General features: G+C 44.1%; 5 protein-coding genes, 1 long non-coding RNA gene and 1 other non-coding gene across 20 annotated transcripts; 2 read left to right on the forward strand and 5 right to left on the reverse strand.

Annotated features, from left to right (window-relative positions):
* Nucleotides 1-14,526: 14,526 nt before the first annotated feature.
* On the forward strand, nucleotides 14,527-125,845 carry LYN (LYN proto-oncogene, Src family tyrosine kinase). 9 transcript variants are annotated; one of them, XM_033437626.2, is made up of 13 exons: nucleotides 14,527-14,627; nucleotides 69,732-69,868; nucleotides 73,093-73,138; nucleotides 73,972-74,077; nucleotides 75,862-75,960; nucleotides 76,081-76,184; nucleotides 77,498-77,647; nucleotides 78,927-79,079; nucleotides 90,974-91,156; nucleotides 93,201-93,277; nucleotides 114,193-114,346; nucleotides 116,996-117,127; nucleotides 124,537-125,845. In XM_033437626.2, the coding sequence occupies exons 2-13, from the start codon at nucleotides 69,737-69,739 to the stop codon at nucleotides 124,737-124,739; spliced, it is 1,539 nt and encodes a 512-aa protein (XP_033293517.1). In that variant the 5' UTR covers nucleotides 14,527-14,627; nucleotides 69,732-69,736; the 3' UTR covers nucleotides 124,740-125,845. The 9 variants fall into 9 exon arrangements, with proteins under 9 accessions (XP_033293517.1, XP_033293521.1, XP_033293518.1 ...); XM_033437630.2 differs by having other exon boundaries at nucleotides 69,732-69,805; XM_033437627.2 differs by lacking the exon at nucleotides 14,527-14,627 and adding an exon at nucleotides 14,899-14,916.
* LOC117203323 (uncharacterized) lies at nucleotides 120,069-156,542 on the reverse strand. The gene is made up of 7 exons (XR_007472734.1): nucleotides 149,988-156,542; nucleotides 138,356-139,606; nucleotides 137,640-137,776; nucleotides 135,334-137,012; nucleotides 132,804-132,878; nucleotides 121,287-131,377; nucleotides 120,069-121,008 (listed from the first exon to the last, which is right to left on the reverse strand). It is a non-coding gene; the product is annotated as an uncharacterized LOC117203323 (long non-coding RNA).
* A 1,989-nt stretch (nucleotides 156,543-158,531) lies between these two features.
* RPS20 (ribosomal protein S20) lies at nucleotides 158,532-159,660 on the reverse strand. Its single transcript, XM_004275004.4, has 4 exons — nucleotides 159,503-159,660; nucleotides 159,241-159,340; nucleotides 158,902-158,975; nucleotides 158,532-158,750 (listed from the first exon to the last, which is right to left on the reverse strand). Exons 1-4 carry the CDS (start codon nucleotides 159,503-159,505, stop codon nucleotides 158,568-158,570), a joined length of 360 nt encoding a protein of 119 aa, XP_004275052.1. The 5' UTR covers nucleotides 159,506-159,660; the 3' UTR covers nucleotides 158,532-158,567.
* On the reverse strand, nucleotides 159,042-159,108 carry LOC117203356 (small nucleolar RNA U54). Its single transcript, XR_004486087.1, has one exon. It is a non-coding gene; the product is annotated as a small nucleolar RNA U54 (small nucleolar RNA).
* Nucleotides 159,661-176,984: 17,324 nt separating the features above from the next.
* Nucleotides 176,985-178,025, reverse strand: MOS (MOS proto-oncogene, serine/threonine kinase). The gene has a single exon (XM_004275003.1). The coding sequence runs from the start codon at nucleotides 178,023-178,025 to the stop codon at nucleotides 176,985-176,987; it is 1,041 nt and encodes a 346-aa protein (XP_004275051.1).
* A 34,292-nt stretch (nucleotides 178,026-212,317) lies between these two features.
* PLAG1 (PLAG1 zinc finger) lies at nucleotides 212,318-263,700 on the reverse strand. 4 transcript variants are annotated; one of them, XM_033437622.2, is made up of 5 exons: nucleotides 263,472-263,700; nucleotides 231,097-231,201; nucleotides 222,616-222,714; nucleotides 219,722-220,080; nucleotides 212,318-219,193 (listed from the first exon to the last, which is right to left on the reverse strand). In XM_033437622.2, the coding sequence occupies exons 4-5, from the start codon at nucleotides 219,961-219,963 to the stop codon at nucleotides 217,936-217,938; spliced, it is 1,500 nt and encodes a 499-aa protein (XP_033293513.1). In that variant the 5' UTR covers nucleotides 219,964-220,080; nucleotides 222,616-222,714; nucleotides 231,097-231,201; nucleotides 263,472-263,700; the 3' UTR covers nucleotides 212,318-217,935. The 4 variants fall into 4 exon arrangements, with proteins under 4 accessions (XP_033293513.1, XP_004275048.1, XP_049556569.1 ...); XM_004275000.3 differs by lacking the exon at nucleotides 231,097-231,201; XM_049700612.1 differs by lacking the exon at nucleotides 219,722-220,080.
* A 341-nt stretch (nucleotides 263,701-264,041) lies between these two features.
* Nucleotides 264,042-269,682, forward strand: CHCHD7 (coiled-coil-helix-coiled-coil-helix domain containing 7). Of its 3 annotated transcripts, none has more exons than XM_012534893.3 (4): nucleotides 264,042-264,175; nucleotides 267,044-267,113; nucleotides 268,700-268,798; nucleotides 269,544-269,682. In XM_012534893.3, exons 2-4 carry the CDS (start codon nucleotides 267,060-267,062, stop codon nucleotides 269,646-269,648), a joined length of 258 nt encoding a protein of 85 aa, XP_012390347.1. In that variant the 5' UTR covers nucleotides 264,042-264,175; nucleotides 267,044-267,059; the 3' UTR covers nucleotides 269,649-269,682. The 3 variants fall into 3 exon arrangements, with proteins under 3 accessions (XP_012390347.1, XP_033293515.1, XP_033293516.1); XM_033437624.2 differs by lacking the exon at nucleotides 264,042-264,175 and adding an exon at nucleotides 264,203-264,526; XM_033437625.2 differs by lacking the exon at nucleotides 264,042-264,175 and adding an exon at nucleotides 264,549-265,250.
* The last annotated feature ends 18,676 nt before the right edge of the window (nucleotides 269,683-288,358 follow it).

The raw sequence follows: 288,358 nt of genomic DNA on the forward strand, positions 1-288,358 counted from the left end.
ATACTGAGGAGAAAGGTCCGTTGAGGTAACATAATCAAGAAGTCTTTGGGAGATGCTGCTTTGGGAAAGATCCTTACTCGCTGAAGGTAATAATAATCCTTCCTCCTCCTGACCTTTGGCTTGGTTGTGTCTTTTGGCTCGACACCCACCAAGAGGCGAGCGCAGTTTATCGGCTAACACTTTTCATAGTATTTCTCCTTCTAACATTCTCTATAATTGATTTAGTTTTTTTACTGCTCATCTCTCCCCCGCTCCATGGCAATACCAGTCCCAGAATGCAAAGCTTTTTATTGATCTCGTTCACCACTGTATTCCCAGTGCCTAATACAATGTCTAGCCCATAGCTGCCACTTGATAAATATTGGTTGAATACATGAATAAAAGCTTTTCTTCCTGGAAAGAAAGAATTCTAAAACATTTCTTACGAAGAAGTTTTTGTGCAGGGGAGGCATTTTAGGTAACTTACATAAGACGGTGTAAATAACTGCAAATAAAAAAGAGGAAGAAAAAGACACCTATATGTGTCTTCATTTTGTTTTTCTTTTTAAAGGATTATGGAATTAAAAGCATGTCATTTGTTTTGCTTCATCACAATGAGCGTTGCTGTCCCTTTTTATGTGAAGCTGTTATTATTACTATTAGATTACTGGTGAGTTTTTGCAAGACATCACTTTTTGTTGTTGTTAATTTTTTTTTCATTTTTCTTTTTGCAATACATCGCTTTTGTATGGTTCAAGGGCTAACGAAGATTTTTTCAGTTGAGGAAGTGCTATCCTAGCTTTGCAGAACGGTGGTAAGACATAGAGATTCAATCAAGAGATATCTTCCTCATGGCATTTATTATCAAGAACTTGAGAAGAGGGAAGTACCAAAGCTTTCAAGAATTCAGAGAGAAGAGGCCAGACTTGATGCTGCCTGTCCGTTCTGGGTTATCATCATCTCTGTGTCTAAAGTTCTTTCAATTCAAAAAGAATTATAGCAGATACCTTTACATGAGGACACACATTGCTTGTTATCCTTGAATCTATGTGTTTCACTTTTATGAGGAATAAAGTACCACACACAATAAAAGCATTTCCGATGTGTCAAGTTTTATAGTGACTCATGCGTCTGTCTCACCAGATAAATGTAACAGGACATCCTGTAGTCGCTGTGCAGTTTTTCCAATGCTTCTAATTTTTTCTTCTCTCCCTCTCTCTCCCTCTCTCTCCCCGCTCTGCATGACATGTAAAAGCAACCATATATATATATATTAAACATCTTTATTGGAGTATAACTGCTTTACAATGGTGTGTTAGTTTCTGCGGTATCACAAAGTGAATCAGCTATACGTATACGTATATCCCCATATCCCCTCCCTCTTGCATCTCCCTCCCACCTTCCCTATCCTACCCCACTAGGTGGTCACAAAGCACCGAGCTGATCTCCCTGTGCGATGCGGCTGCTTCCCACTAGCTATCTATTTGATATTTGGTAGTGTATATATGTCAAAGCAACCACATTTTAATCCAATACCCAAACATCTTATAATTGTAGTTGCAATTGCATGCAAAAAGACAGAAAATGTTAAAGATACTATTGGATGAGTACTGTACCTGATAGCATCCCTGCAACATGCATGTTCATTTGAAAGCACGAATCTCCTTTCTATTGCTTTTTATTCCATCATGCTTTCCTCTCCCTCACTCCCACTCTTCTCATGTGCTTGGTTTGGGCTGTTATTTTTTGCTTTTACTGGGAACTAAGGAATGTCTCTGAAAGACCACAGGATGTATAATTTTGTTTCGGTGACGTGCTACTTCATACAGAGTTCCCATACCTACTTTGAAATGATTTTGTATTTCTTCCAGTGGAATGGAGAGACAATCACCACATCAAGTAGACAGCAGCAGAGCAGGCCACCAGTTAAAATGGTTGGGGATTCGTAAGAATAGAACAAAAGTCAGCTCATATGTATAAAAAGGTTGAACATTTAAGAAATTAGTCAATTATTATTTAGGTTTTACTTAAAGAATAAAATTTTTTCTTTCTTCAGCTAATGATGATAACAATGACCCTTAGTAAACATTAACAAATTAAGTTGTGTTTGGTTTTCACAAATGTCCTTAAATTTCTTAAGCATTGTGTTTCACCAAGAAATTTAGTCCAACTCAAGTTATAACAGAACACAAGTTACAATCCAAAGGGTAAACATGTAATAAGTTGAACTTGATCAAATGTTTAATTCTAGGTATTAACATATTTACACAAAGGTAATGTATGGCTTTGATAATTATTCTTTCCTGCCATTTACTGGCTGTGTGATATTGGGCAAGTTACTTAGCCTCTCTGAGCCTTGCTTTCCTCATCTGCAACCTAGGGATTAACAATACCAACAACAACTCACTGTTGTGAGAAGTAAATAGAACAACTTAATGGCACTTGTTCTGCTTAGCACGGAAGGAAAATTAAGCAAATGTGAGATGGTAGAAGGACCACAAGCGCAGAACTTGAAAAGCCTGGGTTCCATCCTGGAGACGTCAATTTACTAGTCTAGTATCACACAAGGATTTTCTCTTTTCTTCCCCTCCATATCCTTGCAGTGAAATGAAACAAAAACCAGCCTGTGAAGCCCCTTGGACCCTCCGGGTCAAGGCTAGCAGCTACTAGCTTCCCTTTCCTGATCTTTCCTGGCTCTCTGATCCTGCACTATGACATTGAAGTGAAAAAATAGCAGCAAAATGACTGATTTTTATTGGGAAGAGAAAATAAGTAGAGATATTACCATATAATACATCAGTGGTCTCCAACCTTTTTGGCACCAGGGACCGGTTTCATGGAAGACGATTTTTCCACGGATCGGGGTGGGGGTGGGGATGATGCAGGCAGTGATACAAGTGATGGGGGCGGCAGATGCAGCTTCACTCTCTTGCCTGCCGCTCACCTCCTGCTGTGCGGCCCAGCTCCTAACAGGCCATGGAAGGGTACTGGTCTGCAGCCCAGGGGTTGGGGACCCCTGTAATAGGTGATTTCAACCTATAAGAATGGCAGTGTTTCACAGGCTAGACCATAGTTTTATACATATGAAGCATATATTAAAAATAGGTGACATCTAAGAGGTTTTGTGAGGACCGTCACATATAGAAAGGGGTTGACAGCACTATAGCTGTCATTTCCATTTTATCATTAATCATACAGACAGTTTATTAACCAACTCAACATCATGTATGTTGGCTGGGCCACTGTTTCTTTTCTTTTTTTTTTTTTGATTTGAAATTTATTATATTTAAAAAATTTTTTTTATACAGTAGGTTCTTATTAGTTATCTACTTTATACATATTAGTGTATATATGTCAATCCCAATCGCCCAATTCATCCCACCATCACCACCCACATCACTTTCACCCCCGCTTTCCCCCCTTGGTGTCCGTACGTTTGTCCTCAACATCTATGTCGCTATTTCTGTCTTTGGGCCACTGTTTCTTGATCAGAGCAATGCAAGGTTTGCAAGATGGATAAAATTGATGGAAAAGCTGGAAACAATCCAGTTTCAGAAAGTTCATCACATCTTTGAATTCCCCTACTTCTTGACAGAGGGGCTCTGTCACGACCATCTTGGACTTAAAAACCTGCTGTTTGTCAAATCCAGCTGAATCCTCCAGTTGCTCCCCACAGAGCCTTCTGGGGGCGGGGGTGGCATTTCTTATTCCTGTTTCCAGGCTTATGTCACATGTATGTCATAATACGGCCGTACATACACTTGTACATATATATGTACAATTATGGCCTCTTTAACTTCACTTCATGATCTGTCCTAAAATTGGAATTTTTTCTCAATCTGTCTGTAGCCTAATGTGTTTGATTAATATAGCTTAATTAGTTCTCAATCATTTCCTGAGCTTTTTTTTTTTTTTTTTTTGAGCGCTTTTCTCTTAGGGTTGAAACCCAGATGCTGCCAAATAAGTAAAAATGGACGATGACCTCTCGCGACCATTGTCACTCTTCCAGAATTTGCCTTATCCAGCCGTGTACATCAGCTGTGTACATCAGCTATAGTCTAAACCTTCAGGTTCAGATCACAGAAGGTCCGTAGTAAAGGGACTTCAGAAGATTTAGTGTTGGTTTTCTAGTCATTGTAAAGCTTTCTTTCTTCCTGTTTAACAGGAGCATCTAGTTGGACGGGTTTATAAACGTTCATGATACTTGGTGAGGTTTAAGTTGCTTAATACTAACGATCTTCTTACCATTTCTTTTGTATATACACGCCCCTCAAATGATCTTCCTTATTGAAACAAAAAGATGCTTCCGATTGGCCTAAACGAAAAATACTGCTTTATACTATTCAATTAATTGCTCCAGGTCACAATGAATTCTTTTCTTGGGTAAAGTGCGCTGAACTGGCAATGAAAGTCCTCACAGGAAGTCACTGTCAGAAGCATAGACTCTGAAACCTGGAAGTTACTATAGATGCCATGCAGACCAACACCTAAGTTTAAAAATGAGGAAACCCAGGTTTCATAGCTCATAAATGGTGGAGCTGGGGCCAAAACTGAGATCTTATCATTTCGAGATAACATTCTTTCTATCAAAGAAAGGTTACTTTTTACTGCCAGCTGACAACGTAGGCTTTTTTGATGCATAAAAGCATAACATTTTTTTGTCTATAAAATTGATTTTTTAAAATTGATACAGCCACTATGGAGAACAGTATGGAGGGTCCTTAAAAAACTAAAAATAGAACTACCATATGACCCAGCAATCTCACTACTGGGCATATACCCTGAGGAAACCATAATTCAAAAAGGCACATGCACCCCAATGTTCATTGCAGCACTATTTACAATAACCAGGTCATGGAAGCAGCCTAAATGCCCATCGACAGACGAATGGATAAAGAAGATGTGGCTCATATATACAATGGAATATCACTCAGCCATAGAAAGGAACGAAATTGGTTCATGTGTAGCAACGTGGATGGATCTAGAGAGTGTCATACAGAGTGAAGTAAGTCAGAAAGAGAAAAACAAATATCGTATATTAATGCATATATGTGGAACCTAGAAAAATGGTACAGATGAACCAGTTTGCAGGGCAGAAATTGAGACACAGATGTAGAGAACAAATGTAAGGACACCAAGGGGGGAAAGCGGTGGGGGTGGTGGTGGGATGAATTGGGAGATTGGGATTGACATGTATACACTGATGTGTATGAAATGGCTAAATAATAAGAACCTGCTGTATAAAAAAATAAATAAAACAAAATACAAAAAAATGTAATCAGGTTGGAAAATTTTTTTAAAAAATTTATTGAAGTATAGTTGATTTAGAATGTTGTGTGAATTTCTGCTGTACAGCAAAGTGGTTCATACACACACACACACACATATATATATATTTCTTTTTCACAGTCTTTTCCATTATGGTTTATCACGGGATATAGAATATAGTTCCCTGTGATATAAAATTAATTTTAATCCACCGAGAAATCCATTCATCTAACAAACATTCACTGAGTATCTTCACATCCCTGATGCTGTGCTAGTAAAGGTGAGTAGGACACCATCGTCAACTTAAAGCAGCTCAGGACCCTCCTGGCCCTGCCTGGGGATGTGGCCACACGTCATCTGCATTGGAGGATGAGGTGGGTCTTCATTGAAGGATGGCAGGAGACCGGTAGGATGCAGCCTAGTTCTGGTTCAGAAGCCCTGAGTGGACCCCAGCTCTCCTCTCACCACTCACGTGACCATGAACAAGCCTCTTCATTTCTCTCAGTCACACTTTCCTCATTTGTAGAGTGAGGGTCTCGTCGACTGTAGGACACAGCAAGCAGCACATGTGGCAAACATAACTGTGAGAATTACAGACATCGTGTATATAAGCGAGCGCCCAGCTCCCGAAACAGACTGCGGACTCAAGAACTAACTATGTTAGTTTACTAGGGCTGCAGTAACAGAGAACCACAAACTAGTGGCTTAAACAACAGAACTTTATTGTATCGTAGTTGTGGAGGCCAGACGTCCAAGATCAGGGTCTGGTTGACAGGACTGGTTCCTTCCAAGGCCATGAGGAAGAACCTGCCTCTCTCCTAGCTTCTGGGGGTTTCCTAGCAACACGGGGTGCTCCTTGCTGGTAGCTGCATCACTCCAGCCTCTACCTTCATCTTTACATGTCTTCTCCCTGAGTGTAGGCATGTCTACCCGTGTCCAGATTTTCCTCTTTTATAGACAGTCATATGCATTTGGGGTCCACCCTAATGCCCTCTCTTGACTTGATAACCTGCAAAGACCCTGTTTCCATATAGGTCGCATTCACAGCCCTGGAGATCAGGATTTCAGCATCTTTGGGTGGAGAGAATCCAACCCATAATGACTGATGCCAGGTCTTCCCCACAAACCAAGGCTGGACATCGCCTCCCTGGGCTCCCACATTGTGGCGGCAGCCTCGCACTTTATTTGGCAAACTCACTGCAGCTCCTGTGCACTGTGCTGGGAGCTTAGAGTAACAACAACCAACAAACACAGAGCAAGAGACATAGCCTGGATCCTCCTTCATTCCACCGTCTGGTGCAGGAGCGTCTGGTGCAGGAGCGCCATGTATCAATAGATAAATAACAGCATTAGAAAGGGTGGAAAGTGACAAGTGTCAACAAGAGGTAGGAGTCACTTTCTTTAGGATTTCAAGGGAGGAAGAGAAGCGATGAATCTAATGAAGGCTTCCTGGAGGAGGTGGCACTTGAACTGGTCCTTGAAGGATGGGTAAGAGTTTACCATGGGAAGGTGGAGCGAAAGGGGATGTGTGAACACAAAAGACATAAAGGTACCTGTCGGTGCGGCCTAAGCCACATAGAAATACCTCCATCCCACGTCCTCAAAGCATTCGTTGGGTTTCTATTCCTCCTTCCACCTCTTCCCCTCCCCCACCCCCAGTGCCCCAGGCCATCACTACTTTATGCAGAGATTAGGAAAACTGGTCACTTCTCTGCCTTCACAGTACTGGCGTGAGGCACATGCGACTTGCTTTATAGACAAGCAAAGAGTCAAATTAAGTACAGTTTACCCAGTAATCACAGAAGAACCTCTTCAGACCCTGGGGTCAGGTAAATGAGCAATTCAGGTTCCAAATCATACTCATTCTGTCAAAGCTCTCCCACTGGGTGGTGAGGTAAATATCATTTTAAATTCTAACTTTCCTAATGCGACATTTTTCCTTTTGTAACTGTGAAACCTACCGACAATGAGATCTGAATAATCCCTGAGTAAGAACCAGATAGCTCACGGGACAGTTGTATATTTAGGATAGCAGTGTTCTCGGAGCTTAACAATAACTAATCAATGTAAACAGGACTTCCAAGGAACAGACACACATAAACTATTTAGATCCGACAAAAAGACACACCCGTAAACCCACCCTGGAATGACCCACCCTTCAGAGGGTGGTTGAGATTTTACTGCGCGACCTGGAGGACTACTCTGCATTTCCTGGACTCTTCTGGAAGGGGGGTTAAGGAAAGGAAGATGATTTCCATGGAGCCGCAGAGCTCTCCCCTAACATCTGAGCTGAGTACAAGAGGCCCCTGGCTCGTCGGTCTGACATGCTCCGTGGAGACAGGCCAGTGGGGCTCATATTAACACACACCAACCTCTCTTCACACAGAGTTAGAATCCAGAAAGTCCGATGGTGGCCAAAGGTGTACAGCCAAAGGTGGCCATGTGTGTACAAGAAGTGGTAATAAACAAACCGTGTTATCAGGCTGACTCTGCAGAGACCAGGGGGGGATTCAGTTGATGCCTCCTACCAGGGCAAACAACAGAAGCCGAATTCATTTGAGGCTGAGATCCTTCAAAGGCAGCGCAGACAGAAACAACATCCAAGACTGTCGTCAAACTGAATATACACCTCTGTGCACAAAAATGATACAACACTAAGAACCTACTGTATAGCACAGGGAACTCTGCTCGATACTCTGTGATACCTGTATGGGAAAAGAATCTAAAACGAGTGGATGTATGTATCGGTATAACTGATTCACTTTGCTGTACAGCAGAAACTAACACAACATTGTAGAATCAACTATATTCCAATAAAAATTCATTAAAAAAAAGAAAAAAAATGATACAACACTGGCCAATGCAGATAAAAAATATCAGAATACAGAAGTCATTAACTTTCCACAAACATCCTCATCTGGCGTGTCTTCACCAGATACTGTGTTTCTGGAATCGAGTTCAGAGCGCCACGTTGCTTCTGGTCCCCAGGAGGATGTGCAGGCTGACTGAAGGGGTCGGTGGGTGAATGAGGGGTGATGGCCTGAGTCAGACCCTGAAGGGCCCCTGACAGTTCACCATGAAAGGTCACGTGGACAATTCTGTTAGCACAGAGTGACGTAAAGCTCTGGGGAGGAGACCGGGTTTGTTTCATGCCGGGAAAGCAGTGCAGACACCCATGGGCAGCCCTTCCACGCTCACAATTTTAACTACTTTGTGGTCACACCTATGAGAGAGGCCAGGGCAGCAGCCCCATCTCAAGGCCTCAGACGTGACCCCTGCCAGCTCTGAGCAGCGGGGAGGGTCTCCACCGACAGGAGCATATCTCCACGCACTTATCACCTGGGTCCACAAGGTGGGACACACACCGGAGCCCCTGCCTGGAGCTCCCACGTGGAGCCTCTGAGACTGGGTACAACTCAAGGTCCCCAAATCAACGTAACCAGGAATACTTCCCCATGGAATAGCTACTTATAGGAGAGCTTAAAAGAAGGTGGAGGGGCTTCCCTGGTGGCGCAGTGGTTGAGAGTCCGCCTGCCGATGCAGGGGACACGGGTTCATGCCCCGGTCCGGGAAGATCCCACATGCCGTGGAGCGGCTGGGCCCGTGAGCCATGGCCGTTGAGCCTGCGTGTCCGGAGCCTGTGCTCCGCAACGGGAGAGGCCACAGCAGTGAGAGGCCCGCGTACCGCAAAAAAAAAAAAAGAAAAAAAAAAGAAAGGTCTCTGATTAGACTACATCCTGAAGCCGCTCTGAGAATCAAGTGGTTTATGCATTCTGTTTGATCCTTGCCACCTGTTTTTCCAAATTCTTCCTACCTCCTTTGACTGACATCCAGTTCCAGAAAGTTCATTTTGTTCAAAAGTCATAGGATACAGCATTTGGCAACCATTACAGTGACCATCGACTCAGGCAAGAATTGTCAGTGGACGCTTAATGGGGAAAAGTCTGCTGAAGACTAGAAACCTTACAGTAGACACAGAGCACAGATATGGTTCAACATGGACAGTCAGAGAATCTGGCTGAAGGCTATCTGGTGATGCTTTGTGTTATGTTTGGAATTTTGCTCTAAGTCTGAAATTATGAAAAGCTAAATGCATGAGTTCCTAGAAACCAGAGGGGCACCCAGAAAACGGGTTTGGCACCTCTAGACATGAGACCAGGGGACAGGGCAGATCCTCCGGTCCTGCGACCAGCTCGATTGGAGGGGCTGGGCATTCTCCCTGAGGGTCAGAGGAAGGAAGCAGGGGGAGGTGGCCCTGGGGACCCCTCCTCAGAGAGAAAACAAGTGAAGCAATTCTTCCTCTTACCTTCTGGGCGTTCCCTGCTAGACCCTAGGAACCCCCAATCTGACTATAGGAGACAATTTCTTTTTTAAAAAAATTTTATTTTATTGAAGCATGGTTGATTTACAGTGTTGTGTTAGTTTCTGGTGTACAGCAAAGGGATGCAGTTGTACATACGTATACTAGTTTGCATCTGTTAACCCCAATCTCCCAATCCATCCCTCCCCCTCCCCTTGGCAACCACAAGTCTGTTCTCTGTGTCTGTGAGGCTGTTTCTGTTTTGTAGATAAGTTCATTTGTGTCATAGTTTAGATTCCACATATAAGTGATATCATATGATATTTGTCTTTCTCTGTCTGGCTTACTTCACTTAGTATGATACTCTCTAGGTCCATCCATGTTGTATTTCATTCTTTCTTATGGCCGAGTAGTATTCCAAGGAGAGAATTTCTTATGCATAGCTGACTATCTTGGTCTCATTACCATGGAGAACAATCTTGCGTATCACTGAGGAACAAATTAACTTTGTTGTGAAGTTCATAAGCTTCCGATCCCAGTTAAGTTATTGGTGATACTGCTTCTACTGTTTGTCTCAGTTTTAACGATTTCTTGTTCAGGTAGCTTGGGTCTTCCTTTATAAATGTAAAGGAAGGGAGAAGACTCGGCCTCAATTTCTCCGTTTGCTTCTGGGCGCGCTGTGCTGTGTCTCGGGTGTTTCAGCCCGACAAGCCTGAACTTCGTAGGAAGCCTTGGCATCTAAGGGTCCGAGCTGGGCTTTGATGTCAGTCAGACAGAATGGGGTTCAATTCCAGCTCCCGCCACCTCAGCAAGGTGAATTTGGAAATGCCCTGCTGTGAGATGAGAAATTGGGGGTGAATGATGTATGTTATTTATTTTATTTAATTTATTTTTTGACCGCATGGCTTGCAGGATCTTATTTCCCCGACCAGGGATCGAACCCACGCCCCCTGAAGTGGAAGCGCGGAGTCCTAACCACTGGACCGCAAGGGAATTCCCTGAATGATGTACTTTAGGTTGAGGTTCTAGTAAAATGTTTAAGGGACATTTACATCATTTTTATGATGTCCCCACTTCAAACAACTGTTCGATTCATCAGTGCCAAATGCGTCAGATGAAAGGCTCTCCAGCGTGTTTTACTAGGAACACTGGTGGGAAGCAGAAATCCATCTGTCTGGCAGATTTGTCCCATATTCTCCCAGGATGTCCGGCTGGGGGTCCTTCCCAGTGGCTCCCCATCTTGGCTGCTCCCTGGTACAATCTGGGGAGATTTGAAGTCTCTGAAAGTCTCTGATGATTGGGACCCCGAATCCCACCCCCAAGACTTTAGTTTAAAGACCTGGGAAGGAAATTCCCTGGCGGTCCAGTGGTTAGGGCTCCGAGCTTCCGCTGCAGGGGGCACAGGTTCGATCCCTGGTTGGGGAACTAAGATCCCACATGCCGGGCATGGCAGCCAAAAGTAAATAAATAAATTGTTTAAAATAAATAAAAACCTGGGAAGGGCCTGGGCTGGTGATTCTCAGGTGCCGCCAGCTTGAGCACCACTGTTCTGCATCATACGCTCAGGTCTGTGGCTGCGTTTTCAAGGGTCAGATGGAGAGTCTTAGCCTCCGCTCTGCCCCTCTCCTCAAAACCAACCTGGGGGCTTCCGCAGACGAGCCGTAAGAGTCCCTGAGTTGCACTGAGGAGCCTGAACCCCTGGAGGGAAGCTCCAGAGGGGCACTGGGGACAGTCCACAATGTGGCAGCGGGTGGGCTGCAGGTCAGATGGCGAGGTAGGTGGGCTGACATAAAAGTGTGTGCAGAGATGACCAGTCTCGGCTGTAAGTGCCGTGACCGTGAGCGGGAAGTTGAAGGTCGTGATGCAGGAGAATCTCTGTGAGGTCAGGCCTTTCTTTTTCCTCCCACTGAACAATGGGCTGTTCCTACACACGGTAAGTTCTCATTATTCACGGGGGTCTTGGTCTCGACAGTCGCCACAAATAATGAGTTAGCGAATACTGAGCCATTGTTCCTAGGAGGAATACAGGTTTAGGTGGCTGGGAGCCTCTGGCTGCCACATTTTCATCAGTTGATTGATAGATAACCTTGGTTATGTGTCTCTGTTTAAAGACACCTTATGTAACATATATGTCGACTCAGTGACACTGAACTCACAGCCAACAGCACAGGTCACGTCCAAAGGCAGCTCATCTGCTACCTTGTTTCCTCCATGAAAGCACATTACAGCCTTCTTGCGCTCTGGGCACCAGACAGCACTTTAGCACTATGCTCGGGGCTATTTTAAATAGTGAACTCACCAACAAAAGGCACAAAAATGCAAAGAAGTTGCACTAAGCAGATCACATAAGAACTCATGCTTGTATAACAGAGCTAAAAGGAGAGGGCAGAGAAACACCTTGCTGACCTCAGCTGGGAACAGGTGAGTCAGGCGACTCAAAACGCTCACCGCTGTGCTCATGTCCACCAACGACTCTAAAAGCGCTGCCTGTATACTGACTTTGGGGTTACAAGTGAATGTTGATGAGTAGGTGAGTTTGCAAACATGGGATCTGAAAAAAATGAGGATCGACTATACCTAGCTGACGCCATTTCCACTACTTCTCCTGTGTCTCCCCGCCACCGCCCAGCCACAGCCCTCATCTCCTTCAGAAGCCCACTTGCCCGTTAAGGGGTTTTTGCTGATTTGTAGCTGCCTCTGATCATTCCATTCTGTGATCAGTTCTCAACAGAGAATCTGTAGAGACAACTCTTCCCATCAAGCAATGAACGGATCAGTAGTACTAATGATGTATTTCAAAGCACCTAACCGAACTTTTGAGAGTGACAGGAGGAGAGAGAGAAATACAAAAAGCAATGCTGGGACTTCCCTGGTGGTCCAGTGGTTAAGACTCCATGCTCCCAATGCAGGGGGCCTGGGTTGAATTCCTGGTCAGGGAACTAGATCCCGAGTGCCTCAACTAAGATCCTGCATGCTGCAATTAAAGGATCCCGCGTGCCCCAACTAAGACCTGGTGCAGCCAAATAACGAATGAATGAACGAATGAATGGATGGATAAATAAATAGAAGGGGTGGAGCTTGGGGAGGGGTATTTTAGGGGTAGGGAATTTAAAAAGCAAAAGGGATCATTAAGGGATTAGAAAAAATCATGTGTGTGAAACTTTTGAAAATTGTGAAGCACTGCAGAATTTAAAGGAAATTTCATTCAATAGAAAATAAAATTAAAAATACATAAATAAATACTTCTGGGGATCTCTTTTGGAGATCCTTACTTTTATTACACAAGGAAAGCAGTGGTGGAGCCTGCCGCAAGCCCAGCTCTGCCTGCTGTTCTGTCTATCGCTCCAAGAGCCCTTTCACCATAAACACTGGCAGGACCTTCCAGATGGGTTAGCCTACCCCAAACATTCTGTGTCCCATTCTTACTTGCCAGATGCCTTTAGCCAGGACCTCAAGGACTCATTGGTAATCGTAGATATTTTCCATTAAGGCCAAGATATTTAAGAGGTCATTCTGAAGAAAAGTCCAGGAAACGGGCCCCTCAGGTACTGAATTATTCCATAGGATCCATGACATGATCAACACTTTCCAACAGGCAACGCAATCCCTTCTCTTCAACAGGAAACTAACCAACCACATACCAGGGATCATCACAGGTAGAAACCATCCTACTGTGTTGTTGCTGGTTAAGGCAGTAGTCTGCAGACGGTTTCCTCTGTTACCAACTACACACCAGTGATCATCACAGGTAGAAACCATCCTACTTTGTTGCTGTTGGTTAAGGCAGCAGTCCGCAGACCGTTTCCTCTGTTACCAGTAATACATGACTGCTCCCTGGGTCATGTTATCAGACGGCAGACTGGACCGCTGGACTATGGCTGTAGCCTCAGGTGGGCCGGCCTCTCGAGAACATTGTTAATAAAAGGTCATCGGTCTCACGAGCTCGGGGCCGTGTCTGGCACCAGATAGGCCCTATGTAGGTGTCTCCTATTATTAACACAAAGTCCAAATCTCCTACAGGGAGCTGTTTATTTCCTCGTAAATGCTACACTGCAGTGCAATGCTGAGATCCCAGCGAGTGGAATCTTGCTTAGAACAAGACGGATCATCTACCTTAGGTCCGTACGTGGCATTTACTGAGTTGGACCGTGAGCTTGAAGATGCAGTCATTCTTTCAACAAACAACGGTCAGGCACCTGCTGTGCGCCAAGCACCGTGCTACACGCGGGGATGAAGGTGTGCCAGGCACAGGGCGAGCCCTTTCCATGCTCCCAGTACCCTGTCTCCATTTTTCCGGGAGGAGATTGAAGTTTTGAGGAACTGAGGAACCGCCAGGCCATTTAAGTCCACGACCACCCCCCACCCCTATCAACGCCCTGAACACCCCCGTGTATACCCTCAAGGAGCGACTCTACTGGTTAAGAACTCAAGGAGACCCTGTGCATCCTCTCTCTAGAGAACTCCAAATGTTGGGGGAGCAGAGCGCGCCCCTCTGCTGCCAGGGGCACCCCGCTTCCTAACACTCTAGGGAGTAGGTTGGAAGGGAAGGACAGGAGACGCGAGGGGTTCCGTCGCTGTGCCAGGACGCCAGGCGCCAGAGGGTCTCCTGAAAGATCCTTCTGTCCGCCTCCGCCGGAGGAGGTCGGGCCCGGGGCGGCTCCACGCTCCGGAGCTGCGGGCTGGGACGCAGGTTTCTTTGCCTTCAAAGCTCGGCGCGACGGCCACGCCAAAGCCCCAAACCTTGGGCAGGGGCCAAACGGTCACTTCCCCGCCCTCCAGGCGCGGTATGCAAATCCGAGCACCAGGAAGTAGCTGGGACCTCCCGGCCGAGCTCGGCGACGGCCAGTTCCTTCGCCGCCGCTCAGGGCCGCCGCCGCTCGCTCCCGGCCGTGGCGCCTCGGGGCCGGACGCGCCGCAGCCTCCAGCCCGCGGCAGGCGGGGCGGCCGCGCCACCCCGGGCCCGAGCCCGCACCCCGAGCCGCGCGCCCCCGCCCCGCCCCGTCGCGGCCCCCGCTCGGACCCCCGGCCACCGTGGAGTGCCGCCGCCGCCGCCGCCGCGCGCGACTCGCACCCGGAGCTGGTGAGCCGCGGGCGGGAGCCGGGAGGCGGGGGGCCGGGGCGGGCGGCTCCGCAGGTGTCTCTCGGCCCGGGACGCAGGGGCGGGGCGCGGGCTGCGGGCGGGGGCGGGCGCACCGCGGGTCCCTCCGGCGCCGCCCCGAGGGCCGGATGCTGTCCCCGCGCGGGCCGCTCCCTGCGTGGCGGGGAAGCCCCTGTCCACGCGACACGCGCGCGCGCGCGCGCGGCGGAGGTCCCGCGGAGACTCCTTGTTGGCACGGTCCGGCGTCTCCTCCGGGCCTCGGGTCCCCGAGGTGAGCGATGCGGCCCAGCCCGGGCGCCCTACGAGGCCGGCGGGCGGCCGCCCTCCCCGGTGGCCCGGCGGGAGCGTGACGTCCGGGCGCGGCGGCGGCGGCGGGGGCGGTGCGCACCCTCCCGCGGAGCCCGGCGCCTCCCGGCCTGCGGGGCGGCGGTCCCGAGCCCCCGGCGGCCGAGAGGAAGCGAGAGTTATTTTAAGAATTCAGGGGTTGCCTTTCCTTCGCCTGGGGGGAAGGGTGTGAACGTCATTTCTCACTTTCCTGCGTTATCTCCGGCGTGTGTGTGTGCGTGTGTGTGTGTGTGTGTGTGTGTGAGTGTCTGAATTACCCCAACTTCTTTGCCATCTCAGTAACTTGAGTTCAACCCGGGTTTCACAGTTTCCTAGCTGAGTGTGAACTTGGGCCTGTTATTTGAAATTCTCGGTTTGGGTTTCCTCATCTTTAGAACATACCTACCTTCTGAACTGTTTATTGCACGTAAAGCCCCAAGCACATACTAGGCATTCCATAAACGGTGCTGTTATTATTGCGAATAATTTTGTCCATAACAACGAGGCTCCCTGGTTCTTTGCAATTTGATGGTTTTTACACCCAAACCTGCTTGTCAGATTTAGCCACCTGACCTTACTAATAAATCTGCAGAATAAATACACCGGAGACGTGCTGTCCCAAAGCAGCGCCCCGGAGTCTGACTCACCCTAAGAACTAGCCAATGAGGAGATTTGACTTGCTTTTGATTTCTTGGCTACCCCGCAGGCGGCCGTAGGGTTCAGGAGGGCAGGTGCGTTCTCTTTGGCCAGCACCATCTAAAGTTGTGGGAAGGGGAATATGCGCTGAGAGAATACGGGAGCTTACTGAGTACTCCTAAGTACGTCCTGATAAGGTAAGCTCTGCTGGAAAAGGGTAGGATTCAGGTAGCTCTTGGTTCTCATTTGGAAGTAAGGAAGTCAAGCCGTTTTGAGGCTTGAAGAAATTGAATTTGATCACAAGGGGCTTTTGGTGACTGGGCCTCTTTGTGTTGTTTTTTTACATCTTTATTGGAGTATCATCGCTTTACAGTGGTGTGTTAGTTTCTGCTGTACAGCAAAGTGAATCAGCTATATGTATACATATATCTGCTGGGCCTCTTTGGATGCAGAATGGGAGAACCCTCTTCCTGGGTGAAGGACAGAGGGCAGCTGACGTAAAGAAGCCAGGAAACCCGAGTTTGGGTCTCTTCCACCATTTATCACAGCTGTGATTTGGGATCAATTACTTGGGCCATTTATTCCGCCAGTATTTCCTTCACAGCAGTAACTAGAGTTATATTATGATTTGCCCATATGTGTATAGTCTGCTTTCACCACTACAGTGAAATCTCTGTGAAAACAGCTTTGCCAGTCTTGTCCAAAATGCTAGCCCTGGTGCCTGTCACGTGGTCGAGATTGCTTGGAAGAAGGAAGGAAAGTCTGCTCTGAGCCTGGCCCTGTGCAAGGCCAAAGAACAGGCTGGCCCCTAAGGCATCTGTAGCTCACTGGTCCTCTCTGGCCTGGATTCTAAAATGGGGATTTGAGGAACTTTTTTGACTTGTCAAGTTATCCCAGCGCTAGTGTTGTAAGTGGGCATTTCCACTCAGGACTGGTTTCTGTGGTGTATCACTGGGAGAGAAGTCTTGATTTGGAGTGGTAAGAGGTAGCCTGCAAAGACCACATCTGGGTAAGATGTTGCCCAAAAAGATGCACTTTATCTTACAATCATCGGTATTGGACACTTCTGTAGAGAACTTGTGGTATCTGTGTCCCATCCCCACCCATGGCATTCTCTTAGCAGAAAAGTGATCCAGTGGGGTTGTGATTCAATGACTTCCAAAGCCTTTTAGTTCCATTATATTTGTATTCAAAAATAAACCACTGAAACATTTGAGATGCCAGCTGGTTCAAATGAATATATGGACTTGTAACTTACAACATTAAACCATGTTATCGGGCTTCCCTGGTGGTGCAGTGGTTAAGAATCCGCCTGCCAATGCAAGGGACACGGGTTCGAGCCCTGGCCCGGGAAGATCCCACATGCCGCGGAGCAACTAAGCCCGTGCGCCACAACTACTGAGCCTGCGCTCTAGACCCCGCGAGCCACAACTACTGAAGCCCACGTGCCTAGAGCCCGTGCTCCACAACAAGAGAAGCCACCGCAATGAGAAGCCCGCGTAATGCAACAAAGAGTAGCCCCCGCTCACAGCAACCAGAGAAAGCCCGCGCACACACAGCAACGAAGACCCAACACAGCCAAAAATAAAAATCAATAAATAAATTTAAAAATACACAAAAATGTGGGACCATATTATCCATAAACAAGCCCATATTAATTTAAAATCTGTATAAATAGGAATATATGTCCCCATCATGAAACACTGTTACAGCCCACTCACACTGCTGATCTCAGCGACCTCTGTGTCCTCAGGCATGGACAGTGCTGACATGGAAAGGTCATCACAGTCATTAGTTGGGGCATTGATCAATGACACATTGATGGCAGAGACAGCCTTGGACCTTTCCTGGGCTCTTTCTGGCAATGATGGTGCTGATACCTTTTGCTTATCCAGGGCTCTGAAGCCTTCTGAACTGTGATTTCATTTGAACCTCTCATGACCCCCCAGGGTAGGCAGGGACAGATACCAAAAAAAAAAAAAAAAAAGAGTTTAGGCATATCCAAGGTCACAAGCCTGGTTAAGTGGCATCGCTGGGCATAGTAGTTATGTTTTCTGGCTCCAACTCTAGAGTTTTCCCCCTTTTCTGCCTTTGGACCTGTAGCAGGTACTCAGAAGTAATTAACCTATCATCTAATAAACATGTTTAAGACAGAATCACGAGGTAAATTTCTTTATCACTCGGAAATTGTCTGAGCTAAGGGGCTGTCAGAGCAGATGAGCAGGTGTACTGGCACGCAGGGTACTTAGGCTCTACTGGGGAGCTAAGTTTCTGTGCCTTTCAGCTCGGCTTCCTGCTTGGGGCTGGGGGAGCTCTGATAGCTGCCTAGGTGACACCTATCCTGGCTGCTGTCACAGCAGCTCTAGTGACTGCCTTGGGGGCTCTCCAGTGCTTACTGGTCACTATAGAAGTACCCAAGTAATACTTTGTAAAGGAATTCCCTTCAGCCTCGTTATAAACCCTACGAGCCTCCTTGTGTGGTTGTTATAATAGGGAGAGTCGTCACTCGAGGGCAAAATATAAAGTAAGGAGAGAGGGGCCGCGGGATGCACATGGAGACACGCTGCCCGTTTCCGGGGTACCTGCTATAAACAAGGCTCGTCCTACGCCCACACTGCTACACTAGATAGACATCCCCTTCCGTCTTTTAAGATTGATTAAGAGCCGGACAGGGAAGAGGAAGTTGGTCAGAAGTACTGAAAGGTTTCTTACAGCTGTCTGCTTTCCTGATACTTAAGTTGTGAAACTTTGAGCTCACTCTCTCATCATTTCTGACATTTATTTTGAGTAAGTTCCCATTTGGGGGAGAAGCCCAAGTGTAGAAAATAGTAGGGAAATCTGCCCATTGAGGGATTCGAATTTTTGGAACAGGCCAGTTTACAGACTTGAACCTTATTTTAGATACCCTTGGCTTCCGTTAGCTGGAAGGGCTCCCTTGTAATTTAGAACAGCAAGTTTCAGGAATTACTGGGGACGATGTGTTTAAAAGGCTTGTCCATGCTAACAGGTTGCAGGGTCCTGTTAACAGCCTCGGTTCTTAATTCTTGGGCTGCTTCTTCAATCTTGTCCTGAACTTTACTTTCCCTTAGTACTGACTGAGCATCAGCATTTCTTATTTGCTGCCAAGCTATTTCGTGAAAGTTGTATTTATAATCAAGAGACAGTTTCCATTTGTAAAGAACTCCTCCAAAGTGTTGGTTATCTCACTGTGCTTTATTTGCATTTTATTAACCTCAGTGTATTTCCAGTCTCTCTTCTCTAACTCCTCTCTTCAACTCTTTCCCCACTATTGTACAGAGCCTTCAAGTCACGAGTTGATAGGAGTTGACCGTTATTGGTTGATCTCGGTGTAACTGTGTTCATTCTTCATCACGCTAAGATGTATAAGTGATGTTCCACAGAACGGGGATACATTAATAGAGTCCATCGGGGTGGGCGTTTCTCAAGGCTGGGAGCTCTGTCTCCTCCTGGTGAGCTTTAGGACACAGGGAAGAAGTCTTCATCATGAGGCCCAGGGGGTCTTTAAGTGTGTCTCATTTCCGTTTCACACTTCACACTCGAGACAAAGTCAGGTCCTGCTGGGCCTGGCCCCCGTTTCTGTGAGCACCTAAGGGCACGCTCTTTACTGACCCCGAGTCATGCTGGTTGGAAGCCCTTCGCCCCCTCTCCCCGGTTCTCCGCCGTCGCTCTGTGGGCCCAGCGTGGCTCCGCCGTGTCGTGCTCGGGCGGGGAGCCGTCGTGACTCTTCGGCGCTGGTGAGAGTCCACGGTGAGGCGGGCGAGATGGGTGTGGACACGATCCGCCTCCAGCTGGGTCAGGGGCGCCCCCCACCCCTTCGGGCCTTCGGGGTGGCTCCGGTCGCCTGGTGAATGTTAACCCCCGGGGGCGGGGAGGCGCGGGGTGTGGGGGGAAGCTGGTCCAGAGAGGCCGTCTGGAGAGGGAGGTCCACTTCTGCTTTCCACGGGGAAGCTGCGGCACGGAGAGCAGAAGTGCGGCGGGAGGCCCGCGGGAGGAGGAGGCCGCCGGAAGCGATGCCCTGGCCTTCGGCACCACCCCGCGCTGCTTTTGCTTGCGGGTTCGGGCTCTTTCTACCACCTTCTGCTCTGTTCCTTTTCAGTTTGTCCTTGGGGGGTGGGGGGTGGGGTGGGGAGGGGAGAGGAGGGGAAAAAAGAATGAGCCTAGCCCTCAGGGTGGAGCCTCTTCGGGCAGAACCGCGTGGCGGCCATGCTGGAGTTGTCAGCCACAGAAAGATGGACGTTTTGAAATTCTGCACCATGGAAACTGTTACAAAACTCTGAGTGGACGTTTTGAAATCTTTTAATGTTCAGGCATTGTAATAATTTCTTAATCCTAACTACAGTGTTCGGTGCTATTTTTAAAATTCCTCAAGCTATAGCCTCTTGTTAAACATTTGGGATAGATCAGTGACTTTCACACTTCTTCACCTTGATCCGTAGCAAGAAACATCATACTTTATCTTGGATCCAAATGCGCACCCATCTGTATGCCAAAAAAAAAAAAAGAAAAAGAAAAGAAAGAAAGAACATTTGGTGAAAAGCCCCTCCTCCCAGCTTGTTGGGGGAGTCTGACCCCAGGCAGTCCTCTGAGGCCAGCTTGGTGAGATGGGGCAGAGTTTAAAATGTACAGAGGTGGGACTTCCCTGGCGGTCCAGTGGTTAGGGCTCGGCTTTCACTGCTGTGGCCCGGGTTCGATCCCTGGTTGGGGAACTAGGACCCCACAAGTGGAGTGGCCAAAAGTAAATAAACAAGTGAAATAAAACGCTCAGAGGTGGTCCCAGCAGTTCCACAAGCTCCAGTCCGGTGACGGGGTTTATTACGCAAACATAAATTAAGATACATCCATACAATGAATGGTATACCTTATAAATGTCTTTAAAAATAGAATTAAATTGTACTTATCGATATGAAAGATGCTTTTAAAAAGCTGAACACAAGCTGAGACGTAATATATGTGACCATTTCTGAACTAAAATATTTCTGTGTGATGCATAATTATAAGCTATGCACGTGAGTAATTATTTTATACTAAAGTTTTCAGTACTGATCATTTCTGGGTGATGGGCGAACGCTGATTTTTCTTTTTGTAGATCTCTATTTCGTTACAAAGAGCATGACATACGATTTTAGGACAGCGGTGTAATGGGCGATGACGTGTAATAAGCCAGGGTGGCGGCAGAGGGGAATTGGAGCGATCAGGAAACTTTGGGGCAAAAGTAGCCCTTACGATGACTGTGTGGATATCATTTCAGGCAGACCCGACTCTGGAGGAGCTCATGCGTTGCAAACGTTGTAAGCAGCCAGGATATTTTCCTAAAGAAGCGTCCACTTATATTTACTTATATTTAGGGCTGAGTTTCTTGAGAACCTACCATGAGTCAGGCCCAGCATCGGGAGGAAACCCCGCAGGGGAGAAGGAGCCGCGGGGGGCCGGGGGAGGAGACTGGTTCCTGCAGCATCACTGGGCGGCCAGGCAGGGGTGGGGCTGTTCGCGCAGGCGCCGAGGACCCTTGTCCCCAGGACTCAGTGTTGGATTGCACTGTGTAGACGGAGGTGAATGGTGGAGCCTTTTGGGGGGCAGCCATTTTTTTCCCATCACAATCAACTTCTTGCCTAGACTCTTCCGTAGTAAAGTATTGGTGATGTCGCCCAAAAATGAAGAGACACTGAGACACTCATTGTGTGCTCTGAAGAGGAGGATGATTAACTCGGGGGAGGAACGGGGACTTCCACAGAGGTTAATCCGGGGCCAGAAAGTAACATTTATTGCTACGTTACATGACATCAGACTACATCATTTATAGTCAGTAGCGAGGAGGAACCTGATGACTGTCCCGGATGGTGATGAGCTTGTCCAGACATTTATCTGAATCTTCTTGATGAGGCAACACTGCTGAAGAAATCAGTTCGGAGTTGAGGTCTAAGTTTCTGTGGGGTTATCGGTATTTTCCGTCTGATTTAAATGGAGACTATTTATTGTACGGCGGCAGCTCGGTTGTGGCATTGTTCTTACCACGTACAAATTAGTGTATTAAAAGCATCGCCGTAGTTAGGAATGGCGACGGCTGGACAAAATGGCATAATTTGGCAATTATGCGAGGAACGCCCTCACATAATCAGACACGGCATGTTGAATAGCTGATGTATTCAGTGCCCACGAGGGATTATTCATTTTAACCTTGAGAAGAGATGGTATATCATATGGTGGAAAGAAGACGGACTTCCAAGTTAGACAAACCTGCGCCCAGTCTGCGCTCCAACACTTGTGACTTATTCTCACCATTTCTTCATTTATAAAATGATGATAACAGCACCACACCCGCTTCTCAGGTGTGTGGTGGGGATTAGCAGAGTGAATCCGTCATCTCTGACACAGTTTCTGGTACACAGCCGGCACATAATAGTACAAGGCTTAGACGCTGTCTCAGCGTCCGTAAAGTTCAGAGTCTAGCGGGGGAGTCTGTCATAGGCCATCCTTCCCAGCACGGTGTTTGCCCTGGGCTGGAGCCTCCGCTGTCATGGGTCAGCTGAATTTCTGATCTGCCTGAGGTACCAGGAATTGCCGGAGGCTACAGGGGTGAGCTGGATGGCCTCTGCATTCAAAGATGCCCTCAGGAGTGGGACACGGGGGCATAAATGTGGTTTTCAGAGTCTGCTCAGCGCTGCCCTAGACGTGTATGTACAGAGTGCTCTGCAAACAGAAGCACAGGGCTCTTGGTGACAGTGAGGGGACGATGCCTGAGCCGTGTAGGATAGGGGGAGAAGGAATTCACCAGTCGGAGGCGTTAAAGGGAGGCATCCTTAAAGAACAAGAGACTTCATAATCTGAGGAGCGACATGGGCGTAGTGGATGCGGTCCCTGCTTCAAAGAAAGTTCTAATATACAGTTCATGGTCATCAGGATAATCAAACAAGCACCGAGTTAGTTTTTGTCTCTCTGGACCACATCGACTTTTCCAGTTGTTTCAAATTTAACGATGCCAAATCTATTTAAAAAAGAAATTCAGGGCTTCCCTGGTGGCGCAGTGGTTGAGAGTCCGCCTGCCGATGCAGGGGACGCGGGTTCGTGCCCCGGTCCAGGAAGATCCCACATGCCGCGGAGCAGCTAGGCCCGTGAGCCATGGCCGCTGAGCCTGCGCGTCCGGAGCCTGTGCTCCGCAACGGGAGAGGCCACAACAGTGAGAGGCCCACGTACCGCAAAAAAAAAAAAAAAAAAAAAGAAATTCAACAAGTTGAATTTCATAACTGCCTGCGTATATATTTCACTTTATGGTTTTCAGTTATTTTAAAAGCTTTAAATAAATGAAAATAACCACTAAATGAGGATTTAATTGTCATTTGCCATAAATTCCTTTACCAGTGGATAACCTTTCAAGAGTCTAGGAGAAAAAAAATTTCTGGACGTTTTGGTAAATGACTCAAATGTTACCTTATTGCTGTAGTTAATGTCTTCAACTAAGGCGGCCTAGTACAGCCCAATTTAACAAATGACGTGTTCTGCCTGGCGTCAAGTGTCAACCACGGGGCTCTTGACATCACCCATCTACCTTAGTATCAAGCATGAGAAGCACAGACTCTGAGAGAAGGAAGAGATTTTTGTCAGTGTGTCTCACACATAGTCACTTTCCCTTGAACACTGGGTCTCAAAAGTTAGGGTCTGTCCCAGGTGATTCCGACGCAGGTAAGGAGGTCATATTGTGAAAAGCACCGTGACAGGGATATTCCTGTTGCCCAAAGCAGCCCGTTTCATTTTTGTCCAGCTGTGGATATTAGAAACCTTTTCTCTCATGCTACAATGTTTTATTTCCATAGTTTCTGCTTGTCAGTTCTAGTTCTGCACTGTTTTTGCACAGTTGAAGCCAGCCGCTGTCAGATTGACTGAATATCTGTCCACTGTAAGTACAGGATGTGTAGGGACATGACTGTTGGCCTGTCTACCCAGCACTATTACTCTGCCTGTCTTCCCAACAGAACCCAGATCACATCAGGATCCATCTTCTCCACTGAAGTTTCTGCAGACATTTTCTGCGTCCCCATCTACAGGGTGGCCCTGATTGGTCAAAACCTCTTATTCTTGCAAGTGATTGGTTCATGAATGGTGTACTTTGGGTTGGACGGTAATCAGTAAAAAAAATAATGCTCCATAGATGGTCCTAAGATACAAACAGAAAAGGAGTGGGGGAGGGAGGACAGAAGGGAAGTGAGACATGGATAAAGGATAAAGAAAGAAAAAGCCTTATGTGAAAGTCAGGAAATTGGAAGGAAGATAGTATAGGTTATCCTGATTACTAATTTGTGACGTACACAGTAGGTGGTTGTCTGCTCTTTGTTTCTCCTAGTCACACAGACCGGTGTGGCATTAATGCTGATAACTGGGCTTCTGTAATCACGATGGATTTTTGAAATGTATATTTATTGAGTACTGTGTGTTAGTCATTGTGGTGGGTGTAAACCTTAATAAGTGTGAACTTCCTGTCCTAAAGAGTTGATCGTGCTCTATTCTCTCTGGGCTGTTCACACACCAGAGGCTGACAAGCTAACTTGCTGTGGTCCTGGGTGTAACCATCACCTTGCTCGGGAAATCCCTGGGCATCTGAATCAGTGCACAGAAACAAGTAGTTCTGGTAAGAAGGAAGGCAGTGTGTAAGTGGTTACAGCACAGGATAGGGAGAATATGGAATTAACCAGAAAACCAAACACAGAAACAAAACCCAGAAAATAACAAATGTTGGTGAAGCTGCGGAGAAATTGGAGCCCTTGTGCACTGCTGGTGGGATTGATAAAATGGTGCAGATGCTGTGGAAAACAGTCTGGCAGTTCCTCCCAAAATTAAACACAGAATTTCCTTTTGATTCAGCAATTCCACTTCTGCGTATAGACCTCCCGAAATTGAAAGTGGGGTCCTGAAGAGATATTTGTACACCCATGTTCATAGCAGCATTATTCACAATAGCTAACTCAAGTATCCATCAACAGATGAACGGATAAACAAAATGTGGTCTATACATGCAAGAGAATATCATTCAGCCTTGAAAAGGAAGGAGATGCTGACACAAGCTACAGTACGGATGAACCTTGAGAACAGTATGTTAAGAGAAATAAAAGGACGAATATTGTATGATTCCATCCACATGAGGTACTTAGAGAAATCAAATTCATAGAGACAGGAAGTAGAATGGTGGTTGCCAGGGGCTGGGGGAAGGGGAATGGTAGTTGTTCGTTAGATCTGGAATTTCGGTGCTGCAAGATGAGAGCTCTGGAGATGGATGGTGATGGTTGCATGAGGTTATGAATATACTTAATTGTACACTTAAATATGGTTAAGATATAAATTTCATTATGTGTATTTTATTACAATTTTAAAAATGAGTTTTAAGAAGTTTGCTCGATAAGCAGAAATGTGTACAAATAGATGAGGGTGGTCTGGAGGACATTTCATTGGGTTTGCTGAGTTGCCCTTATTCTGACTGGGGCACCTAGCTAGCTGACTGGTGCTCAGTGGTTCGCAGGGACGGGGACAGGGTCTCTAACTCTGTGTTAATCCAGGGCCAAGTGGATTGATGGCTGACAAGATTCTGTAATGGCTGTGGCGTGAGTTTATAATGGAGAATTTTACCAAGGCAGGGCTTGGGATTGGAGAGTAAGGAGGAACTTTCTAACAATCAGAGCTGCCTGCAGGGGACCCAGCTGGGGTGTGAAGTGGTCCTTCTCCATTACAAGTCAGAAGTTTGTAGGCGCAGGCTAAGTGACTCTCTTGCAGGACCTTTCAGAAAAGGTGAACTAGATGGCTCTGAAAGGTGCTTTCTGATTGGCTAATTCTGTTATTTCTAGCCACGGACCCCCAGTTCCAAATCACATAATAGGAAAGGATATTTCTAGTGGAGTTCTTCTTCATAGGTGTGAAGAGGAGGATAGTTTTTATGCTTTCCCAGTGTCGAGGTGGTTTTTTTCTTCTAATTTAAGTGTAACGTACATGTAGCAAAATACAAACACAGAGGTAAGCCTAGCTCCAAGCAGACCCTCATGTAACGCCCCCCCCAGACGGAGAAGCGGAGCGATGCTCACACGCAGCGTCTCCGGTTGCACCGCCCCTCACTCTCTCTCCTCAAAGCATCTACATTCCTGTGTCAAGTTTTAGTTGAGTTTCCCGTGTTGGCTTTTTCACAATAAAGTGTTAGAAATTGAAAAGCAGTACAAAGCCATTTGGTTTGGCAGATGAACAGCTTTTCAAGCTGTGGGTTTGGCTGGCATCGGCATCTCTGTGTTGAATGACTGCAGTTCAGTGGGAGGAGGACAAGTCCTGGTCTGGTTTTATACCCTGGCTATTCAGTTGCTAAAATTCTCACACTGGGTTTGATCAGAGCCTTATTTACATACCTGTTTATTCAACCATTAGTTAGTAAAATTAGATGGCGCTCGCCATACATAGCTTGTTTTTCTACCCATCTCTGCATAGCTCAGTAAATGTATAAATGCAAATTTAGAAACCTGGGTGTGATAAGGGTGGTTTCCAGTGACCCACAAGTAATCAAACATCCTGCTGTGTGACACAGAGCCAGTGCGCACAGACATTTAAAAGCACCAACTGGCTTTGTGAATTCAGTTATAATGGTCTTCATAAAATGGGACTCTCTTTTTTGATGTGAAGAAACACAGTACCCTTATGACTGACTGTTTGTTCTGCTTCTCGTAGTTTTGACATTTATTTTTGTTGGGGGTGAGAGAGCGCTGTCGTTTGACCTGCGGAATGCATTAGCCCATGAAGTAATGCTTCATCTATTCATGATTCAGAAAACGTTTCTTGGACACTTGCCGGTCATGAATATGCATGCATTTGACTTGCCCTCCCATCCATTATTCTGAATGGTCGAATTGTTCCAATATGCTCAGGAAGTTAAAATATTTTTTAAAGTAGGACGAGGAGTATAACTTTCTATTTCATGTGAAATACGAAGAACGCACACAGGCAGCAGAGTACGGAGGTGCCCATCTTCCTGCAAAGGAGTCACAGTTGTGGTCCAGAGGCCAAGGCTGGGAATGACCCCATCCCGGGGGGGGGCGGCGGTCACTGAGCCCATGGTTTGACTGCCTGCAGCTCCGGCCCCAGGTTCATCTTCCTCTGGCCACAGGTGCTGATGCTTGCTGTCTGCGTTTTCACCGTTGGATGACCCGGAAGATTGGAACCGGGGCGGGGGGGGTGGGAAGCTGGGGATGGAGGTGGGGGGCGGATTAGCAAGGAGACTGGCCAGAGCAGGGCAGGTTTCCAGTGAAGAAGTGTGTTCCTCAGCTGAGAATAGAAAAAGAAAAGATGGGGAAACAATTTAGCCGGCTTCCTTACCCATCTGCTGGAGATGGTGAGGTGTGTGTTGGTAACAGTCTAGCAGCTTGTGTAACTGTTGCTCCACGGTTACCTTGAGATGCCTGAGGAACAGGATTACTCGTACTAGTTATTCTCTTTTAGCTCTTCTACTTAAAAAAATAAATAAAGGTTCTCTCCAGCAGCATCTTCCAAGATGGTAGGAAAGGGCGGTGTTATTAAGCCTGGATGGAAGTTACTAGGGAGGGAATACTGGGAAGCAGAGTTTTAAATTCTGAGGGTGAACTGTGGGCATTTGCCCTGCTGCATTCTGCTGCCTCCCAGCCTGCCCCCCCCCCCGCCCCTGCTGCCCCGGGGTGATGGCATTGCTCTTAACCCCCAGGTTTACCTTGCGGGAGCCGTGTCTGTGAGCCCCAGCTCCCCACCTGGAGAACAGTCATGACCATAGCCTCTTGTGGGCTCTCACAGGGCTCAAGTGAAATGGGATCATTTGACAGACAGCGGACCTGGTCACATGACCTGGCTCCACCTTCGCAGGTATGAATTCTCACAGTTATAATCTTGGGCAAGTCACTTGACCTCTCGACATCTCCCTGTGGCCACGTGTCGTGTGAAGATTCGTAACAGGAGGTCTTTTGAAGTTCATCTGTGATTATTTATGTGGATGTACTTGAAACATAATAGAGGCCTAACAAACATTTCCTATTTGCTTTTCTTTTTGCCCAAGTAATCAGTTTTTGGCCGTCATCGTCTTTAGGGAGCTTATTCTGTGCAACGATATGGAAATGACTGAAAAGATTTTGCAAAGGCTGTGGTCGTCTGAACCTAGATGCGCACTTGGACTTGAGCCCTAAGTGCATTTTGAAATGTTTGTCCAAGCTCAGAAGCACCGTTTGTTGCTAAGGGAAAGAATGTTTGGATGAACGATGGACGAAGGAGGGACCACACCAGGATGACTTAACTTTTCCATGCTGCCTGGGCTCTGCAGGGAGCTAAAGGACCTTTCTGGCTCATAGGCCCCCAAATCTAGACTGTCTTACTTACTGAAGACTGGATAATGATGAGCCTCACGATTCAGACCGAACTCACTTTCTTCAGACCAGAGACTGATGTCTGAGGCTCAAGGAGAAAAGGAGCTAGGAGTGGTTAGTTTGTCACAGAAGGGAAAGCCAATGTCTTTCTTTTCTTTTTTTTTTTTAAATTTTATTTATTTATTTGTTTGTCTATTCATTTATGGCTGCGTTGGGTCTTCGTTGCTGCACGCAGGCTTTCTCTAGTTGCGGCGAGCGGGGGCTACTCTTTGTTGCGGTGCGCGGGCTTCTCATTGCGGTGGCTTCTCTTGTTGCGGAGCACAGGCTGTAGGCGAGCAGGCTTCAGTAGTTGTGGTACGTGGGCTCAGTAGTTTTAGCTCGCGCGAGCTCTAGAGTGCAGGGTCAGTAGTTGTGGCACACGGGCTTAGTTGCTCCGCGGCATGTGGGATCTTCCTGGACCAGGGCTCGAAACTGTGTTCCCTGTATCCCGGCAGACCGATTCTTAACCACTGCGCCACCAGGGAAGTCCCCAATTTCTTTCATAATTGGAAGAATCGTATTGGGTTGGCGAAAAAGTTCATTTGGGTTTTTCCATAACGTCTTCCTTCCTCCCTTCCTCCCTTCCTTCCTTTCTTTCCTATTTTTTTTTTTTTTTTTGGCTGCGTGGCTTGTAGGATCTTAGTTCCCCAACCAGGGATTGAACCTGGGCCATGGCAGTGAAAACTCCGAGTCCTAACCACTGGACCACCAGGGAATTCCCGGAAGGATCTTATAATGACGCCTGCACAGTTATTACTTGCTTGACCTTCGTACCAGGCAATAATTACCTTTTACAGAAAACATAATAAAAATAGCATTCATTTATTGAGTGTGTGTCCTCTGTTAGGTGACCAATTCCTTACAAGGTGTGTTATTGATATTCTTGGTATTGATAAGGAAACCAAGGCTTAGAGATAATACTTTGCTCTTTTAGCTATTAAGTAAATGCGATGCAAGCCAGCTTGACTCCCGGGTTGATGTGTTTTATTTAACCTTGAAAGGTTATTTTTTAAAAAATAATGATTATAGCATGTGGAAGGTAATTTCCATTTTATTTTGAATTTTATTTTATTTATTTTTTTATACAGCAGGTTCTTATTAGTCATCTACTTTATACACATCAGTGTATACACGTCAATCCCAATCTCCCAATTCCTCACACCACCACCCCCAGCCGCTTTCCCCCCTTGGCGTCCATATGTTTGTTCTCTACATCTGTGTCTCTATTTCTGCCCTGCAAGCCAGTTCATCTGTACCATTTTTCTAGGTTCCACATATTTGCGTTAATATACGATGTTTGTTTTTCTCTTTCTGACTTACTTCACTCTGTGTGACAGTCCATCCACGTCTCTACAAATGAACCAATTTCTTTCCTTTTTATGGCTGAGTAATATTCCATTGTATATATGTACCACATCTCCTTTATCCATTCGTCTGTCAATGGGCATTTAGGTTGCTTCCATGACCTGGCTATTGTAAATAATGCTGCAGTGAACATTGGGGTGCATGTGTCTTTGTGAATTATGGTTTTCTCAGGGTATATGCCCAGTAGTGGCATTGCTGGGTTGTATGGTAGTTCTATTTGTAGTTTTTTAAGGAACTTCCATGCTGTTCTCCATAGTGTCTATATCAATTTCCATTCCCACCAACAGTGCAAGAGGGTTCCCTTTTCTCCACAGCCTCTCCAGCATTTGTTGTTTGTAGATTTTCTGATGGTGTGAAGTGATACCTCATTGTAGTTTTGATTTGCAATTCTCTAATAATTAGTGATGTTGAGCAGCTTCTCATGTGCTTCTTGGCCATCTGTATGTCTTCTTTGGAGAAATGTCTATTTAGGTCTTCTCCCCATTTTTTGATGGGGTTGTTTGTTTTTTTAATATTGAGCTGCATGAGCTGTTTATATATTTTGGAGATTAATCCTTTGTCCGTTGATTCATCTGCAAATATTTTCTCCCACTCTGAGGGTTGTCTTTTCGTCCTGTTTGTAGTTTCCTTTGCTTTGCAAAAGCTTTTAAGTTTCATTAGGTCCTATTTGTTTATTTTTGTTTTTATTTCCATTACTCCAGGAGGTGGATCAAAAAAGATCTTGCTGTGATTTATATCAAAGAGTGTTCTTCCTATGTTTTCCTCTGAGAGTTTTATAGTGTCCCATCTTACATTTAGGTCTCAAATCCATTTGAGTTTATTTTTGTGTATGGTGTTAGGGAATGTTCTAATTTCATTCTTTTACATGTAGCTGTCCAGTTTTCCCAGCACCACTTATTGAAGAGGCTATCTTTTCTCCATTGTATATCCTTGCCTCCTTTGTCATAGATTAGTTGACCATAGGTGTGTGGGTTTACCTCTGGGCTTTCTATCCTGTTCCATTGATCTATGTTTCTGTTTTTGTGCCAGTACCGTATTGTCTTGATTACTGTAGCTTTGTAGTATAGTCTGAAGTCAGGGAGTCTGATTCCTCCAGCTCCGTTTTTTTTCCCTCAAGACTGCTTTGGCTTTTTGGGGTCTTTTGTGTCTCCATACAAATTTTAAGATTTTTTTGTTGTAGTTCTGTAAAATATGCCAGTGGTAGTTTGATAGGGATTGCATTGAATCTGTAGATTGCTTTGGGTAGTATAATCATTTTCACAATATTGATTATTCCAATCCAAGAACATGGTATATCTCTCCATCTGTTTATATCATCTTTAATTTCTTTCTTCAGTGTCTTGCAGTTTTCTGCATACAGGTCTTTTGTCTCCCTAGGTAGGTTTATTCCTAGGTATTTTATTCTTTTTGTTGCAGTGGTAAATGGGAGTGTTTCCTTAATTTCTCTTTCAGATTTTTCATCAGAATGCAAGAGATTTCTGAGCATTAATTTTGTATCCTGCAACTTTACCAAATTCATTGATTAGCTCTAGTAATTTTCTGGTGGCATCTTTAGGATTCTTCACGTATAGGATCATGTCATCTGCAAACAGTGACAGTTTTACTTCTTCTTTTCCAGTTTGTATTCCTTTTATTTCTTTTTCTTCTCTGGTTGCCATGGCTAGGACTTCCAAAACTATGTTGAATAATAGTGGCGAGAGTGGACATCCTTGTCTTTTTCCTGATGTTAGAGGAAATGCTTTCAGTTTTTCACTTTTGAGAATGATGTTTGCTGTGGGTTTGTTGTATACAACCTTTATTATGGTGAGGTAGGTTCCCTCTATGCCCACTTTCTGGAGAGTTTTTATCATAAATGGGTGTAGAATTTTGTCAAAAGCCTTTTCTGCATCTATTGAGATGATCATTTGGTTTTTATTTTTCAAGTTGTTAATATGGTTTATCACATTGATTGATTTGCATATATTGAAGAATCCTTGCATCCCTGGGATAAATCCCAATTGATCATGGTATATGATCCTTTTAATGTGTTGTTGGATTCTGTTTGCTAGTATTTTGTGGAGGATTTTTGCATCTATATTCATCAGTGATATTGGTCTGTAATTTTCTTTTCTTGTAGTATCTTTTTCTGGTTTTGGCATCAGGGTGATGGTGGCCTCATAGAATGAGTTTGGGAGTGTTCCTTCCTCTGCAATTTTTTGGAAGAGTTTGAGAAGGATGGGTGTTAGCTCTTTTCTAAATGTTTAATAGAATTCACCTGTGAAGCCATCTGGTCCTGGACTTTTGTTTGTTGGAAGATTTTTAATCACAGTTTCAATTTCATTACTTGTGACTCGTCTGTTCATATTTTCTGTTTCTTCCTGGTTCAGTCTTGGAAGGTTATACCTTTCTAAGAATTTGGCCATTTCTTCCAGGTTGTCCATTTTATTGGCATAGAGCTGCTTGTAGTAGTCTCTTAGGATGCTTTGTATTTCTGTGGTGTCTGTTGTAACTTCTCCTTTTTCATTTCTAATTTTATTGATTTGAGTCCTCTCCTTCTTTTTCTTGATGAGTCTGGCTAATGGTTTATCAACTTTGTTTATCTTCTCAAAGTACCAGCTTTTAGTTTTATTGATCTTTGCTATTGTTTTCTTTGTTTCTATTTCATATATTTCTGCTCTGATCTTTATGATTTCTTTCCTTCTACTACCTTTGGGTTTTGTTTCTTCTTCTTTCTCTAGTTCCTTTAGGTGTAAGGTTAGATTGTTTATTTGGGATTTTTCTTGTTTCTTGAGGTAGGCTTGTATTGCTGTAAACTTCCCTCTTAGAACTGCTTTTGCTTCATCCCATATGTTTTCGATCACCGTGTTTTCGTTGTCATTTGTCTCTAGGTATTTCTTGATTTCCTCTTTGATCTCTTGGTTATTTAGTAATGTATTGTTTAGCCTCCATGTGTTTGTGTTTTTTACGTTTTTGTCCCTGTAATTGATTTCTAATCTCACAGCATTGTGGTCAGAAAAGATGCTTGATATGATTTCAATTTTCTTAAGTTTACTGAGCCTTGATTTGTGACCCAAGATGTGATCTATCCTGGAGAATGTTCCATGTGCACTTGAGAAGGAAGTGTAATCTGCTGTTTTTGGATGGCATGTCCTATAAATATCAATTAAATCTATCTGGTCTGTAGTATCATTTAAAGCTTGTGTTTCCTTATTAATTTTTTGTTTGGATGATCTGCCCATTGGTGTAAGTGAGGTGTTCAAATCCCCCACTATTATTGTGTTAGTGTCGATTTCCTCTTTTATAGCTGTTAGCAGTTGTTTTATGTATTGAGGTGCTCCTATGTTGGGTGCATATATATTTATAATTGTTATATCTTCTTCTTGGATTGATCCCTTGATCATTATGTAGTGTCCTTCCTTGTCTCTTGTAACATTCTTTATTTTAAAGTCTATTTTATCTGATATGAGTATTGCTACTCCAGCTTTCTTTTGATTTCCGTTTGCATGGAATATCTTTTTCCATCCCTTCACTTTCAGTCTGTATGTGTCCCTAGGTCTGAAGTGGGCCTCTGTAGACAGCATATATATGGGTCTTGTTTTTGTATCCATTCAGCGAGCCTGTGTCTTTTGGTTGGAGCATTTAATCCATTCATGTTTAAGGTAATTATCAATATGTATGTTCCTATTGCCATTTTCTTAATTGTTAATGGGTTTGTTTTTGTATGTCCTTTTCTTCTCTTGTGTTTCCCACTTAGAGAAGTTCCTTTAGCATTTGTTGTAGAGCTGGTTTTGTCGTGCTGAATTCTCTGAGCTTTTGCTTGTCTGTAAAGCTTTTGATTTCTCCATCGAATCTGAATGAGATCCTTGCCGGGTAGAGTAATCTTGGTTATAGGTTATTCCCTTTCATCACTTTGAATATATCATGCCACTCCCTTCTGGCTTGTGGAGTTTCTGCTGAGAAATCAGCTGTTAACCTTATGGGAGTTCCCTTGTATATTATTTGTTATTTTTTCCTTGTTGCTTTCAATAATTTTTCTTTGTCTTTAATTTTTGTCAATTTGATTACTATGTGTCTCGGCACTTTTGTCCTTGGGTTTATCCTGATTGGGACTCTCTGTGCTTCCTGGACTTGGGTGGCTATTTCCTTTCCCATGTTAGGGAAGTTTTCAACTATATTCTCTTTAAATATTTTCTCTGGTCCTTTCTCTCTCTCTTCTCCTTCTGGGACCCCTATAAGCAAATGTTGTTGTGTTTAATGTTGTGCCAGAGGTCTCTTCGGCTGTCTTCATTTCTTTCCACTCTTTCTTATTTATTCTGTTCCACAGCAGTGAATTCCACCATTCTGTCTTCCAGATCACTTATCCATTCTTCTGCCTCAGTTATTCTGCTATTGATTCCTTCCAGTGTATTTTTCATTTCAGTTACTGTGTTGTTCATCTCTGTTTGTTTGTTCTTTAATTCTTCTAGGTGTTTGTTCTTTAATTCTTCTAGGTCTTCGTTAAACATTTCTTGCACCTTCTCGATCTTTGCCTCCATTCTTTTTCCGAGGTCCTGGATCATCTTCACTATCATTATTCTGAATTCTTTTTCCAGAAAGTTGCCTGTCTCCACTTCATTTGGTTGTTTTTCTGGGGTTTTATCTTGTTCCTTCATCTGGTACATAGCCCTCTGCCTTTTCATCTTGTCTGTCTTTCTGTGATTGTGGTTTTTGTTCCACAGGCTGCAGGATTGTAGTTCTTTTTGCTTCTGCTCTCTTCCCTCTGGTGGATGAGGCTATCTAAGAGCGGTAATATCCTTGATAGTTTATCACGTTGACTTTATACATGAACTTAAATGTAAACACAGGAATGTGATTCCTCCTGGGAGACTAATAATAACTATGGGGCAGAGACGTTTACTGGGCACAGGCTGTGCGTCACTCATTATTATAAACACTTGCTAAGTTTTTATTCGCTTAATCCTCACAACAACCTTATGAAATCGATACAGTTACTATCCCCTTTTTTTCAGGTAAATAAAGGTTAATGAACTTGCCCAATATCATGTCTCTGGGGGGTGGAGCTCAAACTTGAACTCAGGAAGTCTGGCTTTCAAGCCCAACTCTACTACTACATGAATCCAAGGTGCAACCTCTCTGACTTGCGGGAGAAAAAAGGCCTGACACTCAAAACCAGTAGCAGAGCCAAAGCTAGAAAGACTCCACCCCAGTTCTGACAACTTGGTGTCATTCTTACTATCATCACCGCTTGCAAAGACAAAAGAAAAAAATTCTTTGAAATCGCACTGAAAATCTAAACATTAAGAGTTTAAAGCATGATCAGGATGAAGCCAGTTGGAATTATGTGCATTAGCTTCAGCCGGCGACTCAATTTCTCCCTATTATCCTGGTCGCCATTTGTTGGGAAAGAATGATTTTCCTCTGCTGTCAAAGCAAAGCAAATCATTTGTTTTATAGCTAAGTTTGAATCATGATTGGATTAGCCTTTTCTCCAGAAGTTACCCCACATTTTTCTTTTGCTCAATACTTAGCCAGCTTGTGTTTTTCTTCCTATTAAGCATTCTCTTACATTCTCATAACTCTCTAAAAAACAGCTTCAAAGCTGTATTTGAAAGGTTATTAAGATTGTACTTAATAGATCGCTAATGGCAAAGGGTCGGATAATAGGCAAAGGATGTACGGATCAGGTGAGTCATACAGCTGTCCTCGGCCCACTCCCTTCCTCTGTTCTTTGTGGCATTTGCAGCAATGAGTTTAAGATCATCGATGGTTAAGCCGGGGCTAAACCGGTTTATCCCCTGGGAAGCACGTCAACTCTCCAGCCAGTGTTTTCACTCGGCACTTCGGTACCCCTTGCCCGATGTCTCCTGCCTGGCTCCTGAATGACTATTTCCATTTCTATTCAGAAATGGAAATAGCTCTCCGAAAAGAAGTGAAAAGTGGATAAGACTTTAATTTTTTCTTTAGAAGGGAAAATGTATTAGGATCCCTCTATTTCCTTTCATGCCTGGGGTGTCAGGTGACTCTCTAAGTAAAACCCCAGTTTTCTCTGGTCTTGATGAAGTTGGTATAAGCAGAAGTGTTTTGACGTTGACTTTAGCATAAACGTTGCTGTTTACTCTCTCCGTCAGTCCTGTGCTCATTCTTGGGCCTCCACAGGATCCTCTTTTGGTCCATCTTGTGGCCTGGTTGGAGACACTTCTGGGGATTTCCCAGAAGTCCCCAAATATGGTACCTGAAGGCTGGGCGTTGGCAGACGTGGTGTATCATTGTTGCTTTCTGTGGGGATGAGGGTGGAGCCGGCAGAGTCTTGTATCCATATTTTCCATGCCGATCCAGAAGGAACATGGGTCATACACTGAAATAAACTCCGTTGCTTGACAGTTTGGACCCGTTGCTAGTCTTGTAAGAACCTTCAGGCCGTAGAACCACTGCTCCATCCAGGACCAGCCACGAACTTGAGATCTTTCAGAGGCTGGGCTGGATGCATCAGGAGAGAACCCCTAGCTGAGTAGCTCGTGCCAAGTCTTTGTCTAATTGCACTTCCTGGCTCAACCAAAGATAAACAGATGAGAAGAACCTAAGCCAAAAAGGGCATTAGGACCATGATTGAGGTAATAAACTACCCCAGGCTCGTAATGGACTCATTCCTAGACAGACACAGGAATGAATCTGGGGTGAGAAAAGCCAAATGAGTGAGTGATGGTGTGTCATCATTTTAAAACATGTCTCATCACGTTTGTACGAGCAGAAGAGCAGATGTTAGATGGAGCCCCTCTGTGACTGTTTCTTTAATATCTTCAAGAGAACAACGTGAGCTCGTGGGGAAAAGGGAAAATTACTAAGGCTCCTGTGTGCCAGACTTGTGGGGTGAAGTTGAACAAGACGTACTAAACCTCAACAAGAGAAGAATAATGAATTGAATTACAGTTGAGCCTCGAACAACATGGGTTTGAACTGCATGGCTCCACTTATACCTGGACTGCCTTCAGCAGTAGCTACTGCAGTACCGTGCCATCCGCCTTGCTTGAATCCGAGGACGCAGAAACACGGACATGGGGTCTGACTGTAAAGTTACCGTGGATTTTCCACTGTGAGTGAGTCAACAGCCTTAACTCCACATTGTGCAAGGGTCAACTGTACATATGTTTTTGATCGTCGGTGTTTCATGAAATAAACTGGTTAAAAGTTTTCTGCTGTTCTAAGTTTTATCTTTAAGATCAGGGGATAAATTATTTCCTAGGAAGCTGTTCTTTACTCTCTGTTCTTTCTATTTCTGTGTTGATAGTCTCATCTGAATTCATTGGGTTTATTGAGACTTTCACACTTGTAAGTGATGATTAGCCTGACTATTGTTTGTTTATGTAGAATTTATAGTGTCTTATCCTTTCTGTAGATCTTGGGGTTGGAAACTTGAAGTCGTATGGCTTTATCGATCATAAACATTTGTTCTCTGAGTGCTGATTATAAACAATAAGGTAGAATGACTCTCGAAATAAAGGAATAAATAGTGATGGTTTTGTAATAGATAAACCTGAGATAAGTATAAGTGAATTACATTTTTCATAAAATGTACCCCAAAGCTAATACTTTGTAAATACTACCATTTTCTTTATGGCTAGAGTGTAACCAAATCCAGGACTAAATAACTTTCCATTTGGGCCCATCAGGTTTATAGAACAAAAATAATGTTCACAGAAGCCTAGTTATGATAGGAAGGTCAACTTTACTGCACTAGCAAATTTTCAGTAGTGGGTTCCATTCGTCAGTCAGAGCCTTTTCTTCCCCCTCCAGAGCATTTTTTTCTGGTTTGAGTTGGGTATGGGGTTAGGTTGGCAGTGGATAAATTCCAACGCCACTGTGGCATAAGGGCATGGAATTGTAATTACATACGGGATAGCTTGTGTCACACTAGCCAACAGGGCATCTGAAGTTAAACCGTCTATGACACGTCCATTGCTATGATTCCAGTTCTGGCGAGGAGTTCAGTATTTGATAAAAGGATCCCAACACTATTGGACTGTGAATTCTTTTTCAGAGCAGGGCTTTTCTAGTGGTCCTCAGCCCTGGCTGCTCACTAGAGTCAATGGGGGAGCATTGAATCCTCCCCAGGCCCAAGCTGCACCCCAACCAATGAAATGGGGACGGTGGGGGACCCAGGCATCACTGCTTTCTAGAGCTCTCCTGACACCCCGCTTGTGTACCAAGGTTGAACCGTTTGACCAGATCCAGCCGTTGTGGAATTTGTGGGCTGTTGGGGATAATGTTCAGATCAGTGAATTTGGATGGTCATCTCAGAAAGTCAGATGTCCCAAGAGCCGATATGTGCCCAGAATAGCTCCCCGTCCCTTGAGGAGAGGCGACCACACTGGGTACCAGTTAGGAGGGTGGCGAATCTCCTGGGGTTAGAGGGCCTGCTAACCCCAATCTCCGCCCACACTTGAGAAGCATCTGGGCGGGACGCCCTACCTGTTGGGAGAGCCTCACCCTCCAAAACAGCATGTCTTGGCTGTGTTGTGAGCTGTGTCGGTACACAGAGCCCCTCCTGCTCCGGTGGGGGACCTCATACTCAGGCCCGGAGCATCTCCCTTGTGCTGGGGGACCACTTACCTCTCCCCGGGACACAGAGGAGGTTTCAAGGGTCGATCGTGACCTCTGCAGAGCTGAGGGTCCATCAAAGCCACCCACGAGTGAGAAGGTAGTACGTGGTAGGAACCGGGAAGTAGCATAGTGCCGTCATAACTCGTTCAGTTGTTGTTGTTCTTTTTCTTTTTACCTCCAGATCGACCAAAGTCTCAGAGATGGGGCACCTGTTCAGGCAGAGGGCTGGGATGGCGAGGTCTTCCCTGTGAACCCCGGGTCAATTATCCCATCTTCGAGCTGCTCTTTCGCCATCTGTTAGAATTCTTATCAGGATTGGTTGTGAAAGAGTATGCGAAAGTGGTTTGTTAAAAAAAGAAAAGGAAAGAAAATAAATGAACCCCATTAAAACTCCAGCTGAGCCGGGGGTGGTAGCCCTCTGGCCTGGATGGAAGGAGCAGCCCTCCGGGAAACCAGTAGCCCTGTCCGAGGGCCGTTACCCTTCTCTTGGCATCATCCATTGCTGGTTCTGTGAGCCATCACGGTGCGTTAAAAAAAAAATGCTGACGATCCCAGCGTGCTGGCGAGATTGTGGGGAGACTGCAGTGGAAATGGTCCAGCCACTGCAAGAAGCCCCTCGGCGATTTCTTATAAAATTCAACATACAGATGCCTCACAGCCAGGCCTTTCCACTTCTAGGTATTTATGCAAGAGAAATGAAAGCAGATGTCCACAAAAAGATGTGTACAGTGATGTATACAGCAGCTCTTTTCATAATATATGTATAAAAACAAAACCCTAGAAATTCTCAAATATTCATTATCAGAAGAGTGGTTCAATAAATCTGGATGATATATTCATAAAATGGGACTACTTGAACCAGAAGAAGATATTTCTCCACACAGCAACTGGTTGAATCTCCAAAACACTATATTAAGAGAAATAAGTCAGACAGAAAGAAATATGTACTGTCTGACTTCCTTTCTGTGAGGGTCAAAAACAGCGATCATGGGGAATGCGTGACTTGGAAAGGGACACAAGGGGACTGAGGTGATAGGGCTGTTTTGTGTCTTGTCTTGGAAGGTGGGAATGTGGGTGGAGACATCTACCAAAACCCATCTCGTACAGTACTTAAGATCTGTGCATTTCACTGTGTACACATTTTGGAGGGGGTAATAATTAAATTTTATTTTTCTTGTTTGTTTTTATTGTGGTGAAATAGACCTAACACAACATTTACCATCTTAACCATATTTATCTTTTTAATTTTTAAAAATGTTTTAATTTTTATTTTTTTGGCCGCTCCGTGTGGCGTGTTAAGATCTCAGTTCCCTGACCAGGGATCGAACCCGAGCCCTCGGCAGTGAAAGCGCAGAGTCCTGACCACTGGACCACCAGGGAGTTCCCTCTTAGCCATTGTTAAGTGTTCTGTGGCATTAAGAACATTCACACTGTTCTGCAACCGTCATCACCATTCATCTCCAGAACACTCTGTATGCATTTTGCCTCAGAAAGAAAAGCAAACTAAAAACACTGTCATATGGTGAGGTCAGTTCAGCTGGAACTGAGGCGTTGGCCTCATGCATACGGGAAGCCAGTCTGGACACGCAGGACCGTCTGCTTCCCTCTGCGGCCCCGAGGCGCACGGCACACACCTCGGCTGGGCACCTGCCCCATCAGAGTCAGTGTCGATTTGCCTGCTTCTCCCACTGGCCCCGAGCTCCCGAGGATGGAGACGGTCTTACTCATTGCCCTCCCCCAGCCTCCATGGGAGGAAGGCTTTTGTGCACGTGTGCTGAACGCCAAGTGGTCCCCATGTGAGGACTCGGCCTGGTCCATTTCCAAGCTTTTCTCAAAGAAAATAGGTGCCTGTATCTTTCACAACTCTGTTAGATGGTTAAAGAAACCCTGTGAGCATTTAGAATCTTGAAGTGGGGAGCATTTTGCACGATTTCCTGGAACGATTGCTTCTAGTTAGCGTGTGTGTTTGCGTGTCTTCTTTCTTCTTGCTGGAGTCAGCTCACGGGTTCTCCCACCCAACACGGGGCCTTAGGCACTTCCCTGCCTCCTGCGTCCTGTGGTTTCCTGGCCCGCCTTCAAATTGCCGATCTAAACAAGCCAGAGGGCCTGGATGACCACTGCCAACATTCTGCTCCTCTAGCAGCCCGGAAGAGTCCAAACGAAAACTTCAGGTTTTTCTTCTTCAGAGACTCCAGCAATTGCCAGGAATCAAGAGGATTACAAAGTAACAGGAGGGGTCGTCGTACGCCGCAGCGTGAGGACCCGCTGCTGCCTTGCTTTTCAGCGGTGCCGCAGACGGTCCGCAGCAGCTCCTTCGCCTTCTCCTAAGCCCGAAAGCCAGAAATAGAGTCGTATGTGATAAGGGCTTCCATTCTCAGGCAGCTGAACAATTTGTACCATTTCGAAATTACATATTGCTGTTTAGACTCAGTTATCAATATACGTTCAGCATTTCACCCATGGTCTCAAGGTGTGTGCATGTTCTTCACAATAAGGCGACGAGCTTGCACCAAAAAGAGGGTTTTGCTTAAGGCTGAAGAGTCCTTGCCTTCAACCTACCTCGTAATTTTCATCTTGTTGCTTTTTATAGCATTCATATCAACACCTTGGTCTTTTGGCTTTCCGCTAAATTTTTTTTTAATTACCAGTTTAAAATACAATGAAACACTCAAGTAATGCACTGCACCGGGTACTGACTGAGACAGGGCTTCTGGTGACTGAACTTGGAGGGGCAAAGCAGCAACACCATGCAACTGTGCATTTGCTTTTTGATGGAGAAAAGTCTGAGTCTGGGGCAGGAAAGGTTGTTTAGGGATGTCAGCATATTATTATGAAAGTTGAACATGCCAAAGTGAAGACTGCTTAGAATGTAAGGAAATCTCATTTCACAGGCGGGAAACTCATTCATTCATTCATCAGCAATAGGTCTTAGAGGGACGATTCAATGCCAGGTTCCGGTCAGGTGCTCTGGAGACAGGGAACAAGAGACAGGCTCTGCTCTTGAGGTGCAGGCATTGCCAGTCAGGACAAAGAGACCAGACACCAGTAACTGCTTCCAGGTTGGAGGAAGGGCTTTGCAGAAAGTTTAAGTACTGCGATGGAGGGCGCATGGGGGTCGGGGGTGCTGCTTTGGCTAGGTTGCCAGGGGAGCGTGGGGTTTCTGGGCTGTGATGAAGAGAGTGGGAGACACCCAGCGGGGGAGGGCTCTAGGCTGAGGAGACAGCAAGTGCAAAGGACCTGAGGTGGGGATGAGCTTGGGTGTCTGCAGAGAAGAACGAGGTTTCTGATGACCAAAGCATAAGGGTGAGAGAGGGTAAACAGGCAGACAGAGGGCGTCTCCAACCTCTCCTGCCTTCTCCAGCCAAAGGCCCTGAAGCCCTCGATAAAGAATGTAAATCTTATTTCTGAACAAAACTGTGGAAGGACTTTAATCAACAGATAAAGATCTGGCCCTGTAGGGAATGCGGGGGCAGACAGGGTCACCAGATTTAGCAAATAAAAATACAGAGTGCCAGATTAAACTTAAATTTCAGGTATGCAATGAATGACGTTTTAGTATATCTCATGCAATATTGGGGACATACTTATATTAAAAAATGATTAGCCATTTCCGTGAAATGCCAGTGTAACTGGATGTCCTGCATTTCCTCTGGCAGTGAGAGGCCATGGTGGCAGAGCAGAAGGTGGGGAGACTGGGGACGGGTGGTGAGTGTCCATGGGGAGACTTCGCTGATGAGCTGGATCTGGGGAGTGAGACAAAGAGGAACCTCGGGTGACTTCTGGGTTTCCAACCTCAGCACCTGGGGGGCCCTTCACTGGGCTGGAGAAGATGAGGGAGGGAAGCATGTGCGTTGTGAGGCCAACAAGCCTTATTTAAGGGCGTGTAAACAGGAAGACGTGGACGTTTCTTGGTGCCCCGTCCAGGCCCACCCCTCCGGCCGTCTCCCCTCCCCCTCCCCTGTTCTCTGCTCCAATGGAAGAGAGATATAGGCAATTCAGGACACAGTGTGACTGGGACAAGCTATTTTCTAGATGAATATTTAGACCCCAGCTAAGCTGCTGCTAAGAGAAACAGTGGAAGAAAGAAATGTACTTCCTAGGAATTGGACTAAAGAATATTTCTATTTCATTATGTAACAGATTTCTGTGTGCCTCTTTTGCAATGTGTCTTTAAGGATCCGTCAATAGGCATAATGAAACAAGACAGGTATTGCAATGAAGTGGTTATGTGGGCGACCAAGGACAGCCGAGGTAAACCGGACACAAAAGTGTCTTAGTCGCCACTTTTATAAAACCCAACATTACAATGAGACCCAACATGACAATGATAAGATCCAACATTACAATTAAGTGCATGGCTGCACTTAAGTATTTTCTGAAATTTTAGCCTAAATATGAAATTCTATCATTATGAGGGGAAAACAAGAGCACACGAGCTGTGATATTACATTTCCTGATTACAAAAGATACATCTTTAAAAAAACGGGCTACAAGTATTCTAATTTCTTTTAAAGCAGCCCCTGTAAAAAGTTCATTCACCTTGACTTTATTCTTATATAGGAAGAAGCCGCTTGACTAGATAAATATTTTGATTACAGAGGGTTTGGCTGTAAAGTGGCCTCATATCCAGAGAATGTTTTGCAAAAATCAAAACCGGGCCTGTCCCATGACTTTTTATTTTTCTCCATCCCTTCTATTTAAATCTTTTAATAAAGCATTTTACCAGAAACTCACATTAAGGTATGAATAGTCAATAGAGTTTACTATGTTCCTCTCTTTCCAAAGCGGCTCACATTTTAGTGGGGGGCAAAATGTGCCCTTAGTCAAAATCAGTATAAGAATTACCTGTACTGTTTGCTACAAATGCCCACACTGTCCATGTGGATTCGGATTCAGGGGTCTGCCTAGAGCAGGGCCCAAGAATCTGTATTTTTAACAATAATCTCAGTCATTCTTGTGAACTAGCAAATCTGGAAAACACTGGCTTTAGTGAAAGAATTAAAACATAATCGTTGGGACTTCCCTGTTGGTGCAGTGGTTAAGAATCCTCCTGCCAGTGCAGGGGACACGGGTTCAAGCCCTGGTCTGGGAAGATCCCACATGCTGCAGAGCAACTAAGCCCGTGTGCCACAACTACTGAGCCTGTGCTCTAGAGCCCGCGAGCCACAACTACTGAGCCCGCATGCCTAGAGCCGGTGCTCTGCAACGAAGAGTAGCCCCCACTCGCTGCAACTGGAGAAAGCCTGCGTGCAGCAACGAAGACCCAACACAGCCAAAAATAAATTAATTAATTATAAAAAAATAATAATTGTTGAATTGCAACTATCTTGAAGGTGTGAGTGAAAGAGCCTTTTGAGAGGCTGAAGGGGAAATAATTGGACATAAATGATTGTATTAGTTAAATAGTTCATCAAAGTTTGTTGAGTGTTTGCTGATGGGCTTGGCAGCGTCCTGGGCACTGAGGGTGCTACTTGGATAAGAGATGAGGCTGGAGGGATGGGCAGTTCTGCCTGGCAGCTCAGGACAGCTTTACACACAGGACGTGGGATTTGAAATGCTTCATGTGAAACAAGAAGAAGGAGGCTGCTTATGGGGCGGGCGGAGCGGGGGAGGGTGGGTGTTACTCCAGGAAGAAGCAGGTGCGATGGTTCAGAGGAGGATGGAGGCCTCAGGGTTGGGCTTCCATGGGGCTGGTCCACAGCGTGTGTCGGGGTGATGCAAGCGGCTTATGAAGCCCAGGATGTAGGTTATCGTGAAGGGCGATTCTTGCCAAGCTCTGTCCTGTGAGGAATGAGGAAACGGGGGAGAGAGCTGTCGTTGTTTTTGGAAAGGTAACTGGAAATAGCAGCGTGCAGCATGGCGGATGGTGTGTGTGTGAGTGCGAGTGTGTGTGTACTTGAGTGTGAGTCTGTGTGAGTGTGTGTGTGTGTGTGTGTGTGTGTGTGTCAGGGGGTGGCGGGAGAGTGGTAAAGGGAAAGCAAGAGGAAGGAAAGCCAGGTTGGAGAGGTTTTTTATTTTAATTTTTTTCTTTATTTTCGGCCGTACCGCACAGCATGCGGGAGCTTAGTTCCCCGACCAGGGATCGAACCCGTGTCCCCTGCAGTGGAAGCGTGGAGTCCTAACCACTGGACCGCCAGGGAAGCCCCTGGAGATTTTTCAATTCAGCTCTGTTGGTAGTGTAGGGTTCTGAGGTAAGTCGGGGGGTCCAGGCCCTAATTCTCAGGGGCTCGGGGAACACTGAGTGTGTCCTCAGGAGGCCAGCCCTCTGCTCCCTGTAAGTGTTTTATGTATTAACATGAAACCTGCTGGGATAGCCCATACCTTAGGGAGCTGATGTTCCCTTCAAGTGACAGTGGAGAAGAAAAAGCGCGAGTGCCCCTGTTTCCACGTGTGAGAGTGTCAGGCCCCTCTGGGGCTCAGAGAGGGAGGGACCACGTGCACGGGTCAGGCCGACCAGCAGCCTTGACTGGGCCCTGCCGGGACCATCTGCAGGCGTCCAGCCACCGGCCCAAGCCCTGGGGCCCTGGGGCCTCCGTTCCAGAATTTTACCAGGAATCCAGACAACAGCCTCCGTGGTGGTTGTGCTGTTTGTACCTCTTTCCCGCCAGCCTCCCTCTCGCCTCCCAGACAGGAGAAAACACCATCTCAGGACAAACTCCAGACGATGCGCCTACTTGGCGAAGGAGGAAAGGTCAAGGCGGTTGCTGTTTCGTTTGTTTCACCCCTTGACCTTGTTCGTTTTGTTTGTAACAGAGGAGCTGTTTCAAACAGATGCAGAGAAGGTGAACAATGGCAGTGGATTCAGGGCCACTGGACTTGGAGGGGCTCTCAGCCCTCTGTGTGCCTGAGGTTTCTCCTGCTTTGAATTGCGATAATTGAATGACGTCCAAATAGACAGGGAGTAGAGATGGGTTTGTTAGTTAGATGAGAAGACCCATTTTATAATTCGTATATTAAACATGGGTTGACTGAGGCTGTACCTTGACTTAAAGCCTAGTCTGTTATCTGTTCTTCCTTGTGGAAATGTGTTTCCATCACAGTGCATTGCGGCTGTCCGAGCTCTCTGAATTCTAGAACTGGACGCTGCCTGCTTTCCACTGCAACTCTTACCGTTCTTTGCCTGATCTTTTACGATTTCGTTCTGCCGTTCCAGACATCCTCAAGCCTCTGGTTAGAAATGCCAATTCCCCCTCCCCACCCCAGATCTGCATAATCAGACCCTCTGTGGGTGGAACCAGCAACCTGAGGTCGAGAAAACCCTCCAGCAATTCTTACACCTGTTGAAGTTCCAGAACCACGGATTCACTAGTCCAGCCTCCTTGTTTTATAGACGAGACAGTGATGCCCGAGGTCCAGCTGGGAGTTGGCTATTCTAAGCCGTTGCCAGGAGATGCTGAGGCTGCTGGCCTAGATGACTCCTTCAGTCCTCTCCAGCTCAGAAATGTTGACTCTGTCTCCTTCTGTAAAGCATCAGGAGGGGACTTGTAACATTTCTTGAGTAGATGTTTCTATCCGCCCATTTCTGCCCTGAACAGGTGTATTCTGTAATCGCTCTTTCCTGCTCCTGTCCTCTGCCAGCCTCACCCCACCCACTAAGGATCCCTCTACCTGCCAGTATCTGACAGCCGGTCTCACGCACTCCCGGAGGGCAGCCATTCTGGGTAGGCAGTGGGGCACGGTGGTCCCTGCTTTCACCGCGTGTGCTCAAGTGTGGACTCTCGGGATTTCTTGGGCAAATGGTGCTTACCCGAAAGCGAGCAGGTCAACTCTGGCTCCATTGTTTACTGCCTCTGTCACCTTGGAAAAGTTACTTTACCTGCCTAAGCCTCAACTTTCTCATCTGTTAAATGGAGATGATAGTAGTATATGAAGGATTGTCCTAAGTACTGAATGAAACAGTCCACGTAAGGTGCTTGACACAGTACCAGGTACACAGTAAAAGTTAAATAGACGTTAGCTATTTAAAACCAGTAAATTAGAACTGATGAGGTTGTGTTTCCCATCGTATGCTCTTTTCTCATTTAAAAATCGTGCTTCTCAGGAGAAACTTTCTGCTTCTTCTGGACATTATCAGATTACTTTGGGTGATTTTGAAAGATTTATGCCTGATTTCCAAACATGACACCACTCAGGAAGGTGTGGGCAGAGTGCAGATCATAGAGCAATGGAGCCGTGCGTTTACATCAGAGGGCGGCGGTGTAGACACTTACACTGGAACAATGGTTCCAAATGGGTGTCCTGCCTTTGATGGGATTCCTGAGCACCAGATGTGAAGGAAGACGTAAATCCCTCATCGTGTGCTGAGTGTCACGATGCCCCACCCCTGAGAAACGAGCACACACTGACCTCTGTCTGGCTCTAAACTAGAGATGTGGGGATGGTAACACTGTGTGTGTGTGTGTGTGTGTGTGTGTGTGTACAGACAGAAAAATAAAAGACCAGGTTTTGGTAATTTGGGGTGATGACTGAGGTCAGGGAGAGTCATGCTTTGAAACTGCTCTTTAAATGTTTCTACACAGTGCATACACTAATATTTTTTTTTTTTAAAGAAGATGATGGGGGTAGGAGTTTATTTATTTATTTTTGCTGTGCTGGGTCTTCCTTTCTGTGCGAGGGCTTTCTCTAGTTGTGGCAAGCAGGGGCCACTCTTCATCGCGGTGCGCGGGCCTCTCACTGTTGTGGCCTCTCCCGTTGCGGAGCACAGGCTCCGGACGCGCAGGTTCAGCGGCCATCGCTCACGGGCCCAGCCGCTCTGCGGCATGTGGGATCTTCCCGGACCGGGGCACGAACCCGTGTCCCCTGCATCAGCAGGCGGACTCTCAACCACTGCGCCACCAGGGAAGCCCCACACTAATAATATTTTATCAGACTTGTGAAGTTGAGGGAGTGTGGGAGGGGGAGATGGTGCGAATGAGCTGGTGACATGAACTGAAGAAAGAAGGGAAGAAAAGAGTTCCCCGAGTATGTGCACCCTGGGAAATTAGCCTCCACGTACCCCAGGACTAATCCCCTCGGCTCCTTGGGGAGAGGCCCGTGTCTTGCAGGTATTTGTGCCTCCTATGTCTCTCCTACATTAGATTCAACAAGTGACAATGACCCCAGATGCACAGAATTTGAGCTGGAAGAGATGGGTGTTTAGTTTGACCCACGTGATATACAAGGGAGGAGAAGACGGAGGTCCAGACAAGGTAGAGGAATACATTTGGGATACTCGGTGGTCTAGGCTGTAACACATTCCCCCAGATTTCCTGATGTGAAGTTCCACGTTTGTCAACTATGACTCCATACGTAAGATGAATTTAAACTAAATAACCTGTGGCATTAGTAGAAATTCTTTGGGTTTCCATGGAAACCTCCTCTGGCTATAGTAAGCAGAAAGGGGGAAATACTGGAATGAAGCTGAGGGATTGCACAAAAGTTGCCCCAAGTTGAAGGAAGGGCTGAGTAAGCAAGTCTGCAGTGGGAAGCAGCCAGGGTGCTCGGGGGACACGGTGCCTCACCGACTTCCCGCCTCTGATGCTGGGTCAGCCCAGCCCACCGCCCATTCCATCTCTGATCCGCGTGCGGGACTCCGCGGGGCCGTTTCCTTCCACGGGGTCCTCAGCTTAAGCATGTTCTCACACAGACCTGCTCACCCACCATCCGTCCCTCCCTCTTCTGCTACCCTGCTTTTTCTGCATCGCGCTCACCACTACCTTAAAGTCTTAGAGTTACTTGTTCACCTGTGGAGACTTTAAAATGCTGCCTCCCAGGCCTGACCCCCAGAGATCCCGGTTTAAATGGTCTGGGGTAGAGCCGGGGCCTTTCCCCTAAAAGCCCCCATGGTGTTCTAATGCTTAGCTCACGTTAGGAACCGTGGCCTAATAAATACATTGAGGACCAAATACAGGACATACTGCTCTCGCCAGCGCAACTGAAAATATGTTTAAAAGAATTAAGAGTGACAAATGCAGAAAGGATTCTTTGGGAAGAATCAGGCAGTTGTGGGTAACCGCACATAAGTGAAGCTGACAAGAGCCCTCCCAGAGTGGGTGCCCTGGGGACCAGCTCAGCTCACCCTACGGTGGCCCTGGGGGTAGGGGGCAGTGGCCTCAGTTTCCAAGTGAGTGCTCTGAGAGGCAGAGGGAAAAGAAAGTGTGATTTTTGTCTCTTTAGGGAATTGAGATATAATTTAGTGTTTGCACTTTTAGTGTTTTGGTGAGAGGGGGCAAACAGAAACATGAGTGATCTGTTAATATGGTATTTTTCATCAAGATAATGGCATAGAACAGGCTTCACTGGGGAGAACAGAAAGCCCCCCCTGTGTCGGGGTAGTTTGGAAACAGACTGCTTTTAACAGCGGGGGATGGACCACGGGACTGTGGGTTCTTGCAGAAAGAATCTGTAATCGTTTTGGGTTTGACCATTAGGCAAATCAAGCTTCCTGGTTTCAGAAAGAGAAAACACACCCAAAAGAGAAAAACCCAGGCCCGTGGGAACAAGAAACTTCCTCCTCCTGGGGCTGCTTGAAAGGCCGAATGTGCCCGTCCTGACTCTCCTGCTCAGCGTGAGACTGGCTGGAGGGCATCCCGGAGGCGGAGGGGTGATGGGCGGAGAACGGCCACTTTGCTGGAGGAACTCGGGACACGGAGGCTGCGCTGACAGGCTTGGGCCTCGGCTCTGAGGGCACCGAAGCTGGGTAGAGGTGGCTTTATCCTTTGGTGTAACCCTGGGGAGTGGAGGACCCAGGACTGAGTTGCGTTCCCGCTCTTTGCTCCTTTGTTCCCCTTGGTCCTTCAGCCTAACCGCCTTGAAGCCCAAAATAGAATCCTTCAGGTTTTTACTCTGTCGGTGACAAAATCCGAGAAAAGACTCAAAGCCAACTGAAAAGGAAAGATCTGCAGATACGGAACTCGTTTGCCTGCCAAGTAGGTGAGTGAGGCTGTAAAGACAGTCAAAGAACTGAGCGGACTCATTGAGGGGAGCCCAGTGTGAGACGGGGAGAGGTCTGAAATCTGGACCACTTCCATTTCAGTAACGGGAACAGAGGGCTGGGACGGAGTTGGAGGTGGGGTTCCTTCGAGGTCGGCTGCAGTGCTGTGGAAGCTGCAGTGCTTTGGTTGTCGGTGGAATCCACACTCCTCAGCCACATGTATAGAGCTAAAGCCTCCTTAGCAATTTTTATTTAGCAATTTTTTGTGTGCCAAAGGTCACATGAGCCTCTCTTCACTTACATGCGATAGTGTCACTATAATCTGGCCCTCGCTGTTTTGGGGGACAGGGAGGGAAAACGGGAAGTCACCGATTGTTCCCTTTTTTGAGGCGGGGCATTTAACTTAGGCTCCTGCGTTTAATCCCCACAATAACCCTTGAAAGAGGAGTGTTATCTACATTGTACAGATGAGTACAAGAAGGAAGGCTTTTTTTTAAAACAGATTGTCCCATTGGTGCTAGATTTCGTGTTTTTTTTTTTTAAATTTATTTTTGGCTGCATTGGGTCTTCGTTGCGGTGCGCGGGCTTCTCATTGCGGTGGCTTCTCTTGTTCCGGAGCACGGGTTCTAGGCACGTGGGCTTCAGTAGTTGTGGCCCACGGACTTAGTTGCTCTGTGGCATGTGGGATCTTCCCAGACCAGGGCTCGAACCCGTGACCATGCGTTGGCAGGTGGATTCGTAACCACTGCACCACCAGGGAAGTCCCAAGTAGAATGAAGTTTAATTAAGTAACTTGCTGATGTTTATATAGCTCTTAATAAATGCAGGAACCAGATTGGACCCAAATTTCCTCATCCTAAAGCCCTGGGCTCCTTCATTTTGGGCAAAATTATTAAGTAGAGATTTCAGCCCAAATTCTTTAAATGGTCGCAGACTCTCAGTGAATGGGGGCATCTTGGTGGCTGTCATGGTCTAGATATGTCTGAAACTAAAACAGTTTGGGGCACTAACATTTTTTGATCATCTGTTATAAACCAGAGAGGTTGTGGCTAATAAAAAGAATGGGATCTGTGCACAGAACTGCTTCTGACCGCAAACTGTAGTCCATGGGGTTTCCAAGTTCAACTTTAATTCAACGAAGGTGCGTTGCTGCATCATGGTGACCAGGTAGGGGGACTGCGTGTGTCTCGGCGGTGGAAGCAGGGTGAGAGGCAGAGCAGATATAGTATCTCACGGAGTTTACAGTCTCCGTGGAGGAGAGAGCCACCTACACATTAACAGGAGCCAATGCAAGCGTTGCAGAACCACATGAAACAGGACCGTCAGAGGCATCCCGGGGCTTGCGGCTACGTCCCGAATCGATTATGGAGAGAAGTAGTCTGGGAGAGAAGGATGTAGACAAGACCTGGTGTGAATGCGGCTTTGGAGGGTCAGTTGGATTTGCCTATACGGGGAAGGCAGTGTGGTGCCGCCATGTCAATAAATACAAGTTTCTGTCCTGGACACAGTCGGTGTCGAGGTGGAGTGGAGCTGGGCTGTGAGGGGCAAGTTGAATATTTGAGATTTTATCCTGTTGGCAATAGGAGAGGTGTTGGTAGCAGAATTCGAGGTCGTGGTATAGTGGTGATAATAATGCCTAACACTTCTTGAGCATTTATTCTACGGGGCGTTCCATGTGATGATGAACACGTCTAGTGCATTTCCAAGTGCCAAGCCCTGTTCTCTGGGCTGGCAATACAACAGGGTACAGACCTGTCAAAAATCTCTACTTTCATGCGGCTTGCAGTCCCACAAGGAGAGACAGACAGATGATAAAATAGATCTTGTAATCTATATTATATCATAAAGTAGAGAAAGAAGACTAATGTAGGGGAAAACTGTCAGAATGACACTGTTTTTCTGGTCCATGCCTTTCCCTAAGTCTAGAAACCCAGCATGGTTACATTGTGAAGATGACAGGGCTTCATGGAGACCTGACTCCAGAGGATAAGATGGGACCTGGATGTCACAGAGATGACAGAGCTTTTGAGCCTGGGTGATGAGGGTGGTGAGAAAAATATGAAATTTGCACTAAGAATAATGGAAATTCAACAGAAGAGCCATCATGCTGTCCAAGAGGTGTAAAATTTTCCGAAAGTGACCAGGGGCATCCTCCCCAGTGTCAGCACTTCCTGGGAATCAGTGGTTTCTCCTCAGAGCAGGGTAGGCAACGTGAAAGGCAGACCGTCACGCCCCCCTTCCCCCCAAGCGCACCTGCAGGGGCCGCACCCTCTGCTCTTTCAGCCTGGCAGCTGCAGCTGACAGCACCCACCTGCTCTGTGCTCTCCTGGTGCTAGACCCTTTTTAAAGGTGCAGGCTCATAGGTTCCCAAAGCCCCTTGGTTCACAGCCAATGACAATTACATTCGCAGTAACTTTCTCACAGCAATCCTAGAGCAGAAGAGGCACCAAAGAGTTCCAGTGACTAGGGAGGTGGATCCAAACCACTTCACCTGCATTTGTTGTGACAGCGTAGCACCATTTGCAAAAATGATACACACCCACCGAAAGCAAAGACAGAACAGTTGTCTGTTCTCCCACATGGACATGAGTGACGGGGTGTGTGTACCTGTGCCACACGCCCTCTCAACTCTTGACATCTTAGTTGGATCCCACCATCCTCACTTTCTGACCCAGGTTTATCTTCATGGGATAGCTGCTTTTTTTTTTTTTTAACAGCTTTATTGGGGTATAATTGCTTTACAATGGTGTGTTAGTTTCTGCTTTATAACAAAGTGAATCAGTTATACATATACATATGTTCCCATAGCTCTTCCCTCTTGCGTCTCCCTCCCTCCCACCCTCCCTATCCCACCCCTCCAGGCGGTCACAAAGCACCGAGCTGATCTCCCTGTGCTATGCAGCTACTTCCCACTAGCTGGGATAGCTGCTTTTTATCACAGCAACCACAGAGAATCTGCTTTCAGGCAGATGTGAGGGGGTGCAGCACAATCTAAGGTAGAGCTAGTAGTTCTCACAGTGTCCAGCAGAGGTCCTTGTGATTCCCTTGAAAATGTGAACTATCCCCCAGGAACGCGGGGGGGGGGGGGGGGTTCGCCGTGGCGCCCTGGGGTGCCTCGGCACACCGTTTGGGAACCACGGTGTAGGCCTGTTCTCCGCCTTCTCTTTCTTCTCCAGCTTATGATACTTCTGGGCCACACCTATTTTAAGAAAGTAACTGTGGACCCAGCCCTGGCCTCAGTTTCCTCTTTTGCACTTTTAAACTGCTGGAGCGAGCGTGCAGTGATCCTCTCTGCCGGCATCTGGGATCTTACACTATTCTGGGTAAGTCAGGGCTTTGTCCTCAAGCTTATTAAATAAGTCCAGGGAATGGTTTCCAGTCCTCTCTCTTCCTTACTTCTTCTGTTTAAAGAAGTCTTGGCCCCCGTGACCTCTGGTCTCCCAGGTTAGAGTCGTGGCCGGGCTTTTAGCCATCACACTTTACCACAAGCTCAGGGCGTGAGAGTGGGAGCCAGGCCACGGGAAGGAAGGGCCTTCTGTGCCTTTGTCTCCCTGGACGCCCCTGAACTCCAGCCCAGCCCCGTGGGGATGATGCGATGCCTCCCCCACTGCATCGGAGGAAAGTGAGGCGGCCCTGCCATCCGGGCAGCAGGACAGAAACTGCACCTTTGGGGCCGCTGGCCTCCCAGTTCATGCAGAGTCTACGAGGCCCCACTGCATGGAGATGGCTGGCGTAAGTAAGTGGCTCTCTGTGTTTCATGTTGAATTCAACCACTGTATTTTTAATTAATTAATTCGTTAATTAATGTATGGCCACACCATGCGGCATGTGGGATCTTAGTTCCCTCACCAGGGACTGCACGCTTGCCCCCTGCAGTGGAAGCACAGAGTCCTAACCACTGGACCCCCAGAGAAGTCCCTTTTTTTCTTTTCAACCACTATATTTTTATGAAAGTAAAACAGCGTAGCTTGTCATAGCTACACTGTTGGCAATGGAGAGGGAGAAAAATAAAAACTGACCATAGAAGTGTGAAAGTGTCTTTATTTTACCTTTGATTTATTTTTTTTAATTTCTAGAAATTAGTTTCTTTTATTGTAATAAGCAAGTGTTTTTAATTTGTAATTTAAAAACCCATCACCTATCATAACACTGTACTGATTCTCCCCCCATTTTGATTTAATTTGATTTCCATATTCCTTTCTAAACTCTTTTCTACTTATGTGATCACAATGTAGGTTAAATTTTAACCTCGCTTTGTTAAAAAATTACATTATAAACATTTTTTAAAAACTTAGTCACAGAATTCTTTTAGCCATCCTTAAAAATGAGTGCATAGGGAGGGTGGGAGGGAGGGAGACGCAAGAGGGAAGACATATGGGAACATATGTTTATGTATGACTGATTCACTTTGTTATAAAGCAGAAACTAACACACCATTGTAAAGCAATTATACCCCAATAAAGATGTTAAAAAAAAATGAGTGCATATCACTTTCCAGGTGATACTTGCACATAATTTAAAAAGCAAAACAACTAAAAAGCTCTAACATGAAACATCAGACACCTACCCCTCCTTCCTAGCATCCCTGATCCAGTTTTACTCACCAGATCCAACCACTTTCTTATCCTCAATTTCAGTGGCCCTACAATAGTCCCTTGAATGGTACCATGTAGTTTACGCATCTGCCACCCATCCTACTTTTACTTAATCGACTTACTGAACTACTGGTTGACAGAGGTGCTTCTGCAGGATTACTAATTTCTGATAAAATCCTGTTCACTATGCAAATATGTGTGTGTACTCAGGGCTACATTATCAGATGGTCTCTGCCTGCCGTTTTTTATGTCTAAATCAGTCGTATCTTGCATTTATCGTAAATGGCTACAGGCATATTGTTAGGAATACCACTTTATTATTAAACATTAATAGAACTTCTACCTCTTGCCAGTTATTTTTCCAAGCTAACATTGTAGAAGTTTGGGAATTCAGTCAAGAAGATGGAATGAAATTCGATTGTGTTTTACATCACAATGATCAAGGCAGAGCAGGTAACAGCCTGCCCTTGATCATTGTAGAGAATATTGGGTGCCTGGAAGGGGCACGTTAGAAGCTGTGTACAACTTTTCTCAGCAGAAATATTTTAAGGCAATAGTCTTTTCAAAATTGAGGACACGTTTTTCTGAAATACTTACTCAAAAGTGTGTGGCTTGACGCTTATTCTATCACAATATACTTCTTAAAAATTAATAGACTTTATTTTTTAGGGCAGCTTTAGGTTTCCAGAAACACTGAGTGGAAAGTACAGAGGGTTTTCCATGTAGTACTCACCACCCCCTTGGTTTCCCTTAATTATTAACATCTTGCATAGTGTGATACATTTGTTACAATTGATGAGCCAGTATTAATACATTATGCTGAACAAAAGTCCACTGTTTTCATTGGGTTCACTCTTGGGGCTGTACATTCTGTGGGTTTTGGCAACTGTATGATGACATGTGTCCACTATTACGGTGTCATATAGAATAGTTCAATACCCCCAAAATCCCCTGTGCTCCACCCATTCAGCTCTCCCTCTCCCTCAACTGCTGGAAACCACTGAACTTTTAACTGTTTCCATAGTTTTGCCTTTTCCAGAATGTCATAGAGTTGGAATCATGCAGCATGTAGCCTTTTCACATTGGCTTCTTTCATTTAGCAATACGCATTTAAGTTTTCTCCATGTCTTTTTATGGCTCGATAGCTCACTCCTTTTTCTTGATAAATGCTATTCTGTTGTCTGGATGGACCACAGTTTGTTTCTCCAGTCACACCAAAGCATGTTTTGGTAGCTTCCAAGTTTTGGCAATTGTGAATAAAGCTGCTATAAGCACCTGTGGGCAGGTTTTGGTGAGAACCGAAGTTTTCAGTTCATTTGGGTAAATACCAAGTAGTAGAATTACTGAGTCATATGTTAAGAGTATATTTAGTTTTGTAAGAAACTACCAAGCTGTTTTCTGAAGTGGCTGCACCATTTTTTGTTCCTTTCGTTCTGCCTCTTCCCCAGCCTTGGGTGGTGTCAGTGTTTTGGATTTTTGTCACTCTCATAGGTGTGTGGTGGTATCTCATTGTTTTAACCTGCATCCCCCTCGTGACATATGATGTGGAGCATCTTTCATAGGCTTATTTGCCATTTCTCTGTCTTTGGCGCGGTGTCTTTTCAGATCTCATGCTCATTTTTTGATTGGGTGGTTTGTTTTTGTATTTTTGAGTTTTAAGAATTCTTTGTGTATTTTTGGACACTAGTCCTTTGTGTTTTGAAAAGATCTTCTCCCAGTCTGTGGCTTGTCTTTTAATTTTCTTAACAGTGTCTTTTGCAGAGCAGAAGTTTTTAATTTTAATGAAGTCCAATTTATCAATTTTTTTCTTCTATGGCTCATGTGTTTGGTTTTGTATCTAAAAAGTCATCGCCAAGCCCAAGGTCATCTAGATTTTCTCCTATGTTATCTTCTAGGAGTTTTATAGTTCTGCATTTGTACATTTAGTTCTGTTATGCATTTTGAGTTAACTTTCGTAAAAGATGTAAGATCTGGGTCTAGATTAGTTTTTCTTTTTGCATGTGGATGTCCAGTTTTTCCAGCCAGTACTTGTTGAAAAGGCTGTCATTTCTCCGTTGAATTGCCTTTCTGCTTTGTGAAAGATCAATTGACTATATTTCTGGACTCTTTATTCTGTTTACTATCCTTTTAAATGAGGGTTTATTTTTGTTCCCTTCAGTGAAAATAAAATCTATTAGTAACTAATCTTGGTTTGACTTCCTTGAGTCTTAGTTTCTTCATAAGAGGGGGTGGGTAGAATAGATCATTCTTACTGTTTCTTCTAGCTTTATCTCATGAGACTAGTTTGTCTGTATTTAAGTATAGCGTCAGGGTGATGATTTTCTCATAGGAAGTTTCTGGGTCTAGTCCAACAAACACCAGGTCTGTGTGCGTGTGTCTTTGTGAGTCTGTATCTTTCTGTGTGTGTAAGCAGAGTGGCAGACATCTATTGAACAAGATTTCTGGCTATGCCCTTGACATTTTATAACGGAATAGTAAACCTACCTTTCACTGATGACAAAGCATATTGTTCTGCCCCACTCTGTAACAGAAAATATCTATACTTAGGATCATTACCAGTAATTGAAACATCAGGTTTCCTGCCACGCAGCTTTCATTGGGGACACTTGGCAATGTCTGGAGACATTTCTATTGTCATACCTGGTATCTTGTGGGTAGAAGCCAAGGATACCGCTAACTACCCCACAGTGCACTGGACAAACCTCACAACAAATAATTTTTTGGCTCAAAATGTCAATAGTACTGAGGCTGAGAAAGCCTGTTGCAGGGAAGCAGATGTATCCACGGCATGTCTTCATCTTCGGTTTAGCCTCTAGAAAACCTAAACTTCTGGAGACTTGTGGTCTGTATCTAACAATTGTGCAGAAACTTATGGTAAGATATAACCTTCAGCTTCTTTTCGCTGTCTTGGGCTTAGTTTCACTTTTTCTCAATTTCGTAATCATTTCTATTTTTTGTTAAATCTATTTATGTAAACCTGACTGACCTCTTAAAGTAAAATCTAAATATATCATTTTATATCCTTTTAAAGATAGGTGGCTGGATCATTATAAAAATCTGAGGCTGGAAACAGGGTTGATGTTTCTTCCACTTCTTGGGTTGTAGTACATAATTCAGACTCTGCTTTGAATTTCCTCTTCTGGTCCTTTGAATGATACCTTTCCCTGTGATACCTAAGTTTCCATGAGCTCATCTTGTTTTCATAGTGTTCCCTTTTATTTTTAAGAGAAACAAAACCAAAAATCCCCTGCTTGTTTCATCAGTCCCCCGTGTCTTCCTCTGTGTGAAGTTGCTCAACTAAGAGTTATGCAAATGGGGATCGGCTTTGTGCACATCGATTCCGGGGGCGTCACTGCATCTTTGGTGTATTTGTTGTCATGAGAGCGTCAGGACCCTGGCCTCGTCTCTTACAGTTCAGGCCCTCGCCTTCCCCCAGCCTCACCAGCTCCTTCCCTGCCCCTCACCTCATTCCCATCATGGATCTGGGCACGACCTTCCAACTTTCTTGGAGTCAAAGAGAAGGGGGCTTGTAGGTATCAACTGAACCTGCCTCTTGTGTACACCTGAGTGCTTGTTATCTCCTGAGCCAGCCAGCAGGCCCTTGCTTCCATCCGGAGCGCACTTGGCTGCATCTCCTGGACACTGAGCCGTTCGCCTGAGGTCTGTAACCGTCTTCATGATTGACATTTCTTTTCCTAGCAATCTTAGCAAAGGTGACGGCTCCAGCTACATCCTCCCCAGATTCTTTACTCTCACAGATTAACAGGGCTTGAAGGACCTTAGGCCATGGGTTCAGATCCTCCTGTCTTAAAATTTTTATCCATTTTTGTACAAGTTTATGTATGTGTGTGTGTATTACATGTTTTATATATATACATATATATATAATAAAGACACGTATATATGTGTTATATATACATATATATAATTTACACAAAATGAAAAACATCTTTTAAAATTTTAGAATAAGGGTAATTAATTACCCTTATATAATAATGTGACCTAAGGTCCTTCAGACTCTGATATGTGTGTGTATACATATATATATCCGTGAATAAGAAATTATATATATATGTATATAAAATGTGTATATATATATATAATTGTATATATCCAAATATATATAATGTATATATATAATTTCCTATCCACAGATATATATATGATAGGAAGATGAAAAGGGCAAACCCCAAAATACCTGTAGCCCCATCACCTGTAGATGAACATTGTGATATTTTAGGATTTTTCTTCCTAGACTCTTTTCCTGCCTATTTATATCTTTTCCCCTCACAAAAATGGTATTATGCTATATGTATTGTTTTTTAGCTTAAATATATTGTGACTATCTTTTTATGTCAACAAATATAATGTACAGTATTTTAGTGACCACCAGTACTCTTTCGTGTTGAGGTATCATCTTCTAGATCAATTTTACAAAGGCCAATTGCCTCAAGGCCAATTTGATGAATTTATCAAATGTTTCAATTTACCAGAAGATGTGTTTCTTTTAACTACTTGAATATTATTTCTATTTTTTAAGGAAACTTTATGCATTTTTAATGTTCTCCTGCTAGTTCTTCAAATGGCGTATCAAGTATGAGGGTTTTGCAATTAAAAAACTAAAATTTTAATTTAAGTTTAGATTTAAATTTAGAAGCATCAGAAAGAAATTGGAAGTGATCAAACATTCCCAACACATATAGCTGCTAAACCTCTGGATCCTACGGAGAAATGAAGCTGTGATGATCTGTCCGCTGTTTGTAAAATCATTTGATATGAAAGGACGGGACAGCTTTGAGATGCGGAAAGGAAGTGAAGGTGTGTAGAGGAATTTCTAGAAAGAAGCAGAAGACCTGAGCCTCAAACATAACCAAAAACATGTTACTAGGGTCAAAGAATTTTTGGAAATTAGCTTAAAATCCTAAAAACGTAAAGATAAAGTTAAGAAATGAACTAGGAAACTACAGAAACAAACATATCTCGTATTACATTTAAGCTACTAGTTACTATTTCTAAAATTACATCCATAAACATTTTAATTTCATTTCTAAAAGATAGAGAATCATTTTTCAACATAAATTTGATACCATTATTAAATGTAACAATAATTCCTACTGTTATCAAATATTCAGTAAATGATCAAATTTCTCCGGTTATCTCATAATTATTCTTAATAATTAGGCTACTAATTACTAATAACTAAGGCTAATATAGTTCTAAGAAGACTCAACTATCCTTAGTTTCTAAAAATAGAGCATTCCTTAAAAAAGCATCATAGATGGACCTAGAGTCTGTCATACAGAGTAAAGTAAGTCAGAAAGAGACAAACCAATACCGTACGCCAACACATATATATGGAATCTAAAAAAAAAAAAAAAAAGGTTCTGTTGAACCTAGGGGCAGGACAGTAATAAAGACGCAGACAAAGAGAATAGACTTGAGGACACGGGGAGGGGGAAAGGTAAGCTGGGACGAAGTGAGAGAGTAGCATTGACATATACACACTACCAAATGTAAAATAGATAGCTAGTGGGAAGCAGCCGCATAGCACAGGGAGATCAGCTTGGTGCTTTGTGACCACCTAGAGGGGTGGGATAGGGAGGGTGGGAGGGAGACGCAAGAGGGAGGGGATATGGGGATGTATGTATATGTATAGCTGATTCACTTTGTTGTACAGCAGAAACTAACATACCCTTGTAAAGCAATTATACTCCAATAAAGATGTTAAAAAAAAAGCATCATAGAAATCTTCAAAAGCTTTTAAAACAATTACATTTGATAAGAATTGTTATACCCTTAAGCTGATGAAAACTAACACAAACCGTCAGTAAACTAAGCTGTTAAAACATCCCATCAAATATGAAATTATATACACCTCACAAAGAGTTAAAAGATACAAATTTTGATAAACTGATAATCTTGTAAAATGAAAATCCTCAGAAAACTGGCTTTGGGTGAAATGAATTTCGAGAACTGTTCTACATTTATTTAACCAATGACCTATTATTTGGCAAACAAGTCTATTTTTTCTTTTTTTAATTTCTTTCTTTTAATTGAAGTACAGTTGGTTTACAATGTTGTGTTAGTTTCAGGTGTATATATATACATATATATATATATGTATATATATATACATATATTCTTTTTTTTTACATTCTCTTCCATTATAGCTTATTAAAAAATACTGAGTATAGTTCCCTGTGCTATACAGTAGGTCCTTGTTGGTTATCTGTTTTATAAATAGTAGTGTGTATATGTTACTTCCAAACTCCTAATTTATCTTCCCCCAACCTTTCCCCTTTGGTGACCATAAGTTTGTATTCTAAGTCTGTGAGTCTGTTTCTGTTTTGTAAATAAGTTCATTTGTATCATTTTTTAAGATTCCACATATAAGCGATATCATATGCTATTTGTCTTTCTCTGTCTGACTTACTCCACTTAGTATGCTCATCTCTCCATACTGCAAGTGACATTATTTCCTTCTTTTTTAAGGCTGAGTAGTATCCCATTGTTTACACGTACCACATCTTCTTTATCCATTTGTCTGTCGATGGACATTTAGGTCGCTTCCATGTCAAGCAAGTCTATTTCTAATTGGATGGTATTACAAACAGTCTCACAATAAAAATCCTTTTCTACAGAGCTTTGTGTAACTGCCCAGTTATTTTCTTAGAAATCACTTATTTATGGAGGTGAGGATTTGTTGGGAAGTGGATACATTTTAAAGACCTTGATCAGTGTTGTCAAGGTGAAGACTGTCACTTACTCTCTCCCGCCAAGCCCAGCAATTTCATTTCATGGTGAGGAGATTAGAGGCCAGAGATGGGAGTGGTTTTGTCAATCATTATAGGACAGTCCAGGCTGGACCCAGCAGTCAGGTGTCCCAACTCCTAACTTCCCTGCACTTCTCGTGACCTCTCCACTCTCTCTTCCAGGCAAGAGCTGAGTTACTCTTCCACTTTCTCTGTCCTGGACGCCAAACCTCCAGGTGTTTGAACCTCATCTATCTCTGGAGTTGTCTTGCACTTCTTTTCTGGACTTATACTAATACATGTAGTGATTAAAACTGTACTGGTTTATTAAAGTTCTAATAAACGCAATCAAGTTGCTGTATTTATGCATCATTATTTCAAAATATCTTCATGTCAGGTTAGCTTTACATTTTTATGCTACACATTCATGTTATAGTTCATTCCTAACCCCTGGGTCTTCCTGCAGCCGTGCCTGTGTCTTAAAGCACATAATAAAGAAATGGTTTCAAACCAGATAAAGACATCAGCAAACACAAGATAAATTAAAATGTATCAGATTTTGATCACAAAGGCATAAAGAAAAGTTAATGAAGAAGAAATCAGCCATACTGCAGTGGATCTCTCATTTCCGGTTGGGGGGGAACTTTTTAAAATTAATTTTTTATTGATACACTTCAGATACCGTCAATTTACCCTTTTAAGGTGTGCAATTGAGTGGTCTTCAGTGTATCCATGAGTTGTACAACCGTCACCACTATCTAATTCCAGAACCTACTGCATCTTGTGTGTAGCAGGCATGCAGACTTTACAAGTACAATTCAGCTGTGCAAAGAAAGCAAGAAAGCAAGCTTCACATTGTCTGACTCTTCTCTCTCCAGTGCTCTGAGTAGCAGCAGGTGGAACAATGGCCTTCAGTTTGCCAAGTGGGTTCAGATCTTTTCCATTTTAAATAGTCTCTTTTCCATCACGACTCTATTCCTTTAAGAGAAGAGCTTGGTCCTTCACATTTCTTCTGCTCCTTTCCAAGATGTAGGTAGATGCAGGTTTCTCTTGTGTTACTTGGGGAGAGAGAAGCCATAGATTCTTTCCATGTTCTTGGTGTGCCTGCTAATAGGACCGGCACTGCTGACTGGGGGGAATGTTACACTGACACCCGCCCCCCAAGCAAATGGATCACATTAGGACAGTCGGAAACACCTGGATCTCCTTCAAACCTTCAGCGGGCTGAGTGAGGGGAGGCTTGTCTTGACACCTCCTTTCCTTCATGCTCCACCGTGTGGGAGACCCAAAGCAGGGAGGGGACCTGGAACCATCTAGATAGTCTTAAAGCCACTTCCCACCCCAACCCCTTACCCAGCTGGTTCTTAATAGGAAAAGTGGATGTTTCCTACATAGAAAACAAACTTACAGTTACCAGGGAGTAAGGGGGGAGGGATAAACTGGGAGATTGGGATTGACGTATACACACTACTATGTATAAAACAGACAGCTAATAAGGACCTACTGTAGAGCACAGGGAACTCTACTCAATACTCTGTGACGACCCATATGGGAAAAGAATTTTAAAAAGAGTGGATATATGTATATGAATAACTGATTCACTTTGCTGTACCCCTGAAACTAACACAACATTGTAAACCAGCTATACTCCAATAAAAATTAATTAAATAATAATAGTAATAAAGAGGGCTTTCCTGGTGGCGCAGTGGTTGAGAGTCCGCCTGCCGATGCAGGGGACGCGGGTTCGTGCCCTGGTCCGGGAAGATCCCACATGCTGCGGAGCGGCTGGGCCCGTGAGCCATGGCCGCTGAGCCTGCGCGTCCGGGGCCTGTGCTCCGCAACGGGAGAGGCCACAACAGTGAGAGGCCCGCGTACCGCAAAAAAAAAAAAAAAAAAAATAGTAATAAAGAAATGACATAGAACCAAGAAAGCCAGAGATGCTCAGTTAAAAAAAAAACGTGGATGGGGGATGGCTGCCCCCTTGGACACTGATTCAATACCAGTCCTAGTCTTTCCAGTGCTCTCCTCTTCAGACTCCTGTTTCTCATTCTTGTAAATCAAGAGTACTTCTTTTAAATCACATCGCCCTTCCTTCAAGGGGGAGCCCGATGGCTCAAACTTAGTCACAGACTGGAGGTGAAATTCACGCCACCGGGGCAGCTCTGTGGGCCAAGTGGTCAAAGCCTTGCTCTTGGTATGGAACCTCAAGGAGAACTGGGAGCTGGGGATTGCCAAGTACCGAAATGACATTGACTTAGTTGCCCCAAGACAGTGTTCTTGTTTCATAAGGTATTTAGACCTTAGGGAGGGCTTTATAGTAGAGGCTGGTCAAGTAAGAAAGCCAGGCTCTGTGCCTCTGGAGCCCGTGCTCCGCAACAAGAGAGGGCGCGATAGTGAGAGGCCCGCGCACCGTGATGAAGAGTGGCCCCTGCTCGCCGCAACTGGAGAAAGCCCTCGCACAGAAACGAAGACCCAACACAGCCAAAAATAAATAAATAGAATTAAAAAAAAAAAGGCAAAATTCCTTTAAAAAAAGAAAGCCAGGCTCTGGAGCCAGGTGGACCTGGGTTACCAGCTTTCCAACTGTGTTGACAATGGCTTTCTGGGTGATTTTATTGAGGAAAAATATCAAGAATGTATGAAAATGATTACCATGGTGTATAAGAAACAAAAACCTTAGTTGCCTAAGTAAAGAGAGTCTGGCTATACCCTTTTCAATTCTATCTCTTGCAAAAGGAATTTAGGAAAATTGACAAAAAAAAAAAAAGACAACTACTTAGGTTGGAGTTGATGGCATTGGTCGTGGAGTTAATTCTGGCACTCTCTCCTCTTCTGCCCTCCCACGGACACCTGTGAGTCTTTTCTGATCCCTTTTCTTTCTGATAAGTAGTTTGGAGAAAACATCGCAACTCCTCCGTGGACTTTGCTTCTCTAAAAAAGCCTCCAAAGTCTCATCCTTGAAAGTAAAGTAAGAAGGAAAACATCAAAGGGTGTCTAAAGGGTTTCTTTTTGGGCGGGCGAAGTACATCTCTTGAGTCATGCAACTGGTTGCAGACTGCATGGATGAGAATTGTTTTAGGACGAGTCCCTGTGAACGACCCTTGAACCAACTCAACCTACTTTGGAAGCTCAAGGCCACTTTTGTCTGGGGGATCGTTACCACCCATCTCCACGGCCTTGGGGCTTCCTGTCTCTTTCTAGGCCCCCTAACTCAGAAAACTCCTTTGGAGATGAGCTCCCTCCACAGTCATGCAGGAGGCTTGGGTGGATAGAAGTGCAGCTTCAAGGCCGATGGGCCAAGGTCCACTTTAACGGGGACCTTTGATCACCGGGCACAGGTCCATCTGTCGGAGTAGCATCCTGGTATGCGCTGTGCCAGGCTCAGAGCAAGCAATTCCACCTCCTTCTCTTTTTTTCCCACGCGCCGCCTGTCTCCTACCCTAGAGATGTTTCTCGTTACTCCAGAACACGACCGCTTGATGTTGCAAGGTCAGGCAAGAGAAGGGCGGTGACAGGATTGATACTTCAGAGCCTGTGGATACTGGGAAAACGCAATGCAAATTTACGAACTCAGCTTGGGAAGTTGCAGTGAAGTGGAAAAAAAATGTTTTAAATTTCTTTTTGGCTGCTAGGATAAAGGCAGAAAATGCATCAGTCGTCAAACAAAATGCGTGAGTCGTAATAAAAATAAAAACAAAAACACTTTCTTTTGTAGCACTTTGTAAAGGCAAGAAATTTAGGTTCTCGGGGGTTATAGTCTAGTACCTTTGTTTTTAAATTTTAAGGTCTAGGATTGTGTGAAATAGCTGTTAAAACATGGATTCAGATTTTATAGGGGAAGTGGCGTCCAATTTCCTGTTTTTGATTTCTTTAAGCTCTCAGAATATGAGAAATCGGTGATTTAAAAATCTTTGTATAGCCGAGAGGGAGGTGAATTTGTATGGACTTCAGGTTGAAATAGACATGATGGAATATCTTTTAAACTTGTGAAACTTACGATGAATAACAAAATATTACCCAAAATGTATATTATACAAATCCAAACTCAGGAACCACTTTCACTACACAATTCCTTCGCTTCTTCCTTAATGACAGAGTAATACACACATTTACATTCAGGTCATCATGTTATAAAAGTGGACAGCAGAGTAACATGGCATATAGGGTGCCTTGCCCCAAAGAGGGGAGGGGCCAGAGAGGGAGAAAATGCAAATGGCCCATGTGTCAGCCTGAGGCTGAGATGGGAGATGTGCTTCTGCCGTTCCCTGTTTGGGGTGAGGTGGGGCTTCCTTGTGCTTCTCATCATGGGATTGTTTCTCTTCCAATGTTGGAGGGAAGACTGGCATTTGGACCACATTTATTTATGTAGTTAACAAAGATCTATCTAGCTCTTACTGTGTGCTGCTTTAAGTATACTTCTAAGCACTTTACAAATATTAACTGATTTAACTCATCTAATCCTCATAACAACCTAATGAGCTCGATGAAGTTATCTCCATTTTTTCAGAAGGAAACTGAAGCATAGAGGTTAGGCCACTTGCCCAGGTTCACACAGTTAATAATTGAGGGACCCAGGATCTGAGTTTAGCAATCCAACTTCACAGTCCTTTACTCCAAAATATTTTGCAAATTGTGGTGTCTTCCTTAGGAATTTTTAAGAGAAAATTTCTGTATACGATTGTGCACCTTACCAGTGGACTTCAGAACCCAACCAACACAGTAGTGGGTATCCTTTCAGGCTTTTTTCTGTGGACATTCAATATATATGGGTATGTGTGTGTGCGTATATATGTGTATATACTGATTGGTTATATAAATTGATATATATGATTTTTTTTCAGTCAATAATGATTGGTGGTCAAGAACATCCAAATTATACAAATCTGTCTTTTTACCCCACTTCAGTCTCATAATATGTCAGTTTGGTCTCATTTAATGGACTCTCCCCTATTGATGGACACCTCGTCTCTGTAGTATAAATAAGACTGATATGAACATTCGTTCATATTCCCTTTGTGACAGAGGGTTGCCCACTGTCTCTGTCTCACCAGATCACCTACTCGGGCTTATGTGTGAACATCCCAGGGTTGTATTTGCATGTCAGACACTCAGGTGTTATTATGAGTAACTCAAAGTCTCCACATGTAAAATGTGCCTTCATTTACTGTTAAACAAACAAACAAAAAAATTGAAGACGTTGTCATCTACACCGTCCACAGCACTTTATGTAAAGCCCCTCATACACGACTTTAGAATTCTCATGCCGGGGCCGCCCCGTCTGGTGAGGCAGGTCAGCTTCCCCTTTCCCTGGTGTAAGCACGATGATGCGGGCTTTCCTCTGGTTCCTCCTGCCAGGAAGCCTGCTACCCCGCAAACCTGGTGCCCACCTGCTTCCGCATTTGCATCCTCCTCTGCTCCTTGCCTCGAGTTTTCTGTTTCCAGTTTATTAAACTCACTTTTTGTAAAAGCATTTCAGATCCTTTTGAGAAAGAAAAGGCTATAACAACAATCTCTTTAGTATTATTAATACGGAGATAAAATGCATGTTTCAAAATAGCCATTGTTTGGCAACATGGTAATTAAAAAAAAAAGAAAAAGCACAGACTTTAGGCTAAAACTATGTGAGTCCACCATTCACTTGTGCAATGACTTCAGGCCAGCCATTTAATCTCTGCAAGGCTCAGTTTACTCCTCTGTAAAGTGGGGTTAATAATACCTGGGTCATGGGGTTTCTTCGAGGATTAAATGAGATGCTCAGAAAATTACAAATGTTTAATTGAAAAATACTAAGGTGTGAATCATTGTAAAGCGTAGCTCCTGTCACTTGCAAACACATAACTGTGCTCTCAGTTTTTGTTGGGGGTGCATGTGTTTTGTGCTTTTCTGGTACCTTTGTACAGTGAAAAGAATTGAGGACCTGGTGTGAGCTGGTGGTGTTTATCCCCTGACGCAGCAAGATGCTCTCTGAGCTTTTTTGCTGGAGTGTTTGAATTGCAGGGACCCAAACTCAAAGCTCAGTGCTAGTGGGTTAGGGTCTTCCTCTACAGTACGTACTTTTGGTTCTCAATTATCCATGTGATGGGGGAGGGGAAATCATGACATAAGCGTAAATAAACGATAATCTGCAGATTATATCACCTCCTCACACATCCACCTGCTTTTTATCTTCATTCTCCGTCTTTCTTCCCACGGAGGGGGCCCTCGGACAATCGCCATCACCCCTTCAGAGGTCTGGGTCACCGATTCCTCGCTCTGCGCGCTGTAACGAAGACCCACAAAGCGCTTTTCTAATCTCATCTCCTGCCTTCACACGCAGACGCGTGTGCGCACACATACACACTACAGGGGTTCCTAATATTTTGGAAAAAAATTTTTTTCATAAAGTTGTTCGTACCATCCTCCTATTTTCTCCCTTATCCGACTTTTTAGTTTGAAAATTTCGAATCTACAGAAAAGAAAGAATACCCTCACCTAGATTCACTAATTTTTTTTTTTACTGTTTTGCCACATCTGTCCCCTCTTCTTGTTCCCCTGGCCCCCTTTCTCTTTTTCATTTTGGCGGAAGTGTTGAAAGTTGCAGATACCCTGAGCTTGCATCCCTACCCGCCTTGCGCGCATCTCCTCTGATGTGGACCTTCTCCTGCGTGACCGCAGTACCGTCATCATGCCTTTAAAGCGCGCATTTGCCCATGATCACGTTCACACGTATTCAGGTTTCCCCAAGGATCCAGCCACGTGTCCTCCCCCCTCCCCCCATTCATTCAAAGCTCATTCAAGATAGAGCTCCGCCCCTTCTCCTCCCTTGTCCTTTTTTTTTTTTTTTTGCGGTACGCGGGCCTCTCACTGTTGTGGCCTCTCCTGTTGCGGAGCACAGGCTCCGCGGCCATGGCTCACGGGCCCAGCCGCTCCGCGGCGTGTGGGATCTTCCCGGACCGGGGCACGAACCCGTGTCCCCTGCATCAGTAGGCGGACTCTAAACCACTGCGCCACCAGGGAAGCCCTCCCCTGTCCTTTTTGAGGCGCCCAGCTTCTGGCACATCGTGGATTTGTCTGATCGTTTTGTTCCTCTAACCTCTGTGTTCCCTATAAACTAGAAGTTAGTGCTAGAGGTCTCTGTCCCTCTGTCTCTAATAAAAACACAACGGCCAGGGCGGGGGCGTCTCCTTTCCTTTTCCTCGCCCACCTTGAGCAGGAGTGGTTGGGATGAGCATGCTGGAAGCCCCGAGTGCTTGTTGGTCCCTCCATTCCTTCCGTGAACCCTCGGAGCACCTGCTCTGAGCAGGCACATGGCAGTAAAGCGTGAGGAGTGGGCAGAGGGGTGACCTTTTCAGTAGGGTGGCTGGGAAGCCCTGTTGGGGAGGTAACATTTGGGTCCAGATCTGGAAAAAAGAGAGTGGAAAAGCGGGCGCGGGGAAAGCCGGGCTGCCCGGGCCGGGCGCGCGTGCGTCCCGGGGATCCGCCGGACTCTTCCTCTCGCAGCTCGGGGCGCAATCGGGGGTCCGCGCGGGGTGGCCTTTTCCGCTACCGAGTTCCCTCTTTCAGGCATCACCGTTTTAATGCGGATGATTTAAACACAGCTTCTTTGGAGGATGAGGGTGGGACTGGTCCGAAAAGAACTCCCCTGTTTATTTACAGATCCACTAGAAAACCCATCTCCATTTCAGAAGCTTTAGCAAATGAAAAACAAAAAACTGTCCTATTTTGAGTCAGAGGAGTACTTGCTTCCCCTTTATTTTGGGAACTACAGCTCGCTAGTTTCAGAAAGGGGTGTGACTGTCCTTAGAGGCTTCCTACGTCAACCAATGAAATGATAAACAAGGTGAAGGTCGCAGACCTCCTGGAAGCCTGCAGGACCAAATGCAGGATGAGCTAGGGCGACAGTGCAGAGAGGATGACAGTTCAGAGAAGAGCCCCTGAGGTTTCTCTGTACAACAGGAGGTGTTCCGAATTCCCACCGCCCGCCTTCCCCACGCGGAACCATCCGTCTATCGTCCTCTAAAGTTCTAGGCAGGGGTCCGCCTTGGTAGTGTTTCAGAATGGCACAGATCACTGGGGAGCACCCGCCCCTCGCCCCCCTCCCCGGGCCCAGGAGAACTTCCTGGACTGTGTCCAGGGAATCTGTTCTGGGAGCCTCGACGATTCTGGTGTGCCTTCATGTTTGGGAACGCTGCCCTCTAAGACCTTCTAATGGAGCTCGTAACAGATTTTGTTTTGTTTTCAATGTATAAATTTGACCATGAGGCTGTACTGTACGGCAATATTCATATCCGATTTCAGTTTTAAAATCATCTTTGGAGTCCCCAGAGTGCTTTGGGTGGCGCTCTACACATCCTAGTGTTAACTGAATAGACGAATAAGAGTGTAGCATTTAGAGGGGTGGCTCCGCCTGTCTGGTTGCCCGCACAAGCCCCCCCGCCCTGCCCCGTCGGGATTCTTCCCTGAAGCCTTAGGCTTGCTGATGGTACCCTTTTGTGCCTCTGGCTCGGACATCTCTCCTGGTTTCCAGGCTCACTAGTCTCACCGAGAGGCGTACAGGATGTGATGGTTTGGGTGTTCCTGCAAGCATCTTTTCTCCGTACCTGTGCCTCCTCTATTATTTCCAGTCTCAGTGAAGGCCACCTCCATTGCCCCAGGCCCCAAGCCGCTTTTGGTTAGAGCCAGATTCTATGCCCTCTGCCTCTTACGCTTGCCTCTGAAGCCCCAGGTCCCCTCACTTCACCTTGCACGCGACATTTGTCTTCAGCTTTGCCTCCCTCTCCAGCCCAACTCCCGGACTTCCCTCCTTGTTCCCTGAAGGGGTCAGCTTGAACTAGTTCCCTGAAGGGCTCAACCTGAACTAGTTCCCTTAAGGGGTCAGCTTGAACTAGTTCCCTGAAGGGGTCAGCTTGAACTAGCTCCCTGAAGGGCTCAACTTGAACTAGTTCCCTTAAGGGGTCAGCTTGAACTAGTTCCCTGAAGGGCGCAACTTCAACTAGTTCCCTTAAGGGGTCAGCTTGAACTAGTTCCCTGAAGGGACCTTGTTATCTCAGGGCCAATACTTTGCATGTGAAGTTCCTTTTTCCTGGAATCCCTTTACTGACTTTGCCACCTGGCTGACATCACTCCCATTTTGACTCACAGAGCATTTCCTTCATGACACTTCCCTGCCCACATCCTTTTCCTCTTGCCTGAGCGCAATGTCTTTTCCTATGTCCTGTGCAGCCTCTGTCATTGACTTGCCACATTGTATTGTAATTTTAATTCACCTATCTTTGCCGCAAGAATATGAGTGTCTTTAGGGCAGGAATTATATCTTGCTGACATAAAACTGATGCTCAATAAATAGTTTTTGAATGAATGAATGAACAAATGTATGAACAAGCAGCCAGTTTGTGAACAGTATCCACCTTTGAGTTTGTTAAACCATCCGCAATGAAGAATAAAAGCGTATTTTTTTAACTCTTCGTTAATGGAGAGATTTTGGTGTCTTGAAGCCAGTTCTGGAATGGTAAAACAATGCCATGGCTTTTGTATTCCAACAGGAACTATGGGATGTATAAAATCAAAAAGGAAAGACAATCTGAAAGACGATGGAATAGATTTGAAGACTCAACCAGTACGTAATACTGACCGAACTATTTATGTGAGAGATCCAACGTCCAATAAACAGCAAAGGCCAGTAAGTAGATAGTCTCAGGGGAGCATTCCCACAGCAGGATCAAAGCATGGCTGCGTAACTTAAACACCAAATCTGTACCATGTGCATGCAAAAAAAAAAAAAAAAAAGAAATCATGTCAATTACTTGGGCCTCCAGTAATTTTTGATATGCTTTGTAACTTAATCCTTTAAAGAGCTTATAAATATTTTCAGGATAACCGGGCCACTTAATGTACAATAAAGGGGGCTTTGGCCACCTTCTTATGTGTGGAGAGAATCACCTTTCCTATCCCTGGTGTGAAGACCCACTCCTTATATATAAAGATATGTATCTGAGCTGGTGTGACTTAGGATAGGTAGTGAGACTAGAAGGAAATGCTGGATTCAAGTCAGAAGCCAAAACAGGCCCTTTGGTGTATCATACTTTATCCCATCTCGTTGTTCTTTAATTAATTCAAAATAGTACAAACACTGAAGTTGTCATGACTTATTACAAAGGATTAAAAGACTGTTTTTTTAAAAAACGCACAACTAATTCTGCCTTCTAACCTCACACAGATGTCTGTACCGACATTTTTATATGAATGATGTGCTGTTGGATGCATCTGAGAAATGCTTGGCAAATGAAGGACGAATGCCGCATTTCAGGGAGAGAGGAACAGAGTTTTGGATAATTACAACCTTAAATGCACTTTATTTCAGATTTTATATCCTCTCCATCTATTCACTCACTATATGTATGTATGTATATCTCCCATTGCCTGGATTTTATGGAATTCCTCAGCATTTAAGCTGGAGGTAGCTTATTCCATGTTAGCCCAAATGCCTTCATTAAGAGTTTTCATAGTTTCTCTAATCTGACATGTTTCTGAATGCCTTGGCATTCCAGAAGTATGTTATTGTTGTCACGCCCTCTCTCCCCCTCATTCCCCATTATACTGCGGGTTGACGTGTGCCAAAGTCACACGTCACCATTGAAATTGATCAGTCACTGTTGGCCTTCTTAAAAAGAAGTGGAGGGCTTCCCTGGTGGCGCAGTGGTTGAGAGTCCGCCTGCCGATGCAGGGGACACGGGTTCGTGCCCCGGTCCGGGAAGATCCCACATGCCGCGGAGTGGCTGGGCCCGTGAGCTGTGGCCGCTGAGCCTGCGCGTCCGGAGCCTGTGCTCCGCAACGGAGAGGCCGCGATAGTGAGAGGCCCGCGTACCGCAAAAAAAAAAAAAAAAAGAAGTGGAGATGAAGAGTGAATACATTATGCTATTAATTACCATACTTGATATTTCTAGACAGATACATTAACATTGTAATTTTATATATAGAAACTCAAAAGGTATAAGATTATTGATAACTTTAATAATTTAGTGATCATAAATATATAAATGTAATATTTAAAAACATCGCATAAATAGGTATAGATGTGGAACTATTCTATGGAAATATGACTAATAGAAAGTGAAATGATACAGGAATTGGACTCACAAATAGTTTTCTTATTATAGACTTCAAAGTTCTCATAAAAAGGATCTGGCTTTTTCTGGTATCATGTGCTATAGATTTTACATGCTTTAAAACCCCCATTTTTCTTACGTGATGAGAGAAGATGTCCTGTATTCAGAAAAGCAAAGGAAAAACAGTACAAACTTATGCACCGTTTTCCCTCTTCTTAGGAGTAAAGGAGGTTAAAAGTTAAGTTAGAAAGCAGAAGTAGTAAACATGTTTGAAGCCTCTCGGTTCCGTCCCACACACCGGGAGCGCTTCCTTGTGCCTTCTGTGGTTACAGATGCCCTTGTTTATGAACCAGACAGTTGGCCTTATTCCATAGATAACACTCAGCTCCGGCCAGACGTGCCCAAAATCCACCCCTGGACTGATTGCAGGCGGTGTGGTGTGACATCAAGGTTGAACTGATGCAACTTCAACAACACTCTAAGGAAAAGACATTTTAAAGAAAAAGAGTGATGATAGATGAGCTCCATACACGCGTTTTTGTCTTATAAAAAGTGTGTTAAAACATTTGTCAATTAAGGACTCTTTGATATTTGAAAATCACTTGCTACTTTCAAAATGATTTAATCCGTTTCTCATCTTGTTTCCTCTAATAACTCATTGAAAGTTGATCGTGCATCCTAATTTTGCACATCTAAATGAGTTTAAAAATCAGTGTAAAGCTTCTTGAAATCAACATTGAAGGATAATATGGACCCAAGATTTTCTAATACCAGAAGAACGTAATGCCCCCCACTCCCGGAGATATTATGGGCTGACTTTCATCAGAAATTTAAGTTTCAGTACAAACTGTTTTGGTCCGCATTCCACCAGATCACTTTAATCAAGGAGGAACATGATTTGTGGGTGTAAGCCTCTGACGGTACCTTCTCTAAAAGAGGCTCAAGAGATCTTTACAAATCCTCCCCACGGTCACTGAGGGAAAAAGGGATTTGATTTAAAAGGTGACTGAGGTGGGCTTTGTGCCACCAGACCCTTCCTGATAATTCATCTCTCAACTAAAATAACAGGGATGCCATCTGTCCCCATAACAGAATCAGGGTCGGCCACAGGAAGCCTGGATCTGTTAGCACTTGTTCTCAGCTGCTAGAGACCGAGCCCTGACTGCAGTTTTTAAGACAAGTCTGGGAGTTGTGAAGATCTGCAGTCCTGGGCCGGTGGCCGTTCCACAAGGTCACCAGGGCCCCAGGTGACCCCCAGGGCCCCTCTCTATCTTTTTCTCTGCTGTCTCTGGTGACTGGTTTCCATATTGCTGAGACCCCCGTTCGTCACCTTCTTCTAGGCAGAAAGAAGAGGGCCAGGGGATACGAGAGTCAGGCCCAAAGCCCCACACGACCTGCTTGCAGATAAACTCCTTCCGCATCTGCATAGAATGCTAGAGAATCAGAAAGCATCACCATTTAGCTGGGCACGTTGCCTCCCCCAATAATATTAGGGGTCTGGTACCAAATCAGAGGGAGGGTGCTGATTGGGTCAGCAGCTCGCAGCCACTGGCCAGAGCTCTGGTCATTTCCTGCCGCCAGGCCCGTGGCCGCTGGAGAAGGAAAAGCCGTTCCCTGGACTGCGGAGGTCAGGACGCAGCTCCACAGCACTGCTCGTCGATGCTCCTTTCTGGCTTAATGAATTAACAAATCTAAACCCCATTCGCTTCTGTTAGAAAATGATGCAACATTCAACACGAATGTAAGTGTCAAAAGCTAAACATAAAAATGTATTTTTCTAACAAATATTCTCTCGTAGGTTGCAGACTCTCAGCTTTTACCAGGACAGAGGTTTCAAAATAAAGGTATGTTTTCACGGCATCTTGGACGTTTCTTTACTGTTACAGCCTCTGCAAAGTAGTTGTCCTGGGTGTTTCTGTTGATTTTTTTTTTATTGTGAAAAAATATACATAGCCTAGAATTTATCATCTTAACCATCAAAGTGTTCAGTTCAGTAGCACCAAGTACCTTCACACTGTTGTGCAACCATCACCTCCATCCATTTCCAGAACTTTCCTTCATCCCAAACTGAAACTCTGTGCCCATCAAACATGGAACTCCCATCGCTCCTCCTCCCAGCTTCTGGTAGTCACTATTCTGCATTCTGTCTCTATGAGTTTGACGACTCCAGGAATCTCGCCTAAGTGGAATCAAGCAGTATTTGTCCTTTAGTGGCTGGCTTTTGTCACTTAGCATAATGTCTTCAAGGTTCATCCATGTTGTGGCATCCGTCAGAATTTTCCTCCTTTTTAAGGCTGAATAATATTCTGTTGTATGTATAGACCACATTTTGTTTATCCATTCATCACAGTGTGTTTGGATTGTTTCCTCCTTTTAGCTTTTGTAAATAACTCTGCTATGAGCATGGGTGTATCATTTCGTAAACCTAGAGTTGGAAGTTATTGTGGTCGTAGGTCTATGTGATTTGAGATAACAAACACTGTACCAGTGTGCGCAGTATATGACCGACCATGGACCGCGTGGGCCCCGAGCCCCACTAGGAAGGAAGCAGGTCTTTATTCCAGCTGCCCGTCTCTCAGTGCCTCACTGCATCCTTTGTGCCCCACGACACGTGAATTTGTTACAACATTTCTGCTGTGGATTCTCAAAGGTCTTCGCCTGCATTCTTCATTTTCAGATCCAGAGGAGCAAGGAGACATCGTGGTCGCATTGTACCCCTATGACGGCATCCACCCAGACGACTTGTCCTTCAAGAAAGGAGAGAAGATGAAAGTCCTGGAGGAGTAAGTGCGCCCAGGCATCCCCCACCCCCGCCTGCTGCCCTGGCTTGGCCGCCAGCAGCACAATGCAGCAGACACCCCTCTGGGGTGGACATGGGGCCCCCAGCCTCCTTGCTGCCCGAAGGAGCAGGGGTAGAGAGATTTTCCTCTTAGGCTTTGCTGTGAGCACTTCCCAAGGGTTTTCCCTTTCTTTCCTTATCCATCAGTGCTGTCTTTAGAGGTTTGGGTCTATGTGGAGTTTGCATGTTATTTTAATTCCATTTCTAAAAAATTTTTACTTATTTATTTACTTATTTGGCTGTGTTGGGTCTTCGTTGCTGCGTGCAGGCTTTCTCTAGTTGTGGTGAGCGGGGGCTACTCTTCGTTGCGGTGCGCGGGCTACTCATTGCGGTGGCTTCTCTTGTTGCGGAGCACGGGCTCTAGGCGCGTGGGCTCAGTAGTTGTGGCTCACGGGCTCTAGAGTGTGGGCTCAGTACTTGTGGCGCACGGGCTTAGTTGTTCCACGGCATGTGGGATCTTCCCGGAACAGGGCTCGAACCCGTGTCCCCTGCATTGGCAGGCGGATTCTCAACCACTGCACCAACAGGGAAGCCCCTTACCATTGTTATTTCGTTATTTTACTCACATTAAGACTGGGTGTATGGGTCCAACTGGGTGTGACTCTTCAGGGCGTGGTGCTGAAGCAGTGGTCGTCCCGGGAGAGTCCCCACTCAGCATTTAGCGTTTCTGTGAAGATGCTTGGACATCATTTCCTTGACCCCTCCAGGCTGACTCACACACCTGTGGCCCTGCTCAGACCGCAGGGCTCAGCACTGTGCTGGGAATAATGAGCTCCAAGAATCCTAGTAATCTTTCCTATGGTGTCACCTTGGCCTGCCAGCTGGGACACCCTTGGCTGGTTGCAGGAGGAGGAGGAGGGAGACCCTGATTAAGTTTATGGTGTTGAGTGGCTGAGAGCAGTTGTCAGTTCCTGGCTGAGTGTGAACTTGAGCCAGATCCTGGCCCTGCCACCTGATAGCTGTGTGACCTTGACGAGTCACTTCAGCTCTACACCTTAGTGTCTTCACTTATGAACCGGGAACAGCGATACCTCTGCCATGGGGTTGATGTGAAGGTTATGTGTGTACATATATATAAACACGGCACAGGCATGTAGTGGACCGCAGCCTAGTGGCAGCTGTAATTGTCCTTCACGTCTTGCAGACGAGGGTCCCGTCTGGGTGTGGGAATCTGATGGGGAACATAGTTGAGGCTCTCACAGGGACCCGTCCATTCCTCCCTCCCCAGCCCCTTCCCCAGCTCCACGCCTCTCACAGAAGATGAGAGTGTGGTGACGAGGCCTATAGCTGCTTGGGATTATTCTATGGTTTTCTATTTCTTTTTCCCATGGCTTGTGTCTATGGAAATGAGATGTTTTAACAAAGGAGTTTATGGCATAGGAACTATGGCCCTTTATTCCCTTGACTTCCATTTCTGTAAGGACCCTAAAGCGTTTCTTAGATGTGAACTTTTTGTTTCTGCAAGATGGGAACCATTTTCACCAACCCCCGTTTGGCAGCTCTGAGCACAGCAACCCACACTTCAGTCGTGAGACTGTTTTCTTTTGCTTCCATCAGTAAACGTATTTATGTTTTAGCAAGAAGTATGAACTTTCTCCCTGGATTCTGGGTTTCCAGGGGTCTTCCCCACCCTCCCTCACCCTGCAAGACAGACACATTAAGACAATTGCTCTTGTAGTTCCTGAGTCATTGAAAACAAACCCTTTTGGATGTGTGTTTCTATTCCAGGCATGGAGAATGGTGGAAAGCTAAATCCCTTTCGACAAAGAGAGAAGGCTTCATCCCCAGCAACTATGTAGCCAAAGTCAACACCTTGGAAACGGAAGAGTGAGTCCTTTCCCATGTCGTCTGGGACAGTTCTGTTTGTGGCTCTGGGTTTCTTGTTTATTTTCGTCTTTTTCCTTCCCGGGATTAAAACGCCCATGAAATGTTAATATGTCTTTTCAGGTGGTTTTTCAAGGATATAACGAGGAAAGATGCAGAAAGGCAGCTTCTGGCACCAGGGAACAGCGCTGGAGCTTTTCTTATCAGAGAAAGTGAAACATTAAAAGGTAGGAAGTGACATAAGGCCTCTTATAAAACACTGTTTAGGAAATCATTCTTAGAAACGATTCTAGAATCCTGAAAAAAAACAAAGAATTTTTTTGGAAAAAAAGTCAGTTACTGGCAGACCTCGTTTTATTGGCTTCCCTGTATTGCGCTTTGCAAATACTGCAGTTTTTTACAAACTGAAGGTTTGTGGTAACCCTGCATCGAGCAAGGCTATTGGTGTCATTTTTCCAAGAGAATTCGCTCACTTCATGAGCAAATGTGTCTCTAGGTCACATTTGGTAATTCTTGCAGTATTTCACACTTTTTCTTTATTATTATATTTGTTATGAGTGATCTGTGATCAGTGATCTTTGATGTTACTGTTATGACTCACTGAAGGATCAGATGATGGTTAGCAATTTTTAGCAATAAAGTGTTTTTTTAATTAAAGTATATATGTTGTTTTTTTAAACTTACGCTATTGAACACTTAATAGACTACAGTACAGTGTAAACATAACGTCTTTAATGCACTGGGAAACCAAAACGTTTGTGTGATTTACTTTATTGGGGTATTTGCTTTCTTGAGGTGGTTTGGAACTGAGCCCACAATATCTCTGAGATATGCCTGTACTATGTTCTGGTAGTGAAAGTTTTATAGTCTGATAACAAATAACAAGCTCAAATTATTAGTTTTGCTACTAAAAGTAACATAAAAGCAGACATAATTATGGTTATTTTTTTTACCATGCTTTATGTTTACTGAGCCTCTTAAATTATTATTTAGTGTAAAACTTGAAATTTTAAGAGAAAGAAAATCAAAATAACTTTTCAATTCAGCAAAATAATTTTTAAAAAAACCCATCACAAAGAAGAAAAAGTGTGTTGGTAAGCTTCACAGCAAACAGAACACTAGCTTTGTTTGTCAAGTAGACTTTTTATAAGACTTTAAAATTATGCACTATATACATGCGCAATTTATATTTTGCATATTTTTATGGCAAAATGTGTCCACGGTGTGTATAATACCAACCTTTTAAAAATATTTTATTGAAGTATAGTTGATTTACAATGTTATGTTAATTTCTGCTATACAGCAAAGTGATTCCATTATACATATATATATTCTTTCTCATATTCTTTTCCATTATGGTTTATCACAGGATATGGAATATAGTTCCCTGTGCTCTACAGTAGGACCTTGTTGTTTATCCATCCTATATATACTAGTTTGCATCTGCTAATCCCAAACTCCCAATCCTCCCCTCCCCCATAATGCCAATCTTACTTACAAAATGTAAGTGTAACCTTTGCTTGTACTTCTTCCCCCACAGGAAGTTACTCTCTGTCTGTCAGAGATTATGACCCCGTGCATGGTGACGTTATTAAGCACTACAAAATCAGAAGCCTGGACAATGGGGGTTATTACATCTCCCCACGAATTACTTTTCCTTGCATCAGTGACATGATTAAGCATTACCAAAGTAAGTGAAAATGCAAGGTCAGACAAGAAAAGATACATCTATTATGATAAATATATGGTGTCAAACATTTATATTAAATTTTTTTGTATCCTGAAACTTCATTGAGTTCATTGATGAACTCCAGTAGTTTTCTAGCCGCATCTTTAGGATTTTCTATGTATACTATCATGTCATCTGCAAACAGTGACAGTTTTACTTCCTTTTCAATTTGGAGTCATTTTATTTCTTTTTCTTGTCTGATTGCTGTGGCTAGGACTTCCAATACTATGTTGAATAAAATGTTTTATGTATCATATTTCTTTTGGGTAAAGTTGGAGGATGATATTCTATAATTGGTTCTAAATTAATCTATAAGTATACATTCAAAGTCAGATTTGATCTTTGTGAATAATTATCCTAGTCCTTCCCACCTAGTTTGTGCTGTTTAACAGTTAACAGTCCAGAATTGCAAAGAGAAAAATGGATATTATTTTCACATAGCACATATTTTTACAACGCATCTTTAAATATCTGGAACAGGAATGCAAATTTGTAGAACTGTGTCCTAGTGTATACATGTCTATGTGTGTGTAAAGTACATACCACGAGTATGTATTACTCTTGGTAAAAGAAAACAGAAATAACAATAACACCAAAATATTTAGAAGTGGCCTGTCAGTGGTCCTCTGTCGCCAATCTGCTCTACAGCCTGGCTAAGCTGAACCCATGACTGTGTGTTTGAGGCCAGTTGTAGTGGGCAACTCTTGTTACTGCTTATTTCTTCAACCTGCTCCAAGGGATTACACATAAAATTTGCTTAGGTCCCAAAATATGGAGAGAGCAAGTACCCCAGATTTTGTGGAGTCCCCCTTCCCTCTCTGTTACCCCCATCCATTTATCCATCTGGCACATGTGTTGAGGGCTTGTTCTGGCACTGGGCCCCCATGGTGACGTGACCAAGTTCCCGCCATTGTGCCCTGGAGAGCTTACACGGCCTCTGTAATTAAAATTATATTCTATTAAGTGTGACAACATGTCAGCCTTTGTTTATCTGTTCATTTTGTTGTTTTTATTTTTATAGGTTAGCATTACTAATGAATAAAATCAAGTCTGTCTTAAATTGTCTTTCATTTAAGAATTTCAAAAGTCATGATTACGCAGAAGATAACCCTATAAGCATTTTAGGTTCGTAGACCTTGGCAAGTTGAAAATGATAAGACTCATAGTCCAAATGCCCCTATAGATACTGGTAAAATACAAGGGATGACTTTTTCCACGTTTATTTTCTCTTTCAAATTAGAGCAGTCAGATGGCTTGTGCAGAAGATTGGAGAAGGCATGCATTAGTCCCAAACCACAGAAGCCATGGGACAAAGATGCCTGGGAGATCCCCCGGGAATCCATTAAGCTGGTGAAGAAGCTCGGCGCCGGGCAGTTCGGGGAAGTCTGGATGGGTGAGTGTGCGGCTCTGGAGCCAGAGTCCCTCCTGGGGGCGACAGCAGGAGAAATAAGGGCTCTGGCCGATTTCTATCAGTTTTCTCAGAAGCATCACTGCTTTTGTTTTCCTCTGTCCACCTGTGCCAAGAACTAGCCTACACAACCTACGTGATTAGACTCTTCCTCTTCCTCGTGACTTAGTAGTTCTCTTTCAGGATGAATTTTTTTTTCATAAATTTATTTATTTATCTATTTTTGGCTGCGTTGGGTCTTCGTTGCTGTGCGCGGGCTTTCTCTAGTTACGGCAAGCAGGGGCTCCTCTTCGTTGTGGTGCGTGGGCTTCTCATTGTGATGGCTTCTCTTGTTGTGGAACACGGGCTCTAGGCATGCAGGCTTCAGTAGTTGTGGTGCACAGACTCAGTAGTTGTGGCGCACGGGCTTAGTTGCTCCACGGCATGTGGGATCTTCCCGGACCAGGGCTCGAACCCGTGTCCCCTGCATTGGCAGGTGGACCTTTAACCACTGCGCCACCAGGGAAGTCCCAAGGCTGAATGTTTATAAGGAAGGGGGCAGTGGGCATTTATCCTGGTGGTTCTGTCTACTCTTCCGTGATTCTCTCATCACCAGATTCTCTGGACACAGTTAAGTACAGGAATGTGCTTGCATCTCAGGAAAGGGTACACTTGGGTTAGGACCATCCTTACTAGTGGGCCTAATAGGAAGCCTCACAGGTATTGCTGTTTCTCACCAAGAAACTTCGTAAAGATACTCAAAATTCCACCGTTAGAGAATCGTTCCTTACTGTTAAGGAACAGTAAGGCTGGCAAGAAAAGCACCAAAATGATAACAGTGGCTTTCTCCAGCAGATACTTTTTGCCCACCTGTCTTTTCTAAAGCTTTTATAATGACTGTGAATTCCTTTTCCTTTTGTAAAAAGAATTTTTTTAAACGATTTTTTACTGCATCATGACTTCCACGCCAGCTTTGTGTGAGTGAGAGCAAACATGATTTCTAAAGAGAAGGGGCAGACAGCTTTTAAAACCCATCCAGCCCCAGCCCAGCCGGTCTGCGAGGGAGAGGTTTCCCTCCAAAATCTCAGCCCCTGGGATCACAGCTTCGCCCATTTTCTCCTGTTGTCACCGCTTTAGCCAAAGTATCGTTTAAATATGCCTCTGCATTCTTCCTGCGCTGTAAGTCTTTGGGAACATGATAATGGCATTCAGGTAGATTATGAGTACACAACCTCACCTTGCTCACTGGGGTCTGCGTGTGTACCTGGCACTCTGTTTCCGGTCGGGCCCGCAGGTCTGGGGCCGTGATCTTGCTCTAGGTGTGTCTTTGCCCACCCTCTGCGGCCCAGATCGTCACCTCCTGCCCCTCCTTGCTCTGTCCACCTTTTTTTTTTAATTGAAGTAAAATTCATGTAACATAAGATCAATCATTTTAAAGTGGACAACTCAGTGACATTTACTACCTTCACATGGTTGTGCAGCCACCGCCTCTATCTAGTACCAAAATACTTCCATGACTCCAGAAGGAAACACTAGACACTCCCCTTCCCCCCCGACCCCGGCCCCTGGACACCCACCCTTCTGCTTCCTTTCTCTATGGCTGTGATACCCTAGGGACCTCATGTAAGTGGAATCATACAGATGTTTGTCTTTTTGTGTCTGGCGTATCTCACTCAGCATGGTGTCCCCAAGGTTCACTCACGTTGTAGCCTGTGTCAGAATTTCTTTCGTCTTTTATGGTTGAACAATATTCCATTGTATGGATATACCACAGCTTATCTGTTTATCCGTTGATGAACATTTGGGTTGTTTCCACCTTTGGGCTATTATGCATAATGCTTCTTTGAACATTCGTGTGCAAATTACTGTGTGGACAAATGTTTTCATTTCTCTTGGTTATATACATCCTCCTAGGAGTGGAATTGCTGGGTCACATGGTAATTCTATGTTTAACTTTTGAAGGAACTGTCAAATTGGTATCTGCTCTTTTTTTTTTTTTTTTAAATTGCAACTTTTCCCCTGAGGTATTTGCAGTTACTTCTTAATATATTTTTTCCAAATCCACAGAATAGGGGCAGGTATAATAAACACCGTATATTCTTCACCTAGATTCACCACTTAATATTTTGCTGTATTCTCTACACACACACACACACACACACACACACACACACACACACACACACACGTACGTATCTTATTGTTATTGTGGAGCCACATGAGGGTAAGTTGCAGAGGTGATGACTTTCACCCCTAAGTACTTACACAGGTGTCTCCTAAGAAGGCCATCAACTCCCACTGCACAGTGGTCACGTTTGGGAAGCTCCACGTTGGTCCACACTGTCTCGTGTAGCGTCTACATCCGACTTCCCCCCATTGTCCCAGGGGTGTCCTCATGGCTGTCGGGATCGTGTGTCTGCATTTAGTTGACCTGTCTGGAGTCTCCTTGAATCTGGAATGGTCCCCCAGCCCACCTCCATCGTTCACGACAGGTCAGTCACTTTGAAGACCTGCCCCTCGTTTGGATTTTCTGATTTTTCCTGTGATTTGGTCCAGGTTACGCCCTTGGGCACGAATAGCATCTAAGTGTTAAGCGATGCCGTGTCTTCCTGCGTCCATTGCGGCGCAGAATGAGGGTTGGTCCCATCATTGCCAATGTTCTGTTTCACTTTAAGGAGGACCACCAGATTTCTCCATTATGACTGTGACGTTTTAATTCCCTGTTGTAACTAATGAATCATCTGTAGGGAGAGTCCTTCAAATTGTGTAAATATCCAAAAGCGCTTTCCCCAGATGCTTTCAGCATTACTCGCTCATTTGGATTCTCATCCCTCTTAGAGGCCGTAACTTCTCTGAAAGCTGCAGGCGTCTGTCCTCTGACCACCTCCCCTAAACACGGCGACTCCAACCTCCGGCTCAGGCCAGGAACCAGGGACTCTGCCTTCCGTCCCTCGCCTCCCCTTTCCAGACTTGTGTCTTTAGTGAGCTTATTGGCAGGAAAATACACATTCATTATTACATTTCACTGCCCTCTAGGTCTCCAAGTCCATCCTTCCTCTCTGCACGTGACTGGGGAGGAGATGAGTGTCCAGGGGGAGTGGGGGAGAAAAGAATGTCCCAGCTACACATTCCAAGTGCATTTTCATCCACTGTCTCACATACTCGCAGCAGTAGGGCTGGAAGGGAGGAGTCACCGTCACCATCGATGAATGAGGGCCCTGAGAAGCAGGGAAGCAGCTCACCCAGAGTCACTCAAGGCGAGGAAGAAGCCAACTGCTGCGGCCTCCCAGAGCCCTGGACTCGCTCGCTTGCTAAGCTACCTACAAGTTAGTTGGACCTCCCTGGCCTCAGTTTCCTCATCAGGAAAATGAGCAAACAACTATCTCATCAGTTGCTGCAAGGAAGAAGGAGATTATGTACCTGAAGTGTTTCCTGTAGAGTCTGGCTCTATGTGTGCTCTATTTTTATTATATTTTCATCTTACCATGTTTGACTATAGTCACTAGAGGCTATGTGTCAGTGGATTTTCCCCCAGTTTTAATTATGAGTTCAAACTATAAACAATCCAGTTAGACCTTCCTATGGAGATTTGGTGATGAAGAATCTGTCTTGAGGATAAAGTAGAGGGAGCTTGCTGGGGTGTCCTCGTCTGCTCTGAAACAGTAGCCCTGCGTACGGAGTGGTCATGTGGAGGTCTGTTCCACCCTCCCTGCGTTCAGCTGTGAAGTGGTATAAAGGCTTTGAACTGCATGCTGTGTTCACCCGAGAGATCAGATCGGCTGGTCTGAGAAGTTACCAGTTTCAGGGGGAAGAGATTGCGATAGCCTTCTTGTGTTTTCTTAAAATTTTCCCAAGGGCTACTAGCAAGTGGAATGGTAAGCTCTTTACCAGCTCCACCATGGGGGTGCCCACCGGTGCCATGTGCCAGCCCAGCTCGTACAGTCCAAAGACGCTGAGGGTGTGAGCTCACAGGCCCTCACAGCAAGGCAGCAGGGAGGGCCCACGCCTGAGAAGACCTGCTCTCAGCCCGGTTCTGTTCAGCGGCTCGAGGCTGTGCTGAAACTGTCACCTGGAGCTCAAGCCACTGGTGCTTTCTGGGATGGAGAAAACCTCTTCGCTTCCAATTCCAGATGAGCTAAATCCCCCTGCCCACCCACCCTCTCCCATTCATGGGCTTCCACGTGCTCAATGTCGACGCTGATTTTAGAGGAGTTTTATTTAACGTGGACCCAGGTGGTTGCCTGGGAGAAACTGAGGTTTAGAGGAGAGGAGAATGGGACCATGGAAAAGATATAATTGGTCTCTCCAGAGTGCTACTTTTTATTTAGACTGTTTGAAAGAGGCTAAAAATCTTGGGAAAATTCAGCATTTGGATAGGTTTGTTGATCATGTGTGTGTGTGTGTGTGTTAAAATTTACCACCGTAGCCATTTTTAAGTGTATAGCTCAGGACTGGTATGGACATTCACACTGTAAAACCAATCTTCAGAACTTTCATCTTGCAGAACTGGGGCTCTAACATCGTTAAACACAACTCTCCTTGCCGCCTCCTCCCAGCCCCAGGTAACCCCACCACTCTACTTTCTAGCAGCGTGACTACTCTAGGGACCCCGAATAAGTGAAATCATACAGTTATTTGTCTGTGTGTGTGTGTGTGTGTGTGCGTGTGTGTGTGTGTGAGACCAGCTTATTTCATTCAGCATAACGTCCTCCGGTTCATCCATGCTGTAGGTGTATGTAAGAATTTCCTTCCATTTTTAAGGCCGAACAATATTCCATTGAGTATTAATTATACAGTAATACAGATGACTATATAGTAATCCATAAACAATGGATTTCGGTTGCCCGTTCCTCCACTGATGGACACTGTGAATAATGCCGCCGTGAACATGGTGCAAAAATCTCTCTCTGAGACCGTGCTGCCACTTTTGGCGGGGTACACGCCCAGGAGTGGAATTGCCGCATAATACGGTAGTTCTATGTTTATTTTTTGAGGAACCTCCATACTGTTTTCCTTGGTGACTGCATCAGTTTACACTCCCACCAACATCTCCACATCTTCCCCAGCACTGCTCATTTTCTGGTGGATTTTTTGTTTGTTTGTTCGTTTGTTAGTAGCCAGCCTAGTGGATGTGAGGTGGTGTCTCATTGTGGTTTTGATTTGCATTTCCCTAATGATTGGTAATGTTGAATATCTCTTCATGTGTTTATTGGTGATGTGTATATATATCTTCTTTGGAAAAATGTCTGTTCAGGTTCTTTGCCCATTTTTAAAATTAGGTTGTTTGTTTGATTTGCTAATAATGTTTGAAAAGGGAGAGATAGCAGAGGCTCACTTGAAATGGGGGTTATAATAGAACCTAGCCTGTAGGGATGGTGTAAAAATTGAATGAGATGATGCAGGTAAGCATTTAATACAGTTGACAGCATTTAAGAACTGTTGTAATTATTAAATACTTAATTTTATTATGAAGATAGTATGATAAATTAGAGCAAAGGCTATGAAATAGAGAGAAATTACCCAGGATTCCCCCCTCAACACAAGCTGTTTCTTGCTATTTTTTTCTTTTTTTTTTTTTTTGCGGTACGCGGGCCTCTCACTGTTGTGGCCTCTGGGCCTCTCATTGTTGTGGCCTCTCCCGTTGCGGAGCACAGGCTCCGGACGCGCAGGCTCAGCGGCCATGGCCCACGGGCCCAGCCGCTCCGCGGCATGTGGGATCTTCCCAGACCGGGGCACGAACCCGTGTCCCCTGCATCGGCAGGCGGACTCTCAACCACTGCACCACCAGGGAAGCCCTGTTTGTTTTTTTTTAAATTAAACTTTTTGAGATAACTGTAGAGTCACATGCAGTTGTCAGAAATAATACAGAAATGAAAACATCTGTTCACACACTTTTACACAAATGTTCATAAATAAGAGCATTATTCATAATAGCCAAAGAGTGTAAACACCCCAAATGTCCATCAGCTGATGAATGGATAAACAAAATGTGGTGTATCCATGCAATGGAATATTATTTGGCAATAAAAAGAAATAAAGTCCTGATACATGTTACAACATGGACGACCCTTGAAAACATGATGATAAAGGAAAGAAACCAGATACAAAGGACCATGTATCATGTGATTCTATTTATGTGACATGTCTGGAATAGGCAGATCTGTAGAGACAAAGTAGATGAGTGGTTGCCTCAGGTGGGGGGATGGGAGGACGGAGACGTGATTGTTAATGGGTACAGGGTTTCTTTTGGGGCCAGAAAAATGTCCTAATAATTGATTGTGGTGATGGTACCACAAATCTGAATATACAAAAGCCAGTGAGTTGTATATTTTATTTTTAAGTCGTTATTTAAATTTATTTAAATTTTATTTATTTAAAATAAATTATTTAAATTTATTTTATTATATTAATATTTTTGGCCATGCCATGCGGTATGTGGGATTCTAGTTCCGCAACCAGAGATTGAACCCGTGCCCCCTGCAGTGGCAGTGCAGAGTCTTAACCACTGGGCCACCAGGGAAGTCCTGAATTGTATATTTTAAATTTATTTATTTATTTATTTTTGGCTGTGTTGGGTCTTCATTGCTGCATGAGGGCTTTCTCTAGTTGCGGCCAGCGGGGGCTACTCTTTGTTGCAGTGCACGGGCTTCGCATTGCAGTGGCTTCTCTTGTTGCGGAGCATGGGCTCTAGGCACGCGGGCTTCAGTAGTTGTGGCATGGGGGCTCAGTAGTTGTGGCTCGCGGGCTCTAGAGCACAGGCTCAGCAGTTGTGGTGCACGGGCTTAGTTGCTCCATGGCATGCGGGATCTTCCCGGACCAGGGCTCGAACCCGTGTCCCCTGCATTGGCAGGCAGATTCTCAACCACTGCGCCACCAGGGAAGCCCCGAATTGTATATTTTAAATGGGAAAATGATATGGTATATGAATTATATTTCAATAAAGCTCTCGTATATATAAAAGAAATAATACAGAGAGGTCCCATGTAGCCTTTACTCCGTTTCCACCAATAGTAACATCTTGCACAACTATGGCATAATATCACTGCCAGGATATTGCAATAGAAAGTTGTTTGTTTTTTAATTGTGCCTTTCTCCGTCTAGTTTTGTATTAAAGAAAGAAAAGAAGAAAGGGAGGGAAGGAAGGATAAGAAAGAAGAGAAAAGGAAAACAATAGAAAATTTTGATCCGGGATCTCGTGCAAGCATGGGTCTGTGATTCTGGCTACCAGCCAGGGAGCTCTTCCTTAGCCACTGAAATTACGTCAATTTGTTGAATGCATTTAGCAGAGGAATGCTGGGGAATAAAACCAGAAGAATATTGGTGGGTGCTGTGCTGCGAAGCAGGTCACAGGATGCCCCTCTCCCGTGTGTGTCCGCACGTCTCATTCTGACCGAGGGACCCATGAAGAGCAATGTCTGTGCAATTTAGAGCTGCAGAATTTAGTTTTTACTTCTCAAGGAATAAGCTGGCTAGCTTTGCTCATTGATATAAAAAGGACAACAAATTAAACATTGTAACCCTGCTAACTAAGTAAGTGAATATTTTCGTCAAGCGTGAGAAGTGGCTCATAGACTCCCAGGCACACTTCATTGTGTGGGTTTTTTGGTCCGAAGCACCGTAGACAAATACAAGGAAGTGGTCTGTTGCAGGGGCGGGGGGGGGGAAGCGGGGTGGGGGCAATAAAAGAAAGGAGTTTCTCCCTCAAGCTGTTTCCTCTTGTCCCGGTGATCCTCTGATATCTAGCTCGGAGACACGTTTTCCTCAGTGGGCTGTTGGATTCCCAGGGAACTGACCCATCTGTGACACGAAGGGTGATGTTTCCTGTTGCCACTTGGTCTTTGAAGAGACTTTGGGAAAGAAAGGAAGCTGATTTTGCGTTGAATTTTGCTCGATCGATTTTCACAGGAGCCAGCTGCATTGAAATGACTCACCAGCCACCTTCTAAAATCAACTCCACGCATCTTGTGTAAAACCACCCTCCGTTGTGTGGTGGTTCGGCTCTTTTCTGCAAGTTAGTCACACCTGGAGTTGGAGCTTTCTCGGCTTTCCTTACCTGTGGCAGAGAGCAGTACCCACACGAAATTATTTACTACCTTCAACAGATTTTTTACAATCGCTTTGCAACTTCCTTTTTATTTATTTGCTTATTTAAAAAAGTATTTATTTTTTATTGAAGTATAGTTGATCTGCAATGTTGTGTTAGTTTCAGGTATACAGCAAAGCGATTCAGTTACATATAAGAATCTTTTTCAGATTCTTTTCTCTTCTAGGTTATTACAAACCATTGAGCAGAGTTCCGTGTGCTATACAGTAGGTCCCTGTTGTCTATTTTATACATAGTGATGGGTATGTTTCCATCTGTAATGACAATCCAAATCTCTGTGACTGGTGTGAACCTGCCACTACCAGGGAATATCTCGGTAAAGTACAATTTGATCCTTAGCGCTGAATAAAAATCATGCCTTTAGTGCAGGTGGAAACCTGCCGTATCGTGCAAATGTCACAGCCCTCAGAGGCCGCAGGGCGGAAGCTGTTGCCATCCTGGAGCTGTGTTTGACACAGCTGTTTTATTCACTGTTCATCTCAAACTCTTTATCAGCATTTTTAATATCTTTAGCAGCTGCAGTATTTCCTGCTAACTTTTCCCCCTACGCTTGGAAAGCATTTTTCTCTTCATCCTTTACCCATCATTTTATTTTATGTGAAAGTCTGAATGAGTCCCATGGCTTTTATGACAATGAAGGGAGAGCAGTTCTGTTCCTTTCTCTTTGGTTGCCATGTAATGTAACAAGCAGACAGAAAGGTGCAGAGCACACAAATGTTGGATTTCGTAGCTAATGGCAACATGAAAACCTGTGTGGTGACCACTGAGGTCGCAGCCCGAAGCGCCCACTCACCCGCTGCCACTCACAACCCCGCCTGTCCCCCAAAGGCAGCTGCTCTTCTGACTTTGCGATAATTTCCTGACTTTTCTTTGTAGTTCTGCTATTTTTGAATATCGGGGTGTGTGTCCACAGTATAGTTTAGTTTTGCCAGGTTTTGCACTCTATGTAAAAGAATCCTACCTATTTCTCACTATTTATCGATGGCATTGGAGCCGCTCCCACATTTTGGCTACTATGAACAAGGCTACCGGGAACGTTTTTGTGCTGATTGGTGCGAGGGAACATGAGTTTCTCTGGGTGACCAGGAGTGGCTTTGCTGGATCACAGGTGTATGAATCTTCAACTCCACGAAATGCTGCCGACTTAATTTCCAAAGCTCTCGTCCGGGTTAGACTCTCACCAGCAACGTACAAGGGTCGGCAGTGTTCCATTTCCTGACAGCACAGTGGTACTGGGTAGATGTGGGCCCCGGGTCGGCACAGCCCGGGTGGGTGGTCACTCAACACAACTGCACTAGAAAGGAGTCTGCTCTGTCTACATCCTCCGAGGGACCTTGAGGGTATTGTTGGAGACAGGAGCTTTACAACTGAATTTCACTGATGCTCAGAAAAGAGCCCAGGAAAGGAGCTGCAGGAACTGCCCCAGCTCCCCTGCCAAGGGACCGGCACTTACCAGCACTCAAGATTGTCAGACTTGGTCATTTTTGTCTTGCCGGGTGGTGGTTTCTCCCTGTGGCTTTATTTGCATTTCGCTGATTACTGATTAGGTTGAGTTTCTTTCACAAGTTTGTTAGTCATTAGAATTTCTTCTTTTTAAAATGCCCATCCAAGCTTTTGCCTATTTTTCTTATTGGTTTATAGGAATTCTTTATATATTCTGGACACTAGTCCTTTGTCAGTTTTATATGTCAAAGAGGGTATATTTTCTTGTTACGCCTTGCTGTACTTTACCATGGATATATCGATGTAAATGAAGACCTATTTATGAACTCTTAAATTATAATGGAACCTTTTTGATTCAAATGTAATGTTAAAAGGACTTTTTGGGTTTTTTTGTGGTACGCGGGCCTCTCACTGCTGTGGCCTCTCCCATTGCGGAGCACAGTCTCTGGAAGCACAGGCTCAGCGGCCATGGCTCACGGGCCTAGCCGCTCTGCGGCATGTGGGATCCTCCCGGACCGGGGCACGAACCCGTGTCCCCTGCATCGGCAGGCGGACTCCCAACCACTGCGCCACCAGGGAAGCCCCTAAAAGGACTTTTGTTGGTGGGATTTACTTTAAATTTACTCTTTACAGCCATGAAAGGTCGTACTGTTTGTAATTATGCATTGAGATGGAAATCAGTTTAATATATTCATAATTCCATTATTTTGTGTAGGTTGTGGCTTGTGATAATGAACTAGAACAACATTTTGTCAGCTTTATATTACTGTCTTCTCCATATGTTCCCACGCTTACTTTATTTTATATACTGCATTCTTCATTTTCCTGTAAGGCATGGAAAGCTACTACTAAGGACAAAGCAAAGGAGAATATAAAAGGAAAAGTTTTAGCAGAAAAAGCTGTATTAACGATAAGGAGAAAAGTCACTAACTAGAGTTGACTGTTAGCTGTAAACTAATACTTTTTTTTACCCATTGGAAGGTGTGGAAATAGAAACATACTTCCTTTTCTTTTTAAAAATAATTCCTTTTGTTAAAAAAAAAAAGGAAGATATATACTCATTCACAAATTTAATCAAAATAAAAGAGAACAAAAGAAAGTCAAAGCCGCCCCAAATTCTGCCACCCAAAGACCAACCACCATTGTTGATTTTCACTGAGCGTAAGCTGTGTATTTGCTAATAATCGTGTGACCTGAAAAGGGACTGGACATTTTCACATCACCGTTCCTTAGACTTGTGTCTTTCTTGGGGCAGGCGCTATCAGGCTGAAAGCCACCAAGTAGAGGTGAACTGCAGGATGACTCGTGGTGGTGACCAGCCGCCACTTCCTCCTTCCTCACCCTTTTCTGTACTTCTAAGAGAACTATGGAAACAGAAAGGAAAGGAAAGGGGCATGTGATTATCTCTACTTCTGCTTTCCAAACTGAGAAAAAGCTTTCCCAACCACTGAGAAAAAGCTTTCCCAGGAGAAAATCAAGCTTGAACGTAAGCACATCATTGAGGCAGGTCCCAGAAAAGTGGTACCTTGGGGGCACCAGGTTAAGTAGAGGCAGTATTTCCCGAAGTACGTTCTGTGGGGTGTGAAAAGGTACACGAAGAAGTGTTCCGGGGTCAGAAGTGTGGGGAATGCTGCAGTTAATCGACTCAGACAGGCATCTTCCCTGATGGACTGTCACACTCGCGCTGCATCTCCTGGCACAGCGGGTGGGGCGGGCCGTGGTCCCCACACAGTTCAGCCCAGAGCCCTTCGTTCACGCAGAATCCAGTTCTCTTTGAAAACTTTGGGAAATGTTTATTTGACTCTAGTGTATTGTTTGTACTTTAAAGTTAGTACATTTTTTTCAAGTGCAAAGCCTTTTCTTTTCTGATTATAAAAATAATACATATTCATTGCAGTAAATTTGGTAAAGAGTTAAAGGTATGGTGAACAAAATTTAAATCACCCATAATTAAGCCAGTCCTCGGTGTATTTTGGTGTATTTTCTTCCAGACCACTGTCAGGGTTTGTGTGTATGTAGGAGTATATAGAGCTTTGGTGTGTGTGGTTTTTTGGATAAAGAACATTTTATTAATTAGAGAAAATGGTGCAGTGCATATATGGAGTTTTATTTTACCATTGTTTTATAAAAAACCTTTTGATTTCAGAATCATCCTAGGGATTTTTTGGTAAAGATAGTACAGAGAATTCCCATCTACCCTTTACTCAGCTGCCCCTAATGTTACATATACAGGTTTTAGATAATGTTAACACTGTAGGGTTCATAGAAGTTTCTTCCGTCTATAACTAAATATCCTTCTAAGTCTGCATGAAGTTTTTGATAAACCACGGCCTCCCTTCTCTTCTCTCCCTAGGTTACTATAACAACAGTACCAAAGTGGCTGTAAAAACCCTGAAGCCAGGCACAATGTCTGTGCAAGCATTCCTGGAAGAGGCCAACCTCATGAAGACCCTGCAGCATGACAAGCTGGTGCGGCTGTACGCCGTGGTCACCAAGGAGGAGCCCATCTACATCATCACCGAGTACATGGCCAAGGGTGAGCGCCACCCACCGGCACCCCTGCTTGTGAAGGCCAGACCCTCAAAAAGGAAAACACCTAAACGATCCGAGAAGACGCAGATACTTCCAATTGTAACACGGCAGGCTCACTCCCAAAGCATCAGCACGTGTAGGAAAATGAAGCCTTTTCCTAAACCACCGCACTGGAAGTCACCTGTTACAAAGTGGATCTGTCGTCTTCCTAGTTTCTCTGCACTTGTCTCCACATACGTATTAGCTCCAAGAGTCGTACCCAATGCCTAGTCAGCCCCCAGGATAAGTAAATATGGGTATCAAGTAAGAGTATTATTGTTATAGGTTCAAAACGTGAGTTCTCAAAATTTCAAAACCAGTTCCATTTCCTCTTTAGCGTCATCTAAATGTTCAGGATGTCACTTCAAAATGTGAATATTTTTAAAGCTTGTCAAGGTCAAATTCCTGTGTCATCACAGAATCCCTGAGGAAGAGGTTTCAAGCTACCATCTTTTCTCCCATTGTTGTCACCTTCAGATGAGGGTGACACCATCCTTCTTCCTCCAGTCCAGTAGAAATACTAATAAACTGCTAAGTGATTTCTAAAGAATCTTCAGAAGGAATGAAGGAAGAAGAGACACATGGGCCATAATCCAGAATTAGCAATGTTCTCCTGCAGGATGGAGATTACAGCGTATGTCATAGCTGAATAGGTTAGATAGATGATTATTACATTTTCTTATTTAATATATGTTAATATTTCAGTATATTAGTCCCTCAGAGTCCTTCCAATAAAGAACGTTGTTTTTAAAAAAGCCCAATTGCCTGTGGCTTAGGTTGCAACAACCCAGAAGCCAGGCTCAGGATCAGATATTTAAGCAGGAGTTCAGTAGATACTTGTTGGATTAATTAATTAATAATATTTCTTAATCATAAATGTAAACATGAGTTTCTCTGGCTAACAGTGCCTACCTTGTATTGAGCAATTACTATATGTCAGACTGCTCTCGGTGTCTTCCCTGGGGGATCTCACTCAATCTTCCCAGCAGTCTGAGGGCTAAGTACCACTGTTCTGAGTTGTGGATTTTTTTTTTTTTAACTTTTAATTTTATATTGGAGGATAGTTGATTAACAGTGTTGTGTTAGCTTCAGGTGTACAGCAAAGTGATTCAGCTATATCGTACATATACACGTATCTATTCTTTTTCAAATTCTTTTCCCATTTAGGTAGTTACATAATATGGAGCAAAGTTCCCTGGGCTATACAGTAGGTCCTTGTATCCATTGTAACCTTGGACAGTAGGTTATCCATTTTAAATAGAGCAGTGTTCGTTGTGGATTAATTGAGCGCTTGCTACCTGCCAGCTCCCTGGCACGTGCTTTAAACCTGTCCTCCCGCGGACTCTGATGGAGCTCCTGGGACCTACCCTCTTGACAGGGACTCAGATGAGGTACAGAACTTGCCCAAGCCTACGCTCAGGTTGGCACTATAAGTTCCAGAAGAAGAAGGAGGTCGTGTTTTAGAGATAAAGCCCCAGGAAGCAGGAGACTCTGCCTGTGGGCACACGCCCCTTTAAGTAAGGTCTCACTTTCCTCCAAAGCGCAGTTGGTTCATCAAATACTCATTGGGCACCTGGGGCATGGCTGAGATCCGTGCTGGACACGGAGGGCAGTAGCCCAGCTGAGTGGCTGCTGTGGGCACAGGCAGGCCGCCTGGGAGGACTGGCTGGTTTCTGTCCCAGAGAAGCTCTGGGGATCAGGTGCTGCAGGATGTGTAGCGTGGTGGCAGGTATGAAGTGCTCAGTAGCAAGAAAGCAGCGTCCACCGTCACCTTTTCTTACCTGGAGCTCAGGTACATTTCACATCAGGTCAAAGGAGACAGGTTAAAGGGGACTGGGTTTGACCCACGTCAGGAAAAGGCGCCTGTGACCACACGGATTTACAAAGCAGTCGTTTTGCGTGGTCCCCTCGCCCCACCCTGCCCTGCCAGTAGGAATGATCCTTTGAATTTTGTCTGGATTTTTTTCTTGTGTGTTTGAACTACACTAATGACCTTCCTCTATCAACAGGCAGTTTGCTGGATTTCCTGAAGAGCGACGAAGGGGGCAAAGTACTGCTTCCAAAGCTGATCGACTTCTCTGCTCAGGTGAAGTATGAAAAAACCGGCATGCTGTAAGTTTGCAAAACCTCCCTATTTCAGACTCGGGATGGAATTGGACTTCCAGGGAGAAGGCCTTTGCGTCGTGTTTCCCGGTAGCGGTGATAACAAAAAGATCTCCCAAAGGATGTGTCTTTGGAGACGGTGATGGGTGTTTCCCTTGGGATGTGTGTGCGCACGTGTCGAGTGTTGACTTGGATGCCCTTGTCTCCGACCCCGGTCCACCTCTTTATACTTGTATTCATTTCTGCACGAGAGATAGGAACAGCACGACTGAGCTGATCACTTTGCGGGCATTTTGGAGAAGAACTCCACAGGGTGGAAGCACAGCACCTTCCAAGTGCTGCATCTGTGGTGTTTAAGTTACTGATCTAAAGTACTGACGCTTTTAAGTCCTCAGTGTTGCCGACAACAGAGGAACTGTCTTCCTTCCCTCTCTACCCCCTTTCACTCCTTCTTGTTGGGTGTGTCTTTAGGATTCTGAGAAATACTCATTTATAGCATTTCTAGTACTAGCCTAAAAGTTGCAGATTTGTTTAGTTTAGAATCACATGATGTTTTCTGAAGTGTATTTAAGAGGAGAGGGAAGTTACCCAGAAACCCAGCCCTGTGCCTGGCGTCACAAGGAAATGCACATTTGCATGTTGCCAGCTACTGACTTTGCAGGGTTTCGTTGTGTCCGTCAGTCATGTTCAGCGATTTGCTTGTCTCTTGATATTGGTCATGGGTGGTTCATGCTGGGAAGACCACGTACCATAAAGCCCAAAGGAGCATGAGAAGTTTCTAGAAGTTCTGGGAAAGGGGGGTCATTATGGTCTACATTTCTTGTGCCCATTTCTTCCCCAGACCCTCTTTTAAAACTTGGGAAATTGACAAGGCCTTCTTGGGGAGATGAGGCTGAAGGGATGAGTTAGTCCACGGGTAAAGCACTTTGAGGAAGACCCAGAACACATACTGTGCAGCAGAGGGTCCGGGGCAGAGCCGGAGCCCAGCGTCCTGGACTGGAGCTGGTGCCGAGGCTCGGCCACTTGGTAGCTACTGTCAGGAAGGCCTTTGCCTCCTTGTGTCAGTGTATTCGCTTGTCCGAGGGGCACGGTCATTGCTGCTTCAAGGGGATGTGCTGAGGGTTAAAGTCAAAGCTTGGGTCACTCTTGGCACCGATGAACGAGGCCCTCCGCTTGCCCTGTTGGATGCGGGCGTTGAGAGGGTGTGGTAAAGGCTCCCCAGAAAGGGAAAGGGGCTGACAGGGGTGTGCAGGAGTGGGGCCTGTGGCCTGGAGGCCTGAGTGGTCATCCCCGCCCCAGTCCTAAGGGTCCGATCTGTGCCTACCATTCTGTAGGGTGGAAATTAGCATGTTGGGGCATGTGCTACACCTGAGTAGGACTTCATCTTGTCATGTGGGCATTTTGTATTTGATTTTGTATAGCTTATCTCATAAAACCTTGACATCTTTGGAGGTTTTAGGTTCAAGTAAGGCCTCCGTCTCTAGTCTTTAACTTTTAAATTACTTCTATTACTACAAAGGTTAACTTTTTCTAACAGAAACGAGGTGGGGGAGGGGAAGTTGCTTTTTAAACCTTTGTAACTCGCAAAGTCAGTTATCACAGAGCCTGGCACTGAGCGTGACTTTCAGGTTGTAGGTTCCAGGAAGGGCCGGGTGACTGCCGGGTACAACATCTAGTTTTAAGTGCAGGAGTGTTGAGTGTCCGTGGAGAGGCAGCTGCACTCAGAAAGGCCCTGGCAGGTGGGGTCGGCACGAAACTCATGGTCTTTACAACAGAATCCGTGTCCTTTCGAGTCTGTCTTTGTTCACGGTGCAAACCTTGCCCAGACTCTTCCCCAGCCCTTCCCTCAAGGGGGAGCGCGTGAGACCTGCTGCCCCTTAATTATCATCTGTTTCATCTGCTTGTGGCTTTTCTTATTATAATACTGGATGGGCCTTGCACCTTGGCAACGAGGGCGGGACCTGTGCGCCCAGTCTCAGTGCGAGATCATATACCACACACATCTGCTCCCCTGTTCACCATGCCCGCTGCCCCATCCCACTGGGATACCGCCTGTTCCCTTTATGACTGGCAGTAACCAACACTCCTCCGTCTTCATGTGCCTTTCTGAAATGATCTCTATACAAAGAAAGTCATCTCTGAATTTTTTCTCCTTTTCCTCTCCATCCTGTGCCGGTAATTAACATTGTAGCTTTCCCATAGTGAATAACTCAACAATAGTAAATATGAATAAAGCTGGCCCAAGGTGATACAGGACAGGGACTTCCCTGGCGGTCCAGTGGTTCAGTCTCCGTGCTTCCAATGCAGGGAGCGTGGGTTTGATCCCTGGTGGGGGAACTAAGATTCCACGTGTGTGGTGTGGCAAGAAATAAATAAATAAGAAGGTGACACAGGACACCCAGATACCTAATAATCCAGCCTTTCCTACCCCTTTTCTCCACTTGACTATTTAGAGTGGAAGTAGGGTAAAGCAGAAGAATTGGTGAGTCCACGTGGTGTTTGAACTCTAACAATTAGCAGCCTGTAAAATACGTTTACACTTTCCTTTTTCCATTTGCATTACCAGTAGCATCAGAGATTTGGGAAACTGAGTGTTCACAAGAAACTGTAGTTCAATGCAGCAGGTTTTCGCAATGGGAGACTGAGAGTAGAAATAAACCAGTCGACTGACTCCCAGCTCCAGAAGAATAAGGAAATGGGGGAGATGGGAGCGGGGAGGGGTATGGGAGGGGCAGCGCTGGGACTTTTCCCGGACTCTCCTCCGGCCTCTTCTTCCCTCTGGCCACCACCTACTTCCCCATGCTCCTTTCCGCTCCCTGTTCTCCCTGAGGGCCCATCGAGACAGGAAGGAGGTGAGGGCACGTGATCGTTCACGTGAGAGCTGATTTCATCACTTCCTGTCTCAGGATGAGTTCTGAAAGGCTCTTCGGAGCCCCAGTATAATCCGCACCCCCCAAGCCATGTCTCAGGCCACACCCGCCTTCCTCTCCACTTAATGGAGATTAAGAAATCCCAACTAAAGCAGCCCTATCCAGCGCCTTCCTTCCTGTATTAAATGAAGCCATCTTGGCCTTTTTGCACTCAAGTAGGAAAATGACCCCTTTGCAAAGAAAGTTTGATAACTTAAGAGCAGAGAGACTTTGCCTAATTCCCTTCCAGCCCTTGCCTCATGTGAGAGAAGAAAAATGAACCTGGAAAGAGGAGGGGGTGAAATCTGTGGGAATTCCCTTCAGCAGAGGCAGAAATGGAATCGTAGACTTGTCAAACAGAGAGGAAGAAAAGTGGGAAATTCACAGTTGCAATATGGAAGTCAGATAAATCATGTTGTGATTCAGGCCAGGGAATCAAAGCATTTCTTGGCCTCTGGAGGCAATATCCCTGACGTATCAAAAGTACCAAAAACGAAATGGACAATTAGGTGTGAGTAAAACCGTAATAAAAACGGGAGAATCAAAGTTGTTATAATCATGGCAGCAAGTAACATTTCTTGAACTCTTTCTAGATAATAAAACACTTCTGCTTCCATCATTAAATTGGAGCCCAGCAACCTTGAAAGCATTTATGTTGTTATTTAATACATTTTACAGATGAGGATACATTTTAATACATTTCACCTTGGACTTGCCCAAGGTTACAGAAAAGTGGGTAGAATTGCTGGGCTCCATCATGGTTCCTCTGACTGTAGATAACTGCTGCTCTCCTCTGCACCCCGCTGTCATTCTGTGAGCAGAGTTGCCCCATGATGATTTTGCACCTGACGCTATGCTGATACGCATTTTCCCCTTTTACGGATTTTGATTATCAGAATTAATAATGTCTTTAGCATTTTTTTTCCCCAAAAAATCTCTATTACCAAGATGTAGATTTTTCTATCACAAAGTGGTCACGCTCAAGATACAGTTTGCCCCTTAGTGTTAAAGTTTAAGCCACATTTAAGTTGGAAATTAGGAAAGCAAGGCAGGTAGGATACCTCAGTCTACCATCATGTGATTCTCGGCCAGTTTAGTACAAAGGCCTTTGACATCAGAGTTTCTGGGTCCGCCCTCATTACGGTATCTACTGACCAAGAAAACAGCATATAGCCTGGGGATCCCTTGTAATAACTCTAAGTTGGAACCCACCAGTCTGTTGGTGGTAAATGGGGTCTGAAGTGTCTGGAGGGGGCTGTCCTGGGGAAGTTTCTGGAGTACTTGCCAATGAGTGGGTCTCCTCATTCTGTCTGTCTGTAAAGAATCTAAAAGATAAGTTAGGATCTCATTGGCCAGCTCAAGGCTCCCCTCCATACCTCCCCCCACCCACAAATAATGTCATAATGAAGCAACTACGTTATTTTCAAAACCTTTACTGGTATTAACCCCTGATTAATAGTGTCATCACATTTAATCCAGCTATGCTGGAGGAAGGATCACATCAAAGTGCTGGGTCAGGTTCAGTGGCCTGTGGAAACTCAAGTGACAGACTTGGTTTGCGTCTCATCCGGGAGGCTGGGTCCCCTCTCCACCTCTTATTTGATCTCCCCTCCTTACACGGGAATTCTCATACGTGACTCTAGGGAGACCACGTTCTCAGCTCTTCTTTCAACCACAAGACCCTCTTCCAGGGGAAGCGGCCAGCACTGCAGAGACGGTTAATTCCACAAAATCGCCTGAGCCGGGTCCGCCCCGCTGAGGGGTCACACGGCCATCAGGACACGGTGGTCCCTCACTGCATATCATTGAGCAACCACTGCTTGGAAGCCATTCCCAATGTAAACTGTCTCATAGACATGGTGGTTCTCTCTTTCTACACAATATGAGAAGTATCAGTGTCATTTTGTGAATGGAGCTATTAATGATGTTAATGGTGGAGAAAGCATTGAGCTGAGAGTTGGAAAACCTGCTCCAGCCTGGGGAGCATCATCCCTTTGGCCCTGGGGTCCTCCTCTGTGATAGGGGGTCCCCAGTCAGCTCTCCTGTTGCCTCGGCTCTGATGTTCTACGACTAAGAAAATCTCCTCCTACTTAGAATATCTGTGTCAATTATCCCCTAAAAGTTAAAATGAATGCTTCTGAGTATGTTCAGAGGATGCTGATATAAGATTTTGACATTGCTCTAAATAAAGGAATATGAATGCATCCTACGAATGTAGTACCCGGGCGACAGGCATGTAAATCCTCTGTTATCTTTTCTGAATAATGAATTTTATGTCTAGGACTTAAACTTCAGCCATGAAAACTTACAAGATGGACACATGAAAGTAGAGTTACTGTCAGCATTGCAAAACTGATCGTACGCAGCTTCCTTCTGAAAAAGTTGGAAGAATAGGAAGCTGTCATTTTAAAATAGCGTAAAGGGCTTCCCTGGGGGCGCAGTGGTTAAGAATCCGCTTGCCAATGCAGGAGACAGGGGTTCAAGCCCTGGTCCAGGAAGATCCTACATGCCGTGGAGCAACTAAGCCCGTGCGCCACAACTACTGAACCTGTGCTCTAGAGCCCACGAGCCACAACTACTGAGGCTGTGCGCCACAACTACTGAGCCTGTGCTCTAGAGCCCTTGAGCTACGACTACTGAAGCCCGCAAGCCTAGAGCCCGTGCTCCACAACAAGAGAAGCCACCACGATGAGAAGCCTGGGCATTGCAAGGAAGATTAGCCCCCGCTCGCCACAACTAGAGAAAGCCCGCGCGCAGCAATGAAGACACAACGCAACCAAAAATTAATTAATTAATTTTAAAATAAAATAAAATAGCGTAAAACAGGAACAGTTTTTTTTTCTGTTAGGCAGTTGGGGTGTCTGGCATATTTAAACAGAGGAACCACGACTGGTTGTATAACATAGCAGAAAAGGCAGAAGAAGTTATTCTTGCTTTAATTTTGACTGGAAACCTTTCTAGCACCAATAGGAAGCTTTCAGCTCATGTCCAGGGGGAGGTGGTGGGACTTCTGGTCTATGTGCCAGCCCTGCCTCTTATCTGGGAATGATTTTATCCAGGCGCGGCGATTTCTGGTCAGCATGACTATAAGTCACAAAATAATTTCCTCTTCAAATACTCATCTTGGAAGCCTGCAAGGCTAGAACCAAAGTAGTTTAGGAGCAGGCAGGGCTCATTACCAGATGCTCTTTTTTTTTTTTTTTTCTGGTTCGCAGGCCTCTCACTGTTGTGGCCTCTCCCATTGTGGAGCACAGGCTCTGGACGTGCAGGTTCAGCGGCCATGGCTCACGGGCCCAGCCGCTCCGCGGCATGTGGGATCCTCCCGGAACGGGGCACGAACCCACGTCCCCTGCATCGGCCGGCGGACTCTCAACCACTGCGCCACCAGGGAAGCCCCACCAGCTGCTCGTTTTTAAACGTGGACGTGAACGCACCGGGGTGGGGGCTGCAGAGTCAATTCAGTTGCTCTTTGTCTTCAGCGCCTGGCTCGCACTCTCCGTGCTCCCCTCACCCTCTCGGTACCCCCCCCCCCCTTTTCACCACAACGCGTGCTGCGCACAGCCAGGCGTGTGCCAGGGACGGGATGAGCAAGGCGCATGCCTGCCTCAGGGAGCTTCTGGCTTGGTGCAGGAGGACAAGTAGCGGGGAGGCAGCGGGCAGCGCGCTGCGGACATGGCCGTGGCGGAGCGGGCCGCGCTGCCGGCTGCCTTCGGAGCCCGAGGCGCAGGGTGGAAGCCAAGCGTGGCAGGGGCGGCAGGAGGGCAGGCCTCCTGGGCGGTGAGCCTCGGAGACAGGGCCAGCCCTGCCAGGCCGGGCAGGGGCGGATGTGGGGAGGCGCCTGTGGCTGAGGGATCTTGGCGCTAAGGGCGCAGGAGACGGGTGACGGGGAGTGGGGCCCTGAGAGCTAGACGCGGACGTTAAGGAAAAGCGGAAGCACTGGCAAGCCCTGGGTTCCGTGGGAGGGGCAGCGAAGTGCTTGGTAGGTGACCGAAGAGATGTATGTATTGGAGAAAAGCGAAAACTGATGATACTCAGCAGACGGCCTCTCGGGAGTTATTCTTTACCTTTGAGGAGTCCGAGGGTGCTGTTTGCATCTACCGTAACGTGCACTTGGGCCTCCCCGCTGGCCTCTGACCGACCCCCCGACCGAAGTGTCCGCTGTGTTTCGTAAACCTGAGACCGGGAAAGGTGGAAGGAGGGGGTGGGGGCGTGTCTGTGCTCCAACCAAGCTCATCTTTAAAGGCAACACCGTGTCGTGGGCAGGAACCATCCTGAAGCTTTTCCAGCAGAGCTAGATTTCTCAGCACCCCGGCCTCCTCCCCACCCCCGTGTCCCCAAACCAAAGAGCACTTTGGCCTGGGAGCCTGAGACCTGAAGAGGCTGAGTCCGGAGAGAACTGAGCCCCCCACCCGGAGGCTGCCCCGCGTTGCCCAGGAGGCGGCTGTGGGAGCCGAGCCGCGAAGGCGGGCAGCTCGCTTCTCATCCTGGGAGCGATGGGGCCCGTGAACGTCTAAGCAGGAAGGCGATGCGCTGAAATCCGCACGCCCTGCGTTGCCCCGGGCACAGCAGTTTAGAGGAGGGACCGCGGCTGGAGCCCGGGGTCCCGGGAGGGGGGTGGGCCGAACGGAGCCCCGCCCATCTCAGGTGTGCGGGAGCGGAAAGCGAAGGCGACGCCCGGCGTCTGGATGGGCAGCCGAGCGCCTGGCCCCGTGGACGCCGGGATTGGGGGCCGCTGGGGTCGGTTTTGCTCTGGGGATTGAAGTGTGGGACACCCAGCTGGACATGTCCCAGTGGGCCAGGGACTTCACTGCGGTGCCTGGGCTTGGAAGCGCGGCGCGAGCTGAGAGGCCCCAACTCCTTCCCCGCTGTCACTCTGACCCAGGTCGAACACTGTCTCAGGACGAATGACCTTGTAGCTGCCGAACTAGCCTTGGGCTTCAGCTCTACTTCTTCCAGAGCCCGTCTGTCACACAGCAGCCAGAGAGCTGCTCTAAGACCTCTTTTTTTTTTAAAATTTTATTTATTTAGTTTTGGCTGTGTTGGGTCTTCGTTGCTGCGCACGGGCTTTCTCTAGTTGCGGTGAGCGGGGCTACTCTTCGTTGCGGTGCGCGGGCTTCTTACTGCGGTGGCTTCTCTTGCTGCGGAGCACGGGCTCTAGGCGCGCGGCTTCAGTAGTTGTGGCTCGTGGGCTCTAAAGCACAGGCTCAGTAGTTGTGGCATATGGGCTTCAATAGTTGTGGCTCGCAGGCTTCAGTACTTGTGGCTCGTGGGCTCTAGAGCACAGGCTCAGTAGTTGTGGCATGCAGGCTTCAGTAGTTGTGGCTCGCAGGCTTCAGTACTTGTGGCTCGTGGGCTCTAGAGCGCAGGCTCAGTAGTTGTGGCTCGTGGGCTTCAGTGGTTGTGGCTCACGGGCTTCAGTGGTTGTGGCTCACAGGCTTCAGTAGTTGTGGCTCACGGGCTTCAGTAGTTGTGGCTCACGGACTCTAGAGCGCAGACTCAGTAGTTGTGGCTCGTGGGCTTCGGTAGTTGTGGCTCGCGGGCTCAGTAGTTGTAGCTCGCGGACTCTAGAGAGCAGACTCAGTAGTTGTGGCGCACGGGCTTAGTTGCTCCACGGCATGTGGCATCTTCCCGGTCCAGGGCTCGAACCCGTGTCCCCTGCATTGGCCTGCGGATTCTTAACCACTGCGCCACCAGGGAAACCCCTAAGACATAAGTCTTAACTCTCTAATACAGTCTGATAGGTCAAACTTCATATTTCCTTGTTGTAATTTGTGTTTATTTAATATAGATGAGGTCATGCATCTTTTCCTATATTCCTTCTTTGTTTGCAGTTTATTTTTCTGGGAACTGTTTCTTTAAGCTTTTTACCCATTTTTTGTTATTGGTTCATCATTATCCATCCCTTCTAATTATCCTTTTCATTACACATTAGGTTTGTACCGTATGTGCTGTTTTGTACGTATTGAACTGAATGTTACAGCTTTTCATTTTATCGAAAACCCTCCATAAACATGTATGTACCTATTACAGTATAATATTCTATTCCTGTGACTGTATCGTGATTTCCTTACCATTCCCTGGTAGATGAACATTTGGAGAATCTCTACTTTTTCACTAATGTAAGTAACAATACAAAACATTTCTGTGGAGAAAACTTTACTTTCTGCATGTATGTCCTTAGGCCCCAGTAGCCAGATAAGAGGTTAGAGTAGGAATGTTTCTGAGTCACTTGACAGTCACAGCTTGTTTTCACCGAGCAGAATTGCACGTTTGTGCCCAGTGACTTGTTCCTCAGCTGGAGGTGTGTGGGGCGTACCCAGTCAGGCCACATTCCTCCTCAGAGGCAGCACTGATCCAGCCATCACACATCCTCTGTCCTGCAAAAGACTGGACAGAAGTGCCAATGGCTTTCCTCTTGTTTCTCCATCCTCGGCATAAGCTGAGAACATTCTGCTTCCTTCTTCTCCTTCCAGGGTGATAAGCATGGTTCGTTAGCTGCACATCAGGGGTAGGTCATCTAAATATTTATTTATTGGGCTGCACTGGGGTCTTTGTTGCGGCACACAGATCTTTAGTTGCAGCATACGAACTCTTAGTTGCAGCATGCATGCGGGGTCTAGTTCCCTGACCAGGGATCATACCCGGGACCCCTTCATCAGGAGCACTTAGTCTTAGCCACTGGACCACCAGGGATATCCAGGGGTAGGTCATCTAGATGACAGTAGTAGCAGTGAAATTGATGCAGAAGAGGGGAGAATAAGCAAAGGAGATTTATAATCTTAGTGTAGGTTCTTGACTGCCCTGTCCTGGGGGTACAGAGTGGGGAGTCCTCTCCCTGACTGGCAGGGGGCATCCCTTTAACAGCCTCAGGCAGCCGGTATCAGGGAGCCCCGTCAGCGGATGCAGAGTCCGGATCCAGCTTCTCCTAAGGGTGGCGGCAGCCACTCAGCAGAGGGGAAGCAGTGTGCCTGAGGCTGCATTCGGACACCTGTGGGCAGCCTCCCACCTACAGCTCCTCAGCTCTGAGAGAGCAGCCCTTCTGTCAGCTCACCGTGATGAACCAGGTCTGGATGTGGGTCTTCTTGTTATGAATAGTAGTGGTATTAATATTAGTCATAGTGATCGTTCATCTCCATCATGCACTGAGCAGCCTTGCATTCTCCTTTTCAGTCTCATCTGGACTCTACCAGGTTGATGCTATTCTTATCGCCACTTTGCAGAGTGGAAAACTTGAGATTTTGAGAAGAAACTTGCCCCCGTTTTGTATAAAATCCAAGATGACTCATTGTAAGTTGCTGATCCACAGTCACAAGTGTCCAACTGTCTTCTGAGGCATCACTGGTCTACTTCCTTCTAATCCCTACTTGTGTGTTCACGTCAAGGCTGGGTTTATTTGAGGGTGGACTGAGGAGTGGCCCGGGGTGGAAGTGATGCGGGAGGAGGCCTTGACCACTGCCTAGTGTGGTTTGGTCCCCCAGGTGTGCATGGGCGTCCCCACGCAGGGTGCCCGAAGCGTTTCCTTGGTCGTCAGCACACTGCGCAGGGGCGGGTGATAGGCGTCGCCCGCTCTCCCTGTGGCTGGCAGCCTTTACCACCTCTGCTCCTGCTATCCTACAACTGGAAGCGCCCAGTTTTATTTTTCAATTGTGATAAAATACACATAACATACGTTTCATCCATTTTTTAGTGCACGGTTCAGTGGCATGAAGGACATTCATGTTGTTGTGCGGTCATCACCACCAGCATCTCCAGAACCCTTCTCATCTTGCAGAACTGACACTGTGTACCCGTTAGGTCCCCATCCTCCCTCCCACCAGCCCTTGGCAACCACTATTCTACTGTCTGTCTCTGTGAATCTGATACTCCAAGTACCTCGTATAAGTGCAATCATACAGTATTTGCCCTTTTGCGACTGGTTTATTTCTCTTAGCATATTGTCCTTAAAGTCCATCGATGTTGTAGCCTGTGTTAGAATTCCATTCCTTTTTATGGGTGAATAATATGCCATTGCTTGCAGAGACCACATTTTGGTTTTTTTGTTCGTCCATTGATGGACACTTGAGCTGTTTCCACTTTCTGCTTTTGTGAATAATGCTCTTATGAACAGGGGTGTGCAAATATCTGTTAGATAGTGTACAAGTGTGTACTTTCGGTTGTTTGGGGTATGCACCCAGTGGTGGAATTGATGGGTCACATGGTAATCCGATGTTGAATTTTTTGAAAATCACTCATTCTGGTCTCCACAGTGGCTGCACCAGTTTACATTCCCACCAGCAGTGCACGAGGGTGCTAATTTCTAAACTTCCTCAACAACACTGTTTATTTTCTGGTTTTTTGCTTTGTTTGTTTGTTTGTTTCTATAACAGCCATCCTAATGGATGTGAGCTGGTCCAATAAGTTTTTGCAAGAGAAAGTCTATGAGAATTAGTTGACAAATGGTTCTTCCTTTGCCGCTAATGAAGGTCAACCTCTTTCATGGAAACTTACTGGTTTAAATATGATTATTCAGTGCAGTTTTCTATGTGGAAATCGTGTCTCCCCGAGACTCTGTGGGTCCTTGCATGCTTTTGGATTGATTGAATTTTGATCCGTCACGAAAACCTCACCAGCCCTAAGTTTGTACGTGTCCAGCTCTGCCCTCATCTTTCAGCTATGAAGGTATTACAGATTGTAGACTTTAACATGGCCACTTTTTAAATGATCTAGTTATTATTTCTCCTTTCTCTCCTTTTTCCTGATGTCAGCTTGCAAACATTTTACTGTTTGTAGCTCTTTTTAGTTATTTATTTATTTTGCGGTACACGGGCTTCTCACTGCTGTGGCCTCTCCCGTTGTGGAGCACAGGTTCCGGATGCGCAGGCCCAGCGGCCATGGCTCACGGGCCCAGCCGCTCCGCGGCATGTGGGATCTTCCCGGACCGGGGCACGAACCCGCGTCCCCCGCATCGGCAGGCGGACTCTCAACCACTGCGCCACCAGGGAAGCCCATGTTTGTAGCTCTTTTTAAAGGAAGAAGCTAGTATAGATAAATAGTTAAGAGCACAAGGAGGTGGGACCAGCCAGATTTGGATTCAAATCCAAGTCTATCTAGGAAAAATGTTTACTTCTCCAAGACTCAGCTTTCTCATCTTTACTGTGAATATTGGCTACTTTCATAGGCTTGTTTTAGGGCTTATAAATGCCTGGCAAGATGCCTGGGCAGGGTAACAGCCAATACATGGTAACTGTCATCATCATTGTCATCGTCACTGTCATCACCACCATCGTCATCAAAGCAATAAGCTCCATTATTTCTTAGAAGTTTTGCTTTGAAAAGAGGAATAAAGAAGAATATTTAAATAACCCAACAAAGCTAAAACATACTAGGAAATTTGACCTCCAAACATAGCAAGGAATGAACTCTATGCCACCCCTTACTCTATCCAAATTATGGATTAAAGAGTGCAGGGATCCAGCATGGAGGAGCAATGAATATTAATAGATAGAAAAGTACGTCTATAGAAACTACCAAGTACTGCAAAACAAAGGCTATCATATTTGGAGTACCGAGGAGGTGTGTTCTTACTTTAAACTCCCTGTTTTTTTTTTACATTTTATTTTTGTGTTGTAATTAAATGGTCTTTTTAGGTCCGTTTGGGATTGACCCCAGGGGTGATAGAGAGGACCTTTCAGAGAGGCTTGAGACCCCATCAGAGACACTGTAGGTTTAACCCATTTGTTTGCTTCCAACTTATTACTCTTAGCATTGTTATTATTTTGTAAGCTTCCTAAGGCTTTTGAAAGTAATTGATTATTTGAACTCTACTTTCCCCAAGTGTAGGAAGGAAATACGTAGCTAGAGAGTGAGGCAAACAGTGCCTCATGGAACACGTAGAACCACAAGAAAAACAAAGTTCAGTCTTTCCTGCTTTCTGGCAGGTTTCTCGTTCAGTCTCTCTCACTGCTTGTCTAAGTGACGAATGTTTTCCAAGTGGCCAATTCTAAGGCAGATTGGGTTTTCGGTTCCAGTTTCTCATTGAGGCTGGAATTTCCTGGGGCAGATTTTAGCTTTGCTTTTGAGAGATCACATCGAGTCCCTCAATTAGGTTCCTTTATGCCTTTATTCCCTCCGTCGTCTGACTCACATGTGGGTTCTTCTCATTAAAATTTTAAAAATCACTCACTAAGCAAGATAGCCTGTCACTTGCCCGTTTCTCAGAACAGCGGTAGGATTTCGGGTGAACACAGAACGCTAAAGCAAGACTCACACGGCAAGGTCATCCGTGCAAACACTCCGTGGTGTGTCCAGAGCATCCTTCGTGGTCCTTGGTGACACCTGCGGGGTCCGTGCACTGAGCGCATGCGTGGGAACAGGCTTGTTGCTCAGAGCCTCAGCCCCGGATGGAGGGAGCCTGCTGGAGGCTGAGGCAGGCTGGGTGGAATGCCGGGCTCACAGCTTTAATTGAGCTTCTGGGAAAAACAGAAAAATATGCGTGACCTCTGTGGCCATTGCTAGCAGGGAAAGTCGCTTGCAAGGAGGATTATTTGAGTCTCCTTGGTCTGTAAAACTTGACTGAGATTTCTTCTCCAGCATTGTATTCCACATAAAAGAAGTCTGTCTTGTATATACCCAACGGGCGTTGGTGTTAGGTATTTCCTGCCCCAAGCATCGCCATCCTGCAAGCCCCAGATGGTCCCTGGCAACTCCCTTCTCAGTAAATACATTTGATGACCAGAGAGGAGGGTCCTGGGTTGCCTTCCTCAGGGCAGTGCGGCAGGGGTGCGTGTAGATGTCTGCGGAGGCCGCTCCCAGGGTCTCATCTGGGGAACGGGAACGCAGACTTTCTACTTCAACGTGGATATTGGAGAGGGAATTTAAAGGAGTATGCTCACCTCAGATGCTTCTGGAAACTTTGTTCTGCTTAACGTTTCTGACCTCATACCCCAGGAAATACCCATCTGCAAAGCATTCTGCGTTCTGTCGCCACCCTGCCCATCACAGGTGTGTGCGTATGTAAGTGTGCGTGTTGGGGGGTTGGGTAGAAAACGATAGGCAGAGGAAGCAGAAGGATAATGCTTTATGGAGTGCTGGGCTCTGAAAACTTCCCAGAAGTTTGTATGTATCTGCGTGGTGTGTATGCATGTGGGTGGGTGTAAGATCACGTGTGTGGATACTGACGTACTGAACAATAGACACACGCTGGCAACACTGCCATAGAGAGGGAGTGTCCGTGGTGATCCTCCGAGGTGCCCCACCAGCTGGGGATCTCAGATGCCGGGGATCTCAGATGCCAGGGACGGATGCCGTGCACCCACCAACCGGTGAGGCTGGGTCTCTTCCCCTTGGAGGAGGCAGTGCCTGTGGGCCCCTGAGGGTGCGTCTGTGGGAAGGTTGGCGCGTCGCCTTCACACCAGCAGTGGGAGAGGCAGAATCCCCAGTATTTGGGGTCAGAGTGTCCTCTGTGGTCACACGTGTGTTTCCAGCCCTTCAGGTCCCCGGCTGGGAAGCTGATTGGTGGGCGCCCGATGGTCATGCCTTTCCTTCTCACAGCACATTTGAAAGACCTCCCTGGAGGATGGCCATGAGGCTGGGGGGTGGCTTATTTCACACCTGACAAGATGAGGTTGGCCTCTAACTCAGAAAGCATCATTTTTTTAAAAAAAAAAAATTTATTTATTTTTGGCTGTGTTGGGTCTCCGTTGCTGTGCGCAGGCTTTCTCTAGTTGGGGCGAGCGGGGGCTACTCTTTGTTGCGGTACGCGGGCTTCTCATTGCAGTGGCTTCTCTTGTTGCGGAGCACGGGCTCTAGGCACGCGGGCTTCAGTAGTTGTGGCACATGGGCTCAGCAGTTGTGGCTCGCGGGCTCTAGAGCGCAGGCTCAGTAGTTGCGGTGCACAGGCTTAGTTGCTCCGCGGCATGTGGGATCTTCCCGGACCAGGGCTCGAACCCGTGTCCCCTGCCTTGGCAGGAGGATTCTCAACCACTGCTCCACCGGGGAAGCCCAGGAAGCATCATTTTTAATATCTCCTCTGTGCCTAGAACTTTCACTGGGTACTAGATGCCTGGGATTTCACCAGAAGCCGCTGTGTTACTGGCTCAGGTTGGGATCCCAGTGGGTCACTCACTTACCTAGTAGTTCCTGTCTGTCCTCCCAGGACAGCAGTGCATGCATGTACACGCACACATGCACACACACACACGCACGTAGAAACATCAAACAGAGAACATGTCACCATATGTTTCCACTGAAGGTACAAAAAGAGGAACTAGGAAATGTACGCCCGCCATGCTATTTGGGCTGAAGAGCTCAAGAAACGACAAGCACATGTAACCCTAAATCAGGTAGCTTTAAACCAGGAGTACAGACCCTTCACTAAAGTTATCTCCTTGTATGATTATTCTCATTTTAGGTAATAGGGCTGCTTTTCTACTTCAAATGCCCAGTAGCTTCCCACACAGACCCTCTAATACAGAGTTGGAAATTAGCACATGGAGACGAGACGTTTTTAGTTCTTCTTTAGTGCTGGCAGGTGGTTTAGAAAGTCAAGGTTTTCTCGTGTTTGTGCATCACTGAGCCTGATGCTGGCATGATGCTGGTGTGGCCCAAGAGGTAGAGAATCCCCTCAGATGATTTAAAGCTGAAAGATTCAATGCAGTTTCCTAAGCCCCCTAAGTAGCGGCCCGGCCCCAGAACCATGATGTGGAGAAAGCGCTTCCGGATTCCCTGCCTCTGAGCTGCAAGGCTGGAGTCCTTCTCCCTTAGTTACAAGAAAAACAAAAGCTCAGGACACACGTTCTGAGCTGCTGATGTGCGAGGACTAGCCCGCATCCCCGTTCTCTGGCCCGTCGCCCCCCCCAGCTTCAGCATGGCACCCGCCTCTCCCCACCTGGGCTTTTTCCTGCTGGCTCTGCCCATCTTTGCTCCTTCTTTTTCTTCAGCTGAGTTGTTGGGGAATTCCTTTCCCCAGCGTTAGGAGGACCACAGTCCATCTGCTCGTGGTGTTGAGACCGAGATTTCATTCCAATCTGTCTAGAACTTTAAATCCTAAAATAGCTGAAGTTGAAAAGCATTAGATCTATCACAGCTCTTCTCCAAGTTCGTGTGCGTACAGATCTCCCAGAGAGCTTGTTAAAATCCGGGTTCTGATCGAGTAAATCAGGGTCAGAATCAAGCTCCCAGAAGGTGATAAGGGACAAGGGCCATTCTCCACCCAGACTGCAGGTCACAACCACCTAGGGAGGCCTCGCTCCTAGAGATGCATGTTTAGGTGATTTAGGATGAGACCCGGGTTAAGATAAGATGCCCGGTACACAGCCAGAGTTAAGAAATACTGGTGTAAGGGTTTAAACTTCATTTAACGGCTACATGCACAGAAGGGAAATTGAAGTCACTTCCAAACCATTGCCCTAACCTGTGGTGTGACCCTAGGAAAGTAATTTCCTTTTAGCCCCATCAGATTTCCAAAGGGAAAGACATTTATTGCTTTTTCTTGCAATATATATATAGGGCTATTTGAATGAAAGAATGTTGTCCTGCTTAATTTTAGCCTGGTTATTTTCATTCTGACAGAGCCTTAACCTCATTCAAGCCCAGAATAGATCATCATCCCATCTTATTTCTCTCTTTTGAGTCATAGGGCAAAGTGGGCTTTACACCTTCTTTGCTCAGTTTAGCTTCTTCTAGACCAAGAAATCAAAATGGGGCAAGTTGCCCCCAAGGGAGCGAAAATTGGTTCTTGGCACATGGGAAAATCTTAGATATTATGATAGTTTGTGGCCCTCCAGAGCTCAGGCCTACCTGACAAAATCCTATTTCTTTGTATTTAATTTTTAATTTTTAATTTAATTAAAACTTTCTCCTTAAGAGATGATAATGGAAAAAGGTTGAGAAACTGTGTTCTAGACAAAGACAACCGAAACCAAGCTTGTATGTCCTTCCTGAGATGGGTATCCTGAGCTCTGCCTGGGGAAGTTTTGTGGTAGCTTTTCTGAGAGGTGAAATTTGGGCTTAACAACAATGAATTCCAGGAGGAAACTTCAAAAGCATTTTTCTCTCTTCTCAGTAAAATAATATTCTCTCGATGAAAAATTTGAGTTCCAGAAGCATCTAGTTATGAGCGCTCTTGCTGATGGAACATTCTGGAATGTGATCTGGCGGTCAGACACTCCTGGGTGTCAATCCTGGCTCTCTCCTTCCCTCCTGGCTCTCATCAGGTTCTTGTACCTCTTTAAGCTTCATTTGCATGTGTACAATGGAAATAAAACTTACCAGATAGAGTTGTTGTTCAGATGAAACGTGAATTGGGTGTAATGAATGTAAAACAGTATCTGGTACATAAAAAGTGCTTCAATAGTGGTGGGAGAAGTAGTGGTTATTAATGTCTAACTATCCATCTATATATCTACCTACCTACCTATCAATCAGCCACCTACCTGTTACCATCATCATCTAAGTGAAATATCTGTGGGCACAAAGCAATCTCCTGAATCAGACTGTGTCCTCACCAAACCGGAGCGACTCCACATAACTCCTTCACAGATCAGCCTTTCTTTTTTTATTTTTTTAATTTTTATTTTGCTGTGTTGGGTCTTCGTTTCTGTGCGAGGGCTTTCTCTAGTTGCGGCAAGCGGGGGCCACTCTTCATCGCGGTACGCGGGTCTCTCACTGTCGCGGCCTCTCTTGTTGCGGAGCACAGGCTCCAGACGCGCAGGCTCAGTAGTTGTGGCTCACGGGTCCAGTTGCTCCGCGGCACGTGGGATCCTCCCAGACCAGGGCTCGAACCCGTGTCCCCTGCATCGCCAGGCGGATTCTCAACCACTGCGCCACCAGGGAAACCCTCAGATCAGCCTTTCTGAGCTAATGGGATTAACGGATACACACTACAATATATAAAGTAGACAAAGAACAAGGACCGACTGTAGAGCACAAGGAGCTATACTCAGTATCTTGTAATAACCTGTGATGGAAAAGAACCTGAAAAAGAATACATATATACCTATGTATAACTGAAGCACTTTGCTCTACACCTGAAACATTGTAAGTCAACCATAATTTAGTTAAAAAGAAAGTAGGTGGCGAGCGCTCCCCTCTCCCCGGGTCCCTGAGGATGGCTGAGCCTGGGGGGATGCATTTATGCAACAGCTCTTTCTGCAGTGCTGACAGCGGTTAGACTAAGTGGCCTGGAGAAGCAAGAACGTATTCGTGCAAGCAAAGTTGATCCTAGATCCCATTAGCCAAAGTGGCCTATGATTTCTTCCTGCTGTTGCAAAATAGAGAAATAGAGTTGGATTTACTTTAGCCAAAGTAAATACAACAACCAAAAAAAAAAAAAAAAGATTAAGGTTTTAAAAAGAAAGAAAGAAACCAAGAAAGAAAAATGCATATAGACCAGGGAAATTAATACTTTTTATATAAGAAAAGAATTGTAGTCTTTTGTGACCTCAAAACCAGCCCTCTCCGAAAGCTTTTATTTTGCTCTCATATCTATTGTTTATTCCACTTGGCAAGCACTGTTGTTTAGAAACTTGGTCTTGGTGAACGCTATTATTATTGTTTGGAATACGAGCCCCTCAAAGCACTGTGACGTGGAAAAGAAAGCCAAGCTAAGCTGGGCTTGCCGCAAGTCTGTTATTATCTCAGAGAATCATGTTCAAAAATGCATTCGGGTTTGTGTAAATGCAGAACTCGGGTGAGTGTGATAAAAGCCTTACCCACAAGTTCCCAGGACACTTTTATTTATTTATTTATAATTTATTTATTTATTTATTTGTGGCTGCACTGGGTCTTCGTTGCGGTGCACGGGCTTCCCATTGCGGTGGCTTCTCTTGTTGCGGAGCACGGGCTCTAGGCGCACGGGCTTCAGTAGTTGCGGCTTGTGGGCTCAGTAGTTGCGACACGTGGACGTGTTGGGATTGCAGCCAGCTTCAGCTCTTCCCGCTTCCCGGCCCAGTTTGTCTAGAATCATTGGGATGTTACATGCGGGCTCAAGAACAGGAGTGTGCCCTAAGGGGTTTACATTCCTGCGATGCCTAGGTGAGCAGAGGGCCCTGGGACCACACACACTGGAGGAGAAGGAGGGTCAGGGAAGGCCTCTCAGCAGAAGGGCCATCTCCCCTGAGACCTGCGGGATGAACTGCCCTGCGACAGGGGCTGCAGGAGCCAGGATCCTGGAGGGAGGCAGTGGTGGGAGGTAGAGGATAATGGACCAGTCACCAGGGCCTTGGGAGCAGCGCTAAGGGGTTCAGACGTTATCTGGAGGCTAGTTTTATGCAAGGAGTGACCTGGGTGGTCTTGCACAAAGGATTAAGGTATTCCTGTCGAGGGATGCTGTGTGAGGCTGGCCCAGCCATCCAGGCAGGGGCTGGACCCCGAGTCCACTGAGCAGGTGTCGCGTGGCCTGGGTCTTCTCCACTCTACCGGCCTGGCCTGCGTGCCACACACGTTATTCTTGGTCATAGTCAAGGTGTATGTTATCACATTGTCGTTTCTACTAAAGAAGATGCTCAGACCTCTTCTGTTCTTTCGGATTTATGATGTTACCTGTTCAAGACTCTTTGGGGCGAGTCCCAGGCGAGCCCCTGGGCTGCCAGGATTTTGGGACGGAGCTGCTGTATTCTGATTATTATATGGCAGATTTTCTGGCCACAGAAATAGCAGCTGGTAAATTCCTGCAGCAGAGAGCGAACAGCATAGCATCCTGGTAACATTAAAAACCCAGCACGCTTACCAAAGAACTTTCTTCGGCTCTGAGAAGAGGGGAGTGACATGGCTGAAGCTTCCAGTAGATACACGTGAGAACAGAAAAGATGTAAGCTGGCTTCTCCCTGGTGGTGTTTGCTGTCTGGATGGCAGGACAGCAGTAAGCACCTTAAACAGCTTCAAAATAATGGCAAAGCTGTGGTCAGTAGGTGCCAATGGTTTTTGTACAAATTGACCATGGATGGTGGGTGTAGAGTGAAATTATCCAAGAGGAGTTCAGGGAAGGCCCTCTGGCCAGAAGGAAGCCTAGCGATTGGCCGAGAGGGGAAGCAAGGCGTTCCAGGCGGAGGTCAGGAGAAGCACCCCCCATAGTAAGGAGCTAAAAAGCTTTTGCTGAGCCACAGGGCCTGGCTGAAACAGCGGCGTTTGCCTGAGCCAGGAGGATGCTGTTGAGGATGGGGTGTGGGAGCACTCAGGTCCTCCACGCTGAGCCACCTGGAATTCAAGGTAGAATCCGCAGAATACATTCATTCCTGTGTGACACAATCCTAATTAGTTTTTCCTCTAACTGCTCACCAGACACAGCTACTTGGTTCCTCCCTCCCTCCCTCCTTCCCTTCTTTCCTTCCTTCCTACCTTTCCTCCTTCCTTCTTGATTCTTATCTTTATAATTTGGTAATGTTTTCCTTAATAATCCTATTTTGATTCCTTAAAAACCCGATTTCCTAGCAAGCGAGGAGTAGCAGTTTCACCTCCCCTGCTTTATCATTTTATCCCTGCTTCTCTCCTGCTGTCAGCTTTATGTCTGGGTGACTCTGCTCATCCTGGAGGGACTGTGTGGAGAGAGCTTAGAGCCCGGGTCCTGTGGGCAGTCGACTGACCCGACATCAAGGATGCTGCTGGCCAGGGACAGCCTGTTCTCGACGCCGCAATAATGTATTTGTGTCGGTACAGCACTTCCCTGGCTCTCTTTCCTCGTTTGAAAAACTGGGATACAAACATCTGTGTATCTACATGCAGGAATTTCATAGGATCTGAAGAAAAGTCTCCACGCATTTAAAAAAGGATGAGACATGTAGCTATTTAAATAACCATGTTGAGAGTGATTACCATCGTTGGAGGTTTGGGGGCAGCTATTTTAGAAAGGACTCAAAATGGCGATTGTAATTTACCCACTGTTTTAAATTTTTGAATGATCGGAATATCGTACATGAAAGGATTTCAGGAACTCAGAAGTTTTCTGGTTTTCCTCCATATGTCCCTATATGGGCCTAAATGGAACATCTAAAGGAGAGCCTTCTTCTGTTTCCAGATCGCGGAGGGAATGGCGTACATTGAGAGGAAGAACTACATCCACAGGGACCTACGAGCTGCTAACGTCCTGGTCTCCGAGGCCCTCATGTGCAAAATCGCAGATTTTGGCCTTGCTCGAGTGATTGAGGATAACGAGTACACAGCCAGGGAAGGTACGTTCCCGGAACGACCCTTAGGTGTTTGGTTATTGTTTAATTTTATTTTGTTTTTGCCTGGTTTTTTTTGTTTGTTTGTTTTTTTGCGGTACGCGGGCCTCTCACTGCTGTGGCCTCTCCCGTTAGCGGAGCACAAGCTCCGGACGCGCAGGCTCAGCGGCCATGGCTCACGGGCCCAGCCGCTCCGCGGCACGTGGGATCTTCCCGGACCGGGGCACGAACCCGCCTCCCCTGCATCGGCAGGCGGACTCCCAACCACTGCGCCACCAGGGAAGCCCGTTTTTGCCTGTTTTTAACAAAGTAATTACAATAGGCATCATTAGAAAAAGAATTCATTTGGTACAATACTCAAAATGTACCATAGTTGCTGTTTATTCTAGTAATTGTTTTGAAAAATTACTCTCTTGATTAGCTCTGCAAGGTACTTTTATAAAATTTACAAATGCTGTCGTTTGTATTTCGATTAAGCAAGGCAAAACAAAATGAGATTTGACAGGATCATGATTCTTTGTTCATATTACTTGTTAGAGCTTTTCACCAGAACAGTGAAGTATACTTTCCTTAACTATCGAGAAAATATTTGTAACAATAAGTCTATACTCTATATTCTGGCCTTTTAACTACAAATTAAAACATGGAAATTATCACACACACAGAAGTAAATATAACACTACAACAATACACTCCTTTATTTTCCCACCTTCCATATTATATATGTAAACCAAAAAACGCACAGAGTAAATCTTCGAGTTCCTGGCCTGTCATTCTGGGGCCAGCCCTGTCTGGGGCTGCACTGACCTTTCCTGTTGCAGATTCTTCTCTGTTGCTTATGATCTGAGGATTCTGATGGTCTCACTCGTGAAAGTTGAGTGGGTTTTTTTGCAGTGCTTTCTCTCTTCTGAAAGAGCCAAGCACTTTCTTCGACATTCCTAAGAATTGTTAAACAAGGATTATTTTAACTACATGTGTGTTATTTCTGGAAGGTACCCACAGAATTTATAGAGGTGACAAACAAATTGAAACTTGATTGATTTGATTTGTCTAGCATCTCCTGCATTCGTCATACTTACGGTAGTTCTCCTGCCTCACGTTTGCATTCTCTTAGGTGGATTATAATTTATCCTTGGCCTTAATTATCTTCAGCGAAGTGGCAGGTCAAGGAAAATAGTCTGAGGAGAAGTAGCTAAAAGGTAGTGAGCACCTGCAGCGTGGCAGCGGCTATTCTAAGTGCTTTCCATACATCATCTCATTTATCTTTGCAATAACCCTATGTGATAAGTAGTAGTATTGTTTCCACCTTATAGATGAGAAAAAAGGAGAGGTTCAGAAGCTTCTGAGGACCCATAGTAAGTGCTAGAGCCAGGACTCAAACCCAGGAGATGTGGCCTCAAAGTGCATGAGTCGGAATTTATTACATCGGTTTTGTAGAATTTGACAAGCCTAGAGTCTCACAGAAATAACCGTTCTCACGAGAAACAGGTGGCCTAATGCAGAGAGCTCGGGTCCTAGAACGAAACAGTAGGTCACCTCAGGGCAAAAGTCAGGATATTTACCCTCACTGGTATTTCCTCTGTGCCAAGCATGCAGACCCACCCACTTAACCCTGATGGCAACAGGGGAGGTTCTGCTGTTTACTCATTTCATGGATGGAAGTGCCAAGAAGGTGCAGAAACAGTAAGTGTCTTGCCGGGGTCATACCTGGCTGGAAACAGCAGAACCGGGAGTCAAGCCCCTCCAAGGCCATGCTGGACCCCAGGCTCCACCCAGCCACGCCCCACGCATAGGTCCCGCCCCTGGCCCCGCCCCAACCACAGCCCCGCCCTTCCTGGCCCCGCCCTGTGCGCTAGGTCTGGACTTCACAGAAAAGTCTAAAGCAAAGACATAGTGAAGGCAAATGTATTTTAAAAATTCTATAGTAGTTGGTGGAAAGCCCTTGCCTTTCCAGGGTGCAGGAGTGCCCGAGTCCCCTGCTTCCCTTGAGGTGACCCTGCGAGTTCCCCGGGGCCAGGCTTGCCTCCCAATGTGACCCGGCGGCTAAGTCGACCTGAGCCTCACCAGCTTCTCGTGAGAAACCTAGTTTCATCGTCATCTCACTCTGGGCAGATCATCAACCTACGCAGTTCCTAGAAGAGTAGTAATGTTTGGTCCTATCAAATGAAAGCTTGGAGTAGCAGCTAAAATCCCCGTTGGTACGGGCTTCAAGAGATGTATCCACAAGAATATACACATCGAGATACGTATATTCCGTATAAACATGCTCTGGGTCATTAGAGAAAATGTGAACACGAAGGATACACGCTGTAGAAGGCTGATGTGTTGGGACAGGTGTACAAGCTAAGAATAGATGCCTTTCCATTCGGTGTCATGTTCTCATGTTTCAAGTGTGCTAGTTGTGATTTCGCTAAGACAATACACAAGAAACTTTGCTTCTTAAGAGGGGAATGCCCGCGAGGGAAACAGAGGGAGGCAAACATTCTTAGTATGACATTTTGTACCATCTCTATTTTCTACTGTGTGTATGTGTTAACCTGTTCAAAATCATTCATTAAAATTTTCCCCGCAAAGGAAAGTGTGAGGGTCACACGCCCATGAATCTTTTGTTTCAGCTCAGAGACCCAAGTAAAACACCTGTGTCTTCTGCTCTAGGTGCTAAGTTCCCCATTAAGTGGACAGCTCCAGAAGCAATCAACTTCGGATGTTTCACTATTAAGTCTGACGTGTGGTCCTTTGGAATTCTCCTGTACGAAATCGTCACCTATGGGAAAATTCCCTACCCAGGTATCAGTTACTTATTTTGACTGTCGTTCCTGGAAGCTGTCCTAAGATGTGCTTAGAAACTTCTCTGCCCTCTTGCCTGATGGAGCGTATATTCTTTTGCTTCGCTAATCAATTCCACCCCTTGCTGCCTAGAATGTGCCTGGCACCATCACAGGTACTGCTGATAAGGATGCATTAGAGGATGAGACACAGGTGCCCCTCCCAAGATAAGGCTTTTACAATTCTTTCTCGGTCAGTTTTGAAACAGAAGTTCACACAAGGGACTTTGGAGTCTCTGCCTCGTCAGGAAATAACCAGCCCTGTGTGTGAGTGACAGATTCTTCAGATCTTTGACTTACTGGACGTGGGGACATCGTTCAGTATTTCCGGATTCCTCACCTCCTCGGAGCCAGATTCTCCCAGCTCTCCCTTTTTCCAGGATCCATGCTGGAATGTGCAAGAAGAGGGATTTTTCCCCAAGCTGTCACATTCTTGTTAATGTTTGGCTTTTAACAAAATGAATGGGTACGGCCAATTTTAAATTAAATCGTTAATGTTTAAGTCATTCCCTCGTTCGAAACGTATCTGAGGGAGCCCAGGCACTCACGAGGTGCCCGGATGGAGCAGTCCCAGCTTTTGCCCTTGAGAGCTAATACTTGAGGAGGGAGAGACTGATAACAATCACTAATAATAATCACTGGTAATAGGGCCAGTGCGTAGGATGGGAGGGGCGCCATGGAGGGGGCACGGTGGTGCAGGGATCGGGGGGTGGGGCAGGGCTGCAGGTTCTAAACAGTGATCCCGGCAGCAGCAGGGAACTCGGGGACCTGACAGAAGGGCCTGGGTGGCCCACGGGGTCCCGATCAGGGGCTGGAGGCGCGGAGCTGGGCGGGAGCGGACGCGAGCCTCGGGAGGCGCGGAGCTGGGCGGGAGCGGACGCGAGCCTCGGGCCACGCAGGGGCTTCGGGAGCTTTGGGACAGAGCAGTCGCACGGCCTTTGCGCTCCTCGTCACCCTCACTGCCCTTCGGGGTTGAGCCGTAGAGAAGCTGGGGCCCGGGGGGCCAGCCGGAGGGGAAGGCCTTCAGTGGAGCCTGTGCAGTGGGCTGACTGTACCGTGAAACCCCTCTGGTGCCCGCATTTCATATTCTGATGGCCGCTCTGTTCTAGACCCTGAAGTTCATGAATAGCACCCCTGCAAAATGGGGACAGTATTTCCTGATCAGCCCGGATATCTGACATTATATATCTATAACCTATAACCTATAGAGAAAGATTTTTTATATATATATATATATGACATCTGATCAGGTAAACATACAGCCTCACACGTGTTGTGTGGTATGTGCTGCATGCTCCACAGTGATGTGCCAGACGAGGCCCTGAGGCTCTGAGAAGGGGACTCTTGCCCAGAACTGCATCACGAGCTCCTGGCAGAGCCGCTGCAGAATCCCGGCCTTCTCAGTCTGACCTGCTGTGCTCAATGCCCACGATTAGAAAATGCTCGGGGTGAAAAACCATAAAAATTATAAAGTAACCAGGAGAAAAGCAGTGAGGATCACACACACACACACAAACCTGATAGGACCAACCAGAGAGCATCCGTTGGTCTATTCTGTGGTCTCTTGTCCTCTGATAGGACCAGGGATGTGTCATCCTTCGGGAGTTCTGGGTTGATGAGGTTTCCCAGTCACAAGCGTTGTATGTTATGAGAGCCTCTAGCATTAGGACATGTGAACAGAGCGGACAGTCCTACTTACTTAATTATCAGAGGACTCGATCCATAGAGAGCATGGAAACTGGTGAACATAGACAGTACATGCCAGCCCCATCACTGTTATAAAACTGCTTCCGACAGGCCCACTGACAATTAAGTTATCGGAGAATGCTTTCTTTACCCGGAAAAGCGCTGGATATGTCTCTTTTTTGTGTGGTTTAGAAGCTATAGGCCCAGCTTTGCAAAATAAAAAGGCACTAAGAGAAAGAAAAGGGGAATAAAAACAGAAAAGAAATAAGAAAGTCTCCTACAAAATGAACAGAGGAAAAAAAAAGACTAAAAGGTGTAATATATCAAAATGTTACTATCCTTGAGCAATGAAATAACAGGTTACATTATTTTTCTCTTGATAAATTCCTGAAGCGGCTAACTTTTTACAAGTATGCTTTTATTAAATATTTTACTTCTTGTCTAAAAAATATATTTAAAAAATCAGGTGGCGCAAGAGGCTTCTGATGGAAACTTGCCCCCGGGGCCTCACTCTCGTCAGCTCCTGAGACGCACTGGCTTTTGGGAATCCTGGCTATTTATCCTAACATTTGCTGTTCATAGTTCTAACTATTATACGCAGACTGTTCTTTCCTAGGTCAAGATTTTCCTCCATTTTAGTTATTATTGAATAAGAATATGGTCACACGGTTCTAAGTCCAAGAGGTACAAAGAGGTGTAAGGTGACAGGTGCGTCTGTCTGCAGCCACGCAACCCCTGCTCCCAAGGCAGCCACTGTTCTCAATTTCTGGTGCATCCGTCAGAGACATCCCATGAATATCAAGGCGTATATAACTAGAGCTGTACCAAGTACACAGAGTGACTGGATGCCCAAACGGATAGCAGCCACAGAAAACAGACCCTGGGAGTGTGAGAAGAAAATGTACAATGTTGTTAATAAACTTATCAAAACTCTGGTCGTCAAATACGAAGTAAGCGCTAGTGGAGCACGAGAGTGTCGTTTCCCATTTGCAGTCTTACTCGCTGAACAGACGCTTTGAACTGGCATAGCTGGCACCGCGAACTTCTGTGCACATGGGGTGTAATGCAGAAAAGGGCTTTTCCGTCACCTGCTTTTTAGGAAAGGGCTTTGCACCTAGTCGTTGTATTTGGGGCAAATCTCAAAACTCCTTTGTCTTCGTTTACTGTTAGTCCATTTCAACCATATTTTATTGTTATGTTTTTAAATGTGTAGCCCCTAGTTATGAATTTAAATATGCAGCCCCTAGACCGAAAGCTCTTGCAGTGAAGCACTCTCCCCTCATGGGTGGGGACGCCGAATGAGTAAACAGATCACGATTGTTGCGTGCTCGACTTTGGAGATTGCCTCGTGAAAATTGGAGGCATCAAAGATAATATTCTTCTAGTTCGTACCTAGAAGATAGACTCCGCTCCAAATAGGACTTCTTCTGGAGAGACTCGTGCCCTAAATATACTTAAACAGCTAAATAAGTCCAGTTACCAAATTTGTTTATGTTACGAACGCTAGTTCACCAAACGTCCTCACCTAGAATTTTAAGCAACTTCTTCCACTGACCTCAGCTTTCCGAGTGGCTGCCCTGAAGGCTGATGGCTTCTGTACCTATCTCCTCCCTAGGATCCCGTTTCCTCTATGGAAGCATTCGAGATCCTTCTTTGTCCCTGAGATTTATGGCCATGTACCTTGGTGTGACACTTCTGTCATTTTTATGTCAGCTCGGTACCTGTTTTGTTCTTTTGATTTGGAAACTTGTAGGCATAGATTTTGGGAAGTTTTCGTGTATTGCTTCTTTGAAAATTCGCTCCTTGCCTCTTTCCAAATCACTCACTGGTAGGACAGTAGACCTCCTGGGGTGATCGTCAGAGCCCCCTGTCTACGCTTCTGTCCCTGTCATCCTGTCCTCTGTCCTCCTCTGAGGCTTACCTTCTCCCCCTTGCTTCGGTGAGACGTCTTCTGGAACAAGGGCCTCTGGACCACCGGGCTCACTGTCAGCATCCTCACCCGGCAGTATCTTCAGGTCTGTTCTCTGGGACTGTTTAGTTCCTTCTGAAGAGGATCTTCCAGGCCCTGCCGGTGGGAGCACCGCCTGGCCATCAGCGTTCCGGAGGTGCCCTGGGGAGCGGACATCAGTGTCTTTCTTTGCTGTTGTTGTGGGTTTTCTTATTGTGGTAAAAGAAACACAGAATAACATTTACCATCGTAACCATTGTTAAGTGTATGGTTTAGTGGCATTAAGTACATTCACAGTGCTGTGCGACCATCACCACTGTTCATTTCCAGAACTTTTTCATCTTCCCAAACCGATACTGTGGTCCTTCGGGTCATTAGACACTAAGTCCCCATTCCGCCTCCCCCCCCCAGCCCCTGGTCACCTCTGTGCTACCTTCCGTCTCTAGGAATTGCACTGCTCTCGGCGCTCCTGTAAGTGGAATCGTACCGTATGTGTCCTTTTGTGCCGGGTTCATTTCACTCAGCTTGGCGTCCTCAGGTGCAGCCCGGCTGTGGCCCGGGCCAGGTGCGCCTCACTCTCCTTGCTCCCAGTGTCCTCCACGCCCCCTGCACCCCGTCCACTGGGCCTGGAGCTTCTCTCCTTCCATCCCTCCGGCGTTATCCTGGGCACCTGCGAGGCGGGTTCCAGGTCCAGGCCTGCCTGCAGCACCGACCTCAGCCCAGGAGCGCCCCGTCCCAAGACGTGGTGACCAGACATCCACTGCTGACTTCTCTCTGGCGGGCGCTCGGGTCACGTTCCTCCTCTGGGCTCAGACCACTTCTGCCTCTGGCTGACAGGTGTCTCCCGATTACATCAGAGACGCCGTTCTTCTCTTTCGTGTTCTCTTTTTGTTTGGGAATGAATTAAAGGGAAAAAGGGAGGTGGGGCAAAAAGATCCTTCACTATCTTAAAAGCAACACTGTAGTCATACTTGTATAGCAATTTTCTAAAGAGACTAGAGGGGACCTTTGTGGTTGGGGGTTTGTTTTGCTTCGCTCTTATAAAGAGAAAGGAGGTTTGAAAAAGACGAAGCTTTCGGAAGCATCGTGTCTTTTCTGGCTGCTTCTTGCCAGGTATATCTATAGCATCTTAAGCTATATGTGAACCAGAATCAGGAAACTCGTCGTGCTGCAAATGCTCCGTCACAAGCAGCGCTCAGAAAAACATAATTTGCCGCTGGGCGGGAGCCTGCGGCCCCGGGCCGGCTGTACTTCCTTTGCTCACACAAACAGGCTCGCTCTGTCGTTAACGATCGTCCTGGTTCCTGGAGCGCCCGGGCTTCTGTCTCCTGTCGCTAACCCCCGTCCCTTTTCTCATCTCTGCTCTACTGCGTTCTTCTCCCTCCCTTGCTCCCTCACCAACTTTTAGTCTCTGCCAATTCCTACCGACTCCAGATGTCACCTCCTGCCCACCCCCCGGCTCCGTCTCCTGAGCTGGCTTCCCCACTGGGCTGTGTGCCATTTGAGGACAGGACTCTGTCTTAGTCATCTTTGTACCTCTCAGAGCTTAGTGCCAGCTCATGACCCGTAGGAAGTACTCACTACACGCTTGTCGAAAGGAGGGAGGATGGAATATGAAGTTGCTTTTGCCTTTAAAGATCACCAGCCAGTGGGTGTTTGCCTTCTTCAACCTAACAACAGACCGGCACCGGGTTTAATCTTAGGGTTCAGTCAAGGTCTCTCTCCTCTCTTTCTTTCTTCCATCAGACTTGTCCGTTGATAGCCGTATTTTGTTGGTAGATTTACTTGTACATAAAAAGACAGACTTCAGATTTCCTTCTTTTTATTCCTGTTATCAAGTCAGATTCCCCAGGCAGGCTGGAGCGTGCCTGGCCTTCCTCTGCATCATTGAGAGAGTTCTTCGGAGTTAGGAGAACATATAAGAACAAGGAAGAAAGAAATCTGCCGTGCAGCAGCGTGGGCCCTAGAAAGGTTTATTTATCTTCTCTGGGCACGTTCTGACCTTTTATGCAACTGGGGCTTCTCCAGGAAGGAGGTGAAAGAGGTATTCCTACCCAGCCTTGCAGGTCCAGCGGCTGTTTCCTTTATCCTGGATATTAATCCTCCTGCCAGGACCCCAGAACTTTCCCCAACGCCCATGTAGAAGTAAACACGGATATTTCTTCAGAAATTTATCCAAGTGAGCTTGGCTAGTTACAGAAGCCAGAGCAATGCTGAAGCCACACAATTTATGGAGACCAGGAGCCCAATTAAAGAAAGCGATGCAAATCAGCCCCTTGGCTTCAAGCAATGAGAAGCAAATGAAGTGCTCCAGTTAGAACATTCCCGTTACACAAATATTTGAAGATGATGTTGCAGAAGTAGACTTGAGCAAAATTAATTCACCCTGTAAACAACTTTCAAGAGACCTTAACAGTTATAAGGTTGGCTTGGATCTTCCCATTTCACAAACAAGGGCTCTTCCAAGACAGAAATAGTCGTGTCTTTTTTCAGGGGTTTAAATCCAGGCAGGGCCCTTCAGTCACTGTGTCCTTAGAAGAAGAAAGGTTAGTTAAGGGCAAAGGAGTTCAGAGGTCACTGATTATGACCCACAGTAAGAAACAGACAGAAACCCGTTCCATATGTAAAACAAAAGTTTCACAAGACCACACTGACCTTTGCCATGTACAGCTCACTCTGATCTTTTGTAGTTTACTCTGTTATATTGGTAATTTATATTTTTAAATACTGGTAGACATGTGACCACAGTAAAAGCCGTCCTCCGTGGTCGGCTCTCTCGCAGAGCCCCGTAGGAAGAGCGGGCAGCCTGCTTCCCCCGCCGGCTGTTGAGATGTGCTCTTTCCCACAGCCTGGCGGACTCTGCCTCTTACTGTACTGAAGGCCGGGACCATTTGAGGAGTGGGGATTAAACAATTGGTCCGGCTGACTTAAGGATCCTGACTTCTTTAAGTACACTTACGATGAAAAGCTAATTTTGAAAAAGTATTGGTAGGAGATACTGTACGGGAAAATGATCTTTTTGGTATTACAGGTAGAAGCTGGAAAAAAAATACTACAAAAGAAAGTGAGATTAAGTGTTAGGATTGGGCTGTTCATTCACAAGGTCTGTCAAGTCCAGTGTCCTTTGTCATTAGAACTCACTTTGTCTTCCGTTTACCACGGTTGCCTGTTTTCACTTTGGCAACTGAATGGTGCCTTGATCGCCTTCGTACTAACATTTATTTCATCGCTTACAGAAATTTCCTTAGCCTCTGTACCAGTTTTCAGAGCTGCCAGCACAAAATACCACAAACTGAGTGGCTCAAACGACAGAAATTAATTTTCTCCTGGTTCTGGAGGCCGCAAGTCCAAGATCAAGGTGTCGGCAGGCTTGCTTTCTCTCGAGGCTTGTCCTTGGCTTGAGACGGCCGTCTTCTCCACGTGTCTCCCCCGACCTTTCCTAATCTCCTCTTCTTACAAGGACACCAGTCAGAGGCAGTTAGGGACCACCCTAAAGGGTTCATTTTGACTTGATCACCCCTCTAAAGGCCTTAGCTCTAAATGCAGTCACATTCTGAGGTCCTGGGGGCTAGGAGTGCAACCTAGGGGTTTGCAGGGGAGGGCATGGTGGGAACACAGCTCAGCCCGCGGCAGCCTCCGAAGCTTTGCTTCAGCCACAGGTGCAGGAGGTGGGGACCACTGCAGCGCGCGAGCCTGGGTCAGGCTTCTAAACGGTACCTGTGGTTTCTCGGCCTCAGGGAGAACGAACGCCGACGTGATGACCGCCCTGTCGCAGGGCTACCGGATGCCCCGCATGGAGAACTGCCCGGACGAGCTCTACGACATCATGAAAATGTGCTGGAAAGAAAAGGCCGAGGAGAGGCCCACGTTCGACTACCTGCAGAGCGTCCTGGACGACTTCTACACGGCCACGGAGGGCCAGTACCAGCAGCAGCCTTAGGGCGCAGGGGACTCAGGCCACTCACGGGACGGCTGCCTCCTTAGGAAGGAAAACGTAACAATCCCTGCTCACTAGTTATTTCCTGGGCTGGGGTCACCGGCCACCCCTGCTTCCCACACACAAGGCTAACACTCAGGAAGAACACCCCCCATGGGAAAGGATTCTGCTCGCAAGGGCCACTGCCCACCAGTGCGTGGCCTGGCCTGCTCCCCGTGGGCAGTCCGGCCTCGCTAGACCAACCTCTGGACACGGGCTTCTGAGAAGACAACACCTGTCCCACCAAAAGTGCACCCATGTCGGCCTCATGTTTACAAGGGGGTGTGTGACTCAGAGGTTCAGAGGCCATTTCAGTAAATCCCAGACAGGAGCACAGCTAAACTCATTTATGAAAGTAAAATAACATATGCCTTTCATGACGCTTCTTTGTATTTTCTCTAGGCTTTAGCTTCTCTGTTTAAAAAAAACAAATTTACTAATCCAACCTGTTAGATTTTGCAGGTGAAGTCAGAAGCTTCAGTGTCGTTCCCAGATTTCAGTGATCTCCCACCCCCTGCAATCTGAAACTGTTCAGTGTTTCCTTCGGTGGAGGCCGCTTAGAACCCCAGCTGGGAAAAGGGGGTCTCTTTCCTTGAAAGTGTCACCTGCAAACAGACAGGGCAGCCGTGTTAAGCGACATGGACTGCCCCCCGCAGCAGCCGGGGTTTGCCCAGACCACCCTGGAAAGGCGCTTTAGAAACTGCTCTGCCATAAGAAGGAATACTTTTTAACGGTTCAGCTTTTCAAATCCACAATTTCCTGTATCCAGACTTTTTTGGACAATGTAGTTTGGAAGAACAATAAGATTCTGATCTCTGCAGAAACTTCTAGGGCCTTACAAAACATCAGAATTTTCTTTATTGCTTCAAGTGATTTTGAATATTGTTTTAATGATCAAGTATTCATTTTAGTCAAACTCTAGAAAGTAACAATGCCATATTTGGGGGCTATTTCTGTGATTCAGCAATCTTTTCTAAATTGTGTAAGGTCTGTGTGAGACTATTTATATGAAGATATGATGGAAAATAAATGAGTCAGGAGGCTCCACTGAGCCACTGGAGCAAGAGAGACGAGAGGTTTTGTTTATTCAGTTTTTCTACTGTAAAAGCTTTGAATGGAAAATGCTATATCACATCACATTTCACTTATGCTGTTGTGTATATACCTAACATTTCAATTTTTAATTTTATTTTAATACACCTGGCCCAGTAACGCGAAGCTTTTCACTGGTGTTTAACATTTCCTACTGTCATCAATATAAAAATGAGTACCAGGTGGTGGGGGTGGGATGAGAGGTGATTCCATTAGATACATCCTTTAAAAAATTGTATACAAGTTCTACCTCCATCTTTTGAGTGTTTTCAGATTGGAGAACGGAGGAGTTGCTGGGCTGGACAGCTGATTATCCCTTTATGGGGGCCCAACAGGATTTGTTTTCAAACAGGCTTAGCAAGCACCATTACAATTTCACTTTGTTTGTGTTGCCTAGATGTTGGGTGCCTGGGGAAAGGGATGGAATATTTTGCTTTCCCTAAATTTTAACTTCTTTTCCCGTGTGATCTTTTTTTTTAAAAAAAAACAAAAACAAAAACAAAACGGTCCTTTCTAAAACAGTCTAAAATTCTCAATTCACAAGAGCCATCTCCACACAGGTGAACTATTATCATCTAATGCCTGCATAGCTGGTCACCTGATTCGCCACGGCGCATCTTCTACAAACACCCACCTGTTCACGCTTTAGTTCAGAATCACACACGTGACCCAGCGTGGAGAGAAAGTGTAAGGAATCCCTAAAGCAAAAAGAAGTCTCTAAGAAATTACTAAATTCATCTTCACCGTGTTTTTCTCCTCACAATTCTGCTTCCTTTGGCCATTTTACTTTCCACTGTCCCCCTCGGTCAAGTCTGTGCTCCTTTGCTTCCAGCATCTCCTCCGTCACCTCATGCCTCCTGGCTTACTCTCAGCCTGTGCCCATACACAGGGTGCTCGGTGGACAGCACACACCGTTAGGGTTCCTGGCAGGCAGAATCAGGGGCTGGGTAGGTGTTTGTTTAATCTCGGTGTGCAGAGGCGTGCAGGCTGGCTTACGTCTTCACGTCCCAGGTCACTGAGAACTTGAAAACCGGAATCCTCCCCCCCCCACCCCTAGACACTGACTCTGTTGTTCTGCCCTGGGGGAGTGGGCAGGGGATGTGTCAGTGTACTTGAAAAGCTTCTCAGTGAATTTAAGGTTAGTATAATGCATGCCCAGGCTTGAGAGCCACCCCCCAGCTTTGACCCATATTGCAAAGTGATCTGCTCAAAAGAACCTTCTCTTTCCCCAGATAGTTCGGTTTCCCTGAGGACGATGTAGTCAAAAAGGAGGAAGAAGGAGGAGGAAACATGCCTTTTTCCTTCCTTAGGTACGGGAAGCTCACAGAACCTAAAGTAAAGCTCGGAGGCCTGACACGTGTCCCAAGGAGGAGGGGACACTTGGTACTTCTGTAGCCCCTCCAAGAAGGCCTCCCGAGGTGCTGTCAGAATCCCACTGGGAAAGCATGTCCAGGCCTTCTTTTAGGGGACACGCTACATACACCACAGATGCCTTGACTCCTGTCCCAAGAGTGTAGAAGGGGGTCAGTTAAAGGAGGAGCCGTATTTACTTGCTTACACAGTGGGATAGATCAAGGGCACTGAAACACAAGTATAAGCTCATTTCTCATTTTGCCTGTGGTGAAGGCTTTCCCTTTGCTCAAACAAACTACATCCTGGGCAGTAGCTGCTGAAAGGTGCTCAGTAGCAAAACACCAGCATCTGACAGGCTTCACTGAATTAAAACAATTGCTCAGCCCCCCACCCTTATGATTTTAACTGCCACGTTCCACATCCAAGCTTCCTGCGTTCTCTGCCCAGAGCATCTCTCACATGAGCTCACACCACCCACCGTTCCTCTCTGTATCTTCATTTCTACTTCTGCCGGTTGAATGAGACTTCAGTTCTCTATCTCTACACTTTGACTACCTGATGAACTGAGGACACCTGGCCATTCTTCCTGATGGGAATGATGACTATAAATACACAAAGATACCCATACACCCACCATCCTCTCCTTGTTCTCTTCTGTGCTTTGGCTCTTAAAAAAGTTACCTTGAACTCACACAATCACTCCTGAAGTTCTGAATGGTACTGTCACTATTGCATGGCTGAGAAATCAGAGGCATTCAGGGCCACAAAAGGAATAGATTGGCTTCTCTTCATGTTTTCTTGCAAAATAAAACAAGTGAAATACCTTTACCGTGGAATAATCCTGACTCAGTTGGATAATCTAAGTGGGCAAAGGAATTACTTTAAAAATGCCCCACTGGAGTCCACACAGATGTGAGAGGAAACTTCTTCTAAAAATTTTAATTTGGGGAGAAAAGTCACGCAATAATTTAACTCACCATTCACACTTTTTAAAAAGACAACTTACAGAGACTACGCTTTTAAATAAGATGCTTTGATAACACTTGTGCTCCATTTCATATCATGAAGCTGTTTTAAACTGATAAAATTTTATCCCAGAAAGTTCTAGTATGATAAATGCATAGGAGGAAAGCCTTCCAATTTAATTTCCTGTGTTCTTAAGAATCTAAATTCTTTGAGTAGGAGCAAGTGCCAAAAATGTCCCAAGGCTCCCGAGATGGTCACCGAGTGATAGTGAATGTTTCCCTTAAATCTGGAAATGATGGGGGCAGTCTTGGTGGCTTCCATCTCTAGGCTGTTGGAGAGATTTGTCAGATATTATCTGGATTGGCCAATGTGCAATGTTAATACAGAACTTCTAGAACCAAAGGTGGCTCTATTTACAGCACCAAAAGTCAATACCGTGCCACAAAGCAAGAAAACAATCTGTGAAATTTTTTAAATTACACTTATGCTGGGGCTCAGACAAGTCCTTAAGCCCTCATCTGCTACCCTCAGGGTCAGATGTGTTTTTGATTTAAGGTTTGTTTTTTGTTTTTGTTTTTATTTAAGAGGTTAATACCATGAATATTTGGTGGCAAACCCTCAGTGAACACTAGAGAAGAAACCATTAATCAAATAAAACATTTCTGCAGGGAAAAATGCCTGAATTCATAGGAAGTGGGATGAATAGAGCCTATAAATAGCTCTGGATCAGGTTTTACCACCAAATGCGTTCTTTAAAAATGTGGTTTGGAGTATTTTGGGCTTTTGTGGCGAAGGGGACGGGCCAGAGGGCTTGGAGGGCAGGCAAGACCTTTCAAGACCTTTCAGCGTCAGTGGTGAGTCCAGTTCAAATAGATGACGTGGGGGTTGTGGTTACTCAAAACTCATCTGATGCAGCCATGTTCCAGGATGCAAAGTACTTATGCATCTGTTAGAAACAACAGAGTCATCAACATACTCTCTGATCAGACGCACGTCAGGGCGGTCTGAGACTTCGCAGTTCAAGTGAGGAGAGGCGTCTGGTGGTTTTAGTCGCCCACAGAGCCGCCAGTGAGCTGTGGTTGCTGAAATCAAGAGTGAAGTAGCTGGCAAAGGACCACGAACAAAAAGAGATGCGCTTTCACGAAAGTCAGACCACGCGGGAGCGTTCCATTCAGCTCTGAGCACTAGATGGCGGACTCCCAAATCTAAGTGCCCTGAGAGAGTCTCTCTGATGTGGGCAGGCGGGTACACGTGACAGAACTGGGAACACAGCAGACACGGAAGCCTTCAGACTGTCGGTGGGAGCCAGAGCCCAGATGTTTGGATGGGAGAGAGAAATCATTTTCAAACAATTGCCCTGTTAAAGGATTATCTTTTGAATCCTTCTTTGTAAGACATTTTTTCCCCAAAGTGAATCATCACTCCTAATCTCTTTTTTGTCCATGTACTTAGTTTTAAAGAAGGTTTTCCATGGGTTAATAGTAGTCATTCAATACAGTGCTTTGTTGAACACAGTCCTGAACACAGTTTCAGATGGCTGGCTTTAAGGGGACAAGTGCAGTGATGACAGTGCAAGTGCAAGAAAACTATTATAAAGAAAAAAGTAGGTACAGAAGGTGAAGAAGATCCTTCTGAGGAGACACTGCAGGGCTGGTTACAAGAACAGGCACGGAGATGAAGCAAAAAGCCTTCATAAAGAAGGGACACTCGGGACTGGCTCTGAAGAGGGACCGAGCGCCGGTAGCGGAAGAAGAGGCCGCAGGGGGTTTCAGAGAAAGGCTGCAGCGAAGGGGGAGGTGGGGCCGGGACGGCGGGGGGCGTCAAGGACAGAGCCCCCCAGACGGGCGGAGCTTGAGTCTCAAACTTGAGAGTGTCTCCGAATCGCCTCCTTATCACAAATCCCTGCCTTCTCATCCCCCGCTGAGCTTCTGGTTCTGGGCTGGAGGTCTGGGGAGGGGCCCGAGAACGGCAGCTGATACCCTGGCCCTGGGCCACCTTCGCTCTGCAGGCGGTGGGGGGGGGTGGCGCAGTCAACGGGGATGAGGCCCCATGAGGAGAGAAGGCGGAGGCACAGGTAAGCCATGCTGGCAGCACTATGCATTTGACAGCCTGGGGGCGGTGCCCTCCTGGCCCAGCTCTGCTCACTGAGCTCAGCTCCCAAATAGGTGTAAGGTCAGAACTCACTTCCTGCGGTTGCTACAAGAAACGAGTGCAGTAACGTCTCTATGAGTCAGACACACAGTGAAGTCAGTGTGTTCGTGAAATAAAGACGTGATAAAGTCCAGTCGGCCAGCAGTGTGAGGGATGGATGGACAGGAAAGCCCACGAGGAGGCTGTTACGGCAGGAAAGTGGAGAAAGGCTAAGCTCCCAGCCTCCCCAGGGCTGCTCTGGGGGCACTGTGGACGCAGACCACCCCCCTGACCCTTGCCCGGCACCCAGAGATCGGGTTTCTCTAGATTGGGTGGGTTTTTTCTAATTTTTAGCAACCTCTCCCATCTGTGATATTGATTTAAATATTCAAATTATAACCCTGAGAAACTAAACTAGGGAATTAGATTTGGGGGTTGGCAACAGTTATGGGTTGACTTGTGTCATCCCAGAATGGTATGTTGAAGTCGCAACCTCCAGGACCTCAGAATGGGACCTCATTTGGAAACAGGGTCATTACAGTTGTAATCAGTTAAGCTTAGATGGTGTCCTGGGTACCAGACCATTGTGGGAGGAAACAGAGCACACACAGAGGGAGGGCCACGTGAAGACACCCGGGAACACGGCATCTGCAAGCCAAGGAGAGGCTGCTCAGAGCTTTCCTCATGGCCTCAGGAGGTCCTCCTGGTACCCTGGGAGGAGACAACATCACCCAGAGCTGCCTGCGCTGGTCACCTGCTGACACCAGAAGCTGTGCCCTGGTCACCTCTGGGGACGCTCCTGCCCCGGCCCGGAATCTTCTGGGACCTCTATCAAAGCCAGTGGTTAGTTTGCCAGGGCTGCTGTAGCAAGCACCACACACGGGCAGCTTAAACAACAATCATTCCCCTCTCAGAGTTCTGGAGGCTGGGAGTCCAAGATCAGGGTGTCGGCAGGGTGGGCTCCTCCTGAGGCTTCTCTCCTGGGCTGGCAGACGGCCGCCTTCTCCCTGCGTCCTCACTTCGGCTTCCCTCCGTGCACATCTGTGTCCTAATCACCTCTCCTTATGAGGACAACAGTCACATCAGATGAGGACCCACCCTCACAGACTCATTTTAACTTCGCTACCTCTGTAAAGACCCCATCTCCAAACACACTGCGTTCCTGAGGGTTAGGCCTTCACCATATGAAATTTTGGGGGACACAAACCAGCCATAACCCTCAGTCTTGGGAAACAGAGAACACAAGCTAGAAAGGTGGACAGATGACACCCAGCTGCACCCAGTGCGGAGGCAGGTCATGAGCCCAGGCTTCCCTGCGACACGTCAGAGCTGGCTCAGCACGCGGGCCCTTCCTGCAGGTGCCAAGGGGCCGAGGACCCTGCACAGTCTGGCCTGGCGGCTGGCACCGCCCATCCAACCTAACCCAGGATGCCCACGCCTCTCAGAGCCTTGGCTCCCCCAGTCCTACCCTGCCGTGAGCACGGGGCCATGGAGGCGAGCACATCCCAGTCCGCAGTGGACTGTGTGCTGGGGTCAGCAGGAAAGGCTGTCACCAGAATCACTGCACAGACCGACCACGCTGTGAGCCAAGTTTACCAAGACGCGGGGTGTGGGGCTTGGCAGGAGAGGGCAGGAGAGGGCGGGAGAGGGCAGGAGAGAGCGGGAGAGGGCGGGAGAAGGCAGGAGAGGAACAGCCCAGGTGAGGGAGTGCCCGTTGAGCCCACCCAGGGCCCAACAGCCCCAGAGGGAGGAGCAAACTGGACAGAGTGGGCCCTGCAGCCAAGGTGATAACCTCGGGGCATCTTTGCTTCTCGTGATGGGAAAACGCAAGGAGCACGTGGGTTTCTGTCCACGGTCACGTGCACACGCGCACACACAGGTAGTAGTTATCGTGGGAAGCCGTCATCTTCCACTGCATCTTTACTCCAAGGGACATGTTAAGTATGCCAAGCTGTTTTTTCTTTTTCGAAACATGGCTATTTTGGGAGACAGAACACTTTCCTATTATTTTTTGCCACAGTCCTCAGAAACTGTAGTATTTTGTTGTTGATGTCATCATTTAAAATGAGTTCCTTTTCCTAAAGAAGCCAGAACTCGTGGATGGGAAATAGGATGAATTAATCTCCACTATGGGAAACGTATGCCAATAAAATACCAGCTATTCATTCACGTATTCAATCAATGGCTAGTTATCGATTACCTGCCCTGTGCCAGGCACCATGCTGGGTGCTGGACTCGTTGGAATGTACTTCATTTTGAGGACACCCGGACCAGAACATCCCCCCACCCCGCTCACCAGAACATCCCCCCACCCCGCTCACCAGAACATCCCCCCACCCCGCTCACCAGAACATCCCCCACCCCGCTCACCAGAGCATCCCCCCACCCCGCTCACCAGAACATCCCCCCACCCCGCTCACCAGAACGTCCCCCCACCCGCTCACCAGAACGTCCCCCAACCCCGCAGTCATTTACGTTGTCACTTACCTCTCTGAAGAGCAGCTCCCCATCTGTCAACAGCTTTGAAAATGTCCCAGCCGCACTCCAAAGGGCTGCTCGGGCCTGTAGTAGGAAATAAAGGAAAAGAGAGCATGAAAAACTTAAAAATCAGAAGAAAACTCTCAACTCCAAAGAATCAAATCAGGGGCTTCCCTGGTGGCGCAGTGGTTAAGAATCCGCCTGCCAATGCAGGGGACTCGGGTTCGAGCCCTGGTCCGGGAAGATCCCACATGCTGCGGAGCAACTGAGCCTGTGCTCTAGAGCCCGGGAGCCACAACTACTGAGCCTGCGTGCCACAACTACTGAAGTCCGCGCGCCTAGAGCCCGTGCTCCGCAACAAGAGAAGCCACCGCAATGAGAAGCCCATGCACCGCAACGAAGAGTAGCCCCCGCTCACCACAACTAGAGAAAGCCCACGCGCAGCAACGAAGACCCAACGCAGCCAAAAATAAATAAATAAATAAATTTATATATAAAAAAAGAATCACATCAGGATAAATATTTTTCTCCTTGTTAGTCAATAGTGTGCCAAAGAAGCCCTTTGAGGAGTGAATTCACACATATACAAATTTCTGGGACAAGAGCTGTGGATGAGAAAATAGGGTTCCCTCTCCAGGAGGACAAAACTGAAGCAGGAAGAAGTGGAAACCCCACAGGCTCCTCACGGGAGAATCAGGGGTGAGGATTCCCCGCCAGACACACAGCCCCATCGACAATGTGCATGGGGCTTAACATCTGAATGGGAATCCCCATGATGAAACTCCCACGTTTATTACACCGTGTAATGCAAAACAACGGCTGGACGCTCTCCTTTGAGCGGAAAATAATTTTGAAACAAAGAGTGACAGAAAGAGATTTCTTTTCATTCTTTTAATGTACAACCTCCTTTCAAATGTAGGAGCCTAGCTTCTGGTGTTTTCAGGTACCTGTGTTAACTTTTTAATGAACATTTTGGATAGCAGTGTAGTGTAATTAAGCAGAGATCTTAGGGAAAAATATGAATTCTCACTGTTCTGCCCACTTATGAGAGCTCTTGAGAGGTTTAGGTGACAAGTACCACTCAGGATGAGGAGTCCCCTCCTCCCGTCCTTTCTTGAATTAAGTTGAATTAAGTCGGTTGCCTAATTTCTCAGTAAAGCAGTGAGAATTCATGCTGAGAAGGGTGACACCCAGGCTCTGAATCAGACGTCATTGCTACGAAAAGCTTTATTTCGTAATAATCGGCTCATTTATTTTTAGCTTCTCAACCAATGACCCCTGCCTTATTTGCATAGTCTGGACAATATCTTCCCCTTTCTTTCCCTGGGTTAGCGTCATACAATTTGCCCAATTTTGTAAAATCTAATTATGAATCAAGGGCTTCAAAAACATTGCTGCTCCTAACGGACCTAGCTCAACTTCTAGAATTCTTAAATATGTGAATAATGTGAGAGTGCTTAAAGACCTTATAGGCTCAAGTGTATTCATTTCATCGCTATATATAATTGCAAAATATTGAAACAGATCATTTCAATAGATAACTTATTCAGTCCTTATGTGTTAAAGGCCTGCTCTGCATCCAGAATTATGCACTGAAGATACTTACGAGCCAATTCAATGCTAAAGGCAAGGTTAATCAAACGATGGAGGACTTTTAAAGTGATACGTACGTAATAAAATAGAAAAATATCCATGATGTATTGTTAAGTAGAAATAATCAGAATACGAAAGTATTTACAAAGAATGAGTAGAGCCGTTTTTTAAGGAGGAAATGTCAAAAAGTATGCGGGCTTCCCTGGTGGCGCAGTGGTTGATGCAGGGGACACGGGTTCGTGCCCCGGTCCGGGAGGATCCCACATGCCGCGGAGCGGCTGGGCCCGTGAGCCATGGCCGCTGGGCCTGCACGTCCGGAGGCTGTGCTCTGCAACGGGAGAGGCCACAACAGTGAGAGGCCCGCGTACCGCAAAAAAAAGTATGCAAAATAATAAAAATGAGAAAAGAAACACTTTAAGGGAACACACGAATAACAAAGATTGAATTGGGCTTTTTCCTTTCTACTTTCATGTATCTTTCAATTTTCATTATTAACATATTACTCCAATAATGGAAAAGAGACATGCTCACAGAATAACGGAGCTAAATCCTATTTGTAGACTGAACAGAATCTATTTAAAAGTTTAGAAGTTGCTTAAAAGAAAAAAACCACACTGATGGGGATATGTCAAAGGGACACAGAAGCCAACTGAAAGATCTCCCAAGGGCCAAAGCTGGAACAATTTGAGTAACAAAATAAATAAAGTAGTACTGGGTTATAAACCAGAGGGTAAAATAAATAGTCATGAGTCTACACTGGTATCAATAAATAATTCCGTGAATAAATGGAGGAGAAGAGACATTTTTCCCACGCAGAAGATTCCCAGACAATTAATGTAGATACTTGGCCTTCAAAGAGGTGAAGCACCACATCCCCCCCTTAAGTGCTCACTATGCAAAGTGACTTGCTTCCAAGGAAACAGTATGAAAGGGAGGGAAAAGGTACCTTGATGGTGGGGAAACCCGCCAAGCACCCCTTCAGCTGGGTGACCAAGGTCAACACGCACAGTGATTGGTCATATCAACTGCGTGACACCAGGTGATGGAACAGCCCAGCACCTCGGTGGTCTTCCGCCACCAAATCCATAACCCGGCTCGACCACCAGAAAAGCATCAGACACGTGCAAACCGAGGGGCATCTTAAAATATTCACAACCAGTAGCCGCAGAACCGTCAAGGTCATCAAGAGAAACTAGAGGAGACAGGACGGCCACGTGCCCTGCGGTCACCTGCATGGGATCTTGGTACAGAAAAAGGACATTAGGGAAAAACTGAGGAAATCGGGATAAAATCTGGACTTGAGTTAATAGTAAGTTATCAACATCATTTCATCGGCTGTGACAAGGGTTACCAGATGTTAATACTGAGGAACTGGATGCGAGGTGTACTAGCTTTGACATGTTTCTGTAAATCTAAAACTGTTCTAAAGTTTATTAGCAACAACAACTGAAAGGTAAACAAGTTCCTTGAGTCTTGGTACCCGGAAGTCATAGTCACCAACCTGTCATTTACTCAGAGTTGTGTTATTCAAGAAGTCCAGTTTGTTACAAGTGTAGGTGCTTATTCATAAAGTTAACACTTCATTAAGAACAGAAAGTGAAGGGAGTATTTTTATCTGACTTCTGGGAAACACAAAGTAACACACATATCCCTGACAAATGGGTTTAAAGAGACGCTTGGTCAATTCTAGCCAATTCCTGCGGAAGACAGCGCCACCTAGTGTTCTGTCACATGAATGAACCAGTGGTGGTTCTGGTTACTTCTCTTCCGTCGGCTGTACGTTACCTTAAATCCGAATTCAAAACTGAAAAGATAAATGAAATGGAAGCATATTTCCCCCATCCCTCCCAGAAGTCCTTTTAATACCAAATGACTTGAGTAATCAAACTGCAATGACTTGGTTTCATTTATAACCTCAGCCTAGAATCTTTTTTATAAGATAAAGGCCTGATTTTCAAAACTTCAGTCCACTAATAATGACCATGAAAGAGATCATATCAGAAATACAAACTGATGAAAAAGTGTAATAATATAGCTGCTTTTAAAAGTTACAAAATAACTTAAGCTTTATAAGATAGCAGCTCTCAATTCCAAGTGTCAGTTCTAAAAACCATAAAGCTATATGTTAATATTGTGTCATTGAACCCAACACTTACATAAAGTTTCCTTGTTTAATAAGTCCATGCTTATATTAACATCAAATTGTTATTCATAAAGTTATATAAAAATGGGGTCGATTATGGTCTAAAACGTCTCAAGGGAAAAAACCTCAAATGGTTAATTAACATACATTGGTTTTAAACCTGAATGTTTTTTCAAAACGTGTCATAGCAAACACAGCTGAGATAACTGGCACTTTTCACCTGCAAATAACCGAAGTAGCAGTTTGCCTAGAATATAAACGACCAAAGTTTATTCCCCACCTTAATTTCCTATGTGCTTCGCATGCAGAATAGATGGAAAAAACTCCACTTCACTTATCAATTTGATTGACACTCTTTGCCCTCTTCTGACCACAAAGGCATGTTAAGATAGGCCCCTGAAGTGATTATTTCTCTCTGTCATACCTTAGATTAAGAGGTATGTCCTTGGGTCAAGAAGTCATCTTCCGTAATGGAAAAGAATCTGAAAAAGAATATGTATATATGACTGAGTCACTTTGTTGTACACCTTGGAACATTGTAAATCAGCTGTACTTCAATTTAAAAAATAAAAAAGAAGTCACCTTCCAGTTAAGATTAGTTTTTGCTTTTGTTTTTCAGATTTCACTACGATTTAGTTAAGAGAGAACTTAAAGGCCCTGTTAACAATTTATCCAGGTTATAATTGATTCTAGCTTTTTCCGTTTGTTTTTTCACACAGAAATTTCCCTGAGCTTTGGGGCTTAATCATTTTCCTGACACCAAGCCACTGACTGTCCACCTTAAAGGATGGTACCTGAGGTGTGATGCGACAGCTGGTAATTTACCCCATCGTAATAGCTGATGTCTTTCCCCCTGGGAATATTATAACTAACCAGCTACCAAACAAACAAACAAAACCCAACAGTGAAATGCAAAACACAGAGCAGAGAGGTGTGGGTTATTTTCTCCTGAAGAGAGATTTCAGCCTGCATGGTAATACAGCACAGCACAAGGATTTGGGCAAAACCCTGAGGCTCAGTCGGCCCTGTGATTGCTGGGAACTGCCCCCCTCTTCCCGGGAAGCGTGTGTGCCCCACCGGGCACCGTGGCTCCTGTGCGGGGCCCTCACCTGGGATCCGGCTGCAGAGGCCCAGCCGGAGTCTCCCCATGCCCTGAGCCCACGCCAGGTTCTCTGGGCTGCATCTAACCCGGTGACACTCAGGAGATGAAACAGAGGCGGTCTCCCCCTGGTCCAGAACGCTTTTCCTGGCGAGAGAAATGAACAGAACGCGAAGCTGCCTCACCCAGGGATGAGTCTGGAGCAGAAATCAGGAGTTAGGAACAGAGTCAGAGGCCTGATCCCACAGCTGCTCTGGCCTGGGCTGGGCACCTGCCCGCTGGGCTTTAAACAAACAGCGGGGATTTGGCTAAAGAGGAGACCCAGGACCAACAGGTGAGCCGCGACAGGGCGGCGGGCAGAAGGCCCCAGAAGCTCTGGCCCAAGGGGCCGGGTGCTTCCTCCTGCCAACACGCTCTGGGCAGTTATTTGAAGTCCTTCGGACACGTTTTCCTTTCACGACAGGAACGGATCAGAACAACCATCACATTGGGTCCATGGCTGAAGTGAGCCAAGGTCAGCCGGGAGACAAGACCGGCCCCTGTTCCATGAAGGAAAACACCTTTGACACCCAGGCCCTAGAGGAAGAATACAGCCTGGGTCTTACAATGATCTAAGACGAACAGACGTTTATTTTATGGCAGTACAGGTTTTATGATTCTGAAGATTTTGCTGTTTTGTCCTCCAATTCTAGGACGTTACAAAGACAGCACTGGAGCTGCTGTTACCTGTCTAATAAAAGCTGGGAATCCGTGCGTTCCTTTCAGGGTCTGTACCGTGAACGCTCTGCACTGTGTTGCTTTTCACAGATTTGAGGGTCTCCTAGCATGAGAGTCTCGGGACTTTGAGAGGGTGGGAAACAGGCCCCAGACAGGCCGAGGAGAGGCGGCTTTTCCCGGGACAAAGCACCAGGAGGAGGGGCTGCCTCCAAGATCACCTCCAGCAAAAACAGACACAGAACGGCCCTGGCCAGGGCTTTAACAGGAGTGGGCTGGAGTCTTCGTGGTGCTGGGAAGGAACAGCCTTTCACTGCGCTAAGATGTTCTCTCGCAGGATAGTGGGTTCTCAGTTAGGAAGACAGAATGCATCCCTCTGTGTTCTCCTGAGAGAGTGAGGTTTCAACAGATACACCCCTCCCTGCAACAGCCAACGGCAAAAGGGATGGTGAGTTTAGTTGAATTTTCTGAGAGATGTCCATTCACAATGATTATAAGTTGATTTTAAAATAAATGAAAATTAGAGACAATAAAAACATTTCCCTGTTGATTGAATGAAGTAGGATTTCGGTTTTCATGCAACTCCTCGCCATTTTGCTGTATGGCAACTTCAGGAATTGTTCATTGATTTTGCAGAATTGTATACGTCATTGTAATTAGAGTAGATTTGAACCGTTTTCATGCCTTTCAGTGCCATCTGTAGGTGAGTTGAGGTCACAGAGATTTATAATTGAATCGAGTCTGGAGTACACGTCACCGCAGGTGTGAACACAATTCCCCATCAACTTCCCCGGGGAAAGATTCATGACCAAGGGGTTATTTTATTAAATTTTCAAGTAAAAAAAAAAAAAAAAATCCCTCAGGAATCTCTTCAAAGTTGCAGTAAAATTTTGCAATGCTTTAAATTCGCTCTAATAAGTTTCATGCCAATCCTGAGTCCCTGGGATTGATAAAAACACATAAAGATATATTGTGCTGTGTTCTGGAACCTTCTGGAGAACGGAAGGGACGTTCTCCAGGAAGCAGGGTGGGGAGAGAGGGCAGAGAGGGTCCTGAGGGCTGGTTTAAATATTCCCGCCAGCTTGGCATCCCGTAGCTTCTGCCCCAAGGATCTTTCTGGTTGTGACCAACTCTCCAGATTTGGGGCGGACGGTTTGCCCTGGGGCTGCACGTCTCAGATGGGTGCAAGGAAAGTCTTCGATTTGCCACGTGTCCAGCTTTTTCTTGTCATAGGAGGGGAATAACGACTTCTGAACTCTTTACCTGTCAGAGCAGAAATCACATCAGCATTCTGGATCACCTTGGCAAACACAGCTCTTAACTAAGGCCGCAGCTAGGAAATTAGAGAGAGAGAAAGAGGAAAATCTACTCTTCTGGTTGCAATTGATTTTCATAAGGCCCATCTGAAGAAACATTTGAGAACCAGATGAAGAATATCTTTGAAGTGGATTTGGAATTAAGCAAAGCAGAAAGGAATCTCCTAACAGTAGGGTGACCTTATAATTTCCCATCCAAACTCGGACATTTTTGAGAGTAAAAGGGAGCGGTTTCATTAATTACATGGGGAAAATTCGTGCATCTCCTTGGATTTTAAGTACTGTGTACATTTATTTAAAGATGAAAAATAAGTTAGCATCTGTTATTTGCTAGAGCTGCTTTCTAACAAAAAAAACTTTTATTGAGTGTTACTAGATTCTTCACTGTAGCCACTTTCAAATAAAAATCCTGACACTTCTCCAAGCTTGTCAATGCCAGTATTCTCAGATCTTTAGTCAGCATTAAAACAATAGAGTCCTCTTATAATCATGGAGTATAACACCATTCCTACTAATGGTGCTGTATAGTCATGGGAGGAAGTTAGCATCCATCCATTCAGGATTAGGGGAAAACTATTTCTCTTTAATATAATCATAGAATTCTAGAATTCAAAGCTGAGATCTCACTTAGTCTCAACCTTTATATACCAGGCATCTGAGTCCCAGAGAGGTCAAATCACTTGCTCAAGGACAAACAAGAAGGAAGAGCAGAACTGGAACCCACGTCTCCCGATACTAAGTCCTGTGCACTTGTCAGCTCCACGGTGTGTGCACGTTTGCATATATGTAGTCACGGCGTGCCCACTGCTGTGAGATTCTCATCACAGACTCTGGCTTTCATGCTGCCTGGAACGTAATGACCAGAATCTTCCTTTTTTGGACATCTTCCATTTCATTTGTGGATTTCTTGGTCTATCACTTGGTAATATTAATTACAGTAAAAAGACTCTGTATAAGATCTACCCTTGTAACTGATTTTAAAGTGTCTGATGCAGTATTATTATCTGTCGGCACAATGTTGATCTCTAGAATGCATTCATCTTGCATAACTGACATTTTATACGTTTCACTAGCAACTTCCATTTCCCACTCCCCACATCCACAAATAGTCACAATTCTATTCTTTGCTCCCCTGCGTTTGACTGTTTTTTTATTTTTATTCTGATTTTACTTCATGCCAATACTGTGGAATTTAAATATTTTATGTCCTGTCTCTGACATGATTATCTAGTTTTGTTCCTTGTTTCCTGTGTTTTATTTTTTGCAACTTGTTCCTGTTTTGAAGGCCTTGAAGGCATTGGGGCTTGGGGAAAATCGTTTCTAGTATAGAGTCTGATATTGTGAGGGAAGCTTTTCACATCCAGACAGGGATGTAGCTGTGGTTGAGGCTATCCAGTACCCCTAGAAATGGTCAAGCCCTACCGTTTCTACTGCTTGGAGAACGAGGTGAACCTGGGTCTCCTAGGTCACTGGGGATGCTAGCGGGATGTGCACTGGAGATGAACATGACTTTCTGTCCCTTCTATTCCAACTGGAACTCATTTGAATGAAAAAAATGTCTGTGTGCCAGGCACTGCGTGAATTGCTGCCATGGATCAGATGGAGTAAAACACATGCCCGGAGAAAGCAGTCAGCTGCAGTCCACTGGCGGTAGGAGAGGTGGGAGACACCCAAGTTAACTCAGGACCAGACTGAATGTGCCATTTACCCAAGAGTGCTATCAGGGGTTCAGTGAGAGAGCGTCTCAGTTCTGACGCATCAGTTATCAGGTTGTCATACAATTCACCTGTTGAAGTGTCTCTCTCCCTTCCAGACACAAGCTCCTCAAGGCCATGTCTGTGCATCCTTGCCTGGCACAGAAACAAGTGCTTCATAAGTGCTTGTGGCTGGAGGGGCGAGGTGCAAGCAGTGCTATGGGGATTCAGAAGTGGGTGAGAACAGGGCGACGTTGGGCAATCAGGGAGGCCTCCACAGAGAAGGTGTTCTTTGAGACAAACCTCGAAGAAGTGATAGGATCATAACAGACTCAGATGGGAAAGAGAGATGTAAGTATAGGATACAGGAGCAGGGAAGGTCACTTGACCAGAGCTGATGGCTGGAGAGGAGGGCCGGAACCAGATTTTTATTGAGATACGATTAACATAGAAATTTATTAGTTTCAGATATAAAACATCATGATTCGATGTTTGTATCTATTGTGAAATGATCACCACAGTAAGTCTAGTTAACATCCATCACCTCACAGTTACCAATATTTTTTCTTGTGATGAGAACTTTAAGATCTTCTCTCTTTGCAACTTCTAAATATAAAATATAGTACAGGAACTATAGTTGCCATGCTATCCATTACATCTCCCTGACTTACTTATTTCATGCCTGCAAGTTTGTACCTTTTGTTTCCCTTCATCTATTTTGTCCACTCTAACCCCACCCCCACCTTCTGGCAGCTACCAATCTGTTCTCTGTATCTATGAATTCAGTTTTGGTTCTGTTTGAAGATTCCACATACAAGTGAGATCATCCAGTGTTTTTGTCTCTCTGCCTGGCTTATTTCACTTAGTGTAATGCCCTCAGGGTCCATCCATGTTGTTGCAAATGGCAGGATTCCCTTCTTTGACTGAATAATTTCCATTGTGCCTGTGTGTGTGTGTGTGTGTATAATACTATCAATATACTGTGTGTGTGTATATATATAAAATGTATAATATATATAATGTCTTCTTTATCCACACATCCACTGATGGACACTTAGCTTGCTTCTATATCTTGGCTAGTGCAAACAATGCTGCAATGAACACAGGGGTGCAGATATCTTTTCAAGTTAGTGTTTTTTTTTCCTTTGGATAAACACCCAGAAGTGAAATTGCTGGATCTACAGTAGTTCCATTTTTAATTTTTTGAGGAATCTCCATGCTGTTTCCCGTAGCGGCTGCACCAATTTACATCCCCACCAACAGTGCACAAGGGTGGCCTTCTCTCCACACCCTCACCCACACTTGCTGTCTTTTGGTTTTTTTGATGATGGCCATCCTAACAGGTGTGAGGTGGTATCTCACTGTGGTTTTGAATCACATTTCCCAGATGATTAGTGATATTGAGCAACTTTTCATATGCCTGTTAACCATTTATATGTTTTCATTGGGGAAAAAATGCCTACTCAAGTTCTTTGCTTATTTTCAAATTGGGTTACCAGGGTTTTTTTCTATTGGTGATATTCTTGATATTATTCTCCATTCCCTTGTCATGTCTTCCACCATTGTCATGACCTGACAAACCCCAATCCTGAATCAACATAACCATTTGCTTTCCCATTTTTAAATCTTGATCACCAAGGGCACCTAGAGAAAAAGTAATAAAATGGCTCAGATTGGTGCCATTATAAACTCAAGGTCCTGCTACCCTAGTAATCCTTTGTTTTCTGGTCAGCTCTCTCTCTCCTAGTCTCCCTCAAGCTTTTTCACTTTCTCTTCCCTTCCAGTCTTGGATCCCACCAGTTCCCTCCTTACTCATGTGTTCATGATTCTTTCTCCAAGTCACAGAGACACTGGGAATTAACGTTTGAGAAATTACTGAACTTCAGGACTAAACAAGTGAACTTACCTGCCAATAGACCATGTCCTTACCTCTTTCCTTCTACTTACAATAGAAAAGGGGTAAGGTGTCCCCCCTCTTCTTCGAATCCCTCTACCTGTCTCTGAATTCCCTCCCACCCACCTTCTCAGGACCAGGACCATCATTCCATTATCTCCTCCTCCCATGATGATGTCACCCATCATCTCCTCCCCCATGATGTCACCCACCATCTCCTCCTCCCACGATGATGTCATCCATCACCTCCTCCTCCCATGATGTCATCTATCATCTCCTCCTCCCGTGATGATGTCATCCATCATCTCCTCCTCCCATGATGTCATCCAGCATCTCTCATCCCATGTGTTCAGGTCTTGCCTCTCTACTGCCTCCTTCCCAGCAGCCTTTAAACATACCTTAAGTTCTTCTGAAAAAACACAACAGTCCACTCTCAACCACCACTGCTGTCCTCTTGCTCTTTCTCTGTTTTATCTCCTTTAGAGCCAAACTTTCCAGATTTGTCTGTGCTCACTGTCTCCATTCTCTCACACTCCTCTCCCTCTTCAACCTTCTATAATCTACCTCACATCCCCATACGTCTGTGAAGCTATCGTTTATATATTTTTGCTAAATCTAATGGACTCATCTTATTTGGTTTGTGTCTTATTTGGTCCAGTTGACACCTCCCTCATTCCTGAAATAATTTTTTTGGCTTCCCTCATTATGGTCCTTTAGTTTTCCTGACCATGCTTATGGGTTCCCCTCCTCTCAGGACTTGTCTTCTCCAGGGCTCCCTCCAGCCCATCTTGTCTCACTTGACTCGTGCTCCCTGGACCATCTCATCTATCTCTATAGTTGCAACTACCGTCTTCGTGCTGAAGTTCCCACGTCTGCCTCTCCATCTCAGACCCCTCTCCTAATCTTTAGATCCCAGCTATCTACCAAGTATCTGCACATGGATGTCACACGGCCACTTCAGCATGTCAGATCCAGCCCTGCAAACCTCCTTCAGTGTTCTCTGTAAGCACTCTGTCAGCTATTCAATGCTCAGGACACTGCCTCACTCTTGATTTACCCTTCCACCTAGTCAACCTGTTCACAACTACAGGAGAGTCTTCCTTCTGAAAATTCTCATAGTAATAGAACTTTCTCCAGTCCCAGTCCCTCTACTTCAGTTAAAGCTGCATTCATGCCTTGGCTGGACACCTGAAATGGTTTGCCAGCCTTCAGGCTTCTCTCTCCCTCTCATTCTTAACAGTGTATTTCATCACCTTACGCCTCTGACCAAACCCTCCAACGTTCTACCCTTTGCTGGAAAATGAAGTCTACATCCCTCAGCACAGAGTAAAGCCCCTGCGTGACTTTCCTTCCCTCGCCAGCCTTACCTCTCTCCTCACATGAACCCCAGACTAGATATTTCATCCACACCTAACTTCTCTCGGTCCCTTCACCACGCCGTGTGCTCTTTCTCAGCTGTGAGCTGGTCCTTCTGCCTGAAACATTCCTTCACCTATTTTCTTCCTCCTCCTTGGCACTTCCCCCACTCCCCTACCTGCTGCCCCTATCTACAATCTAATTTATTCTGACGTTTATTTCACATGCGAACAGGCTCCTGGCAAACTCTAGAATCTGATTAGGTGAAGCATCTAGCTTTGAGCCGTGCAGGTCATAAAACAAACACTTACTGAACTGAAACCACGATTTTATCACAGCCACATTGAAATTTACAGAAACGCATAGGATCTACCAAGCATCGCCGTCGGCACAGAGCTCAGCCCTCTTCCTCCTGGGGAACCGAAGTCTTAACATACTTTTAAAGAAGCAAGTCTGCATTAAAAGAAATAGACCAACTTCCAAAAACCTGCAGGGAGATTACTCGAGGAATAAAACTTCAAAGTTTGCATTTAAAAATCACAACCCTTTTGAAGTTTTATAAGTTTTCATTATAGGACATAAAATTATTTTTCTATAGATACAATGAGATCTATGGTTACAACAAGGCATTACCTTTAAAAAACCAGTAATATGACCATTGCTATGAGCATTTCCTTAAGAAGGTTCATAGGCAGCTCCAGTTGGGGTCATGTTACGGAACTGTTTACCTCCTAATCTGCTCCGTTCCTATTGTATCCTGTAATATCACTTTGGATATTAATAAATCTTTACTTAGTGCATCAGTGCATTGTTACTCTTTTGGCGGTTAACTTTTCTATCAGATTTCCAGCTGTCCTTAACAGATCCTGCAAAAAATAATCGAAAAGAGAAAGCAGAGACATGGATGATTTGTTCTAGAGCAGGATCGAATGACACATCCATTGGTGAATGGGGGCCACTCCCCTCACACCCACCATTGTCATGACCTGACAAACCCCAATCCTGCACTTATAACACTTAACACTATAACACTTATAACACTTAACACTATAGAGAGACTGCATTTATTGCGGCAAATGTTAACATACATTTCATGGAGAAACAAGTACAGATAATCCATAAATATATGAAAATCTTTAAGAGAATAAATAAATAGCAAAAGTAAAAGACACAGCCTTCACCTATCATTCAGGAAAATGTTCAAGAGATAATCATAGGGGCTTCCCTGGTGGCGCAGCGGTTAAGAATCTGCCTGCCAATGCAGGGGACGTGGGTTCGAGCCCTTGTCCGGGAAGATCCCACATGCCATGGAGCAACTAAGCCTGTGCGCCACAACTACTGAGCCTGTGCTCTAGAGCCCGCGAGCCACAACTACTGAGCCCTTGAGCCACAGCTACTGAAGCCCGCGTGCCTAGAGCCCATGCTCCGCAACAAGAGAAGCCACCGCAATGAGAAGCCCACGCACAGCAACAAAGACCCAACTCAGCCAAAAATAAATATTTATTAAAAAAAAAAGATACTCATAATATCCTGCACTGGAAGGGAATGAGCAAAATGGCACAGCTATATGTTATGCAAAATTACATGTACAAAGATATGCAGGGCAGCATTGCTTATGACCCAGAATAACTGGAATAAAAAATCTAAATATCTATCAGTGGGGTGCCAGATAAATAAATTGTGGTAGAGCCATACAATGGAATCTTACGTGGTTATTTTTAAAATATTAGAATAGTTCTATAAGCAAAAATAGAATGATGTCTATGATACATAAGTGAAGGAAAGCCAGGGGCAGGGCCTGGCATAGAGAGCACTGTAGCTTGAGTGTGATGTACATACTTGGGTGCCTCAGGGGCTCATTCTATAGAGGTAACTGTGGCAATCTGTTCTATCGGTTTGTTTATACCAGATGCTCATCTCAGACTGAGCCTGTCCAGAAAACTAATTACCTCACTTCATCACTTCTTTTTCTTAGGAGTAAGAGGGGTAACATCTCCGCCCATCTCATTCCTTCTGAGAATCTGATGAAACTGTTGGATCTTCTTTCCAGAAAGGTCAGGCATAAGCACATGCAAAATTCTGTCTATAATTTCAAACTGAATTCGCTGGAGTCCATCCACAGATGTCTAGAGATCCAAAGCTCCTAAGCAAAGAGCTCTCTGTCAAATAAGAGCTCATGGTACAGTATCATGCAGAATTCCAGGAAAGCCTTATGACCAGACCTAGATGGGCAGGCACTCTCTCTGGAGTTTAGTGGGTGCATAGCACCTCATATATGCTCTCAAAGCCTTGGAAGGGCAGGTGATACAATCATATGGGTACAAGACCGACCAGAGACCTAGATGGGTTCCAGTCCATTCCTACTCAGCCTACTGGTACCTTCCATCTGAGAGCGAGGGTAATTAAACTTTGGCTTTATTCTTTCCAAAGAGTAGCTTTTCCAGTAGGCATTGTGCCACTGGAAAGACAGCCTTGAGGAGCTTTCCTGAAAGAAGAGAAGAACAGCTAGAGCAGCATCTCTTTAAGTGAATTCAAGAGCCCCTTGTGGCGCAGTGGCCCTTGAGGACAGATGGTCTCCTAGCACCTGAGGTACAGAGTGGTCCGCCTGAACAATTGATATATTCTATTTAATAAAGCAGGGGAAAGTATAGCACATTTTAGAAGAGTTCCACCAAGAATGAATAAAAGAAAAGCTCTGGAAATTAAAGGATTAAACTTTATCTGTAAAATTATTTTTCTGAATGCAACATTCTCTAATTGAGGTATTTCTGAAACACAGAAATTATAAAGGATGAAAGGGGACTTCCCTGGTGGTCCAGTGGGTAAGACTCCGCGCTCCCACTGCAGGGGTCCTGGGTTCGATCTCTGGTCAGGGAACTAGATGCCGCATGCATGCCGCAACTAAGAAGTCCACATGAGGCAACTAAATGATCCCACGTGCTGCAACGAAGATCCTGTGTGCCGCAACTAAGACCCGGCTCAGTCAAATTAATAAGTAAATAAGAAATTATAAGACGAAAAGTGTGCGATTCTTCGTGGCAGCTGTAACTGCCCCAGGTAAGCAAGTGCTTGCATCCTGTTTCTGCCAGAAGACACCAGTCTCTCCTCAGATTTGGTTAGTTTTGCCTTAAGACTTCAGCTCCCTGATGAATTTGAGAAAAGTCATGAACTTGAGGTTTAGCTTTACTTATTGCTGTAAGGGCGGGAGTGGCTCTCTTTCTAGTCCTGTACCTCCCAACCAGAAACTGGAAGTCTCTATTAGAGAAGTTGAAACAGAAAAATGACATGATCTGTTTTAAATATTTAAAAAATAACTTTAACACTCATGAAAAAAACAATGAACCTGGGGGTGGGGACTAGAGTGAAAGCAGGGAGACAGAGCAAGCAAGGAGGCCACTGCAATAGCCCAGGTAAAAAAGTGATGCTAGACCACGTGGTCCAGCAACGCCACCTCTGGATACTTATCCCAAAGAACTGAAAGCAGGGTCTTGGGAGATATTTGCACACCCATGTTCACAGCAGTATATTCACAATAGCTAAGAGGTGGAAACAACCTAAATGCTCACTAATCGATGAACAGATAAAGAAAGATGTGGTACAGGTACAATGGAATATTATTCAACCTTAAATAGCAAGAAAATCCTGTCACATGCTACAACATGGATGAACCTGGAGGATGTTAAGTGAAATAATCCAGTCACAAAAGGACAAATACTGTCTGATTTCCCTTATGTGAGGCAACTAACATAGTCAGACCCTGAGAAACAGAGTGGTGGCCTCGGGATTGAGGAAGGGGTGGGGAAAGGAAGCTGTTGTTTAATGGGTATCGTGTTTCAGTTTTGCGAGATGAAGTTCTGGAGATCTGCCTCATTGCAATGTGAATATATTTAACACCCTGAACCATAGACTTAAAAAAGTTAAGATGCTAAATTTTGTTACAGGTGTAAAAAACAACAAAGAAGAGACGGTGGCATGGGCTAGTAGTTACAGGGGTCACAGGAGGACTCCTTGTGGGAACACGCAGTTTGCCATCTGTGATGGTAATTTTATGTGTCAATTTGACTAGGCCATGAGGTGCCCAGGTGCTCGGCCAAACATTATTCTGGGGGTCTCTGTGAAGTTGTTTTTGGATGAGATTAATAGTTAAATCTGTAGACAGTAAAGCAGATTGCACTCCCTAATGTGGGTGGGCTTCATCCAGGCAGCTGAAGGCCTGCGTAGAACACAAAGGCTGACCCTCCTGGCAGCAGGACTCTTAGCATGCCTGACCGCCTCTGGGCTGCGACATGGATTTTTCCTGCCTTCAGACGTGAACAGAAACATTGGCTCTTCCTGGGTCTCCAGCCTGTTGGTCTTCAGACTAAAACTCTACCGTTGCTTCCCCTGTTCTCAGGCCTTTGGGCTCAGACTGGAGCTACACCATCAGCTCCCCGGTCTCGTGCCCCCCGACTCACCCTGCACACCTTGGGACACGGCAACCTCCACAATCACACGAGACAATTTATCATGCATTTCATACATTTCAATAAATTTAATGTTTCAATAAATTTCATATTGTATGTGTATATATAAAATTGGTTCTATTTCTCTGGAGAACCCTGAATACATCACTACAGAATATAAACCCAAATTTCGTAATAACCTATAACTACTTTAAATGTTTTATACAATTTACCCATTTCATTTTTCAGTTTGGGCAAAAGAGATTGAATATCGTTTTGGGGTACACACATAAAATGTTTAAGACCGAGTGAATAATCAGTCAAATAGGACTTTTTAACCCTTCAAAATATTCCTGAGATTCATGACATAAACGAAAAGGTATTTAAAATCTGTGATTCTGCTTGGAATGCCTTCATGAACTGGGTTCGAAGTTGTCTGCTACAATTCACGTTTAGACAAATACCAATTTCTCTAGACTATTTAAGGCTCTTCCTTCTATTCTTTCCCCTTTATCCCTCTCCCTGAGCAACTCAGCCATGGGTGCAACCCTCCACCCAGGGAGCAGGAGCAGTGGCCTGCTGCAGCATGTCGCGCCCGCACGGGAAGGTCTCAGTGCAGGAGGGGGGCACACTTGCAGGAAGCAGTCCTGAGTGGTGCTGCAGCCTGAGCAGGGTAAGGCAGGCGTCCAAACTACAACGCCTGTAGCCTGCACAAGTGCCAAGGTCATGAAGGTCAAAGGGAGACTGAGGAACAGGTCTGGGCTAAATGATACTAAAGAGGCCTTTAACTCTGCGAGATGCCTGATTCTGGTCTGGATACCGTGCTCTAAAGAGCAAAATTAGGACACCTGGCACAACCTGAATGAGACGTGAGGATGAGATCAAGGTGAGCGCCCTAATTTTGGTGGCTGTATTACGGTTGTGTGTGGGGGAAATACACACCCAAGTATTTGGATGATGATGTCATGTCGATAATTGTCACCCAAATGGCTGATGAAATGTTCTCTGTACTGTTCTTACAGCTTTTATACAAGTTTGAGTCTGTTTCAAAGGAAAAATAAAAACACCTTTAAGGACCATGCATCTGTCAACATTTTCTGACATCATGGCAACAACTGACTGAATTGGGATCAGTGAGGCTTCCTAATTTTAGTGTAACTGTTTATTTCTCCTTCCTGTTTTAAAAGACAATTTACTTCTTGCTCTCGTGGGTTTTCCCTCATTTTCTTTAAAGGAAAGTTTTATGGGATTTGTCCTTGAAAAAGACTCCTGCTCAGTGTTGATGCTTTTAGAACTGAAGACACTTGAGACTTGATGATGTACACTATGCGCAATCGTAAGTGAATAATATGATTAAAAACACCTGACAAGCGCTTACAGGACAACAATGTCCATAGCTCTTTTTTTGTTTAATACAGCTTCGTTAGAACTTTTGCTGAATATTTTATTATGGTCTTTTTGTTGGGCTTTAAATAGGTAGTGTTCTTGCTTTCCCCCAGCTCTGACTGAAGTACTGTGAGAATGCAATGATTACCAAAAATAGAAGCAAACAGATGTTTGGAATCGTGTCACTGAGTTGCCTTTGCTGTGTCTCTTCCCTCTCTTCGCTGGCTGTACGATAAATTCATTTTAATTGCTACTGCGATGCCTGTGTGGCCTGTCAGGGACACACTTAGTCCTTCAAACTTATACATTTACTTCCTATTAACCACCTACTTAACTGCAGAAGCAGTCACCACGGAACCTAGTTGATTTTTAATCAGGAAAAAAAATTTCTTAAACCTCCTTGTATTCAGGGAACTGTTCCAGATGTGGAGACAAGAAATTAAAAGGGCCTATTTTCAGATCCATTTCATTTCTTGAAATTCAAAGCTATTCATTTTCAAACACTTAAACAGCTCTTACTCTGTGCCAACCACTGTCCTACGTATATTAATATTATTAACTCATGTCATTTTCAAACAATTCCATGAGGCATTTTCTACTACTGTTATTTTATTGATGAGAAAAGTTAAGATACAGAAGTATAAATAACTCACAGCCTCAGCTAGAAAAGAGCAGAGTCAAATTTTGAGGACAGACAGCCTTGCTTAGGAGCCTCTACCCCACACCACGTCACTCCACCTCTCTTGCTAACGAGGTGTGTCCTGGATGAGGAAGAATCTGTAAGTCGAGTGACGCCTGGAAAAAGATAAAGTATCAAGTGTGACCAACTGTTGCTCTTCACTTAAGGGGTGTCTGTTGTGAGGGTCCCCAGTATAGCAGTTGACTCCCTATAGGTGGACCCTACTGGGAATTCCAGTCCATGGAAATCCTTCTAATGGTGAAGAAAGGCATATCAGAGAACCAGGTCCATCTACATATGAGGGAAAATCCAGACCAGTACCAGAAAGAAAAGCTTAATTATAATTCTTAATTACAAATAAAAGAAAACAAAGATCCCCATAGTTTCAAAAGGAAAAGCCAAAGTAAATAGATAACTGACCCCAAGAAATAAGAGATGCTTCTAAGACAAGTGCAGGCTGCCTTGGCTTTGCAAGGTTCTGGCAAGCACGAGCTTTGCTTATCACCATTGAGGGAGACACCACCCGTCCCCACGAACACAGTTCCTGTTAACAGCTACTACAGTATATCATTTGTGAATAACTGCACAGAGGATAAACTCTGTGGCTAGCTCTTCAGTCCACAATTCACCGAGTAAATTACACACACACATTTCTTTCAAAGTCTAGTGATTGGTCACCAAGCATGTGTTATTCAATCTTCACAGAGGCAGCAAAGACAACAAAGCATGTAGTTGTGTTGCTGCCGTGTCTCCCAGCAATAAACCCAAGTGACATTTTACAAAAATGGAGAGCTAGAACAGGAAACTGGCCAACAAAGACAAAAGCACAGCAAAGAAACAAAGTGTGAGAACGATGGAAGTGAAGTTTGAATCAAATGTAAATGGGGTTATGGAACAAACAGTGGACCATGGGCGTGTTGACAGTGCAACATTGAGAGGCTCAGAGATGCAGCCAAAGGGACTCAGTGAAGACAGACTTACTGAGATGAATAAGGAAAGCTGTTGTGATGAGAAGGACGATGATGTCCCAGAGGAGGGATACCATTAAAAAGCTACACATTAAAAAGAATCCAGAAGTATTTCATGACCAAAGTTAGAAATATGACAACTCACCAAGGCATAGAGAAAAATGCTTGTAAGTTATGTGATGAGAAGGCAAGCACTGTTCAAACTACTATTGATTAAGTTTGGGTTTTTGTTTTTTGCTTTTTTCTTTTTTAACAAAGACACAGAATACTTTCTCAATATTACTAATATTTCAGATAGTATATTAAATATAAGTTCTACTATTTTACATTTTCCTTTACAGTTATAACTGAAAGCAAAAGACTTAATATTTTGTAAAATTTTATAGGCACAGAACAATCATATTTTTTTCCTATTGATTATTAGGACCATTTTGCATGTTTTCAGCTTGCGTGTTTATTTTCTCTGGTCCCATGCAAAATGAGGCCTGTGTGTATTTAAATGATTTCTTAGATGGAAGGGGAACCACTAGATTGAAAGAAATTTGAGAAACACATCAATCAGTTAGATCCCTATTCAAATAAATACGCAATAAAAACATTCAAGGAAATTTGACTACTACTGGATATTTAAGGATATTGAGATTACTGCTATTTTTAGTGGTAACGACGATATTTGATTATATTTCAGCAAGAGTCCTTAGAGTGACGTCAGCGAGACAGAGGAATAGGAAGCTCCAGACCCTCATTCCCACGCAGAGACAACCACCGAGCAGGGATACACAGACCACAGAAACCAGGGAAGAGGCTGCAGCACCAGGTGAGCACGAAGCAAGAAGAGCCACACAGGATGCAAGAACATTCCTCGCATTTTGCCTGCCCTAGTCCCTCCCACTCCCCCAGTGAGGACAGGAGACCAGAAAACTCCCAGCTTCTCTCCTGGGAGGGAAAAAAAAGAGTGACACATGAGTCCAAAGTTTTGGCTTTTTGAGGGGCTGCCTAAGAGACTAGTTTCTGTCTCTCTGACTCAGGACACTGATGGGAAGGATGCCAGGTTGGGGGGCCCCTGAGAACAGTCATGTTCTGTCCAAGTTATACGGTGGGGAATGCAGTACCACAGACAGACACCAGAGGGAGTAAGAGACTGCAGGCTCCGGAAAAGAAAACAGTGGCAAGTCTAACTAGGAAATCATACACACAAGCCCAGAAAAGATGCATCCCCAGAAAAGGGTTGAAAGGTTCCCCAAATCTCTAGCTGAGATGACTTCCCCCATACGAGGCCAGTCCAGAGACTGGGAGAGGTGGCTGTTTTTCCAAATGCCCAATTCCCAATAAAAGATTACATGGCATACAAAGAAAAGGGAAACACAGCCCAACCACCTGATCGGAATAAGTCTCCAGAAGCCAACCCCAGACAAGGAGAGATCCATGAACTACCAGATAATTCAAAATAGTAAAGGGTGGTCGATGAGCTAAGAGAGCACAGATAGGGCTGCCCTGGCGGCGCAGTGGTTGAGAGTCCGCCTGCCGATGCAGGGGACGCGGGTTCGTGCCCCGGTCCGGGAAGATCCCACGTGCCACGCAGCGGCTGGGCCCGTGAGCCATGGCCGCTGAGCCTGCGCGTCCGGAGCCTGAGCTCCGCAAAGGGAGAGGCCACAACAGCGAGAGGCCCGCATATCGCAAAAAAAAGAAAAAAAAAAGAAAAAAAAAACAAAAATAAAAACCAGAAAATAAGTGCTGATGACGATGTGGAGATACTGGAACCCTTCGTGGGAATGTAAAATGGTACAGCCACTAAGGAAAACATTAAGGTTTCTCAAAAAATAAAAAAATACAGTTATACCTTATGATCCAGCAATCCCACTCCTGGGTATATATCCAAGACCTGAAATGATCTTGAAGAGACATTAGTACTCCTGTGTTCACTGCAGCATTATTCACAAGTCAAGAGGTGGAAGCAAGCCAAATGTCCATCGAGGGATAAATGGATAAAGAAATGTGGTGTATGTATACATATGTATGTATGTATGCAAATATATGTATGTGCGCAATGGAATCATTAGCCTTAAAAAAAGAAAAAAATCTCATGGCACAGGGATGCACCTAAAGGACATTATGCAGGATTCCACTTACATGAAGTCGGAAACACAAAAATTAGAATGGTGGTTGTCAGGGCTAGGGGGAGGGGAAAATGGGCAGTTGTTTACTGGGTATAAAATGCCAGTTTTGCAAGGTGGAAAGTTCTGGAGAGCTTTTGCAGCAATGGGAATATACCCAACACTACTGAACCGTTAAAAAAAAAAAAAAAAAAAGAAGAGTCCTTATGTTTTCGAAGTGAATACACTGAAAAATAAATGTGCACCAAAAATATGTCTGGTATTAAGTTCAAAATAATTTGAGGGTTGATTGGGGGAGAGGATGGAGTTATACATGAAATAAGACTGGCATCAGCTGACAATTCTTAAAGCTGACTGGGTTCATTATACCATTCCCTCTACTTCTGCATACGTTTGAAATTTTCCAGAATAAGGGAATTTTTTTAAAAAAATTGACAACATGAAAAAAATCAATGAAAGTGCTAGATGAGAAAGTCCAAGAAATGTCCCACACAATAAAAGACTAAAAGAGCATATGAAAGAAAGCGACACACAGGACCTCCAGAAGGGTTATCCAATCAATAGGAGCCTCAGAAAGAGAAAGTAAACAAATGGAGGGCAAAGCTAAAATAATGAGATTGTCTTTGTCCAGCAGATGGACATTACTGCATCTCCACTACTGGTAGGAATATAAATGGGCAGTCATTTGAGGGCATCCATTTGATAGTATCTTCAAGTTTCTTTTATCTAACCTAGAAAAACATTCATATACACACCCACAGTAAATGTTCTTTAATACCTGACTTTCTAATTCTTTTATATCAGCCACTATATATAAATATCTACAATTCAATCAAAATTCAGAAATTCAACTTCCAGGAACGTATCTTATATAGTTATACAAGTGAACAAATATTAAAAACGTATTTACTGAAGTGCTTTTAATAGCAAAAAAGCAGGAAGTGTCTATTAAGTCCATCAAGAAAGAGTCCAGTTAAATGAATTAAGGTGCACTCACACAATGCAGTACTCACTGAAAGAAATGAGGTATGTGCAGATACAGAAACATCTCCCAGATACATAGACAAAAATAATTTACAGAATGTTCAGTATTCTCATTTGTATTTTTAAAAAGGAGATATAGATTTTATATAGCTAAGAGGAGATAGATAAAAATCACATACACTATATTCACGTGAAAAGTTCTGAATATAGTATTAACAATACCTTTTGGGATGGGTTCTATATAAAGAAAAGCACTTTATAGGACAGAATGTACAGAAGAATCAAGTTCTTTCATTCTGCAAGTTTAATTTGCTAAGAAAGTGAAATATACTGTTCAGAGAATGAAGGAAGTTAAGAACTGACTTAGCTCCTTACTTTCAAAAGGCTGAAATTTTGGCTCTGCCAGGTTCTCCGGTAGAGTTAGACCAGCTTAGTCACTTTTTTGGTGAAGAAGGATGCAGTCAGAAAGGCCAGGCCCCTGGGGATTCAAGTACACTTCTCAAAATGCCCTTGTAATATGACCAATACCACTGTCAGCAGTGTACCACATATCCTGGGGGAATCAAGGTCCCCGTGGGAGAAATCTATGCACTTGGCAAACCAGTCTTGGTTTTTTTGGAAAATGTCTCCCAGAGAGACAAAGGAACACCCAACACACCCTCGAGACAGATACAAGTACCTTCATTTTGCACGTGATAACTGAGGCTCCAAGAGGTATCGTATCAAGCCCACATATCCAGGCAATTACGTTTGGAACAGATTTGACAGCATGGCCAAGAATTCTACACTCCTGCCCATTCACTTGACATCCCAGATCCTGAACATACATACTTAGGGACGTCAGGTGAAAAAATCTGATCTAGCAACGCGCAGCCTTATGTTCCTGCCACGTTTCGTGTAGCCACCACGTCTAGAAGTACTCTGTGACCCTACAGGGAATGAGGTAAGGACCGCAGAGGCCTCCCATTTTCAACCTTCCTCTCCCTCCCTAACCCATACAAGCTGGCCTACGACACAGAATCACTGGCATCGTCGCCACTATGTAAACTACCTCTACTTTGGTTTGCTACTAGTAACACTTGAAGGCCCTGTAGGGGTTTTATTTCCAAGCAGGCATTTTGAGTGTTTAAAGGATTGAAGATAATAGTTCCCCAAATCTTAAGTGCCGTATTTTAGCTGTATTAAAGGCCCTAAGTATTGCTTACAGCTTAAATACAACTCCAACTATTTGAGTGTGATAAATTACAATTTGTGAAGCATCAGTCACTTTGGCATGCCATCGGCTAAACTCCAGAACTGTACGAAAGCCTTTAGGCTGTTCTTTCAATACCTTCTGACTTAATGATGCCATATTTTGCACAATAATCTACTCTTTAGCCGTAAGTAGCTTAGTTTTCACAGAACTGAGATCTTTTTACAACCAGTTCTCAGGATATTGATCACATATTCCAAAGACTTCTGAGTTGCAATACACTTAAGAGTACTGAAACAAGCTTGCTGGAATTTCCATCTGGGGCCACACATTACCAGGTACTTGAATGTTAAAATGATCTTAACCACTACCATAACAGCTCTTTGCACTTCTAGCGCAAAGAATCCTGAAAATTGGGCTAGAGGACAAGTTAGTAGTTTTGCTGCCAGGCTGATTATTTTCTTCCCAACTTCTCGAGTTAAACTGAGAACACCAGCTTCTCTAGGAAAGGAGAATGGATCGCCGCTGGCCTCAGGAACCGAACCAGACTCCTGTCTAACTCTTACTGAAGTCTTTACAGCCCAATGTCTATAGAACAGTTACAATGAAACCTTCAATTCTTCCTGTTTCCCCAAGCTAATTAGTTTAATAAAAGTTGATGATCTGGTTTAATGCTGTTACAAATGGTTAACCTTAGCATAGTTCTTCCCAGGTTCTGCACCACTGAAATCCCTTTTCAAAATCCCATGTTTTGTGGAGACCTGCTAAGAGAAAAAATTAGAATCAAAAGGACCTGGATGTTGGAAAGAACAGCAGGGGGAGGGTTAAGGGATGAGAAGGGCCATTCTGAGTGGCTGTGTGGCGCGTGGTGGCCAGGCACTGGGAGAGAAGACAGAACAGGAGGGTCTGTGGGCGCTGAGGCGCTGGTGCGTGGCACACAGCCGGATGTATACAGAGATCTGAACACTGCACAGATGGTAACCGAAGCCAGTGAACAAGGCAGTCCAAAGTGGACTAGACCCCAGCCCAGAGGAAAGGCGGGAATCTCATTACTGTGATTCTACTAAGAGTAGCAAATAGGAGGACCTTTTCTGAGAAGAATTTTATCATTTGTAAAATGCTTATATACTTGTCAGAGGTACTTCTTGAAATTTTCTCTAACAGAAAAACACATATTTAGCAAATCCATCGGATTATAAACTAATAGCAAAAATTTAATACTTTTAATGGGACATCAAGATGGATTCTCAACCCATAGGCCCACTGAAATCTCAGCTATGCTATTAAGCCTAGGACGCCGGGCAAGTTTAACCTCAAAACCAGTTCCTATGTCTACACAATGGGAACATTCAAGAAGATGTAACACATAAGCAGAGCCCGGTAGTTAAGCAGTGTCATCAGCTACTGTGCCAACAGGGGCCTGAATAAACGGAACGTGACCTATGCGATGTGCTTTTCAGGCCTAAGGCTGACGTAAATTTATGAAGCTAATGTCTATGTGCAAACTACTCGTTAATGTAGCCTCCTACTGGACGACCTACATACATTCAGTGAAAGATAATTCCACGAAGATTATGTAAAACTCGTCTACAGATGTAACCTAACGTTAATCTAAGCACTGGGATCGTTTCTATTCTCATCTTAAAATATCAAGGCACCGGCGTCTATAAAATTAACAAAGTTTCAAAAACATTTCGAAATTTGCCAAGTTTAAAAGGAGCCATGACCACCGGGCAGAGCCGGGGCTGGAAACCTAAGGTGTTACCTTCTCCGAGCTACTTGCCCTCCAGTGCGTCAGGCTCTTAACCATGGCTGTACACGCGAAAATCGCCCCAGAAACTTTTGACAATACCCCGTATCTATCAAGTCAGGTCTCCCAGAATAGAACGCAGACACGTGTTCCTGGGAAGGGCTCCCACAGGCGGCCAGAGCTGTGCGTACTCACCTCCAACGCAAGGTCTCACACGTTCTGTAGCTAATGCAGTTCAGCGTTCAAATGTCAGGTGCAAACTGACTCAGTGGGCCCTGCAAGATGCAACGAGGAAGAGCGGAACCCAGGCTACCCACCTACTTCTCGTCACCCTGCTTACAAGGTGCAATGAATTCCGGAGTACGACTCCCTCCCTAAGGCCCGTCAGGGTCAGGAATGAGAGCCCACGAAGCTTAACGGCCGATTATCAATTTATTAGAGCCGCTGGCTCAAGCATCTGCAATGGTGACTTCCACCTCGACTCCGGGCTCGATGCTGATGGAAGTGATCTGCTTGACGATCTCGGAAGGGCTGTGCAGGTCAATGAGGCGCTTGTGGATCCTCATCTGGAATCGGTCCCAAGTCTTAGAACCTTCCCCGCAGGGGGTTTTCCTCGTCGTTATTCTCAGGGTCTGCAGCAGAAGACAGAGGACACCAGGCACCCAGGCTGCGGGAGCGCCGCGCTCCGCAACCCCCCGGCGGGGCGCTCCGAACAGCAGGGCTGCGCGCTAGGCCCGAAGCCGCCCGGCGGCCCCCCGCGCCCCGGAGCGCCAAGGCTCTCACCTTGGTGGGCATCCGCACCGGCCCCTTCACCTTGAGATTCTTCTCCTTCGCGCCTCTGATCAGGTCGGCACACACTACAAGCGGGGAAAAGCGTCTGGGCCCTCGCTCACGACAGGGGCGGCCTTACCGGCCTCCAAGGCCGCCGGCTCAGAATAGCGTACGCGACTATCACCGCAACTCAACCCAGTAAGCATCTCCTCATCGCCAGCGGCGGGGGGAGGGCGCGGTCCACGCCGAGGGGCCGTCCTTGCTCGGCCTCCTCGAGCCTCACAAGCCCAGCTCGCCGCTGCTCCCGCCCGAGCCCGTCCCCCGCCCCCCCCCCGGAGCCACCGCACTGACCCTTCTCCAGCGACTTCACGTTGCGGCTGGTGAGAGTGATCCGAATCCGGTGGATCGCCACCTCGGGCTCCACGGGAGTCTTTCCGGTGTCTTTAAAAGCCTGTTGTCCCACAGGTGAGAAGATAAAGAGGCACCTTGGAGGCAGCCTATCACCTCCCGGGTACGAGCGCGCTCACCAGCCCCCTTCCCCGGACAAGCGAGTCCCGTCTCCTCCCGCCAGCCCGGCACCCCCCGAGACCCGACCGGGACGCCCCCGACTCACCATGGCTGCGGTGCGGCTTCCTGACCGACTTGTTCCTCCGCGAGAGCGAACAGCGGTGAGTCAGGAGCGGGGGCCGGAGAGAGAAGCCCGAAACTCCGGGACAGCTGCTACCGCGTCTTCCTCCAAGAGGCACGCGTGCGGCCTGCCGGGCCCTTATATAGCCGCGCTCGCGTCTGCATCCGGGTCCCGCACGCCCCTCCGCGCTGCCCCGGAAGAGGAATCGCCTGGCGGGCTCTAAGGCGGAGGCGCGAGCAGAGGGGCGGCCAGGGGCGGCCGCGCGCGCTCCCTGTTGGCCCGGCGGAGTCAGAGCGCCGTCGGGTGAGGCGCAGCCGCGGTCCTCAGGGCACCTGGCGGGGATGATGGGGAGACTGCGACCTGGCCTAAAACTCCACAAACGCCTCCGTCCTGGTGCGCCGACCGCCGGCTTCTAAGGAGTCAGAACGACTCCTGTGCTTGTGGAGTCTACCCTGCAAAGCTTCTTCCCGTACAAACCGAATCACTCGTGCTCTAAACAAACGGGTAACTCTTCTGAGTTAACTCACGTGGATATTAGGGGAAATGACTGATAACCTGGGTCAGTTTTTATTCTTTAAATTAGCAGTTATTTTTCATAACCTGGAACATTCCTTCGCGGTATTTCATCTTCTGGCTTCCCAGACCGGCAGAAGCATGTGCGGTCTGTTTCTGAAAAGCACCTGAGCGTGGTTCTTCCCCCTCCCGGGACGCGAGGGCGAACACGCCGGGCTGCCGCGCCTGCCCCGGGGTGTGTCGTGCAACCCAGGCCCCGCCTGGAGACCCCGGCTCTCCACCTAATTCGAAAGCGTGTTATCTCCGGAGAAAGTGATGTTGGATGAGACCCTTGAGGACCTCCCTAATACTCCTTAATACTAGGACAAAGTACAGTGGACAGACCGAGAGCTGGCCGCTGACCTGGGTGGCCAGGAGAGATGAGGACACATATCCTTAAAGATGACGGAGTGGTTACGTAGGACGAAATAGGTGAGTTGGGCTTTGATACGGGGCAGAAGCAAGAGTAAATAACGTCGTATGGTTTTACAGGTGAACCTGAGGGCAGAAGAGTTATTTGTTCAGCGCCACAGATCTGACCCCTCCAATTAGGGGCCTTTCTTGAGCCTTTCACTTCTGTTCCTTGGAGAGGAATTATACTTAAAACGTACATCAGATAATACCGTTGACTTACTTATTTGGTGATGATCAGGCACAGCTAATACCTGGCTTTCTTCGGCTCACAAAGAATATCTACTAGATTTTGCTTCCATTTAACAAATAACTTAGGGCTTCCCTGGCGGCGCAGTGGTTGAGAGTCTGTCTGCCAATGCAGGGGACACGGGTTCGTGCCCCGGTCCGGGAAGATCCCACATGGCGCGGAGCGGCTGGGCCCGTGAGCCATGGCCACTGAGCCTGCGCGTCCGGAGCCTGTGCTCCGCAACGGGAGAGGCCGCAGCAGTGAGAGGCCCGCGTACCGCAAAAAAAAAAAAAACTTAAATGTCAAAATTTGGATATTTTCCAGTTCAGTTATTTTAAAATGTCATGCATTGGCTGTAAATACTTTATTAGTAGAATTTGCAGCAGAAAGTCCGAAAACCAGCATTCTTGTTTTACTAGTTGTAACCTCAATGAGACTTCACAACTTAGGGCTTTCACGTTTGGCGTGGCTACCAGCCACAAACAGACAAAAATGCAGTTGCCCAAGCTCCCTGGGCGGTGATCAACCCCCGCTGCATTAATACCGAGTACGAATCTTCAGAGAAAGCTTACTTGAGTAGCATTCAGGTTTTACCAGTGCTCAAAAGACAGCCAGAAATTCAATGGTGGAGTGCTTGAGAAGTACATTTGTGGGGTTTTTTCAATAACAAATCTGGTGCATCTATTCTTAGGTTTCCTTGATTATAGAAAAAGAACTTCAGCATAGTAAAAGGCAAGATATGGCCCAGCATTTATGGGAAAAATGATTGATGTGACTAGCACTAAGGAAACAGCTGGTTGAGATATTAGACAAATGCAATGAAAAGATCACTAGTTTGAAGTTTATATAAGATTTCGTTTCAAACATTTTGTCATATTTTCCTCTTGAAAGTTATCAACTGCGGTAGTCCCCAGATTTCAATTAAAAATGTAATATTCTAACATTAGATGTGAAATAGTCACTGGAGAAAAATTAGATATTAACAATAAGCACAAAAGAAGAATAAAATGCAGAACCCCACATTTAGAGATAAACCACCTGTTTACACTTTCAGATACATACATATCCCTTTAAAATGTGAGCTTATACTGTATATACAGTTTGGTAAGCTTTATCCACAGAATATTTTGCACAATAAATATGCTTCTGCAACATTCCTTTTAATGACTGTACCGTATGGATGGGTCATTCATGATTTATTGAACTAGTCCTCTGTTTTTAGACACTTAAGGTGTTTTCCCCGCTTCACCTCTTACAGACAGTACCATGAGGTACATGCTTCTAGACCAAGATTTCTCAGTCTCAGCACAGTTGACATCTGGGGACACATGATCATGTCTTTCCTATGCATTGTAGGATGTTTAGTGGTATCCTGGCCTCTGCCCACTAGATGCCTGTACCAGTCCCTCCCCTTCAGTTGTGACAAACATGTCCCTAGACATTGTCAAATATCCCCTGTGGGGCAAGACCACCCCCAGATGAGAACCACTGCTGTAGACACATCTTTCAACTCAGCCTTAATGCCTTAGATCAATGACTAGATACACTTATTCTTTGGTGGCTTCATCAAAGAATAAGCATATTTTAAATACTTTGGTATTAAGTAAATTGCCCTCTGGGAAGGTTATGCCCCAATAGATACTTCTTCCAGCAGTGCAATGAAGATTTCAGTGTGAAAAATAAAATTAAATTTCTGTCTCATTTTAAAATTTAAAAATATTCTTTAAAAATTTTTTATTTAAGTATAGTTGATTCACAATGTTGTGTTAGTTTCTGCTGGACAGCAAAGTGATTCATAATATATGTATTCTTTTTCATTTTCTTTTCCACTATGGTTTATCACAGGATATTGATTATAGTTCCCTGTGCTCTACAGTAGGACCTTGTTGTTTATCCATCCTGCATATCATAGTTTGCATCTGCTCACCCCAAACTCCCAATCTTTTCCTTCTCCACTCCCCCTTCCCCTTGGGAACCACACATCTGTTTAAGAATTATTCTTCAGACCATTACAAAGTCTTTGTTTTCAATATCTGTATCCATATCCTTCCTTCACTAATTTTTGTAGTTCTTTGAAAATTATCTTGTAAAGCCTTTTACTGCAGGTATTTGTGTCTCTCTGTGGACAGCCATCTACTGGTCTTTCGCTGCAATGACAGTGTCATCAAACTATTACACTTCCAAAAGGAAATTAACAGCAGTTAAAAGTGACTCAATTCATGGTACCCATGTATATGTGTATGAAGAAAATGCTAAAGACAGATTGTCAAATGAGTCTGCTTAGACACTATTTTTTTGTATAATTTTTGATCTAAATAAAATTGATGGGAAAACTCATCAGTGTGAACTTTCAGAATAAAAGCCAGAAAGAAAAAGAATAAGAACTTTCTCTTGTGCCCACCCGTGCCATATGCTAAGGGGGTGAAATGTAGAGGCAGTTCATTGGCTTTCCTAGGGTTACAGGTGAGGATTAGAGCATAGGATAGCCAGCACCATTGCAAAAGGACTACCTGTGTTAACCTCAATCTGTTTGATCCTCGCGTCAACCTTGGATTCATGTTTTGTATCTATGAGGAAGCTGAGCTTAGGTGACTGGAAGGTCACAGGAAAAGCCAGTGTTTGAACCCCAGAGCCTGCGTCTTGGCCACTATGCTAGACTATTTCTCAGTATATGTTATGTCTAATCTTTATCACTAGTAGCATTAGTATATCTGAGAGGTTAAAATCCTATTATGTTAAATAAAATGACATAGAAGGGCTTTATAGATTTCACTTTAGTTGGGATCAGAAATTTCACTGAGCTACTAATATGTGTTCATTTTAAGGTAGAATCCCCATTTTTTAAAAAAAATTTTTATTGGAGTATAGTTGATGTACAATGTTGTGTTGGTTTCAGGTGTACGGCAAAGTGAATCAGTTATACATATACATGTATCCACGCTGTTTTGGATGCTTTTCCCATATAGGCCATTACAGAGTATTGAGTAGAGTTTCCTGTGCTGTACAGTAGGTCCTTACTAGTGATCTGTTTTTTATATAGCAGTGTGTATATGTCAATCCCAATCTGCTGATTTATCCCTCCCCACCCCGTCCCCTGCTGTCCCCCTGGTAACTGTAAGTTTGTTTTCTAGAGTTCTGTCTGTGACTCTATTTCTGTTTTGTAAATAAGTTCATTTCTTTAGATTCCACATGGAAGTGATATCATATGATATTTGTCTGTCTCTGTCTGACTGACTTCACTCCGTATGATTATGTCTAGGTCCATCCATGTTGCTGCAAATGGCATGATTTCATTCTTTTTTATGGATGAGTAATATTCCATTGTAGATATGTACCACATCTTCTTTATCCATAGAATCCCCATTTCTTAACTCTTTCAATCTGAGTTTGAAGTTCCGTAGGCCCACAGTCAACTTAACTCTATTTGCTCATTAACATTGCTCACTAAAGTGAGCAATGGAACAGAACCGGGGACGCAGGAAGATCTTTTCACTGAGAGTGAGTCATATGCAACATGCATGGGGGTGGTACTTTTCAATCATATTTAACTGCCGAGCTCCCGAAATTCTCTGTACGGGTGGAGCTGAATGTTTGGCCCTCCAGGCCTCCTAGTACTGTCCTCCCCCACTATAATCCTCCTATTCCCAGGCCTGCGGGCCTAGAGATTCTAAGGTTCCTTGAAATATACGACCTGAAGAATTACACATGCCATTTCCTAGCTTTCACAGGTAAACTGCAGAGGATTTCCGCGGCCACACTTTTTGATTCTGATGTCATGCAGGGGAGCCAGGGCTATATTTATCTATCAGCCACTTTTTCCCGGCCTTCTGCTTCCCATGTTATATAGAATTCGTACCATTTTTAGAAAAGATTTCTACCATTTGCTGTCCTTCGTGAGAAGTTCGGAGCCCCTGGTCTTCACCACACACGAATTCTGCCGCGCTGCTCCTGTGTGGTGGACACCCTCAAGTGCGACCCCGTGCCTCCACCACCTGTGATTCCTGTCCTGGTGATTCACGCCCTCTTCTTGATTGTGGGAACCTCGGACTTGCTTCTAAAGACTAGAATTCAGGGAAAGCTCTGGGCTGTCACTTCCACGAATAGATTAACTGAGATGCTGACCCCTGCCCTGCTGGCTGGCCCCCCCCTTGCAGCTTTGGTGGAGTTTAAATTTGTTCTTTTCCAAAATTGTTTTGGTTATTAGGAGTCCCTTGAAATGCCCTATGAATTTTAGGATGAACTTTTCTATTTCTGAAAAACTCCCATCTGGATTTTGATGGGGATTGTGTTGAATTTGTAGATCACTTTGAGTAGTGTGGACATTCTTAGCAATATTAAAATCTTCCAATCCATGAACATGAGATGTCTTTCCATTTACCTGTGTCTTCTTTAATTTCTTTCAGCAATGTTCTGTAGTTTTCAGTGTACAAGTCTTCCACATCCTTGGCTAGATTTATTCCTAAGTATTTTGTTCTTTTTGATGTATTATAAATGGAGTTTTCTTCATTTCCTTTTCAGGTTGCTCACTGTTAATCTGTAGAAATGCAAGTGATTTTTGTGACTATTCATTTTTAAATAAATGTTTATACTACAAAGAATTTTTAGAAATTGGAAAAAAAGAGAAGTTTAAAAATGAAAGAACTAAAGGAGACATCCACAGTCCCCCAGACAAACAAAACTTTGCTCTCAGTCTTTTTCTCTGTATGTTTTAAGAAAAACGTGTTTATTTAAAAAAGGTAATAATCAAACTGATACAAAGTTTTGGATTCTGCCCTGTTCAGTTAACAATGTAGTACAGGTATTTCTATGTTATTACCACCATCATAATATTTTAAATCAACTGTGTATTGAACTTTATTTAGTCATTCTGGACATTTACCTTGTTTTGAATCTTTCTCCAGAATAAATGACCCTTAGTGAACATTCTGTTAATTAAAATGCTTGTTTTGTAGTACTTTCTAAGATGGATTTCCAGAGACATAATTTTTGAGTCAGTGAATATAAATGTTTTCGAGAATCTTGATATATGTTGCCAAACTGCAGCTGCTTTCCAAAATATTGTGTTCTGTAGTGTCCCCAGCAGTGTATGGAAGATCCTGTTTTACCACAACTTCATTAGCATTAAGAATTTTGTGCATGTATGTACTTTTAAGACACCCTATTTTTAATTTGCAGTTCTTAGTACTTGTGAGATAACATTTTCCTCTTTTTCATATTTGTCCCCTAAATTTGTTTTCTTTATTGTGAATTGACTTTTCAAGATTTTGTTTTCCATTTCTTTATTAGGGCATGATGATTTTTCATTTTTTTATTTTTTTTTTCTGTACGCGGGCCTCTCACTGTTGTGGCCTCTCCCGTTGCGGAGCACAGGCTCCAGAGGCGCAGGCTCAGTGGCCATGGCTCACGGGCCCAGCCGCTCCGCGGCATGTGGGGTCCTCCCGGACTGGGGCATGAACCCGTGTCCCCTGCATCGGCAGGCGGACTCTTAACCACTGCGCCACCAGGGAAGCCCGATTTTTCATGTTTATTTGTAGGTGTTCTTTATAGAAAGAACATTAACCTTTTTTTTTCAGTCACATTTTGGCTAAATATTTTTCTCAGCCCATTGTCCATATTTTATTTATTCGTATTTTAATATCCAGAAGTTATAATTTTTATATAATTAAATCTGGCAATCTCCTTTATACATTTTTTCACTGCTTTTATAAGAGCTAAGAAATCCCTTCCAGGGACTTCCCTGGTGGTGCAGTGGTCAAGAATCCGCCTGCCAATGCAGGGGACATGGGTTCAAGACCTGGTCCAGGAAGATCCCACATGCTGCAGAGGAACTAAGCCCGTGCGCCACAACTACTGAGCCTGCACTCTAGAGCCCACGAGCCACAACTACTGAGCCAGCGTGCCACAACTACTGAAGCCCACACGCCTAGAGCCCGTGCTCCGCAACAAGAGAAGCCACCACAATGAGAAGCCCGTGCACCGCAACGAAGAGTAGGCCCCGCTCACTGCAACTAGAGAAAGCCCGCATGCAGCAACGAAGACCCAACGCAGCCAAAAATAAATAAATAAATTTTAAAAACCCCAAAAACTGCTTAAAAAAAAAAAAAGAAAAACAAAAACGAAATCCCTTCCTCCTGCAAATTTGTATTAACTATTCAATTCTATTTTCTTCCAGTTTTACAGATGCTCTCTAATCCATCTGGAAATGATTTTGGTATGTGGTATGTAAAGTATTTATTTAAAAAAATATATAGTTTTAGTAAAACTGTTGGTGGTAGGCTAAAAGCTCCTTGAAAACAGGAAGCATGACTGATTCACTCTTTGGTTTCCTCGACTTTCCCAGACAGAAGAATCACCAAACACAGCTACAGTCAGGAGAGATGGTCACCCCCTTCCCTCTGCTGGGAGACACTGGCTGGCTGTCCTCTGAGTGTCCTGACACCTCTCCAGGGGCTGCCCCCCAACAACACCTTCCACATTTGCAGGCAGGGAAAAGAGTACCCCAGCAGTTAGCCAGCAGCTGTTCTGAGTTCAGCTCTTTGTACACCCCTCCACCCTCTCCCCTGGCAGTATTTCCCGGAAGGCGCCTCCACAGAGCTTTCTCCTTCCGTCTCTAGGGTAGCCTAGGCTACTTTGCCCAGACATCCTCTTCAGGGTAAATTTCTTTTCCATTTGAACAGCTCCTCCACAGTTAAGGAGAAGCCATTATTTCCTGGTTACCTTTTTGTCTTTTTGATGGGGAGAGGCAGAGGGATTGTGGGAGGCAACCAACTAATACTCCCAACTTCTTAGTGATCTCTTCCATGACGGCTTTGAGCCTTTTTTCAAAGGAAATACCAATGGGGGCTCCTACTACTCTCATGCGTGCCTGAAGTTGTGAGTTCCAACTACAGGTCTGACTCTGGGACCCTCATTAAAGAATTAAGAAAAAAAAAACAAACAACAAAAAAACACCTCTTTAAAATTGGATTTTTATTGCCTAAGGAGGAATCTGCAAAATAAGGAGAGTGGGGAGAATGCAGATAAATGTAATCTAAAAGCTGTCCTCACATCCAATTAAAGCCAGTACTGGATAGCGGACCTGTTAGAAAATAGAAGAATAAACTGTTGAATGTCTCTCCATCATTTTCTCTCCTAACGCCCTAGTGGAGGGGCTGATAAGTACCAGAATGCCCAGAATATGGACAGCAAGAAAGCTAAAAGAGAAGATGCTAAACAATCCACTAATTGCATACTCAAGCCTGAATTTAATCGACTCTGTTGCAGAAACAAATTTGTCTTGGTAATTAATGGGTTATTCTAGCTCAAGTTACAGTAGCAGGAAATTCTGCAATAATTGTGGAAAGATACACTCCAGTGGACAGTGAATGATAGTCACGTGATCTACCCAGAGTAGACCAGCGTGACCCTTGTCATGACATTCGTTTGAGAAAACAGGCTATTTTCCTGCCTTAAAAAAGATTCTTATTGTTCATATTGTGTCAGAATTGACATTTCTTAAGGACTTAAAGATTACTCAGCGTTTGACAAATGTTTGGTCAGACTGACTGAGGAGCGTGTTCTGATATGATTCACCATTCCTGAAAGGGGGAACATCTACTTCCAGTTCTGAAGTCGGGGAAATTCTGTAACTTGACTCCTCTGTAAGGGGACTTGCTCCTGGCGCCATTATTCTGTCAAGCATTTTCCTCCTTTCCCTTTAAGTTTCTTCTGGCTGCACTCTATTATTCCATAGACCTTTAGGTTTTCCCTCTTTGTAATTTGATGCCCTATTCAGCAGTGTTCAGGAAGCTGTCCTGCCTTAGTTTAGTCCTTCTCAAAGGACTAAACTAAGCTTCTGCTTTCCTTAGCTGAATGGGGGGCTTGTTTTCTTTCTTTTAGGCTTTTGAGGGAGATGGTACCATTTTATTACTCTAGTAAAAAGAGAGTATGGATTTTCCATAGTGAGTTGATGCACACATATCAGAGTAATCAAAAGGAATATTTAGTTCAATCACTTTGATATTGTTTGTTTCTTAAGATTCTTTTCATAGAGAAAGCACATTAAAATATGTCCCTATCTCCACCTTCTCCTAAGACACAGCCACACACTCAATTTCTTCTTTTTGTTTTTTAAATTTTTGTTTTGATTTTCATCAGTTATACATGAATGTCAGTTGAAGAGTCAAATAATTGCACTAGAATTATTGCTCCCCCAAATCCCTCTAGGATGCCACACCAACTCTTAGAGTCTTGTTAACCACTTTTAACTCTCTTTTGCTGTCGGTTTTGGTGTCTAAGTCTCTGCGCCTCTAAATAGTGTGCTTATGCAGACACTTGTTGAGTTTTTTAGTTTTAGGTATTATTTAGTGGTTTCTCTCTTTGGAAAATTAGGATTTAGTTTTTTCTCACTCCTATTCCTGTTACCTATAGTCATAATTCCCCTCCATTGCACCTTTCATCGTTTTTACGTTATAGCTTTTGTTAGATCAACATACAACATTGCATTATTAGAGCTATACACAGCTATTTTAAACGGAATCATTTCTTATGCAGCATTTGCTTTTCTTGTGTTGCCCAACTTTTCATGCCCCCTAAAGTTAGTAAACTTTTTGTTTCATTTGCCTTGTTTTCTCTGTACTCATCATTAAGTTAAATCCAAACTCTCCTCAAATTGTGGAAATGTTCCTTCAGTCCATTCAAACACAGATATTCATTTGTTTTATCGTCTTTGAGTCTTCGGACCTGCTCTAATCTGCACTAGTACACGATTGACAGCTTGTCATCATTCCTCACCATCAGCCTTGGAGACTCCCTTTGTCTCTGTATTGTATTGATTTCCTGCATCCTATGTTTTCTTCTTCTTTGGTTTATACTCTTGCTTTAGTGGAGTAAACCCTCAGGTAGTTTCCTGAGAAAGGGTGCATAGTAGTAAATTTTTGAGACCTTGCATGTCTGGAGAGGTCTTTAGTCAGCTTGTCTATTCAACTGATAGTTTGGCTGGGTATAGAATTCTAAGTTGGAAATGTTTTTCCCTCAGAATTTTATAAGTAGTAACCTCTATTATCTTTTAGGATCCTTATCTCTGGTATGTGATCTGGATTTTTAAAAAATTTTCTGGAAGCTTTTAGGACTTTCTCATTGCCCCTGCTGTTCTAAAATTTTATCGTGATATGCCTTCTTGTAGTGTGTTTTCATTCATTGTCTGGGAAATCAATATTACATCTTTTCAATCTGGAGAGTTTTGTTTCCTAAATTGTTGATACTTTTCTCCTATTTTCCATGTTTTCTCTTCCTGGAACTTCTAAAATTTGGATATTAGACTTCCCAGACTGAGCCTCCAATTGCCTTGTCTTGCTATTTTCAATATTTTACTTTTCTTCTCCTTTCTGAGAAATTTGTTTATATTTATGTGTCAATTTTTCTAATGAATTTTAACTTATATTTTTATTGTAGCTTTAAATTCCAAGCACTCTTTACTGTTTTCTAGGTTAAAAAAAAATGGAACCTTGTTTTTTTCAAGTAGCCAATAGCTCCTTTTATATGTCTCTAAGGATAGTTAAGATTTTTTTGATCTTCCTCTTTCATATTAAAGGCTTTTTTATAAAAGAAATAAACCAAGCTGCCTGCTCCTGTTTAATAGTGGGGCACTAAAAAGCTGACTGGTAACTGTGCACATGTGGATGTACCTTTAAGAATGAAAGCCCCACTGCTGCAGGGTATTCTGCCTGTTTTACTGGGGAATCTCCATTGTCAGTGTCTTGAGGTCTAGTTCCTTGAACTATTCATATTTCCCTGCCTAGAGGGTATTAGCTTGGTTGGCAGATTCTGTGAACTTAAACAGCCAATGCTAAGACTTTGGGGTATTCTATGGTATCACTCAGGTGGCATCTCAGGTTCAGGAGAACCTGAGATGCTGGCTCAGGATTAAGCTTTCTAAGGCATACTGAATTTACCAGCTTCCCAAATTTTGTTTCTGTAATTTTCTCTCTCCTCCCCTTTGTTCTTGTGACTAAATGCTTTGAAAAATTTATCTGCTGTCACATATGAGGATATTAGGAGGGAGAAGAGAGAGATAAATGAGTATTTTTGCCCTTCATAATTCCCTGGACATTCCAACATTTTCCAAGACTGTCAGGCAATTTTAAATTTTGGAAATGTATTTAATATTATCAGTAATGAAATTGGTATCCACAACATCTTAAATTAAATTTAGTTTTGCATGACCTCTTCAACTAGAATGTAATATCGACTCTTGGGTCTATACTTCTGCTTCCTCCTGCTGTGCCTGGAGTGGTGCTGAGGATATGCTGGAGATGAAATATATGCATGCTGAATATGTGCATAAGCATTATCTTATAGTCAGGTTTATGTGAAAGAAAGGAATAAGGACACTCTATAACTATCTCCTTTTATCAGCATTGGGCACCACATTATTTTTCTCGATACCTTTTCTGTTTCCCTTTAAAAATCATCCCCAATGACACTATCCTAATATTTGCACCAAGTAATGCCCTCCAACAGCAGTTTCCTTGGTTGACTTTTATGAATTAGATAAAATACATCGTTTAAACATTTGAAATAATGAAGCTAAGAGTAGGGTATTCCCTGACATCACCACCATCTTATGTGGCAGAGTGGAATGGTGAAGGACATGGGTTCTGGCCCAATCACTTAGCTGTGTGACCCCGGGCAAATTCTTAACCTCTCTGTGCTTTTCTCCTCAAATTTAAAAAGGAAATAATAATAATAGTAAATATGGGCTTCCTTGGTGGCACAGTGGTTGAGAGTCCGCCTGCCGATGCAGGGGACACGGGTTCGTGCCCCGGTCCAGGAAGATCCCACATGCCGCGCAGCGGCTGGGCCCGTGAGCCATGGCCGCTGAGCCTGCGCGTCCGGAGCCTGTGCTCCGCAACGGGAGAGGCCACAACAGTGAGAGGCCCGCGTACTGCAAAAGAAAAATATAATAATAATAATAGTAAATATGATAGGGTAGTTGTGAGGATTTAATTTGATATATACGTAAAATACTTTACAGTTCCTGGTACATTATACTCAATACATTTTAGCTCTGATGAAGATGACTTTTCTGAGCAGCAAAGATAGTAATTGCAAGAGTGATGAGAGCTGTGAAGGAGACAGAGTGGAATCTGGATGTTCATCAGACGGATGCAACTTAACCTGCGCACGTTTGAGTCTTTTTCCTTCAAAGGCCACAGCCCAGTCAGCTGCTCTCTGCTTTGAACCTGAGAAAGGTCAGACAGAAATGAATTTCCCGGCACAGTGAAAAGCATGTTTACTATGATTTAGCTGGCCCGAGGAAAGCTGGCTGAAGGTAATGACAGGGCTTTTATGTCCCCGAGACAGGAGCTATTGGAAGAGAGGATTCAAGGTGGTTTAAGGAACACTTGTGCAGATTGAGGGTTGACTTCATTTTTAAATATTTGTTACTGTTGAATTCTATTAGTTTTGAATAGGCAATACATTCATAGGGTTCAAACATCAAATTACTATAGAAGATATGAAGCGTAAACTCTCAAGAATATTCCCACCTCACCCACCTCGTTTCCTACCGATAACCACTTTTATTTCATTTTTGTTTTTCCTTCTAAAGTTCTTATGCCAATACAAACAAATATGAACATGTATCCTTATTTTCCTTCTTTCTTTCACGAAAGGAAGCATAGTGTAGCATACTCATTTTCCTTCACCACTGTCTTACACGTTGCTTTTAATTTTAAAAATACATTATGCAGCTTTTTCCGTAACAGTAAAAGCCTTATTTATTCTCTGTGTTCATGTGCACTGTGTTTTATTATATGGACGTCTTGTCATCTAACCAGCTCTGATTGATGGATACTTGACTTGCTTTCAATCTTTTGCTGCTACAGAAATGCTGCAGTGAATGAACGTGTGCATATACCCATGAGTATATCAACAGGACAAATTTCCAGCAGTAGAATTACTGGATCACAGGATAAATGATTTTGTAATTTAAATAGATGTAACCAAATTACTTTCCATAAAGTTTATAGCAACTTGTATTGTAATTAGCAATATCTGGGAGGGCCTAATTCCCCATGTCTCACCAATTATACCTGTCAAATTTTTAGACTTTGGTGATGTTTTCATTTTCCGTAATGGATAATAGTATCTCTAATTAGTAGTTCTTATCTATTTAAGGATTATTCATGTTTCTGTTTCTGTGAACTCATTGTTCGTGCTTTGTCTTTTCCTTATCAAATTCTAAGAGCTCTTTTTATATTAGGGAGATTTGCTTTTTGCTGTGATTTGAAGTGCTATGATTTGAAGTACAAATAGTCTTCCCCTAGTTTGTCGCTTCTCTTTGACCTTACTCGTACTGTTAATTTTTCTCCACGCAAATATATTCCCTCTTTTTGTAGTTGAGACTATCAATTGTTTCTTTTATGACTTTGGAAAGATTTTCCCACTCTAATGTTAAAAAGAAATTTCCACTTTTCTTCTGGTACTTCCCATGACTTCATTTTTACACTTAAATCTTTGACCTATTGAGAACTTATCCTAGTGTATGTTGTGAGATCTAATTTTGGTTCCAGTTGGCCACACAGGTGTCCCAACATAATGCCATTGAAAAGTTCATCTTTTCTCCACTGTCTTTCTTATATACTAATTCCCATATTTGAGTGTTTGAGTCTTTTTTCTGAACATTCTATTCTGTTTCAATGCCCTGTGTATTCATTTCCATTAGTTTTTATACTACATATATATACTACATATTAATATCTGATAGAGTTATGCACCTTTATTGCTCACCTCTTGCTGAATTTTTCTGGCTCTGTTTCTTTATTTTCCATATAAATTTTAGAGTCAGTTTGTCTGGTTTCCAATTAGAGGTATATTTTACATATACATATATAGTTTTACATATATATAAAATTGGAATTTTTTTGTTCTTTTCCTAACTTTGACTCATATGCTTAATTCATTTGTTTTTATTCTTTCTTTTTTCAGTTTTACTCGAGACTACACATTTTCTTTGACTTTGTTCTCCCATGGGTTCCAATATAAGTGTTTTCATTATTGTTGCTCTGGAGAGGACCTGCAGTTCTGATTAGCATTTCATTTTGACACACAGTTACTTAAGAGTTTTAAAATCTCCAGAAAAAGGATCTTCTTCTTTTCTTATTTTGTTAAAAGTTTAATTTTATTTCTGTTTACTATTTTTAGGTTTTGGAATTTGAGGTTTTGTTCATGGTATAGGTCAGTTTTTGATGGGTGCTTGAAAAGAAGCTATAGTTATCTTTGTAGGGTCTTGAATGTCACACGTATCCTGTTGATTTTGTAACAATCACATGTATCCTATTGATTTTGTCAGTCTTCTGCATCATCCCTTATTTCATGCCCATCTAATCTGTTTTGGACAGAATGAAGGAAATTAGTCTCCTACGAACAGTGTTTCCATTTGCCCTTACACTGCTTGTTATTTCTAGTCTTTGAAAATTGTTACTATGGTATTTGGTTCACAGTTATTCCTTTTATGTCTTTATTGTGAATTGCATTCTTTAACATTATTAACTCTCCTTCTTTGGCTTCAATTCCATTCCATCCTAGGATAAAATCGTGGCTCCTACTTTTGGAGTAAAAGGAGTTTATCTCACAGCACAGAGCTTTTCTTTTAATAGGTGAGTTAAGCCATTTACAGTTAATGAAATCTGACATTTTGTATTATTGTGTTTATGGTTTATAGTGTTGTCTTTCAGTCTGTGTTTGGTTCTTTTGCCTTTTGTTTTGGTACTTCTGCTTTTGAGGAAGCATGTTTGTTGTATTTTTGTTCTGTTATTTCCCTGTCTGTAATGTCCTCAGACTTAGACCATCTCTGCGGGCTTACTTGTATGGACAGTGACAACATTGATGACTTGTGTCTGTTTCCCTCTCCCCTCCTCCACCCCAGTTTAAGTCAGTGGTATTTTTAATACTTATCTTTGTTCTGTTAAATATGCTTTTACCTCTGACTTGATTTGCCTACTTTAGATAATTTCCTGTGACTCTTAGCATTTCCAAATGCACAGTCCATGGGCTTATTCTACGTCCTATCTGGGTAGTCTTCCTACACCTCAAAGACCTCCTTTCTCTGCAACCACAAAGACCATATTTGTTTCCTTGAAAAATGGCCTTTTTGTGGGTTTCTCCAGGCAGCCACACCTTTTTCTCCCTCCAAGCTAACTGGGCTCAGGAGGCTTCTGTGTCTCGTGCCTCCTGCCCCACACCTGGTGACCCTCTCATTTTGCTACATGTTTCCGAGTTCTGCCGTGGCTAGACCCTCCTCAGCACTCTTTGTTCCTTCTTTCCCTCCCAAATCTCGTAAGCTCAGCCCCGTTTGATCTCAGGAGTTTCACCCCAACTTTTGCACTCCACGTGGCCATCTGCTCTTCAGAGAATCTATTTTGCTACGTCCTTCTGGGATCTGCCACTGATAGGACCCTGGGTCCTCCCCTGAGCTACCCACACGGCTCCCTGCGTTCTTTCCCTACAGGGTCTCTCCAGTCATTAGGCATCACTACTGACATTTGGAATCTGTACATTTTCTGCGTCTCCTAGTGTCCCTGACTATGTGGTTTACAAGGTCCCTTCCCTTGTTCTCTTTGTCACTCTGAATGGTTCCCAGGAGAAGGGAAGATATTTGAGTCTAAGCTTTGGCCATGTTCATTCAGGGAAGTGAATTCTGGACTTTAATATTTTTAGTAGGGATCCTTCTGTAGCTGTCAGTCTGGAATGAGATATTCAGCATAGTTAGAATCTTCTTTTAACACACCTGGTAGAACAAACTGACCCACTGTGATTTTTTTTTTTTTTTTTTATCCATTGTATTTTAAACTTGCCAACATGAACTCCTGTTGCTACAGTACACAGAGGGAAGCATTTGTTGGTGTTGGTCTATGGCTGGTTTGTCCCCAGCTTCATAGACAGAGCTGGCAGCACTGTACCAATATTATACACAGTCATGACGGCTCCCTTTTGCTTCCCTCAAGAACAGTTCTAAATCATGACCTCACTCTGTAGACCCTCTACCCTTAATCACTCTTAACTGAAAAAAAATAGAAGTCCACAGATGAGAACTTCCCCAGTCCCCTTCTTCCTGCTTAAAATCTTACCTGTGGCAGCAGTTGTCCTGCCCTCTTTTGCTCACATCCAGGAGGAGATGCTTTCCCTCCAAGGCTACAGTCTCTTTCCCTGGGCACTACTTTTCGTTTCTTCCACAAGTTCTTAAGCGTCATCAGTTGTCTGTCTCCTCTTGCTCCTTTCACAGATAAATTCACTGACTTCATCCTAAAAGTAAACGAGACCAAATCAACAATTTCAAAACATTTCGGTGTACCTTACCCTCTTAAAGGTTTCTGCTTCTCTCTTCTCATTAACAGTCCAAACACAGCTTCTACATCAAGCCCTTGCTGAAAGTGCTGTTGCCCAGTGGAAGTCAGCTTTGTCCTAATGACAAGGTCCAGGCAACTCATTCTTTTAAACCCATGTACCAGCAGCCATGGCCTTGATTTCTTGGGTGGGCAGTCTGGCTCTCCTTTTCTGCTCTCCTCCCTCCCAATGTTAAATTTTACTGTTCCTCGGGGTCATCATTTCTTCTCACATCATATAATCTTTCCTTGTTGTGTCATCTACTTGTGTGTCCAAATAACAGGGAAAGGGACCCAGTTTCGAAGTATTTTAAAGTATATTTAAGTATTTTATTTTAGCAAAATGTTTCTACTCATGGAATGTACAGGTGCAAAATATCCCAAGAACTCATTAAAAACATTATTCCTTTAAAAATAAATTTATCTCCATTTGTAAATTGTTATGTGTGAAGGTCATTACAAACAAGTAGCTGTTTTGCGGGGGGAGGAGGAGGGAAACAAATCTTTTTTTTAAAAAGTTTTTACTTATTTGGTATGGGAGCAAGTAAACTGTTAATCGTTTAAATTTAGGTATGGAGCATATTATTCGAACTTACAGAAAATTTTGGCATTTTCCAATTCAGTTCTGTTTTGGACAAAGTGGTTTTTATCAATAACAGATTTGAATAAGTGCAATACTATGGAACTGTTGAAGTATCTGTAAAGGGATAAGGTTAGGTCCTAAGTACCACCAGGACTACTAGACTTGTAGCTCTGCTGTTTGTCTCAGAAAAAGCATTTGAGACGAAAGGAGTTTTTAGGAACTTTATTTTCTAAAAATTCATCCTACTATATGTTTTTTCGTACATCTTGACTTCGTTAAAAATGAATAGAAACAAAGACAAAGGCTTATCTGGATGCAGGTTTAGAGTCAGCCCAATTCAGCTTTTAAAGCGCGAAGGTCCACCAGCAGGAGTTCGGCACTTGGCCGCTGCGAAGCCCTGGCCCCCCAGCAGCGCTGGATGACGTTCTCCAGCTTCTTCCCGGGGATGGAGGCGGTGAAGACGGCCGCCGAGAGGGCCGGGCGAAGGTCGTAGGCCACCACGGCGTAGAGCACGTGCTGTCGCTCCCCCGAGTAGGGCGCCTCCCGGGTGGTCATCTGCCAGAGCGTGATGGCGAAGGAATAGATGTCCGCTCGGGGCGTGACGGGCTCTCCTTTCAGGAGCTCCGGCGCTCGGTGGGTGTAGGTGCCGCCCAGGTGGTGAGGGGCCCGCAAGCACAGCACATCTTCTAGCCTCGCGGAGCAGCCGAAGTCACCGATTTTGCAGACGTCCTGCTCGCTGATCAGAATATTGGCCGGCTTGAGGTCCAAGTGCACGATGCTCTGTGAGTGAAGGAAGAGCAGGCCGCTGACCACATCCAGGGAGTACTTGAGACACTTTTCCAGCCCCAGCTGCTCCCCGGCGCCGCAGGCAGGCCCCTGGTCCTCGGGGCAGCCGGTGGCGCCGTAGATGACCTGGTGCAGAGTGACGTCGCCCCCGAACTCCATGATGATGGTCCCCAGGCTGTCGAAGCCCGCGGGCGCGCGCGTGCTGGCCGCTACCACGCGCACTATGTTGGCGTGGCGGAGCCGAGCGATGTTGAGCTCGGCCCAGAAGCTGCGCCGGGAGGCTAGCCGGTTCTTGGTGCGCTTGCTCACCTGCTTGATGGCCACGGGCACGCCGTGGTAGGTGGCCTTGTACACGGAGCCGAAGCCGCCGGCTCCCAGCCTGCGCAGCAGGCGCACCTGCTCCCAGTCGATGGAGCACCAGGCCAGCCGGCGCGGGAGGCGGGGGGCCCGGGGCGGGGTGCCCCCCGCCAAGAGCCTGCCTGCCGGCCCCGGGAGCTCGCAGGGGCTGCTGCAGGGCCGCGAGTCCCCCGACGGGGACAGGTCGCCCGGCAGGTGAGGGCGCCGCGGGAGAGGCGAGGGCATCCCTCCGGCCGCGTGGACCCCGCCGGGGCGCAGGTGAGCGGGCAGGGCAGAGGAGACCCCGCGGGCCTGCAGGCGTCGTTGGCTGCCGCCGCCTCTGCTCCACTCCAGCGTTTGTCTCCTCTGTCTTCCCCAAATGAGCCCCATCTGTGCTGGTACTCAGCGAGGGATTTTTATCAGATGGGGAAACAGCCTGAACGAAGCACGACAATCCCATTCAGATGAAAGCATTTCCCTTCAACGCTTAAAGTGCATTCGTATAAAAAGAAGCCCTGGAGAAGGGTGCACCGGATAAACCGCCCCGAGCGGCCCCAGGCCTCACCCCTCTTTTACACAATTTCTTTAATTATTATAAAGCAGGCTTCTTTCCCCCAAGTCTCATCCACTGAGCGTCATCAGTCCTCAGACTAAAGAGACCACAACAGTGCAATGAAATGTTTTCACACTTTGCAGGCTATAATGATTGTCAGTTTATTCTCCAGCTGCATTAAATCACTTCCAGCAGTTATCGGCAGGAAGAATTGAAACACGAACAGCTGACATTTGTTGAACCGATTACAGGGAAAATTAGGTGCAACGTTCATATAGGGATAAAAAATGGTAATCTGAAAGTAATCGATCCAAACAGAATCACTGATACAGGTCAAAACACAAGCCCCCTAAATTCATCGGACAAAGGAAAATGCAGCTTACGTAGCAAATTAGCAAGATTTTTTTCCCCACATTTTATTGGAGTATAAATCCTTTACAATGTTGTGTTAGTTTCCGCTATACAACAAAGTGAATCAGCTATATTCTTAGCAACCTATCAACTCCCTAGCAGCCCTTCAGGTCCACCCAGCCAGCTCACTTGCAGAAGAGATTCTAGGCTTCTCAACAAATGACTTACAGAAGTTTTGAAGCAGTTTTGAAGGTAGAGGAGGAAAAAGCACAAAAATGATTCAGAGCCATGACCAGAGCTTCAAATAATAACAAATATGAGAGAATCCCAGGAGAGGAAAAATCCGAAGAAATAAAAGCGGCACAGAATCATACAATGTGGAAAACCAGATGTTGAAATTAAATCCAGGGTTGTGCTGTCCAGCTGTAAGTTCTTCCGTTCTAATTTTTATAATAAAGAAACAATTTTCATTCCATACCTTTGGAACAAAGACGACAATGTTGCCCTGTTCGAGAAAAAACAAAGGAAAATGAAAGGATCTACCTTTTGAAAAATCAAATGGTAAAGTTCTGTCCTGACTTACTGCACTTAGAGCATGTAGGTGATGTGTAACCACATTTTTCTAATGATAGGTCTATGCTTCTGAAGTATATTTGTCCCAAGAAGATGTTAATAAACACAGTCCACTTACATAAGCCATTGAAAGTCCTTTGAGCCCTAGGATAAGATTTCTGTTCTATCAATATGTTATTCCTCTGACTTAGCATGTGTTATCACGTATAATATTCAACCTGTTTGAGCCTCAACCTTTTTACTTAAGAAATTAGGATAATTATTAAAGTAAACTTTTTTATTTTGGAACAAAGTTTGGGGAGCCCTGTCTGGAGTAATAACAAAAAACTAAAAAATGTAAACTATGAAATATTTTAGTAGAAATGCAGTTGTGTCAAACCTGACATATGAAAGGATGGCAGTGAATAGAGTAAAATAAGAAAGTAACAAAATTATATTCTATAAGTCTATATTGCAAACTCTATTTAATAGCCATCGTATAGTTGGAATTATAATCTAGGTCTCTGAAACTGTTATATGGTATCGGGAAACCTGTGAATATTAGCCAGATAAGAGCAGTGGAGTGCCTTAACCTTCTTGGTATTACACACAATGCAAAATGATGTGACTTATTATAATATAATCTTTATTTTTAAGATAATAGCATAAACAATTCATTCTTCACAGTTTGACTTTATTATTTACATAAAATGTAAGGTATTAATGAAAATAATGGTACTCTGTCCATTCACAAATCCCAAGTTCATTAGCTCCATCATCTGCCAATCTGCCCAAGAGTATTTAATTGAATATCCAATCTCTGGGGCCAAATGGCCTGGGTTTCTTACTGTCCCCCGGTTTCCTTGTCTGTAAAATGAGGAAAATATGCCTACCTCAGGATTGTTGTCAAGATTAACAGAGTTCCAAATACTATCAGGGCCTGATTAGTAATACCTAAATGCTAATTATTATTTATGAAACTCATAAAAAGATGTATATGGGATTATAATAATAAGATCTGTCAGACAGTATTGGTTTAAAATGTACCCTACCAGGGCTGAAGTAACATCATTTTATCATGTTAAACCAATTTAAAGTTTAATTAGAGTATTTTTTTCTGCACTTAAGTTTTGTTTGAGGTTAAAGACATAAGGGCATGTTGCCTTATTGTTATACACTAAAGATTTGGAGGGTTCACACTGATCTGATCAAATGCAGTAACTTTGTCATCCTGAAATAAATTAGGCAAAGAGTAAGATGTGTTGAAAACAGAGGATGCACTGTCTCCCCTAGAATTGCAGATGAAACACAGGAAAGTCGAGGGACTGGGCACCTACAGGTAAGAAAAGGCTCTCAGGTTCTAAGAGTAAATAGAGGCTTGACATTTTCTGCTCTTTGACTGACAGCCTGGCTGTGAAGAGATCCTTCAGCATCTGGCAAGTGACAGCATATTTATCACAAGATGTGACAACAGGTGACATAATTAATAGCTTATTGAATTTGATTTCAATCACAGAGACTGAGGGCAGCGCTGGTTGGAGGAGTGTCTGCATACAAGTATTACATGCTTTAAAGATTTTGTTTGAGAACCTCTACTTGGGGTAAAAATTCTGATATCATTTTGTAAATAATAGTTATTATATATTATCTTATTTTTTTTAAAAAAATATTTATTTATCTGGCTGCTCTGGGTCTTACTTGCGACATGCAGGATTTTTGTTTCCACCTGTTGAATCTTTAGTTGTGGCATTCGGGATCTAGTTCCCTGACCAGGAATAGAACCCGGGCCCCGTGCATTGGGAGCGCAGAGTCTCTTTGTTTTTGAATTTTTTGAATTTAATTTTATTTATTTTTTTATACAGGAGGTTCTTATTAGTTATCCATTTTATACATATTAGTGTACATATGTCAATCCCAATCTCCCTATTCATCACACCACCACCACCCCCCCACCACTTTCCCCCCTTGGTGTCCATATGTTTGTTCTCTACATCTGTGTCTATTTCTGCCCTGCAAACCGATTCATCTGTACCATTTTTCTAGGTTCCACATATATGTGTTAATATTTGTTTTTCTCTTTCCGACTTCACTCTGTATGACAGTCTCTAGATCCATCCACGTCTCTACAAATGACCCAATTTTGTTCCTTTTTATGGCTGAGTAATATTCCATTGTATATATGTACCATATCTTCTTTATCCATTCGTCTGTCAATGGGCATTTAGGTTGCTTCCATGTCCTGGCTATTGTAAATAGTGCTGCAATGAACATTGGGGTCCATGTTTCTTTCTTTTTTTTTTTTTTTTTGTGGTATGCGGGCCTCCCACTGTTGTGGCCTCTCCCGTTGCAGAGCACAGGCTCCAGACGCGCGGGACCAGTGGCCATGGCTCACGGGCCCAGCCGCTCCGCAGCACGTGGGATCCTCCCAGACCAGGGCATGAACCCGTGCTCCCTGCGTCGGCAGGCGGACTCCCAACCACTGCGCCACCAAGGAAGTCCCCCATGTTTCTTTTTGAATTATGGTTTTCTCTGGGTATATGCCCAGTAGTAGGATTGCTGGTTCATATGGTAATTCTATTTTTAGTCTTTTAAGGAACCTCCATACTATTCTCCTAAGTGGCTGTATCAATTTCCATTCCCACCAGCAGTGCAAGAGGGTTCCCTTTTCTCCACACCCTCTCCAGCGTTTGTTGTTTGTAGATTTTCTGATGATACCCATTCTAACTGGTGTGAAGTGATACCTCATTGCAGTTTTGATTTGCATTTCTCTAATGATTAGTGATGTTGGAGCATCCTTTCATGTGTTTGTTGGCAGTCTGTATATCTTCTTTGGAGAAATGTCTATTTAGGTCTTCTGCCCATTTTTTGATTGGATTGTTTGTTTTTTTAATATTGACCTGCATGAGCTGTTTATATATTTTGAAGATTAATCCTTGGTCCGTTGATTCATTTGCAAATATTTTCTCCCATTCTGAGGGTTGTCTTTTTGTCTTGTTTGTAGTTTCCTTTGCTTTGCAAAAGCTTTTAAGTTTCATTAGGTCCAATTTGTTTATTTTTGTTCTTATTTCCATTACTCTAGGAGGTGGGTCAAAAAAGATCTTGCTGTGATTTATGTCAAAGAGTGTTCTTCCTATGTTTTCCTCTAAGAGTTTTATAGTGTCCGGTCTTAAATTTAGGTCTCTAACCCATTTTGAGTTTATTTTGTGTATGGTGTTAGGGAGTGTTCTGATTTCATTCTTTTACGTGTAGCTGTCCAGTTTTCCCAACACCACTTGTTGAAGAGACTGTCTTTTCTCCATTGTATTTCCTTGCCTCCTTTGTCATAGAATAGTTGCCCATAGGTGTGTGGGTTTATCTCTGGGCTTTCTGTCCTGTTCCATTGATCTATATTTCTGTTTTCGTGCCAATACCATATTGTCTTGATTACTGTAGCTTTGTAGTATAGAATGAAGTCAGGGAGTCTGATTCCTCCAGCTCCGTTTTTTTCCCTCAAGACTGCTTGGGCTATTTGGAGTCTTTTGTGTCTCCATACAAATTTTAAGATTTTTTTGTTCTAGTTCTGTAAAAAATGCCATTGGTAATTTGAAAGGGATTGCATTGAATCTGTAGATTGCTTTGGGTAGTAGAGTCATTTTCACAATATTGATTCTTCCAATCCAAGAGCATGGTATATCTCTCCATCTGTTTGTATCATCTTTAATTTCTTTCATCAGTGTCTTATAGTTTTCTTCATACAGGTCTTTTGTCTCCCTAGGTGGGTTTATTCCTAGGTATTTTATTCTTTTTGTTGCAATGGTAAATGGGGGTGTTTCCATAATTTCTCTTTCAGATTTTTCATCATTAGTATATAGGAATGCAAGAGATTTCTGTGCATTAATTTTGTATCCTGCAACTTTACCAAATTCATTGATTAGCTCTAGTAGTTTTCTGGGTGTCATCTTTAGGATTCTCTATGTATAGTGTCATGTCATCTGCAAACGGTGACAGTTTTACTTCTTCTCTTCCAATTTGTATTCCTTTTATTTCTTTTTCTCCCCTGATTGCCGTGGCTAGGACAAAGCTATGTTGAATAATAGAGGCGAGAGTGGACATCCTTGTCTTGTTCCTGATCTTAGAGGAAATGCTTTCAGGTTTTCACCATTGAGAATGATATTTTCTGTGGGTTTGTCATATATGGCCTTTATTATGTTGATGTAGGTTCCCTCTATGCCCACTTTCTGGAGAGTTTTTATCATAAATGGGTGTTGCATTTTGTCAAAAGCTTTTTCTGCCTCTATTGAGAGGATCATTTGATTTTTATTCTTCAATTTATTAATATGGTTTATCACATTGATTGATTTGCGTATATTGAAGAATCCTTGCATCCCTGGGATAAATCCCAATTGATCATGGTGTATGATCCTTTTAATGTGTTGTTGGATTCTGTTTGCTAGTATTTTGTGGAGGATTTTTGCATCTATATTCATCAGTGATATTGGTCTGTAATTTTCTTTTCTTGTAGTATCTTTTTCTGGTTTTGGCATCAGGGTGATGGTGGCCTCATAGAATGAGTTTGGGAGTGTTCCTTCCTCTGCAATTTTTTGGAAGAGTTTGAGAAGGATAGGTGTTAGCTCTTCTCAACGTTTGATAGAATTCACCTGTGAAGCCATCTGGTCCTGGACTTTCATTTTTTGGAAGTTTTTTTTTTTTTTTTTTTTTTTTGCGGTATGTGGGCCTCTCACTGTTGTGGCCTCTCCTGTTGTGGAGCACAGGCTCTGGACGCGCAGGCTTAGTGGCCATGGCTCACGGGCCCAGCCGCTCTGCGGCATGTGGGATCTTCCCGGACCAGGGCACGAACCCGTGTCCCCAGCATCGGCAGGCGGACTCTCAACCACTGCACCACCAGGGAAGCCCTGTTGGAAGATTTTTAATCACAGTTTCAATTTCATTCCTTGTGATTGGTCTGTTCATATTTTCTATTTCTTCCTGGTTTAGTCTTGGAGGGTTATCCCTTTCTAGGAATTTGTCCATTTCTTCCAGGTTGTCCATTTTATTGGCATAGAGTTGATTGTAGTAGTCTCTTAGGATGCTTTGTATTTCTGCGGTGTCTGTTTTAACTTCTCCTTTTTCATTTCTAATTTTATTGATTTGAGTCCTCTCCCTCTTTTTCTTTCTGGCTAATGGTTTATCAATTTTGTTTATCTTCTCAAAGAACCAGCTTTTAGTTTTATTGATCTTTGTTTCTATTTCATTGAGTTCTGCTCTGATCTTTATGATTTCTTTCCTTCTACTTACTTTGGGTTTTGTTTGTTCTTCTTTCTCTAGTTTCTTTAGGTGTAAGGTTAGATTGTTTATTTGAGATTTTTCTTGTTTCTTGAGGTAGGCTTGTATTGCTATAAACTTCCCTCTTAGAACTGCTTTTGCTGCATCCATAGGTTTTGGATTGCCATGTTTTCATTGTAATTCATCTCTAGGTATTTTTTGATTTCCTCAGTGAACTCTTGGTTATTTAGTAACGTGTTGTTTAGCCTCCATGTGTTTGTGTTTTTTACATTTTTTTCTCTGTAATTGATTTATAATCTCATAGCATTGTGGTCAGAAAAGATGCTTGATATGATTTCAATTTTCTTAAATTTACTGAGGCTTGATCTGTGACCCAAGACGTGATCTATCCTGGAGAATATCCATGTGCACTTGAGAAGAAAGTGTAATCTGTTTCTGGATGGAATGTCCTGTAAGTATCAGTTAAATCTATCTGGTCTATTGTGTCATTTAAAGCTTGTGTTTCCTTATTAATTTTCTGTTTGGATGATCTGTCCATTGGTGTAAGTGAGGTGTTAAAGTCCCCCTCTATTATTGTGTTACTGTTGATTTCCTCTTTTGTAGCTGTTAGCAGTTGCCTTATGTATTGAGGTGCTCCTAAGTTGGATGCATGTATATTTATAATTGTTATATCTTCTTCTTGGACTGATCCCTTGATCATTATGTAGTGTCCTTCCTTGTCTCTTGTAACAGTCTTTATTTTAAAGTCTATTTTATCTGATATGAGTATTGCTACTCCAGCTTTCTTTTGATTTCCATTTGCATGGAGTATCTTTTTCCATCCCCTCACTTTCAGTCTGTATGTGTCCCTAGGTCTGAAGTGGGTCCCTTGTGGACAGCATATATATGGGTCTTGTTTTTGTATCCATTCAGGGAGCCTGTGTCTTTTGGTTGGAGCATTTAATCTATTCACGTTTAAGGTAATTATCAATATGTATGTTCCTGTTACCATTTTCTGAATTGTTTTGGGTTTGTTTTTGTAGGTCCTGTTCTTCTCTTGTGTTTCCCACTTAGAGAAGTTCCTTTAGCATTTGTTGTAGAGCTGGTTTGGTGGTGCTGAATTCTCTTAGCTTTTGCTTGTCTTAAAGCTTTTTATTTCTCCATCGAATCTGAATGAGATCCTTGCCAGGTAGAGTAATCTTGGTTGTAGGTTCTTCCCTTTCATCACTTAAATATATCATGCCACTCCCTTCTGGCTTGTAGAGTTTCTGCTGAGAAATCAGCTGTTAACTTTATGGGAGTTCCCTCGTATTTTATTTGTCATTTTTCCCTTGTTGCTTTCAATAATTTTTCTCTGTTTTTAATTTTTGTCAGTTTGATTACTATGTGTCTCAGCATATTTCTCCTTGGGTTAATCTTGCCTGGGACTCTCTGTGCCTCCTGGACTTGGGTGGCTGTTTCCTTTCCCACGTTAGGGAAGTTTTCGACTATAATCTCTTCAAATATTTTCTCGGGTCCTTCCTCTCTCTCTTTTCCTTCTGGGAGCCCTATAATGCAAATGTTGTTGTGTTTAATATTGTCCCAGAGGTCTCTTAGGCTGTCTTCATTTCTTTTCATTCTTTTTTCTTTATTCTGTTTTCCTGGCATTGAGTTCCACAATTCTGTGTTCCAGATCACTTATCCGTTCTTCTGCCTCAGTTTTTCTGCCATTGATTCCTTCTAGTGTAGTTTTTATTTCAGTTATTGTATTGTTCACCTCTGTTTGTTTGTTCTTTAATTCTTCTAGGTCTTTGTTAAACATTTCTTGCATCTTCTCAATCTTTGCCTCCATTCTTTTTCCGAGGTCCTGGATCATCTTCACTATCATTATTCTGTATTCTTTTCTGGAAGGTTGCCTGTCTCTGCTTCATTTAGTTGTTTTTCTGGGATTTTATCTTGTTCCTTCATCTGGTACATAGCCCTCTGCCTTTTCATCTTGTCTGTCTTTCTGTGAATGTGCTGCAGGACTGTAGTTCTTCTTACTTCTGCTGTCTGCCTTCTGGTGGATGAGGCTATCTAAGAGGCTTGTGCAAGTTTCCTGATGGGAGGGACTGGTGGTGGGTAGAGCTGTGTGTTGCTCTGGTGGGCCGAGCTCAGTAGAGCTCAGTAAAACTTTAATCCGCTTGTCTGCTGATGGGTGGGGCTGGGTTCCCTCCCTGTTGGTTGTTTGGCCTGAGGCCACCCAACACTGGAGCCTACCCGGCTCTTTGGTGTGGCTAATGGTGGACTCCAGGAGGGCTCATGCCAAGGAGTACTTCCCAGAACTTCTGCTGCCAGTGTTCTTGTCCCCACGGTGAGCCACAGGCACCCCCTGCCTCTGCAGGAGACCCTCCAGCACTAGCAGGTAGGTTTGGTTCAGTCTGGGAGCGCAGAGTGTTAACCACTGGATCACCAGGGACATCACTATCCTAATTCTTAATTACAGTGTAGAATTCCAATTTTAAGCCTTTGGGTGTTATATTTCTTTTTGAGCTTGACTATGCTTTAAAAAATTAGGTGTATTTGCTTAAAACCCATTCTTACAATTTTAGCTTTATACAAATACATATATAGTTATATACATTCCACCAAAGGAGTAAACACAAAGTTGTGTTTTACAGCACCCCAGTGCTTTTTGGAAGTAAGGCAGTTTTTAAGTTGGTAAAAACAGAATTGCTTACAGTCTTGTGTGTGTGTGTCTGGATGGATGAATAGATAGATGATAGGTTTTGTATATATACATGTAATTCTTTTTAGTGATTAAAAATTGCCTTACTCGCTATCTCTTATTAGATTAAAACTTTAAAAATATGACTTTTTAATCTATTTATATCTATATAAAATATATAATATGTCTTCTCAATGCCTCTTATTAGATTAAGACCTTTTAAATTTGAAATGCAAACAATTCCTTTCTCATCTGACCTTCTGCAGTCTAGACTAATCCGAGGAGAGATTTACTTCATGTTCATGTATTCTGAAATACTTAACTGTTCTATAATGGACAAAAGGAATGTTCTCATTATTTCTAGGGCATGCCTCCTTAACAGCATGAGGATTTCAGTGCTCATGCTTTAAAGCTTAATCTTATATGAGATAAAGAACTAGTACTTCTGTAGTGACGATCCTGGCACCACTGGTCCACATGTTTGGAAGTGGAACATCAGGAAACTTGGAACTCCACACAAGATGATTTTAGGTGAGTCTGGCAGAGGAGGAGCCCAAGTATTAGAAGGTCTTTAGGGCTTGTTGAGATCGGGGAGCCTGGGGTACAGTCTCAGTGGGTCCTATTTGGGCAGGAGGTGGAGAAAGAACCTTCTGGAGGGCTTCCCCTCAATATTTCTGTCAACGTGTTTAGTGTGGTTTTGGCCGCTTTCTTGGTAGCTTGTGTCAGAGCCTCGTCTCCTCTTTCCGTGATACTGTGAATCGATCTGGTTGTCATGGTGATTTCCCTGGGTTTCTTTCAGATGTTTCAGTATATCATAGTCCCAGGATTCATAAAGGGGAAATTAAAATTTGGGGTCATCTCTAGTGTGACTATTGTGGATTTTAGAGACCACTCATTGTGATGGGCTGGTACTAGCAGAAGAAAGCTGGAAAATCCTTTCTGACATTCAGACATGGTGGTGCCCATGTTGTGTCAATCTAGCCTAGGAAGGAAAACAGGATATTAAATCCCTTTATTGGCTGTCACAGGAAAGATATAAAAAGGGTGTGTGTGTGTGTGTGTGTGTGTGTGTGTGCGTGTGAAACAGAGGCTAGACAAAAAGATTTCATTTCTGATTCTTACCTGAGGCTAGAGGCTGCTGAACTCAACAGAGTTGAGTACTGGGTCCTTACGTGGTGACCTAAGACAGCAAAGGGCAGGTGGGGAGGGGAAGACAGACGCTTCTAAAGGTCAATTCTGCAGCCTCACGGCTGAGCTCAGGCCCCCTGCTGCAACAAGTTCTGCTGACCATGCAGAATTCTTGTGGAAATAAAGATCGCGGTCTCAGACTTTAAGATTCCATCACTTACTACTAATCTGTACTCAGAACGAAGAAATAGAGAAGCATACACACATCAGGGGCTTCACTCCCTGGCCTTCTCTGGACCTTTGGCTTGCTCTTTTAATCACCTTTTTGTGAAACAAATGCGAGGAACTTAATTTAGCAACTTCAGCAACCCACTTACTTGGGCAACTCAGAACATTTCTGAGAATTATTTTTGCGTGTGTGCAAGGGTCGCCTATGAAACAATGAAGGATGTAAAAGTGGGTCCCTGTGTCATACGGGAGTTGTGGGTGCTTCTGGGAGGAATGAGTAGAATCTTTACCTAAACATTTCCTAGAGCTTCAACTCAGGATACCAGCGAGCACTTACTAAATGCAGTTGACCCCTGAATAGCATGGTTTTTTGGATGTGCAGGTCCACGTAAATGTGGATTTTTCCCAATAAATACATTCTACAATACTACATGATTCATAGTTGGTTGAATCTGAGAACGTGGAACCTCAGATATGGAGGGATGACTGTAAAGTTATACGTGGAGTTTTGGCTGCATGGGGGTTGTTGCCCCTCACCCCACGACGTCCAAGGGTCAAGTGTATATGTTCCTTTATTCACAGAAACATTTGATTTTAGGCTTTTGTATGTATTAGATCACTACTGTATAATTTTAAACTGTCCGTGGACCGATCGACTGGAGGCTGATTTGGGGTTTATATGTCCCAATTAACACTGACACATTTCAAAAACCATTAATTTACAAATTACCAAAAAAGAACAGCATGGTCTCTTCCAAAATTGAGTGTGATCCCAGCTCTCGCCTACAGACAATGTCCAATTACATGACCAGATGTTATTAATAACTTGCCTTCATATTGGCCCCCGCATTCAGCCCAACCCAAGGAAGGGGGTGGCTACACAATAATTTGTCCCAGATGACCCCATAGAAGATAGCAGACAGGCGGTAACTTGTGTTATTTTCCCCAAAAGGAATAGCGTTGAGTTGGCACGTTAGCAAGCGTGTTGATCCAGGTGAAGCAGAATCGTGGCTCCAACTTTGAACAACAGCTAAAGTCAGAAGAAGCAGGGTCAGGGAAGCATAGTAGAAGATATGAAATTACTATAAATCTTCGTTTTGTTCAATTTTTGTTTTTGTTTTCTGGCCATGCCGTGTGGCATGTGGGATCTTATTTCCCCGACTAGGGATCGAACCCTTACCCGCTGCAGTGGAAGCGCCGAGCCCTAACCACTGGACCTCCAGGGAAGGCCCATATAAATCTTCATTTTAAATGGCTTTGGGTTTTAGATTGTATTGTCCCTTGCTCAGTTCTATGTTTCCAATGCTTTTAACTTATGCTTTCCTATTGTTTGGTTTGTTGCATAATTAACCCTACACTCTATTTTCCATGTTTGTACACCGACCCCCAATCAATATATTATCAATGTAATAGATAATTATAATACTTGAATCTAGTTTAGGACATAAGTTTATTTTTTAAATATTTATTTTATTTATTATCATTTATTTTTGGCTGCATTGGGTCTTCGTTGCTGCACGCTGGCTTTCTCTAGTTGTGGTGAGCGGGGGCTATTCTTCGTTGCAGTGTGGGAGCTTCTCGTTGCGGTGGCTTCTCTTGTTGCGGAGCACGGGCTCTAGGCGCACGGGCTTCAGTAGTTGTGGCACGCAGGCTCAGTAGTTGTGGCTCCTGGGCTCTAGAGCGCAGGCTCAGGAGTTGTGGTGCACAGGCTTAGTTGCTCCACGGCATGTGGGAACTTCCTGGACCAGGGCTCCAACCCATGTCTCCTGCATGGGCAGGCGAATTCTTAACCACTGCGCCACCAGGAAAGCCCTAGGACATAAGTATAAATTCCATTGCACCACCTTATGACACAAACTGGGGAGTGTATACATCAAATTATCATTGCTTTTGGTGGTGTTACAGGGAGAGAGAAGATTGCATTAGCCGGATTCATAAAAGCTTACAAAAATTAGGGGGATTTAGGATAATCTTTCAATACAGAAACAAAATTAGGCATAACATTGACACAGCAGGAATAGCCTCATTCAATTTACTACAATGCACAGTTAACCACTGTATTAGTTAGCCTTCTCAGGTTCCCAAAAGTAGTAGAAACCAACTTAAGCAAAAAGAAGTTTATTGGAAAGATTTTGCAGGGTCACGGACTCAGTAGGAACCTGAAGAACCATGCTCAGCAGTGGGCAAGAACCAGGACCTTTCTGCAGAACCAGGAAACACGAACCGCTGTATCAGCCTGGGCAGAAGAGCAGGGCTAGATACAAACTGTTGGGCTGAGTGTCCCTCAGTCATTTTTTTAGTCTTAGGATGGAGCCGCCCACAGGTCAGTTTTGTTCACTTTTCTCCCCTCCTGGTGGTACAGCATGGGGAAAACTAGAACATGAGGCTTTGGTTCCCTCTGCGGGAAGCAGGCACCTGGATATACTGTTTCAATCAGACCATGAAACATTGTGGGGAGAAATAGTTTCTCAAAAGGAAAAGAAACAAACTTATGGTTGCCGAGGGGGGAGCAGGGGTGGGGTGGATTGGGAGATTGGGGTTGAGGTATATACACTACTATGTATAAAATAGATAACCGGGCTTCCCTGGTGGCGCAGTGGTTGGGGGTCCGCCTGCCGATGCAGGGGAAACGGGTTTGTGCCCCGGTCCGGGAGGATCCCACATGCCGTGGAGCAGCTGGGCCCATGAGCCATGGCCGCTGAGCCTGCGCGTCCGGAGCCTGTGCTCCGCAACGGGAGAGGCCACAACAGTGAGAGGCCTGCGTACCGCAAAAAAAAAAAAAGATAACTAATGAGAACCTGCTGTATAGCACAGGGAACTCTACTCAGTGCTCTGTGGTGACCTGAATGGAGGGGATATATGTATACGTATAGCCGATTCACTTTGCTGTGCGACAGAAACTAACACAACATTGTAAAGCAACCATACTCCAGTAAAATTAATTAAAAAAAGGAAACCAATGTGTTGTTAGGAAAGTCTAGATATTGTGCAGCCAAAAGGTGACAGGTTTCCTCTACAGTCTCCAGGGGACCTGTCTCTGGCAAACCCAGGGCAATAAGGGGGGCACGGAGGTAAAAACTACCCTAGTGTGTCTACGTCCTATGTTCAGCTATGATGATGCTCAGTCCTCTGGCACCCTCGTGCTGTTTCACGTTCATAGTTTGGGCTGCGGGAGAGGATTCTAAAGACTGCTGCTCTTATAACGGTCCCTTCCAACTGTGCTCTCCACCCATTCAGACTTTTCAAGGGTAGTCCTTCAGGATTATAATAAATCAGTTCTTATGCTACTCTTGGGAAGGGGAAGACTATCACAGGGTAGCCACCAGGCATGTCTGAGCCACTTGGAGTGTTAGCACAATTTACTCATTTGGGGCACTAACTTCTCCATAAGTTCCAATGGTTAAGGGGTTCTTTTTATTTGTTAGGGTCTCCAGGCCTGCCTAATCATCATATTCTCTTTCTCTTGGCCACAATGATTGATTCAGTGAGTCTCAGTTTAGGGAATTTTCTAGAGCAGTGAAGAAATAGTACCTTTAAGAGAATGCTTACCTGAGAGAGAAGGGAATGAAGAATAAAGCAGAGATGGAGGTCTATGAACAATGTTTGAATGCTTAGGAGTAATTCTGCATGAAGCAAGCACTTCTCATGGACACATCATTTATGTGATTCAGAAAATAAATTACATTTGGGGAAATGGTGGGTGTCAGGATGTCCCAGGAGTGATTGAGATAGAATTTCCCTCAAGGTTGGTGAGATGTGAGTTCACCACCATCTCGCTTTCTCACTTGTTACCCAGGGGCAACCCTTTTCAACTTTTAAAACTGTGTATTTGGGATTCGCCTCCCGTTCTGGCACACACTGCTGCAGCTGTACCAGGCTAGAGTGGATGGTTGGTCTAGCCTAGCACATAGCTACCGTCTTGGGTTTGCATTTTACTTTTCTTCTTGGAATTCTCTTTGCCTCTCTCTTGGTTTGGATGGACTTTTTCCTGAATCCTATGCCTTCCTCATCTGCTTTATTTTCTTGTTTTGGTGGAACACATCCTCCAATAACTTACTGAGGAAGCTTACGTGGGAGACAAGTTTTTTCAGTCCCTACGTGTCTGATGATGTATTTTACCCTGACATTTGATTAATAATTTGTCTGGTCCAAATTGTATATTGAAATAGATCTTCTCTCACACTTTTGAAAGCAGCTGTTAAGATGTCCAATGCTTTTTTTCTGGGTGCTCTGCCTGTAACTGATTGTTGTTTGTGGAAGTTTTTAGGATATTCTTTTTTGGCATTTATATCTTACATGTATTATCTCACAGTTTCTGTGTGGTTAGTAATCTAAGTGCAGTTTAGCTGGGCCCTCTGGCTCAGAGGCTCTCAAAACAATCAGTGTTTCAGCTGGGGCTGTAGTAACGTTTGTGATAATCAACATAGTTTTCTTCTGCTTTCACAGATTTCTCATCAGAAAGTACACAATCTGGAAGATAGGGGAACAATCTTTAAATTGCTGAGAATAAAATTAGGCATCACTCTATTAATCTTTAGCAAAAACTGCTCAAAATGTATATAAAATAGATGTTTTCAGACAAACAAATTGGAGAGACTTTGCTTCCTGTAGACCTGCACTATAAAAAGTGTTAATGGAAGTACATTAAGCAAAAGGAAGATGATACCATATGGAAACCTGGACATGCATAAGGGAATAAAGATGACCAGAACTGGTGAATATGTGGCTAAATGTAAAAGATTCTTCTTATTTAAAAAAAGTTTCTTTAAAATACAATTGAGGGTTTCCCTGGTGACGCAGTGGTTAAGAATCCGCCTGCCAATGCAGGGGACTCGGGTTTGAGCCCTGGTCCGGGAAGATCCCACGTGCCGTGGAGCAACTAAGTCCATGCACCACGACTACTGAGCCTGTGCTCTAGAGCCCGTGAGCCACAACTACTGAGCCCGTGTGCCACAACTACTGAAGCCTGCGTGCCTAGAGCCCATGCTCCGCAACAAGAGAAAGCTCGCGCGCAGAGACAAAGACCCAACGCAGCCAAAGATAAATAAGTATTTGAAAAAAACACTACAATTGAATGTATAAATTTGAATAGATATATAGGGAGAAAATCTTAATCTGCAAAAGAAAGAAATGGAAAAATAATAAATGAATTCAGCAAGGTGGCAGTTGCAAGGTCAGTATACGAGCAACTCTTTTACAATAGCATCAGCAAACGTGTCGATGGTGATAAGTTTACCAAAATGTGTGTAAGATCTCACACTAAAAACTACAAAGTGTTGCTTAGAGATATTAAAGGAGACCTAAATGAATGGAGAGATGTACTGTGTTCATTGATTGGAAGACTAAATACTAACATGTCAGTCACTGTTCATTTTTACATTGATTCAGTGCAATACTAATCAAATTCCCAGCACTTGTGTTTAGAAATTGATCGTCTGATTTTATTTATTTATTTAATTTTTGGCCGCGTTGGGTCTTTGTTGCAGCACATGGTCTTTCTCTAGTTGCGGTGAGCGGGGGCTGCTCTTCCTTGCGGTGCACGGGCTTCTCATTGTGGTGGCTTCTCTTGTGGCGGAGCACAGGCTCTAGGCACGCGGGCTCAGTAGTTGTGGCATGTGGGCTCAGTAGTTGCAGCACGCAGGCTCAGTAATTGTGGCTCGCAGGCTCTAGAGCACAGGCTCAGTAGCTGTGGCACACGGGCTTCGTTGCTCCGCGGCATGTGGGATCTTCCTGGACCGGGGCTCAAACCCATGTCCCCTGCACTGGCAGGTGGATTCTTAACCACTGCGCCACCAGGGAAGCTCCTGATCATCTGATTTTAAAAAGTATCTATGGAAATGCAAAAAATCTAGAATAGCCAACATAACTTTGACAGAGAAGAACAAAGTTGGACAGTTGACACTGTCTAATTTCAAGACTTACCAAAAAGTAAAGTAATCCTGACTATGGTACTGGCATAAGGATGGAATATGGATCAATGGAACGTAATAACAAACTCAGAAGTAGGTCCAGCTACGTAGAGTCAATTGATTTTTGACGAAGTATCCAAGGTAATTCAACGGTGGAAAAGGTAGTGTTTTTAAAACGTGGTATTGGAACCACTGGATATCCATACAGAAAAAATGTAACTTGGATCCTTATTTTACACCATCCACAAAAATGAAATGGAAATGAATCACACTGTTCATACCGGGTTTGCTGTGGTAAATAAAATAAGTAAGCTTTCTGCCCTTGTGGAGCCTGTGGTCACCGCTCTAGTCACATCAGCACCTGGCTTCTACTTTCGCTTCTTTTATCTCAACTCTCCTCAGTAAGAGACCCTACTACTCCATGCAGTTAAGCAACTGCATTGATAGAACTTTGGAACTACCTCTAGTACTGTGCTATGAAAACAAAATAGGATCTTACCAACATTGAATTTTGGTCAAGAGAGCCACCCATTTGTTTTAGGTCCCTTTAGAAAGACATTGCAGTGAAGAATGCTCACCTAAAGTTAATACATTGATTCAGGGAAGGCTTCCTTTTTTTTTAAATTTTTATTTTATACTGGGGTGTGGTTGATTTACAACGTTGTGTTGCTTTCAGGTGTGCGGCAGGGTGATTCAGTTATACAAATGCATTATCTATTCTTTTTCACGTTCCTTTCCCATTTAGGTTGTTGCAGAATACTGAGCAGAGTTCCCTGTGCTCTACAGTAGGTCCTTGTTGGCTATCTGTTTTGTATATGGTAGTGTGTTTATGTCAACCCCAGACTCCCAATTTATCCCTCCCCCTCACCTTTCCCCTTTGGTACCTATAAGTCTGTGAATCTGTTTCTGTTTGTAAGTAAGTTCATTTGTATCAATTTTTTTTGGATTCTGCATATAAGCGATATCATATGATATTTGTCTTTCTGAACCACCTTTGCCATACTGGACGGCATGTTGCCGTCTTCATCAATGGGGTCTGTAAACTATGCAGTCAAGGTGAGAAATGAAGTCAGATTCAGAGTGGGCTCAAACCTCAAGGTAACAGGTGGCTTTGGGCATGTTCAGGGCTCATACGTGGGTTTCACTGTCCTTGTCCAAAAAGGAAGAATGGCCCTTGATGATATCTGTGGTCCTCTAGCAGGAACGTTTACTGGGGCTATGTCAATAAAAATAAAATATGAAAAAAAAAATGAATCACAGACCTCAATATAAACACTAAAAATTTTATAAGAAAACATAGGATAAAATCTTCACAGTCTTAGGCTAGACAAAGATAGGACAAGGAAATCAGGAGTCAATTCAAAAGATACCATTAAGAAAATAAAAATGCAAGCCCTACAGTGGGGAAAAAAGGTATTTGCAATAAATATATTCGGTATCCTTCTGGCTGTAGGAGATGAGTGTTTTTATTCTACTTAGGGAGCCCTGGGCCTTCACACTTAGAGTTCAATTGCTGATTAAGCAGTCCCAGACGCTTCATCTTTTGTCAAAGAGTCCACTGCCTTTAGCAACCGCCACCTGATTCAACTATTCGTATAGTTACCATTTACTCTGTATTTCGGACAGGATACTGGCAGGGTACCCAGCACCATCCCAGTTCATCACAGGTAAAAGTTTTAACAGTTGCTCTGCTACCGTATACAGGAGCCCATCTGCCTCTCGCACTTACCAGGAGTCCTAACTCGTTGCATTTTGACGGGGGAGGGTCCAGTGCCAGTAGACCACTACTGACTCAACTGTGGCAGGGTGGGCTCCCTGGGAGACGGGCTGACATGGAGATCGTTGTGCAGGATGTTCTTTATAGAGGGTTCTTTGGACCCGTGGAAGCAGGAGGGGCCCGAGAGATAAGCTGGGCTGTGAGGCAGTCACGTGAGGTTGCTCCGGAGCTGGGATGATCCTGCAGAAGTGTCCCAAGTTGAGGAAAGGGGGGCCAGGGACTTGTTCACATACACTAACCAGTTACTGAGTAAGGACTCCCCTCGTGGAAGGGGTGTGATGGTGGGCAAGCGGGGGCTTTTCCACTGAGGCAGTCCTGAAAGAAGGCTGACAGTAGAGGGGTCTCCTGGCACACTCCGAGTCCTGAAGAGGGCTACAGGCAGTGCCTCAGTGTCCCCTAGACACCACGCATGACAGATGCGTTCTGTGGAAGACACACGTTCTTCCAACCTGGTTGTCAGGTCATCCCACCAAGTCTTCTAGAAGTGGAGGGATTCTTGAGCACTGCCAGCAACACCTGAGTGCTGGGTCACCTGCACTCTGTTCATTCATTCAAAGCGTCCTGGGCCCCACAGTGTCCATAACTAGGCACATATCTTGAAGACATCAGTTTCACCAATGATTTCTTTCCTTGTATCCCTTAACAAACCTTTGGATGTATATTTCCATCATAATCTTGATGTGCTAGTTCTCTAACTCTGCAATGTGAATTCCGGATTAGGGTTCTCCAAATTCTAGCTGTCCCTAAGGAGAAAATTGGTGTTTTTATAACCCTGTGCTGTACCTCACTCTCTAGATATGAAACTCACAGTTTATGCATTAGCAGTTTAGAGTGAATTCCCCTGCAGTAAAGTGATGGCAGATCTACAGGCCTTCAGAAGTTAGAGTCAGGGAGATGCTTCCTTGGCACGCTTTCCTCCAATGACAGCTGATTGTATGGCGTTCTCAGGACTCTGCTGAGTAGGGCTCCACCCTTACCTGGCTAGTTGGAACAGGGGCAGGTCCCTAGGCCTTACACCTTAGAAGGATGGAACCATTAGGAGCAAGAGGGGAATGACGCAGGTGCCCAATAGCCGAGTTTTCTCCTGGAGCTGACAAAGTAAACTTAGGTGGGCTGCTTAGCAGGTGTCCACTTATGGTGGCTGCTGGTTACTCGATGGTGGTGGCTGGGAAAACAGGAAATTTGAAACTTGGTGGTTACAGAGAGTGTTCTTAAGAGCCCGGGATTCATTTTATAAGAAGCATCTCATCATCTCTCCTGATAGAGCTTGGAAGTGTTGGCTCTCCAACTGCTGGATTATGTGCTTAGATTGGAACTTCCCAAGGGATAATGCAGATCCTTGAGGAGATAACGCCAGAATTGCTCATCCAGCTAAAGAGGCATTTGAACAATTCTCAACCTTTGAATAGTGGTGGCCCAATAATGTGGCCAGCAGGGAGTGCCAAAGATCTGGCAATCCACCCTCTTCCTGTTCTGAGAGCAAATGCCTGTGGGGCGTTAGAGGCTGAGCAGAAGCCCAGATCCAGGAGCTCTGACTTCAGAAAATCTCTGCTTCTGAGGAGTAGAAGGGACTGTAAATGTAACTCTTGACCCGGGAGGGTGGTCTGCTCGCTGATGAATAAAACTCCTGTTCTCTCCACGATGCTCAACAATTATTTGAATTGAATTTCTGTAGACTTTTCGAGAGGTCTCAGAAAGATGATTAAGTCTAAGACTCATGAAATCTCATTAGAGAGTGATCAGTTAATGACATGGCATGTAAAACTTAGAGACTTCATCCATCCCCCTCGCCCTGCACTGTAGTAACGAGGAAGAATCAGGAAGATGATGAGTGTGCATAGACCCTCGCACTCAGAACAGGAGGCTACGGTAGATGAATCCATTGTAGCAATTTGTTAGTTCTCAGTATTGGACTTGATGAGTAGGTATTAACTTATACATAGAGCTGGGGAGGGCAAAGCCAGAGCTGCCTTTATGTGTAGTCTGTGGTTTAAACAAATTTTTTTAAGAAACAAAGTTTATTTCTCATTCAGGCAAAGTCCAGGGGACTCTCAAAGATAGATTTCCTCCTTCCAGGATGTTTCAATATTATGGCATTTTAAAAAAATGTAAGTATAGTGGATTTACAGTGTTATATTAGATTCAGGTATACAGCATCGTGTTGCTTATACTCCATTAAAAGAAGTTATTAAGGGATAATGGCTATAATTCCCTGTGCTATACAATATATCCTTGTTGCTTCTCTATTTTATACATAGTAGCTTGTATGTCTTAATCCCATACCCCTAATTTTCCCTCACCCTTCCCTCTCCGCTTTGGTAACCGCTAGTTTGTTTTCTATGTCTTTGAGCCTGTTTCTGTTTTGCATATATATTTGTTTAAGTGCTATCATACAGTATTTGTCTTTCTCTGACATATCACTAAGCATAATAATCTCTAAGCCAATCCAAGTTGCTGCAGATGGCAGAATTTCATTCTTTCTTATGACTGAGTAATATTATTTATATATATATATAGTTTTAACTTTTGAATGAACGTCCCAAGATATTTCTGGGGCATCTACCAGATTTTACAAGTGAATGGAAAAGTAATGGGGGCTATTCATTGTCTAGAGTTGCTGGTTTAGCACAAGAAGCACAAAGATTGAGGAGCGTGACCCCTTAGGGCGGGTCCAGGAGGCATACAGTTGTCCCTGGACAAACACCGATTCTGTCAAACGTCCATGTGACGCATGAGGTTTTAGTGCTACGCCACTGACTGACTCTGAAAAAGGGCCACCACCACCAGCTGGTCCTTAGTTTTATTAATGACAGGAAGTTTATGATTTAATAGCAATTATAAGAGGTTTTAAAAGGATTATTCCCCAACTTTGACACCACTCAGAACTTCACTGGGATTCATCACACAAGGGTGGTGACACTACAGACACAGCAGTGCACACTCCACGTCTGCTCTTTGACCTGGGGGGAAGACTGGGGTGGGGGAGGACCACAGAGGATGCTCAGGGCGCTGTCCTGTTGAGTGCAGATCCCGAATTTAGCCTCCCTGATTCTGTAAGTCCTTATTACCCATGTGGATATCAGCTCTGAGGGGTCCTAAAATGAGGAAGGGGAAGGAAGAGAATTCGAGTTCATCCAATCAGAATTGTGCAGCTCCCACACTAGAATTCTTGTCCCTTTGAGGATCCTGAGTTACCTGTTCGCAGACATGTGAGGTCATGTACCAGCATGAAATGCTTTTTACTGCAGGTAACAGAATAGCTAATTAACATCGGTCTAAGTAACAAAGGATTATTTCATGTAACGTGAAATATAGAAGGAGGTGGTCAGAGCTGTCAGACGACTTAATGTTACGTTAGTGTGCCAGCTTCTGCATCACAGCTACATCCGGGCAGGATGTTGGAAAAAGCCAGCCATGTCTGTCATTTTGCTAGGAATGCAGAAGCTTTCCCAGAGGGAGCTTGGCTTTTATCCTTACGTGCCTCTCATTTGCCACAAACGGTGTTGCCTGACTACCATTAACTGCAAGAAAACACCCACCCCTCAAAAAAAACCAACAACAACAACAAAAAAATACAAAGCAAAAAAACCCAAACCCAAACAAAAATGGATCCATAGCTTTTTTTTCTTTGCCTCTACTCCAGGAGTAGAATTTTTGTTTAATAAAAAACAACTATTTTGCAAAGCCAAACGGTTTAGTGAGAAGAGTGGCATTCTTTAACATTTTTGCAAGTACATTTAACTGAAGGTCAGGCTTAATAGAAGACAACCAGATTCTCACACCTGCTTCTGCATTCAGTGTGTTGTGAGATGTGGTTTTGGATGAAATACATGGAGAAAACTAGTGTCACAGAGATGTGCACAGTTGCATTTTTTATTAGTGTTTTCAAATAATTGTGGATATTCTACTTTGATACTGTATCCAAACTTGGCAAGTGGTAGTTCCTTACATGTTAGTTGCCATGTGGAATTTGAAACTGTAACAATGTGCTTTTTGTACTGTATTACATTAAAATCCAACGGTATCTCTTGAACACTGAATGGCTCTTTCTCCCAGGCATGAGTTTGTAACATTAGTCATTTGAAAAAAATAATAGTTCACTGAGTTATGCAAACCTTCCAAATGTTGACACATTTCATTACATAATACCAAAAAATCACATTTGTTAATATCACCCCTGATCTCATCATACTGGGAAGCCACCAAATCAAGGTGGTAGATAAGACGTTTCCAAAATTTCACTTTTCTCTTGAAAGCAAATTTTATCAGAAGAGACAAATGCCGTCAGTTGTTTTTCTGGATGTGACAGGCTTGCTTCATTCAGTCTTAGAGACAGCGTCTGACAAATACCCAGGATCCCATGCAGGAAACATTGCATTTAGTTGTCATGGCCACTTAGGCTTCCCTTGCCTGTGGCAGTTCCTCAGACTTCCCTTGTTTCTGATGACCTTGACTGTTTTGAGGAGTACTGGTTAAGTATTTTATACAATGTCCCCCATTTGGGATTTGCCTGGTGTTTTTCTCATGATTAGATTGGGATGATGGGTTTCTGAAAGGAAGACCACAGAAGTCAACTACCATTTTCATCACATCATTTTGAGGGTACGTAAATCAACACGACTTCCCCCTGTCGATGCTCTTCTTGATCATTGGCTGAGGTCGTATTTGTCAGGTTTCTCTTCTATAAAGTCTTTATTTTTACCCCCTTTTCCATACTATACTTATTAGAAAGAAGTCCCTATGTGCAGCCCTTTCTTAAGGGGCAGGGAATAATGTGGTTGTGTTTGGATTTTTCTCTCCAAGAGATATGTCTATTCTCCCCCACTTATTTATTTATTCACTCATTTATTTATATCAGTAGGTAGTCATGGATATTTACTTTATACTTCGGGTTATAATCCAATACTACTTTATCTTCTTGCTAAAATTGTTCCGGCTTTTTGGCCATTGGAAACTCCTTCAGTTGGCTACTGTTTCCCTTTGACATACCCCATCATCATGGAGCTTTTCTTTCTATTTTTGAGCACTAATTTACTTTCTGACCCTACAAGATGCTCTAGGTTCATTTTAAATATTTCCCGTTCCAGTCCTAGAATCAGCCACTTATCCAGTGCAATTTATTTCTCTAAATTTATTTTTTTATCTTTTTAACTTTAAAATATTCAGAAAAAATAAATGTACAGTTCAGTGAATTATTGTAAGGCACACACCCTTCCAGTGTTGCGCTGGAACTGGCTCATACAGCCTCCTAAGAGCTGTTTGTGTAATCTCTTCCCAGATCCACATAAAATGACATCATGTTGGTAGCTTGAAATTGGCCATGGTGGTAGTATTTACATGATGGAAATCAGAAACTGCTACAAGTCAGGGCTTTCTTTTTCCCTTGGAGAGTCAGTTGTTAAATACCAGCATACCACTGCTCGTAACCACCACCCCAGGAAAGAAATAAAACCACAAGCTAATAAATAAAACTTTGCCTGCCACCCCAGTAACCCTCCATGTTTTCCATCACAGCCCTCTCTCTCCAAAAGTAACCACTACCCTGACTTTACAGTAAGCACTTCCTTGTGTGTGTCTGTGTGTGTATGTGTTTTAATACTTTTTATCATCCATGTATACATCCCTAGACACTATGGTTAATATCACACATTATTAGGACTTCCCTGCTGGTGCAGTGGTTAAGAATCTGCCTGCCAATGCAGGGGACACGGGTTCTAGCCGTGGTCTGGGAAGATCCCACATGCCGCGGAGCAACGGAGCCCGTGTGCCACAACTACTGAGCCTGCGCTCTAGAGCCCGCGAGCCACAACTACTGAGCCCGCGTGCCGCAACTACTGAAGCCCATGTGCCTAGAGCCCGTGCTCCGCAACAAGAGAAGCCACCGCAGTGAGAAGCCCACGCACCGCAACGAAGAGTAGCCCCCACTCGCCGCAACTAGAGAAAGCCCGTGTGCAGCAACGAAGACCCAACGCAGCCAAAAATAAATAATAAATAAATTAAATAAAAATCACACGTTATTTACACTGATGTATATTTAAGGCCTGTAATCTACAGACTGACTCTCCATCGCTTTCTTTTCTTTACAATTTATCTGTTGAAGCAAGTGGGCCACCACTTTATCAGTAGACATTCCCCCATCTGGATTTTCCTGATGGCATACTTATGGGTGTATTTCAACCTGTTTCTTTGTCCTCTATTATTTACCACATCAAATTGACATTGATAGGGTATCCCACCTAACACATGCTCTTCAAGTGTCCATGAAATATATCAAGACCACATCCATGAAACAAACCTCAACAAAGAACTGAAACCAAACAGAGTGTGTTCTCTGATCACAATGGCATTAAACTAGAAAGAAATAACAGAAAGGTAACAGGAAAATCTCCAAACACCTGGAAACTAAGTTACACACTTCAAAATAATCCAGGTGTCAAGTGGGAAATCTCAAAGGAAACTAGAAACAACAAGAACATTGCACTGATATGCATATAGCATATGAAAATTTGTGGGACACAACTAAAGCAGTGCTAAGAAGGAATTTTTTTTTCCTGGTAATGCCACGCAGCTTGTGGGAATCTTAATTCCCCGACCAGGGATCGAACCGAGGCTCCGGCAGTGAAAGCACCGAGTCCTAACCGCTGGACCACCAGGGAATTTCCAGAAGGAAATTTTTAACACCAAACGCTCACATTAGGAGAAAAGAAAAGTCTCAGATCAGTAGTCTACATCCTCACCTCAGGAACTTAGAAAAAGAAGGGCAAAATAAATTCAAAAGAATCTTAAGGAAGGAAATAATAGAAAAAAGCAATGAAATTGTGAGCAGAAAAGCAATGGAGAACGTCAATGGAACAAAATCTAGCTCTTTGAAAAGATCAACAAAATTGACAAACCTCTAGCAAGACTGTCATATAAGAGAGAAGACACAGATTACCAATGTTAAGATTGAAACAGGGAGTATTACTATAGACTCTGCAAGCATTAAAAAATAAGAGCTACTGCAAACAACTCTATGTAAATTTGGCAAATTAGATGAAATAAACCAATTTCTCAAAAAAATACAAACGAGCATAATTCACTCAATATGAAGTACATAATTTGAATCTGGAATACATCAAAAACTCCTCAAAACCCAGCAGTTAAAGAACCAAACGATCTACTTTAAAAATGGGGAGAAGACAAGAAGAGACATTTCACCTAAGAGGATATGCAGATAACAGACAATCACATTCAAAAACATGCCATTAGGGAAACTCAGTATCAGTACAAGTGCTCACTGTATCTCCCACACCCTGCTTTGCTTTTCCCCACGGCATTTACCATCACAATGTGCAACATGTATTTATTTGTGTGTGTATTTATTGTCTGTCTCCCTCCAGTAAAATGTCATCTCTGTGTGAGTGGGGACTATGTTTTGTTCACTGCTTTTCACTGGCCAGAATTGTGTCTGGCAGGTGGTAAGCACTCAGTAGATATTTATAGAATGAATGAATACATGCTTTTGCAAGTTTAGATGGAACTAAGCTATGAGTTTTATCCATGGGATGCTGGTCTTTTCAAACAGTAGTTTTAATCACTTTTCCATTCTTGTATATGGTATTTGATTGAGTCCAATTTTCTGCTCCTTCCTGAGTCTTAGTAATTAATATTTTGTTAGAAAATCATCCATTTCCTCTAAATTTTTTGTTAGAAAATCATCCATTTCCTCTAAACCTTCAAAATAACTTCATTAGATTTAGATGTATTGGTCTCTTACAATCCTTTTATTCACTTATCTCTTTTTCTCTTTAGCAAGGATCACCAAGGGTTTATCTACCTTACTGATTTTTTTTTGTTGCAAAGCATTAATTTTGCACGTATGTTTTGCTAATTTTTACCTCATTGAATTCACCTTTAACTTATTTTATCTATTTACTCTCTTCTGACTTACTTTATCGTCCTTTTCCCCCAAATCTCTTGAGTTGATATATTAGTTAGGATGAAGGCTAAATTGCTGTAGCAAGGGGATCCCAAAACTTCTTTGTTATTTTGCTTTCATGGAACAGTCCTGGGTAGGTAAGTGGTCTGTTCCATAAAGTCACTCAGGACACAAGCAAGTGGGAAAACCCTGCCATTCTCTAGGTCAGGGGTCAGCATACTACAACAGAGGGACAATTCTGCCTGTTGCTTGTTTCTGTAAATAAAGTTTAACGGCAACACAAAAATGCTGATTGCTTTACATTTTGTCTGTGGCTGCTTTTGAGTTACAGCGGCCACCATGAGTAGTTATGACAGAGATCAGATGACCCACAAAACATAAATTATTTTCTCTTTGACCTTTTTCAGAAAGTTTGTTGACACAGCTCTAAAGCAGTGTCCTGTGTGCATAATCAAAACTGGGTCACCACCCTGCCCTCATTCCAGCTGGTGGGGAGGGGAAAGGAAATGGAGAAGTCAAGCCCCCCCATAGCTACACGTGGCACTTAACACTGTCACTCATATTTTATTGGGAGAACTTGGTTACATGGCCACATCTAGCTGCAAGGGAGTCTTGGGGGGGTAGTGTAGTTGGGCACCAACTAGACACGCCATGTTCCTGGCTACTGTTCTTTTACTGTGGTAAAAGGGGAGAATGGATTTTGGAGGCTAGCTACCAGTTTCCCCATAGATAAACACCGAGTTCCTTTATTTTCTGTCTTTCTCTTTCAATAATGAAGAATTTTCAAGTCATAATTTTTCCCCTGCACAACTTCAACTTTGACTCGGGGCTTTGGATATGACACATTCTTCTTTTCACTGGCCTTTTTTGGGTAGTTCGTAATTTCAGTTTGGATTTCTTTGTTAAGTCCAAAGGATATTTAGGATGACGTTTCTTAGTTTTCAAGTAGTTACGTATTTTTTCAAGTCATATTTTTGTTATTTATTTCTAAGTTTATTAACAGAATGTGGCCCTAATATTTATCCTTTTGAAAATGCATTTACATTTTATTTATGATCACTTGCATGAGAGATTTTGTAATACCTGGACATACATATGAGGGTGTATGTATTCCTTTTGCCAATGACAAAGTTTTTTTTAATATATACATCAAGTTTGATTATATTATTTTATGTTTTTTTTTCTTTTATATTTCATTCTGAAAGAATTACTAATCTCTCTCATTGTAACAGAATTTTTGGAATTAAGTTCCTGCATTTTGAATAGTTTCCATTTATATATTTAGCTGCCATGATTTTTGGTGCAACAAATTTATAGCTATTACATCTTCCTTTTAAAATTGTGCATTTCATATTACTTTCTCTTCTTTTTCCTTTTTGAATGTTTTAATCTTAAGTCTATGTGTTCTGATATTAATAATGCTACTTGTGATGTCTTTTTTGCTTGTATTTATTTAGTACCTATTTCTCATCTATTTTTTTCCTAAGAGTTACTTCTTTTTTTGTATTTATTTAGTATTTATTTCTCATCTATTTTTTTCCTAAGAGTTACTTCTCTACTCTGTAAAATGAAGATAAAAAAAAAATGCCCTGCCTTTTGTGAGGATAAAAGAAGATAATGGCTGTGTGAGTGTTTGTAAACTGTAAAGAACTATACATATGAGTAGTATTCTTTCTGCTACTGGGCCTGATAATCTGCCTATGTTACTGGGAGAGTCAGATCCACTCTATCTATCTATCTATTTACCTATCTATCTATGTTTTTCATCTTTCTATCTTTCCATCCTGGTTATCATTCTAACCAATTTAATCATTAACTAGTGGACTGTCTCTACTATTCCAACATATATAGATAACTGTACCAGGCACTTGCCAATTTTCATTGCCGACACAAGGAAGAATATTTATACTAATACTATTTTTCTATATGGCAACTTCTAGGCAGCCAGACGTCTACAAGCCAGCCCAGGGCACTCAAAGTTGTGTGTCCAAAGAGAGGGACTGAGCCAAGGGAAGGCTTATCATTTTCACAACCTAGCCTTATAGGTCTCACAGCAGCATTTATGCTGCATTCTTTTTCTTAGACGTGAGTCATTGAGGTCAGTCCATATTCGAGGGAAGGGGAATTAGACAGCATCATTGGATGGGAGGAATATCAAAGATTTTGTGGACATGTTTTAAATTTGCTATAATCTGCTCTCTGGTCTCAAATTATTTACTTTTTCCCCATATGCAGATTACATATAACCTTCCCAATATCCCTAAAAATTATAGCACAGACTCAGGTTTGAGGTCAAGAATCTTGTTATCGGAACTTCCCTGGTGGCACAGCGGTTAAGAAAGAATCTGCCTACCAATGCAAGGGACACAGGTTCCTTCCCCGGTCTGGGAAGATCCCACATGCCATGGAGCAACTAAGCCCGTGCACCAGAACTACTGAAGCCTATGCTCCTAGAGCCTGTGCTTTGCAACAAGAGAAGCCACCGCAATGAGAAGCCTGCACACCGCAATGAAGAGTAGCCCCCGCTCACCGCAACTAGAGAAAGCCCACGCACAGCAACAAAAAGACCAACACAGCCAAAGATAAATAAATAAATAAATTTATTTTTTTTAAAAAAAAAGAATCCTGTTATCTAAATCTGGTCCAGATATGGATGCGGCTCCTTGGGGACGGTGTCTCAAATGCAGCTCCTTGATACAGATCTCCACGTACAGCTCCTCTCAATCTGAGATCTGAGAACTAAAAAGACTAATGATCTGCACCCCAAACCTCCAACGTACAATGGAGGGACAGGCATAATAACTGCTATATGGGAGAACACCTCTCATTCATAAAGGGAAAAACAGGAGGCACACAAGGAATCACTGGTCTATACAGTTCTGAAATCCAGCTAGGCACATGTTGCTTTCATTAGGGCTCAGCCCACCATCTGGGGTGATTCAGCATGGCTCTAGGTTCTTGGTCCTGCCTTCTGAGTTAGTCTTCCTTTGTCATAAAATGTAGCTATGTTGGCAGCTGAGGAAATTTTGTAGCCTGCTTCTTGCCCAAATGGATTTGAGGGTAAAAAATCCCTTTTCATTTCTACTGCCCCTGTCCCTTTCAGTCACGTTGATACTATTTCTTTTAAACCTTTGTGGGTTTCCTATGAATCAATTCATTAAAAAATTCACACCCTGAAACCTTGTTGGCTGGGCTGCAAGTGAGGCTGCTGAGAGACAACAAACTTAAGATTCTTAGAAGCCCTTCTGTTTAATGGAGAAGGTCCGTGAGACACGCACTTCTCCATTTTGTATTGTCTCTGTCCCTTTCATGTCATGCTGATACAATTCCTTTAAAAACGTTGTGGGTTTTCTATAAATCAATTGACAAATCCATTCCATGAAAAAACACTCCATCCACAAGAGTCACTGAGTTCCAGTCAGGCTGCTTAGAGACAACAAACTTAAGATTCTTAGAAGCCCTGTTGTTTAGTGCAAAGGATCTTTTAGGCATGCCCTTGAGAGCCGTCGAGGGCATTTTGTCTGGCTGAATGGTTCTCTGAGGTACCGTCTTAGATCTTTCTGAGATATTAACAATGGAATTATAGTCCTACTTTGAATTTGATCTTCTCTCTGAGCCCTTTGTCAAATTGAATATCTTGGAACGAATGAAAATAATAATAGTTTTATTTTGAAGCCAGCAAGTCCTGGATCTTGTACATCTTTCCTGAGCTTATCTCTCTTTTCTCTTATTTTGTGGTAGTTCGTTATAGCAGCAACAGAAAACTCATCCAGTTACCAAGGCTCTTTAGTTTTCTTTAATATGAAACAGTTCCTCAGTCTTTCTTTGTCTTTCATGACTTTGACACTTTTGAAGAATATTTTATAGAATATTCCTCAATTTAGGTTTGTTTGATATTTCCTCATGACTAAATTCAGGTTATGAAATGTTGGCAGGAATACCAGTGAAGTGAATGTTGTTGTGTTCTTCTCAGTGTAGCATATTAGGAGGTCTATTGACTTGTCCGATTACCGACGAGGTTCACTTTGATGAATTGTTTAAATAGGTGTCCACTGGTTTTTCTAATGCAAAGTTACTCTTTTTGTAATTAATAAGTATTTTGTGGGAAGATACTTTAATCCTATGTAAATATCCTGTTTTTCATCGTAGCTGAGCCCTGTTCTTCATCGTAGTGGCTGGGCCCGTGAGCCATGGCCGCTGAGCCTGCGCGTCCAGAGCCTGTGCTCCACAACGGGAGAGGCCACGGCAGTGAGAGGCCCGTGTACCACAAAAAAAAAAAAAAAAAGAAAAAAGCTCTCTAATTTTGGTCCATTGCAGTGAAAGCATTTAGAGTGGTTTATTTCTGAAGAAATGGTACTGTATTGTAGAATTTGCTCATTTTGATGCAGGAGGGCAGAACAAAATGTAAGGTTTAAGTATGATCACACAATCTTTTTGGCCGCGCCCTGCGGCATTTGGGATTTTAGTTCCCCAACCAGGGATGGAACCGGCGGCCCTTGCATTGAAAGCGCGGAACCTTAACCACTGGACCGCCAGGGAAGTCCCCACGCAATCTTTAGTATATCAAATAAGACTTTCTATAGAACAAAGATAACCCAAGCAGTACGTGGGCCTCTCACTGTTGTGGCCTCTCCCGTTGCGGAGCACAGGCTCCGGACGCGCAGGCTCAGCGGCCGCGGCTCACGGGCCCAGCCGCTCCGCGGCATGTGGGATCTTCCCAGACCGGGGCACGAACCCGTTTCCCCTGCATCGGCAGGCGGACTCTCAACCACTGCGCCACCAGGGAAGCCCTAGGTTCAACTTTTAAAAGAGTATTTCTTTTAAACTATGTGCCCTAATTGTTAAGATGGTTGAGAAAGGTAAGAGCCATCATTGCCCCTCAGGCAACAAATATGTGTTGATTTTCTACCGTGTGCAGGGAACCACGTGGACAGGGCTTTCACCTCCAGGGCTTAAAAGAATTAAAAAGGACAGACACATCCCTGAGAAGATCTAATAAACGTTCATAGGGAAAATAAGATACTTTTCAGTGGGTGAGAGCAAAGAAGGTATTGTGAATGGAAGAGCTATCATCAAGAAAGGGCTAGAGGATGCTAAGCTCTTGGCATGTGGCATTCACAGGCAGGAACAGAGAAAGCAGGCATTCCAGGGATGGAGAACACGACAGAGGGATGCGTCAGCACAAGGAACAGCGAGTGACTTAACATGAAAATGACAGAAGGAGGAAGAGGACCAAACGGGCGGACGCTGTCAAGAATGGAAGAGAATTTTCAGGGTCCTTCAAATCACTGACTAGTACTAACCTGAAGCTCTTTTAGTAAACATCCAATTTAGGAATAACTATGGAAATAGCATATGAAAGAATTTATCATAGAAAATACAACAGTAAGTGCACTTTACTCCTGTGAGAGATAACGTAACTTAGAAAACTTAGGGATGAGGTGAACTCAGCTGCCTGTAGTCTGTAAACAAAATGGTCTTCGAGATGCTTATAAGGGTGTATATTACAGCCGATGATCACCACTAATTCTGGGTGGGAAAAGCTGACATAGCTTAAAATCTTAAATAGGGCATAGCTTAGGCTATTAACCTACTTCCACAATGAACATCCCTAGGGCATGAAAGTCTGGTTACAGGAGCCGTCTTAGAAATGTCACCAGGTGTGTGTGGATACTAATAACAGATCAATTATGTGTTTGTAGAAACAGAGCAGTTTTGCAAGAACGACACTTTGAAAGGGGCCCCAAGAAAAAGACTAAAGTTCTCTAATTACAGCTAGAATAAACCAAAAGTTAAACCTTTGCAAAAATTCTACTGCCATAAAACAGGAAACTTCCACAGCTGATGTGAGGAGCCATTGCACTTCCAACTCTCATCTCCCTCAGGATCTCAAGACCTTGACTAAGGTATTACTATAAATGGACCATGTTTTCAAAAAAGATTCAATCTACAAATGTTTCCACTTGTGCATTTAGAATAAACATTGGTTTACATGCCAAGTATGCCTCTCTTGGGCAGAACAAGATTAGCCTGTTTACATTTTTTTTTTTTTTAAAGAAAACTTGCTCAGTAGGAGAAAACCATTTTCATCTGCAATGATGGCAACCGACAACAAGGTCCTACAGTACAGCACAGGGAACTATATTCAGTATCCTGTGATAAACCATAATGGAAAAGAATATGAAGAACGTATTGGGTTGGCCAAAAAGTTCGCTTGGGTTTTACGAAAGATGTTACAGAAAAACCCGAACGAACTTTTTGGCTAACCCAATATATACATGTATAACTGAATGACTTTGCTGTACAGCAGAAATGAACACAACATCATAAATCAACTACACTCCAATAAATAAATTTAAAAAATAATTGCAGCCAAAATAACAGTATGGAAAAGGAGAGTCTGAGAAATCCTTTATAGGTACCATCTCCATTAAGCGCTGTGCTCGTTTTCTCTTTCTTTTCTAAAGCAGTCGGAATCTGGGAATTTATGTTCTCTGCTATAACAGCATATCAGAGCGAAAGATGTTCCCACTTCTTCCAAGGTAAAACCGGCACCTCTAAAGAACGGCAATTGGAACTAGCTGTGGTAGTGTTTTCAGAGAAACTGAAGCAACGGGGTATGTATACCACAGAGATAGAGATTTATTTTAAGAAATTGGCTCACATGACTGTCGAGGCTGACAAGTCCGACACCTGCAGGGCAGGCCAGCAGGCTGGGGACCAGGGGAGAGCTGGATCTTGCAGCTCGAGTCCCCAAAGGCCGTTTGGAGACAGAACTCCCTTTTGCTTTGGAGAGCTTTTTTCTCTTAAGGCCTCCAACTGATAGGATGAGGTCCACCCACATTATGGAGGGCAGTCTGTCTTATTTGAAGTCAGCTGATTATAAGTCACACCTAAAAAAGTACCTCCACAGCCGCATCTAGACCAGTGTTTGACTAGACCGGGCATCCAGTCTGGGTACCGTGGCCTAGCCGAGTGGACACATTAACCATCACGTTAGCCAAGAGTCAAACCTCCGCAGGATGGACAGATTTACTATTGACCTTGTGTTGAATAGAATGCAGTCAAGACCTTCTGGGTCTTCTTTTGTTTTGTTTTAGTTTTAGGCTGAATCGCCAATATTTGACCATTTTTGATCTACAGAAATGGGTAACTGGGTACAACTCAATACAATATTTACACGTTCCCACGGCTGCAGTGATGCTGTCCTCTTCACTCTGATGTTTGATCAGGAAACAGCCTTCTTTCTGTAAAGCTGACTTCTTTGGAACAGCCCTAGGGCTCAGCACGAAGCAGTGCCTTTTGCTTAAGAAATACTTAATTCAGGAAAAGTGGCAGCAAACTCAAGCCGTCTATAGCCAGACTGAACCTTTTCCTCCCCTTAATGGTGAACCATCCGTAGGAACTTTTCAGTTAACAAAAACATGAATGAAAAAGTCTTTTAGCCCCACTGGGTCTATGGTGCAGTAAGCAAACTGCATTTCTAATTACTTTTCCATAAGTGAGAATATTCCTTAAGTGAATTAATCCCAAACATCCTTTTTCAGAGTATTCTAACTATAAAAAGCGATAGCATTTTTCTTTCTATAAATAGTCCTTGAAATATTTCGTATGTGTGAATTTAAATGAAAATGTATTTAGTGTTAATGCTAAGAATTAACAAAGTAATGCTTTTAGATTTGCTGGAATTAAGTATGTAAAAAGAGGAACTGCAAAATTTGGGGTCACTGTGCATTTCCTTTACCTCTCTGAAGGTAGACAGCCTTAAGACAGGAAAGCCAAAGGTAAAGAAAGAATTTTTTCCTATCATACTAAAAAAGGCGCTATGAGATACCAAAAAAACAAACAAAAAAATTCTACAGTTGGTTCCTGGCCAGATTATTAACTGAATTTTCAGAATTAATGTCTCTCTTTCGAAGCTGCGTGACTGTTTGATGAATTTTAGATGAAATTGTTGCTCATCATTTTGGTCCAGATGAACTGTCAAGGGAGGCTTTTCAGCAGAATTTTAGACAAGTAGCCCAAAGGGAACTTCTAAAAAGATAATTTACAGGCAGGACTGACAGACAATAAGGGCTAAAGGAATGCTGAGTGCCAGTTTTATCTCAGGTGAACAAGAAACATGATCAATTTATACATTCCTACAGCCTTCGGGGGGTTGTTTGAATTCTCACCTGGATTAAAGTTTTGATGCATGATGTTCTGACTTTTTTATTTACAGTTTCTGTCCTTCCTTTAAAGGTACAAAAGTTATAAAACAAAAGAAACCCTAGAACTTTACGTTTCATTTCAGCAACCGAGTATTGTCCTAGAGGCAGCTATTAGAATCTTATATTTATCGAATGAGAAAATATTTAAAATTCAAAGGGAAAAAATGTTATACCAAATAGAAATTTATCATCTATTAAAATTTCAGGAAGATCTACATTATCTAAAGCCATTCTATAATTTTTATTCATATATTTTGTGGAGTTCACATATCTTTTTCTTACAGCAAACATAACACTGTAGGCCACAAGAAGCTGCAGCACTCTTGTTTAATTAGCAGCAAATTAATATTTTATATCTGGGTAACTGGACAATAAATAGCTGCTTCTTTGGGTGTGGATGTTTAAAATGTAGTTATCACTGCAGCTTCATAATGTGATTGCTAATTTACAGAGCTTATACACACACAAAAAATACGATCTTTGTCTATATTTTATACAAATACAACAGTAGTTTGTGAATACATTTTAAGTACATGATATACATGATAAGCCACTTGATTTCCCATATCACAGAATAGCGATTTTAAATGCAATAAAAATATACAAAATTCAGCCTGGAATGCAGAGTTTTTCTTTTCTATTTTGACTCAAAACTTTATCATTAGAACATTTTTAGAGTACTAGTCCAAACACTTTTTCCATCAGCTAAAAATACAATCTCAGCAGTCCAGCTTATGTTCAGGCATGATGCAATCCATTTCCGAATGGATTCCCAGTTTTTGTTAAATTCAAAGGGCTGTTAGTAACATACAGCATGTTCTTCACGCCACACCATATCATAAAGCCCACGTTTCGTTCTGAGTTATAGTCACCTTGTGGACAAAGCTGGGTTTTGTTCTGGTAACATCTGCACGTCCGAGATTTCCTTTTGCAAGTGCACATGAATACATTGTTGTGGGTGGTGTAAAAGTCTTGTTAAAGACAAATGAAGTCACAGTATAAAAATATATTGTACACCTTTACGCCTAATGTAGTCCTTTTTTTCCTATGGATAAAAAAAACACGACTGAATGAGACAGAGAAGTTTGTAGCACCATGAAGAGTTGTATCCCAAGTTACATTAGCAGCATATGATCCAACAGAATATTGAAGGAGTGCTTCTGAGGAGATACACATTCATTCTGGTTCATCTGTACCACTGAAGCTTATACAATGAAGTGTTTTATACATTAGCAATAGTTCTGTTATTTCTAAGCTAGATAACTTATCAAAAGACACTGCCTTCCATCCTCAGAGGGCTGACAACGTTGGAGAAGGGCCTGGGGGGTGAGCTGAGCGTGCCTTTACCATTGTGGGTGGGATCATCTCGATTTAGATGATCAGAAAGGAGCTCTGTATGGGTTTTTAGCACAGAACTACACAACACAACTTATGTGGCTCTATGGGATCACAACAGACTATCTGTGTGGTAGACAGCTGCTGACGCAGTATGAGAAGAATAAGACAAGGTCAACGTAGGCACTCATTTCTCAGAGATAACAGTCTGCCACTGCTAATGAAGAATACTCAGTATCTGAAAGATCTCCTCCAACGCCACATGGATCTCAGTAGGCTAGAAGCAACTTGGGTGAACTGGTATTTTTTTTTTTTTTAATTTACATACTGGGAAGACAGTGTGTTTTGAGACACGTAAACCTTGTAAAAAAATAAACCATTGTAAAACCTTATGAAAAGACACACACTGATTCTGTGCAATATAGCAAATTGATAAGAAAACACTGTAAAAATGTACCTGTTTAAAATACCATCTACCATTTTTGAACACAAAGCATTATATATCAAAGGCCTACATATATATCATCTAACGGCACTTGAAACAAATTATAATAAGTCTTAAAATAAAAGGCATAACCTATAAGAAAGTTTCTGTAAAGGTTTAGATTCGTTTTGAAAGTGCTATATCTTGTAATATGTGTAGTATAGAGGTTGACCAAGCTCTATTTTGTAAAAAAATATTGGCCTATATATGTGTATTGCTTTCTAGATGAATGATCCTGAAAATATGTACTCTTTAACATTCATTATTAGCTTCATAAAGCAATCAGCTCTGGCTCATGTTTCAGTCAGTATATGGTTTTTAAAAACCGCTACTGTCCAAATTAACACAATACGTCACTATATTCCACAAGTGACTAAGAATAGTAAAAGCACAAGCAACAAATAGGCAAAAATACACAGCTTGGAAGAAACACGAAACGAAATGAAAAAGCTGCACAAGGAGTAGTGCATCATCAGCCAGGACAACGTTCTGGAAAATGGAACCTGCTAAGAGGATTTTAAGATGCACGTTGTAACAGTGACCAACAGCTATAAAGGTGGTATTTGCATCCATCGGTGGAGAATATTGCTTACGGTGTCAAGATCCTTCCACACTCATGCTTTCTGTGTCTGGTGATCTAATTTGTACAAACACATGGAAGGTCAAACTGAATGAGGTTCAATATCTTGTCTGAGGTCCAAATCCTAAACTGAAATATTTTTACTTAATGATAATCCCTTTTTTTTTTTTTTTTTTTTTTAAACCAAGCAAAGGCACTACTAGAAATTCCAGGGATGATGATTCTGGCCACCGGAGAATGAAAACAGCATTGGCAACAATTATTTTTAATCACATCCAGTTGACATAAAAATGTGTCAATTTTTTTGTTTTTTTTTTTTTTAGGAAAAAAAAAAAAGAGCCAGTTCGGTGTTACAGCCTTGTCAGACCATTGTGCAATTAAAATAAATGAGTCAGCCTCATGTTTAATATAGATTCTCTCAAAAGGGGTTTAGTGACCGCTACAGTCAATTTAAAAAACAAATTAGCTGAATTCCCTCTTACTTGGAAGTGTTATTTCAAGTCTGTGGGGCAGCAACAGGCAAAAGGGTGTACATATGAAAATATGAGTCCACAATTTTAGCACTGGTGCCCTGGAAGATATGCCTCCATGTATTTGAATTCCATGCAGGGCGAGAATTAGGCTAAAAATATATATACCTACATGGCACCATTCCCCATTTCCAAAATGCTTTATTTAATAAATCCTGGTACTCCCTTTTTAATTTTTTTTTAATTAGCAGTGAAATACAGCCTACTAAGGCCAACGTCTCAGTTCGTTATTCTGATTTCTCTTTAAGCAAATTTTAGACAAAATAAAGTAGTGCTTCCACACTTGTATTTGTGATTTCTATTTAAAAATAGGTTTTCTATTTATTTGTGCTCTGTCACCAGATTTCTTTCTCCTTTTTTTTTTTTCAATGGTGATTAAAGCAATATTGAACACTAATCATTCAACTAGTGATTTAAGTAAGCAATCTGTTTCATAGAAACTAAAGGAGGCGGAAATAAAGCAGAGCTAAATGCCTACTTTCAGAGCAAATATTCTCCTAATCAAAAGCTTAGGAGCAGTTTGAAAAATTTAAAAATGTATTTCCTTATTAACATATATAATTTTAATGCCTTTGGAACACACTTTTTTTAATAAAATGTAACTTTTAATAATAAAATTTAAATACATACGTATAAAAACTACTGCTCCTAGGATTAAAAAACAAACAAACAAACATAGGAGCATGATAAAATAACAGGAGCCCAAGCTCCTTAAGAGCCACTCTGATTCTATGAAGTGCGACGTGTGTGTACATACATATAATATATATAGTGAAACCCCCATTTACATTATTACAATTTACATTTCTCCACAAATTATACTACTCCCCAATATTTTAAATAGTGTATTCTATTCAGTAATCCGCACTCATTTTTAGGAATTCTTGGTAAACATCGAAATCTGCAGTGATAATTGGCCCTATAAAAGGGAAAAGAAGCTTCCACATAGGGCAGATGAGTGCTCAGAAATATTTTTCTCTCTCTTTTTTTAAAGAGATATATACTCTTCTATAAACCCTCCCTCCTCATACCCACCCCAACAGACAGGGTCCCCAAATAAGGTGTTAACAAGTGCTTACTAGATATGTTTCTTAGGTTGATGCCCCAACTGATTATTAGCAAAACAGAATAATAATTCGACCTTTGAGAACATATGCTGGTTGCCTAACATGAAGAAAGCCCACAGTAACTGTTGTATTCATTGAACACAATGTTCTCGATTGTTCTTTTCACAATCACTAAGATAGTGCTTGTTTTGCTTTACTTTTCTCCCTCCCTCTACAAATTCAACTTATTTGCAACGTTCCTCCTATTTCCCAGGGACGTGTAAAAGTGGGGTTTTACTGTATATATTTTTAGTCGCTTAAGACTTTGTGGTCATTCCTCAAATAGTTTTCGAATGCATTTAACTTTAAAGTCTCCGTCCAAAAATAGCAAGGAAAGATGAATTAACACTGAATAAGAAAGATGCCATGGGAGCAGGGCTGTTGTTTTGTTTTCTGTTTTTGGTGCTTAGGGACCACGAACTGCCTCAAATTCAGCAAGAAGTGACATAAGCGATGTGCTTTGACTTGACTCCTAAGGGATCTCGTTTCCACCCAGGCGACAGGGGACGCGATCCCCAGACAAGTTCCCAGGCAGAGCTGCAGGTCTCACATCTGTCTCCCCGCCTAGGGTCTCTCACCCTAGAAGCGGAGACACCACCCCTCCGCCCCCCTCCCCCCCATCCCCTGCCGGGATAAACACACCTGTGTTCCCCAGCGGCTCTGGACTCTGGACCGACTGTACACTGACAATCCAAGGAGAACTGCTGGCTGTGCTTGACCTACCCTCTGGCCATGTAAGGTGGAAACGACGAAAGAGATCCACCCAGAGACTGACTGAAGACTCTGACGCCATACACTATTAGTGTGAATCGAACGAAAAGAGAGCAAGAAGTATAAAACGTGGCAAACATCCTGTGTACTAAATTAAGGCCAACTCTTAAGTAACGTGGAATGCCGTGTCACCTTACTAGGGGTCTCTTTTTGCTACAGATACTGGTGCTTTGTGTTTCGGTTTTGTTTTCCTTACATGTGCATAATAAAGACGGCAAACATTTGAGCCAGACGATAGCAAGTCTTCAAAATATACTGACCTGAAATTATGGTCTATATAAGAAACATATGTCATGTCCCCAGACTGGATTCTTAATTCATTTGAAGCTTTTGATTATTAATCCATTTAGAGGCTAGTAGAAATTTTACAACTCTCAGGTCGTTCATATACATTTTAGAAAATTTAACTCTCTTGCAAAATTTTTTAATGAGCCAAATGTCAAAAGGTAGAGCCATTGTTATTGGACAAAAAATGAAAAATTTAAGATCTAACAGTAATTGGAACACGGGGTTGGTAAGACTTTACTACTAATAATGGCTTTCCTGTATGAGAAATCATCTTAAATTGTGACAGTTGGCAGTGAGTCAGGACAAAATACCCAGGTAAACATAACTGAACACAAATGGTTCCCAAGCTCATTTAAAAAGCTAGTTTCTATTTTATACTGGCTTAATGAAAACTGGTACTATACAGAAGCAGAAATTTTTATACTGTCTGCAAGTAGGCACTAAAATAAAAATGGTCACCTAAGGCAGGGCTACACACACACTTCTGTAACGGATCCGCATCGTGGAACCTACTGAAAAGCTTGGTGGAAACGTGGCAGCGTTGTGCTTGTGCTTAAACTACTGGTGAAAGCCGCTGATAGTGAGTGCAGAGAGCCCAGACCTATGGTGCCGGCAGGATCCGGAAGTTCCTGGGTTTGTGGCGGGAGCTGAGCCACAGAAGAATGTGCCTCCTCCTGCGGAGAGCTCACCCCAAGGCTCCCCACCGATATGGGGTTATAGGGGGGACCGCTTAATGGTATGAAATTAAACAGCTGAGAAAAGTCCAACGCTGCTGTGTTCAGGGGCTCGCTGATAGAAATCGAGCTTTTTGACAGGGAGAGGTCCCCCGTGCCGTCATCCAGCGACCCGATCTGCGGCTCCAACGCTAGCTTAGACGACGATGCTTGAGAGTCCTGGGAAGAGGGGGGCACGCTGCCTTGCAGTTCCATCAGGTAGCTCTCGATCTCCCCCTTCAGCGGCTGCTCCTTTTCGGGGATGGAAATGGCGTATGAGGTAGAACTGAACGGGTATTTGAAAGAAAGGTGGTGAGAGGGGTGGACAGCATCCATGTCTATTGGGCACGTCATGCCCAAAGGCAGGGTTGTGATCATCTGGTGGGCAGATCCCGAGCTCTGCATGGACTGGAACGGAGTGTTGTAGAGGTTCAGCTGCAGCGTGTTTGTGAACGGCTTCGACAACAGTTCGCTGGAAGGCAAGGACATCACCGGGAGGAGCTCGTCCTTGATGGGCACGGAGACGTTGCAGGTAAAGGGATCCAGGAAGTCCACGGGCTCCGTCTTGACCTTCCGGAGTTCCTGGTTGTGACTCTTCTTCATGTGCCGCGTCAGGTGGTCCTTGCGCCCGAACCTCTGTGCACAGTACTGGCAGAGGAAGTCCTTCCTTCCCGTGTGCACCACCATGTGTCTGCGCACGTCTTTGCGCGTGTAGAAGCGGCGGTCGCAGTGCTCGCACTGGTGTTTCTTCTCCTTCACGCCCCCCGACGACTTGCCCGCGTGGGACTTCAGGTGCTCCAGCAGCACGCCCGTGCTCTCGAACGTCTGCAGGCAGACCTTGCAGGTGAGGTCGCCGCTCGTGGCCGCGTGCAAGGCCAGGTGCCGCTTGAACCCGAGCTTGGTGTTGTAGTTCTTGCCGCACTCTTCGCACGTGAACGTCTCTTTGTTGGGGTCGTGTGTGTGCAGGTGATTCTTCAGGTGGTCCTTCCGGTGAAACATTTTCTCACAGTAATTACACTTGTGGGTTTTCTCGGGAGAGTGCGTGGCCATGTGCCTTGAACACAGACATATTCTGTCAGCATCAAGACAAAAACCGCCCGACCTCACTGTTCAAACGGAAGCTAAGCTGCTAGGCTAACCCAGAACTTCCCTCGGCTCGGACACTCTTTTAACTTAATATGCATCTGCTACGAGGGTAGTTACCACACCTAAACACTGCAGAGCTGGAGCCATCTAAGTCGCCACTTTAGTTTTCACTGGTTTTTAGCGATTACAAACGTTAACGAGCAAGGCTGAATATACTCACGTTAATGTCCACACCCTTTTCTTGCAATTTCTTTTTTTGTACAAACGGAAATTCTACTCTCATTAAGCATTGCATTAAAAAAAAAAAAAAATCCAAAAACACTAACCCATAAAAGTCTGTGACTCAGAATGCTAAAACTAGCCAACGTCTAATCTACTTAACATTTCTCTCTGCAAATCAGCGGAAAGATGTGGATACAAATATATACGTTTACAATGGCTTCACATGGCCAACATAATAGAAAATAGAATCTGAAAGACAAATAGAGTTTAATACCTTTGTAATTTGTACTTAGAAACAAAGGCTTTCGTGCAGTCTTGTTGTATGCACTTGTAGGGCCTCTCTCCTGTGTGAGAGTAGGAGTGGACCTTTAATTTCTCAACACTGTTAAAGGCCTTGTCACACAGTTGGCAAGGAAAGTTTTTTCTTGGTTTGGTTTCACCACGCTTACGTTTCCCTGAAGGGACTTTCTGGGTATCTCTTACTTCTGACAAATCACCAGGAATGACAGTGGCCATCGCAGCCTAAACCAGGCCTTCTTGTTGGACACTTGGGAACTGCCCAACTCCACTAAATGATTTAGCTTTAGGTGGCTTCTCAAGTTTCATGTGGTCGTAAAAGAAAGCAAAAAGGGACTGGAAAAAAAAATAAGAAACAACTAGTTTGTAACTAGATTTAATGTTTAAAAGTTTTATTTGCTATGTGACGCTTTTGAATTAAAAAAAAAAAGAAACCATAAAATGGATTCAGCTGGTCTAATGTAATATCTGTAGGCTTCTTTATATTTGTCAAAACACATATTAACGCATTGCTCAGAATGAACAGTTCACAGATCCCCTGAAACCCCACCTGACAAACGTCGTACTCAGGGAAAGCGGTCGGGAGCTCTCGGGAAGCATCAAGTCATGACACTAAAAGTGGATTATTAAAGCCTCACTTCTTACAAGGGACTAGAGAACATAAGTCTCGCTAAGCACATAAAAATGTTTCCGCAAATGTTTTAATGTCTAAAACTCATTTGTGCAATAATTTGTGCAAGCCAGGTCTAGTCACGCTCCGTGTTATAGGAAAATATAGATTAGCAGCCGAAAACTCTTTCAGGCGCCTTGTGAACCGTTTACTCCAGGGAAGGAGTACTCAAGGCACAGACACCAGACGCCTGAAAGAGTTGAACGCATCGCCCAAATTGAAAATTGATTCTTTATACCAGTGTCATCACACACAGAGGGATTTCTGAGTCAAGAGCAGAAATGACTTGTCTTCATAACAAACATGCATTCTTGAAATGGTAAAACCTTTTGGTGTTACATTAGATGAGGATCAGGGTTCCTTGTCTCTTGGGCGGAAGCAATGATTTGGCTGGAGTAATTTCCCCACCGTTTTTCACATCACAGGAAATGATGCTGTTCTTTGGGCGCCCGAGGTGAGTGGAAGAGCCAGAGCTGGGGGACCAGAGTCTCTGACACACCTGTGACCCGAGTGGGTGTGAGCACACCAGTGGGCCTTGTGGCTTAGAGCACAATACCTGTGCAGGGATGCATCAGTGTAGAGGTGTGTCAGGTTGTAAAAGGTGTGTCAGAGTTTCAATTCATTATCGGTGCTGTGAGAAGGAAGGAAATGTGTATATTGTATAGCAAAGAGTATGTCTACCTAGACAAAAACTTAAATTGACTGAAACCTTTGAAAATTTGTGGACAAGAGATAGGAAATATTATCAACTGTATTTCTCAGAGGAAGAAACCAACTCCCCAAAGATCCAATTGATATAAACGAGTTAAATGGTTCCTCAAGGTTCATGAATGCTAGTTTTTAGCAAGGTATTTATTTTTAAGAGACACAGAAATAATACCAGCAACCTCTTTGAAAAAGATCTGATTTTAAATTGAAAATTGGCATGTGGCTAAATGACTGTCATCAACTACTAATCAATTGGATTTCTCATCCTATCATATATTCAGAAAACAATGAAAACCAATTTCTTTGTTTCGCTTGTGTTTTGGCATCAGACTGACACTTGCCCTCGCGAGCTAGAAGGATGATCTGACTTTTGCAGATTCCAGTTATCCTTTTGCAGGAGCTCCAAATTTAACCTACATTTTTGTAAAATTAAGTGTACATTACAACAGATCCTATTGCATTTTAATGTAGAGGCTATCATTAAACAGGCAAAATATAGCAATTATCCACTCATTTGATTAAAGTGTACAGCACATGGGTAAATTAATTGGTGTCTGGTTCACACAGCCTTTCTTCTTCAGTAGGTAGATACAGGCAAGGCCTTGCTACACGCTGTTCAAATTGCCTACGTCTCCTTTGCAGTTTAAAACTGACATTAACACAATGAATGCAACTGACATTACTACTGCTAACACAGTATGTTCCCTCTGGTTTTAGATTTTTCTGCATCTCAAGGACTTGTTCTTTTCCTGTTATATTTTCATTCAAGAGACAGCTTCTCTGCCTCTCTCAGAAATATCTAAACAGCTATTCTGCTGTAACCAGTAATGACACTGTAAATTGGTATAAAGCATTCTGCCAGAGCAGGAAAAAAGAATAATTTTGACTCTCTTATTTCCTAACATGATGCTTTTGTGCACCTATTTAGAACATTGTGGGAAACAAGCTGATAAACTTTTCAACTGTAAAATCAACATGGAATGCGAAGTATCTAAATCCCTGTATACAGCTAATATCTGAAAATATTTCAAAGACTGGTCGTATTTTGCCATTATTGTGTTATGAGACCCAACCATAATTGGGCAGAGAATTCCAGTTGAGAAAAATAACAACTTCTAAGTTATTGAAAAGAATGTACTAAAAGTGCACCATGAAACAACAAACATTTGATCATATGAAAATTGGTGATACTCAATATGGAGTAACAAATGAATTCTGTTATCTTTGGATGTACAGACTGAGCAATGAAGAATTGCAGATTTCAAATATTACACTTTTCTAAGACCAGCTGAAATTTTTTCATGGCTAACAATATCTTTTATCTCAATATATTACAAAACTCAAATTACTTATAGGTGCATTTAAGAACTACAGGATAAACATAAAGTTGCGAGCACAACATTGAATAAAAATCCAAATTCATAATACTCATAGCAATCAAATACTTTAAAGATACGTGCATAAAACTATAGTGATTTCTGTTCAATGCATACCTGATGACAGATGGAAAAAGCGTCAGACCTTGATCTTAGCCAGTTCCATTGACTCTTCGTGGAAGAGAGCGGAATCCAGTCCTTCCCATTTTGGCCAATCTATGAGACAAAAAATAAGAATGGACTACACTCTAAACGGAACCAGTCCGCAAGTGATGGAAAATACAGGATCAAAGAATGGCAATTTCATGACACATGCTTTCATTCCGTACTCTGCTGAAGAGTCATGCATTAATTTTCACCAATTGCAAATCTTTATTAGTTCAAAGCACATTTACATGACCAAATTAAGGCAGAAACAAAAAGTAAAACAGTGTTACCTAGATAAATGGCATTTGGTGATGCTGAATGACTCCCCACTTCTTTCCCAAATTCAATTTAATTTTTTAAACCTAACTCGCCTACTGAGAGAAATGGATATTAGGGTTACTATTTGTAAACCAAACGGATCAAGTTTTCATTAAGCTAAATAATATTCGGGAAGAGACAAGCGCAGTTCTCTCCCGGGGAGAGCACACCTGTAGCCTGACAGCAGCCAGCAGGCTCCAGAGGACAGCACCTCCCAGGCTCACACGGCACGCGACGGTGCAACGTGGGCTTCTCTGGGCTACATCTGTGTTACCTGCGATACCTGCCAATTTATTTCTCAGAACGCTGCAAGTGCTGCTGAAATGTAGCAATAACTCTGTGCTCCTTAGATTTCAAAAGCATGCAAGGGAAGTTAAATATAGGTTTGCTACAGGAGAAGTGGTGTCAGGAAGAAAGCATCATTTGGTTTTAAGAGATCATTGTTGAGAAATCTTAAAATATCTTAAAAAATGCTATTAGTAGCATGATCCTCAGTAGACTAAGAACGCGCATAGAAAAAAAAATCTAATAATTCTGACTGTACACGTAAATGTGAAAAGAATAATGGTCAAAAAGCAGAAAAAAATCAGAATTATCTGTTATAGAGAGTACAGGGTAGTAAACCCTGAATAGTTTGAAGATGACCATTCAGAAATCATGATTATGACAACTTGAGAGGGATAATACAAATCAAATAGTTAGAATAAGATTCACCAATGACAGGTTAAATGAAAACCATTTTACTTAACATTCTAAACACGAATCTAATTAATTTCCCCTGAAATCAAATTTTCACATACTTTAAGAATGTGATGATGTGTAAATAAAATATTTAATAGAGGGCATTCAAGCATCATTACAAAAATACTAAGGGTATATTTGAAAGCAGCATTATTCTCATAGTTTAAAAGACAAGAAAAATAAAAATTTAGACTAATAAAGGATGTTTAAAAAGTTAAAGCAAAAGCTCAATTTTTTTTGTAAAGCACAGGACATGCATAAATGGAAGAACTGAATTCTGCACATCAAAATTGCAAAATAATAAAATTAACTTTGTAAATACTTACTTGCCCAGGGCACATACTAAGTTTTGGGTAGGCTAATTAAGAATACGAAAGCCTATTTTGTGCACTGTTATTTTGATAATGTAAATACCTTACAAGTGGAGGGTGTTTTCATCTCTATTACCTCCCTGGAATTCAATGGACCTGAGAGGTGGATGCTTTTATCACCATATCCATTTTAAGGTGAGAGGCCCAGAGAAGCTGACCATCTCGACAGCATATATGTGGTCAGGAAGGGGCTAGTGCCCTACGTCACTCTTATTCTACTGCATTCTAGGAGAAGGGCTGATTGGCAAACCAATTTGAGAGTGGATAAATCCTGTCATTGCACTTAAAAGGCGAGAACAGGTGACAGTACCTATTTCTCTATCAGAGCTGCCAATACGATCCCCAAACAGAAACACATTTAAGATTTATAAAGTTTCCTTTAAATAAAGACAGTTGGTAAAGTAATCTTTAAGTAATTTAAATAGCAGTTAAAAGAACAACTAGTATATCTGTCTTAGTGGACAGTGATTTGGGTAGAAAAAAATCTAAAACCAAAGTTGACTAGTGAACAATAAACTTACATATTTTTTTCTTTTTTCCCCTGACCAATATAAATTTTATTGCATCTCAAATACATCCATAAAAATTTTATTTACGCTTACTGTTCAATGGCGTTTGTAATAAAAATCCTTTAGAGTCAAAATGTTTCAGTACAGTTTAAAATTGTATGTCTCTCGATTTGAAATGTTACAATAGTCTACAAATTACCCCAGTTGCGTATTTTATAGCTTGAAATAAAATAATAGATATCATTTTCATTCATTTTATCACAAAACATAATTCCAAAGTCATGGTTAAGTTCCCTAAATTCAGCCTAATTATTCTGAGTTCTTATGAGTGGCTAATTATTTTCCCAAACAAAGGAAACCAGAAGCTGTTTAGAGTTCATTATTATTTGGCTTGGTATAATAAACATAAATACAGTTTCCATTCATGGAATCCTAACTAAAATGTCAACTAAAATTACCTGTGTATTCTCTTTTATACTGTTAAGAAAAACTTTTCTTTAATTTATTTTTAACATTTTTATTGGAGTATGATTGCTTTATACTGTTGTGTTAGTTTTTGCAGTATAACAAAGTGAATCAGTTATATGTATACGTATATCCCCATATCCCCTCCCTCTTGAGTCTCCCTCCCACCCTCCCTATCCCACCCCTCTAGATGGTCACAAAGCACCGAGCTGATCTCCCTGTGCTATGCGGCTGCTTCCCACTAGCTATCTGTTTTACATTTGGTAGTGTATATATGTCCATGCCACTCTCTCACTTCGTCCCAGCTTACCCTTCCCCCTCCCCGTGTCCTCAAGTCCATTCTCTATGTCTGCGTCTTTATTCCTGTCCTGCCCCTAGGTTCTTCAGAACCATTTTTTTTTTTTTTGTAGATTCCATATACATGTGTTAGCATACAGTATTTGTTTTTCTCTTTCTGACTTACTTCACTCTGTATGACACACCTTAGGTCCATCCACCTCACTACAAATAACTCAATTTCGTTTCTTTTTATGGTTGAGTGATATTCCATTGTATATATGTGCCACATCTTCTTTATCCATTCATCTGTTGATGGACATTTAGGTTGGTTCCATGTCCTGGCTACTGTAAGTAGTGCTGCAATGAACATTGTGGTACATGACTCTTTTTGAATTAGGGTTTTCTCAGGGTACATGCCCAGTAGTGGGACTGCTGCATCATATGGTAATTCTATTTTTAGTTTTTTAAGGAACCTCCATACTGTTCTCCACAGTGGCTGTATCAATTTACATTCCCACCAACAGTACAAGAGGGTTCCCTTTTCTCCACACCTTCTCCAGCATTTATTGTTTGCAGATTTTTAAGAAAAACTTTTAAAAAGCATTGTGACTACTATTCTGAAAAGTCTGCAACAAAATTTGTACTCCAGTTTTTCTTTTTTACATATCGAAGATTGGTTACTATGCTTTTTCAAATAATTAAAGTTCTTTGTCTTGATCTAAAGAATCATGAAGCAACATAGAAAATATACATCTACCCATTTCAAACTGCTCTAAGATGAAGTAACACTTCAGAATACCTGCCCAGTTTTTGCTGGTACCAGAACAGATGTTTTTTTCCTAGGGCAACTTTGCATACACAAAAACAATAATTAAAGGGGATACAGTGTGTGTACGCGCACACACACAGGTTTATTATCTCTGTGTTTTACATTCTAAAACGGTGACTCACACACAAAAAAATAACAAGGAAAATGAATCATACATCAGAGGGTCTACTAAAACGAATTCCTATGAGGATGCTGGCAACAGAACAGGCCTGAATTAAAACTGTTTCTGTACTTAAAATTTCACAGTTCTAAAAGTCACTTCTCTAAGAGCTGTGAAGTTTTACAACACTTACCTGCATCAATAATTCTTTCATATTTAAGTTAAAACTCAAGCATATACTTTGCAAATTAAGGGCAAGTGCTATCATACTCAAAGCTTTATTCTCCTTCATGCTAATCATAAAACACCATTAGTAAACAATTCAGAAAATGTCAACATTTGATTAAAACGTGCTTTTCATATAGAGTAAATAGGTGGGTTGCAAAAGGAAATTTACCAGTAGTTAATACTTTACTTTACATGTATAAAATACAATAAAGCTTTGGATAATGCGAAAGAAATTATTAACACCATAACATAACTGCAGTCAATTCTAAGGGGCAACAACACACTTAGAACGCTTCTATGATCCTGTACGATAATGTGGACATTTTGACAGCATTCAATTTTTGTAGGTCTGTAAAAATCACTTATTAATTAAAGGAAAAAACATATCTTGCAAGTATACAAATCTAAGACAGCATTAAAAGTAGACGGTAGGCAGCGTTGGGGCAGGACCTGTGTTAGTTTCATTCGCTGTTGTTTCCCGTAAAAGGAAGTAGAATTTTTGTTGAGTGAATGAAAATAATTAAAGCAGGACGAGTGCTTTCCAGCAAGGAAGTGAACTATAGGCTCAATCCCCACAGTAGACACAGGACAGAACACATACACCTAAGTTCAAGTAAAAAATAATACAGTGTGGATACAATTTGGTCCCACACACTAAATTAAGTCACTAGAAAGGGACTCCCTAAACCTAACAGCTATTTGTAAGGCCTTAGATTAAAACAATAGTAACTGCAGGAAAAGCTGTCTAAAATACTCGTTTTGTTTCAGAAAACAAGCATCCTCTGATTGACCTCACTGCTGAGGAATCAACTAGTACAAGTGTATAATATCCATTGGGTCCACATTCATTCCTAATAAAAATTTCTAAAGTGCAAACATGCCTGGAGCCTGCGTCCATGACTGCATAGAGCAGGAAGGATGGCTGGATGGTTAGGTAGTTAGAGAGGCTACTGATGCCGCAAGAGGACAGCAAGGAGAAGGGCGCCCGCCCAGAAGCAGGAGACGTGGCAAAGAGCGGGGCTGCACCTGACCTGACCCGACCCATCCAAGTTGTAAGCAGGTACCCAAATGACTCATACCCGGAATACCCAAAATTACAGAACTTATCTTCCTATGGTAGATGTCGTTAACTGATATCAATCAACTATAAGGATGCCTTTTTAGAATTACTGTATGTGATATTTTCAACTTTTGAGCAATTCATTAAAGGACAGTTCTAGGACAACACTTACCATGCAATTTAGCCTTACAATATTTACCATGCAACACTTACCATGCAATTTAGCCTTACAATATTTAGAAAGGCTTATATTTAATATACAAATACTGAAAGCCAACAGAGATGTGAAAGGAGTAGCAGACCTATTTGTTTTTAGGAACCAAGAGGAAAAAGTCAATGAATTCCGAAGTGGAATCAACAAATTCCAACATTAGTTCTCTTATGTGCACGACAAGGAGGTTCCTTTGGGGGCCACCTGGAGCCTGGGTGTGGTTGTTTATTTCATTTTCTAGCGTCCCCAGAAAAATGAAGAGACAATCTGATGAAGATGGATTATTCAAACACATTTTATCTTTCAATTCGGAAATGTTTTCCTTGGTTAATTATTTTACGGAGCAAAAATGTCACGTTAGGTTATAAATTTTTCTTCTCTTTTAAAAGCTCTTTTAAGGATCCATAACTTAGAAGTTAGGCATTTCCTTTTAACTCCTGTGTGGGAGATTTTTCCTCCTATGGTTGTATATTCATTTCAAAATAAAAAAACCTGAAAACTACAGATGGGCGGTATACCAGGGTATTTTCATTCTCTTCACATGGGCAATTAGTATTTGCAAACAGGAAATGAGAGCAGAATGGTGCAAAAGAAATGATGCCAGAGAGGGACAGAGAGAGAGAGACAGAGAGAGCACAAAGCATCGCAATTGCATCTGAATACAGAGTAAGATTGCTTAATCACACGTTAACTATTTTTAGAGGTTTTCCTTTTTTTTCTTTTTGTATAAAGCATTTCCAAAATACTGGTGCTCAGGCTAGCATTATAAGGTAGGCAGCTCGCAGTTCAGCTAATCTGAAAACTGCATGTGTCCCAAATTATGATGAGTTGTTTTTATGTTTTTCTTACCACTGACCCCTTAAATTACTGGGGCTTTAAGAAAAACGCTTGACACCGACTATAAAAATGTTCACACTGAAGGACCCCAAACATTTGGAGGGCGTGCCTCTGTTCATAAATGGCTAACTGCCTAATGCTATTAAAATCGCAGATATAGCATCTCCCAGGCTTCAAGTTTGACCTTCCCAAGCATACACACTCAGTCTGTCTCTACCTATACATTTAACAGGAGGCAGAGATAGCGCACCATAAAACAAGAGGGGCGAGGAAAGAAAGTTTCACCTAGTTACAAAAGCTCATGCAAAGAACTAGTTTCAAGCCATCTCAAAGTCAAGCACACTTTAAACGTAGGCCCGTGCGGTGGTACACGAGACAAGGCATAACTGTTGTGAGGTGTGTGTGTGTGTGTGTGTGTGTAAAATCTTCGGGAGCACCAGACAACGTAAGGACAGAGGAACCCACACCCGGGGGAGGCTCTACGTGTGCCATCACCCTGTCCTCCCCGAGCTGCACCCGTGTGACTGTCCAGGGCAAGACCACTTCTACTGATTCCCACAGAGTTGAAGGTGAATGGGATCCGCTCTGGGCAAGACTGTCAGGTCAGGGGACCTGTGCCCTCCCTCCAGCTGTGTCACAATCAGAAGAGAACCGAGAATTATATCGCTTGACCGATTTTACTTGAGTGAGGATAAACTTTTTCCAGAATGAAGTTTTTCAGAACTCTACCTCTCTGAGCTTTTTACCTCTAACATGGATTGTAAAACTCATGTTTCAATTACCTGTCTCTCCCCCGGGACTGTAAATTCATCTGCAGGGAGACCGTCAGTCACCCCACATCCCTGGCATGGTGCCCTGGCCTGTGGTGACACTGGATGAGTATTTGTGGAACACACTATAATCCCTTTAAGGAATTTCAGGAATCAAAGCAAGCACGTAAACATGGTTTAGGGTTCTGGAAACCTCAAATGAGTTTAAAAGCAAGCTGAGAAGACAAACCCTATAGGATGAAGCTGTTAGTTCTGGCACAGGGGTGGAAACCTAGGGGGGCACTGCAGCCCCTGGGAGGCCGTGGTTGTCTAAAGCTAGGGAGACGTGGGCACGTCCACTCACAGGCCCGCGGGGGACCCGACGGGCGGGGAGGCACCCCCTGGGCGGCACTCAGTTGGCCTGGATTTTCAGAACGTTTCTGCTGTCAAATGTTCTGCTCCATAGCTCGGCGAGCACATGGAACCTGTACTCGTTATGACTTATTGTCGGGAAATGAATGGTTTTATGGGAAAGAAAAAGGAACAAAGTAAAGTTCAAAATCTTTAAAGAGGATGTTCTTCCTGTGATATTAAATGGGGGGATGAAAACTGAAGATGGCAGAGAAAATGTTTGACTGGTTACAGATACAAGAGAAATGAAAAAGGAGAGAATCTGCATAAACAGAGTTGGCTAAGTAAAAGTAATGAAAACATTTTTTCTTTCTCTAACTGCTCAAAAACAGCTTCATTACAAGAGAGTGTAAAAACTACAAGGAAATAGAAAAAGAAACAACTCCATAACCCGTAACACTGAAAAACCATTAACATCTTCATATATAATTAAAGAATACTTACAACATACGAACAACTAACAGTTTATTCTGACTTGATTTTCATGCTTACTCTTCACAGTGTGCTGAGATTAGAGAATTTCAACCAGCTCAGTTTACGGGCCTTTTATCCGGTCAGAACTCTGTCCCTCTGCACTGTGAGACCCTGCCTGGCTCTCGGCCTCGGCTGCATCCTCCTTTTCCGGGGTGCTGCCCGCCTGCCGTCGGTGGAGTTCAGGGCCTCAAGCCCATCCTCTGGCCCGGGCCCAGGTTCCTAAACCTCCATCCTGCATTTGAGGTCCCGCTGACAAACTTACCTGGTACCATATCCACGTGTGCCTGGGTTTCCAAGTATCGCTACACCTCGATCTGTGCCACTGAGCTGCACCTTACAGGCTGGGAAATCTAGAAGCCTGAGTTGTCCTCTTTCCGACAAGGCCAGCAAACTGCTGCTGTCCCACTGAGGTCCTCGTTCTAGCATCTGCCGCATCCCAGCCAGCGGAACGAGCTCCCACCTGCCCAGAGTTAACCAGACCCTTCCCAGTGGACAGAAAGAGATACAGTGGCACCACGGGATAATCTATCACGCTGGGCAAGACTCGGAGAGGGAAGAGCTTACGAGTTTATCTGCGGGTGATTTGGGGAACATGGACCAACAGCTTTTAGAGCAGCTCTGCGTTTTGTGCACAAGGTAAGGAAAAAGTGCTCGTTGCCACGATTCCAATCCTTCCATTAGACTCTGTAAGTATTAACGCCGTCCTGTTAAACATGATACATTTTGATGGACCTTAAAATTATAGTAAGTGGCATGCTTATTATGTGGCAGGCTTTTCAAAGCTTTTCACGTCATATCTTAGATTATTGAGAAGCTGGAATAAGTGATCACTTTGAAAGCCATGCCATATAATGATAAAAGCCACCTACCTGGGGCCCTGCTCCAAACTCTAGCAAGGCAACCTTATTAATAGACCATCACAGAATGAAGCATTCTGGGTGCCAAATACGGTCAAGGCAGCACCAAGAGGCAACCTAAAAAGAAAAGAAGAGTTAGTTTGAAATTCCAAAAGTCAGACCCAGCTTGGCTAATGGCATATGAACCAAATTGGTTCTTTTAATTCATTATCACTTATTCACATCTTTATACTTTATTGGAAAATCTATCTCAAATTCTGTTAGGAACAAATGTGAATCAAATGAAATATTTACAGTACGTTGAAAAATGAAAAGTAAACAGATCAATATCCCTAGATTTAGTTACTTCCCCTCGAATCACAATGAAATTATCTGGGTTGTTTGTATTTTTATTCGGTAAAATATTATTCCAAGTTTACTGCTGTTTCTCAAAATTGCTGCTTATTTTCTTCATTGATACTCTAGACACATCCATGATTTCCTCTGTAACACAGTTTTGAGAAAAACCTCTTGGGTTGTATATTTTGTTCTGAATAACAGGTGAGGGAGAAATCCTGCTGGACGAGTGTTTCCCTCAGGCTGTGTGTTCACAGGGAGGGGTGCACCCCAAAGAAGAGGCAGAACAAGGAGAGGGGCGATCGCCCAGCTGCTGAGCTGCTCTTCACGAAGAGGCCACCACTGGTTTTAAAGTGAATTCACAGGTGGCAGGCAAGTCCGTCTTCCACACAGAGAAAACCCCAAATGAATTCTGAAGCGCCCAATGTGTGCTCGTCCCGAGCTTCCTTATGTTGTGCAGGTGATGAAGACCTACACCTGCAGGCGCTGACCAGGAAAGAAAGGAGCCCCAGGAGCTCTGTGCAGAAACCACCTGCTTCACTTCCCTGGACCCGGGGTCAGCGTGCAGCCACATGTGACCACCCCTCCAGTAAGATAGACAGCTGACACCGACGTGATAACTGTTACTAGCCTCTATCCCATGTGGCACAGATCTGAATCACTGGGGATGCAAACACACGGGCCCCTGTTCTCGAGGTGCACAGGAGCTGCAGCTATAGGAAAGACGCCTATGTCAGGGCAAGCAGCGTGACGGTTAAAGTCAAAGCTGCCCTAAGGCGGTATTAGGGTGACCACTCGACAGCAAAAGCAACATTGTATGGTATAAACAAGTGACAGAAGATCAGAAAAGGAGAAGAATACCGTGGACTTTTGCCCTGAAGGATGTACAACATAGATGGGAAATGGGGTGTGGGGAGCATGCCAGTTAGCCAGGACTCACAGGTCACCCCTGCGGATTACAGAGTCCAAGGTGACCCGTGCCGCACAGTTACAGCCGTCCTAAGGGTTCAGATGCGAAAAGTGCAGGGACCGTCGCGCTCATGTACTAGCGATGAGAAGCAAGTGTGAGACAGCGAAGGGGTCCACGGCACTGAGAACAAGTACGGGGGAGGTGCAGGGGCGGGGACCTCAATGGGATGCAGGAAACGTGCTGGATGAGCTGAAAACCAGCAAGAAGCAGCCTGTCCCAGAGAGAGGCCGCCTGTGAGCCGACAGTGTTGCCAGAGGACATGCGGGGGGTGGGCGGCAGAGCTGGCTGAGCCGCCTCCTGTCACTCAGGGCCAACCCCGTTACCGGTGGAGCCTCCTGACCACCACGGTAGGACCAAACCAGGCCATTTAGAGGCCGAGTGGCAGGCTGAGCATCGAGAAGGAAGGAAAAGGTGGCACAACCCACAAAAAGACAGAGCTGCTAAGGGTTCCGGAGCGCCCCTGCCACTGCTGCACAGAGGTCACCACTCAGGCGTGAGGACACCAGCCTCCAGCAAGGAAGAGTGTTGGGCGGGGCAGGCGGTGAGAGGCCGGGGCGGGAGGACGGGACGCACCTCCACGTGGGTGCCAGCGGAGGGCCAGCAAGGGACTTGCAGCAAGGAGGAGAGAGCTGGGCGCTGGAGGAGAAAAACGGTAGGGCGCTGGTTAGAGGCGGCGTCGGGGTGCGTGGCGGGAAAGAGCAGAGAACGCTGCGGGGCTGAGGATAAAGAGGCAGGGGAGAAACGGAGACAAGACAAACCATGGCCGAGAAAACGGACACGCTTTCCTCGTCCATGATTGCAGACCTAAGAGAGATGCGCACTCACCAGGCAAGTTTTTTCTGGTGAAAGGGGTAAGCGATGCAAGGAGTTTGCTTAACTTGGCCAGGGTCCACAGAGCCCAGCGAGAGGGGTGCATCTGGTAAGGAGGCAGGGAGAGCAAGGCGCTTGGCCTGGGGACAGCAGCCGAGGTTAGAGGGACCCTGCGGAGGACAAGAGAGGGGTGTCCAGGGGCATCCCTGAGGCTTTCACAGAAACACACTTGCCATAAAAAATTAAATTTCTTAAGATACAAGGACGTGATGCACAGCACAGGGCATAGAACCAATATTTCATAATAACTTGAAATAGATTAAAATCTACAAAAATATCGAATCACTGTTACATACCTGAAACCAATATAACATTGTAAATCAACTCTACTTCAAAAAATGATTTTAAAATTAATTGAAAAAATTAAGTGTCTTAGTTATTGCTGTTGGGAGTGTAAACCATTGAAACTTTTCTGGAATACACTGTGGAAATAGGTAGTAAAAGCTAAGCGTACATGTATGGTGACCTGATAAATCATTTCTAAAAGTCTAAGGAAAAAAGCCGAGAAATGAAGATTTAAGTACAGGCATGTTTTAAGAATAAAAGTTGATAATGTCTAATAAAAGGGGTAAAGTAGCATATGTCTATATGATAGGATAACTACACAGCCATTAAAAACATGCATTTAAAAAACATTAAGTCACATGATTAAACACTGATATAATGCTCAAATTTTTAAAAGCAGGACATGGAATATACTCTGATTCCACTTTTGTAAAGTCACACTTAGAACTACTCCGCCCCACTCCGCCACAATACCTTTAAATGTACCTCGGTAAGTTATTAAAAAATTAGCAAGATGTAGGCTTTATACTCTTCCGTATTTTACAAATGTCTTACTTTTATAATTAGAAAAAATCTTTTTACGAAAAAAAAAAGGTTTTTTTTGGGGAAAAAAAAGAACTTGGATGCATACCTCAGTCCATATACAAATGGATCACGGACACAAACTTAAAGCCCAAAACTATAAAAATGCGAAGAGGAAACAAAGATAAACATCTTGTGACATTCAGTCAGTCAAATATTCCTTGGTTGCAATACTAAAAGCACGACCCATAAAATAACAAATTGATAAATTAGATTCCATCAGACTTTAAAACTGCTCTTCAAAAGGCAATGTTAAGAGAATGAAAAGACAAGCCACTAGAAGACTAGAAGAACAACTTTGCTAAGCGTGTGTAAAGAAGTTGTATTCAGGCTATAGAGAGAACTTCCAAAACTCAACAATAATAAAACAACCCAGTTAAAACATGGGCAAACTATGTGAATCGACATTTCACCAATAAAGGTACATGGATGACAAATAAGCGCATTAAAAGATGCGCACCATCACTGGTCACTAGGGAAATGCAAATCATACCACAAGGAAATACTGCTTTCTACACACTAGAATGACTACAATTAAAAAAAAAAAAGGACTTCCCTGGTGTCGCAGTGGTTGGGAATCTGCCTGCCAATGCAGGGGACACGGGTTCCATCCCTGGTCTGGGAAGATCCCACATGCCACGGAGCAACTAAGCCCGTGCACCACAACTACTGAGCCCGCGCTCTAGAGCCCGCAAGCCACAACTACTGAGCCCATGTGCCACAACTACTGAAGCTTGCGCGCCTAGAGCCCGTGCTCCACAGCAAGAGAAGCCACCGCAATGAGAAGCCCGCACACCGCAACCAAGAGTAGACCCCGCTCACCGCAACTAGAGAAAGCCCGCACGCAGCAACGAAGACCCAACGCAGCCAGAAACCAAAGAAAAAGTGACCGTCTGATTGTATCAAGTGCTGGTGAGTATGTGAGACAAGTCTAACTCATACCGGCAAGAAGGTAAAAATGTACAATCACTTTTTAAAAGCTTGGCGGTTTCTTGAAAAGTTAAGTATGTGACACAGCCATTTCACACCTAAGTATTTACCCAGGAGATGTGAGAACAGATGTCTATACAAAGATTTATACATGCATATTCACAGCAGCCTTATTTGTAACAGTAAAAAACTAGATACAACCCAAATGTCCCTCAATGTGTGAATGGATAGTCAAGCTGTAACGGGTTCATGCAACAGACTAATAACCAGCAATGAAAAGGAACATACTACTGATACACACGGTAACACGGGTGAACCTCAGAATAATCACGCGGAGTGAAAGAAATCAGGCAGAAGCAAAGAGGACATATCGCGTGACTCCATTTATATATGATTCTAGGAAATACAAGCTAACCTGGAGTGACGGGAAACAGCTCAGTAGTTATTGGGGACTGGGTGGGATCGGGGGGCATCACTCACAAAGGGACATGAGCAAACTTTTGGGAATGACGGTTATGTTCACTATGTTGGTTGTGGTGATGGTATCAGGGATGTATGTCGCAACCTGGCAAACTGTACACTTTAAATATGTGCAGTGTATTAAATATCAATTATACTTCAATGAAGTTATGAAAAAGGCCAAGTTTTCGTACTGAGAGAAACTTAAAATTAATGAGGCCAAGACACAAAATCTTCTTATGAATTTACTGAAGTTCGCAAACAAAAAAAAAAAACACCCCACTTTTCTGTGAGATGATAAACTCATGACTAAATCCTTTATGAGGGTTATGACACAAAATGGCTAAAATCTTTTCTCCCCATGAGGAGGGGGAAAGAAAAAAAAGATGAGCGGGCTACTGGCCTAACTGTAAGGGTCACACTGAATCCTTACTAGAGAGGATAGATGTCGAGGCAGTTCTTAGAGCCACATTCTCAGCTGCCGCCCTTGGAGGAGGCCAGCGCAGCTCACCTGTCCCTTACACACTGGCACATCACGCTCCGTGATTTAAAGGCTCCAGGAATACACTGTAACTGGAACTGAGACGTACAAATAATAAACAGTTCTGGGATAGGTTCCATTTATCAAATACCAAAGGAAGTACTCACTGGAGAGTTTCACTTCATCCTGGGTACAGGTCTTTTAAATATGTTAATTAGTGGTAGCCTTAAAAAAGAAAAGTGTCGTGCTGACTAGTAGGCCTGCCTTTGAGTCATTAAAAAATTAAAGTAACTGTTGAGCCAAGACGACAAAAGTATGGGTAAGAATTAGCCAAGCCTGGGCAGGTATGGCAGGTGGGGCGTTGGACACTGTTGGTGGATCTGGATAACTTCAGGCAATTGGTTATTTTTGGAGCCAAGAGTGACAGAGACAGAACGAAGCTGGAGATGGTGGAGGAGTCCTGTACGACTCATGTTATCGAGGGCTGAACATTTTAAATTATTCTCATGGGGCTTCCCTGGTGGCTCAGTGGTTGAGAGTCCGCCTGCCGTTGCAGGGGACGCGGGTTCGTGCCCCGGTCCGGGAAGATCCCACATGCCGCGGAGTGGCTGGGCCCGTGAGCCATGGCCACTGAGCCTGTGCGTCCGGAGCCTGTGCTCCGCAACAGGAGAGGCCGCAGCGGTGAGAGGCCCGTGTACCGCAAAAAAAAAAAAAAAAAAAAAAAAAAAAAGTTATTCTCATGATTTACAAATTCTCCTAAATGTAGGTGCCTGAATAATGTGCTCCCCGCACCCCCATCCCCAGCCACGTTTTTAGATTATGCAGCAAACAGCCAACCTTTCTGTGTCGTGTTGCCTTCCGAAACAGAATTAAGTGGTGATTTTCCTATCAACTTTTTTAGGTTAGCATTTTTTTTTTTTTTTAAAGAAGTGTGACCTTGACCCTGCAATCCCACTCCAGGGCATATAGCCGGAGAAAAACATGATCCAAAAGGATACATGCACCCCAATGTTCATTGCAGAACTGTTCACAATAGCCAAGACATGGAAGCAACCTAAGTGTCCATCGACAGAGGAGTGGATAAAGAAGATGTGGTACATATATACAATGGAATACTACTCAGCCATAAAAAAGAACGAAATAATGCCATTTGCAGCAACATGGATGGACCTAGAGATTGTAATACTGAGTGAAGTAAGTCAGACAGGGAAAGAGAAATATCATATGACATCACTTATATGCGGAATCTAAAAAGAATGAACTTATTTATAAAACACAAACAGACTCACAGACTTAGAGAGTGAGCTTCTGGTTACCAGGGGAGAAGGATGGGGGGAAGGGATAGTTAGGGAGTTTGGGATTGGCAATGTACACACGGCTATATTTAAAATGGATAACCAACAAGGACCTACTGTAGAGCACAGGGAACTCTGCTCAATGTTATGTGGCAGCCTGGATGGGAGGGGAGTTTGGGGGAGAGTGGATACATGTATATGTATGGCCGGTCGCTTTGCTGTGCACCTGAAACTCTCACAACATTGGTAATCGGCTCTACTCCCACATAAAATAAAAAGTTAAAAAAAAAAAGAAATGTGACCTTCCTCAATTATAAACTCACTTTAGCCTTTGCAGTGTTTGCTGATAGGTAATTAACAAAAAGGGATTTTAAACCCATCAGTGTGAGGCCTTACACGGTTCAGAGCCAGAGTATGGGGAACAGTGGCACAGAGGCAAAGGACTCGCTTTTTGAGAATCAGAACTGGGTTTGAATCCTGCCAGACCCTTACCTAAGTGTAATTTCGGACAATTTAGTGTCTCTGCAGGATGGGGATGAACGCCGTGCGGTCCTGTGAGAATTCACCAAGGGGACGTACCTGAGGTCTCTAGCAGGGCTCTCAGGGCTCAAAATGCAAAACTCTCCTATTCGGTGGGTGACTCAGGAGTTAGTGCTGCCCCCAAACGACCAGATGTGCACTTGAAAATAAGGGTTCTTTTTTTTTTTTTTCTTTTCTTTTCTGGCACAGGCTCCTACATAGAATCACAGCCAACAGAATCTTCGAAGGACAGACAAGTGCAGGACTCCAAGTGAAGAACACTAACCCGTCACATGTGATGTGAGATTCATGTGAAAACTGGTATTTGGTAGCAGTGTACTTTTGATTGCCTCGTCTCTGTGAGAGAGGTGGGGTGTAGCCTAAATCTCATGGTGGTCATGGGCACAGATAATCCCATGTCACTGATAAACAAAACCGATCTGCACGGAGCCAGCAGTCACTTTGCGAGTTGTGTTGAATGGCATTTCAGGGAATATGTGACTGCTGACTTTCCGGGGATGGTGGACTGACCCCTGCTTGTGGCTGAACCGTGGTCAAAGATTCTAATGCACCTGTGGAAACATGACGATTACTAAAAATCAGAGAAAACAGCTACTTTATCAAAGTACATAGTAAACCAACATTCCACACTGCAGCGTGGGAATGTCCCTGTCACGTGGCATCTCGAATTCGTCCCCTCCCCTCATTCTGCTGAAACCGAAGCAGGGTTGGCAAGGCTTTGGGAACTGAATGCCGTGCTGCAGAGCCAGGCGGGTGGAGGGATTAGAAAGGGAGGGAAGACACAGGAGGAGATGGCAGTCCACATGTACTCAGGGAAGGCTGACCCCACCAAGGGGGCTGCTCCAGCAGACAGGAACTCCCCCTAGCTTCAAACAAGCAACTCGTGATCTCTGAGGTTTCTAAGTGATCGTACGTGCATTCCTCTCACACTCCTGCTCATCCCGTGCAGAGGAAATGTTTCGAAACACTAGATGTCATTTTAACTCAATAATTTACACTGGGCCCACCTTGTCAAGCTCCCTCCAGCAAAAATGCAGTGTTTGCCAAATTTATCTACAGGTACCTGTCACAACCCTGGACTTGCCTGTTTTTCTTTTTCTTTTTAAAAACTTTACTGGCATTGATGGAGTGGGAGTTTTGGATGAGCAGATGCAAACTATGATATACAGAATGGATAAACAACAAGGTCCTGCTCTATAGCACAGGGAACTCTATTCAGTATCCTATAATAAACCGTAATGGAAAAGAATATGAAAAAGAATATATACGTGCATAACTGAATCACTTTACCGTCCAGCAGAAATGTACACAACGCTGTAAATCAACTCGACTTCAATAAATTAAAAAAGCCAAAAACTCCACTGGCACTGATCCTGAACATGATGGAGTGATGATACAGAGACCTGAGTACGTATTTCTTCGTGTATTAACCTAGGCAACATTAACATGCCTTGTGGTCTTTCTGAACCTTAATATCTTTAACTGTAAAGAGAACACAGTCAATTCTTGATTAAGTGGGATAACTGAGAATTAGGGTCACAAGTGGCCAAAGAAAATCATGAAGAAAACAAAATTAGTCACAACAGTACACTGACTGGTGGTCCTTTTGCTTTTTAAACTGAAACCTATTTGGATAATATAAATCTAGGGGTCAATCCACGCCGGAGGCAAGGGGAAAAAGGGGCTTTGGGGGTAGTAACAAAAAGAGCAAAGAGACTCCTGGTTCTGTCTCCAGTATCTTCTACGGGGTCCCGGCGAAGGCCGCAGGGTAAGCACCCTCGGAGCTGAGATCTTGCCTTTTCTTATCTGCTTCCATATGCCTCCTACCTAGAACAGTGGATGCACAAAGGAGGTGCTCAAATATTTGCTGAACGAAGAGGAGGAGGAAGAGAAGAAGGGAAGGAGGGAAGCCTTCCCTCCTGTTGGCCACATGGACCTGTGAAGGAACACAGTGGTCCACCCTCCTTGACTGCCTTTGTGAATGACGACGAATAGGCTGAATGCTTCAAATCTGAAAACTCTCTCGGGTCTCCCTTGGGGCCCAGCAGCCAAGAGCACCTGCTGTCTGTCTTGGCTTGGCCCAAGCTCACCGACACCAGGATGCTGCAGTCACTGTGCCACCTGGTGGTCATGCCTAGAAATCTCGTCTTCCTCCATAGAGGAGGGCAGTCCCCCCACCTGCATAGAGGGGGGAATGGGATGTCCGAACACACTTACCGATAAATACGCACTACTGTACATAAACTGGACAACTAATAAGGACCTACGGCAGGCCACAGGGAACTCTACTCAACACTCTGTAATGACCTATACGGGAAAAGAATCTAAAAGAGAGTGGCTATGTGTATACATAGAACTGATTCACTTTGCTGTACAGCAGAAACTATCACAACGTTGTACATCAACTATACTCCAATAAAAATTATTTTTAAAATGTCTCTAAAAAAAAAAACTGGGGGTGAGAGAGGTGAGGTGTGGGCCTGTTAAGTGTGGCTGGAGAGGCTGGAGTGTGGCCCAGAGTGGGGAGCAGGACAGGGGACAGTGCCCGGCCTGGGGAGAAGGGGCTACGGGGAGGCGTGGTCACTGCTTTTTGCCTGGAGCCAATGGTACCTTAGGGAAAGGCAAGGCTAGGAGGAGACCAGGAGGTTATGAAGGGCCTGTGCTTTTGGAAGCCGAGTAGGCGAGGGAAAGGCAGGCTTGTGATTACGGGGTCAAGGGGACCAGCTGTGAGCCCTTGGGTGAATGACTTACCATTTCCCAGCTTGGGTTTCCTCAGCTGAAAAGTGAGATAATTAAACCCTACAGGGTTGTTATGGGGAATAAGTGATGTCGTGTGTAGAGCACATACCGCAGTGACCAGCACTCAGTAAGGGCTACACTATCCATGTTAAGAAACAGCCGATCAGGTGAAGACCTTGAACGGCAGCTTATCTGACAGACGAGGCAGAAGCAGCAAAGGCTCCGAAGGGCAGGTGAGGACAGAGCGGAGGCCCAGCAGGAAGGCCACTTACAACACACAGGGCTTCGAGGAGGGACTCCTCCTTTACAGGATGGACGGAAGAGGGTGGCCCGCAGAGGGAACGTCCTTGAATAGGAGGAAAAACCAGGAAGAGAGTGATTCATGCAGACAGCGGTCAAGGTAAGGACCACATCCTACTCCCTTTTGCGTGAGTGATACGCAGGCTTTTAGTAAAATCTTGGGAAGAACTATGTCAGGGGATGGAGGAACCGGGATGGATCACTGAGGTTGAGGAATCAGCTGAACCTGAGAAGTCCGAGGCTCCCAGCACGTATTGCTCTTTGGAGAAGTGGCACCAGATGGAGGGCGACGGGTAGAAAAAGAGAGAACCTTCCGTCACCACGTGCTGCTTGTTTTTACAACAGCAGAGGCTTGACGCGTTAAGGGCTGACAGGAAGGACCAGGTAGAGAAGGAAAGGCTGAGAGAAAAAGAACAACGGATGAGAGGGGATGGCACCCAGAACACAAGAATACACAGGAGGGGGCTTCCCTGGTGGCGCAGTGGTTGAGAGTCCGCCTGCCGATGCAGGGGACACGGGTTCGTGCCCTGGTCCGGGAGGATCCCACGTGCTGCGGAGCGGCTGGGCCCGTGAGCCATGGCCGCTGAGCCTGCGCGTCCGGAGCCTGTGCTCTGCAACGGGAGAGGCCACAGCAGTGAGAGGCCCGCGTACCGCAAAAAAAAAAAAAAAAGAATACACAGGAGGACGGGGTGTATGCAGACGCCAGAGCAGGACACCCCGGTGCAGGCAGAGGACAGAGGGCACAGAAACTAGGGCTGCTGCATGAAGAGGGGACCTCGGGGCACAGTCTGCAAGGAGGAGCGGGCGCCGGCCACGTGGGCAAAGGACGTGAGAACGTGCCCGACGACCAGCCAGCAGAGGACACGGCCTTTCAAAACATCCCAAATGCGGGTTGTGTTGAAGTTGTTTCTGAAGATTATGCTGGTCCTCCGTTTCCCCCGTGTGGTTCTGCCTCCGTGTGGACGTATCAAGTCCTTTGCCATGGAAGAGCCCCAGGCAACGCCCATCAGTCCCAAACTGCCCGATTCCTTTAGAACAGTGAGGGGAACCCGCCAACGTGAGCACGGGCACAGGAAACCAGGCTGCTGAGCCTGAGGAGCTGCGGCAGTTTGGTGCTGGGGGGCGGGACCCGGGGAGGGAGGGACAGTCCCGAGGCAGGGCTGGCCGTGGCCGCGCTGCGGCACCAAGTCACGGAGGGGCAGGCCTGGGGGGCTCCGCTGCCGCTTCAGGACGACTCTGCACTCACGTGCGGCCGCCGTTGCGTCACCCGGTCGCAGAGGCCAGCGGTTCAAGGGCCAATGACACGTGGCAGAGCGTTATACAAATGGGAGGTATTCTTCGGAGGTGCTGTAATTTCAGAGCGTCTTGATTAGGACGTTTGAATGTTTCTAAGACTTTAGACTTCTAACCGACGTCCCCCCAGATAGTTAAATGGCGAAAGGTACCGAAAGAGGTGCCAATCTGAATCCTTATGTTTTAGAAAAGGAATTGTCGGGTAACGTGAATAATTACTCCCTTCATTTATGTGTTTTGCAAATTCCGATTAATTCAGAGTTTGGCAGGTGAGTTTCTCCCCCCTCAGCTTCCCATGAGCTTGTAGTATTAGTACACAGTGATCTTTCATTTAAGCTGCAACATCCATGACCTAAAACAGAGGGGGAGCAAGAGAAAGAGAAGGAACACAGGTTCTGAACACCCAGATGCACGCGCATCACACACTTCAGAACGGAGGTGGGCGCTGTGCCTGCCCTCACTCAGGACCAATCTCTCAGGCAAAACCACAGCAGATTGGGTGGCTGAGATTTTTGGCCCAGGGAAGATTAGCAGCCTCAGGTGTCAAAGGCAAATTAATGACGGCGGCAAGAGGGGACAGCTAAGTGGGGAAAAGATATGAAAGATAAATACACACGAGAGAAATAAAAAAGCATGGACGGTGGTCACGGCCACGCTGGGGAGGGCTGAGGAAATGCGCATTCCCACGGCGACTTCCAAAAGTCAAACTGGCCACGCGACTGCCGAGCAAAAGATGGCACTTATCATTTTCTCCACTCATTCATGCCTAAGAATTTATCTGAAGAAAATAACCTGAGATGCACATAACGATTTATGCACAAGACCATCCATCACTGCATTATGTGAAGACTAGAAATCAACTACCTGGCCGACAACAGGGATGACTAAGTAAAATATGGTGCTCATTCAAAGGATGCTTTGAATTCAAAGGTGCTCATTCAAAGGAGTCCAGCTTCTGAGGAATATGTACATAAAAGTACACGGGGAATAACCTTTATACGGTGTTAGGATACAAAACAAGGAAGATCCCAATTCAGTTTACAAAAGTATTACACAGGTTGAAAGAAAAAAAATACCAGAAGGAAATAACTGCTAATATTGAACCACATTTTTGACGATGTGAACGTCAATATTCCACCAGAAATAAGGGATCACATATCTAGATTTACCACACATATATCAATGTCATTCTTATTGCTTGTAGCACTTCATTCAAAATTTACTTCTTCCACATTCCAGCTTCCCCACTTTTCTTTCTAGGAGACTTAAACGTGTTTGGAGGCAAAAAGCAGAACCTGATTCTTACACAAAATGAGGGGCCACAGAAGCACGTCGAGTAACCCGACAGGGATGCAATTAGCAAAATCCAGACTTGTGGGAAACTCTATGGGACAAAACCAAAACCAAACCGAGCTGAAAAACCCACTTCTTCAACAAGGAAATTTTAAGAGGTGGGGGGAAGGGAACAGGTAACCTGGAGGTCAAAATAGACTTGAGAGATGTGTCAACTGATTATATAAACAGGCTTATTGGATTTGAATCATGCAAATTGTTAAAAAAAAAAAAAAAAAACCTAAGAGACAACTGTGGAGATTTGAACACTAAGTAGATATTTGATGATATGAAGGCATTATTGTTCTTTTGGGATGTGACAGTTGTATTGTGATTATATCTTTAAAAAGAGTCTGTACGTTTTGTACATACCAAAAATATACAAGTGACATGAAATAATTTTGTATTAAATTAGTGGGCAGGAGAAGGGGTAGGTGTGGGTAGGAGGACCTAGTCACTGAGGTGATAACTGCTGAAAGTGGTTATGGGTAGGTGAGGATGCATTCTACTGTTCTCTCCACTTTTGATTTTTCAGTATTTTTGAAATACTCTATAATAAGAACTTGTACCAAAAATCTCTAAAGGCAGCACTGAACTTAACCTCCACAGTAAACCTATATGTGATATCCTACAAACTCTGCGGGTGCTGATGGTGACGAAGCCGGAAATGATTTACATGCAGTTTCTGACTCTCACAATTTCTGGGAAGCACGGAGTTCATGAGATCGTTTCTGAAATCCTGACACAGAGTCACAGGCCAACCAACCGTTCTACACACTCTACTGAAGCCAGGCAATCACTGCTCGGAGTCTGAGAGGATGTAAAAGTAACAGGAACAAATACCTTTATTAGTCATGGCCTTTCAACTATGTAAATTATTTTCTAGAAATAAATATTCTGGGAGAGGGTTTTCAACAGTCAGGCTTTCAAGCAATCATTTAGCATACAATGACTGGGTCATTTTTACCTGTAATGAGGGTAGAGGACAAATCAGTCTAGCAAGATCCGAGAACTGTGTCGGGCTGGGAGGGGGCTGGACACAGTGGCCCAAAGGCGGCAGGCGCCCCACAGGGGAAGGGCCCCGAGTCACAGCACAGGGGAGCACCTGCCGGGCTTGGCGATGGGGGGTGTGTGTGTGGTGCGTGTGCACAGACATGCTCACGCACGTGGAAGCCCCACGTGGCGAGGTCTGGGAAAGGAGGTGAAGGCACGAAGGTCTGCAGGAGAAAGGACGGCGGGATGGATGGAGGTGGCAGAGTCCAGCTTCCACCTGCTTGGTCTGGAGAATCTTGAACATCTCCACTGGCCGGAGAAAAAGAGCCAGTGGGGTGAACACATTTCCATGCTCAATGGGACAGGAAAAGAGATGGTGAGCCTTGGGCAGGAGAGCACAGTTGCTCGGCAGCCAAGAAAAGAGGGGATGAGGGGGCAGAGATGGGGTTGGTGGTCAGGGAACAGGCTGCTGACAGGCAAGCCTGAGAGACTCAGTCTTCTCAGTGAACCTGGGCAGAGTTACCTAATGTCTATTATAAATTCTAATTAGCTCTCTATTAGACTATTAGCTATTAATAGGTTAGTATTAATTAGAACATAAAATAATAGATATTCCTATTCTATCAAATATTACAGTAGGATATAAATAAAAGGAAAACATGAATCATGCAACAAATTAATACTTGTCTATTACTAGACCATTGGACTCTTAGAGGTCCTAGTTCTATTAGAGGAACTATTATCGCTGTTACCATTGTCAGGTAGAATTTCGCAGAACTGAGTCGACAGGGCTGATAGACAATGAGGACCGTCTGAGCACGTATCTGAACCAGGTCCTATGCTGAGTCTTTTCCGTGCATCCTCTCGTTTACTACTTGTACTTGGCTACTCCTCTGAGCCTCCTTTTCTCCCTCCTGGAACTCGAGGAGCTCAGCACCCATCTACGGCCTTGTGATGAGCCTGGAAGGAGTGGCCAGGTGTGAGCGCGCTGGCTGGAAGCGCGGAGGGAGCGCCTGGTAACGCCAGGTGATCGCTGCTGTTCCGAGTTCCCCACCTGGCTCTCCACGGGGCTCCCACAGAAGCTTCCAGGCTCCCTGGACCCCGTGATGAGATGGGAGCAGCACAGGGAGGCAGGTGGCGGGCGAGGCCCGCTGGGGAGGTGAGGGAGGCCTGGCTCGCGGTGGGGACAGGAGCCAAGCCGGGAGGGGCGGCCTCGAGGAGCGATGGGTGGGTGGGAAGCCGCGACCTGAGACTCCGCTTCGACTGTTTCAGCCCAGGAGCTGGCATCTCCCGAGGCTTCCCGTGCGCTCGCTGGGCAGAGGTGAGGGGCGATTTCATGACAAGCAAGACCCAGTTCCACGAATGGGCAACAAGGCCACCCACCACTGCAAGTCCCAGCCAGCTGTGCACCAGGGCCAGAAGCCGGTAGCGAGCAGAGTCCCGGCCACAGCCATGGCGATCCTACTCCCGGACCCGGGAGACGGTTGCGATGACACGCACATTACCCTCGGAGAAATGCAACTTGGATGGGAACGTACGGCAGCGTTCAGTCCTTTACTGAGGTTAAGGGCACTGAAGTCTGGCATTCCGTGTGCAGCTGTGACCTGAGGGCGGCCTGGCGTGTGAGCTCCGCACAGAGGTCAAGTGATAACGTCCGCTCAGAGATTCTCTCCGGGAAAACCCAGGGGGAGTCAGAACACGTCACCCCCGACCCGGGGCCCCGGGTGCGAGCGCAGCCACGGGAGGCGCAGGTGAGTTGCGTGTCTCCGTGACTCGGGGGGCTCTGTGCGCGCGCACGTGCTCTTCCTCAGCGGGTGTCTGTGCGCCTCTCCGCACACCATCTCTACGTGTGCACGCACGTGTATGCACGTGCGCCACGTGCCAGCTCCCTTTTGAATCTGTCTTGCTTTCCCAACTGGGGGCGTAGACACGTCTCTCCCGCTCTGGGTACGTGTGTGTCCCGCTCTCCTCTCTGGGCGTCTGTCTGTCTCCTGCAGGGTGTGTGTACGCGTGTCTCTCCCAGGCTCCGGGTGCCTCTGTGGGTGTCCAGCTCCTCCTGTGTACGAGGGTGAGTCTCCCTTCACATCCTGGTGTGAGTGTAACTCTGCCACCTCCTGCCTGTGTGCGTGTGTCTCCCTTTCATCCCCCCAAGATGAGCGACCCACCCCTTCCTGATCTGTCTACTGACCCCCCTTTCTGGGTGTCTCTCTCCCCCACCTTCCACCTTCTGGATGCGTGTCACTGCATCACCAGTCTCCCCCCAGCCCACCCCGTGGGAGCACGGGTCTCTCCCTGCTGTGCGTCTGTCCCCTCCCTGGGCCTGAGCTGGTGTGCTCTCTCCTCCCTCTGTCTCTCCAGAAGTACAAACAATAATTTATATACAGAGAGATACAGCAGCCGCGGTGTACGCGTCTCCCCTTGACCCTTGTGGCTCTGTGTGTGTGCCTCTCTCTGGGATTCTGGGTCTCCCCCAGTTCCGGGTGTGTGTGCATCCTCCCCCCAGTCTGTCGTCTGTCCTTCTCGGGGGTACGTGCACTTGTCTCTGCAGACCCACTACAAAGCTGGCCTGCTGGTGGCAGACAGGGGGTCTGTGTGTACGCGCCGGAAGGGCCCAGGCGCGGGGGGGGCGGGCACCTGGCTCAGAGTCTGGCACGGTACCTGGCCTGCCAATCTGCTGACTCAGGAGGAGACGGGGCAAAGCATCTTGTACACGGGCGGGGACGTGGACATGTCCCAGGAGCGGACGCTGGTGCGGAGAAGTGGGCACGGAGGGAGGAGGGGGGGCCCAGGGGAGCCCAGGACCCGCGGAAACGCCGGCGACTTGGGCCCGGGCGGGGAAGAGGGGGCACCGTGCAAGCTGCCGGAGGAGCGCAGAGGGGAGGGGAGCACGACGCGTCTCCTGCTGCAGGAGGGCCGAGGGGGGACAAAAAGGAAAAGGTGCCACTGGCTGCGGTACCTGGGGTCTACTGATGGATGCTCCCTCCAAACACAGCCTACAATGCGCGGGGCAGGGCAGCTGAAGGAGGAAGCGGTGAAGGGAACGGAGAGCGGAGGCCACTCTTCCAAGGAGCCTGGCAGTGACGGAAGGACGACGCAGGAGGGGGTGTGAGACGGCAGAGCGCTTCTAGGATATTCTGTTTCTGCCTGGGGAGGAAGAGTTGAACGCACCGTGTAGGTGGAAACCCCAGGATGGGAGAGGCGGGGGCAGGAACGAGGTGAGGGGCCCAGCTCCCCGCTAGGCCGACTCTCCCCAGGCCAGGCCGAAGGCCACCAGTTCAGAGCCGGAGTTAATGAGGCCCCAGGCGGGGAGACCCTCTGTGACCTGGGGAGACGTATGAGGGGAGCACAGGAGAACGTTAGGTGCCGGGAATCGGTGATGAGAGGGCTGAGTGAAGGATAAGAACGGAGGCCCAGCGAAGAGATGTGACGTGATGGCTTATCACCACAGACCCGGCTCTGAGCCTCAGGGGTCGATCTCTCAACAGCGGAGATCTGGTCCACCCTGACCCCAGCTTCCCTTTCCACCTCATCTACCAGCGTTCTTTTCGCTCACGACACGCTGGGCCCCCGTCACAGGGGAGCGCCCAGCATGCGCTGCAGGCCGGCACCCTCATCGTCCCCTCGTTCTTGGTTGTCCCCCCCCACAGGCAACCCGACTCCCTGCGCCAGGACCACGTCTGTGCCAACCGGATCCTCCCACTGGCGGTAACTCCTCCTTCCCCTACGTGTCCACTTGGTTTTGTGTCTCTACGACCGAAGTACTAAGCCTACAACGGAAGTTCCAAGTCAACGTGGAAAGGATGGTTTCCTGACCAGGGGCGTGAGAGAACGGGAGGGCCGTTCACAAAAGGCCGGGAGTCTGAGTTGCCAGCGGTAGGGATGCTGAGTTTGAGATGTCAATCGTCCATGCCTGGTGGTCATGTCCAAGAGGCCCCTGAAAATCCAGGTCTGGAACTTGCTAGTGAGAATGGGCTTAGTGAGAGAGATCTGAGTCACCCTCCCAGCAGTGGACCACCACTTCAAGCCTGGATTATACTAACGTTTTTGTAACGCTAGTCTCACACCCATGGCCTCGATTCACTCTGGATTCTGAATCGACTTAGTTTTCCGAACACCCGCCCCTGCTCAAAACGCTGCAGCGCCTCCTAAGGCCCAGAGCGCAGATGCCTCAGGCTGGCGGGCAAGGTGGCTCGCAGTCAGGCCGCAGCGCACCTTTCCAGTCCCACGTCGCGCTGCCCCCTAGCAAACCATCCTCTGCAGTCGGACTGGGCCTCTTGGAGACTGCTGACAAAAGCACACTGCTGCCTCCTAAGCCCTGCTGAGACCACTCCCTTCACTGGCGTGTCTGCCCTCCTTCCCGCCTATTCCTGGCTCACACCTTGTTCAAAGCCTACCTCAAGTGCCACCTCTCCCCCTCCCTTGAAGACCTGCAATTTTTACTGTCGATATTTTCAGCTGTCATGATATAGAATTACATTATTTATTGAACGGAAACTATTCAAAAATGCAAAAAGAGAGGCTCATTCTGAAATCAGAAGGCTTTGCTGTAAATGTGTTTGAAAGCAAAAATTAGTAAAACTGTACCTATTTAAGATCGTCAAAAAAGAAAAGTTTAGGGACTTCCCTGGTGGTCCAGTGGTTAACACTCCGCGCTTCCAATGCAGGGGCCGCAAGTTCGATCCCTGGTCAGGGAACTAAGATCCCACGTGCTGGGCAGTGCAGCCAAGAAGAAAATAAATAAATAAAATAAAATAAATAAAAGATAGTCTACTATGTTTAAAAAAAAAAGGAAGCTTAGGTTTATATCTTTAAAAATCTCCTTAACTTAGTAAATTCATAAAAACTATCCCCCTTATCTATAACTTTTAAAAATTAAGTGGACATGCAAGCACTTTCTAACTTGAGTTACTCAGTGTCAACTTTATGACTGAAATTTTTATTTTTACAACAAATCCATTTTTAAAATAAATATTTAAACTTCAATATGGAGATAATTTAGGTTTACTCTAGCAAATTAATGTATTTAGCTCCTATGGCTTGTCCAGTCTAGAGACTTACTCATAAAAAGCAACAGAATTCCAGTTTCTGAAATCATTACTGCTCCTTGCATACACATTATGCCTGCACTTCCTATCTCACAAGATTGCTGTAAAAATTAAGTGAGATAATATAGGTGAAAACAGAGATTGCTATCCAGCCGAAGTATTTTATGGCTGCCGCACAGTATTAATACTCAAAATATTTGGGGTGATATAATTTAAAAGTCATGTTGGCTAATGATTCGGGGGATAATTTAACCAATCAAGTTTAGTTTCTTTTTCTTTTAAACAGAAACAGTCTCTTTTGTGCTCATTTTTGGTTTTGCTTTTACTAGGAAGAACTTTTAACTAAAACTTGGCTAAAAGAAAAGATCTTATAATATTTCTCATCTTTAAAGGATCAAACCCTCTGCTTTCATATTTGATTAATTTCAAGCTGTATTTAGAATACTAGTCCAATTCCGCCTTTAGTGAAGTGACAGATGAAACAGATAAAGGTATTTATCTGTAAAAATTCCCAAATTTTGTTTTTGGCAGTTGAACACCACACTTCTGAATTGTGTAACCTTTAAAAATCTAGGTTTAGTACAGCGTTAAACACAGAGCACAGTATACTAAAATATCTTTAAAATTTATTGTAATATGCATGCTTATTTTCCAGAAGTAGTTTTGGACGTTATCGCTTAATAAAAAAAAAAAAAAAAAGCCCACAGAAAATTAGTGCAGACAGTACCGAGGCACTGCCATACACAGGGTGGCAGCACTGAGTGCAAAATACGTGCAAACAGCAGAACACTTGGAATGGCCAGCGCAGGCATACAAGTGTGCCTGCAATCTGATTATGAAAACACTTCTGAGACACACGGGTATTATGGTTTTAATTAAGAAATTCCTTTTAATGCTGGCAGAGGTATCATGCATTTTAGAAAAGCTCTTGTGAGTCAGCCTCTGAATATGATCGATTGCATTTCTCTCAAAACAAATTGCTTTCTCGTCCTCTTCCTTCACTGGCTGATAGAAGGTGAAATGGGTATGATGAAATTTAAGCGTCACAGCAGACCCAAGGTTTAAGTAGAGCAACTGGATCTCTAGTATGTTTTTTTGTTTTGTTTTTGTTTCCCATTGAAACTAAAACAAAACCAAAAACAGTTCATCCATTTCTCCTACCCCCTACCCCTTGCCTCTGGCAACCACCAACCTGCTCTATGTATCTATAAACTTGGGGTTTTAAAAAAATTAATTTATTTATTAGATTCCACATATGAGCGAGATCATGTCTGACTTCTTCTGTCTGACTTACTTCACTCAGCATTAACACCCTCGAGGTCCATCCATGTTGGTGCAAATGGCAAGATTTCGTTCTTTTTCATGGTTGAATAATATTCATATACATATGCACCACACACCCACACACCCACCACATCTTCTTTATCCATTCATCCACTGATGGACACAAATTGTTTCTGTATCTTGGCTATCGTGAATAATGCTGCAATGAATATGCGGGTGCATGTATCTTTTTGAGTTAGTGTTTTTGTTTTCTTTGGATAAACACCCAGACGTAGAATTGTTGCATCATATGACATTTCTATTTTTAATTTTGTGAGGAACCTCCATACTGTTTTCCACAGTGGCTACACCAGTTCACGCCACCAAGGGTGCACAAGGGCTCCCTTTCTCCATATCCTCACCAGCACCTGCTACTTCTAGTTATTTTTTTGAGAATAGCCATTCTAACAGCTGTGAGGTGATATCTCATTGCAGTTTTGATTTGCATTTCCCTGACAATTAATGATGCTGAGCATCTTTTCGTGAGCCTGTTGGCCATCTGTATGTCTTCTTGGGAAAAATGTCTTTTGCCCATTTTTAATTGGACTGTTTTCTTTGCTTTTGAGTTGTATGACTTCTTTATATAGTTTGAATATTAGTCCCTTATCAGATATATGATGTGTAAATATTTTCTCCCATTCAGTAGGTTGTCTGTTAATTCTGTTGATGATTTCCTTCGATGCAGAAGATTTTATTTTGATGTAATGCCACTGCTTGATTTTTGCTTTTGTTGCTTTTGCCTTTGGTGTCAGATTAAAATAATCATTGCCAAGACCCATGCCAAGGAGCTTACTGCCTAGGTTTTCTTCTAGGAGTTTTATGATTTCAGGCCTTATGTTTAAGTCTTTAATCCACTGAGTTAATTTTTGTGTGTAGTGTAAAACAGTCATCCAAGTTCATTCTTTTGCAAATGGCTATCCAGTTTTCTCAACACGAGTTATTGGAGAGACTGTGCTTTCCCCACTGTGTATTCTTGGCTCCTCTGTCATGTATTAATTGATCATCAAGGCGTGGGTTTATTTCTGGGCTCTCTGTTCTGTTTCATGGATCTATGTGTCTGTTTTTATTCCAATACCATACTGTTCTCTTATTATAGCTTTTTGTATAGTTTGAAATCAGGAAGTGTGAGGCCTCCAGCTTTGTTCTTCATGCTCAAGATTCCATTGGGTATTCCAGGTCTTTTATGGCGTCAACAAACAAACCGTTTGTTCTATTTCTCTGAGAAATGCCTTTGGAATTTTGAAAGGGATTGCAGTGAATCTGTAGGTTGCTTTATAATCTACAAAGAAATATGGACATTTAACGATATTAATTCTTCCAATCCATGAGCATGGGATATCTTTCCATTTATTTGTGCCTTCTTCAATTTCTTTCATCAGTGTCTTAATAGTTTTCAGCACACAGGTCTTTCACCCCCTTAGTTAAATTTATTCCTAGGTATTTTTTTTAATGCAATTTTAAGTGGGATTGTTTTCTTAATTTCTCTTTCTGATACTTCATTATTAGTACATAGAAATGCAATGTATAGATATTTTTTGTAATGATTTTATATCCTGCAACTTTACTGAATTCATTTATTAGTTCTAATAGTTTTTGGGGGGAGTCTTTAGGGTTTTCTATATAAAGTTATCATGTCATCTGCAAGTAGTGACAATTTTATTTCTTCCTTGCCAATTGTCTTTTTCCTGCCTAACTGACCTGGCAGGACTTCCAATACTATGTTGAATAAAAGTGGCGAGAGTGGGTATCCTTGTTTTTTCCTGATCATAGAGGAAAAGGTTTTCACCACTGAGTAGGATGTTAGTGCTGAGCTTGTCATATATGGTCATTATTATGTTCAGGTATAGTTCCTCTATACCTGATTTGTTAAAAGTCTTTTCTTTTTTAACCATAAATGAATATTGAATTTTGTTAAATGCGTTTTCTGTATCTATCGAGATGATCATATAATTTCTGTCCTTCACTTTGTTAACGTGATGTATCATACTGATTTGTGGATGTTGAACCATCCTTGCATCCCTGGGATAAATACCACTTACTCATGGCATGTGGTCCTTTTAAAGTGTTATTGAATTCAGTCTGCTAATATTTTTTTGAGGATTTTTGCATCTATGTTCATCAAAGATATTGGTTGGCCTATAATTTTCTTTACTTATGGCATTCTTGTCTGGCTTTGGTATCAGGGTAATGCTGGCCTTGTAAAATGAGTTTGGAAGAGTTCCCTCCTTTTCTACTTTTTGGAAGAGTTTGAGAAGGACTGGAATTGCAGGCATACCTCGGAGATATTGCAGGGCTGGTTCCAGACCACTGCAATACAGCAAATATTGCAAAAAGCAAGTCACATGATTTTTTTTTTTTGTTTTCCCAGTGCATTTAAAAATTATGTTTACACTATACTGTAGTCTATTAAGGGTGCAATAGAATCGTGTCTTAATAAACAATGTGATTAAAGAATACTTTATTGCTAAACAATGCTAATCATCATCTGAGCCTTCAATGAGTTGTAATCTTTTTGCAATAGTAACATCAAAGATCACTGATGATGGATCACCATAACAAATATAATAATAATGAAAAAGTTTGAAATATTGTGAAAATTACCAAAATGTGACACAGAAGTGAATACTGTTGGAAAAATGACACCAATAGACTTGCTTGATGCAGGTTACCACAAACCTTTAATTTGTAAGAAACACAATATCTGTAAAGCACAATAAAACGAGGCATGCCTGTAATTCTTCTTTGAATGTTCGGTAGAATTCACCAGTGAAGGTGTCTGGTTGATCCTGGACTTCTGATTGTTGGGAGGTTTTGATTATTGATTCAATCTCCTTACCAGTAATCCATCTGTTCAGATTTTCTATTTTGTCATGATTCAGTCTTGGTAGATTGTATGTTTCTAGAAATTTATCCATTTCTAGGTTGTCCATTTGTTGCTGTATAACTGTCTGTATTACAAAGTGGATCAGCTATACGTATACATATATCCCCCATCCCCTCCCTCTTGCGTCTCCCTCCCACCCTCCCTATCCCGCCCCTCTAGGTGGTCACAAAGCACAGAGCTGATCTCCCTGTGCTATGTGGCTGCTTCCCACTAGCTACCTATTTTACATTTGGTGGTGTATATATGTCCATGCCACTCTCTCACTTCGTCCCAGCTTACCCTTCCCCCTCCCCATGTCCTCAAGTCCATTCTCTCATAGTAGTCTCTTATGATGCTTCGTATTCCTGTGGTATTAGTTGTGCCAACTCTTTCATTTCTTATTTTATTTATCTTAGTCCTCTTTTCTGGGCGGGGTGAGTCTAGCTAAAGGTTGTCAATTTTATTTATCTTTTCAAAGAACCAGCTCTTAGTTTCATTGATCTTTTCTATTATCTTTGTAGTCTCTATTTCATTTTTTCTGTAATCTTTTATGTTTCCTTCCTTTCTTTTTCTAGTTCCCTGAGCTCTTTTTCTAGTTCCTAAAATATCCCTAAAAGTTAGGTTGCTTATTTGAACAAGAAGATATAACATCTATAAATATTTACGTACCCAACATAGGAGCACCTAAATATATAAAGCAAATATTAATGGCCCTAAAGGGAGAAATAGACAGCAATACAATAATAGAAGGGAACTTTAATACTCAACTTACATCAATGGACTGATCACCCAGACAGAAAATCAATAAGGAAACACTGGCCTTAAATGATATATTAGACCAGATAGAGTTAACAGGTATTTGCAGAACATTCCATCCAAAAGCAACAGAATACACATTCTTCTCAAGCACATATGAAACATTTTTCAAGACAGATCATATGTTAGGCCACAAAACAAGTTCCAATAAATTTAAGAGAACTGAAATCATATCAAGCATCTTTTCTGACCACAATGGTATGAAACTAGAAGATAATTACATGAAGAAAACCAGAAAATTCACAGATATGTAGATTAAACAAAATGCTACTGAGCAACCAATGGATCAAGGAAGAAATCAAAAGAGAAATTAAAAAAAAAAACCTTGAGACAAATGAAAATGGAAAGGTAACATACTAAAATTGATGTGATGCAGCAAAAGCAGTTCTAAGAGGTAAGATCATAGCGATAAATGCCTAACTCTAGAAGAAGAAAAGTTTCTATGTAGTATAGATTTAAAAAGATAACCTGAGCTAGATTAAGAGTGCTTCAAGGTAGGAACTTCTTTTAAGAATAATATGATCTAGGGAACAGGAATTCTCTTATTAAATAAAAGCAGTTAAAGTTTTGAAATAACTATCTTAATTAGGTTATAATGTCCAAAAAAGACAGGGTTTTAAGGAAAACAGTTACACTACTTAAAAAAAAAAAAAAAACCCAAAAATATACCTGAGTATTAAATGCTTTAATGATTAAAAAATTCAACTACAATGAATATTCAATTGATGTAGATAAAAGCAATACTAAACCATTCATCTCCATTTTTCTTTGAAAACTAACTATAATAATTGAATATGTTATGATTTTTGAAGTAATTTTGCCCATGTATTTGAAAAGTACATTTTCATTAACTGTCAAAGGATAGATGTTTAGGAACTTCTGTAAACTGCCAGATTTTATATGTGTTCACTTTTGTTTACAAACTTTGAGGCACACAAAAATCGATTCGGGTACAGAAACAACTTTCAACTACAATTCCCTGTATTTCAGCAGTACATCAAGTTATCCTGTTAAATACTTAAAACCTTCGTTCTATGTCTAATTAAAACGATTACTGGATAGTTTACTTCCATTTTGATTTGGGTAAACGATTATGATGATATATTTTACCTGTAATATATTTTAAGATGTGATGTATACCAAATTATTACTAAGGAATACCTGTCTTATACAATTTTCTTATAAGAAAGCTAAAGCAAATTACATGAGAAGCTAAACCTGATATGTGTACTTTACACAGGGCATAGTTAAATCAGTTATTTGTTTGCATGGCAGCAGCTCTGAGGATGCTCAAATTTTATGAAGCAGAAAAAGAAAAGCATAAAATATCACTAACTGCTGTTAGAGGTGTGCCTTACACTCACAGGCATTTTGCTGGAAACATTTTAAACTATTCCAAATAAGAATTACTAGGGCTGCTTCCACCACTCTTGGTATAATCAACATACCTATTTTATTATATATCTAATGCTATTTTAGTGCTGAAACACTGTGCATTTGAACAGTAATTTTCAAGTAAAATTCTATTAATATTAGAAGAGAAACATAATTGAAACTGAAATTTTACCCAATTAAATTACTTCAGACAATAACAAATTAGAAAAACACATGAAAAACATTTTCTCAGTTTTATTTAGAAAATAATTTTAGAAGTACAAGGGAAGCAAATTCATGTTTGAGAGGTAGCTTATAATCAGATATGATGATCATATTAATATTTATTTTTTAGGTTATAATAGATCTTACCCAAATATATAAAGTGACAACCCTCCCATAAACTGTAAATTTAGAGCAAATTTAGTTTTAAGGTAAAGGAGCTAATTTCTCTTCTTTGGAATGGAACAGTTATAGAAACTGTTTGGGAATTTGCACAAAGTAGCTTAAAAAAGGTAATGCTCTCTTATATAAAACAGTATTTTCATTTCATTGCCTAAACTTGATAAAAATAAAACCTTTTACTATAACTCTTTTGGAGTATAATGAAAAGTGATGCGGGCTCTGTGTAATTCCAGCATTAAGACATTACAAGAAAATAAAATCAAGTTATTGAGAAAATCTAGCAGGCTAAAATTCAACTGGTGCTATTTTGAACCTGCACATTTGAACTACCTCAAGCTTTCAGGTTCAATTTCTTAAAATTCTTCTGATCAAGAACAAGTGAATCAACTTTTTGCTAAAGTATCTTCAAATGAACAAAACTGACTAAAACATTTTTCTAATTTTGCCTATTAGACAAAGGGACTAAATTCCTCATTCTCTAATTTCTAGTTTAACAGTCTCCAAAAATGTATCTCAAAATTAAAGGCTCTAAGGTCAAACTATTGATTAAAAAGACAATTTTTTCAAAAGTCAAGTGGCAGCCCTTTAGTTGTAGCATTTCATCTGAGAATTAACATTCCCATATTCAGAAACTACAAGATAGGATATCATAAATAATCAATAAACACATGTGCAATTCCAATACTGGTTTGAGAAAATAATTCAAACATTTAATATCTGAAAGCCTCAAATGAGTCTCTCACTCTCAAAAAAAAGGTAGCGCTCAAGACTCTGCAATGACAGATCATCACAATCTGTAGAGACCCATGAAGAAAAGATGCCTCCTCTACCCTCAAAGTATTTTCTGATATTGAAGGAAAAGCCCACTCCCGAACATAATACCGTAATAGGTCTAGATTCGCCTTCAGAAAATCAATTGCTAATTAGTAAATGGGAAGGAAAATTCCTTTAATTGTCAGCCTACACCTAAAATCATTCCAGAAATTAAGAAGTTTGTGAATGTTCTTATCTTTACCTTGTGAGAAGCTTTTTAAATGTTATGAAGTCTGTAAGAAATGATTTAAATTGCCCTAAAAAAGTCCACAAAGTACACTGTTCTTATACTAAGGTTTTAAAATTTATTTCACTAACTTAACGGAAAGTTTTAAACTTTCTGATGAAGAATGAAGAAAATAATTTTCAACAGTTTCTAAGATTTTTCAGAACACTTCACTTAGGTACACATTTAAAATAATCTTTAATCTTTAAAAAAAAAACAAAAAATCGTTTTTCCTTATTTAAAAATAAAGAATTCCAAATAACCACTACATATTATTCTTAAATTTAATTTAGTTTAATACAAGTCTAAAGATATGGAGGGAAAACTTTTGGGGAAACTATTTTTAAAAGGTTATAAAACCAGCAATTTGTATTACAAATACTCTCTTATAGATCCCCCAATTATCACTCTCATTTTGGGGGGGTAAATTTATTATTATTTGCTTTGTATTTAGTTATTCTTTATTCACAGAAGTCAAATTTTAAATTTACCATGATTATTATTTAATCTGATATTCTCATCCACTAGTTCTTCCCCATTAATTTTGGACATTTTAGTCCATACTTATGTTCTTGTAATACACTTTCATTACTGAAAACTCATTTTTTTTAAGACATCAAAAAAGAACACTTTTGCTTTCTAACACATTCATATTTCTAGGTTTTCTATGTATTTAGATTAGGAAAAGTTTTCACTTAAAAAAAAATACAGGGAAACATTTCAAGCCAGTTGCTCCTCCTATTAAGCTAGGACATAACTGCCTGAATTCATTCATTCTGTGCAGGCATACCCATTTCTTAGGTTGCCATCTCAAATCTCCCCCCCCACACACCACTGTGGTTAGTTTTAATACCATGACCCTGCAGTAACTCTGTTTACAAGACATCCAGGGACTTATAAACACTAACAATTTTAATGCAGTATCACATCACTTCACTTTTTAAAAATGAGATATTATTTGTTTTCTGAAATTGTGACTTTGTTTTCTGATAAGCATTTAAAAAAAAAGAGCAAAAACCTTAACACTTTAACAACAACAAATACCAGTACATACACAAAATCAGAAAACAAAAATACCAAAGCACCTTTGGCAGTTCCTCACCACCCATACCCTTGTCAATACCACCCTTGGTGGAAAAGGTGGAGACAGGTGGGCACCCAGACTAGAATGCAAATGACTGGGCAGTAGGCCAAGTGATTTAAAAGTAAAAATCAAATCATGGCCCTGCAATCATTTCTGCCAGGTTTTCACACATGTATATTTCTCATAGCTTCAAATGTGAAGTACACACCAATACTTTCATAAAATGTTATGGTCTCAAATTTTGCATTTAATTTCTCAAATTAAATTTAAAAATTAAATTTGCTAATGAGATATAAAAATTGCCCTGTATAAATGAAAAGTAGTAACACAGTAGATGTCAGGTTCAAGCTTTTCAAAAAAAATTAGGGACTGAAATACATACAAAAGTAAAAATTAGTTGCCTCCAAAGTGGTCTTATTGTACAATGGGAAAGAATTCCCCTGCATGGATTCTAAAATCATAGTTAACTTAACTGTTCATCAATCCAGTGTACCTTGCCCTCACATTTAACTTATTTGTAAATACTTTTCCAAGGCTACCTAAACAGTTACTAATTGGTTAAATATGCTGCCTACATTAATTCCTGTTAAAATTAAAGAAATCAAAGGTCCATTTTTGTTCTTTTGCAGTGTCTGATATATTTTTAAAGTATTTGATGTTTCAGATAAGGTGTTTATCAGGTTCTTAAAGCATTTAGAAAATGGCTCAAGGGACAATTTTTAGCCCTTTTACCTTTAACATATTCATTATATTGGGTTGTGTTGAACAGATTCAGTTGTTCCTTCCTTCTTCTGAAACTCTTCCCTACTCAAATAACTTAAGAATCTAAGACATTATCAACATAAAGAGGACAATTTGTTATTTATTTCCTATACATTTGGAAACACATCAAAAAGAACAAGTATTCCAGGTTGTGTAAGTAAAGTTATTCAGTAGAACTTTTTTCTTTTTTCTTGGGTGTGTGTGTGCATGTGTGTGTGTGTGTGTGTGCACATGTGTGTAACAGGTAATTTTTTATATATATTATTTTTCCAAAGAACAAGATTCTAAATAAAAAACATTAAAACATTCCTGGAAGGAACCAATATTTTGATTACACAGCTTAAGGGGCAAATGATTATCAAAACAAAACTTCAAAGATCGCTATAGATACATGTTTAAGTTCTCAGGCTTTTCAAATCTCAAAGACAGGAGCATTGTATTTCATTCAGCAAATAACAATTTAATCCTTACAAAGGAAAATTTCCAGAATACCAAACCAAAGTGTATACAGTGACAACCAGGATTATGTTAAAAACAAAGGAAAGAAAAAGAACACCTTTGTATGATATTAAAACAGAGAGTATCCTTAAAATTGGGAAACTATGTTGATAAAAACATATTCATTAATTTATTTAGCTGTAAGATGTCTGTTTATTAAAATATTTAGGTTATAATAAATATGCAGGTATTGAATTTTATCAGAATTAGCCCACATTTATAAATCATCTTCCAAAGCAGCTAAATACCTTATAGAATTTCGAATAGCAAAATTAGGCATATAAATTTCAAATAAGAATCTCAGCCTATGAGGTTTCTCTAATTTTAACTGAAATAAAGATTTTGAGTATACAATAACTTTAGCTTATTTCTGTAAATTGGTACAATTTAATGGTAGCTTCAGAAAAAAGATGTTCAACAGGTAGTATTTCTCAGGCATTAAAAAAGCTCAGTACAGTCAATTCAAAGTAGCAATCATGCTCTGCTCTATCTAAATAAGGCTCTCTGAGGAATTACAGGTTTATACTTGTGCGCTCTGAGTGCATTTTCTGATTCAGAAAAGTAACTAGTTGTGTAAAACCCAAACATGAAGTAAGTTTCATACCATTCTTTGTGAGATAGGAAAAAAAAAAAATCACAATACCAGCACTTTTATTTAGGTTGACAGTAAACTAATCACAACTTGAAGTGTCCAAACAACCTCAATAACTCAATGGTCTAATGTAACTGGAAGAAATACTTTTCCTTCACTTTTACAGAAACTGAATTTATTGATATTAGTATCTGGTTTGTGAAAGTGGCAACTATTCAAGATCTAAAAGTCCCACTTATTTTAAACACATAACCGAATTCTGACCATTTATAGTCAATGTAACTGTCTTGAGCCAAAATAACAATGAAAATGTACGATAAATTTCAAAGGTTTTATAAGTATTAATGGCATTCCAAAACCTCTGGAAAGATTATTTGGGGGGGGGAGTTTCTCTTCTCCTTTGACAGTTTAATCACTTTCCAATCAATTTTGATTTAACAGTGGTTCATGGGATTAATTTTTTAATGAGTTCTTAGAAAGTTGCAATTGCTTCCAAAATCAGAAACCACACTACACCAATGTAATGCTGTCATGGAGATGTTTACAGAAAGGTGCAGATAAGAGCTCAGAGGTGAACACAGGTTAACACACACTAGACTTCAAAATAATAATTTGTACAGTATGGCAAGACAAAATATTCTGTATGTGAAGTCTAAAACTCCAGCCCTAATTTTAATCCATTTCTATAAATCATAAAAACAAGGGAAAATAGGCATCTATTCCAGAAACTTCATATACCTGTGGAAAACAGAACACAAGTAAATTCTATTCGAGATTAACCTTAATCTCCAATAGAGGACAGCAAACAACCTACACATTTTAAATTTTGGAAATACTGTGAAAATCTAAGCCATTAGACTCAATAGTAGTTTATGATCAGTAAACATTTCCTGTTAAATAACACAAATAAATTCAACCTAAAAGATGCAAACTGGTAGGTCACAGGACTTTAAAACCTTTCCATTTCAAAGGCGCAGAGTTACAGCACATGTATAGGATGGGGTTTTAAAATGGGTATGCGTAAACTTTTCCATGGTGTTGGTGTATGTGCTTTTTTTCCCTTAAAGAAATGTCTCCTGCTTACAGTGTAAAAGAATCTCCACCACTCTGTCTGGAGTTTTCAACCAGAAGTCCTCAATGTACCTTAAGCCAAATTGAATATTAGGTATTTTACAGCTTTTACAAAATGGCTGTAAAATTCACATTATGGGCATACACGGCTCTTTGATCTCACTGCACAGAATTCATAGCTGTTCAATAATGCTATACCATTACACCACACACCTTAAACTATTCCCATTTTTCCACAATTCCTTCCAAAATCAGCTTCCAAAGCAAAGCAATGTAACATGCAAAGTTCCTGGGAGGGCTTGTTGCACAAAAGAACAGCTTGGATACAAACTGATCTTCACAATATCCATCTTCTGTTGGGCTTGCTTATCCCTCCTTTCCCTCCATCACTGCTAAAGGTGGGTGCATTTGAGTAATGGAAAGAGGAGACTCTTCCATCACCACACCCTCCCAGAACCTCTGCTTCTGGTCCTCACGCAGGGATTCTGTGTAGGTGATGAAAATCATCAGAAAAGAGAAGCTGTCCCTTTAAAATGCCCTGCTCTGTCCCATATCCCACGTGGAACCAACATCAGCAGCACTTTCCCATTAACTTCAATGTGATGCAAGAGGCACCATCCTTTTCTATACGTAAAACCAGAAAACCTCAGCTGAACATTCCTTCCTGAGGATGAGCACGTGAAGCAAACGTGTCAGGAAGGGATAAACCCAGCAACTGCCCACCCCACCCCAAAAGGTGCTCCAGTCTTGCACACCAGCCTCTGTGTGCAGCATCACCTCTCTACCCCTCCTCTGTAGAGCCTAGTTTGAAGAAACGAGGGAGCCACCAACAAAACCTGAAGCATAAATGCGACGAAAATGCCATCTAAAGCCGGAAAGGTTTATTCTTCCAATCACACATATTAACTCTATTAAGAAAATGGCATCACTTTTTTTTCCAACGGAGGGGGGGGGGAAACCCCGCAACGATCATTAAAAGAGAGTTATAAAATAGCAAATATAGTGTTTATCTTATCTCAGATCAGTCCACATTACCAATAAGTTTAGCAGTTTCTGCACTACCACCTCCCCCCCCCTCCCCCTCCTTCTCGAGCATCGGATTTTCACGTTTTCTCATTGTCGGTTGAGTTATAAAAGGCTTTTGCCCTTCGAAAGTTTTAAAAAATAAATAAATATTAACTCCTTGGTCCCTGCAAAGTCAAAATGGGCTTCAGGGGAAAGGCGGTTCATCCTTCTACCTTGAGCGAGAAAAGGGGGAGCATCCCGGATTTTTTGGGATTTTTTTGCGATTTTTAAAAAATTTTTATTTGGTTATATGCCTGAGTTCTCCCTCCATTTTGGTTGTTTATGATACTGACAACAAGCTGTCCCTGCTCTGTGCAGATCTCCTGCTTTCATTTACCACCCCTCCTCCCGCAGGCACACACCCCGGGCTCACACCTCCCCGTAGACCCCGCACCCCGACCCCGACTCGCCCACCTGAGGAAAGGGCAAAAACAAATCCGTTTCTCCAAAAAAGAAAAACCTCTTTTGAAAAAGGGGCAAAGTTCCCCCAAGTCACTCAAAGTGCCCCCCAAATATTGCCGACTGCGGGTTTCCGCCAGGCCCTTTGGGAAGCGACCTTCCCCCGGGATGTTTTGGTGGAAAATGCGGAGAGTTTACTCGTAAAACTGAATTTATATTAATTTTTCCCTTATTTTTCGGGTCTCTAATGTCTTCCGCTCTCGCTGCTGCCGCTGCCGCTGTCACAATATTCACAGCACCAGAGCGGAGGAGGAGGAGGAAAACTTTTCAAACTTTCCAGACCCTGAAGAAAGGGTTTTTTTTTTTTCCCACCGACCTCACCTTCGGGTCTCCAGCCGCATCGCCCCCTGCCCTGTCAGCAGCGACTCCGGGAGTCCTCGCACCCCCGCTGAATGATTTTATTTTATTTTTTATTATTATTTTTCTCTCTGGGGTCCTGAGCAGGGGCTGAGAGTAGCACAAACTTTTCCTCCTCCTGCCGCCGCCGCGGCTCCTCTGCCCCCTCGGCGAGTCCCATAATTTAAATAACCCTGATATTTCTCCCGCTAAACGCCTCTCCGCCGCCCCGGACCCCGGGAGAACTCACCGCGGGGCTTTAACATCCTCCCTCCGGCCCGTCCGCCGCCTTTACACCGCCCGCGGAATTTCTAATAATTTTTTTCTCATATTTCGGGCTGGACGCGGCGGGCCTGGAAATTGTTTCCTTACGCCTCTTTCCAGCAGCCATTGTAGTGTATGCGCTGCCCCTGCAGCCCAACTTGCAGCTGCCGCCGCCGCCGCCGCCGCCGCCGCCGACGTCGCGCCCACCGCTGCCTCCCCCGGCCCGCTCGGCCACCGCCCCCGCCTCCCGCCGGCCCGCCCCCTGCCCCCGCCCGCCGCTGTGCCCGCCCCCCCCGCAAGCTCCGCCCCGGGGTCGACCACTGGACGCCGCCGCCGCCGCAGCTGGGCCCGCCGATTGGCCTTCCACGCCGCCCGTCAAGCCGAAGTGTTAAGAGGCGGGCCGCGGCGCGGGGGGGTCGCGCGGGGCGGGGCCGCGCGCGCCGCCCCGCCCACTCCTCTCGCCTCGGCCCTCCTCCCGCCGGCCGGGGGCGGGGCGAGGCCCGTCCGTCCCCGCCGCACCAGGCCCCACTCAGCTGTCAGTCAGGCGGCGGCGCGCCCCGATTGGGCCGGCGGCCGCCGGGGAGCGGGGGCAGCACGTTGGGATGCGCGCTACTTAAGGTCCCGCTGCGTGAGCCATTGACGTGTTTGGAGCTGGAGACGGCCTGGGCGCTGGTGAAACGGCAGCCCGAGGTGAGTAGTTCCCCGCCCTTCCCTCTGCGGCGGCTGCCGGGCTGCGGGAAGAGACTGGCGCGCCTGGGCCGCCGCGGGGCCCGCATCCGCTTTTCCGGCGTGACGCCGCTTCCACCAGGCCTCGCCTGGGCGCGGGCCCCTTCCCGTCACATCCTCCCCGCAACACGGGTCTTCTCGGGCCGGGGACGAGGAAGTTGCCCCCTGCCTGGGCACCCCCGGCCCTTCCTTCACCCTTCCTTCACCCTTTTTCCCAGCCTTTGGAGCGTAAATGCCTAGCCCTGCCCCCAGTTCCCTGCGTTTTCCTCTCCCCCTGCTCTTCTGGGCGCCGTCGAAGGTGAAGGTCGGGGCAAGGTGGGTTCACCTGCGGCCGCCGTCGGGGGGCCGGGCAGCTCGTTGGAGGTAGCGGGGCCTGGGGCTCGCCTGGCTCCAGAGTCTCCGTTCGCCTTCCCCGCCCCCTCCGCAGGGCCACCGCTACTTCCTGACCCTGCCTGCCTGCACCCAGCCGTGGGTTAAAGGCTTGAGGGCCTCGCAGGACGTGTTTAAGCTTCCCGACGGTTGCCCTGCGGTGTGGGAGGGCCGCAACCCCTGCCTGGGCAAGGACCAGCACGGGAGGGGTGGGCTGGACGGGTCAGCAGCGTTCGCGTCCCCCTTCCTTTGCAGAGCTGCTCGGAGTGGCGACCTGAACCACTGGGTGGGAAATCAAGAAATACTTTTTAAAGCAGTTTGCCCTTTGGAAAAGATTTTAGGGCTATTCCTCAAACGTGCCGTGCTTTTGCGGCCCCTCTCTCAAATCGTTGGTTTCTTTCTGACTGTCCCTTGCAAGTAGAGCTTCGTCACGTTTGTTTGGTACCTTCAGAAACTAAGTAGATAAGGCCTCGCTGGCGGAACACTCGAACTTGACTTCAGCCCCGCTCCTCACTGTAAACTGACATTTCCTCTTCATTTCCAGTTGATACATGAGGATTCATGCAAAGAAGGTGACAGTCGGAAATCCAAACTTAGATTGACTTGTATTTAGAATCCGGAAAGGAGAGGAAATGAAAGGTGGATAAACTCCTACAGCAGACCTGATTCGGTATATGTGATGTTACCTCGGTGTTATTTGTAAAGAATTCCTGACCCATGACAATGATAAAATGCGAACCAGAACACTTTCACAGGAGGCAGGCAACCTGAGTTCTGTCTGCGTCTGATCGTTGTTGAGATTATATCCAAGGCATATGAACAACTAAGCAGAGTTCTTTGCTCTCACAGCATAGGACAGATGTAGAAAGGAAGGCTGTGAATTTACTTAGTGCCCTCACCTCTCATAAGAAGAAGTGAAGGCTGCAAAGGAATTGTATTCAGGAGAGGAAGAAGCTTCTACATACAGTTGAAGAGCATCTTGAATTTCCTTTTTGCTAAGATGTTTCTGCTAGCTAGGTATACTCATGTATTGGTCAGTGAAGATGATAAAATAGAAGGATTACTTAGTGGGTACTGAAAAGACCCCCGAACGATTAGACTTTTTTCCATCCTTCTTTGCAGAGGTTATCTCCTTTAGCCTGGACATCGTGATCTTTCTCTTAATAGAGAAACGGAACTAGTTGACTCAAGATTCAGAATACCTTCACTTTTCAGGAGCTGGTGGGGTTTGATTGTTTTTCCTGAATGTACTTTATTTCTTTTAACATGACTGATATGTTTTGATGGTCCCATCTTGGGCAAGGAAAGTAGAAACCACTTTGTACAAAAATTCTGAGCTCTGTCTGGTTATACTGATGCAGTTTTTATTCAGTGGTGTTTTTGGTAAGTCATACTGCATTATTTGCTGGCTTCTCCTTAGACCTCTAGGTAAAAGACAGTTAAGCTAGAACACCATTCAGGAGTAAGTTCCTTAAACTTAGTGCAGAGCATTTAAAAATATTTGTGGGTGGCTTAATCGATAGTATGCTAATACATTGAAATAAACAAAAAATTACCTTTTAGTAATTAACAGTTGATTATTTTTTTTTAGTTTTCCCTTTTAGTTCATTTCTATGACATGTCTTTGAAGATAATAGTATACCAATTTCAATTAACTTCATTATAGAGAGTAGTTGTCCTGGGATAGAGTCGACATACTTGTTATATGAGTATACAGCTTGACTTGGAATCACTAATTGGCCCTTAGAGAACTGTGGTCATCTTTAATGGATAAAGGCTTCTTCAGAGCTGTATCTCTGTATACGGCTTTAGTTGGAAGATGAATGCTCTACAGTAGCATTCCCTGACTTCCTTCAACCCTGGGAAGTATCAGCTAAATAGAAGATGCCCCTGGAAGTTAAGTTTCAGATTTTCTTTTTTTAACTTTTCAGAATGTCAACTAAGTAATAACTTTGTTTTGTTTTTGTTTTTGGTATATCGGCCATCCCAGGGCTGGCCATGGAGTAGACATTCACGTACTTTAGTTAACAAATGTTTTTGCTAAAGTTGGGTTGTACTAAAGTATTCCACCCTTATTTTGTGTGCTAATCCATATATAATAAGGAAGTAATAGAGTGCATGCGGTATTCTTAGGTTTCGTTAATACATTTAATTGCTTAACCTTTAGAAATAGGAGTAAACGAAAACCAAATTTTAGCTGAACTATCTTTCGTTCTGGACATTGTAATCAAATTTCAGTAGATGCACTTTAGGAATTTAAATAAGGCCTTTGTGCTGAGGCACAAGTCAGTGCAAAGGAGAATCACATCCAAGTCTTTACTCTGAAAATACAGAGGTTATATGAGTTCCTCACTGGATAATCATTATGGCAGAATTAACTTTTCAAGTACTTGTGGAGCTGATGAGATTTACTAGCTTATATTGTCATCCACTGTGTAACTCTTCCCCAACATCTGCCTGCAGGAAGAAGACAGGTAGGATGCCCGTGGTAGCTGGAAGGCTGAGAGATCCTGACATAAATCCTTGCTTGTTGGTAAGCCAGATCGCTTTTAATTGTCGTGAGTATCGAGTTGGAAAAACAGGCTTCTTCTGATTTTGTGGGCGTCAGTTTTCTGCAGTTCTTAAATAAAGTTATTTCTGTACGAGAAATATTCCTGGCCTGTGTATCCTTATTTCACTAGAGCATTTTTAGATACTCATAATCTAGCTAACAAGGATTCATCTCTTTTAAGTTTCCCTAATTTGTATAACATCACTGTTATACTAGACAAGCATGTGTAACACAGAGGAAATTCTTGAGTCCAAACATGCAAAGATGGAAAGTAGGTATTTTTAAACCGTCCCTGAAATTTATGTTTTGATAGCAACGCCTTCATCATGTCCCTGAGACAACCTGCTGAGGATGAGGGTTGAGAACTGAATTAGGCTATTTAAAGCCTGAAGGTTTTCACAAAGGTATCATGTAAACAAAACATTTCGTTGTAATGGTAAAGCTTTATTGGCATTTATTTGGTAAGATTTAGCGGTTCTTACTTGTGGCATTGTCACCCTTGAATAATGCAGTCGTTGGACTGGTGCTATGAAAATTATATTCCCGATCCTATATGCATTTTCCAAATATACACATTCATTAAATATTTGGCTTAGAAGATTAGCTTTGCTACATATATGACATCTGTTTAACGGCTTTACTAAGTCTTTTTAGCTAGACCATGTTTCTTAGATCTGTGAAGGAAGTTACCTTCCCCTTTATTTAAAGCTTCCCTTTAGCTGGAGTCTCGGAATCATGCCTTTCACTTTGAAGTTTGTTCTCCAATCTACTTCCAGTTCAGACAGCTGAAATTTAACTCCCAAATGGCAGCTACCCTCCTTTGAACTCTTAGCCCTGTGTTGCTCCTTGTGGTTTTGAAGTGATATTAATGATAACCTATTAAAATTGCTTGCATAATTGTGTACTTACTTGCGTAATGGAGCAAATGATAGCCGAACACACGTTGAGATGAATGTCGTTAAGTTACCTTGCAGACCAGTCATTAGCAACTTACTTAGGTTCTCGAAACCACCTTAACTCAAACATTCAAGGCCAAGCGAGAACTTGGAGGGGCGGAGAGCTGCCCTCTGAGTCAGGAGACTGAGTTTTGCTTCCACATACAGCAGTGATTCCCTCCCCGCTCCAGCCCGCCTCGTGTGGCTTGTGGGATCTTAGTTTCGAGACCAGGGATTGAACCCAGGCCCCGGCAGCGGAAGCACCGAGTCCTAACCACTGAGCCGCCAGGGAACTCCTTGCACCGTGATCTTGAGCATGTTGCACCTTGCCTCGGCCTCTTCATTGACCGGTTACTGGGTTAAGTGATCTCAGTCAGTGCTTCGACTCAAATTCCTGTGATCAGGTGTTCAGAAAACTGACGCCACTGTGAAAAGGAAGATGTCTGCTTTGAGCAGAACGAATGCTGGGATAGTTGGAAAGATAATTCTGTTCCTGTTCATTATCTGTTCGTTCAAATGAACAAAAAGGAACTATTTCACATTACCTGCTCTGGGGGGGAAGCAGCTTCAGAAGTTTGTTTTTTTTTAGATGCCATTCCACCTCTTAAATGATACCTATCTTACATATTTAAGGAATCTGATGCTTCTACCAGATGTATGGATGAATATAACTATGACAAAGAAAGGTGTTCCGCTCACTTCTTGAAGTACAAAAACTGCCGGAAGTTCTGGGTAAGCCTAGTTTGGTTACCTTTATGTTGAAACTCATCTGCTCAGCTTGAAACTGAAGCCTGAAGTTTGTCAGCACCCACAATCCTTCCTTAGTGATGGCTGTCGGAAACTTACCTTTTTGACTTTATCCTCCGTGTGCCCTAAAGGATCCTTGGGCACTCTCGTTAGCTGCCTCACCCTCTGCCCACGTGTAAGGACGCAGCTCTGATAGAGGTGTGTCTTCCTACGTGCATAAGTGCCTGCGGCCCTAAAGCGATAGCCTTGTTAACAATTGGAGTTTTCTGGAGGTGAGCAGAATAGGTGGCTCGCCCCGTCACAACACGCATCAGGCTTCCTTTTCTCTTCTTCCTCTCCCGCCATCACCCGTGGTCCCATTTTTGGCGGACGTTGCCATATAATTTCTGTTTCTCTGAGCTCTGGATCCAGCTGCTTCCTGTCCTTCTGCTAGCTTACCTGTTGGTTTCATTTGGCCATTACTCCGTAGCTCCTCTCGATGGGCCTGAAGTTACAAAGTGTGTCCCCACCCCAGTTACAGTTAACATATTCCTGTGGGAACAATCACTTCTGTTTAATTGAGAATCGTCTGAAAACAGTATCTGGAGTCCTAGAATGCATTCTTTGTTGTTTTTTTTAAACTCGGTTTTTTACGTTTCCTTTCTGAAGACCACAATAGCAGATTACTGGTAACTGATTCGCATTTAGTACTTGACTGATTTTGGTTTTTCTTTTTTGCACATACACACAGAATTCTATCATGATCCAGAGAAGACGGGATGGAGTGAAGCCGTCTATGCCTACAGCAGCAGAGAGAGACATAATCTTGCAAGCAATGGGCAAGATGCCCTATTGAGTGTTTGCATTAAAGTGGTTTATTTAACTCAGAAGCAGATGAATATGTTTAATAAGTGGTTACGGTAACTTCTTAAGACCTTCCAGGCCTTACCCAGACAGATCTCAGATTCCACCAGGGGAAGCCCTGTGTCCTCTGTGTTTGCTCTCAGTGCCATAACGAGAGCAGGCCGCTCTGGCTGTGCCGTGTCACCGAGTTTACAAGACTTCCTGAAGGCAGGGGAGCGTCAGGAAAGAGTCCATGAAGAGTCGAGCTTTTCCGCTGAGTTTCGAAAGAGAAGTAAGTCGGGAACGAGGAAGGACTTAATGGGGGTGAAAGGGAAGCAGTGCTTGTGATGTGAGTGACGACATGATGGAGGGAAAGCTGGAGCCACATCTGGAGAGCAGTGTGTAGACGGTTCCCCCTGGAGGGTGAGGTGGGGGACTGAGTGGTGGGGAGAAGACGGGAAGGTAAGTCCAGGGTGGCTGCGTGGTGGGCGTCTAATCCCAGTGCGTTAGATCCCTGCCCTGACTTCACTCACGTACCTCGGTTTAAAAAGGTTAGGGGAGCAGGGGAAAGGCAAGGTTGGCTGAAGTGGCGTGAAAAAGAACTGGCTGTCTTCATTTTCTTTCTTTAAGGAAAGGCTTAGTCAAAGGATTCTATAAAATCTATGAATACTGGACAACCTTGTGAAGGCGTAGTATCCTTGAACCACAGTAATGGAAAGAAAAGGTGATACTTTCAGAAGTAGGATCTCTGCTTGCAGGGTGAGGTGGACCAGGAGAGTTTGGGGCTCATCAAGTGATTGCAGCACCGGGTGAGGCCAGAGCTCAGCTTCATTTAATGATACGAAAGCAGGAACGTTCAGCATAGTGACAGGGTGGATTGTGGACCTCAGACTCACCACCTTTTAAAATCCAGTTTGTTTCATTTACAGAATTGTAAAAGATACATTATTTGATAAAATTTAATGTACTTATAAAGTCAGCGAAAACAAATAGTTTGTGTCCCTTGTTTTCATCTGGTCCTGGAGCAGGAGTAGTGTTCTAACGGATGCTGACAACAGACTATCCTTCTCGTTGGTCTGAATCCAAAACCCAGGTCAGATGGTTTTAAACCATATGATCTTGATTTCCAAATGTGATTCTATTTGAATAAAAGATGGATTCTTTCAGAAATTCTTTGATTTGTACTGATTGCTCTAAAATGATGGGTTAAAATAGGAGCTGAGAAGAAACTAATACATAGTGTGTAAGAAGCATTTCAGTACTTTTAAGCTTGTTCAAGGGTTTGGAATTTTAATGTCACCCTTTTAAAGGTACATACCAACAGCAGCATTCATCCGGTAGCTATTTGTCCTGGCCTAGCTCTTTTTTTTTTTTTTTTAACAGCAGGTTCATTGAGATGCAGTTTGTAAACCATATAAGCCATCTATTTAAAGTGTACAATGCGATGGCTTTTAGTGAACTGACAAAGTTGTGCAGGTGGCCCCACAATGGATTTTAGGGGGCATCACCCCAGAAAGCAAGCCTGTACCTGTTAGCACACAGTTCCTTTCCTCCTAACACCACCCTTCCTCCACTTCCCCAGCACGTAGACAACTGCCAGCGTACCTTCTGTCTCTAGAATTGCCTGTTCTGGACATTCCCAGAAATGGAACCATGCGACATGTGGTCTTTGGTGGCTGGCGTCTTTCACTTAGCCTCATGTTTTCAAGGTTCGTTCCTGTTGCGAGTATCAGTACTTCATTCCCTTTCACTGCTGAGTAACCTTCGATTGTATGGCTGTACCACCTTTTATTTATACACTCATCAGTTGATTGGTATTTGGGTTGTTTGCACTATTGGCTATTTTATGAGTCATGTTGCTTCTTGAACTTCTGTGCACGAGGTTTTGCGTGGACGTTAATTTCTTTCTGGATGTATACCTAGCAGTTGAATTGCTGGGTCATACGGTAACTGTGTTTAGCCTTTTGAGGAACCAGCAAACTGTTTTCCAAAGTGGCAGCACCATTTTGCAATGTATCAGAGTTCCAGTTTCTCCACATCCTCATTAACCCTTATTATCTGCGTTTGGTGACAGCCATTCTAGTGGGCGTGAGCTGGGGTCTCACTGTGGGTTTGATTTGCGTTTCCCTGAGGCCCAGCGATGCTGAGCATCTTCACTTGCGTGTTGGCCACTTGTATATCTTCTTTGGAGAAGTGTTCTTCCGGGTCCTTTGCTCATTTTTAAATTAGGTTGTGTATCTTTATTACTGAGTTGTCAAGAGTTCCTTACATACTAGATACAAGTCCCTTATAAGATACATGGTTTGTGAATTTTATCTCCCATTCTGTGTGGGTTGTATTTTCACCTCGTGGTGTCCTTTGAGACACAAAAGCTTTTAATTTTGATGAAGTCCAATTCATCTTTTGTTGTAGCTTTCGGTGACATATCTAAGAAAAGGTCCAAAGGTTTACATCTACGTTTTTTCTAAGAGTTTTATGGTTTTAGCTTTTATGTTTAGGTTTTTGATCCATTTTGAGTTAATTTTTGAATGTGGTGTGAGGTAGGGGTCCAACTTCATTCTGTTGCACACGTGGCTGCCCTGCCTGTCGTCCCTGCTTCTTTTGTTGAAAAGCCTGTGGTTTCTCCTGAATTGTCTTGGCACCTTTGTGGCACAGCAGCTGATTGTGTTTGTGAAAGTGTTTCTGGACCTCAGTTGTGTCCCACTGATCCCTGTGTTGATGTCTATGCCAGTCGTGCACTGTCCTGATCACTGTAGTTTTGTAGTGATGGTGCAGCTCCTCGATGATTGGTATCTATAGGTGTGTTTTCTGTGAAGTACTTTTGAAGACAGACTAACTGGGGATTTCTGATCAGCAAACTCTTAACATATGTGAGCATATGGCTCTACCCAGGTTCTACCCAGGCAACACTGTTCAGTTCTAACTTTGTCTTCAGTAGTTTGCTAACTTCTTGTTTACACCTTTGCACACACCCTGCTGACTTTGGGACACTATTCTTGTAACCTGGTTGTTAGAGATCTTGTTGCACCACTTGAAGGGACAGAGTCCCAGGGGTTTCCCACGTCATCACTGTTAAATTTGCCACTCTTTTAATTTCTCTTTCTACGATTCTACTTTGGGAGAGGTGAAGCTAATAAATTAATTGTGTCAGGACGTGAGTAGGTGCCTAGAGAAATTTGGGAGGCAGGCAGGCCTTTGGAAGCAACTATCGACTAACAAGATGCATAGAAGGTATTTTACCGTGTTCCCGTGCATCTCACGCTGGTAGGAAGCGTCTCATCGCAGGTTCCATGTGTGTGTGGTATGCAAAACCAGTCCTTTTGAGAATCACTGTATCTATCTGAAAGCTCCTGGAGGATGCAGCAGTGTCATTTGTGGTTCTGCCCATAACGCCTGGCAAACGTCTAGTACGTAATAAAGGATCAAAGCTGTGTATGTGTTTGGGGAGGGAAGGCTTTTAAAATTGAACACAATGAAAAATTTGCAGGTTCAGGGCTTCCCTGGGGGAGTAGTGGTTAGGAGTCCTCCTGCCAGTGCAGGGGACACAGGTTTGAGCCCTGGTCCGGGAAGATCCCACATGCCGCGGAGCAACTAAGCCCGTGTGCCACAACTACTGAGCCTGTGCTCTAGAGCCCGTGAGCCACAACTACTTAGCCCACGTGCCACAACTACTGAGGCTGCGTGCCACAACTACTGAGACTATGCTCTAGAGCCGGCGAACCACAACTGCTGAGCCCGCATGCCACAACTACTGAGCCTGCACGCCTAGAGCCCGTTCTCTGCAACAAGAGAAGCCACCACAATGAGAGGCCTGCACCTCGCAACCAAGAGTAGCCCCCACTTGCCACAACTAGAGAAAGCCCGCGCGCAGCAACGAAGACCCAACACAGCCGAAAATAAATAAATTGATTTAAAAAAAAGTAAAAAGGAAAAGCACGCAGGTTCAAACAATGCCAACGGGTTTACAATGTAAATAAATCTGCCCAGGAGCAGCCAACGTCGAGGGCTTTCACGGTTTTATGTGTGCACGAGCGTGTCTGTATATTTGTTTATTTGTTTTGCACAAAAGGCACGTCATAGTCCACGCGTGGAGGCCCTCTGCTTTTCTCACTTAGCAATATAGTTTGGAACAACTCCCCACGTGTGGTTACAGATTTACTCTAGTTCTTTCATTGTGCAGGTACACCGTCTTGGAACCAGTCTCCCACTGAGGGGTCCCCTCTTAGGAACGGGGCGACAGCTGCGGTTCTTTGCTTGTTCCGTTTTTATGTGTACGCTACGTGTGTAGGAGTGGAAGGTTTCAGTAGTTTGCATCGTGTAGATGTTGCTAAACCCCCTCCCACAGGAAGCACACTCGCACTCCCAGAAGCAAAGCCTGAGAGTTTTCGTTCCTCACGCCCTCAGTCCCACTGGGCACTTTAAAACTTTCATCCTTGTAAGTTGATGAGTGAAAAATGGAATGGGCGTATTTATTTCCTTTGCTCATTTTTTTTTTTTAGATTGTTGGTGTGAGCAATTTGGGGAACTCTTGGTATAGTAAGGGAATTACCTCTTTGTCAAATGTATTCTGTATATTTCTCCCAGTTTGTCTTTTAACTTTGTGTTTTCATTTCTGAGCAGTGTTTTACATTTTAAGGTAATTAAGTTGATCAGTCTTTTTGCCCGTGGTTTCTGGTGGTCAGTAAACACTAAATGAATCCAAGTACAAGCACTGCACTTGCAGTTCACTTCTGCTCAGCAAACATCCGCCAGGTGCCCGCAACGTGCAAAGCGCTGGGGTAACCGTGCAGGAGGAGCCAGGCACCGCCGGCCGTAGGGGACTTCAGGATGCTCCCGGGAGCGGCCAGGGCAAGCTTCCCAGAGGGTGAGTGGCCTCGATAGACACGAAGGGGCACGTCCTGTTCACTGACTAGAGCAGAGTAGGTGAAGGGGATGCGGCAGGGGCTCTGGACAGGTGGGCTGGGCTCACGTTGTGTGTGGCCCTGAATGCTGTTCCCGGGACTTAAACTTCCCTCTGTACAGAAAGAAAAGCTCTGCAGCGTTCTGAGATGGAGAAGGTCAAGTCCCGTGTGTGTTTAGAAGGGTAGTTCTGGAGGCGCTGAGACAGGTTATTGCAATGACCCTGGATCCCTGCGACCATCTACACTGTTGCCCTCGGGAATCCTCGCCCAGCTCCAGGTCCTTCTTGGGACCGCAGCCCACAGAACCTCCCTAAATGCAACCCCAGCAAGCCCCCTGCTTAAGCTTCCCAAGACCTGCCATTACCTCAGGATAGACATCCACACTCTTTCCCCTGGTTGCCAAGGTCCTCTAGATCTGGCGACATTTGTAAAGGGTGCAGCCTTGAGCAGGATGCGGAGGATGTGTTTTTGAACACACGAGGCCCAGACTCTGTCCTCAAGGACCTTAGGCTTCAGAGAGGGAGGCAGATGGGAATGTACCCGCCACTGCTTCCAGGCACAGTGTCTTCCCCGGACCATCGCTGCCCCTGGGCGGCCCGGTCCTCCCCGCCGAGTGCCCAGGCCTCCTGAGGCCACAGTCAGGTCTCAAAGGGCCTTTAGCCCCCCGCCCCCTCTGCAGCCTCCCTGCCGCCCCGGTCAGGGCCCATCGCGCCCCCCTCACCGCCCCTGCCCCCGTCCTGCAGTGGGTCTCACTTCGTGAGTTCATATGATCAGACGAGGTAGAACCAGGCAAATAAAGTCACCCGGGTGGGCTTTTAATGTTTCACCTTTCGTTTTTATTTTGCAGAAGCAGAGTAAGAGAAATGTCTCCTAAGTGTGAAATGCTTTGTTCTGAAAAGGAGAGTGAAAGAGGTGAACCGGTTGTGCTTTGAGTTATGAACATAGGAAGCTTTCGTGGACAGGCATCCGCATCAGGAGCCGCCTCTGTCGTTGGTCGTGTCCACACTCGAAGCCCAAGACGGTGGGGTTGTGCGCTCAGATTCTCTCTTTATCTCATCACTGCATTTAGAGACCACAGATATGTCAGCTTGGTACCGACTTGGATTCCTCCACCAGTTCTGACCGTCCTCCCAGAGAAGGAAGAGAGTCAGGACTGTGTCCCGGCCCGTCTTCAGGGTGGACAGGATGAGGAAGGGGCAAGTGTAGGGCGTTGAGATGGGGGAGGAGAGGTGAAGTGAGCACCGAGGGTGAAGATTGTTCACACTGCAAATAAAGCTTCCAACGCCAGGGCCTAAACCCAAAACCTCACTTCATACCCAGAAGCGAGACACAGCGTGATGTGCAGACAGCACTGCATTTGCAGTCACGGTATCCAGGTGTGAGTTTGGGCTCCGTCCCTTACTGCCCGCACAGTCCTGAGCAAATCGCTGACCCTTCTAGAGCCTTTCGTACTGTGAATATGCCCTAACTGTCCTGTAGGTTGTTGTGAAACCCAAAGCAGAGTTCACGTGTGTTGTGCAAGTAGGTATCATTAATATTATTAATATTTGAAATGCACTGATAAAGATAGTGGATTTGTATGTAATCAGCAAAAGCCTGGCTGATTTTGGTCCCCTCTGAAAACCGTAATGTCAACTACTACAGTCTTCTTAACTTGACCCCCTCCCTCAATCCCTCCCTAAAAAATACCCCCAAACTCCATCTCTGCTAGAAGAGGTCGCAGGAAGCCAAACTGATCATTGTTTTATTTCACGCCCTCACTTCCAGTTTTATTATGTAATTTGGCCCAGAATGTTCTCTCCTCTAATTTTCTTCTCACATTCTACCGCTATCCTAGTCACCTCATGTATACCTGAAATCTCTAATAAGCAAGAACAAGTACAAAAAAATTCATTTTGGGGGTGGGGTCAGATTAGAAGAACAGGAAATATTTACCAAGTCACTCGGAAGAAACTCACTAGGCACCGGTGTTCAGGGCCCGACTTGCATGAATAGAATTGACCGCGGGCCGGATGGTCCCTCTGCCGGCACACAGGAGCCCTCTCCCTCTTCTCTCCCAAAGCTGTCCTCTGTTCCCTTCAGGAATCGCGCTGGCCTCTTGGTGGGTCAGCTCTGCCTCACGCTAGGCCTAGTCCCACGCCAGAAGCGGCTCTTCACCCTCTGCACCTCCTGGTGCCTGGGCGCTAAGTGCAGCTCTAGTCCACTCTGTCCGTAATTAGATGCTGGTTTCCATCATGTCCCTGACTGTAGACCTAGGTTGTCCCCGTCACATCCTGCACTAAACTGCAAAAGCAGGGACCACCATGATTCCTCGTGCAGCACCTTGCAGTTTGCAAGGTATCGTCAGAAACACGGTCGTATTTAACTCGCAGCCCACCCCTGGGAAGCCGGTGGTCTTCCTGGCTCGCAGAGGCAGGAGTGAGACTTGAAGCCTATAAACTGCGTTTTGGTGCAGTTGCCTCCCTACGCTTGCATTTCTCCTGCGTGGACCCGGGCTCCTCAGCGTCTTTCCTCTCCTTTGCGGCTCCTGACTCTGCCTAGTGTTCCAATTACTATTCATTTCACCATCTAGTACTTATTGAGTCTTGGACACAAATAAAAGGCTTCTGCACGGGATGTAAAAGTGAATGAGGATTTATACTCTAGGGAGAAATTTACAGATTAATCAGCGTCTGTGACTGCGTGACTGATTCTTTACTTAAACTTCTAAGAAGTCTTTCAGATGTTTGGTGCCGGGTGCCCTGTCAACCCTACCTGCTTCCTCTGCTCTTGAGGTGACAGTGGGACATAACGTTGCTGAGATGACCGTGCTCTTTGTCGAGAAGAGCACGGAGGGGAGGCCAAGGTCTGGGTCATCTGCAAAGCAGACTTCTTTCCTGGATATAAAGGTGGGTTTTGTCATCTTGTTGTGCCAGAGTGCTTCCTGACACATACCTGTGCCCCTTAGAGGCTGGGGACTTGTGGCCAGGGGTTGGGGCGTTTTCAATTCGTGGTTCATGGACTGGGCTGCTGGAGCTGTCATCTGTCTCCCTGCTTGCTTCTCCCTTTCAACGTAGATGTCATCTTGTAGAGCAGCATTCCAGAGCCTTGACAGCTTCTGTATGTAATTCCCACTCTTGAAGAATGTCTTTCACAACCTCAATAGACTATATTTCTCCACGTCTTGGGAAAACAAGACCAAACAACGCCAAGAATAGCAGCAAAGCCCGCCTGGTTGACTCTCCTGAGTCCTGTTCCTGGGTGGCCGTGGCTCCCGCCCCTCATGGCCGCGTGGCCCCCGAGCTCCAGCACAAGAGGGCTTAGGGCAGCGTTTGGGTCAGTTACCTGTATGTCTCTAGAAACCCCTTTATCTATCATTTGGGGATGGGGGTGGGGTGAAGATGTGGAAAGCAGAGGAAATCAGGGACAGGGTGGGAGGGGTGCGGCTGGGCGTTGACGGTGAGGGCTCCGCTTTGTTCTGGCTCGATTTGTAACCCCACTTCTTTCTAGCTGTCCTAAGCTGTGGGCTTTGGATGATTACTTAGATGCAGAAACCTCAAGTTCTGCAGCTGTAAAATGCCCACATTTTATAGTTCCTGTGAGCATCGAGTCAGATGATGTCTGTAAAAAACTTAGCACAGGGCTTCCCTGGTGGCGCAGTGGTTGAGAGTCCGCCTGCCGATGCAGGGGACACGGGTTCATGCCCCGGTCCGGGAAGATCCCACATGCCGCGGAGCGGCTGGGCCTGTGAGCCATGGCCGCTGAGCCTGCGCGTCCGGAGCCTGTGCTCCGCAACGGGAGAGGCCGCAGCAGTGAGAGGCCCGCGTACCGCAAAAAAAAAAAAAAAAAAAAAAAAAAGCTTAGCACAGTAACTGGACCATAGGAAAGCACCAATAAGTATCAGCTATTTTTATTCTGTATCCCTCCCTTTTGAGGAGAAGGAAAAGTAAATATCCTCATGAAATCTCCATCCAAGGAGATTAAATTTTGAAAATTAGAGACCTTATACTTTGATTTTTTCTTCGCGGGAATAGTAGATCAATACCACTTATTTACACGTTGTTGACCTCCTCGTGCTCTCAAAAGAGCATCCTAGTCTTGACTAAGAGTTCCTTAGTGCTGAGTGATTGCAAAACTAGTTATAGTAATTCTACTATCTGGGTATCTTTAAGGGAGAGGGCCAGCTGCATAAGATTGTATGATTTGGCACTAGTAATCTTCAAGAAGGCAGTAGCATGTTTACAAAGAGTCTGACTGTCTTCTAATTTGAAGAGACTTTCCTCCTGAAGTGTTTATGGCTCTGAAGTTTTGAGTACTTCTCTCAACGATAAAACAAACGATGGCATGGATTTACTTAGAAGGGGTGAACAACCGAGAGAGAACGCATTATATATTGAAACATGGGGCTCTTTGAAGAGTATGGGTCAGACTGGACGAAAGAAATGGTTTTGTTTAGGTTAAATAAAAGTTCTGGGCCACAGGGATTACGGAAGGATGTAGAGAGTGCAGAAGTAAAACATGAACAAGGTTTAAAATTTTGCCAAAGCTTTGTACGTAGAGATAAGGAAAGTAAGCAAGGAAAAGATTTAGCAGTCTATAGGGTATGCTTTATGACCTGAGCATTAGAGAAATGTCTATCTTTTGGCATTCATTCATTTGTACAGCAAAAACCTTTTTGTTTGTTTTTCAGCAAATACGTAATCGAGTACTTACTATGTGCTACACTGTCCTTGGAACTTAAGGTTCATTACCAAACAAGATAGGCAAAGACTTATGCCCTCGTGGGGCTTATATGACTGAAGAGAGTGACAGAGAGACTATGAATTAGCAATAAACACAATAAATGAACTAGTGTATTAGAAAGTTATAAGTGCTGTGAACAAAGGGATTATTAAGGCAGGAGAAGAGGGGTGAGGGGTAATGGACGTCGGAGGGGGAGCGGATGTGGATGTGCTGAGTATGCTCATTCCTCCGCCAGCAGTTGGGGCCACCACGCAACGGGTGACTTTGCTTCTTGCTATTCTGACTTTGCTTTTCTAATGGACGTCTCCTGGGTTTTAGGATATGGAGGTAAAAGAGGTCACACGAGTGTCCCTGGGAGAGCAGGAGAGCAGGAATAGGCACTTAAAGAACCTGGAATCACACTTACTGAGGTAATGGAAATGCACAATGAAAAGTAGTGTTGAAGCTTCCCAGGGTCCAGGCAACCAAGGACGACAGGGAAGGCAGGACGGTGAGTGGGTGTCATGAACTCAGAAACCACACGCAGCGAGGAGCGAGAGCTGTTGTCATACATACAATAAACAAAGGCTCTGCAGGAAGGTTTTGGATTCTGGATCTATAGAGTGCTAAACGCCTTTGAAGAAAATCTCTTCCCACAGGGGATTCTAAGATCCCAAGTGAGAAACTCAGTTACTGCCTGCTGACGTGACTCCCAGCACCTACACGGCTGCCTCAGGTTCTCTCTTTCTTCCAGGACGTGGCACTGCGTACTCGTGGTCAGGCTCGGAGCTGTGGTCAGGGGCTGGTGGAAAATGATCAGGATTCTCATTTGAGGTTGGAAGAATGTCATCTCAGGTAGAGGGAAGAAAAACTTCTTTCCCTTTGAGGAAACATGCTGTGCCCTGTCCTAGCTGCCGGGGACCTTGCTAAACACTATTTAGTGGACCTTCACCTCTGACAGAGGCAAGCAAACGTGATGAATCTGTCTCAATTGCAGAGGGCGCCTCTAAGCCAGAGGGAGAATTTGACCGCCTCTGACCTACTGCTATACATTTATGCCAGAGTCGGGCCCCGCTCCCCAGTTCCCAGCCTTGGACTGAAGAACTGGGTCCGGAGAAGTGGAGGAGCGAGAAACCCTGTGGCAAATTCCAAGACCTTCCCAGGGCCACCCTGCAGCCCGCCCCTGAGTGTGATGGCCCAAGTGTCTGCGTATCCGAGGACATGATGCGACCAAGAATGCTCTGACCACCTACCTAGGTCAACACGGTTTCTCCCCTCTGATGCTTCAAGCTGGTGCTTGAAACCTCACAAAAGAATGAAATAGCACTTCTTAGAGTATGCTGGAGGCATTGGCGTCTCCCAAAAGGAACCAAATGAATGAGACAAATTCACCTCTACGTTCAGAACACCCTACATAGCCCACCCACACAGGACGTTGCCCAAGTCAGAATATTTCACAATATTCCACCCAAATTAAAACAATGGAGACAACCAGGGAGAGTAATAGAAACTGTGTGCTGTAACCAAAGGAAGAGAGAGCAGAGTCTGTGCGCCCACAGGCACATCAGTGAAAACTAGGCGGCCGACATTTTTGCAATTTTTTCCCAAGTTTGGGAGATTCTTCTGCAGCAGAGTTTCTGGCCGTCAGGAAGGGGATCACAGGAAGTGTAAGAGACACGTGTGAGACAGAGAGAAGGGCACAGAGCCGGGGGCACGGAAGCATCTTTAATTTTCACTTGAAGCTAAACATTTTTATAGAGACTGTCAGAATTTGCTGGCCTCACGATAGAACGCTGCTACAAGTTGCAATTGTTCCATAATGTAGAAACAAGGGAGTGTTCCACGGAATTGTGTTTTTCCCCTTTGGTTCTCCTTGCTTCCGTGCAAAAATGTTAAAAAAAAAAAAAAGTATACTTGGTGGTTTATTCTAAACAAATTCACTTTGGCACCCAGGTATTGCTCAAGCAGCCAACTTAAGTACTTATTTTTAAAAGTGTATTTTTGACTTTAAACACTTAAATCCATTGTGGTCTATCATGTCAATATATATTTTGGCTTGCGCACAGCTCTGAGAAGGCCTGGTAACATTCCTTAAAGGAGTCTCGGAAAGGCTCCTGCTGCAGAAGCATGGCCTCCCTGTTTCCAGTGCAGATAGGTGTGCATCCGAATACCTTCCAGCAAGTTCTGAGACGGCCTGTCCTCCTTTCTGGGAGCCAAATTCAGGCCCCGACGGTGGAGGAAATGTACCAACCAAATGAGTTGTTTTTCAGTGAGTGCAAACAGAATCCAAGAGCCAGTGTGTGAGGGGGGCAGTGAGCTCACATCTTGAAATAAGAACAACTTAAATTTGTACAACTTCAATTACAATTGGATCCAAGGTTTTCCTCATCTTATCTGCAATAACCACCTTGGAATACAGGAGGGGCAGCTACTAAAGAGGAGGAAACAGATGAAAAAATATTCGACGATGGTCCAGTCCCATAATATTCTATCCAAGACAGTAGCTGGAGGAGCGTTTCACATACAGTATGTTTGGTTCTGTTTCAACTTAAAATCCAGTGCACATCTCATGTAATAGTGCCTCTCGAGAATAAATTGGACTTCAGGTAAATACTTAAAATACTCAAGAGTGTCAGACCAGTGTAAAATTTTATATTATAAATATTGGCAGGAATTGTTATTGTTTTTATTAGTATCCCAACTATTAAAGTAACACATGAAAGATTTTTAATAAGTCCAATGGAACAGTTCAGGAGGGAAAAAAATGTTTCCCTGTCTACACATCACTGGATGCCATGCACTCCCAATTCATCCAGAACATTCTTTCAAAGCTTCTTGCGCTGTTCAGAGAAGATGGGTATTTGTAATGAGCTCCAGTCAAAGATGGAAATACTAATTCTGCCAAGAACATTTTCCAGAGATATTCCACTGTTAATAATTACAAGTTGTCTCCCAAATGAAGCAGTATTACTACCACTCCTGCTGCCATTGCTGCCGCTGCATTTCCACTAATGATAACAACAACTAATATTTTTTAAATCCTTACTACACACCAAGTGCTGTGCTATGTACTTTTGTGGATATGTTGCATTTTTTTCCTCATTGATTCTTCATAACAACCTTCATCCTCAGAGAAGAAAAACCTGTGACTTGAGAGGTTAAATAATTCTCTCATAGTCACATAATTAACACGGGATGGAGCCAGGATTGTTACTCAGGCAATGTAATCTCAGAACCCACAACCCGAAATTTTATGTGACATTCCCTTCCGAACAACTAATAATTAATGGTAATGATAATAACAACCGTAATATCTGAAATGTGTAGGTTGTTTATCATCAGACTTGTTTTTACAAATGACCCAAATGAGATTTGAAGAGGTGAAGTGATCTGCCCAAGTTCCCACGGCCAGTAAGTTAAAGAATAGAGATTCAGATTCAGGCAGTCTGATTTACAAAAACAGGGAAATTGAATCCCATAGTTCTACCACTTCCCCTTCCTGGGAATGCTCTCACCAATTAAATTGTAGGTGTGGATTCTCTCATATGAGGGCCTGGGATCCATGTCCTTTGAAATTCCTCTGGAATATTATAGATTACTAAAGAATGAGAGACCTGGAAAGGTATAGAAAAAAACCTGCCAGGTGATTAGGGAGGTTTTATTAACAGATTCAAGGAATGACATTCTTTTCTGTACTAAAGATGCTTTCTACCAGATAAAAAACGTTGTCTGTTTTCACGAGAAAACGTTGCAAGGCGATGTGTGACGGCAGGTGCACTATCTCTCTGGATCCCAGGGCTTTGCAGAGAGTGGTCCTTGCCCAGAGGAAGGTGAACTGCAAAAGCAGCGCTCTCATCTAGCCTTGCCAGGGTCTAGGGATTAACACAAGGGGTGCTGTGGAAAGCTCACTGCAAGGCCAGCAAAAGGCATGATGCTTACTTGTTTTGTTCCATCCCATCCCACAGTGGAAACCACCATCACCATGTCAAGTAACGAAAGCTATCTTTACTATTGCCAATAGCGATAATGCAAGGAATTAGCTTCTATCATGGAGTCCCCCCTTAGCTTCTATCATGGAGTCCCCCTTAACTGCCCCCTTCTCTGGGCAAAACCAGAGAAGAGACATACTGTGGGGTGTTCTATAAGTGGACTTGGCTTTTTTCTTGAAGATGTTCATTTGAGTTCAGAACATGTACTGGCTTTCAAACTTTCCAAATTTCTAGAGGACACGTTGATGGAGATACATGCCCCTGGAGCAGTGTGGAGCCCTTCACACCTACTGCCGTTGCAAAAATTGAAAACACCTGGATGGTTGCCAGAGGGACCCACATCAGGGAGGCAGGCAGAAGGTGTGCATCTTGGATGCCATCCCAGAGCGGTGGAATGACTCCAGTACTGCAAGAGGTCTCCTTGTACATGACCTGCCTAACCTGACAGTCCCAGGGGTGAAGTGTATACAGGGGTGAAGCCTGGCCATGGTTTCAATAAGAGCACCAGAGACCAGTCTGATACTGACTAGTGAGAAATGTTTCCCGGACGAGGATGTGTGGCAGTGGGACACCCTGCCCATCAGACATTTTGGGAGTGAACCACCGTTCTGTGTGACCTTCGACAAGTCACTCAACCAGCCTGGTCTTTACTCTCCTTGTGCAGTAACTGAAAAGTTGGTGGCCATCAACCCTTCTCCCTCTGAAATGCTCTGATCTCTGGTCTAAACTCATAGACCATGCTTGGAGAACCATTGATCTACTGACCTAAAAAACTGAGTGTATTTCCTTCCTAAGCTACTGAAAGTATAAAGGAAGAAAAGCTTACTCGTCGCTAGAATTTGGTTTCAGAGAGATTTAATTACAGCATTTGGAGGTGTGTCATTCATCCATAGCTGGTAAGAGTCATGGTCAACTGTTTTATTAAGTCATTAACCATCTCATCTCCTAGTCTCTAATTCTATTCCACCACTATGCGTAAGGAGAGTCTCGTTCTTCCATTCTCTGCATCTAGGTCCTAAAGTAAACCTATGTTGTTCATAATCATCTTTCATTCTGCTGCATTTCAGAATTTTTCAACTCCTGATTTTCTATCTGATTATTTCTACTTTTCCCAGCTATAGATCATAGTCTTTCAGAATTAAAAGTGATTTTAGAAGTTATTTAATCCTGCCTTTGTTTTACTTAATTGAAAATTGGGAACAGGAAAGATTATACAATTTGCCAAAGGCCTACAGCTGGCTAGTGGCAGAGTTCCGCTCAGGATCAGACGCCTGACCCTTGCCCTGCTGATTTCGGTGAGACCCAGGAGGTTCTGGTTCACTCGGAGCGCAGAGCCCAATCTGATCTAACTTGAGAGATTTGGACACTGCCACCTGGCCTCGGAAGTGTCCAGGTAGAGAGCCATAGTGTGAGATAAATGCAGGGGTGGAGGGGGGAGAACCAAAGTGGAGTTGGGGACATTTGGTCTCCTTTTCAACTGGGTAGAAGGTGAACTCTAGGGATGAGTGACAGGAGAAGGGATTTTACTAGGTTAAGCAAAGCTTGGATGTCTTCAAATGCAAGAATATTCAGTCAGACACTTCATTATGTACTTCGCCCAAATCTCTCCTCCCGTGAGGTTTTTTGGCGAATGTGCACCACTTTGTTGAAAGTGCCAAACACAAAAGGCACACCTCAGCTGCTCTGGTGAGAATAGATGGGGAGGTGACAGGTAGAGGCGGGGAGCCCAGTCTTTGGCCAACAGATGATGGCGTCTTGGAACAGGTGATGGTAACCACACAGAGGGGACAACAGATGCATGACAGCAAGGACAGGGGAGGAAAACTGTCATCGTGGGAATGCCTGCAGAGTAGGGAGGTGGATTGTGGGTGATTTTACTTTCTTTGTAAATATTTTTTTTTGTCTTGGTACATGTTGTTTCATTAAGAAAAGAATAAGTAAAAATTACTGGATCTCAGCCTGGAACAACTTTCTAGCTACCATTTTTTAATGGATTACCTTTTATTTTGAAACAATTTCAAACTGATAGAAAAGTTGCAAGAATGATCCAAAGGACTTTGACAAACTCTTTAGTCAGATCCACCAACTGTTAACATTTGCCATGTTTGCACATTCTCTCCCCCCACACATGAAAATTATGTATTCTTTCTGAATCACTTGAGAGTACATTGCCCTTTACCCCTAAATACTTTAAGTGTATATTTCCTAAGAACAAGGACATCCACTTACACAACCATGTACAACCATCAAAATCAGGGAACATTACATTGATACATTATTATTATCTAATCTGTAGACCTTATGCAAATTCCACCAATTGTCCCAGTAATGTTCTATACAGCAATTGTTTCCCCTGGTTCTAGATCCAATCCAGGATCACACGTTGCACTGAGTTTTTTCCACATCTCTTCAGTTTTCTTTCATCTGGATCAGTTTCTCCTTTTTTCTTCCATGACTGTCATTTTCCAAGGGTACAACCCATTTATTTGTAGAATGTTCTCCAGCTTGGGCTTATCTGTGATTTCCTCACGACTGGATTCAGGTTGTGCTTTTTTTGGAAAGAGTCCTATCTAAGAGCTATTGTGGCCTTTCCGGTGCATCATACTAGAAACACATGATGTGATTAGTAAGTATCGCTGATGAGGTTAATTACTGGTGATGTTAACTTAAGGGTAAGGCTATATATTTCAAATAGTAGATGTTTTTGTTGTCTTCAGCTCAATGTAGTGTCATTATTAATAGATAGTTTGGGAACTATTTTAAAAATTAACATGGGCTCACATTTAATCCACATGGAAGTTAGGTGTACCTACAGAACAAGGGATGAGCATAACTGCAATACCAGGCCAGGTTCAATCGCAACAAAAAAGGCAGATTAAGGGAAAACTTCAGGTACAGGTAAACAGTGACATAAGCAAGAATAATAACGTGTTGTTTTCAACTTCTGCATAATGTATAATTTCTAGGGAATCATTTGGATACATATGTTTTCATATCTGTCGACAGAATCTAAGCAGCAAATGTAAATTATAGCATTTTGGGGGACATTATGTATGTTTGTGAAATTCTCCTTGGATGACTTATTTGGCACGAATGAAAAATGAAGGGATTCAGACTGATGGTCCTATAGTACTTTGCTCATAAAGACTTTGGGTTTTTGGATGCAATATACTTTATTCGTATGAATCCATTTAGAAGCTATTCAGTATCTGAAAATTAATCTTAAAGGATATTGATGGCATAACGCTTGACTCTCCTGCAGAAAAGCAAGTGGATTTCTGTGGCGTCTTCTGTTTGGAACTACTTTTGTCAGAATGTGATTTACCTCTTACTGGTGGTACTGTTAAGCATAGCAAATGGTGTTTTGTTTTAATAAAAGTTTTAGCTGTAGCTGAACCACTATGGGTTTAGAAAGAACGGCTAAGATGCTTGCTGCAGAGTGGACCCTGCAACTCTTCAATTTGGGAGTGGAATGATTCTTTTTTGTAGTAAATCAGATTTACTAGTTATTCTACCTTCCCAAGGACAGCAAGAAGAAAAGAGGGAGTGAGGGAAAGTGGATGGAAATGGAATTCAGGAACATCAGCGCTCCAGTCTTAGATGGTGCAAATAAAGGAGTCTGACTGGGATAATACCTGTTTCCATAGCTGTGAACTCGGTTCTTCTTTGGAACATTGTATATAGTACTGCATAATGAAGCTGCAGTGCTGCCCAAGGGTGAAAATGGCAGTTGGTCTATGCTGCCACCTGGTGGTGAACTGCTGCTCTGCCTCGCTGGTGAGTCAGACTCACTGGCCCTGGGCTGGTCCACCAGCTAACATGCAAAGTTGGGGATTTGACCAGTTGGTCCACTACGCCCAACACGAACTTCTTAATTCTTTTGGCGTTCTTTTCTCCTCTGTGGATTATGTCTCTCATCCCCTCAGAAAGCTTGATTCCCTTCGTACTGTCTCTCCTTTTCCATCAGTCCACGAAGGAGAGCCAGAACAACTAACATTTCCTGTGTTTGTGGCCTTGGCTGACATGAAGCTGTTCTGTGAGGTTTGCTTATCAACTAATTGGGCTTAGAGATCAAACTGTGCAGTACTTTAAGCATAAAAAAGTTTTCTTTTTATTATCCATTGTATCGAATTTACCACCGTATGAGTGGAAGTTAAGACTTTATGTAGTTTTTGTATGTTGCAATATTTCTTCAAATAATTCTCTCCTATAAAAAAAAAGAAACCTGCGAAAAAACACATGGGGTAGAGATAATACATAATCATGATGCCCTTTTACAGACGAGGAAGCATGTTTAATGATGGCCGAGCCCATGTTTCATCATTGGCCTGTCTGTCTAGAGCCTGAACTCTTATTTACTATGTTGCCCTCACACTTATGTGTGAAATTGAACAAAATATCACCTATCCCGTGGAAATTTTTTTTGGTCTTTATTCATAAGATTTACCTCTTATGAAAAGATGTCAAGCATTAGTGAGCAGGTTGCAAAAATATTTAGGGGATACAGGGAGGCCTTAACTAAGGCCCCTTAAATCTGCCTGTGATAAAGGCAGTCGTGTTTCTGGGGCAGCAAATCTGATCTGAAGAAAATGGGGTGACTTGATACTTGTGAAAGTCCCGTAAGATAATGCACGTGAATTGGATCTGGGTATTCTACACCAAAATTAATTATTTTTATGTCATAATATTGGATAGATTCCTAGTTAATGTTCACACATGACCAAAGCAATATATTTGGTAAAGGGGTAAATACCTATTTTGTGATGCACTTGAGTTGAATATAACTTCTTTAATTTGAAGAATAAAAAGTCTGATTGATTTTAATGCAAGACTATTTTTTAGAATACTCAATATTATATTTTGTATTATTTTTTTATCATAGACTTTAACCAAAAATAATAGTCAACCAACCAACCATTCATCCAGTCATCAAAGTACAAATTCTTATCAAACTTATGAACATGATTCCTTACTAGTCACCATATTTCCAAGAACGTCTTTTTTTTTTTTTTTTTGGCCAAGCTGCGTGGCTTGCGGATCTTAGTTCCCTGACCAGGGATCAGACCCATGGCCCCTGCAGTGGAAGCAAGGAATCCTAACCACTGGACCATCAGGGAAGTCCTGGTCTGTTA

Source organism: Orcinus orca, chromosome 17, assembly GCF_937001465.1.
Source record: "Orcinus orca chromosome 17, mOrcOrc1.1, whole genome shotgun sequence".
Taxonomy (NCBI): Eukaryota; Metazoa; Chordata; class Mammalia; order Artiodactyla; family Delphinidae; genus Orcinus; species Orcinus orca.

Coding starts and splice junctions, on each gene's coding strand:
- RPS20 (XM_004275004.4), bottom strand. Junction 158,976..159,240: donor CGTGAAGTCGCTGGAGAAGG/GTCAGTGCGGTG, acceptor CCCCGCTTGTAG/TGTGTGCCGACCTGATCAGA. Junction 158,751..158,901: donor CGGTGCGGATGCCCACCAAG/GTGAGAGCCTTG, acceptor CTTCTGCTGCAG/ACCCTGAGAATAACGACGAG.
- CHCHD7 (XM_033437624.2), top strand. CDS start 264,444: ATGCCTAGCCCTGCCCCCAGTTCCCTGCGTTTTCCTCTCCCCCTGCTC. Junction 264,527..267,043: donor AAGGTGAAGGTCGGGGCAAG/GTGGGTTCACCT, acceptor ATCTGCCTGCAG/GAAGAAGACAGGTAGGATGC. Junction 268,799..269,543: donor AAAACTGCCGGAAGTTCTGG/GTAAGCCTAGTT, acceptor ACATACACACAG/AATTCTATCATGATCCAGAG.
- PLAG1 (XM_004275000.3), bottom strand. CDS start 219,963: ATGGCCACTGTCATTCCTGGTGATTTGTCAGAAGTAAGAGATACCCAG. Junction 219,194..219,721: donor TCTAAGTACAAATTACAAAG/GTATTAAACTCT, acceptor TCTGTGTTCAAG/GCACATGGCCACGCACTCTC.
- MOS (XM_004275003.1), bottom strand. CDS start 178,025: ATGCCCTCGCCTCTCCCGCGGCGCCCTCACCTGCCGGGCGACCTGTCC.
- LYN (XM_033437626.2), top strand. CDS start 69,737: ATGGGATGTATAAAATCAAAAAGGAAAGACAATCTGAAAGACGATGGA. Junction 91,157..93,200: donor CACCGAGTACATGGCCAAGG/GTGAGCGCCACC, acceptor CTCTATCAACAG/GCAGTTTGCTGGATTTCCTG. Junction 117,128..124,536: donor TGGGAAAATTCCCTACCCAG/GTATCAGTTACT, acceptor TCTCGGCCTCAG/GGAGAACGAACGCCGACGTG.